Source organism: Mauremys reevesii, linkage group 10, assembly GCF_016161935.1.
Source record: "Mauremys reevesii isolate NIE-2019 linkage group 10, ASM1616193v1, whole genome shotgun sequence".
In the NCBI taxonomy this organism is placed as follows: domain Eukaryota; kingdom Metazoa; phylum Chordata; order Testudines; family Geoemydidae; genus Mauremys; species Mauremys reevesii.
The window spans coordinates 52,719,311-52,953,541 of record NC_052632.1 but is presented as its reverse complement, the minus strand read 5'-3'; the positions used below and the strand labels follow the sequence as shown (position 1 = coordinate 52,953,541).

The 234,231-nt window shown below is 44.0% G+C and overlaps 1 protein-coding gene and 1 long non-coding RNA gene across 8 annotated transcripts; one reads left to right on the top strand and one right to left on the bottom strand.

Annotated features, from left to right (window-relative positions):
* Positions 1–9,839: 9,839 nt before the first annotated feature.
* Positions 9,840–197,150, bottom strand: LOC120373929 (CREB binding protein). Of its 3 annotated transcripts, none has more exons than XM_039493001.1 (31): positions 196,771–197,150; positions 165,021–165,733; positions 113,144–113,320; positions 100,758–101,007; positions 100,023–100,136; positions 91,009–91,251; positions 90,178–90,277; positions 89,408–89,554; positions 88,325–88,442; positions 79,727–79,919; positions 79,461–79,514; positions 76,866–76,990; positions 75,799–75,987; positions 74,128–74,547; positions 73,259–73,438; positions 72,824–73,010; positions 55,800–55,918; positions 51,025–51,264; positions 50,451–50,539; positions 44,055–44,165; positions 43,195–43,251; positions 42,174–42,251; positions 41,564–41,631; positions 29,858–30,008; positions 28,870–29,016; positions 28,234–28,347; positions 27,509–27,674; positions 26,196–26,363; positions 16,007–16,168; positions 15,445–15,726; positions 9,840–14,261 (listed from the first exon to the last, which is right to left on the bottom strand). In XM_039493001.1, the coding sequence occupies exons 1-31, from the start codon at positions 196,853–196,855 to the stop codon at positions 12,102–12,104; spliced, it is 7,407 nt and encodes a 2,468-aa protein (XP_039348935.1). In that variant the 5' UTR covers positions 196,856–197,150; the 3' UTR covers positions 9,840–12,101. The 3 variants fall into 3 exon arrangements, with proteins under 3 accessions (XP_039348935.1, XP_039348936.1, XP_039348937.1); XM_039493002.1 differs by having other exon boundaries at positions 44,055–44,135; XM_039493003.1 differs by having other exon boundaries at positions 76,866–76,960.
* LOC120373932 lies at positions 108,565–125,315 on the top strand. 5 transcript variants are annotated; one of them, XR_005585811.1, is made up of 5 exons: positions 108,565–108,735; positions 109,813–109,939; positions 111,884–112,085; positions 124,853–124,961; positions 125,125–125,315. It is a non-coding gene; the product is annotated as an uncharacterized LOC120373932 (long non-coding RNA). The 5 variants fall into 5 exon arrangements; XR_005585812.1 differs by having other exon boundaries at positions 108,567–108,735; positions 111,884–112,048; XR_005585808.1 differs by having other exon boundaries at positions 108,570–108,735; positions 111,884–112,065.
* Positions 197,151–234,231: the final 37,081 nt, after the last annotated feature.

The following is a 234,231-nucleotide window of genomic DNA, read 5'->3' as shown; positions in this document are numbered from 1 at the left end:
GTGTCCCTGCCTGCTCATGCCAGGTTCCCTACACAGAGAGCATAGCAAATAACTAACTGTGCTATCACTATAGCAGCCAACATCTCCCCCAGGTCTGGGGGAATCCAGTCGCCCTGTTAGGGCAGCTTTCCAGCACTGGAATAGGAAGATGTCCCCTAGACATGGTGGTATTTCTGTAAAGCCAAGTACAGCACTTTGTGTGGAACAAAGGCCAAAACTGTAACATAATGAAACTTCTAAACAATCCAATGCATTGGCACTGCAAGAGGGATGCGTAGGGCCTCGGGCCGCAGAGTGACCTTCTTTTGCTCGGCTGGCCAGGGGTTATTTTTCATTACCACCCTTGCAGACTAGCTGGTGAGCACGGCCCGTGAGAAGTACCTCCCATTCCTTCCCTGCTAGTTTGTTGCTCTCACTGTTACGGCTTGTATGGCCACCTCTTTGTTCTTTCCATGTTCAGTTTTGGGTTACGCCTTCTTGTTTTGTCACTTGCATCTAACTTGAATAACTTATCGCCATGAGATCTCGTCCCAGCCTGCCACTTGCATCACCTTTCCTGTCTGCATATTAAGCGGGTCCCTCTCTGTGTCAGACTGTGACTCTCAGTTTAATGTCCTTTTTTGAATATACTTATTCTACGGGGACAAGAGCTGCTTCCACTGCACAGGCAGTAGCACCAAGACGATACAGCAGCAGCAAAACTTCCCTACTTTTATGTTAAACTTTCTATATTCCATTTAACGGGGGTGGGGTTAAAGAGTAGAATTGTAAAGTGAAGCAACCAAAGGTTAGGAAACCCCAACATTGACGGTGCCCATGAAACCTTTGCCCTGCTCCTGTGAGCACATGCAGGAGATAGTGTTTAATTACACTTTTTTCTGCAGGTGCCCTTGTGTGTCACTTGGTGCGTCTATTAGCCAGGGTTGTGTAATGAAAAGGGCCAGATCCAGAGCACCAAAGCCTCACACTCACTTCCAGATGTTGGTGTTTATTGAATGAGGCTGGTCTTGTGCTTAAGTCACTGGACTAAGGCTCATGAAACAGTGGTTTCTACTGTGACCTCAGCCAGATTTTCCTTTCATGGCACTGGGCAAGTCACTTAATTTCCAATAAATGGAGGTAATTCCTGACCTGAGTGAGGATAAATCATTAATGGCTGTAGGGGGCTGATACACAACAATGCAGAGCATTATAGAAAAGCCTCAAGGGAAAAACAAAAAAAGCCCATTCAGGGCTGTGTGTAGGTGGTGTGTGGTGGATGAAACAGTCACTGAATTAACAATATGGATAAATATAAATATTGAACAGTTGCCTCACTGAGTACTAACCAACTTGCACACTGAATGAAGAAAGAATTGTAAGGGGAAAAGTATGACAGTGAAATTAAAGATGACACTAATTCATGTGCACAAGGGGCAGACTTAATGGGAAACAAATTTGGAATTTTTTTATCTGCTGCCTCCTTCACTTTGCAACCTTTATAGTCTGACTATAATGATTTTTATAAGGGATTTCCTATTTATTATTTTTAAGAAAAATGCATCATATACAGCTATTTGCATCACTGCAATAAAGCACCAGATACACTGTACAGTATATGAAATATAGGAGGTCTAAGCCTTTGCACCAGTCCCTACATTGTGGAAAGGCCTCTTCAGTAGAACTTATGGAATATACAGTTTCACTGATTATATTGTATAAGCCTGTATGCATTAAAACTGACATTCTTCTTAACTTTCTTATGTACATGGGTGTAATACTAATTGACTACTGAGATCTGTATAGCAGAAACGTCCACTCAATTTACATACTTTGCTTGGACAGGGCCAATGGAACAGTGACAGATGACATTTTATTAAACAAAAGCAGTGCACGTGCACATTTTTAAACACTTACAACTTAGGTAAATCAAAACCAACTTTTTACCAAACCCATGAAAGGCATGTGTGTGTGAGACCTAAGGACTACAGTTCAGCCAGATTTCAAGTGTCCATCAGCTGTTCAGAAAGCAATTGCAGAATGTTTGGTAGAACTATTTGTTCCTAGTCTGCCAATGTTTGGGAATGGCTCAAGAGTTCTGGGTGAACCTTGCGAGAATAAATAAATAAATGGATTCCTAACTGAAAGCAGTGCATCCAAAATGTCAAACAAGGTGAAAATTCAGGAAAGTTAAAAGAAACTGAAGATAGAAGTGTCTGAGCAAGCTACTGTCGTCATCACTACCTGCTTCATCTCTAATCCATCCCAGAACGGTTTGTATGCGCTATGATTCTACAGCACTGCATTCCAAGTTCTTGTTTTCTATCACATACAGATTTTTTTTCTCAAGTACCTTCCCTTATCATATCCATCTTGATTATCTCTAATGTGCATTATCATGAATATAATATACACAAGTCACATCAGATACAGTGCAGCCCTCCACTCCAGTGGCTGTTTCCAGCGCTGTGTATTTATGCTATCTTGATTTTGGTACTACAGCTCCAGTTTGATCATTACAGTGTACTGCCCTCAAACTAACATTGCTATTAGTACATTTCAGGGCAGGGAAAGGCAGAATTGAATCTCAGTACTAAATCAGAACTTCTTTACTTTGTACCAGAGGATGGATTGTATGCTGCAGGGCTGCATCAGACCATACACAGGAACCTATGGTGCAAAATCAGTTGCAGCTCCCATTAAAAGAATTTCTAACCCTTCAGATTGCCAAGAAAACCTTCCAAAACAAAGTGAACATGAACTAGTGCAGAGCTATCTTGAATCTGTAAACAGCTTGGAAAAAACGGTTACCCACCTTTTAGTAACTGCTGTTCTTCGAGACGTGTTGTTCAGGTCCATTCAAAGTAGGTGTGTGCACGCCGCGTGCACGCCAGCCGGAAGATTTTCCCCTAGCAGCGTCCGTAGGGTCAGCCCTGGCGCCCCCTGGAGTGGCGCCACTACAGCGCCCTATAAAGGGGCCCGCCGACCCTCCACCCCCTCAGTTCCTTCTTGCCAGCACTCCGACAGAGGGGCAGGAGGGTAGGTATTGGAATGGACATGAACACCACATCTCGAAGAACAGTTACTAAAAGGTGGGTAACCGTTTTTTCTTCTTCGAGTGGTTGTTCATGTCCATTCAAAGTGGGTGACTCTCAAGCCTAACCTTAGGTGGTGGGGTCGGAGGTCACTGCTGACTGGAGTACTCCACGTCCGAAGGCTGCATCATCCCTAGCCTGGTGTGTGATGGCGTAGTGTGACGAGAACATGTGGATGGAGGACCACGTGGCCGCTCTACAAATCTCCTGAGTCGGGATCTGAGCCAGGAACGCCGCAGAGGAGGCCTGCGCCCTAGTGGAGTGGGCCGTGATCGGAGGGACAGGGGTCTTAGCTATACGATAGCATTCCCGGATACAGGTCACGATCCATGAAGAAATGCGCTGAGAGGAGACCGGGAGCCCCTTCGTCCTATCCACCACTGCGATGAAGAGCTGAGTTGAGTTTCTAAACGGCTTGGTACGCTCGATGTAAAAAGCCTAGGCCCTGTGGACATCCAGGGAATGTAACCTCCGCTCCTCATTGGAAGAGTGTGGTTTCGGATAAAACAGCGGGAGAAAAATATCTTGACTCATGTGGAACTGTGAAACTACCTTGGGTAGGAAAGCCGGGTGAGGTCTAAGTTGGACCTTGTCCTTGTAGAAGACAGTGTACGGGGGCTCAGATGTTAACACCCTGAGCTCCGACACCCTCCTGGCCGAGGTGATTGCTACCAGGAAGGCGGTCTTGTACGACAAGTACAACAGGGAGCACGAAGCCAGAGGCTCAAAGGGAGGCCCCGAGAGGACCAGATTCAGGTCCCAAGCAGGGCTCGGCTGTTGAACATGCGGAAATTGCCTGTCCATATCTTTGAGGAAACACCCGACCAGCGGGTTCGCAAACACCGAGGTACCCCCCTCTCCTGGATGGAAAGCCGAGATGGCCGCGAAGTGAACACGAATGGAGGAAAGGGAGAGGCCCAGTTGTCTTAGGTGGAGCAAATAGTCTAGGACAATGGGATTGGGACACCCAGCGGATTGAGACCTCGCTGACCCGACCATATGGAGAAGTGCTTCCATTTGGCCAGGTAGGTGGCCCTAGTTGACCGAGCAGCACTTGTCTGACCTGCTGGGAGCACTGCATCTCCACCGGGTTCAGCCATGGAGCATCCATGCTGTGAGGTGAAGGGACTTGAGGTTCGGGTGGTGGAGGGAGCCCCGGTCCTGCGTGATCAGGTCCGGGAGCAGGGGCAGCGTCGGGGCGCCTGAACTGACATGTGCAGGAGTGGTGTGTACCAATGCTGGCGCAGCCACACTGGAGCTATCAGGATTACCTGCGACAATACCCTGCGAATCTTCAAAATCACCCTGTGTATCAGGGACATCGGAGGAAAGGCGTAGAAGAGACTGACCCCCCAAGACTGTAGGAAGACGTCCGACAGAGACCCCAGACTGCGGCCCAGGAGGGAGCAGAACCGTCGGCACTTCCTGTTTTCCCTCGAGGCGAACAAGTCTAACTGGGGAAAGCCCCAGAGCTGGAAAATTGAGCGCACCACATCCCATTGGAGGGACCACTCGTGACCCTGGAATGAGCGGCTGAGTGTGTCCTCCAAACCGTTCTGCTCTCCTGGAAGGTAGAACACCGTCAGGTGGGTAGCATTGTGGATGCAGAAATCCCACAGCGCGAGGGCTTCCCTGCACAGGGGAGAGGAGCGTGCACCCACGTTTGTTGATATAAAAGACTGCCGCTGTGTTGTCCAAGAGGACTGAAACATCTGCCGGCCAGGTGGGACAGGAAGGTCAAACAAGGCAGGCGAACCGCTCTCAGCTCCCTGACATTGATATGTAACTCGAGGTCCGCCGGCAACCACAAGCCCTGCGTCCTGAGGTGTCCCAGGTGTGCTCCCCAACCCCGATCCGAGGCATCCGTTACCAAGGAGAGGGAGGGCTGAGGGGCAGCGAAGGGGACAAGCATGCACACTTTCTGCGGGTCAAGCCACCACCGCAGCAAGCTTAGCACCAAGCGGGGAATGGACACCACTGAGCCCAGGGGGTCCCTGGCCAGGCGATAAACTGTCGCTAACCAGACTGCAGCAGGCAAAGCCGGAGTCTGGCATGGTCTACCACATGGGGGCACATGGCGGTGTGCACCTAACAGCCGGAGACAAACTCGCGCTGTGGTAATCGGGGCATGGTGCAGCCTGAGGATAAGCTCGGAAATCACCTGGAACCTGGACCGGCAGGTATGCTCTGGCGTGGGTGGAGTCCAGAACTGCTCCTATGAACTCTATTCGTTGCGTCGGACACAGGGTGGACTTGGCTTCGTTCAAGAGGAGGCTGAGATCGAGAAAGGTCCGCCTGATGAACAACACCTGGGTCTCCACTTGCTCCTTGGAGTGGCCCTTTATGAGCCAGTCATCCAGGTAGGGGAATACCTGGATGCCCTGCCTGCACAGGAAGGCCGCCACGACTGCCATGCAATTCATGAAGATCCTTGGAGCAGCTGACAGGCCGAACGGGAGCACCATGAACTGCAGACGGGTATCGGCCACGACAAACCTGAGGTACCGACGGTGCCGGGGAATTATGGCAATGTGGAAATAAGCGTCCTTTAAGTTGAGGGCAGCATACCAATCTCCTGGATCCAGGGAGGGAATAATCCAGGACAGGGAGACCATGCGGAACTTGAGCTTTCACACAAACTTGTTCAGCCGCCGCAAGTCTAGGATGGGTCTCAGGCCCCCTTTCGCCTTCAGTATTAGGAAATACCGGGAGTAGAAACCTTTGCCCCTGAGCTCCCGAGGGACTTCCTCCACCGCCCCGCCTCTGTGAGGGACTTCACTTCTTGAGTTAGAAGTTGCTCGTGAGATGGCTCCCTGAAGGAGGGCAGGAGGGAGGAGAACTGGATAAAATATCCCCTCTCTATCGTGCGGAGCACCCAGCTGTCCGACGTGATTCGGGACCAGGCACGGTAGAAGGGGGAAAGACGTGACCCAAAGGTAGGGGTAGAAGGATCCAGAGTCTCGATAGGTAAGTCACCCTCAACCGTACCATCAAATAGGGGGTCTAGGCCCTGATGGTAGTCTTGATTGACCGGACGCCTGGCCGGAGGGGTGGCGTTGGTGGCGCCTCCTGCCATTTCTGCCCCACCTGCGCCCCAGCTCCTGGCGAGTCTGTGGCTAGTACGGGCGTGGGGCCGTCTGCGGCCTAAACTGTCTGCGCTGGGTCGCAGGGGTATGCAAGCCCAGTGAGCGAAGCGTGGCCCTCAAGTCCTTTAGGCTATGTAGACGTTTGTCTTTTCTGAGAATAACAACTGCCCCTCGAAGGGGAGGTCTTGAATTGTCTGCTGGACCTCATAGGGCAGGCCCGAGATCTGGAGCCAGGCTCCCCGCCGCATGACCAGGCCCGTGGCCAGGGTGCGTGAGGCTGAGTCTGCCACATCTAAGGCAGCCTGGAGAGAGGCTCGGGAGATCAGCTTCCCCTCCTCCACTAGGGCCGAAAACGCTGACCTCGAGTCCCGGGGAAGGAGCTCCGTAAACTTCGACATGGCTGAACATGTGTTATGACCATATTGGCTTACAATTGCCTGTTAGTTGGCAATGCGGAGTTGTAGGCCCGCAGTGGAGTACACCTTTCTACCAAAGAGCTTGAGTCTTTTAGCGTCCCTGCTCTTTGGTGTTGACCCCCGAAACCCTTGGCGCTCCCGCTGGTTGGCCGCATCCACTACCAGGGAGTCCGGGGGTGCGGTGGGTGTACAGGTGTTCGTGCCCTTTAGAGGGGACGAAATAGCGCTGCTCCGTTCTCTTGGCAGTGGGGGCCAGTGAGGCTGGCGTTTGCCATAAGGTGCAGGACATATCCGCTATAGTCTTTATCCGCGGGAGAGCCACCCTGGATGGCCCTGAGGGAGCCAGGATGTCTACTATAGGGTCCGCGTCCACCTCGATTTCCTCAGCTTGGATTGTGAAGCTCTGAGCTGCTCGCCAGAGCAATTGTTGGAGGATTCGAGTGTCCTCTAAGGCTGGTGCCGCAGCTGTGCCAGAGACCGCTTCGTCCGGGGCGGAAGACGAGGAAATTACATGCATCGGTCCTTCCTCCGGTGCATGCAGCCCTTCGGGGTCCTGCAGCACACGGTACTGTGGTTGCGGTGCCGGTTCTGATCCTAAATGCGGCACCGCGACCGGTACTGGGGTTGCGAGTGAGTGGCTTGGCATATCGGGCAGTGCCTGCGGAGCCCGAACTGAAGCTGCTGCTGGTGCCGCTGCCCGGCTAGGGGGTGCTGAACTTGGAAATGGCACACCCCTGCCTGGCGCCGGTGGAGGAGGCAGCTGCACCGGGGCCACCGACGCTGAGGAGACTGAGGCCGACCGGTGGTAGGCCCAGGAAGTCCAAAACAGCTACTGCGAGGGCGGCTGCCATTGTTGCTGCCACTGTGGGTAATGCTGGTGGCTCGCCCCCGAAACTGATCTCCTGCTCCACGACCGGCTGGAGCGGTAGGAGTCTGCGGTCTCTGAGTACGAGGACCTGGGGGGAGCAGCACCCGGTGCCATTAGAGAGCGGTGCGGAGGTGGCGGGGAGCCTCTTATCTGGTCTGGTGCCGCTTTAGCGGCGCGGTGCGGGGAGGGAGGCAACAGCATGGCCAGCTTGCCCCTTGATTGTACTGGGGGACGGACCACAGTAGGCAACTCCCTACGGTGTGGGGAGGCCGGCGCTGGGAGTCCCATCAAATCTGAGGCCGCCTCGAACGCCTCCGGTGTCAAAGGGAGGTGCAAGTCTCCACTGAGGTCTGGGGATCTAGGCTGGTCCGGACTCGACCAACCTCTCTGCGGTGCGGGAGTCGACGGAGCCGCTGAGGGCTGTAGCCCAGTCTGTCCGCTTGCACCCACGGACGGCGTCGGCCTCAGATCCTGGTGGGGTGACCGTTCCCTCATTGGCTCTCTCTTCTTGGCGGGCACTAACGACAGTGAGCGGTGCCGCACTGAGGCCGACTTCCTATGACCCGACTCCATCCGGTGCCGGGTCTTTGACGACTTGGGCTGGGCCCTAAGTCCTGATGCCGGTGCCGGGGCGCTCCGCACCGAGGAAGACGTACTGGGCACCGCCTCGGCCGGCTCCGAGTCCGAGGGTGGCCTCAGGGCAGCCTCCATCAGGAGGACTCTAAGTCTTTGAGCCCTGTCCTTGAGAGTTCTCAGGCGGAAGCCTCTACAGATAGAGCACCGGTCTTTTTGGTGGCTCTCTCCGAGGCACCTCAAACAAGCCGAGTGCGGGTCACTCTTGGGCATGAATTTCCTGCAGTCCTTGCAGAGTTTAAACTCGGGGAACCCGGGCATGCCCCAGCGGGTGACGAAAAACTTGGGGGGGACCCCCCCAACTATGAAGAACTATATACAACAATCTAAGTAAACTAACTATAATGCAACTATATACACGGACTATACATAAGGATAGGACACTGCAAACTTGCTATGCAAGAGAAGTTCCAGCTAGCCATCACTAGCGGTAAGAAGGAACTGAGGGGGTGGAGGGTCGGCGGGCCCCTTTATAGGGCGCCGTAGTGGCGCCACTCCAGGGGGCGCCAGGGCCGACCCTACGGACGCTGCTGGGGAAAATCTTCCGGCTGGCGTGCACGCAGCGTGCACACACCTACTTTGAATGGACATGAACAACCACTCGAAGAACAGTATCGTTGCAAGGGATGAGCGATGCTCTCATTCATCTCGGGTGTTGACTCAATCATAACGATGACATCTTAACTCTTAACATTGCTATTTCCCTGCTGACTTTAGCTGAAACACATAGCACATGTGACTTTCCATCCTTGATAGATGGCATGGTGGAGAGAGGGAGGACAAGGAGGTAAGTGGACCAAGTTGCTGCAAGAGGCAATTCAGAATTCAAGGCTCCTTCCGCTCAAAAATAATTAAGCGATTCCTGGCTTTGACAGGAAAGAAAGGAGATGTATCCCTTCTTTGGAGCTAAAAGACCTAATCACCTCAGTGCCAAAAGATTCAAACCTGCCTCCCGTGCCTTCAGGTTGCAGAAGCCCTAGATTTCTCAAGGCTTCTACAAGGCAATTATTATCAGCACAAAACTCTGCAGCGCATTCAAATCCAGGGCTTGACAAAACTGAAAAACATTCCAGATCTAAAGTTATGCTGAACTTCATGTCAAAATAAATTCGAGGAAGCCTATACTGACTGTCAAAGCTCTCTGCAGAGAATAGTGTACAGCAAAGCAGCTGGTACCTTATGTTTTAGGATCTGTTCCTAGCTCTGCCACTATCAAAGTGGGACAGCACCTGTTCCCCACCAGTAAAATTCACCCTTTTATCTAAAGCATTCTAAAGTCTCTGTCTAAGAAACATGAAGAACCACGTCTAATTTCTGAATTTATTTGAAGATGCCAGAGAAATTATGTGCCACTGCATTCAGCACGGCTGCAAAGTATATGGGATCAGGAATAGTGACACAATGCAATCTAGACTCTCCCTCCCACCCCCACCCCATACTTACAGTATTAGCAGCATTCTCTCAACAGGGGTATCAGAACTTAATTATGTTTCTCCGTTTTCTATAAGGACTTTCTTGCACACTTTCCACAGCTGGAAGCCAGTTGAACCGTAACATGAAATCAGCCCCATCTCCCTCAGGTTTCCCTTATACAGCTTTAGAAATAGTGCTAAAATTTTAAAAATAAAAATTATATATATATACACACACACACACACACACTCTCTCTCTCTCTAGCGGGACTCAGTACAGTCAGCTAAACCTTAGTTCACTCAGCTGATCCTAATGGGCACTAGCCAATTGGAACCATCCTTCAATCCAAGCAGTTTTACCAGCTTTTATTAGAAACACCAGCACATTTCAAGTTTCCTCTTTTTGATCACAAATATAGTATTTTTCTCCTTTTATGTATACAGCATGAGACACAGCATCAGGGCTTTCCATCCTTTTTACAACAATTTCCTTTGGACAAGCTCTGGGTTAGTGTTCAGTGACCTCACCCCAGCCCAGAATTTTGACATCTTGATTGCTGAAGACAGTTGCATGGGAAGGTGAGTCCAAAGATGGTGATGTTGGTACAACAGTTTAGATTTGCAGAAGAAGTTAAGCAGAGACCCTCTACAGTTTAAAAAAGATTAAGCAGTGCTGTGGTGCACTACTATGTTCACAGTATAGGGCAAAAAGTTCTTCCACTTCCAGAAGTTAATACATTTGCTTTTTTTCCTTAAAACACTGTTCCAATAAAAAATGTAATACTGGAGGAAGTGCTAACTTCATGTAAAAAGCCAAGCAAGCCAGATGCTCCCAACCGGAGCAACATCAGACCATGGGTTAGGGGGTATTCTTCTGGATTTGCTGTAAATCCCCTTTGAAGTTCACATAAACCACATGACTAAAATTTAAGGTGTTGTAATCCTAGGCTAACAGTGGATTTAACTTTCACATCCTAAACCTGGAGAGTTTCCTCAGTTTTAAATTCAGAAAGAAAGTAATTTACTGGGTGGTGGAGTGTGCCCATGAACATCAGGGCATGACGACAGGATATCAGAGGGAACACGTACATGATTAGTTATTTTTATTCCACAGAAAACCCTCAAATCTAGACTTGGAGTTAACAGCAGAAAAATAGTGTTAAAGTCAATAGGTTCATATTATGTTCATATTTTTCTATAGACTAAATAAATTAGCCCAGAATTAACTCAGTACTTTCTCTCTCTCTCTTCCAATGGTGATCCTTCTCTAAATTCAATGCATTTTAAAAAAGCAACAGCTATTAATAATTTATTCCAGTTAACCCTTCTGGATGAATGCCTGTTAAGTATTAAATGTATGTGGAACAGATTATCTTCCTCTCCCCCTCCCCAAAAAGGAAACAATCGATAAAGGGTGTGGTAAAACAGACATGCTACTGACAGTACTCCTTGTATCGTGCCTCGCCTATCAATGCCACTGGCTGCTTCTGTGTAATGAGCGAATATTCATAGCCATGTCTTACAAAGAACATGATCCAAAAAATATATAAATAAATAAAAACCTTAAACATTCTTACATGGATTTTAAAGAACAGAATACATGTTAAAAACTTCAGTAATTTATATCAATTTTAAGCAATACTTTATATACAATGGAAAAAAGACATGCATAGTCCAAATACAATGTTGAAAACAGCATTTTCATAACAAAAAACCCCAAACACTAAGTGTTAATACCATGTACATGAATTCAAGAAGGACCACCCTTTTTGTCTGTTGCACACAGTTTATTTAACAATATGATATATAAGTAAGAAATGAGGTTTTTTTTGTTTTTTTACCATTCTATACAGTGATTGAATCTTCTTGGATTTTCTTATTTATAGTAATTATAGAGCTTGCATGATTTACACTAGAATTGCATTCCTCATTTCAAGTTTCACATAGAAGAAAGAATGAAAGAAAAGAATGCTTCTTCTCTATTGAAATCAGCATGGTCTAAGAGTGATCATCCCTATTTTTTTTCATCTAAAACCAGTTTTATCAGAGAAACAAAGCAACAATTTCTACATCTGCAAGACAAGGATTTTGGCATTAGCCAATGTGTGTGTTTGTGTGTGTGCAAGAGTCAATTCCTATTTTTTCCAGGGGTAATACTTCAAATGCCTGCAGAGTTCACTATAGAAAAAAAATCTTCCCGCAACATGTCAAAGTTATCGGGATACATTATAATGTTGCATTTTTCAGGAAACAGTTTCTGAATATTATTTTTCTTCGCTTTTAAACACAAATGTTTAAAGTCTTGAAAATACAAATAAAAATATGAATATAATGAACTTGTTTTCCCATTAAAAAAAGGTATGAGTCAACAGGAACAAAAAAATAACCCAAAAAACAAAAACAAAAAAACCCACAAAAAAGAGACCAGATATTTTAACCGCCTGGCTTTAACAAAAAATATATTCTTTGTATTGTTTTTTTAAACAGCAATTCATTCTTCCATGTGTAGGAAGCAGCAGTTCCATCTAGGATTCAAAACAACCTAGATGTCTGAATTTTCAGTACAAAATGTCCAAGAACATGAAAGGAAAAAAAGTGATGCTCCCATAATGCTACAAACCCTCCACAAATTTTTCTAGTGTGTCTCCTGTGGTATCGCCAACCAGAGACAATTCGTTAGACAATGCACTCCTGTTTGGGGTGTTTAACTGTGGAAGCATTGCACTCTGTTCTGGGTTGCCCAAGTGTCCCTGATCCATGGAGCTAGCCATAGTAACTGCAAGTCCTGGGTGGGGGGAACCAGTCTGGGGAGAGACATGATGAGGTGACGGTTGGGGCTGTATTCTTGGTGACGGGCTGGAATGTGGTGGTTGGGATTGGGGCCGGGGAGACTGAACAGGTGCTGGAGATCGCACCTGGTTGCTGAGGGATGTGGCAATCTGCTGGCCGGGGAGATGAGATGCCTGTGGTTGTCCTGAGAGCATATGCTGCTGGGGGCTCATGGGATTAGGCTGGCCTGGGGACCCTATCTGCTGTTTCATCTGTTGCTGTTGCAGAATCCTTTGCTGCAGTGCTTGCTGAATGTTGGAAGTGCCATCTGCCCCCATGCCAGGTTGGCCCATCTGATTCAGCTGTCCCATCTGAGCCATCTGTCCCATGGACCCCCCCTGTATTGATATATGCTGCTGCATTCGTTGCTGTTGCATGGCTTGAGGATAACCTCCAGGTCCTTGAGGCTGCTGAAACTGATTATGCCCGGCCATCCCTCCTGCCATGCCAGCACCTCCTTGTTGCTGCTGCTGCTGCTGCAGTAATTGCCTCCTCAATATCTCTCTATACTGTGGGCTCATATTTGCCATGCCAGGATTGTGTCCAGGGTTCATAATGTTTATCGCTTGCCCCTGGGGATTCATGCCACCTATTCCCTGCTGCTGAGGAGGAACACTCGGTCTCTGGACTCCTGCTTGCATTGCACTTATGGTCTGCAAGCTAGGCTGTGCGTGCATACCTTGCTGCTGCATCCCAGGCTGAGATTGCTGCATCCCAGGCTGAGGCTGTATGCCAGCTTGTGGTTGCATCCCAGGCTGGTTTGCCACATATTTGGCTGTTCTTTGCTTAATAAAAGCTGCCATAAGCTGAGGGTTGGATTTGAGGATATTAAGAACCTGCTGTTGCTGCTGTGGAGAGCTAGGTGATTTCAAGGTCCGCAATAAGTCCTGAAGTGCATTCGGAGCAATGCTGCGTGGTGGCTGTTGCACACCTGGCATTCTTGGCCCAGCTACAGTTTGCTGTGGCGGCATTGGCATAACAGGTCTTGGCATTCCCGGCTGCATTGTTTGCTGTGGTGGCATTGGAGATGATTGCCATTGTCCAGATTGCATGTTGGACATTACTGGACCACTTACGGGGTTAGGCCGGGGTACATTCATGCCAACCTGCTGCATCTGGTTCACTGAACCCACTGCTGGGTTTACTATTCCTGGACGGCCAGGAGGTAAACCATTATTTATGGTGTTGACCCTGTAGAGTTGCTGCTGCTGCTGGGCAGCTTCTCTCTCAATCTGCCGAGCTGCTTCCACAGCCGCTGGGGGAGGCTGGGCAGGAGGCGGCGGTGCTGCCACCTGGTTTGTAGGTTTTCCTGTTGGAACAGTAGTAGGGGGTTGAGTTCTTGTTGCACTGGGGAAGCCAGCTGGTGATATACTTACAGGGGAAGGCTGGGGTTGAGGAGGCGGCTGCGGTGTTTGTGGCGTACTTGGCTGCTGTGTGGGAGTACCAGGCGTTGCTGAGGTAGGAGAAGGCAAACTTTGCTGAGGCACGTTTCGGGTGTTCATGGTAGCCATCCTTCGGCGCATTAACTGAGCTTGTTGGAGGCGGTGCTGAATCTGCTGCTGCCGGAGCTTGTGTTTAATATTGAGACAGAATGGCACAGGGCATTTGTTCTCTTGGCAGTGTTTGGCATGGTAGCAGCAAAGAGCAATTAGCTGTTTGCACACAGGACAGCCACCGTTTGTCTTGCGCTTGCAGCCCTTGGTATGCTGAACAACCCGTTTCATTTTCTGGCAGGATGGTAATGAGCAGTTTGCGTTGCGGCACTGACAGGCGTGGACCAGGGACTGGATGCAGCGCTGTATGCTTAGTCGACGCGACTCCTGGGGGCTCTTTGATTGTTGCTCTCCTTGGCTGTTGCTCTCATCATCCAGACCCAGGCCCCATTTAACCATCTTGTGGTCGTGGCTCTTAGTGTTGTAGCAGTTAATGCAAAGGTCGTAGTCCTAAAAATAAAGAAAAACCCACTCACTTCAGCATCTTAACACAGCATAAAGCTCTTGATACTACGAGGGCTAAAGAGGTTATGCCAACATATTCTTGATATGAAACTAGGCTTTACTGTTCTGTGGGTTTTTTTGCAGGGTGGGATCTGTCTTGCTCCACTCAATGCCAACTAAGGCACATTCTGGAAGGGCCCAACACCCAGTGCTATGACTGTAGGAACTGTGCCACCTCAAGAGAGGAGATGCTAGGCTCACCCAATGTTTAGACACAACAAATCCTGCATCTTGGTAGGTGATTAGACTAGATGATCCTTACAGTCCCTTCTAACTCTATGATTCTATTTATGAAAATACTGCAGTTAAGTCACTCTAGAGCAAGTAACCTCTTTAGAAGCTACTCAGATATTATCCCCAGCAACTAATTGCCCTGCCTGCTTCTGTCCTTTTCAGATGGTATTATGAGACAGTAAGTTTCCTCCCCATCAGTTACAGTTGCCTCATTGGGATAGGACATGACAGTCTCCTGAAGTCCAGCTTCAGAGACCAGCACAATGAGTCTAAAGGTCCTAGATCCTTTAATAGCAAGTTAAACCTAGCTCAGAATCAGAGTTTAACAGTAAGCTAAACCTACCTTAGATTCAGAAATGGATTGTTTATTTGACAGCTGTATATTTAGCTGCTCCTATAGCAGTTAGATTAGAAACTAGTTACTACCCCTAAATCAAAATTTTATCCCCAAAACAAACCTTCATATTGAGGAGCTTCAAGCTAAAGCATATACTTACCTGAAAGAACTGAAACTATGTGTACACTACAGGTGCCACAGTGGCACAACCGTAGCGTGGCAGCTATGCTGCTGTAGCATGGACACCTACTACAGTGACAGAAGGGGTTTTTCCCATGGTAGCAATACTCAAGAGGAATAGCTCAGCGGACAAAAGAATTCTTCTGTCCACCCTAGCTGCGTCTACAGCAGGGGTTAGGCAAACCTGCGTCTTGCACAGCATGAATAATTACTGTGCTATGACAATTTACCCATGCTGACAATCCCCACACCTAGCTCAGAATTAGTTTCTGGATCTATGGGCAGTTCTCAGGAGAACATTTAACTTGGGGGAGAAGGAGGCACATTTAGAAGGAGAAGTGGAAAGAGAAAAAAAGAGTCAGACACATATGCACATACCTCACAGACAGTACAATGCCACCTTGTTTCCACATGGTGCTTGCACTCATTGCACGTATAGACAAAACGGTCCTGCCCTTGAGTATGTAGTTCTACGAGCATGCACAATGTGGACCACTTGGATCGGCGTAATGAGGAGAACTCCCAGTGCTTATCTCTTGCTAAGGTAAGGAAGGCATCTCGCCCATCCATCAAATCACAGCTAAGTAATGGATCAGGGTCCACAATGGGAGGCAGGGTATTTATTACAGGTCCAGCATGTAAGTGAATCACAAAAAAGACCTGCAAGTAAATGGGAAAAATGACTAGGGTTATAAAAATAACTCCAAAACATCTTTTAGAAATAAAAGCTTTTAAATAGAAAAACAAAGCTTATACCATACCACAGATATGGTATGATCTAATTAATTTAAAGGTAACCTACTTCAATATGTACTGTAAAAGAAAAATAAAAGCCTAATTGCAGTCACAAGCATTGTTCCTTCCTGTTTTGACTCAACTATTGTCAAGCCTGATTTTACAAAAATGTTATCTTCTATTTCAGCAGTATTTCTGACTGTACCTCTTTATGCTTTTCCATGGTAGCATAGAGTTTCTGGGACAGATCATTGGACACATTTGGCATGCTGGGTTTCTTTTTGTTAGCTCTACTGATGCTGCTCTTATTCTTGTTGGTTTTTTTGTTGTTCTTTTTCTTGGCATTCTTGCTGTCACTTTGGCTCCCCTGCAATAAATATGTTGGAAGAATGTTAAACTTTGTAAAATTCTGTTCCATTTACTATTGTTTCACTCAAGCCCTTTGCTGTCAAGGGCTGAGACTTTGTTCCAATTTATGTAAATTAGCCACACTACTGTCGGCATAGCAAGTTTTCCAGGAGAAATAGAGGCATGAATTTAAAACCTATCAGGCAAGGGAAGGGAAAAAAATCATTTTCAAACAATTTAAAGTAACATAAATGTGTTTGTAATTTAAATATACATATATTCATTTAAGGATTTGGGATTTTATGCAGTTTCCTTTTCATTATAACTTGTGTGTGAAAGCTTTGCACACTTCACCTTTCACAGCTTGCCAGCAGTTCTTTACACAACACCAATATTTTAGGAGTATAACAAAATTGCCTCAGCTTTGGGATTTCAGATGCTTTTTTGGTCTCTATCACTTCTAACAGCTTTGTTTCTCTGAAATTCTGTGCACCCCGAGGCTCAATGTGTAGACAAGGATGAGTGTTCTGGGGGCTTTACAATTAAAAAGACTACACATTATTTAATTCAGAAAATTGGCTACTGCGCATGTACAATTCTTTCCAATAGAAGTTTTGTAACAAGGGCATATGCCAGGCAGATGCCGTGACACATCAGACCGTAATGACTGTGTATTAAATGGTAGAGGCAAGCACAGGGACAATAATTTCCTTTTAAAACCCATCAATATGGATTTTCACAGCTGACTGAGGGATCAATTTTATGTATGAACAATAATAATTTTTAAAGCACTTTCTATGCCCATTTACAGGTCAGATTATGTTTAGATTTATAAGACCAGGCAAAAAAATTGCCTCTCTTTGGAACTAGATGCCCTTGACAATTATTTTAAAACATGAACGCCCAGTCAAAAACCTCCTAAAACACCCTCTCCCCGAGTTGTGATTTCCACAACTCAAAAGCACCCATGAAAATTCTATGAAATGAAATACACATACATATTCTTTGTAAGCAATTTATTCAAACACGAAGGCAACCACCATCTAAACTGAAAAGCTTGCAATTCAGTAAACATAATCATAGAATCATAGAATTCAAGATCAGAAGGGACCATTATGATCATCTAGTCTGACCTCCTGCAAGATGCAGGCCACATAAGCCGATCCACCCACTCCTTAGCAAGCGACCCCTGCCCCATGCTTCGGAGGAAGGCGAAAAACCTCCAGGGCCATTGCCAGTCTTCCCTGGAGGAAAATTCCTTCCCGACCCCAAATATGGCGGTCAGCTGAACCCCGAGCATGCGGGCAAGACTCTCCAGCCATACCCTCTGGAAAAGGTTATATCATATCATTGACCCATTGTACTATTTACCAGTGTGGCACTTAATTGACCTATTGACTAAGCCCGTTATCCTATCATACCATCTCCTCCATAAACTTATCTAGCTTAATCTTAAAGTCATGGAGGTCCTTCGCCCCCACTGTTTCCCTCGGTAGGCTGTTCCAGTATTGCACTCCCCTGATGGTTAGAAACCTTCGTCTAATTTCAAGTCTGAATTTCCTGACTGATAATTTATATCCGTTTGTCCTCGTGTCCACATTAGCACTGAGCTGAAATAATTCCTCTCCTTCCCTGGTATTTATCCCTCTGATATATTTAAAGAGTGCAATCATATCTCCTCTTATCCTTCTTTTGGTTAAGGAAAACAAACCGAGCTCCTCAAGTCTCCTTTCATACGACAGGCCTTCCATTCCTCGGATCATTCTAGTGGCCCTTCTTTGTACCCGTTCCAGTTTGAATTCATCCTTCTTAAACATGGGAGACCAAAACTGCACACAATACTCCAAATGAGGTCTCACCAACGCCTTATATAACGGGACTAGCACCTCCTTATCACTACTAGAAATACCTCGCCTAATGCAGCCCAAGACCGCACTAGCTTTTTTAACGGCCACATCACATTGCCTACTCATAGTCATCCTACGATCAACCAGGACTCCTAGGTCCTTCTCCTCCTCCGTTACTTCCAACTGGTGCGTCCCCAGCTTATAACTAAAGTTCTTGTTAGTCATCCCTAAATGCATAACCTTACACTTCTCACTATTGAATTTCATCCTGTTACTAATACTCCAGTTTACAAGGTCATCCAAATCTCCCTGGAGAATATCCCGATCCTCTTCCGAATTGGCAATACCTCCCAACTTGGTGTCATCTGCAAACTTTATCAGCCCACTCCTACTCTTGGTTCCCAGGTCAGCAATAAATAGATTGAATAAAATCGGACCCAAAACCGAGCCCTGAGGAACTCCACTGGTAACCCCCCTCAATACTACCCTCTGCAGTCTCCCCTTTAACCAGCTCCTTATCCACCTCTGGATTTTCATTTCGATCCCCATCTTTTCCAATTTAACCAGTAATTCTTCATGCGGTACCGTATCAAACGCCTTACTGAAATCCAGATATATTAGATCCACAATAAAGTCTCCACTCTAACAAGTTAGGATTATCTCTCTTGCTTTTGCCTTTAGATACCAATATTCTTTTATCAATTCATTCATTTTTTCAGCATCTACCTTGTACTGAAATTTTGACCAAGCCCCTGTGAATGCATTAAAAACACACTCTAGTGCTCCTGATGGGAGTCAGACAGAAGTGCAGGTCTTTTCAAAATTGACCACATTCTGAATACAACTGTCCTGCATTCTTTTATTTTCCTTCCAAAATTTTAATGCAACAATGATACAGCCTTCTTTGCAAACATATGTTCAGGGCAGAAATCTAGCTCTTCACCCTTAAAGGCTAGGAGAGAAAGGAAAGTCAGGGTTATATCCTATCAGCCATGTTTCAGCCTCTTCTTCCTAGTCTGGGAACAAACTATGACCTCTGTGTACTGGATCAGTCATTAATTCCACAGCTTCCTTAAATAATTTTGGTTTTGTCCTTGTGCTGTTCCAGCTCTTTGCTGTCAATTAGACCAAACCAGATTTCCCTCTGAGATGGTGATGGTGTTATCAGCCTGTAATCCGACAAGGCTCTTCAAAACTTCCTTCAATTGCTTTTGTACATTTCGTGCTTGTCTACACAGGCCCTTGGTAAGTAAAATGTTGGTATTTTTTGATCTAAGTCCTCCACCTACTCAGTGCGACATAACATTTATGTTTGTTGAGTGCAAAGGCAGAAAAACAGGGCTTGTGTTCAACAGCAACCAAGGACTGTTCAGTGCAGCTTGGAGCAGAGGAGAGGGTAAAGGTGCCTTTTTGCACTCCCCTCTTTCTGCACCATCCAGGCACCAGGATAGTCCCTGTGGTAAATGAGAACTGCCTGAGGGCGACTCATTTGTGCTGGGTGCCAACTGTACCAAGGGAGCATTAGGGTAGCCAAGTGTCAGCAGGCCATAGGCTCCTTGGAGGGTGGTGGGGGAAGGGATTCAACAGTAGCTACTCACGAATCCTCCTAACACAAGGGGAGTGGTGAATCTTCTAGTGGCTGTCTGAATTTAGAGCAGCTTTTCCCCATGTGACTGTGTGTGGAGAACATGAGCTGGGGTGGGGGGGCGTGGGAAGGCAGGGGCTGCCAACCATCATGGTTGCATCATGTACTTGAGGATTGTGTAATGCAGGGGTGCCAAATTCTCTGGTAAATTATGGTCCCTGATATAAATTTAGGACTTCGTACTCCTTCAATCCATAGCAATTGCCTATGTTGTCACTGGGAAGTTTGCAGAGAGATCAAGAGGCAAATATGGCTTTTATGTAGTAACTAAACTTTTAGTTTTTTTTGTTTTGTTTTTTATTCAGGACCTTGTTTTTGCATTTTGCATTACTCAGTGAGAAAATACACTTCTCTTTACGGTGTCACTGCTATCTCTGCTCTTTGTTTCCCCAACCTCTTTCTTCATTTCTTTCCCTCTTCCCTGTCTGTATTACCTATGTTGTTCCCTCTGCATTTCCTTCTCTGCAACAACTCCTAATTCCAACTTCCCTGTGGGCTTCACTGCCACTCTCTCCCCTCAGTCTATCTGCTAAAATGCTCAGCACTGAACTAGTCAATTTTGACACTGAAATGCCACTGGATTGCAGAGATGACACTTCAAAGAGATTAACAGGGCATCGGGGTATCCACACTTCTCATTCATGGTTTCAGGCAGCCAGCAGACTGAGACAATCACCACTGCATCAGTTATGCTAAGCTCACATTTGGAAGCTGCTCTTCACAAACATGAGAGGTAGAAACTTAAAGATTTTGGACAAACTACATATATCAAGAGGCCACAATTTTGACATCCCTGTTATTAGGTGTAATTTCCTTCTCAATGAGATTTGAAATAGTGACAGAAGTTTAGGATAAATGCATTTGAGAAGTTTAGGATGTCTGCACTCTTTCATTCTGTTTGCATTTTCTAAGCCAAATGGCAAAGTCTTCACTGTAACACTTCTCTGCCATTCTTGGATTGGCATCTTCAGCAACTTGGATACAATATTATGTTTTCGTTTTAAACACAGAAACACTAGCATTAAGTAGGAACACATTTCCCCCCCGGTATGGATGCTTATAGCCTTTATCAGACCATTTCTCAATTTCAGCCAGCTATCTTGCATTAATGCAATTGTTGGTTCTTTTGACTCGTAAGTTTTTTCTCTTCTCTTCACTTGCAACATCAGGTAGTGAACCTATGAGTTCAAACCTGCATATTCAGAGAAGTGTTTCAATCATTTCTTTAAATTGTTCATTTTGTGCTATATTTAAAGTGCTTGCAACTTAATCAAATTTCAATCTTTGACTTTCCGTTAATATTGCTGACTGTCTTTAGTGCAGATTCATCTTTGCCATTTTGAAGGTGTTAAAAATGAAAAAAACTACTCCTGAAGGAAATTTATGTTGAGAAACTGTTGGAAGACCTGTACTTAAAAACTACTGTAACCACATTTTGATGACAATGATTTTCAACTTGTCCAGTCAATCACTTGTTTCCTACTACTTCCTTCAATCTAAGTTACGTTGAGTCAGATAAATTAAGTAATTATCAAACATTAATACATGAATACTAATTACCTACCTGCAGTATTGACCAGCAGCATTCACACGGACTACATTTAAAATGAGAAGAGGAAGTTACTCACCTTGTGCAATAACTATGGTTCTTCAAGGTGTCCCCCCCTATCGGTGCTCTACTGTAGCTGTATCTGCACCCCTGATTTCAGATTTTAGGTAGCAGTGTCTGTTCAGCCTGCACACGTGCTCTCCTTCCCTTGTGCTCTGCCACTAGGCTACCTAGCGCTGTGTGGGTGAACTGCTCTCAGTTCCTTCTCTACAACAGAGCCCCCTTGTTGTAAACTCCGAAGTAGAGGGCAAGAGGACGGGTCACGGAGTACCTATAGGGGGACACATCTCCCTATGGGTGCTCCACTGTACATGACTTCACAGTAGTGTCCCCTAAGGAGGGCTGGGGCTTTGGAATGGAGTCTATTATTGATGACACCAATGAGCCGAAGTTGGCATCAGAAGCAGAGTCCGAAATAATTACAGAGTTCCGCGAAAGTATGAGCAGAGGCCCACGTTGCTGCCCTGTAGATTTCGGAGATGGAAATATCTTTAACAAATACAACAGAGGTGGAGATGGATCACGTGAAGTGTGTGCAAATTCCTGATGGAGGCAGCAGGTTACAGGCATGATAACAGTTAATACAATTTGAGACCTATTTGGAAAGCCTTTGAGCTCATATTAATGGCTCAGATGAGTACACTGTGGAGAATGCACTAAATCCAGAGTTGTAGTGCTTCCGTGAACAAGAGAGGGTGACCTGGCGACTCCCTGACAATTTATGTAAAACATGCATGCTATGTTGTCTGCCATGATTTTTGTGAAAGTATCCATGATGAATGGGAGAAAGTGTGTGCAGGAATGTGACAGCTCTTACCTCCAAAAGGTTGATGTGGAGTACAGCTTCTGTGGGAGACCATTTGCCCTGAACTCTGCAGTATCAGTAGAATCAGTATTGGTGGGTGTTGTGCAAATGGGATCCGTACACAGACCTTGGATAGGGCTTTCCACCATTCCAGGGAATGTTTGACTCTGGAGAGTATCACTAACGGCTTGTTCAGCCTGTCTTTGTTTGGCGCGTAAACAGATCTGAACCATGCCTGCAGACACCTCATGTGTAGTCGGGCATGAGATGTCACAAACGTGTATGCCGCCATGTGCCAAAGAAGCTGAGGCAATTTCTGGCTGACATTTGTTGGCTGTCTCTATGAGACTGGTCAGGGTGTCGAAACTGTGCTGCAGGAAGAATGCTCTCGCTTGCACGGTGTTGAGTTTGGCCCCTATAAATGCCAAACACTGTACTGAAGTCAAGGTCAATTTTTGGATATTGAGTTGTAGACCCAGTTGGGCAAATATGTGCATAGCCCTTTGAGTAGCTCATAGGGTGTCTTCAAAGGAACGAACCTTGTCCAGATATGGGTAAATAATACCTAATGTTCATGGATGTGCCACTACGACGGAGAGGACCTTGGAGAATACACCTGGGTGCAGAGGACTGGTCAAATGGAAGTACTCTGTACTGGTAGTGGTCCTGCCCAAAGGTAAATTGGAAGAATCTTCTATGGGACAGTAGGATTGAGATGTGAAAGTAGGAATCCTGTAGGTTGAGGGTTGAAAACCAATCTCCCTGCTCCAGAAATGGAATAGCAGCCGCTAGTGTGATCATCTTGAATCTTTTGCACCATCACACATCTGTTTAGTGCTCTTAGATCTACTATGTGTCTCCAATATTCCTTTCTCTTGGGGATCAGGAAATATCTGGAATAAAAGTCTTTGCCTCTGAAGTGTACAGAGACTGGTTCTATGGCCCCTCGGCATAGGTGGTGATCTATTTCCTAACATAGCAATCTCTCGTGAAAAGGGTCCCTGAAGAGGAATGAGGAGGAGAGAATTGAAGTGGATAGAGTAACCCTTGGAAATGATCTCCAAGACCCATTTTTTGGAAGTGATGTTTTCCCAATTCCTGAGGAAGAGAGATAGGTGACATCTGAAGGGATGTGGAAGGCCCATGTGTTGCAGATGTTGCTGCAAGGAATGGTTGTTCAGGGCCTCGACCAAGGTGTCAAACCTGGTGTACTGAGGTCAAGGGCTGGGATGTTGAGGATTGAGGGGCTGCTGGTTTCTGCTTTTGCTCTAGGTCTCTTTCGTTGTGGCTCACAGCATCACAGCGGTGGGAGAAACTGGGGTGGTCGGGATCTATGAGACGGTTATGAATTGAATTTCCTTTTCTGTCCCAGTGTGTAGGTTCCTAGAGAGCGCAGCGGGGCTCTGGAATCCTTCAAAGTATGAAGTGAGGCATCAGTCTTGACAGCGAAGAGTCTGGAGCCCTCGACAAGGAGGTCCTCAACCATCATCTGTACTCCTTTGGCAGCCCTGAGAGATGCAACTATGAAGCCCAGCTCATTACCATCACCATCGAAACTGAGCGAGACACTGTATCCGCAACATCCAGTGTGGTCTGTAGTGCCGTTCTCACTACCAGCTGGCCCTCACGTATGATGGCTTGAAACTATTCTCGTGCTTCTGGCAAGCGGTCAATAAGGCAGAGTTTTCCATAATTCATGTGGTCGTACTTCGCCATTAAGGTTTGGCAGTTTGAAATCCTGAATTACAGAATTGCTGAGGAGCATGCCTTCCTTCCAAATAAGTCTAGCCTCTTCCAGTCTCTATCATGTGGCATCGATTTAGTGTGGTGATGCTGTCCTCGTGAATTAATGGCATTCACAATAGAGTTAGGTTTGCCTCTTTTTGGGGCATGTAGTACTTCTTGTTGGCCCTTTTACATGTTGGCGCAACAGAGATTGGTGTCTGCTTGATAATCTAGGCATGATCTAAAAGTGCCTTGTTGCTTGAGAGAGCAATTCTTGAAGAGGAGGAGGTGTGCCATATGTTCAGGGGCATCACTGCCTCATTTGGAGAGGAAGAGGAGACATTTGTCATGTAGTCTCCTCTTCTAGTCTGGCCTCCTGCTCCTCCTAAGTGTCCTCCTGAGGTTCTGGGGCTCTGAATATGAGTACACTGTGGGGGTGCACCAAATCCAGAGTTTTGGTGCTTCTGTGCAAAAGAGAGGGTGACCTGGTGCCTCCCTGACAATTTACATAAAACATGCATTCTATGTGCATGACATTGCACTCCACATGTTTTATGAAAATACACTTATGAATGTGAACATGATGTAACTGGAATATGCTTCATGCAAAAGGTCTCTTGTAAGCTATCATTACAAAGCTTATAATCTACCGAATGTGTTCATCCTATTTGTTTCTATGTATTATTTCTGTGTCAGGATTTAGGAGAATAAGATATAAACTTGTATTACTGATGTAAACATATGAAGTGGAAGCCATTAAGGGTGCTTCAGAATCAATGAATTGTAAATGGCTCTGTTTACTTTCAAACCTTTCTGTGTATGTGTGGGCCAGCCCAGGAAGAATGGAGGCTGGGGTCAGACAGGACATGTGACCGTGTAACATGATGCTGGAATCCATCTTAAATCTGGTACTTTTCCATTTAGAAGCAGAGGTGGGGACCCAGAGACAAAAGATTCCTGCCTTGTGCCAAAGCCATAACTGGAGGTGGAGCCCAGGATTGGGCCCAGACTAGGAAGGAGTCTAGTCTGTGAAAGAAGCTTATTGGAACATCTCTGAGGGTAAGATATTACCTGTAATCAGTTTCTTAATGTATTAGGCTTAGATTTTGTGTTTTTTCCTTTATTTTGCTTGGTGACTTACTTTGTTCTGTCTGTTATTACCTGAAATCACTTAAATTCTACTTTTTATATTTAATAAAATCACTTTTATTTATTAATGAACCCAGAGTAAGTGATTAATACCTGGGGGAGCAGACAGCTGTGCATATTTCTCTATCTGTTTTATAGAGGGCAGACAATTTATGAGTTTTCCCTGTATAAGCTTTATAAAGAGTAAAATGGATTTATTTGGGGTTTTGATCGCATTGGGAACTAGGTGTATAGGTGTTGGCGAGGTAACCTGCTGAGCTGTTTTTGGTTAAAGTCTGCAGCTTTGGGGGCGTGGCCCAGACCCCGAGTCTGTGTTGCAGCAGGCTAGCGTGTCCAGCTCAACAAGGCAGGGTTCAGGAGACCCAAGCTGGCATGGAAAACAGGCTCAGAGGTAATTTCAGCACATCAGGTGACAATCCCAAGGTGGTCTCTGACTGAACACTTCACAATGTTGTCTGTCATGATTTTTTTTGAGAGTATGCCTGATGAATGGAAGAAAGTGGCTGCACCCAAGGGTAGCCATACCAGGAGGTCTGGGGATCAGAAAGTGGGCTGGGAGAGTCTCAGTTGTAATGATGGGGCATGGTGAGAGACCAGAGGGAGGTTGTCATCTTGGTCACTGACTCCTTGCTGGCATAGGGTGGGGCTGATAGGGAAGCTAGAGGTAAACGCCCCGGTGCCATTGATGATTCTGTGGACTGGAACATGCTTGGTACTGGCGGAAACTACACCATCCAGAATCTTGGGCTAAGTGAGTGAAAAAACTTTAGTAATTAGCAGTATTAATATTTGAATTTCAATCCCCTATCAATGCAAATTGACATGCATAGGCTTGCTATAGAAAGAAGAATTCAGGCTTTAAATAGTGTCTTTCAAAATGCAGATATTTTAAGGTAGCTTGAATTTAGAAATTCAGCGAAAGGGCTGTAAAGCAAACCAGGCAGCCATTATGCAATCCAAAATAGCTGACAGACATCCTTGGGTTTTAGAAAGCATTTTAAAAGAAAGTAGGAACGTTGTCTGTGACATGGAAGTTTTTACTACTCTATTTAAAAAGCACCACGGAATTTTTACTTTTATCTGGAAAGAAGCCAGAAATTTAGCTGATGGGAACCTTGGTTTAAAAACTCAACTGAAAGACAAAAATTTTTTTTTCTTCTAGTTCTGAATTGCATTATCAGTATTGGGTATGAGCTCTAACTGAGATTAGCAACGTGGACAACCTTCTGATCTGGGGACAAATATTGTATGTGAAGGTTAACTTACCTCTGTTGTTTCACTAGCTGCTGTACTTTCCTCCTTCTTCCTCTCCTCCTCTTCCTGTTCCAGCTCCTTAATGCTCTCTTCCAGCACATTTGGCCAGAAATCACCTTCAAAGTAAGGCAGCTCCTTGGCACTTGTCAGCCTGTCCTCAGTTGCTTGTTTGAAGATATCCTGTTAAATGTGTCACATAATGGTAAGATTGAATGAAGTACCAAAAAAAAAAAAAAAAAGCCTGAAGTCAATAGCAGAACCGGAGGCATACCTGCTGCACTCACATGGCTTAAAGCTTTTTTAGTACACAGTAGGACACTTGGAAAGGAACTGGTTCTACATGGAGGAGTTTACAGTATATTCTAAAACACTGTCACAAATACAACTGCACAGCTAATGATTATAAAGTTACTAGCAATATATACATATGTTTAGTTATTTCAAAACAAAGTATGTGTGTGATCAGAAAAGAACAGATTCTCTAGCAGCCTTCTCCTTTGTAACCCTCAGTGGAATACAATAGGGACCATTACTCAAAGAAGAGAATTCTCTCTCAAAGTAGAGATTTTTGAAAGAAAAAAACCTGGCTATTAGGCTAAACGTTAGTCACATGTCCTACACCCCTAGGAAAGAACACCTCCTGTACAAATTTACAAGTGGCACAGCTTTTCCGTTACAAGATAAGCAATGAATGTGACAAGGGCATCATGGAGCCTTTCATTTACTACCCAGCTAAGTTAGCTAATTAAGAGTGAACAGCATAACTTTCCTTAGCATTAGACTAATAAACTCAGTGAGAAAACTCCTTTCAAATGTATTGTGCACCTTCAGCCTGAGATTTTCAATGGGTCATAACTTAGTCAAATCAAAACCAATTTTTGCCACCATCTTCCATAGCAATTTTCCTTGACAAAGGCTATTTCCATGCCAAAACTCATCTTTCAACTCCAGGCATCTCAGGACCACTCCTGTTCAAATAGGCTTGATTAAAATATATATCTATATACTGTATAGCTATATATCTAGATATTTATATTTGTTTATTTATCTCCCACTCTCTAGCCAAACCTGGCTGAATTAGTTTTGCTCAAATGTTCACAAAAAATTTCCATTAAGGCAGAGACCAAGACTAAAAGGCTGTTGCCTCAGAGGTGAAAGTTGCAGAAAACTGTAAGCAAGGGAAGATAATGGCTAAAAATGTAAATGTTTATAAAACATTAACCAGAAGTGTCACTGTCTCTTCCCTTGTATTGAAGAAGTGTAGTAAGTAGCCTAGATATAATGAACAATGTAAAATCAATCCAGCCAGTAAAAGGTATACAAACCTTGTAGTCATGAATGATCCTCTCAGCAAATGCCTTGTCCAACATCTTCTTATACCATTCTTGCAGGCGTTTGGGTTTTGGTATTTTCTGATCAGGGGGGTGGCAATGGAAAATATAGTCATCTCCTTCACTTGGGGGACAGGCCCAAATGTGACCTGTCACATACCTGCAGGTTACATGCAAAAACCAACAACACCTCAATTAACACTCATTTGGCATTTTAATTAAATTCCTTTGCCTTTTCTATACATAAACCCAACCCCATTTAGAAATGGAATCAGACTTCTCACTTCCTTATAAAGATGTTGGGGAGTTTTATGGCAGTAATAGCTTGTGTCTATACAAGGGCCCATGGTCTAATCATGGAACTTAGGCTTTGCCTGGGCTATTTAGTACCCACCTCTCTCACCAGTTTAGTGGGTAAGAGGGAGAGAGAGTCTCTCAGTCTAAAAAGGGAAAGAGAAATTTAGGAAAAACGTTACCGGTATGGGGAAAAAAACACTATACGCTCACTGGTGCAGAAATCCAAACCCTAATCTCCACTGCGGGAGAAGAGGTGTCTGTTTCATAAGACTCTTGAGAAGATGGTGGAAGGAAGGTAAGAGATTGTCTTAAACAAATCAAAATAAGAGAGAAGTCTACTCTTTAATTAAAGTTACACAGAATAACCATACTGTTCACATGACATTGAATTACAGCAAAGAATTCAGACAACTTTTGCTCACCCAAGTTTCTTCACATACTCCAGATATCCAATAAGGATTTCATGATATACGGCAGTTCGGAGGCAGCGGGGTCGGAAGAAATGAATACTATCTAGATACGATATGTACACACGCCTGTGAGGATCAGGGAGAAAACAAAAAAAGTTATTCAAATACAAACCACATTAGATTTCATAGGCTGGTGTTCAGCTTTTACAACAGCCACTGACTTGGTTGCTTTGGGCAGGGACCTGGAAAATAAAGACTGCAGCTGATTTCAAAGAGGAGGAGCACTTTTCACGGACCAAAGAGACACGTCAAAGTACATGATGTAAAGCTGCTGAAATAAAAGTGAAATATTGCTAGTGTTTCACCTTTTGGACAACAGGCAAAGATATTGAGAAATCAGGGAAAATGCTAGCATACAGAAGTAGACAGACATAGAAGTAGACAGATTTGAATTTTATGTACTTCCTAACATTTTGACTGTCAATTTTTTTTTTTGGATGTGGAAAAGTCTTCACCACACTTAACTTTATAGTAAGACTGTGTGTGCCATGAATATTTCAGTATGTGGAAGTATGTGTAGCTAGCCTGTATTTAAAATATTAAAAGGCTCCATGTGCACCAGTCACTGCTGTAGAAATGAAAAAGTACCTGGTATTTGGAGGTGGGCAGTCAGAGCCATACTCCTGTACATGCATGCCAAAGAAGCACACATCCACTCCATCTATCTCCTCGAAAGCAAACAGAGCTTTGGTTCGGTAAGGGAAGGACTCTGACATTTCACCAGAATCCACAAACCTGCAAGAAAGGAAGAAATCTATCAATGGATGCTAAAATTCTATCAAAAAGGAAGCAGATCTTTACAACATTATTTAATTCTTCAGAAATATTTAAGTACCAGTTCTGGCAGAATACAGAATCATATTAAAATGGTATCATGGCAATGCAAGGTCAGTTTCCATAAAGCCTTGAGACAAAAGTTTTTCCATACAATTAACTTATGATTGAACGTGCAAACACAAAGTACAAGATTGTCCAAAGAAACTGCCAGCCTCTAAATAAATGGTACATTAGTTATAACGCGTTGAAGTTACTAAGTGAAATGCAGTCAACACTTTGCCATCTGTGGAGTAAAACTAAGTACTTTTATGGATAAAGCCTTTCAAAAACCATCCCATTTATCAATCAGCCCATTTACTATAAAAGCATTTCCAGAAGCCAATGTATACAGAAAGGCAACATAGTTAATGAAATGTTACTAGAGTAGAACTTTATTAATCTGCACTGTACTAAATTATGCGTCCTACAATCTGCACAAAACCTGTGCAAAAACAATGTTGCATAATCTAAGATTGCATTATTTTTATAAACTATACTACAGAATATATCAGTGTCATAAGTAAGTTAAAAGTTAAAATACAACTCCCAAAATAAATTAACAAAATACATTTTATGGTGTATTGTCTTCATTATGTTTGTTCACTGGCTTGTCAATTACCAAACTTTGATAATTTATGAAGTGTCTCCAAATCAGTGCAAACTAGTGAGGTTCTACTATACCTAGGTAGGCAAAAAGTTACACAAGATATATACTTCAAAATGCTACCATTAAAAAAAAAAAAAAAAAAAAAGGACTGACCTGGATTTCATTCCTGGTTTTACTTCTACTGTCTTATCTGAACTTGCTACCACTCTGACAAAGACTTCCCCAGCTTCAGGATGATTCTGTCGCCGCAAAAACTTGTTTACTCTATCTTCCAAATGATTTCCTAAACGGGTAGTTTGAAGCCCTAAGGGGGAAAAATATCAAAGACCAAGTAAGTAGTGATAAAAAGTCTGGGGAAACTGAAACATAGCTTAGATTGAATCACAGTGTCAGAGAGATCTTTCTGACTCACTGCTCCTAGAATGATGCTTTCAGTTTTCTTTACTATTGCATGAGAATTAGTTACCTTCTACAGCCAAAATAAAAAGTCACCTTCTTAGCAAAAGTTAAATTTACACAACTCTTATAGGCAGGCTAACCACACCACAGTGGAAAAAACACTTTGTAAATGCACTAATAAAGGAGGCTTTCATGGTAATTAAAATTTTGTATGAGATTTTTTAAATACTGCAAAACTTTTCTTGTAAGAAAAACACTCATCTGGCAGTTTGAAAGATTATATCAGTTTATAAATCTGGCTCCCAGTCACACCTTTTCAAGCAAAGCAAGTCAACAGAAATGAAAAGCCTCCTGACTTCAAAGGAGCTTTCACTGTTTTAAAAACAGATGTTTTAGTCTGAGTAATCTACATAATTATAAAAGTGTACCTACTGAGTTTTAATAGTTATTTGCCCTGGCAAAGAAACCCCTAAAGGTTCAAGTCCACATACTGTATATCCCTGCTCCACTAATTCAGGTTTTTTTTTTAACATTTAAAAACTATTCATAAAAAAAGTACACTACAGACAAAAAGATACAATTTTTAATAAATTCAAAATATAAAGTCTCTCAAAACGTTACTTTTAAAGAAAGTCATTTAAATTGTGAAATTGTGAAAATGAGAGTACCTTATGTTGTAGGGCTTATTGCTACTGCTTTTTAAAATCATTTATACAATTTTACATACATTTTGCCAAGTAGTAAGTTGTATTTAATTATTCTAGTCTTATCAGCATATTTCCTCCCTACCTAAAATCAAAGTGGTGGCATAATTCACTTATGCATTCTCATGGTCACCCATTTTACCCTGCTACATTTAATTCACAGTCCTCCGCAGCTACTATTCATCAGTTGTAGGGCTATGTGATTTGTCACAGAGGTCACAGAAATGTGAATTTGAATAAAAAGTCAGTGAAATCTTGGAAAAATGGCCGTAAAAACACATTTGATTAGGCCCCCAGAACAAATGGTGTTGTGACCTGACAAGGTTACAGTGCTACTCATGTTTGGCCTGTCCACCCCTCCATCTCCTATGGGTAGACAAGCCAAATCTGAGTGGTGCTGCAACCCCATATGCCAGTTTGCAATGCCTGGAGCTGGGCCCAACTCTGTGGGACAGGAGTCTGTGGGGTGAGTGCAGGGTGGGCTTACTCTCCAATCTCCCCCAACTCCATCCCCCGCAGTTAACTACATTAACTGGTGACTTATCTTCTTCTCCCCCCTCACCTCTGCAATGAAATTTACTAAAAATTTCTTCCATGCCAAAATTATAACTGTAATCTGTTGCCATCTAGCCAGGAGGCAAGACTGTTGTCTCTTATAACTGACCATCTGGGATATTCACATTGTAGTGGAACTCAATATCCACCTGAAGATTACTTTAAAACCAAGAATGCACTGACAGTTATAATGATGCAAAAGACGACACCATTCCTACCTACAGAGCTTACATTCTAAGATTTTATTTCATATGAAAATATATAAAATATATAAAAATATGGATATAAAAATTAACCATAAGCATACCACTTCCATAACACCTCGATAGTCTAACTCCACAATCTAGTGAGATTCTGTGGTTAGGACATTAGCACAGCACACACTGGAGACTGCGTGCTGACTGCAGAGGAACTCGATAAAAGGAAAACTGTATCATTTCCACTTTTATACTAATAAGCTGAACGATGATGTGGGACATTCCGCACATCATATTACAGTGGATTGGACTCTGACATTTACACCTGCAGATCATCTTTAAAAGTGGTATTTCATTTTGGCAATGTTCATATCTTAAGAACATAGAAAAAAGGTGCACAGTTCCATTATATGAAACTAATTAATTGCATCCAGCATATTTTTAGCTAGCAGTTGTAATTAATTCTACTAATTATTTTGTCCTCATTTTAACATCTTTCAATGGGTAATTCTACCAAGTGATTCCCACTTCCCTTCAAGGTAATTTCATCACTCTGTGCTATTACACAGTAAGGCACGGAAATTAAGGAGAAGGCCAAATTAACAGATGTATAGAGCAAGAATATAACTATGTTTGCAAGAGATTACCAACATCCATGCCAACCCAAGCATTGCTATGTTTCTTTACAATGTTATCAATCCTTTGTTTACCCTAAAATATAATCCTTAACAGCCATGCATTTTGACTGCTCTAAAACTGTTAATATTCTGTTAACAGGCTACTGTATTTTAGCTCTCAGCTACAGTTCATAGTTATTATAAAAAGCTATTGAGGAGTTTTTAAAACTTATTTTTCAAGACAATCCTTAGTAAAGCTTGAAAAACATACCCGGCTCCTACTACCTTGAGAGCTTGGGGTACCTTTGGGCTAAGTTCCCTCTCAGTCGCATGGCCACGCAGCAGGTTATCACAGGCCACTCAGGCGGGGGGAGGTGCCCCTTCCCCAGCCCATCCGGAGCTGCTAGGCCTGGGTCACATACAGCGGAGAGGAATTAAAACGCCGAGCCAAACAGGGGCGTCCCCTGCCCTCTGTGCTGCAGCCAACTCAACTGGTGAGTTTAATGAGCGACTAAGTTAGCGGGAGAGGTGCCCGAGCCTCCACCCTGCGACCTGCTCCGCCCCACAGGATGGAGTGCCACGCTGCCCCAGACTCCCCACAGCCGCTGTCCCCAAACTCATCCAGCCTTGCAAGCCAGCGGGCTTGGGGAGGCGAAGGCTGATACCCGCATGGCCTGTGGGGCATGTGTCTCCATGTGTGGAGCTTGGCTGGGGGCAAAATTACAGTGGTTGATGCAGCCGAGGGTGGTTTTACCCCTCCTGGGGGGGGGGCTGGGGAGCTCAAACCCAACCATGAGTGCCTCCTCCATGAGTGCGGGAGGCAAAGCCCTTCCCATGCAAAGTTGCCCACTTTGCCAGCAGTCCATGAAGCTTCTTGCTTGTGTTATACCTTTTTTCCTCCATAGCTTCGTTCCGTTTTAATTTGGTTTCCTATGACAGATCATGATTTATTTTTTCCAAGATGATTTTGGTGTCTGCCTCCTCTTTTCTCTCTCTTCCGCCAGCCTCCTGACGCCCTGATCAACCCTACACTGTGTTCTCTACCAGTCTCCCCTATATTTTGTCTGTCTAGGTTCTTATGTGGACACCATCACCATAGTATCAGAGTGCTTTTTCTGGGTATAAGCAACAATGATTATTTTAGTTTCTTCCCTGCTGGGAAGAAACATGTTTGGTTTGGGCTTTTCAAACATAAGTATGAAAGTAAGGGTAGTATTGTAGAGAAGACTGGGTAAAGATTAGTTTTACATTTAGATTCATAGATTCCGAAGCCCCAAGGTACCACTGCGATCATTCTAGTCTGACTTCCTTTCTAAGAGCCATAGAACTTCCCCAAAATAATTCTGAAAGCAGATCTTTTAGAAAAACATCCAATCTTGTTTTAAACATGGTCAAGGATGGAGAATCCACCACAACCCTTGGAAAGCTATTTCAATGGTTAATGACTCTCACTGTTAAAAATTTATGCCTTATTTCCAGTCTTAATTTGTCTAGCTCTGAATACTCCTCCTCCCACTTCTTTGCCCCAAATCTCTCTCTCTCTCTCTGCAAATATTCCTATCTAATCTATTTCACCAATTTCGGTCTCCCCTCACACACAGGGATAGGTACATCTAAACAGACACTTAGGCCTGGTCTACACTACGCGTTTAAACAGATTTTAGGAGCGTTAAACCGATTTAACGCCGCACCCGTCAACACTAAGAGGCCCTTTATATCAATATAAAGGACTCTTTAAACCGGTTTCTGTACTCCTCCCTAACGAGAGGAGTAGCACTAATACGGTATTACCATATTGGATTAGGGTTAGTGTGGCCGCAAATCGACGGTATTGGCCTCCGGGCAGTATCCCACAGTGCACCACTGTGACTGCTCTGGACAGCGATCTGAACTCGGATGGAGTGGCCAGGTAGACAGGAAAAGCCTAAACTTTTGAATATCATTTCCTGTTTGCCCAGCGTGGAGCTCCGATCAGCACGGGTGGCGATGCAGTCCCAAATCCAAAGCCAAAAAGAGCTCCAGCATGGACCGTACGGATGTGATCGCTGTATGGGCAGACAAATCTGTTCTATCAGAGATCCGTTACAGAAGACGAAATTCCAAAGCATTTTAAAAAAATCTCCCGACAGAGGCCACAGCAGGGACTCAGCACACTGCTGTGTGACAAGCGTAACGGAAAGCCCTGCGTGACAAGCGTAACGGAAAACCAAAAGAATCAAATGGACGCTCATGGAGGGAGGGAGGGGGGACTGAGGACTTAAGCTATCCCAGAGTTCCTGCAGTCTCCAAAAAGTATTTGCATTCTTGGCTGAGCTCTCAATGCCTGTAGGGTCAAACACATTGTCCGGGGTGGTTCAGGGCATAGCTCGTCAATTTACGCCCCCCACCCACAGAAGTAAAAGGAAAAAAATCATCTCGACTTTTTAAAATGTCACCCTATGTGTACTGAATGCTGCTGGTAGACGCGATGCTGCGGCAGTGACCTGCAGCATCCTCTTTCCCGCTCCCTGGTGGCAGATGGTACAATATGACTGATATCCATCATCATCATCAGCCTTGTGGCAGATGGTACAGTGCAGTAGGACTGGTATCCGTCCTCATTATCAGTCCGTGAGTGCTCCTGGCTGGCCTCCGTTGAGGTCGGCCGGGGGCGCCTGGGTTAAAAACTCCTGGTCATTCCCAGTAGATGGTACAGAATGGCTGGTAACCATCTTCATCATAGCAACAGGGGGCTGAGCTCCATCAGCTCCCGCCCTTCATGTGTAAAGAAAAGATTCTGTACTGCCTGGACTATCATAGCAGCAGGATGCTGGCTCCTCTCCCCCACACTGCTTAATGTCCTGTCTGGACTATCATAGCAGCTGGAGGCTGCCTTCCCCTCATTTTATCTCACTAACAAGTCACTGTTTCTTATTCCTGCATTCTTTATTACTTCATCACACAAATGGGGGGACACTGCAACGGTAGCCCAGGAAGGCTGGGGGAGGAGGGAAGCAACAGGTGGTGTTGTTGCAGGGGCACCCCCCGTGAATGGCATGCAGCTCATCATTTCTGCGGGATCTGACACGGAGCAGCTGTGCTCTCTGGTTCCCTGATACACTGGTTCTCTAGTACACTTGCCCCATATTCTAGGCAGGACTGATTCTATTTTTAAATACCATAAAGGAGGGATTGACTCGGGGAGTCATTCCCATTTTTGTCTTTTGCGCCCCCGGCCGACCTCAGCCCATGACAGCAGCAGACAGTACAGTATAGAAGGACTGGTAACCGTCATCTCATTGCCAATTTACAATAGCAGCAGATGGTACAGAACGGCTGATAACCATCTCTGCTATCATGCAAAAGCAAATGAATGCTGCTGTGTAGCGCTGCTGAATCGCCTCTGTCAGCGGCATCTAGTACACATACGGTGACAGTGACAAAAGGCAAAACAGGCTCCATGGTTGCCATGCTATGGCGTCTGCCAGGGCAATCCAGGGAAAAAGGGCGCGAAATGATTGTCTGCCGTTGCCTTCCCAGAGGAAGGAGTGACTGACTACATTTACCCAGAACCACCCGCGACAATGATTTTTGCCCCATCAGGCACTGGGATCTCAACCCAGAATTCCAAGGGGCGAGGGAGACTGCGGGAACTATGGGATAGCTACGGAATAGCTACCCACAGTGCAACGCTCCAGAAATCAATGCTAGCCTCGGACCGTGGATGCACACCACCGAATTACTGTGCTTGGTGTGGCCGCGTGCACTCGACTTTATACAATCTGTTTTACTAAACCGGTTTATGTAAAATCGGAATAATCCCGGAGTGCAGACGTACCCTTAAATGACATGGGGACTATTCCTAATAGCCAAATACCAATACCATTCTTTAAGAGCAATGGCCAGATGAGAAGCCAACCAGTCACTGGAAAAGAGCATGCAAACTGCTGTTCAGGATCTCCATCTTTTCCTGCTAGTTGGTGTCTGACAAATCTGAAGTGCTCAATCTAAAGCAGAAGTGGCACTCACTCTCTCTGGTCTCTCCCTCAACAGAGCCTCCTAGTTGCTGTGATGATGGCATGGGATCTTCGCTCTTCAACCTTCTACTAGCCAAATGCTTTCTGTGAGGGAAAGTTTGTCTCTACTACTCTGTCCTTCCCTTAAGTTTTCTAGGTGCTGAATGGGGAAGTGTCCACTCTTCCCTAGTCAGTTTACAAGTCTCCCCCACTGCACAGTTCCAGATCCTTCCTCCGTTGCTGATCATAATTCTCCGAAGTAGCTAAGTAAAACTGACCTGAGTCTTGTCCGTTTTTCAGATGACCAAATGATTCTGAACAGGCATAGTGAACACTGACAAGACTGCCAAACTGCAGCAGGGTGAAAACTGACCAGAGCTCTGAGCAGCAACAGAGATACTGGAGCCATCTCTCTACATATTTAGGAAGATGACACTGTAACAGTTAAATTAGATTTATATTTGGAAGTTTATCTTTGCAACCAGGAATGTTTGAAATTAAAGAAAAAAGAAGCTTGGATATTATAGAAGTTGACAGCAATTGCCCAGAAAAGCTTTCTATGGGCAAATGCATTTTTAAAGCCCTGTTCTTTTACAATATTTGCAAATTTTGCTGTTTAAGCTAGTGGTTCTTAACTTGTGGTCTACATAGAACTGACTTTTCATCTTCTCATCCTTGTTTCGACGTCTCTAGAACGGGCCACTACTAAAACAAATTGGGGGAAGTGGGAGAAAGAACGGACGCTGAAGCTGCTCTTAGGAACTGAAGCCACCAGTGTGCTAGGATTGCTAGCCACTTCAGGGGGCTGCCAGCAGGAGAGTAACATCACAGGCAGGAGGAAACCAGATGGCCAGGCAATCTTTACAAGAGAGCAGGGAAAGGCAAGAGGAACAAAACAGTGGGGTAGGGAAGATGAACTGAAGAAGAAAATGAAACTATAAAAATTATCCCCCCTATCCCCCGACAAAACGTATATTAAATTAAATGCAAAATTTCAATTAAAATATGATCCATACTCTGAAAGAGTTTGAAAACCTCTGGTTTAAGAAAATATTTGTCATGGAACCAATACAAAAAACAGCCATAGAGAAGAAAGACATTATTAATTCAAAAAGAAGATTAAATAAAAATTGTATTTTATATCAAACTACCACCATTACCGTACAAACTTAAATTGAAGTCTGGTTTTATACAGGATTTGTCTTTCTTTACCTACTATTAAAATACCAGCAGTCAGACAATACCACAAAAATCAAGTAAATCAGGCTGTTTAGGACACTGTATTAATTATTGTGCCCTGGTAACATAGCATACTGTATAGCATGTAAAATCAGATATTTATGAGATCTTTTCAGCATCTAGGCATATGAAGCCTTGTTTAGGTCTGAGTGGTAAATATAACTTGTAATTCACTGCTTTACAAGTTAATATAGTTTAAATGGTGAACTATAAAATGTCAAATATCTGTTTATAAGTTCCCAAACATAGGAGTATGTTCCAGATTTAAACCATAATAAAAACCTTTTGAACTGCTAGAACCTATGACTTCTAAAGAACAAAATACATTCCTCTCTCAATTCCAATCTTTCTTGTTCATTTCTCATTACTTAGAGCTTGCTTTTCCTTTAATGTGTGTTTCTTTTCATGCAATTTTTATATAGTTTATTAATATCCCCAGCCAAGAGACAGGAGAAACAAAGTCTGGACCTCATATGTGCTAAGTAACTGTGGAAGTTAATTTAAACTATTTTTTTTCCACTTGAAATCTAAAGAAATTATATTCTTTTTTGTATTTTACCATTTTTTAAACTGAAAATTCTTTAAGTTCTAAGATAATATTTTCATTAGATATACTTCCCTGCTCTCTCCCTCCTCCCTTTTAAGTAATGCTATTGGGAACCCTGGGTCCAATAAAATGTGAATGGAAGCATTATGTTTCTTCCTATGCCATCATTGCAGCTTTTGTAGGGATTCAAGGATCCTGGAACAATTTTTACAGTTGGGGTGCTGATGATGAAAACCATGTATTTGGTGTTTGTTATTACTATTTCAAGCCACGGGGTGAGGGAGCACCCCTAGTTCCAGCCCCACTGGATTCCACATAATATTCTTGCTACCCATTATAGCCCCACTGGATTCCACAGAATATTCTTGCTACTCATCATACTGGCCAGGACCTATGAAAAGCCACCCACATGCAGTTGGACTGTGCAAGGTCCCTTCTATGACAATGCCTGGTATTAAGGACTTAAGTGATGCAAAGAACCTTGCAAGCGCCTCTGTGTTGGGGTTAATTTTATCCTGGTAACAATTCTATAATTAAGGTTTAATCTAGCCCTACTTTCAGTGTACAGCTAACTTTTTATTGGAGAAATAATTTAAAAAAAATATATTTTTTTGCAAATTGGAATGCTTAAAATAGAGTAAGAAATTAAATGAGGAGGAATGTGCAGAATTAAAGATCTTTATATGCCATTTTATAAAAATACCTGTGTTTTATATTGTCCCGCAGCATCTTGTGCTTTTTTGGCCCACGTGTTTTAGGTTATGGTAGGTTTTAAGAATTCTCAACTTTGCACACAGATGCAGCTCTTTGTGAATTCATGAATTAGGTATTTTTAATCCCTAGAACACCTTCTATAGACAAATTATTTAGAAACCTTAAATCTTATGAAGAGTAAGAAGGGATCAAATTAGACAAACCAGTTTCATCTTGCTGGGAGGTGTCATGCCTGTTTATTACTATTTTTGATGGCACTGGAGGGCTGAAGAAATCCTCTTGGATCAGAGAAGAAAAGAATAGGGCCAAGTGTGAGGAGGTGAGATGTGAGGACTGAAGAGGGCAAAATACAGGGAAATTAGGCAGAACAAGTGGCAGGAATCAAAGAGGGGAACTTTGGCTTGTCAAGGATGATTATGAGCCTAACTACACCTGTCAGACGGAAGAAGAGACTAATAGAAGGCTTGCTGGGTTGGGGCAAAAGGAGAAGTGGGGGGGTGGGGAGTCCTCTCACAACTTCAAGACGCCCCCTCTAGGAGGCATGCAGGGAGTCCCAGTTCCCCTCCAGCATGAATACAAGAATACTGTCACACACAAAAACAAAAAACAAAAAAAAAGCCAACCACCCAGGAAACGCAAAGTTATGAATGAACTTAAAAGAAACCAAACATTTCCAAGTACAGAAATGCACTCAGACAATCTTAACTCTGCCTCTGTAGTGATGTCCTGAGGGAGGCAAAGGGGAATAAACTCTAAAACAACCGTACCTACCCAAAACAGGTGAGTCTCAACAGCAACCACAAACACCAGAATACATTATTCTTAATCTTACAATGGCTGGGGTTTGTATAGTCATAAAATGTCCAGAGAATAAAACTGTACTTAATAATCTGGAGTAGACAAACAGATACTGAAGGCCATCATTCCACGATCTTCTTTATACGTGGGATTTTCAAAAGCACGCAGCACTGGCCTAACAGCTCCCACTACAGTAAATGGTAAAACTTGCCACTGACATCAATAAAAGCCGAGTTAGGCCAATGAAAATTTTGAAAATCCCACCCTAAAACTCCATATGCCACCAATTAATGAAATATCAGTAAAGAAGAATTATTGCATCTACTTACACACATCTCCCAAGACTAGCTCATGAATGTATGGCACATGCATGAAAAAAGTGAAAAAATGAGTGTGTTGACAAAGAACAGTTACAACTTGTATACAAAAGTCTGTGCATGGACTGCCTTTACGAACAAAGATAACAAAGGGAAGACGGGAGTACAGTGAGTTGTGATCACTGGATCAATACTCTGGCTTTTACAAACTGAAGAAATGTGCACTCCAGTCTGTGAATTTCTTGAACTTCTTCAAAAATGTCCTGGATCCAAAAATTCCACTTTATACAACGTGGGGTGTATGCCTACTCTGCAGACCCTTAATTATAAAACTACAGTGTTCAAAATAATGGCCTCAAATATGAAAAGAAAAAGGAAGAAAGTTTGGAGGCTGGCATCATCACAGTGGAATAAGTTAAGGTTGTCTGCACGCCTTTCCATACTTTCCAATGTTTGCATTTGTTTAAATTAACTCTGAATTTCCTAGGTTTCTAATGTTTAATTAGTTTTTTCACTCTACACTATGAATGCCATATTCTGCAGTGCTGGTCCTTATTGTATATTCAGCACTTGTACTGTACTTGGAACTTTTGTTGACATCACTTGGTGTTCTGTGGAGTTAATGTGTACACAATCTGCAATAAAGATTAGCACAGCAGACGGAAAAACATTTTGCCTTAAGTGCCTAAAAGCTTTTGTTTTTTTATTAATATTTCAGCTACAGCATGACAAAAATGCGAAACTAGAATTTATTTTAGAAAAACTCTAGACATAAAAACGTGACAACTAAATATGACATCTATTCAGACTGAGAATTTCTATTACTTTATACTAATTCAAAAAGCAGAGAGCTGTAAAAGAAAACTGATCATTTAACATTCCTGTATTATACCAGAAGTGCATGGACTACAACAGTATGAGTCTGCACAACTTATATATTTTAATTCTTGTTGATTGCCGAGCACAGACATGTCAGACATTTATTTCTGTTTTAAGATTACATGGAAATTAGTCTAAGTTTAATCAGTCATTTATAAAAGCAACAAAAGAATTGTGGCAGCTTTATAGACTAATGATGAGTTCTGCAGAGTTGGTGTTCACTTCTTTCTTTTCAGATGCAAGTCTTGCATCTGAAGAAGTGGGTATTCACCCACGAAAGCTCATGCTGCAGAACGTCTGTTAGTCTATAAGGTGCCACACGGCTGCTACTCTGAAACAGGATTCTTTGTTGCTTTTACAGATCCAGACTAACACGGCTACCCCTCTGATACTCAGTCATTTATGTGTTTAGTTTTGTGTTTCTGCTTTATTTTATACCTCAGAAACAGAAATACTATATTTATATACATATACACACACACACACACACACACACACACTCAAAATCAGAAGTTCAGCTCTCAGCACCATTCAATATAATCACTTCCACTTAACAGTGAATTCTGTGCTGTTCGTTGAGTTCTGCATACACTAACCTTTGAGAAATCTCTCACCAATGCACTATCCATGGTGCAACTTCAGGGCACAGGCATTAATAATCGAGACCTGTGAAGAGCAGGTCTACATGACACTGAGTAAAAGAATGGCAGACACTATTGCACTAGTACTCCTAATATTGCTAGCATTAGTGAAGCTGCACCAGTGGTAGGGGAGATGATCTCTGCAATCCTAACATATACTAGATTTGTAATGGAAGGTACTGGGGTGGGAGCATAGGCAAGATAAAAGTTGAAGAAATTCTAAAATATATGAATAATAAAAAACCACACAAACTTACTCTTAGCACTGAATTTGTTCTCTTTACGTGTTCTACCAGTTTTCTTCAGACAATTGTCGCAGACAAAGCTGTAAAAGAACAAAATGTTCCTGATAATTTAAGTATAAACAGCCCCAGGTAGCTTAATCTATCATTAAACCTTTTTTACTCTTAGTTGTAGTAGTCAGAAAAAAATGACTTGCATCCCAAACTGCCGTCTCATCATTTAATATGGATTAGGAACAATTTAAGTATATCAAGTTCAGAAAATGTTGGATGCTTTAGAGTTGGTTTACTCATTCCACCAAATGAATAACTAATATTGCACATTCATATTATATTTCTTTTAATATTTATCACCTACCATTATCCAACTTTTACAAACAGTAAGTAATCCATAAAGAGGAAACAATGTTTGTGGACAAGTTTCTGTCTACATATTTTAGTTTGAATATGCAAAGGAGCTACTAACAACCAAATTAAAAATTCATTTACAGGCGGTTTCTCTCTTTATATGTGGTCCCTGAAAGAGGATTATTGTGTGTAAATCAACAGCTCAACAGGATCTACACAGTTAAGAGTTTCATTATAATTGCAGAAGGAAGGCTAAAACCCATCTAAGGCTACTTACCCTGAAGGCCAAATAATATCATAATGTAGCACACAAATCTGGTGCATCTTCCGACCACATTCTTTGCAATCAACAAAGCTTGGAAGAAAATGAAAAAAAAAAGCCACCTTAATTTCCTTAGAGGTAAAGAGTATGAAACTACAAAAACCAGGTTAATGCTTGTTAGGCAGGTAATTTTCCAGAAGGCTACTTTTCAACAATAAAACAAGATTGTGTGGCTGGGTATCAAATATATTTACCTTGCTAGTAACCTCATTAAGCCAAATTTATAGACCAATGAAAAATATTTCCACACCAAAATGGAACAGGATATATTCATAGAATATCAGGGTTTGAAGGGGCCTCAGGAGGTCATCTAGTCCACAAAGCAGGACCAACTCCAACTAAATATTCTGCCATTATATTTAAGACCTAAAAATGTGTATAATACACGTAAGTTAAAAAGGAACTGTCAAAATTCTGTGGGCCCAAAAGAGAATGAGAATGGTCCTTTGTCTAAACTCTTACTTTCTAGATGCTTTCCCTGGGTCCTACCAGTCATCCATATTTAAGCTGAATTTCCTATTGACTGCAGTAGATAATTCTGCTTGCAAACAACAGGTATTCTATGACCTCCATCTATTTTAGTTTTCAACTAACTGTTGCAAACACAGGTTGAGTAAAGTTGCTCAAGCTTACTATCATCCTAACACCTAGTTCAGTGGTTCTCAAACTGTGGGTCGGGACTCCAAAGTGGGTTGCGACCCCATTTTAATGAAAAGTTCTATAGAAGTGCAAGATATTAAAGGCACACTTTCCCCCAAATATAATACGTTTAAAAGTTGCCATACAAAGGGCTAAGAATTCTATACACAGAAATTCTGCTACCTATTTGGGTGGAGATGGGGAAGAGGATTGCTATGGCTATATAATTTCCCGTTTCTGAAATGCTGGCCACAGAAGGAAGTTGTAATAACTACACAGAGACGATCAGAAAGTCGGGTTAATTTTTTTAAATAAAAAAAAATGACATAATACTTACGGCTCTGGATCTAGTGTATCATTTTTCTTCTTTTCAAACTGATCTTTAGAGATTGTTCTAAAGAGAAAGAGTTAACATGAAATTTTCCTATTGCCAGCATTACATCAAATGAAGCTAAGACCTTATGATTACTTGAATTGCAGCAAATGATTGAAATCTCAAGTATGAAGAAGAAAGCACACCAGGGGAGTTTACATTTTGTTTAGACAACGCAATTCCACTCATTTTTATATTAGCATGTATTTTTTCAGTTAGCATAATTAGTTAATTGTGTATTAAGCTAAAAGCACTATGATTACTATGCAAATATACACAATGTAAGATCCAATACAAGATGCAAAAAAACCTAGAAAAATTGTAGTAAGTAAAGAAGCTCTCTCCAAAAATAGCTGGTCTTGACTGTAAGCCTTGTTGCACCTTACTTCAAGCCAGTCTGGCAGGCTGAAAACAAGCTCTAGCATTCATTCATGAAATGAGTGCTTCAAGAAGGTAACAGATCAGGCTTTCCGGCAGTACTGCCCTGTTTCACTAGCAGATGCAAATGATTAATGAATCATTAAAACTTGCTTTTTCTTTATACTTTTTAGCGTCTGCAGTCTCTGAAATCATTAGTATATGGGCAGCTATCAAGGAGTGTGGCAAATAGAAGAAATGAAGACAGAGGGAATACTGATAATCGTCTGACACTATAACAGTAAATCATCTATAGCCATATAAACCTTCTCCTAGTAAGAAACTTCGCACCTTCCCTTAGTTTACCCTAAAAGCAGTAAATGGTCAATTTTAGACAACCAAAGCAAGACTGAAAATTCTTTTCCATTATTTTAAATGTAGCATTAAGAAGAATCATGATTACTTACGTTTGAGGCTGTGAAGGGTCATCACCCAGGGTAACATTCTCCCCCTGGATTTCAGTGAAACACTTCTCACAGAAGTGATACCTGTCAGCAAGAAGGCCATATTTGGGTGAACTGGTCCATCATATTACACAGCCACCCAAGCAACGGAGCCATCAATCAGAGCAGGGCAGATCACCACGACGAAAGGGGGGGCGTTGTTGGTTGATTGATGGGTCAGTGTGGACAATGAAAAGGAACAGAGGGAAGGGAAGGGCAGGATTAGAGAACAGGGAAGGGAACAAACAGCACAGACATAAGAGGTAAGATGCAAACACCAAGACAACACAGAGCAGAAAGCCAAGGCAAAGCACAGATTAGCATTCGGTCTCATTTTATACATTACAGGCCATCAGTACTAACAAATAATAGGTTGTCAATCAAATTCAAAATTTTGGAATGATTTATAAGTAGCTGTTAAATGCTACATTTGTATATCCTTCAAATTTAAGAATTTGGATTTGATTTTCATTAGTTAGAGAAAATGTTGTATAATTTCAGGCGTAAGAATTACTGAGTTTCCTTGGAAAAGAACACCCTGTCAAAAAGCCTGAAAAATATTTTCACACAGTAACAAAAAGGGGAAGATTTGCCAAAAGCATTGTGGTGTATTAGTAAAACTGCAAAGGCAGAAATAATCCTAATGTTGAAAAATGTATAAAAATATTACAGATTCAAAAGTTATTTGATTTATAAAATGAAATGTGACCAACTGCTCAGCTAACTGTATTTTAATACAAATGAAACCAAATCCATACTCTAGACAAACATTTAACAGAAATGCACTTATGGGTCAGAGTTTCCAGCCATTTATATATAAATATAAGTAATATATGTATATATGTGAACAACTTTTTATATATTGCACATACATACAATATATTTAAGTAGTACATTAAAGATCTGCAATGAAGCTTTGCAAATTGAATGTGAAGCAGGTTACAATTTTGGGTCACTAGACCAACTGTCAGCCAATCCATGATACTCGGCAAAAACACTGCTGTGATTTAGTAAACCAAGTTGAGTAAATCAGAGATCTACTTAAAGATACAATCTGCATTTGAAAAAAAAAATCTAGTTACACAGATTTTTTTTGTATCAGATGAACTGGAACCAAAGTTGTCAGAATTGTAAAGAATACAAAAGAAAAAAACCCTAAATGTTTGGAAAGGGTATGACTTAAAACATGAACAAAGTTAACAAATATAGGCCACGACCGTAAAAAGTAAAACTAGCCACACAGGATCATCAAAATAAAAAAAGCTGTATGAAGGTTTAAGAGTGAGAAGAGAGTATAAGCAGCAATGGCAGCACAGTAAAATGCAGTTTTAATACTCAACACCAGATCTATAGGTAAGAGTGATGAGCATAAAGGCATCAGAATAGGACTCAGAATGCCACACTGAACCAACAATGTATGGGATGGAAATAAATAGGGTTGCTTGCCCCTTCATTCATTCAAATACCTCCCTTCCCCCACTACTGTAATCCAGGCGACAGCTTTCTAATGCTGTATTTTCATGGAGACAACAAAGTCATTTGCAGGCTCTTACTGAAATGTATTGAGCGGAACTTTCTTCTTGTGACTGGCACTAACCATTATGCTACTAGTAAGATGTAAATTTTAAAGCATTTATAAAACAACCCAAATTCAAACAAACTGAACTTAATTCCTCAGTGGTGCCCAATAAGCACTGGATGCAGCTGAGGAATGGAGCTGCAAAGGAGCCATTTGAAGGTCCCAAATCTTGAAGCCTACACTTTCTCCCAGAGTTTACCTCAACCAGCTAACATGGGTTAAAACAGCAACCGCCTTGCCTTCAGTAGGATTTTCTGTGTATCAGTTAACATGAATTACTTTAACATAAGTTAAAAATACAACTTTTTTCCTAAATGAAGGAGGGACTTTGGAGCTGCCAGAATGATGCAGAGGGGGCAGAAGACCTAACTTGTCTATCTTAATCCCCTACAATCAAAAGGTAACAATAGACATTTTTAAATTAAGCAGAAGAGCATTTTGGCAAAGAGTACTAATTACACATACCCTACGTCTACAAACTCTGTTTCTGAATTCTGCCTATTTCTGACACTTGGGCCAGAATAAATACTGGTGTGTGAGAGTGTACATATTAATATTTTCTCAGATACAGCAAACTCCCTTTTCTTTATAGTAAGACTGCTCATTTTCAAGTCAAATTGAACACCCAGGCCAAATAGGTACTGCTATAACTAGAGAAATCAATGGTCATGGCTCCACTGAATTTTTTTGCATTCAGATAGTTTTGGAAATTGTTAATTCCGATACACTTTCAGATTAAGTTTATAGTCTTTGAAAACACTTATGAGACTGAGCAATAAGTAACCACGATGGAACCTAGACTGCGTGTTACTTAAATAAAATAGTGAAGGCAGTATTACACAAATTTACATATTTTACTGATCCAATTAGTCTTTCAGGCTAGTCATTCCATTATTCATACTGTAACCATTAGATTCTATTTTGCAAGATGCTGAGCACTCCTACCCCCAATCTAGCAAAGTACTTATGCATTTGCATGAAGATAAGCACATTCTGCAGTGTTTTGCTGGATCAGGACCAGAGCTGCAGAGTTAACTACTCACAGGGATTGAGTCCCATGAAATAATTAAAATGAGAAAACAAAAAACTGAAATACAATGATACCTAAAGGCTCTGAAGGGCTATACAATCAGATCGCCCAGATACTCTATTTATATTCACTATTATGAATATGGAAGTGCACAGAAGAAATGAGACTTGCCTGTAGCTTTCAGAGTTTTCTATAACAATTTTGCATGCATGCAGTCAATATTATAAGATTAAAATCTACAGCAAGAACACAGTACTGTGGTTACTCCAGTCACACAAAAACAAGCAATGTGGTTCTTGTAACACACTGAAAATGAAAAGCTTTTCAAATGCAGACTGTTTAGATAATTGTGAATCCCTCTTATTAAAGATAGCACTATATTTCAGTGGCTCAAATCAAGGAAAGGTTCAAACATCTTTCTATACACATCTCTAATGGTTCAAAGTTCCAGACTGAAATTAGGTAATTTTCCTTCATATATACCTTAAGTAAATAATTGCACATTGGAATTGATCGTGTATATAATATCAACAGTTTCAAATCTGTACTCAAATATTAAACATATTTTCCAGAACAATTAATATATTTCCTTTAGTTTAAAACTCAGGTTTGAACTAACTAGATGAAAACCAAATTCTCCTATTGATTTATTACTTTTTAGCCATTATTTAACTGAAATGCCTGAGTTCCACAATGGCCAAGCATTCTTTGTCAGGATTTAGTTAATCTGTGATATGCTGGCTTCAGATAACACAGTAATACAATCCCCAGTAATGATGTCTACTACACAATTTGAAAAACAAGGATATTTAGCCTATTGCTGATTTACTAGAAACATACAATTTGTTTCAGGCTAATTTACTATTTGGTTAGGGAAAAGCTAAGATTTGGTAAGGGACTTATACAAGGACATTGTTACTGTGAATAAGCACAGCAGAGTATAGTTTTTCAATGACTTGGTACATAATTGTATTCTATTAGGAAAAGCAACTAACTGAACTGCTGTTCATTCAACCAGAACACAGTCCCCAGTGGACTGGGACTCTGCAGATCTGGGTTCAACACCCTGCTTTGTCACTGAGGGTATGTTTACACAACAATTAGACACCTGCAGCTGGCCTGTGCCAACTGACTAGGGCTTGTGGGGCTCAGGTTAAGGGACAATTTAACTGCAGTGTAGACTTCCAGACTCCAGGACTCTGTAAAGTGGGAGGGTCCCAGAGCTCAGGCTGCAGCCCGAACTCCGGAAGCCCAAGTCAGCGGGCACAGACTAGCCTCGGGTTTTTATTTGCAGTGTAGACATACCCTGACCTGCTGTGTGACTCTAGACAAGTCACATTCCCTCCCTGTGTCTGTTTCCCCTCCCACCTTGTCTTTTTTGTCTATTTGTCTTTGGAGGAAAGACTGTCTCTCCATCTGTTTAATTACTAGTGAAATGAGACTGCACTATACTTCTTAGTCAACAAATAAAATCTCCCCCACCCCCCCGGCCCAATGAAAGTATTATATATTCATGCTCTATCAATCCCATATATCTGGCATGCTAACAACTGAATTTGCATTTAAAAGAACAACCCTAGTGATCTATCACCTCTTGAAAAAAAGAAGCATTATTTAAAAAGGACATTCAAATAGCTGGATGTTTAATCAGAAAAATGTCTGATCAGTTTGAAATTCTTATCCCAAGATATTGTATTTACAAATAAGTTCTCTCCTCTCTTAACAGTTGTGGGGAAAAACACACACTTTTTACATCAGTGTGTGTCAGTGCAAAACACCACCTGTTGAGCTGCATGCCTTACAGTACTTTTATATGTTTTTAAAATTTTGAAATAAAATCAGATGAAACAAATCCACATGACCTATCTACAAGGCAAGTCTTCGGGTAAAGTTGCTACACATTAATAATGACTTACCATAGGATCAGTAAGGCCCAATCCATAATCTAAGAAGCTACTTCCCTGTTTTACTAAATTAAAGCATCTGTGAACAGCTCCATCACCATCATAAATTCATGACATCTGAACCAAAGAACTATTTTATCCCTTATCTTTTTTAAGTGTTTCAGACACAATCCATTTTTGTTAAAAAGGTCACAAAGTATTTAGTAATAAACTAGTGAAACATTACTACCACACACATTTATAATGTGTCCATCATGGAAGGATCTTGTATAATAATATCACCATCAGATATACCTGAGGACATCATATAAATGACTAATACATAAAATGCCCCATAAAAAGGTGCCACATTATCCACTCCTCCCTAAGAGTCACATGTCTACACAATGAAAAATCAACTGTATTGCAGAACCAGGTTACTACATGAAAATGCCAGACGGTTAAATATGGTTTGGTGTTTTGAGTGTATTCCTAATTGTGCTACAGCCCTGCAGAATACGAGACAGTAGCACAATTTAGGAATAAAGATAAAATGTGGTTTTGCCCCATCTAGTCTGTAAGACTGAACTGCTTCATCTGTGTTGGATGCTAGTTTTGTAAAGTGCCAACATGATTTTCTTAGTGCAGAGAGGGGTCTAACTGAGAGATCAAATTTAAAAGTGGTGACTGCCAATGTTTACTTCATAACTTAAGTTAAAAGGCAATCTGCAGAACACCTCCAAGTTGGCATGGCTCAGGCTTTGTCAAATCTCTGGCAAGAAAAAGTTTCATATTATAACCTGAAAAATGTCGTCTCCTATAGTTTTTTAGAGCCAGCTAATTTACATTTAGTAGCCTTTTAAAAAAGAAGCTAAAAGCTAACTTTTCTTTCTTCTTTTAACAGAAGTTACTCACTGCAGCACTGATGAATTAAAGTACACTAAATAGAAGCTGCACTTAATTGCTATAGATGCATTTTCTAAGAGTGGGGGGAGAGAAAAATATAAAAAATGATAGAGCTGTGTCATTTTGATGTTTAAATTAATTCCAAACATTGTTTAACAAAACAGAACACCAACATGGATGGAATCATATATTCTTCCCTATATTAACCAGAGGACTATATTTTAAATAGTAACTTTATTTTTCCTCCCAGCTCCTCGTGGCATCCTGGGTGTTATTATGGAAGTCAAACTTATCATGAACTCTCAAAGAAAACCTTTTACATTACATTTGCACAGTTACTATGAATATGCAATAGAACAGACTCAATTTTGTTTAGATTACTAAGACTTCTTCATGAAACTGAGTTGAATTAAGAAGTTTCATTTTACGAACAAGTTCTCCAGGTTCTAATTTTGTGCACCAACATATTAAAAATACCCAGATACAAATTAATTGGAGTGATCCACAGAGTCATTTTCTTTCCAACATAAACCTTTAAGTTGATACATCTCTCTGACAATGATTTGAAGACACGTCTGCACATTTTTATTCAGAACTCTCTCAAGGCAAAAGATATGTCCTCCTAAATTGCCTTTTTTCCCCCCTCCCTGTCATGCTTCAAATTTCATGAAAAAAATACAAACAACTTCAGTTAAGTGGTGCCGTGTAGAGTCTATATATTGACAAACATATAAATACCATGTACTATAAGCTGCAATGTAAAAAACCAAAGGGTTTAAGCTGCAAGAGGGCTGCACACAGAAGGACAATCAATAGGCTTATTTTCTGCTGATTTAGTAAAGAAAAAGGAAATGAGACGTTAATCATCATTCTGCTTAGTATGTGCTAGGCTACAAAAAGAAACTTGTTTTGTCACTCACTGGATCTCGTTTCCACAGCTAATGCAGGTATTTTGGACTTACCTATTCTGGTAACTGTAATAGGCAGCATCACGGGGAATAGTACACAGCTGCTTCCCGTAGCAGCACAAGGTCTGCGGAGAAAACTCATACTGCAAAACAAAAGCGAAAAAACTTTAAAATGTGATTTTACATTGTGAATATGCTATAAAAGTATATTGTAATATACTGAGACGTGTTTATTAGATTCAAATGGATATGCATTGATGTGGATAGATCCTTAGCTGGAATAAAACAGCTCAGCTCCCTTGACTTCAATGGAGCAAAAATGGCTTACTCCAGCTCAGGATATAATCCTGTATCTGCAGAAGAAGTTGCAAGATATATGGGATTGTGTATAATAGCAAAATATTTCAACACTTCATACTGAAAATGATATCACCGCCAGTGATAGAAATTTGGCTAGAATCCTTTAGATATTTTCCACTTTCTTACTATGTTGACATAGTAGTCTAATTTTTACTAGCCATTCCAACTAGTAGTTTAATTTTATTCAAAATAAGTATCTAAGGAGATTTTTTTTTTACCTTCATCAAACTACGTAGTTTTTCAGCAATAATAAACTTGAAAAATATACCTTGCGTCCACAACAGTATCCAAGTGACTGCATGACAGGGTCAATCTCTTGTTCAAAGACCTCTGCGAGTTTAGTGCAAAACTTATAGACCCTGGAAGTCTTGCGATTGTAAAGCCAGGCATTGTTAAACATTAGCCAAACGTCATCCACATACTGCCATGGCTCTTGGTATTGCCCAGTATCCAATTTACGTTTAATGGTGGAAAGGTCCATAGGATTCTTCACAATGTCAAAGTAGTCCTTCAAAATACAAGAAATATCGTCCATTATTTTTAAGATGCAGTTCTAATTCCTACTATTTTGAACACATCCAAAAGGATTAAATGTCTCCACGAATATGTGCAAAATAGTTTATTTTGAGGCTTACCTGGAGTTTAAATGGGGTTTGGGCCTTGAGCAGAATGACTCCCTACACAGAGGTGAACTGAACCCATCATAATGGACAATGGGTAAAATTTTTAAAATTGCCCAAATTACTTAGCATCCAAAGTTTCACTGTAAGACAATAGGACTTGGCTCCTAAGTTACTTAGGTGCTTTTAAAATTTTTATCCATGATCTATAACACTTCTATTGCTCTTTTCAAATGTCTTCACTTGAGTCTTTAAAATCGGAATCCATAGGCCAAGTTAAAGGATGCTTTAAGGAGTTCAAAAGAGATCAAGTTTGAAAAAACTGCTGTGCTTGTTTTGTTAAAGTTGTTCAAACTTTTAATAGATCTCAAAGGAACTTTGAATTTTGGGAAACAAGAGATTTAAAAACAAAAATATAAAAACCAAGATCCAAAGATCACTAAGTCATCAAGTTTCACTGTCATAAAAAGCTCAAACTACACTATGGACAAATTCACAAGTCAAGTTCTGTGATGGGTGCCTGACCTAGCTATATTTTAAAGTTATTCTTCTAGTCTTGAACTGATGGGAACCTGCACGCACTCAACGTGCTGTTTAGTTTCCCCCACAGAACCTAAGGGAACAGATGATCACAAACAAAAAACAGAACATTTTGAAGCTTCATCCACCCACATTCAAAGGTGTTTGTTGAATGAGCACTATTGACCCTATACTTATTACCTCCTCTTTCAAGCATGGCCCCTTCACTTGTTTCTGTGTGGTTGTACTTTAAGAAGCTGATCTTTTATTATACTGCATTAGTTCTTATTTTCTTGTAAGGCACTCTGCAAAGTGTGTAGAGTTATCAGAGAGTGTGGAGAAAGTATTTTATTAAATCATCATTAGCCTTGTCACAACTGGGCTACATTCCAGAAGGCCATCCGATGAGGCCATCATCTACTTAGGCTATGTTTACACTTTAACTGCTACAGGAGCACAACTGCACTGGTGTAACACTTCATTGTAGACACTCTAGAGCAATGAGATGGCTCTCCTGTTGTTGCAGTTAATCCACTTACCCGAGAGGCAGTAGCTACGTCAACAGAAGAATTATTCTGTCGATCTAGCACTGTCTACAATAGGGGTTAGGTCAGCTTAACTACGTCGCTTAGGGTCTGGATTTTTCACACCACCAAGTGGCATAGTTGTGTCAACCTAACTTTTTAGGTTAGATGTGGCTTCATGCTACAGCATTGGAGGGATGCAAAAATGCAGCTTTTGAGACACGATTTTATGCTACACTCTTATTCGGTGACTATAAAACACCAAAAATCTTATTGTACTATAAAACCTGAATACATTCCTAGAATTACTCTGCTGTAACTTTCATTTTCCTAGATCCAAATGATGACTGAAGGTCTTCAGAAGAAAAAATAATCAGTGTTTAAAACAGATACCATACATGGGATAATTTTGTTTAAGGAAAGGAAAGGTTAGGTTACTCACCCTGTGCAGAACTACAGTTCTTTGAGATGTGTGATGGGTGCTCTGCTTCAGGTGCGCATGCACCTCCTGATCCATTGATCAGAGATTTAGCAGTGTCTGTCCAGCCTGCACATGCACGCTACACAATTGTGTGCCGCACACAGAGTACATAGGTCTGCATAGGCAAACCACCCTCTGTTCCTTCTCTATCCAAATGTTCAACAAAGAACAGTTCCAAGCAGAGCGGATGGAGGGTGGGTAGCGGAGCACCCATGGGGGGGGGACACCTCAAAGAACCACAGTTACTCCACAGGGTAACCAACACGTTCTTCTTCAAGTATTCTTCCTATGGATTCTCCACTTAATCTCAACTATACATACAAAATGATGGGGTCTAAATTAGCTCAAGTATCAGAGGGGTAGCCGTGTTAGTCTGGTTCTGTAGAAGCAGCAAAGAATCCTGTGGCATTCACCCACGAAAGCTCATGCTGCAAAACATCTGTTAGTCTATAAGGTGCCACAGGATTCTTTGCTGCTTCTAAATTAGCTGTTACCCCTCAAGAAAGAGATCTTGGAGTCTTTGTGGATAGTTCTCTGAAAACATCCACTCAATGTGCAGTGGCAGTCAAAATAGCTAACAATGTTAGGAACCATTAGGAAAAGAATAAGAAGACAGAAAATATCATAATGCCACAATAGAAATCCATGGTATACCCATACCTTGAATAGCGTATGGAGTTCTGGTTGCCCCATCTCAAAAAAAGATGTGTCAATCAAAAACGTCTAATTTCTTCTGGCCTTTTTTATAGGGGGTAGATCTCGAGTAATGCTGTTTGCCCACTTATTTACAGCATTCACCACCAGGGAATTAGGTGCAGGCTCCAAAAACATAAATTCTGGGTCTCTAGGGGCAACATAATATTTCTTACCCACCAAATTACAAACTGTTGGGATAGCGGCAAGAGAGTGTGTCACAGCCTTTGTTGGATCCAGGAGCGCTTAATTAATGGATAGTGCTACTCGGGTGAGTGTTACCAAATGCAAAATGTCCAGCAGCTTGTGTTGCGAATCTCTGACCTCAAGAGGTATCTGAAGGGTGTCAGCCACCCTCTTCACAAGGTCCCTGAATTGTTCAAAATTGTTGGCTATTAGTGGTGGTGGAGACATGACTGCCTCAGCCAGATAGGAGGATAAAATAGGAGTTTATGGGCACCCTCCTTATCAGCCCTAGTCTCCTGTTCTTTAAATATCTCCTCATGCTGGGGGTTTAGTAGAAAGAACTGTGCAACCCTACCCCCAACCCCCAGTGCAACAGAGCCAGAGGTCTGGCAAATTGCTGCTGACACAACCCTAGGATCCCAGTACAGTAAGTGGGGGGCCCCATACCAGAGAGTAGAAGGTGCCCAGGACTAATCCCACCTTCCCTGTCATGGATGAGGATAAAGGTTCCTGTATGGGTGCTGAGTGGAACACTACACTGATAGGGGAGACGGACAATGTCTCCTTCATTCTCCTCAATCTCCTTCAATGGTGGGGCATCAGCAGAAAAAGGTGGAGAGTCTTGTGGTACTGGGAAACAATGTTAATCTGGAGACCGGGATCTTGGTACCAAGATGTTTGGTACCCAGAAGTAGTGGAGACGCTGGCTTATCTAAAAGAGACAAGTCCCCGGAGTAAATGTCTGTGGTACTGAGTGGATCGATACTGTGCAGTAGCTGAGGTTGATGGTACAGTCGATTTGGAACACGTTGGTGCCGAGGCTGAAAGTGTCTGGTACTTTCATTAGTCTAGTACTGGTGAAATGGTAAGTCTGACAGACAGTGCCATTCTAAAAGGAGTGTGCATCCTAGACTTCACCTCTCTGTCCTTCACAGATGGTACTGGGGGCCTGCCGGAGCCATGCTTCTCCAAAATGCTCTAGGATCTCCCACCAGTATTGGAGGAAGAGTCTTTTGCCTCCGCAGTACCAAGCCAAGAGGTCAAGGCCTCCAGCACCACAGACTTAGCATGCAATTGGGGCCTTTGGGAGCTGGCTCCTTGTGGTGAGAGACTGAACTCCTCTTCTATGGGGCTTTCCCTGAGTCCTCCAGAGTCTTCCCCTTCTTAGGGGAGACCTGGGCTGAGGTCGGAGGGGCACTGGATCTGACTGGAAACAGACGTACCAGGGGAGGGGGGAATGTGTCTCCTGACATGACTTGATAGCAGGTGGAAGGGAGGGAATGCTCCATCATCAGAAGTCTCAGTCTGGTCTCTCAATTCTTCCATACTCTAGATTTGAGAGCTAAGCAAAAGTTACACTTTTGCTAGATACGGAACTCTCTCAAGCAGCAGATGCATTAAGAGTGACCGTTGCTGACTGGGATAGCCTCAGGACAAGAGAGGTAGTGTTTGAAAAAGGGAGAGGAAAAAGTCAATCCTCTCATTATCATCTAACCAATTCTATACTAAAGCAAATAACAAACACTAAACCTACTAAAAGAACGAATGTAGAACACGCTGAAGAATGGAGGAGCCAGACGTGCTAGAGCTCCATCTCAGGTCAAGGCAGTGAAGAAGGAACTGAGTATGGTTCACCTGTGCAGCCCTATATATCTTCGATAGGTGGCCCGAGGTTATATAGAGCGCAGGTGGGGGCCAAACAGACACTGCTAATGGAGCGTCTCCAATCAAGGGGCTTGAGAAGCCCATGTGCACCTAAAGTGGAGCACCCATAAGGTAACTACTCAAAGGAGAGCAACTTGTACATTCTGGTTCCCATGGAAATTCAGACATTCATTCTTAACTCTTAACTGGAACTCAAGGAGAGAAAACTTTAAGGGCACACAGCTGATGTTCCTATGGCCATATACAACTTGAACAAGCACAAAGATATTAGGCTAAATGAATTTACAAAAATAAGAATTGAGATATCATACATGCATATATACATATACCACGAAGGCTTTTAATGCTAACTCACTGGAATCCCTAGGAGTTGAGGATCCACAGGCTGTCTGAAAGGAAGGGACTCTGGGTCCTGCCGGTACAATGCTTCAAGGGTAGGCATGAGAGCCTGGCGCAGCTCTTCAGGTTTAAAGACTGTTTTAAAAGAAACAAAAACCCCAACACAGTTAAAATACAAAGAGAAGAATTTCTCTCAGATATTAAAACTGCTCTATTCTATATACTTTAAGACAGAATTTTGTCATTATCAAATAATTTCTCATCTCCAAACAACTAGGTTCATTATTCCTAATGTGTTTTTTTCATTCTGCTGTGCAGATCGGAGGCAGAACTAGACCTGAATCACCAGGACAGTTTGGCTTTGCCTTTCTTGAAACCTTGCCAGAGAGTATTTCCAGAATTTCAACACATTTATTAACTTCATGACTGCAGATTAACAATCCTACCCTGTGAAAGGTATCTTTCTACTAGGCAGAGAGGGAAATTTGGCCATAACTGATTAACAAAACAATAACTTTAATGAGGTTGGAACAGAGCACCTGGCTAGTCAAAGAAAAGATAATCAGTTAAGAACAATTCCCCTCCACCCCCCAAATACAGCCATGTCTGTTATCCCTACTGAGATTCTTACAGCAAAGAAAACTGCAGGGAGGGACTAAAATCTGCAGAAAACTTTATGTCCAAGTTCTATTGTCTATAATATGGACAAATAACCAGATGGCTTGATAAGTGGCATAAGAAATTTCTGATCAGGATTTAGTAACAGTATCAGTATTCCAAAATCAGTTACACTTTCCTGATACACAGTTTCAGCCACCCAGTAACAGATGATTCTGATGCCCTGTTTTGCTCTCAGCAGTGGATTGACAGGACAAGAAAGGAGATTTTCTGAAAAACCTTGAAATAATTATGGAGGCTCTTTGCACATCCAAAATATATCAGACTTTTTATTTTGGATGAACGTAGCCTTGACAAAAAGGGGAAGGGAGGGAAGACTTCCTCCTGAGAGCAGTGAAAAATGCGCATTAACCTTAGGAATGAATGTTGGGTGTAGGAAAACCACCACACAGTTTAAAAATCTGCGTTGCGGAGAGGATGACGACTTTTGGTGAAGAGGTCCAAGACGAAGTTTTGTTAAGGCATTTAAATCCAGGTGGAGAGTTTGAGGGATTACTCTGTATAGCCTTCTAAGGCTTATTAATGGTTTTTGTCCTCAGAAATTGCCTGAGGTGGAGAAATTAGTCAGTTTGTCTACACCTAAAATATTTGATATTTTCAAAGTATGCCGGCACAGAGTGTTGGCCCTCAGACCTAGAGACAGGAGCTTGACATTACTGTAATTTATACTGCAAAGTGGCATCAAGTGCTGTCATTGTGATTTGATAGAACGTGACCCATCTTGACACAGATATTGATGACTAAACACAATGTAGGGAAACAGACAACTGGGCCCAAGCTATCCAGTAGGAAATTTGGAATTTGGCCTTGGTATGATTGGCTCTGCACCACGCACTGAATTTCCCCTATAATCTGTTATGCCAGAATATAAACTCTTTGGGACAGGGAATCATTCTTTCTGCATTTTTGTACACTGCCCAGCACAATGGGTGAGCACCACCTGAAACAAAATAAAAAAAAAATCTAAATTGTAGATTTCTTTATCGAGAGCTGGAATGTGTTTATAACCATAGACTGGAGTAATTATTTTTTTTAATTGCTGCTTCTTAATATTCAAGTGGATTAATGGGGCCCAGATTCTGGGTGGTAAAAGGAACCTTAAGTAAATGTCTCTCTCCTGGAAGACTGTGAAGAAAAGAAGCAGAGGTAGAAGGGAGGATTATTGAGGTGTAATCTGCATAATATGGCCACCAAGGCCAGAGAGGTGTCACTGATAAAATGGAGGACTTTCTCAGTCAGATCTCATCTGTTCTGAAGATCAGAGATGCTGAAGGACAGATAGGAGCTGTTTTAGATAGGCGTTGGAGACAGCGTCTAAGGGTATGTCTACACTACGGGATTATTCCGATTTTACAGAAACCGGTTTTTTAAAACAGATTGTATAAAGTCGAGTGCACGCGGCCACACTAAGCACATTAATTCGGCGGTGTGCGTCCATGTACCGAGGCTAGCGTCGATTTCCGGAGCGTTGCACTGTGGGTAGTTATCCTGTAGCTATCCCATAGTTCCTGCAGTATCCCCCACCCATTGGAATTCTGGGTTGAGATCCCAATGCATGATGGTGCAAAAACAGTGTCGCGGGTGATTCTGGGTAAATGTCGTCACTCAATCCTTCCTCCGTGAAAGCAACGGCAGACAATCATTTTGCGCCCTTTTTCCCCTGGATTGCCCTGGCAGACGCCATAGCATGGCAACCATGGAGCCTGTTTTGCCTTCTGTCACTGTCACCGTATGCTGCTGACAGAGGCGGTACTGCAGTGCTACACAGCAGCATTCATTTGCCTTTGCAAGGTAGCCGAGATGGTTCCCATCCCTATTGCACCGTCTGCCATTGTAAATTGGTGATGAGATGATGGTTATCAGTCATTTTGCATCGTTTGCATTTGGAAATTGGCGATGACGGTTATCAATACTTTTGTACCATCTGCTGCTGTCATGGGTGCTCCTGGCTGGCCTTGCTCAGGTCGGCCGGGGAGTCATTCCCTTCTTTATGTTTTGTCTAAAAATAGAGTCAGTCCTGCCTAGAATATGGGGCAAGTGTACTAGAGAACCAGAGAGCACAGCCGCTCCCTGTCAGAGCCCCAGAGATCCCGTAGAATGATGAGCTGCATGCCATTCTAGGGGGTGCCCCTGCAACAACCCCACCCGTTGCTTCCCTGCTCCCCCGACCCCCCTGGGCTACCATGGCAGTGTCCTCCCATTTGCATGATGAAGTAATAAGGAATGCAGGAATAAGAAACACTGACTTTTTAGCGAGATAAAATGAGGGGGAGGTAGCCCCTCCCGCTGCTATGATAGTCCAGGGAGTACAGAATCTTTTCTTTAGACATGAAAGGTGGGGGGGGGCTGATGGAGCTCAGCCTCCAGCTGCTATGATGCAGACGGTTACCAAGCCTTTTGTACCATCTGCTGGGAATGAACAGGAGCCATTCCCATTTTTACCCAGGCGCCCCCGGCCGACCTCACCGAGACCAGCCAGGAGCACTCACGGGATGATGAGGACGGTTTTCCGCCATTTTGTACCATCTGCCATCAGGAAAGGAAGGGCAGGGGATGCTGCTGTTCAGCGCCACAGCACCGCGTCTACCAGCAGCATGCAGTAGACATACGGTGACATTGAAAAAAGGCAAGAAATGATTTTTTCCCCTTTTCTTTCATGGGGGGGGGGATGGGGGGGTAAATTGACGAGATATACCCTGAACCACCCCGGACAATGTTTTTGACCCTTCAGGCATTGGGAGCTCAGCCAAGAATGCAAATGCTTTTCGGAGACTGCGGGGACTGTGGGATAGCTGGAGTCCTCAGTCCTCCCTCCCTCCCTCCCTCCATGAGCATCCATTTGATTCTTTGGCTTTCCGTTACGCTTGTCACGCAACGCTGTGCTGAGTCCCTGCTGTGGCCTCTGTCTAGCATAGCCTGGAGATTTTTTCAAATGCTTTGTCATTTCGTCTTCTGTAACGGAGCTCTGATAGAACAGATTTGTCTCCCCATGCAGCGAACAGATCCAGTATCTCCCGTATGGTCCATGCTGGAGCTCATTTTGGATTTGGGACTGCATCGCCACCCGTGCTGATCAGAGCTCCACGCTGGGCAAACAGGAAATGAAATTCAAAAGTTCGCGGGGCTTTTCCTGTCAACCTGGCCAGTGCATCTGAGTTCAGATTGCTTTCCAGAGCGGTCACAATGGTGCACTGTGGGATACTGCCCGGAGGCCAATACTGTCGAATTGCGGCCACACTAACCCTAATCCGACATGGCAATACCGATTTCAGCGCTACTCCCCTCGTCGGGGAGGAGTACAGAAATCGGTTTAAAGAGCCCTTTATATCGATATAAAGGGCTTCGTTGTGTGGACGGGTGCAGGGTTAATTCGGTTTAACGCTGCTAAATACAGTTTAAACGCGTAGTGTAGACCAGGCCTAAGGCAAGCATGTCTGGAAAAGAACAGCATGCTTTTAGTATTTTGTTTGGATGTAAAAAGTTCCAACTATTGCCATTCTTGACTAGCAGAGACTCCATTCCATGGATTCATCTCCTTCCTGCTCAGCCAGCTGAACACAGGATGAACTCCCTCTAGGTATTAAGAATTCCTTTATTCTTGCGAAAGGATTTGTAATCCCTACCTTGTTGCTTTGGAGAGGGAAACGATTTCTTTACTGATAACTTTGACAAGAAACTTCCAGAGAAGTTTTCCCCAAGAATATTTGGAACCTGACACGAGATGTTTAACTTGTAAATCTGTTTTTCGTTATCTTAACTAATGGTGCCTTCTGCCCAGTGCAACTGTCTTCAGAAGTGAAATGAATCCAGAAAGAAGTCTTAAATAACTGCTGCTGTTGAAGAAATCTCTGAAACACTGATTTAAGTTCCCTGGATTGTTTTTGGCACTTCCTCCTGGAAATTGTCAGCCAAGGCAAAAATAATTCATGCAAAGCAGGTGGAAGCTACAAGACACTTGGGCTGCAGCCAGCACCTTGCAGACCTCATGGAGCGCTGATTCCACTCTCCTAGTCATTAGTATCATATGCAGGAATTCTCCTTCTGAAGGAATCCACGTTCTCTTGAGAGCTTTTGAGATTGCTTAGAAAGTCTTATTAAGAAACTCCCACTTACATTTTGTGGCATTCTCCAAGGAACGAACGAAATGGGATGCGGAAAAGAGAAAGTAACTCCTACCGGCTGTACAGTCTTGGTGGTGTGGCTTGGATACTTTGGAATTTAATGGTTCTGGATTATTTCATTTAATAGATTTTAAGGCCAAAAGAGATCACTATAATAATCTAGCCTGACCTTCTGCATAACGGGACACAGAATTTCCCCTCCATCGAACCCACTAACCTGTAGCTGAGCTAGAGTATATCATTTAGAAAAATATCCCGTTTTTAAAGGACTAAAAGATGGAGAATTTACCATATCCCTTGCTATGCTGTTTTAATGTTTAATTACCCTCTCTGTTAAAATCTGCATCTTATCTTATTTTCAGTCTGAATGTTTTTTTTGTTTTGTTTTTTAAACACTTCAGCTTCCGGACACTGGATCTTGTTATGCCTTTCCCCAAAAATATATATAGGTAACCGATCATTTCACAATTTAGCCTTCAAAGTTTTAGGAGGAAAAAACCTCTTTAGTTTCATCTTCAGAACCCTCAGCCTCTTAAGGTATGAAAAATAAGGCGAAGAATGCTTGTGGGCAGGGGATTTCTTTTCTTCCTATGCTGTTCAGATTCCTCCAGAGGTGAAAATTCCTTTTATACGGTTTTCCTCTTTGAGAAACAATGCTCTGGGTTTTCCTTTTCAGGAAAGAAGTCCTGTGAATATGGGAAAGATGAACAGAAGCTAGCATCAAACCACCACATATCCCATTTTGTCTTGGTGTGTGATGGCTGAAAGAAACCCTATTTGCGTAAAGTCGAAGTATCTTAGTTCAACTTACCTGGCCGTCCTCATGGTGGCGAGTCGACCGCTGTGGTGCCCCTGTAGACTGCGCTTACTCCTCCTGCCGAGGTGGAGTACGGGCAACGATTAGCGGATGGATTTATCGCGTCCAGACAAGATGCGATAAATCAATCCCCGATACATTGAACCCTTACATGTACCCTAAGAGTTTTCCCCTGAATGACTTCAGCCAGGACTCCCTCTAAAACAATTTACAGTATAATGTTGGTACTTAACAAATAATTGATGATGATGATGATACAGGCAAACCTCATTTTTAGAGAAAATGGATATGGGAGAGGTTGCCCTCATTTGTAATGCAGGCTTTGTGAAGAGCCTGCAAAATAACTTTTGGTCATTTTATAACGAGAGCTGTTTTCAGTCACTCCTAACCTTCCTTAAGTCCCACTACTTGGGCTGAAATTTTCCATGCTTGGTCTCTGACCAAAGGTAGACTTTGGTATCTGAGCAGAGCTTCAAAAGACAAGGAGAATGAAGCTCCTTTTCAAATGTGTGGTTTGTTTGTTTTTTAAATAGAAATTTCATAAAAGCAGTTACATTAAGGGAGCATTACAGTTGCATGCTTCAGAATTTAACCAGTAAATACCTTATTTTTCTAAAATTATAGGTCTTGTGGTACTATGTATCAGCATGCATTCTAACCAATCCATGAAAGTAATTTTAAGTGAAAAGTACACAATAAGCCACATCTTAATGTTAATGCATAACCATTAACAGAGTAATAGTTAAAATGTACTGGCATATATAAATCACTTACATTTCCAGTTAAGGTAAGATTTGCTGCTGTTTGAAAAGAAACTGTATAATACGTGGCTAGGACTAAGTTATTAAAATACTTGGTCAGAGAGAAGACATTACAGAATTTGTCAATAAAGATATTCTAGACCATTCTGACAATGAAATTTGTGTTACTACATCATGTAATGTTTTTGTAAGATTTTAGGTGAAAAAGTTTATATGTTGTGATTGGGAAATAATGTTACACTGAAATTATAGACAATATTATAATGCATATACATGATGGACAGTGGGAAGGTTTCGCTTACAATCTCAACTTTGGTATTTTTTCAGAGTGCTTTGCTTAACCTTCATTTTGTATTTATATGGAATTACATCAAGCATCCAAGAAGCATGGAAGAGTAAAATACAATTAAGTGCATAACAAAATGTTATACAGTATCGTACCAACCCATCTGTTCTGTCACCAGTTTACTTACTTATTTTTTATTAACAATACAAACAGTAAATCAAGTGACAATATTGTAGCTGCAATCAGTGAAGCTTCTTTAATTGGGTACAGAAGTTTCTGTTGAGACTCCTTCTTTCCTTCCTTCCCTTATAATCTGATTACTAAAGCATTCTCTACAGTAACTTTGAATGCAGCAATTATGTACCAGAAGTCCCAGTAATAAATATTACCATTAGTAGCTAGCATTTGGCAATATATAACTATGAATTGTAGCATGAGTGTCTAACTATTGTAATGAGCGATTAAGGTTCATAATGTTGCTTTAATAACAAATATTTGAAAAGGTTCATGACTGCAGTGTGCAGAATAATCCACTTTTGCTGCTCATCCAGGTATACTAATCAAATTACACATGTACAGACTAATCTGAGTGGATTACACAGTAATTTGCCTGAGTGATGGGAGATAATTCTCTCTTATAATTAAGTTCATTACTACTACAGTGGGCTTTTCCTTCTTGTCATCCTGCCTTCAGTCCATAGAAGATAAATATCAATCACTGAGGGCTTAACTGGGCCACTCTTGAAACCCTGACAGTTCTGTTTGGCCTCCATGGAGGATCACACATACTCTGAATTAGCTTCCCTACTTCCACAAAGCCATGAGGTTCTCTCTTCAAAACAGGCTTAAAACTTTCACATTTAACTTTCATTGCTGCTTTTTTTTAGCATAATTAGGAGGTGTTTTTTCTGGCTTGAGGGATGGGTTTTTCTACACCAGAGCCTGCAACAGTGTTCATGTGAAGAAGTGGACAACAAACCACTGAAGAAGAATCATGGTAGTAAGTACCCGTTACTTACCTGTAACTGGAGGTTCTTCAAGATGAGTGGTCCCTATCTATATTCCACTGAGGGTAACATGCATGCTCCTCATGTCCGGAGCTGGAGATTTTGAAAGCAGTAGTGTCTGTTGGTCCGTGAGTGCACCCTTGCTCCACCTCATGGTTTTGTCCGAGGCGGTGATAAAGGGCATGCCGGACCAACATGCTCTCAGTTCCTTCACCACCACAATTCAAAAGAGATCCACAGCATAGGGGAAGGAGGGTGGGATTGGAATACAAATAGGAACCATTCATCTCAAAGAACCTGCAGGTTAGTAAGTAACCACCTCTTCTTTTCTGAGTGATGGTCCATACTGTATTCCATTGAGGGTGATTAACAAGCAGTACCTAGTCATGAGGAGGAGTGCGTGAGGAGATAACAGAACCGATGACTGGACAACAGCTCTGTGGAATGAGGCATTCATTGCAGAATCTCGTTTCAAGGCGTAATGTGAAGCAAAAGTATGTACCGAACTCCAGGTGGCTGCCCTACATATGTCCATAAGCAGTGTATCTTGAAACACGGATATAATTGATGCTTACGCTCTTGTGGAGTGGGCTCATACCAAGGGGTGGAGACAGTCCCAGTAACCAACAGCAGAGCATAATGCACCCTGAAACCCACTTAATCCTCTGAGTGGATATCGCCTATCCCTTAATCCTTTCTGTTATAATAATAAATAGTCAAGGGGACTTCCTGAATGATCTCCTTCTCTGTAGGTAGAAGGCCAAGGCCCTGCAGACGTTGAGGGAGTGAAGGCACATTCCTCTGCCAAGGCGCAAGGCTTCGGGAAGAAAAGCAGGTAAGTGTTACCGGCTGATTAAGATAAAAACTGAATATGACCTTTGGCAGAATCTTGAGATGCATACGCAAAGAAACCTTGTTCTATAGAACATGGTAAAATGGGGGTCCACCATTATGGCCCCCAGTTCGCCTACCCTTCTCACAAAAGTAATAGCAACCAGGAAGGTGACCTACATGGAAAGGAGAGACAGGGCCATGAGGCTGAAGGTTCAAAGGGCGAATTCATTAAGGTCAAAAGGATGAGGTTGAGATCCCACTGTGGGGGCGATACACTGAATGGGTCGATAGGTCTAAAAGAGTCCCTTCCAAAACCCGCTAGTCAATGGATGCATAAACACAGAGTGTCCTTCCATGGGGGGTGGAAAGCACTAATAGTTGCCATCTGCACTTTGATGGAATTAAGAGCAAGGATGCCTTCAGGGACAGAAGGTAGTACAAAATAAGGGGAATATTCACATTCTCAAGGGCTTGACCCCTCTATTGGGCCAGGAAGTGAAATGTTTCCACTTAGCTTGATAGGAATGCCTCGTGGACTCTTACCTGCTACTTGAGAGGATGTCTTGTACTGCCAACGAACATTCCCATTCTAGCAAAGATGCCTATCCAATAACCAAACTCTGATGTGAAGTGTCTGTGGATTAGGATGTCTGTTCTTGCTGCTGTATTGCGTGAGCAGTTCCAGGAATGCTGGCAGTGGAAGTGGGGGAAACACACTGACACACAGAGAAGGAGGGGAAACCAGTACTGGCAAAGCCAAAATGGGGTGATTAGAATAACTGTGGCCCTCTCCCACCTGATCTTATGGAGGACACGCGCCAGTAGCGGTAGCAGGGGAAAAGTGTAGTCGGTCTGGTCCGACCAGCAGATGATATGGGGATCTCCCTGGGAATGGGCACAGAGGCCTCCTCTGGAGCAATACTGGATGCATTTGTTATTGATATGGGAGGCAGAGGCCTGTGTTTGGAGTCCTTCATTGGGTTAAAACATCACTGACTGTGGCGTCGTGGAGTTCCCATTCAGGGTCAGCCATGAATTGCCTGCTCAGAGTCTACAATCACGTTCTGAGTCCCCAGAAGATAGGCCGCTGACAACAGGATTTTGTGGGCGATGCTTCAATCCCACAGACTAATAGTTTCTGCACAAAGCGCTGGCGACCGCATGCCCCTTTGTTTGTTGGATGTAATAAACAGTTGTGGTGTTGTCTAACATGATGAGTATGTGACAGGACAGAATGAATGGTAGAAACGCGCGACACATCCTCTGCACCGCCCGAAGCTCCAGAATGTTGATGTGCAACTGGGATTCCTGAGTGGAAGTCCCCTGTGTCATATACTCGCCCATGTGGGCACCCCAGCTGGTGAATGACATATCCATGATGATTGTCATGCTTGGAGGAGAATGGAAGGAAGGATATCCTAGCGCTGACCTGACCCGGGTCCATCCACCAGTGGAGGGAGGAAAGAAGCTTGGGTGGGACTGTTAAGATGAAGTCCATGGTATGGTGCGTGGGAGAATAGGCCCTTTGGAGATACAGCTGCAGGCAGCAAAAACAAAGATGAGCAAAAGCGGTAATATATGGACAGGCTGCCATGTGAGGGAAAGGAAAGTTCTGAATGGAACAGGATGGCTGGCAGTCACTTTAGGAATCAGCTCTTGAATTACCTGGAACCTGTCCACCAGTAGGTAGGCTCGTGCTGAGACTGCATTGATGCATGTCCCAATGAATTCTAGGGACTGTGGGATCCAAAGTCAATTTTTCTATGTTTATGCTCACCCCCCAGGGAGGAGAGGAGTAGGAGCAGCATGGAGATCCAAGGCTTCAGCCTCCCCTTTGGATCGCGTTGCTAGCAGCCAGTCATCAAGATATGGGAATATAAGAACTCCCTGATACCAGAGGTGGGCCGTCATCACAGAGAAAACTTTGGTGAATACTCAGGGAGCAGTAGTGAGTTCGAATGGTAAAATCCTGAATTGGAAATGTCAAGGATTCTTGAATCTCAAGAACCTTCTGTGGGTAGGATGGAGGTATATGTGAAAATAGGCTTCCTGTACAGTGAGAGTCAGAGACCACATGCCTCTTTCCAGTGAAGGTACGATGGTCTCTAAAGGTGACCATACAAAACTTTGGCTTGTGTATGAAGTAACTGAGATGGAGGTATACGTTTGGTACCATATGCCCTTTTTTCTGGGTACTAGAAAATAGGCGGAATAAAACCCTGCGCCCTGATAGGTTGTTGGAACAGGTTCTATTACTCCCTTTGCAGTACAGTGGCCATTGTGCATGAAGAGATATATGCCACATCCACCACGGCCTGGAGCATTGTCCTTGAGACCAGTTTGCCTTTCTCCAAGATAGTCAGGAAGGAGGCACAATGCTGTTGTGGGAAGCTTGTCTGCAAAGTCTGCCAACAAGCCATAAGTAAGCAAGTCATATTTAGCTAATAGTGCCAGGTAGTTAGAAATCCAAAACTGGAAGGCCAGCCAAGAAAAAACCTTGTGACCCAGACTGTCCAGTCACTTACCCGCTTCATCTGCTGGGGTGGAGTATAGGTGTTGCTGCCTGACCCACTTTGTTACTGCCTGTTTCACGAGGGAATTAGATGTGTGTGCGGGGAAAACAAACGTAGACTCCTTTGCCAGTACATAGTACCTCTTCTCTTCCCCCTTTGGGGTGGGTGCGCAAATGGTCAGAGTGCGTCAAACAGTTCAGGCCAGCTGAAGAATGGCATCGTTCATTACTAGGGCCACTCTGATCGGTAGCAAGGCATGCAAGATGTCAAGAAGCTAATGATGTTTGTCCTGCACTTCCTCCAGTGGAACATGGTGAGCATCAGCCACTCTGCGTAACAGTTCTTGGAACTGACGGGTCATCATCCGGAGGCAATAAGAGAGCTGATGACACCACAGCATCTGGGGATGATGAAGGGAATCACTCAGTTTTCGGCGGTGCCGGAGCCAGGCTAAGCGATTCAGCCTCCAACACTGGTTCTGAACACCTACTCGATGACTATCAAAGAGGGGAGATGGGGCACTCCTCTCATGCTGAATAGGAAGGCTCTGAAGGTATATACTGAGGCCAGGACGCCCAGTAGGGCCCAAAGGAGGATCCTTCATTTGCTGTGGTGGGTCCCGAGGAGCAGGGTACTTTGCTATGGAAAGGGATGGTACTGTCACTGAGTCGTCAGAGCCTTTGGATAGTTGTATCAACAGTATGGGAGGGGTGGACCTGTGCTACGTCTGAGCCTCTGATTCCAAGAAGTCAGAGTCTGGTTCTAATGGCGGCACCACAGGAACCACATGAGCTGGAAGAGAGCAGGCAGGAACATGAGCTGAAGGAGGTAAGTCCAAGGTGGGAGACCACACACCCCCAGGAGGTGACTGGAGTGCAAGCTGTGGAGACCTCACCTTTTCCAGAGCAAAGAGTTCACGAGGCTCGGGCACAGTCTCAAACCTGCCTGGTTTCAATGGCATCTGCTCTACAGTCTGAACGAGAGCTGGGGCCGGAATGGAGGACTGCCTCAGAACCGAAGGTTCCCTTGTCTTTGGCGGTGCAGAACTGGAAGGTGTATCTCGCTCAGTGGACAGAACCAGCAGATCCTGTGGTCTATGAGGCTTCTTGTCGTGCTTGTGCACTGGAATGCGCAATTTCTCCATGGCTGGAACTCGTGGAAGGTGCAACGTCCTTCTTCGGCCTAGAGGAAGACTTACTGCCATGCTTATGCGCATGCTTCCTTGCCTCACGACTAGGCCCTAGCATGGGGTCTATAGCAGTGGTACCAGGGGAACTGGACTGGGTCTCTGTGGTAGAAGGCACACACCTGGATTGCTCAGGCCGATGTGTGGGGGGTGGGGGAGTGTTCCCAGCCTGGATCCAACTGCGGCCTCATGGTGACCACCATGAGGTGCTTCTTGAGGCAGAGAGCCCAATCTTCCCAGGTACAGCTTGGGAAGGAGAGGCAGATACTGCACCAGGATGAAATGTGGGCTTCTCCCAAGCAGTAAAGGCAGCGCTCGTGCTCATTGCTGACTGAGAATGAGTGAGGGCACGAGATGCAGATCTTGAACCCCGACATCTTCGGCATAATTCAGTACCCAAGTGCTGGAGGTGTGGGGGGTGAGTGGTCAAGGGAGAAAGGCAAGAAACGGCAAAAAATGGAGTCCCTGAAATTCCTTAATCCTAAAATTTACAGTGAAAAAAATAAAAACTAACTATATACAAGAACAAAACAATCTTTTTTCTGTGATTTAAAAAAAAAATATCACAAGAGAAAAAAGAGAACAGCAGAAGCTCCGACTCAAACCATGTGGCAGTAAGAAGGAACTAAGGGCACAGTTGGTTTGCTCTGCCCATTACTGCCTTGGATGAACCCATGAGGCAGAGCAAAAGCGCATGTACAGACTAATGGACACTACTACTTTGAAAATCTCTGGCTCCAGATGCATGGCACATGTGTATAACCCTCAGTGGAATACAACAGGGACCATCACTCAAAAAAGCTTCCTTATTTTATTTCTTAGCCCTGGTCTACACTACGGGGTTAGGTCGAATTTAGCCACGTTAGGTCGATTTAAAAATGACTGCATCCACAGAACCAACCCCGTTCCGTCGACCTAAAGGGCTCTTAAAATCAACTTCTGTACTCCTCCCCGACAAGGGGAGTAGCACTAAAATCGACCTTGCTAGGTCGAATTTGGGGTAGTGCAGACGGAAATAGACAGTACTGGTCTCCGGGAGCTATCCCAGAGTGCTCCACTATGACCGCTCTGGACAGCACTTTGAACTCCCATGCACTAGCCAGGTACACAGGAAAAGCCCATGGAACTTTTGAATTTCATTTCCTGTTTGGTCAATGTGGCGAACTCAGCAGCACAGGTGACCATGCAGTCCCCCCAGAATCATAGAGCATAGAAACATCTCTGTCCCTGAGGTTATCGCAGATTAGAAGGCAGAAAAAAAACCACACTCACGATGACATGTTTTCTGAGCTCATGCAGTCCTCCCACACAGACATGGCACAGCTTAATGCATGGAGGCATTCAGTGGCAGAGGCCAGGAAAGAATTAAGTGAGCGTGAAGAGTGGAGGCAGGACGCAATGCTGAGGCTAATAGGGGAGCAAACGTACATGATGAAGCACCTGTTGGAGCTTCAGGAAAGCCAACAAGAGCACAGATCCCTGCTGCATCCACTGTATCGCCTACCCTCCTCCCTATGTTCCATAGCCTCCTCACCCAGATGCCCAAGAATGCACGCAGGGGAAGGGGGAAAGGCGGGGGAGAAGAGAGGTGGCTTTGGGCACCCAGCCACTCCACTGCAGAGGATGGCCCAAGCAACAGAAGGCTGTCATTCAAACAGTTTGATTTTTTGTGTGGCCACAATAAGGAATGTGCCCTTCCCTCCTACCCCACCCCACCCAGGCTACCTTGTCCGTCATCTCATTTTTTTAAAAAATTAATAAAGAATGCATGGTTTCAAAACAATAGTTACTTTATTTCGAAGGGGGGAGGGTGGTTGGCTTACAGGGGATTAAAATCAACAAAGGGGGCAGGTTTGCATCAAGGAGAAACACATACAACTGTCACACCGAAGCCTGGCCAGTCATGAAACTGGTTTTCAAAGCCTCTCTGATGCGCAGCGTGCCTTGCTGTGCTCTTCTAATTGCCCTGGTGTCTGGCTGCTCAAAATCGGACATCAGACAACAGCGCCAGCGAGCTTTTAAACATCCAAAGTCACATTCTACCACCATTCTGCACTTGCTCAGCCTATAGTTGAGCTGCTCCTTACTACTGTCCAGGCTTCATGAGCCATGGGAGCAAGGGGTAGGCTGGGGTAGGTGCGAACACGTGGTGCTGCCGGCTGGGAGAGCAGCCTGAGGCAGAAGCCTCCAGCTCGCATGATATTCCAGGCAGGACTGAATCTCCATGAGACAAAACTTAAAGAAGAGAATGACCTGGAGTCTCTGGCTCCCATTCGGTGCTCTAAGAGGAGGATGGCCATGTCTGTCCAGGCGCCCGATTGACCTCACTTAGGAGGAGTCCCCCCAGAGCAGCAGTACCATGTTTGCCAGCAGCACCCAGGAGGACCAGAATGGATCTCCCGAGTTCATCGCTGGGGAGCAGGAGAGCAGAGTTGCAGGGGAAGTGGTGGAATGCCAGGATGGGAAAGATTTTGGAATTGGGGAGCTGGTGTGAGGGAAGATCCAGGGCTTCTCCTGGTGGCCTGCAATCATTGTCTCCTACAGAGTCACGTCCAAACGTCAGGCAATCTCCGGAATGCACTGGGTGCAATGGTTTGGGGATGGGAAGTTCTCCGAGGTTTCAGCAGACAAGCTGGTGGCTCTGATGGCTCTGAGGCAGCATTTCAACCACTCCACGTTTAATAAGCTGGTCTCCTATTGACAAGCCATACACCATGCCCTGGAGATTGCTAGGAGCTGGGCAGAGAAGACATTCCCAGAACCCCCGGCCAAGCGGCTAAAGACTAACTTCTGCAACAGCAAGGAGCGGGTGGAGGACCAGAGCAGAGAGCAAATGGTTTCCAAAGTTACAAATAACAACAGGAGCCTTGAAGACAATTGTTTATCATGTGGGAGAAAAAACCCAGCCACATTCCACCCGCAGTTTGAGGGGGGGCCTTTGACAGACTTGCAGGGATCGATTCCTGGAGCTCTTCTGCATGTACGATGAGGACGGGTACCAGTCCTACTGCACCATCTGCTGCAAAGGCAAGGAGCTGCAGCTGTGTAGCAATGACAGCTGCTGTAGGTGCTTCTGTGTCGAATGCTTGGAGGTCCTGGTAGGGCAAGGTACCTCAGCCAAGGCAAAAGAGCAAAAGCCCTGGAGCTGTTACATGTGTCAACCACGGAAGTGCTATGGGGTGTTATAGTGCCAACCGGACTGGAATGTACGGCTGCAAGATTTCTTCACCAGCGACAAAGGACAGGAATATGATGCACCTAAAATCTAAAAAGGCCCACACATTTTCCAGAGTCACTACCCTTGATAACAGAATGTCCATGATTGCATTGGCTACTTGGATCACAGCATCCCCAACAGTAGACTTGCCCACAACAACAGCGGGGACGGTGAGCTGAGTGGGCTCCATGCTTGCCATGTTATGGCGTCTGCACGGGTAAGAAAAAAGGCGCGAAATGATTGTCTGCCGTTGCTTTCACGGAGGAAGGGGCGACTGATGACATGTGCTCCAAACCACCTGCAACAATATTTTTGCCCCATCAGGCATTGAGAGCTTAACCCAGAATTCCAATGGACAGCGGAGACTGCGGGAACTGTGGGATAGCTACCCACAGTGCACCACTCTGTAAATCGATGCTAGCCATGGTAGTGAGGATGTACTCTGCTGACCTAATGCGCGTAGTGGGGACATACGCAATCGACGGTATAAAATCGACTTCTAAAAATAGGCTTCTATAAAATCGACCTAATTTTGTAGTGTAGATATACCCTTAGAAATCAAACACCCGATGCATGCAAATACAGGTTTAAAACCAAAAAAACCCACAAAGCTTTATCTAAGGGGAACAGTAATTCTTAAAATCTGTGATACTACTTTTCCCCTTTGAAATAAAGAGGAAAATATAGCAGATAGGTACGAACAATCTACGTTCAAACTAACCATATCCAAAAACTAATTCTGTAGACTGACTTGATAAGATTGGTGGTCACCATCATGGAAACTTCTGTGGAATAGGCTTTGGGCCAGCACACTTTTAAAGTGATGGCACTCTCAAGGCAGCTGCACTGGGTCTTTTTCCTTTTTAAAGTTTTAGGGCCAGTATACCAGTCTAACTGTAAAAAAATTAAATTTAGGAACTGAGTTCAGTCCCTAATTCTCAGGCCAACAAGGGCTAATGACAATATGGACGCTGCACACACAGCCTCTGGAGGGAAAGGGGCGTATCCCGAGATTCACCAATAATCCTTCTGGCTAAATCAAGGAGAGGTTATGGAGAGAGCTACTTCCACATTGTCTTCTGGCTGGAGGATGTCACCACAACAAGAGGTCTTGGACAGCAGGGATGAAGTGAAAACAGAACCTGGAAAGAATTCACAGGACTTAGAGGACCTCTGTAGGAAAATGTTCTAAGTGAATTCAGTCCTCATGAAATAGCACTGGCCAAAGTCAGATACATGCATACAACACCTACCTACGTAATCACTCTACAATTCACCTCAGTCCTGAACTGAAACCAATCCCTAACTATCCTGGCTTTGGCCCTTCTGCACAGAGACTGGTTATTGTGAAAAAGCCAAACTGATATTATCATTGACAGTAATGTTAAGTGGAAATCAGGATGACATCAAAATCTTACTTTTCACTTGTGATCCAAGAAAAGATAAGAGTACTGCTTTTCAAGAGGAAAAAGGCTAGCACATTAACTCACTGTCTCAGCCCCCCATTTATGGTGTTAGTGCATATGTGCAAACAGAGGGATCTCCTGGTTGGCTTAAAGATTGCAGGAGACAGAAAACCAAAGAAAATTATAGCAAGGACTCCCATTTCTATATACGTACTCTTTTTACGGGGCTGAGATGGTGATGTAGATTGTGAAGTGGTGCCATTAGTGCCACTCTCTTCTTCCTCTTTAGGTTCTACCTTGATATCAAGTTTCTTTTCTTCTACCTCCATTGGCTCCTGTTTTGGCTCTGCCACATCTATTTCTTCTTTCACTTGGCAAGATCCTTGTAAATCCTCCTCCAGCTTAAGAAAGGAAAAGATGAGATGAAACTACACATATAATGTCTCAAACTACAAATTCTATCAGTTTGGAGTGTCAGTAGCCTGTTATACAATAAAGCATGATACACAGGGCTTCCACCAGAATGGAAAACTCTGATTTTCACTAACTAATATTTTCTCTTGTCAGCTTGGCTCACTGATTCACGCTCATCTTATTTTAGCTCCTACATATTATTGCGCCTATTTAACTGTGAAGGAATTTCACTTACCTCAGTCTTAGGTTCCACTTGTGTTTCACAAGGCTCTGGCTCAGTTTCTTCATTTTTAACCTCTGGTTTGCTTTCTAGCATTTGTGCGTCAGGTCCCAGTTGCTGAGAGTTGATATCGGCACTGGCAACTGAGCTGGGGGTGGGCACCCTGTTATCAATACTAGCTGCTGCCTGGGATAGCTGATGAAAAAAGGTATAAAAATCAGAACATTGAGGAAATATATAGAAATATTAATTTTTCTTGCTAAGAGGAATAGTACAAAATTATACACAAAAGGATTATCTGAAATAATACCACTCCTAGGATAGATACTCACTAAAACCAAACTCTGGATACCAGAGCACAGATCTCAAGTTATACAGAGTAAAGTCAGGGAATGAGTTTATCATCTGATGCATTAGCACCTTCTGTTGATAAAGCAACTGTACGGTGAATAGTACACACTGATTACCATGCAGTCTCTTTCTACCCATCTTTAAGAACCGTGTGTGAATTTAATGATCATGAAGGTGAAAGACTAATGATCCCGACTAGAGCCAAACATAGCACAGGCAGATTATGTACAAGCTTCCCACGCACAGCTGTAGAAACATTCTGTAGTATTTTTAATCCTAGTATTTGAAATCACAACTAACATGACTGCTGAGAACATTTGGATGAATGCATTTTGTTTGCATATGGATCAAAATATATAAATAAATACCTATTCTAAAATATATCTTCCACGATAAAACAGAAGCTACTGTTGCTATGGCATAAGGATTCTGCAGTCTGTAATTCTATGGCACAGTACTATACAGGGGAAAGTTCATTATTGAATGTTTAGGTTTCTGTTCCATTTGGACCAAATAAACTAGCTGATACTTACTGGAGTGCCAGGAGGTTGTGCCTGCACAGATGTTGGTTGTTGCTGAGATGGTTGTGGGGTTGGCACAGACTGGGGTTGTACTGGAGTCTGAGGCTGTGGTGTAACTTGAGCCTGTGCTGCAGTTTGTCCCGTAGGTGTACTCTGTGTCTGTGTCGCATTTGGAACAGAGCCAGGTGTTGGTGTAGGAGTCTGTCCTGAAGATGAGACTGGTGTGGATGGCTGAGTAGGTGCTGCTGGCTGAGGAGGAGTCATTCCAGGTGGGGTTTGGTGTTGGATAGGTGGCTTGCCAGCTGCATTGGATACAGGAGGTGCAGTCTGATGTAGAGGTGGCTGGGTCGCTGGTGGACATGATAGCTGACCATTCTGTGATCCTAGCATATTCATGGAGTTTGGAATAGCAGCACTGGGAACCTGCCCCTGCTATAAAAAGAGAGTTCTTAATGTATCCATGTTGCTCCAAAACTGAGTCATATTTACTTGGACATTATAAGAGCATTAAATGCCTTACAAGAGTAGCAGTTTAGATCAACAAACATTTTTAATATTTTATTTATTTACAATAAACACAGGGCTGCTATCTCAAATGCACAGGTTCTGACCACATAAAATCACCAATGATTTTCAATAGCTTTTGTTCCTTTTATATTGTTCTACTAGCATAAAGGAGATGGAACCCAGATAGCACTCCCCATAGGCAGCCATTCAAGAGCTAAGTTGTGCCATGGGCTGGGTAGGGGCAAGGATTCAGAGGACACAAAGTGGTTTAAAGCTCTCCACAACCTAGGCTGCACCTACTGAGCTACATTGGTCAGGAGGGCATCTCAGAACTGTATCCCTTGTGTTTACTATACACAATACACCTGAAAATGTAACTGTTTTTACCCTGACTTGACTATTTTGGATATTCAAAAAGATTGTGGATCCACATTACAAAGTCCAGCAACATTATAAAATTGAAACAGTACAATATAAATGACATGGTGCATATGCATATGTTTTAAGATTATATATTTTACTAAATGCTGCATCAGACAAACTAGAATGGGTGGAGGGAGAATCAGGGAGATTAGACCGTGCTAATATCCCTTCATCTGATTTCTATTTAAAATCTTCATACAAGTATTTTTAAGTATTTGTATAAATCTAAATAAAACAATCTAAATAAATATGAATGAATTATAGGTAGTAAAATGTCAAATTGTTAAAATGATTTTATATTGCCTTATAAATATCTTTTTGAGGGATACTGTTTTTCTATTCATCATGGAGGATTCAAGACTTTCTCCAGGAGGGCAGATGTTTTTATTTTTTAAAAAGCCACATGCAGAAGTGTTCAGCTACTAAACAAATAATTTGGCTGAACTTCTTAACGTGGAAGACAACTGGTGATAGACAACAGTTTCCCATTCAGATGTAACTAATTTAAAAAGTAATTCTAAGAGGGCTGCTTTGATTACATACTTTTTTGCAGTCCATAATTTAAAATAATAGCTACTAATGTCTGCATACAAAGAAAAACAATAGGAGCATATGGATGACTCAAATACAATGGGGTGAACACTGAAAATAGCACAATCATACACCATAAATTAACTTCTGTTGTTGGGGGCTGAGCGTGGCTGCCCATTAAATTAGACTAAGATAATCCATACTTCAGAAAATGAATTCTACCTGTGAAACTCCAGTCTGGGTTGTCGATTGACCCATGCCTACACTGTTCACATTCAGAGCCCCACTTGATGATGGGAACTGATTCTGAGGGAGGAACTGGTTTTGGGTAGGAGCCTGACCCATCATAGTACTGGAATGTGCTCCCATCATGTTTTGTGGCTGAGGCATTCGGGAAGGAGACATTGCCATCTAGCATTTAAAAACAAAAATATCAGTTATTAAATAAATTAGTTGTGTAGAAAGAAATTAATTGGATAGCCATAAAGGAAAAATAAACTAGATAATTAGCCATAAGGTCTGAGAAAAAAAATACTGATCTCATAAATCAAAGGGAGTTTTGTACACATGTTTGATGTCAGCATTGCCTCACAACATTTAACGAGCTACTCAAAGTGGAAAAAATACTAAAGCTATATTCAGAATGCTAAATTCTATAATTCTGTTCTTTGGGCTAACACAGAAGAGTAATATGTTGGAACTCTTAATTTTCTGAAAAAAATGAAATCAAGGTTTTAAATGGTACCAGGGATTTATACACTGGATGGCTATAGTACTTCGAAGTACCAAGCTTCTTTCTCCCAAAAAACACCAGTTACTGTTATACCACTGATGTCCTCCTCCCATCTTAAGTATTTATGTTCTATATGTCAAATTTAAACGCTGAAAATAAACAAGAACTGTAGGATAGCAAAGATGAAAGAAATTCCCCTGAAGCTAATTAGTGTGAAATTCAAATGGACTGGGGGGGGGGGGGGGAATAGCTCAGTGGTTTGAGCATTGGCCTGCTAAACCTAGAGTTGTGAGTTCAATCTTTGGAGGGGGCCATTTAGGGATCTGGGACAAAAACCTGTCTGGGGATTGGTCCTGCTTTGAGCAGGGGGTTGGATTAGATGACTCCTGAGGTCCCTTCCAACCCTGACATTCTATGATTCTATGACTAGCAGACACATGAATTTTCCACACTAGGATGAATATGGCTTTTCTCAGAGCATCTTTGTTATAAAAACTAAGGAAATTCTTAAGTGGAATTAAACTATAATAAGAACTTGAGGAAAGCAAATACAAACCGCTGGAACAGAGCTCATGTTGTTCATTTGTACAGGATGGTTCATTGGAGAAGCTGCACGGGGTCCCATGGGTGCCTGCGGCATCTGTACATTCCCTAGGGACATGGGGTTAAACTGATTCATTCCTGCAAAATGCACCCCCAAAACAGCTCATTAGGAAGAAGTCATCAAGCACTTACATTTAGTACAGTCACCAGCCTACAGTATCATAATTCAAATCAGTTATGGTAAAAAGCATTGCTCTCACACACTATCAGAGAGCAAGTGAGGTGTGTAATTATATGCAATTGATTACAATTCTGCCTCAAGCTGTCAGAAGAGCAACAACCATTCTTCACATTAAAAAAGTAAATATTGTTCCTTACTGCAAAATGGTCACTAACAAAGACATGCTGGACAGGGAGAAAAGTTTAGGGAAAACCAACATTGAAACTTGTCTTAAACAACTATTCAAGGGGCAAACAAATGGAGGTGATGCTCTTTAAAAGCAAAGTAGTACTATACTCAATAGTTTTAGGAAAATTTGCAGGAGAGGGGTACATAAGACAGGAGTTGCATAAAAAGGGTTGTCTCTTATTCAGGTTTCACTGTAAGTAATTCTCAAAGTAAGCCATATAAAGGACACACTGAAGGCAAGCACATTGCCCTAAGAAAAGTCAAAGTATAAACCAAAACAATACCACAACCAGCAACTACCAAAGCAAAGGTAGCAGTTCCCTCTCCCCACCATTCTCCTCCTCAAAAACACACCCCACAAACCATGCATTGGTAACAGGCATACATTTATCATAGGCTCAATAATATTTACAGATATACATGAGCCTGTTCAAAGAACTTTTCTTTTCCTACCCAAAATAAATAAAATGCTAGATGTGTCATTAAACAGAAAGCACCACATCATAGCTCCAAAGGGTTGCGATACAGGTTTCAGCTTACTAGATTCCGTAACAAACATTAATTCATGAAGCAGATAAAACCTGAACTACTACTTAGGAAGATGAAACATCTCAACTTTCAGTACTTTTCAAGAAAAAGCAGCTGGAGCAAGGCTACTGCATTCCTCTAGAATGTGCATGGGATTAACCAATTAATGAGAAAAATTCCCAGTTTACAAGTATTTTCTGGGCTAAAAGGATTATTTGCAAAAGAAGAACTGAAAACGAAAATGATTTAGCACATTTCACACTGATAGGAAGGGAATCAGCAGAGTACCCTCACTTAATTTATCTTTCTCACAGGTGCTAAATTACTCTCAAACCCTATGCAGACATTATCCCTGTTGTGGAGAAACTATTGGACACGTCTTGCTAGCCCTTGAGATACCACTGTGATAAAGCCTGGTAAAGTGTGTGATACTGGCAGACCAGATGCCAGCTCATGCCAAGGGCCCTAAGACTCACTGAACACTGACAAATGCACAGCTGGAAACCAGTCTGGCTTACCTGTGTGTTAATATTATTAAAACAGGTATTAGAATTGAATAACATGTTTGTGTTTAGACTGTGGAATGACTATAGGATGCTGCATGTATTAATCCTACTTATATCTGTATCCCATGTTACATGTTAATGTTTATATATTTGCTTTGTTACTGTAAAAGTGTTTGCTAAGACTGTAAATTCCCCACAGTCAGGGGAGAAGCATTAACATGTGTGAAATCCTAGTTTACCACAAGAGGTGTTATCCGCTCCCCAACAAAGGAAAGTCTACACACATCAGATGAGCCATTGTGGACAAGAAACTGTTGTTTGCTTCCCCACAAGCCTGTGTCCCATCACAGCTTGAATGCCAGTGGAAGGGAATAAAGATACCTGTTAAGGAGACCCTGCTATCTGGACTCTGAGGGGCAGAGACTCCTAAATATAAAGCAAGAGATCCCCAAGCTGCTAGGCTTGGGTTAGCCCTAAAGGACATAATAGCTTGCTTATTAACGAAGCTTATATTACTTTTTGAATTTAAGATTGTACCTCATTTGTGTGTATGTTTATCTGCTTTAGCCTTATAAATAATTCATTTGTCTTCTTAGTTAATAAACCTTTTTGTTTGTTACAGGACTGGCTGGCTACAAGCTCTGTCTTTGGTTTGAGATTTGAATACAACTTACTTGGGATAAGTGACCGGTCCTTTGGGACTGTGAATAATCTGAATATTGCTGTGATTTTTGGTGTAAAGTGACCATCTATCAAAAAGTCAAGCTTGCCTGAGTGGCAAGATAAAATGGAATGCCTAAAGAGACTATCAATGACTCCATGGTCAGACTGCTACAGTGTGTTAGGAGTTCACAATTGTTACTGGTCTGGTGAAATCTAATTATACAACCAGTTTGGGGTTTTCATCCTGCTTCTTGAAAGTCTGCCCTGAAGTTGACACTCATGGTCGTGAGTCACTCCAGAAAGTATTACTCTTTGTTATGGAGAATACGAATAATAAAAGAAGGAAAGGGGAGCGAGTCTCTCTCTCTCTCTCTCACACACGCACACACACTTCCCCCTAAAGTTATAAACAATATGAAAGGAAAACACAGAAGAAAAGCAACCTAGAAAAGCTATGTTTTGAATCAACAAAGCAATGTACTGAAGGAAAAAAGTTAAATACCTTGAGAGACCTGCATACGACTCATAGGCACATTTGGCATGGACATAGGCCCGTCTGTAACAGAATCAAAAGAACGGTCAAAGAAAAAAAATTTCTTGTTTTCTTTTAAATTCAGAAATAGTATAAAAGCACAATGACACTTCAGCCAACCTTGACACTGCACAGCAGAAATAGTTAAATTCAATAAACAAAATGTAAAAAACTTTCCCACTCTCTTCTTCCATCTCCCCTGCCCCATCTCATCTAATCCATATGCAAGTACTTACTGGGAGGTCTCACGGGCTGTGCCTGGCCCATGGCAGCAGCCACCTGTGGGATACCAGGTGGCTGAGCCCCTGGGGTCTGTAAGGCTGGCTGGTTACCCAAGATCCCTTGTTTATGTAAACGAGACCTCCGTTTCTCTTCTAGTTCCTTTTGTATCTTATAGATTTTCTCTGCTAATAAATGATAGTATTCATCCTATGAAGGAGAAAGATAATATTCAGTATTATTACAAAAAAATACAAAAATACAGCGTAAAACTAATTCACCTGAATAGTGTATCATTTACATTCTCTTGCAGAGAAAGACTTGCCTATTTGAACAAGAATTACATTTCTTGTCACAAATATTACATGGAGATGAGATTCCTTGTAATTCTTAAGTGGAGAGTAACAGTGAAGCTTTTGGAAAAAAACACAAGAAGGGAAGTTTAGTTTACAGACTGACTGTCCATCTTGTCTGTCTTCCAAAGAATAGGCCTTTGTAAATCATTATGTATAGGTTTTTATGAACAGGACTGTTGTAGGATGCCTGCCACTTTCTGGCAGAGAAAGCAATATGAAGATACAATTTACTTTCCAGTGGGAATTTTTTATCCTTATTTAAAAGTTGGTATTTTCATAACACACCTATCCACAGTCACTAAAGATAAGAGCTGCTCATCTGCAAAGATCTGCAGAAGAAAGGCAGATGTTCTAAACTGGTATCTTAGTCTGTTATGAAAAGATCAAGTTATAAGAAAAGAATAAAACTGTCTTTCATACACACAACTAATCTACTAATCCAGAGTCACTACTGGGAAGCATCAGAGAGACATGGGAAGGGAGAGAATTTGAAGAATTAGTGAGAAACAGCAACCTAGGGGATCAGGCAACCAAACACTGCATCTGCAGATTAGGAAACATCCACTTTGTTAAGGGTCAACAAATGAATATATTGCTACTCTGCTTGTAACATTAGATGATTTTGTGTTCACAGATGCATGACAGCTGCATAGACTGCAAGGAACATAGTGCTCATGGTTCCTGGAGAGTTTTTTGGATTTTTTGTATGCTTATGATATGATTGCTCTCACCTAGTGTCAAATACTGCACTTCAGAGGTTCCATTTCCTTTTTTTTTGCTTAGTATTAAGAATGATTGAATCTAACTTGCAGAACTGCCCGTGTTCTGTGAAAACAAAACTAATGCCCTGCACCTTTCTAGGGAATAGAGAAGAACCCTCAGGCAAAAAGATGGAAAGGCTCTCATGATTCATCTAAAACAGATTTCATTTTTGCCATAAATTGCAGTGTTATTCAAAGGCCCATCTTGTACCAACTGAAATGGCAATATGGCTGTTTGATGGAGATTATCCAAAATTAAAGGTGTGGATGACTGTCTTGAGTCTATGCTCCTCTGTGATGCCTTAGAGAATCTCTTCCACTTCATCAAGTAGGTTTCCCTGATCAAAGATTCCTCGCTTCCAACAGAATCTTCTGTACTTCTGTGCCCCAGCAACCCAGAAGCTAGTTGATGACACTGAAAGTTTTCTAATCCAGGTGCAAAATTCTGCCCTGATTCACAGAAGAGAAGTCTGGTAAACTGTGAAGCAAGTTTTCTGGTTCTGACATCAGTTCCAGGACACTGGGGAACTGAAATTGCCAGTGCCCAAGCTGGGGCCATTTAATAGCATGTTGGCCCTGTTCTGACTTTCCAGATAGCCTTCAAAATTACTGAGAATGGAGAGAATTCACAAAAATATTCTGTATCAGAGGCGTAGCCGTGTTAGTCTGGATCTGTTAGTCATGCATCTGACAAAGTGGGTATTCACCCGCGAAGCTCATGCTCCAAAACTTCTGTTAGTCTATAAGGTGCCACAGGACTCTTTGCTACTTTTAAAAAATATTCTGGACTCCAATCCAGGAGAAAGGTGTTATTCAGAGATGATGGATCCTGCCCACCCTGGAACAGAACCAGACATGAGGCATTTTCATTGATGATAAAACTATCTAATTGGGGTATGCCCTTTTACACAAAAGAGAATGCAGGAATGAATCCCTGAGAGCCTATTAGGGCTGCCGAGTGTACATTCAGCTCAAAGTCTGCTGACTCATTGTCCTCTCCTGGCAGACAGAGTGCCATAGTAGAATTTGGTGGTGAATACTCCACTTCAAAATCAATGCAGCTTCTTGTCAAGGCTGATGAGCCATACATCCTCCATGCTGGTTAGTGTAATACAGCATTGTGGCATGGGCAGGTTTAATAAAGAGTAAGCTTTTCGGGGAAAAGACCATCTTTCTGATGTTTTTTTTTTTTTTACATTAACAACACAATGAATGAATAAATAATTTGGAACTGGTGACATGGAGAAAGCCTCATAGGCTAGATGAATAATTCTTAGACTCATTTGACGTGTATAATCATGCCCTATGGAGCCCACAAGCCTTGAAGAGTGTCGTTACCAAGATGGACATGCCAGCCCATTCAAAAGATGTCTGAATATTACTACCGATATTATTGATATTCAAGAAGCAGTGACTGGGGCCCCCCTGTTCTAGTCACAGTACCGAGTAAGATCACTCTTACATGAAAGAGCTTATGTTCTAAATAGAGAAGACAAAAAGGGTGGGAGAAAGGGATATAACACACAAGCAGAGTGAACAGAGTATTGGTTTGCAGATATCCGTATTAGTTTCATGATTTTTTTTTTTTTTTAGGGCTGTGGATTAAATTGCAGTTAACTTGTGTGATGAACTCAAAAAAATTAATCGTGGTTTAAAAAAATGGTGATTAATCGCACTGTTAAACAGAATACAAATTGAAATTATTTAAATATTTTTGATGTTCTTCTACATTTTAAAATATATTTCAATTACAACACAGAATACAAAGTGTACAGTGCTCACTTTATATTATTTTTTATTACAAATATCTGCACTGTAAAAATGGTAAAAGAAACAGTATTTTTAATTCACCTCATACAAGTACTGTAGTGCAATGTCTTTATCACGAAAGTGCAACTTACAAATGTATTTTTTTTGTTACATAACTGCACTCAAAACCAAAACAATGTAAAACTTTAGAGCCTATAAGTCTACTCAGTCCTACTTCTTGTTCAGCCAATCACTAAGAGAAACAAGTTTGTTTACATTTACGGGAGATAATGCTGCCCACATTTCTTAATTACGTCACCTGAAAATGAGAACAGGTGTTTGCATGGCACTGCTGTAGCTGGCGTCGCAAGATATTTACATGCCAGATATGCTAAAAATTCATATGCCTCTTCATGTTTCGGCCATCGTTCCAGAAGACACGCTTCCATGCTGACGCTTGTTAAAAAATAAAACGTTAATTAAATTTGTGACTGAACTCCTTGGTGGAGAATTGTATGTCTCCTGCTCTGTTTTAACCACATTCTGCCATATATTTCATGTTATAGCAGTCTCGGATGATGACCCAGCACATGTTCACTTTAAGAACACTTTCACTGCAAATTTGATAAAACGCGAAGAAGATACCAATGTGAAATTTTTAAGATAGCTACAGCACTCCACCCAAGATTTAAGAATCTTAAGTGCCTTCCAAAATCTGAGAGGGATGAGGTGTGGAGCATGTTTTCAGAAGTCTTAAAAGAGCAACACTCTGATGCAGAAACTACAGAACCCAAAACACCAAAAAAGAAAATCAACCTTCTGCTGGTGGCATCTGACTCAGATGATGAAAATGAACATGCGTCGGTCCGCACTGCTTTGGATCATTTTGAGCAGAACCCGTCATCAGCATGGATGCATGTCCTCTGGAATGGTGGTTGAAGCATCAGGGGACATATGAATCTTTAATGCATCTGACATGTAGATACCTTGCGACTCCAGCTACAATAGTGCCAGGCAAACGCCTGTTCTCACTTTCAGGTGACACTGTAATTAAGAAGTGGGCAGTATTATCTCCCATAAATGTAAACAAACTTGTTTGTCTTACCAATTGACTGAACAAGAAGTAGGACTGAATGGACTTGTAGGCGCTAAAGTTTTATACGGTTTTATTTTTGAATGCAGGGTTTTTTCATACATAATTCTACATTTGTAAGTTCAACTTTCACGATAAAGATATTGCACTACAGTACTTGTATTAGGTGAATTGAAAAATAGTATTTCTTTTGTTTTTTACAGTGCAAACATTTAATACAAATAAATGTACACTTTGTATTGTGTTGTAATTAAATCAATATATTTGAAAATGTAGAAAACATCAAAAATATTTAAATAAATGGTATTCTATTAATAGCATGATAAACTTTTTTTTATCACACGATTAATCAGAATTACTTTTTTTAATCACTTGACAGCCCTGTTTATTTTGTATATTTTAAAATTTTGGGTGCGTTTTTGCTTATTTTTTTATATATAATGAAAGAGCATGTGAGAAGAGATGGCAGAAGGGGATTAGCTAGAAAGAGAAACAAAGGAAAAGGGGAAAGAGCATGAAAAGTACGTGAAGGGAGGATGAAAGGAAATGACTGAAGGAAGGAACTTGAGCAGTCAAGTCAGCCAGCAGAGTGAAAAGAATGCTCAGAGTCATTGTAAAATGCATAGCACGATCACATCCATATCAGAAAGTATGTTTAAACTGCTTCTGAACTTATGCCTGCCATCTTGAGTCTCAGTCTGGCTCTGTCCTGGCAGCTTCTCCTTTCCCAGACACAGTTTGGGTACAGAGTGTATTGGGTGGTGGGGGGGAAGAGGGTTGCATCAGTTTGCAAAGGAGGTGACAAGGAAACTCCCTGACAAGGATATTCCTCCATAGTCCACCACAGCACCAAGTCTTGATTCCTCTTGAGCTATCCATATGTCAAGATAGGGATGATATTTTTTGCAGATAGCCCTGCACAGATCTCAGACACAGACTGACATAAAATATCACCTAGATGCAAAAAACCATGCGCCCAACTGCCACAAGGAAGAATTATATGCTTTGCCAACACTGTGATCTCAGATAATACTCATGGTATGGAATCTGTCCTCTGGAGAGAAAACTTTCAAGGATTCTCTCGGGGTTCCAATTAACTCTGTCTCTTGTGGGTTGAAAGTAAATCTTATAGTCTGAAAAGTCACAGGGACTGGAGGACTTTCTGAATAGGCAAAAACTTTTTTCATAAGCCAAGCATCTAAATACAGGTAGTCTTAAATGTCTGAAGAAGACAGCCACCATAGGCAGAGACTTGTGGCTTTCTACAGAAATCAAAGTAACTCAAACAATACTGTTGTGGGTAGTGGTAGTGGTTCCCCAAATCCTCCTTGCCTCTAAATCTGTAGATTCTTCCCAGGAGCTGGATGAATAGAGAAGGGGAAGTGGGCATCCTTCAAGTAGAGAACCGCAAACCAATCCTATGGACTTAAAGGTACAATAGAGACTAATGACAACACATGGAACTTCAGCTTTTGCAATATTTTACCTCAGATCCGTTATGGGAGGTACAATCATTTTGCTCTTTTGGGTATCAGAAAATAACTGGTGTAGAGCCCGTTTCCCCCGTATGGGTGAGGGACCCACTCTATGGTTCCCATAGCACTTTCATGATAATTCCTGAAAAAGAATGTGTGGCAGAGAAGATGGGTGTGTAATGCCAGAGTGGAATAGGATGGCATGATCTGATCTTAGGACCCATCACATTATTCTACTTCTGTTGTCACAGAGTGGAATTGATGGTCCTCAGAGGAGAAAGGTAAAAATCCACAAGAAGGACTATTCAGAGTCCCTTTTAATTTTTTTTTTACTGGAACTAAATGCAGCAGATGAATTCCCCAATGGGACCTCTCGTAAGAATGCTTGGACCACCACCTGAAAAAAAAAAAGAGTGCCTCTGAGTCAACATCTGGCCCAAAGGTTGGAAAGAAACTAGTGGATTTCTGTCTTATTGACAGAGTGTAGAGACCAAGCGATCTGAGGTTTGCCTGGGAATCCTTCATTTTCTGCCTCTATACTAAAAGACATCAGGATTCTCAAATGGAAAGTCTTCCATTTGTGTCTGACCAGTGGCTCTTTAGCTAAGAAGAGCATCAGAACCCTGCCATTGCACGGATCTGGCAGAAGCATTAGATGGATGTCCACAGTGCGTGTCTGGACACCATCTGTCACAAGACTTGCATTACATCGTCAGTAACTAGGACGTGGGCAGCCATGCCTAGTGGTTAGAGCACGAGTTGGTAGTCTGGAATTGGAGCCCAAAGTCACAGCTGGAGTCAGAGCCCAGGCAACAGAACCAAGGGTCAGAGCCCATCAGATGTCCGAGTAGAGTATACCTGGAGCGAGGCAAGGCTGGGAACAAGCAGGCACAAGAGCTATTGAAGCTGTGGGCAATGCTTTGAGCAGCCAGTGCCCTTCTGCTGCTGGTGGTCTTAAAAGCACGTCTGTTGATGCCCTCGGCCAACTGGGCTGGTTTGGCCAATCAGGTAGCTCAAGTGGGACCCAGTGGCACCTAAACTGGCTGGTAACAGGTAACCAGGATAGCTGCAGGTCATTTGTCCTGACACTTCTACACTTCAGGGAGCTGATCCAAGAAGTTCATTTTTTCATCCCAGATAGGGAGACCATACTTTGCTATTACTGCCTGGAAGCTGGCAATCCTCATTTGGAGTGCGGCTGAGAAAAAGCAGCAGCAGCAGCAGCAACAACATGGGTCATGTCCCAGGAGAACCAGCTGTTTAGCATCTTTCTCCTTAGGCATAGGCTTAGGGATCCCAGTCTGGTAAGATTTCTCATTGATGGCTGCCATTGCTGGACACATTTATACTGCTCTGGCAGGCTTGAATAAGTGGCTTTCACCCCATGCCCAACATTGAAACCAGATGCTCAGTACTTCAGGTCAACCAGATTTTGAGTTCCCCCACCTCTAAAAACTATCCAGATTTTTATGGGTTCAGAGAAAGTGAGGAAGACTGAACACCAGTCCTTGTTATGACCTTCTTCCAGGCACCACAGATAAGTATTGGTAACTGATGTCACAGCATCTTATGAAGCACACAGATTAAAGATAGTTTTCTTAGCCACCTCAGCCATGATGGTGGTTGAGTCAATGCTCCCTCAGAAATCCTAACAAGGCTGCAAACAGGGGAAGGGTAAGCAGCGTAACAGGGCTAGGATCCAGCAGAACGATGTCTTCAATGGCATGGACAGAGAAAAGCCCTTAAAAATTATTATTTACAAATAAGAAAGGTCAAAACGAAAGGGAAAAGGAAGGACAAAGCCAGCCAGGGAACCATCAAGGATGCTGAGCTGCGCACTCCAAGCCCAATGCACGTTCAAGCAGTCCCAAGAAACTGAAGTGCAGTTGGGCCTACCCCCAAAAATTAAAGTAGGGGGAGTGGTCCCAGCACATATGGCTTGTGGAAGCTTCTGAACTAGTTTGCTAGAGGGAGACATCCAAAGAGCGAGGATTCCTTTCCACAATTCTTGAAAGAGAATACTGGGACATTTTAGCACTACTTTGAGATATACAGGAAGTTTCTATGCACTTACATTTATTTAGAGCACTGGTTCTCAATCTTTTTGGGTTCAGAACCCATTTGTAAATGTTTATGGCCTGTCACAACCTAGTAAATAGCCTGGGGGTGGAGGCCCGGGGGCAGAGCCAGTAACTGAACATTTTAACGCCTGGGGCAAGTAAGTATAGCTGTGCCCCGTAACAGAGGGGGAATGTGGTGGTGGTGGGGTCACACTACCCCAGTTTTTTGTTTGCACCCCGTACAACCCAGAGAGGCTTGGTGGCTCACTGAGATGAGTCAGGGGGTAGAGGTAGCACTTCCTCCCCAAGACCTGCAGTATGGGGCTGGCCTAAGTCACCCCAGGTCTTTGCTGTCCCACTCACCTCGCCCTGATTATGACCATGCCTTGGGGTGGTTTCAGTCAGATCCTGCCCTCTGGAGGGGGTTGAATCCTGCCCAGAACTCACCCCACAAAGTGGCAGCTCCTGCAGCTCCTATGCTGTGGGGCTGGCTGGGCTTGGCTCTCCACTTCAGGTGTTGCAACCTTCAGGGTTGCAGTGCTGCTCAGGTTTGGCCCTGCCCTTAACTGGACCAAACTTTTGTTGGTGGAGTTGTTACCTGGCTCATGGGGTTGCAGCGCCACTCATTCAAATTTGGCCTACCTGGACCCCCATCATCATGATGGCTGGGCCAAATCTGAGTGGTGCTGGGACCCCAGAGGTTGCAAAGCTCAGCACAGGGAAGTGAGCATAGCCAGCCCTGTGGGATAGGAGCCACAGGAGCTGTCATGTGACCCCTGAAACATTCTGGCAACCTAATTTTGGGTCTTCACCCATAGGTTGAGAAACCCTGATTTAGAGGGCCTGCTTCCTCTCTGCAGATAGGAAGATCCTCCCAATAATGACCTGGTTTGGTGGATGAATGGGGTATGATAATTGGGACTGCAAAAACCACCTATGCAGTTGAGCTTGTTAGGTTTTCTGCTATAAAACAAGGTAATATACACTGAAAGCATTGGGAGATTTTCTGCCGTGTAGTGAAATGAAAAGAAAGGTTTTTAACAGGTTTCATTGTACATGTCAGATTTAAAATATGAACAATTCACTAAAGTGTAGTGAATATCTGCAATGAGGTAACATACCCTACTGTTAGCAGATTCATACATATCCCCTTCCACTTTCCTGGCATAAGCCACCAAGTTCTCCATGCGGCGATCCTTCAGTGCTGCTGGGTCAGGAGTGGGAAAGATGGCTTGGACACTACAGGGAAAAAAACATAAAACCCATCTCTTTAAATGTACATTTATAATTTTTTACAATTGTTAAACTTTGTATACACAACATACATTAACACTATTTGAGAGAGAGAGAGAGAGAGAGAGAGAGAGAGAGAGAGAAACTGTCCAGCCACTCCCCCACAATTATTTAAGTGAATTTAGTAATGGTGAAATGCATTTAGACGGTCAATGCAAGTGAATGAAGTCCTTTATTTACAAAACAGATACAGCAAGGGCGGAGGCATGGATATTTGCTAGCACTGTCCTCAGAACCTGAAACCTGAGCTGGAGAGATAATAGGGTTAAGAAGGTAGCTCAATCTCTAAGGGCCATCTGCTGAGATTTCCTGCAGGGCACCCAACAGTGCAAACTATGATGGTGGTTTTTATGGTGTGTACATTTCTTCAACACGAACAGAACCCAGACCACAAAATCATGTAGGCCTTCAACTATCAGGTGCTCACTTTTCAGTTGCTATAATAATCCCATTACCAATCTCTTGAGCCACTGGTTTGATGAGTATCAGAGGGGTAGCCGTGTTAGTCTGGATCTGGAAAAGCAGCAAAGAGTCCTGTGGCACCTTATAGACTAACAGATGTTTTGGAGCATGAGCTTTCGTGCGTGAATCTTGTTATCTCTAGCCTGCTTCTTGCTTGCATATATATACCTGCCCCTGGAAATTTCCACTACATGCATCTAACGAAGTGGGTATTCACCCACGAAAGCTCATGCTCCAAAACGTCTGTTAGTCTATAAGGTGCCACAGGACTCTTTGCTGGTTTGGCGAATACATCAAACTTCATTAATTAGTGATATTTCAATTGGTAACATCAAAATCCACTCATGTGGTTCCCACAATTTCCCAACTCAGACACTTCCATACAGCAAGTCACTAATCAAGGAATGTAAATATTTAGGAAAAAGTCTCCCATCATGGTAAATACTTACAGTTTATGGACTAAGTGATTGCGTAGGTCTTGAGTGACATGTTCATGCCATGCTTTCCTTACCCCCGTACTGGAAGGAGGTGCAGCTGTTGGCAATGAGCTGAGGTTTCCAACATTGCCAGAATTTGTGCCATCATTCATTAGCGGACTGAAATGGAAGACAAACAAGGGAATGTTCTAGTGTGGAACACAACTGCCCATTTCATATATGAAATAGAAGAATTATTTTTAAAACAATTTTCTTCACTGACAGCCACAGTTACAAAGATTTTAAAATGAAACTGTGAAGCCATCAAACTGCAATATAAAAAGCAATGAAATCATGGAATTTGAGGGCAGAAAAGGAAACTGCTACCACTTCAGAGGTTTCATTGATGCTACTTGCCATTGTCAAGAGGCTCATTAATTTAATTCTTTTAAAACTGTTTAGGTGTTGTGAGATATTGGAACAAAGATGAAAGGACAGGGAATCTATGAGATACAGAATCATAGTTGTTAAGTATACAGAACAAGTACATAAAAGAATAAAATATTCTACTTTTGGAAATGCATTTTCAAGTCAAAAGTTTGAAGAAAAATTGTGCTAGGAGGTGTGCAGGTTTGAAATGGCAATGGGAGTGGGAGAGCATGTGGCCAAAGAGCAGCATTAATTGTTACAACAGAAGATACGACGATAAAATCATATTGCACAATGCATATTCTTCATTTAAAAACTTACACTCCATGCAAACAAATCTTTAAAATAGCAAGAATATAAAATGCGTGCATTACTTCGTTGTCCCCAGGGATGTTGGAAGAGCAGTTTCTGAGATTAAACTAGCTTGCTGGTCTGTTGTTATCCCTCCTGCAGAAAGGTTCATCTGGTTAGCTCCTTTGGGAAAAAATGAAACAAAACTGGTATAGAAGGTTCCTTAGGTATTACTTCAGAATTTTGATAATAAATGGCATTTTGATCTTGGTTCAGAAATGAGAAAAACTTTTTTTTTGGTTATATTGGGTAAACACGTGTGCATGAACATCTAATTCTTGTGGCGTTTTCTGAAATAAACTACTCATTGACGGAAATTAGAAATACTATAATTTTTGGAACACCTGTTTTCATTATAAAACTGACAGTTAAAATTCTAAAGTCATGAGATCTGAGATGAGCTTACATAACCACAAGAGAGAACATAAGAGTGCTGACAATTTATCCATCATATTGACTCAGTCTATCCAGTATCTGCTGAAGCGGAACAATCTTAATATGAGTGATTTACATGCTTTATTAAACAAGATAAAATCCATAAGGAATTATGCCTAAATACAAACAGCACTATAAGCAACAACAAAATCTGTGATATGTTTAACTGCTATTCATACTTTTCTGAAAGTAGCTATCATTAGCTATATCTGGCATAAACTGAACCTCCTACTTTTCTAACAGATTGAACAAACGTATGCTTAAAGATAAAACTTTGTTTCATTACTCAATCTAAACAAAAAAGTCGTTATCTACATGCAATCATATCGGTATGCCTGAACTTTCCTCATTTTCTGGATTAGGCTGCAATTAAGTCTATTATTACAGAACACATTTCTACTGCTATTTTCTTCACCTACCTAATGGATTTATGGTCCTCATTTGCTGGTGAGCTTGAGGCTGTGCTGGTTGTTGGCCTTGTACCTGCGGCTGCAACTGTGTCTGTGGCTGGTTGCCATATGGCAGTCCAAGAGCAGCATAGGCTCGCTGCATGGAGCTGGGGTCAATCGGATTAGGATTACTTAATGAAGGAGTAGTCTGTTGGCCTGTTCCAACAGAGCCAATAGAATTCTGGATTCCACCAGCTGGAGACCCAAGAAGGGCTAAAAAATAAAAAAGGGAGGTGGAGTGGGGGATTAAGGAGGTAAGAGAAAAAAGTCCAAATGAGATTGATACAGGAATAGAAGGTATCTTTCATGCAAGTAAATGAAATTATATATATATATATATATACATACATACACACACACACACACACACACACACACAATTTTAGTTTAAATAAACTTGGGCTTTCCTATCATCTGAAGAGCCAAACTAGAGAAACAAGTTTCAGTCCTACACAATGAGACTCTCTTGCCTTGAAGTACTGATTTTAGGTTCAAGACCAAACCACCTGCCTAATGCATGTGCAGTCAATGGAGAGGAGAGAGAATCTTAAAGCAGAAAAGCATATTAGAACTCAAAAAAAAAATCTACTGGCCCGTTTCTTGGGTTAGAACCAACGTAAAGATGTCAACTGTGCTATAAATCTGGGCAACCTAGCTTCTAGATGTCTCTGACAGAGTTCTTCACTTTCCTTTCAAATGGATTCTTAAGGGAGACACCGGATTTGAGGGCAAGCTGTGAGAAGAAATGGTTTGGCCCATTTTCAGTTGAAAGTCACAGATCTTATAGAAGAATTCCAGCTTGTACAGCTGCCTAAATGACCTTGGGATTGTTGTAGAAGCATGTAGATCAGCACAATCTATCTTGACTATCTTTATGATAGAAAGGTGAACTCAAAGGGAGCCATCTCTGGAGTAGGAATATCATGGGGGTCTCACGCTCCATTACTGTAAGTTTGAGTGCCTCAGTCATGTGGGAAACTAGGTAAGCCCACTCCTCTAGAGAGGGGCATTTGGGTGACTTAGATTTGGAGGATCTTCTTCCAGCCCTCCTATGTCCAGTTTCCCATCATCCTCTGGAGAGGCCTGTCTCCCCCCACCTTTTTTCTTTTTGGGGGGGAGAGAGGTCCGGGGGGGGGGGGGAAGAGGACTCTTCCATAGGCCTTTTCTTACCTCTTCCCCAAAAGGCCTGTCACCTGGCATTACCCATTTTCTCCACCTGGCGAGGCAAGCAAATTGTGTCACAGGTGGGGTTGAGTCCAGCTCCCTTTAAAGGGCCCAGCTACCAAGTGACATCAGTTTTTTGAAGACTCTGTAGGCCTGCCTCAAAAATTCAACACAGAACCTGAGGCAGCAGCTGGAAGAGGAGTCAATCCCTTCATGTTAACAGTTCTGAGCTTCTGTGAATGGGATTGTGAGGTTGACAGGATATGTAAAGATGCCTCATCTTCGGCACTGGGGGCTGGGAAGCATAAATCAGATCAAACTATGCCAGAGCATCTTTAGGATCAGAACACACTTCTAGATTCAGACTCAGCTGAGTGCGACCAGGATCTCAGACCGGATTCCGCTGGCATTTCTGCTCCTAAGACAGATACTCACATGGCCTCCTCTAAGGCCTGGTCTACACTGGGGGGGTGTCGAACTAAGGTACACGACTTCAGCTACGCGAATAGCGTAGCTGAAGTCGAACTACCTTAGTTCGAACTGCCTACCTGTCCAGACGCTGCGGGATCGAAGTCCGCGGCTCCCCCGTCGACTCCGCCACCGCCGTTCACGGTGGTGGAGTTCCGGAGTCGACGGGAGCGCGTTCGCAGTTCGAACTATCACGTCTAGATTAGACGCAATAGTTCGAACTCCGAGAAGTCGAACTCTACACGTCGACCCGGCGGGTAAGTATAGACCTACCCTAAGAAGCTTAGTCTGAGTCAGCTCTCCTGGGTGTAACAAAGGTGAGCAGAAATGGATTTATGAATTGAGCACCAATCTGAAAGGTGCCCGTTTCTTAAACCAAAGAGACATCCTGTGTGGTTCTCCATGAGAGATGTTAAATTCTCACATGAGAGGCATTGTTTGAAGCCTACTGTCTTAGTTTCTGCCAATACAAGAGCACCCACATCAGTGCTGACGAAACTCAATGGAACCTAAAGAAAATTTAAACACCCAACAGAGGAAAACTAACACTGTTTTTAATAATAATTATTTTACTGAAAAAGCAAAGCTTTCCCAAGGGGAAGAAAAGAAGAGGACTAACAGTGAAGCAACGGACATCATTTCTAGATTGCTGCTGATGATGGTCAAGAAGAAGAGAGTGGTGGTTGGGGTTATGTCCCTTCATATGCCCTGAGATAGTGGGACACTAGCATATAGGCACATGCACGCAGTTTCGAAGGACAGTGTACTTCAAAAGTTCCAAAAGCAGATAAAACTTGAAGCAATAGTGTTTTTTTCTTCATTTAAAAAACAAAAACATTCCAACCTATATCCATGTCACTTGCTCACAGTCAAAGTCTCCTCCTAGCTTCCAGTCCCAGTCTTCGTTCCCAAGCAGGCAGATCCAGCCTCCCACCACCTGGCTTCCAGACCCATAGTCCTTGCCCAACCAGTCCCATTCTCCACCCCCAGCTCTTAGTCCCAGCTTCGCTGCCCAAGCAATCCCAGACTACTCCTCACTCCTCCACTCCAGCCTCCCCACCAACTTCCGGTCACAGTTTCTCTCCCCAAACTCCAGTCCCAGACTCCTTGTCTCACCCTTCTCTCCCTTACCCTCACTTTTGTCCCCTTTGCAGTTGAATCACACCATTTCCTCCTCAGACATGATGCTTAAGTGCCAGCATGGGATCATTGAAAGTACAGGAAATACAGAGTCTCTGCTTTCAGTTCTGGTGCCCGGCCCCACCCTGGCCCACAGAAACTGGGAGCATTCATTACAGGTTAAGTATTCTTGTCCCCATAGCCCTTGGCTGGAGCATGCACAGTCGCTGTATAAGGATGGCACATATGAATACCAATCACATGTAGGAGCTATAAGGGGATGAAGAGTCCTCAGTTGCTCTGTAGGGATGGCGTATGTGAGGTTGGGCAGCACTAGGAGTAGTGAGAGGCTCATGTAGGCTTAGTGAGTACAGAATCTTCAGAGATTTAACTGCTAAAAATCAAAAAAGTCTCTGCTGAGACTGTGTGAATTGCAATTTTTCATAGGTTCATAAGCTAGTCCAAATTTGCACAAATTTTCAAGGGACAGAAGTAGTCATCTCTTTGACATCCCCTTGCCAAATTAAGTCCCTACTTCAAAGCATGGGGGCACCAGACATGTCCAAAAGGTTAAGGTTCTTTTTTTTTTTTTTTTTTTTTTTTTAAATATGGGCACAGCAATGTAATTTCCCCTAGCCTTATTCTTGGAAATTCCTTAACCATTTTATCTGAAATTTTCCAAAAAAAGTTCAAGCTGACCCAGACACTTGGCATGGAAAACTTTAGTCCAAATGGCTAAAAGTTTTTCAAAGTATAAGCAACTGAAAACAGGGTCTTATAAGAGGAAGCGTCATACAACCGTAATAGGTGGTGCTACCTCTAATAATAAAAATAAGTACCGTATATACTCAATCATAAGCTGGTTCGTTTATAAGCCGATCCTCCCCCCGACACCCAAGATGGATAAGTAAAAATGGAAAATTTTTATAACCCGTTCATAAGCCGACCCTATAATTCAGGGGTCAGCAAACTTTGGCTCCTGGGCCATCAGGATAAGCCGCTGGTGGGCCGAGATGGTTTGTTTACCTTGAGCATCTGCAGGCATGGAGGTAAACCTAAGTAAACAAAGTGTCCCGGTGCGCCAGCTGCTTACCCTGACAGGCTGAGACAGCAACTAGTGGGAAAACTTATTTTGGGGGGTGGGGGGGGGACTGGGAGTCAGGGGAGTAACCCCTGTGACCACCCCCCACATGACCCCACCCCTAGCCTGGGACCCACACACTCTCCGCATCCCATCCCTTCCCACCTTATCTGGGGAGGATGTCTCTGGCTTGGCTGGAGCTGCTCCGGCAGGCTCGGTAGCGTGGCAGGCCAGACTGGGCGGCGCAGCCGCAGCATGTTCCAGCGGGCTGGACCAGGCGGCATGGCTGCAGCGTGCTCCGGCGGGCTGGGCGGTGTGACCACAGCCTGCTCTGGGGGGCGGGGCCAAGCGGCACATCTGCAGCCTGCCAGCCCCGCAGCTGCTTTGGAGACTGGAGGGAGAGCAGCATGACCAGAAGTGGAGAGACTCTGGCCCCCATCTCTTCCCTTCTGGCTCTGCTGCCTCTCCTTGCCCCTTGTTGGGGGGGAGGGGCTCTGTCCCACCTCTCCCTCTCTATACCCATTCATAATCCGACCCCCTTCTCTGGTGCTTCCCTTTTTTACTAAAAAAATTGGCTTATGAACGAGTATATATGGTACTTAAGATTACATTTTATATCAAGGATGCAGTTGAGATCAGATACATACACTCCTTGTAGAAAATCCAAAACATTCAGAGACTTAAGTAAGATACCCTAAAAAGATATAGCTTAACACCACTCATTTGATAAGCACGTGAGGCACTGGATTCTTGCAGCAATATAGAGGGTTCCAGAAATGAAAAGGTTTACACATGCACAGGTGTAAAGATTTTAGAGTGGATCTTGAAGATCTTGGCAATTGGGGTTGGAGGCTAGGTAGATGCATTTGTCCCAGGAGTGAGAAAGGTTAATGAAATGAAGGAGTGTCTGGATAGAACATGAGTTACTACAGGGTATAAGAAGATTTCAGAAGCTTGGGGATCAGCAAGTGTGAGGTGGTTGTTACAGGGAGGGGGTATCCACCAGATCTTCCTACGTTTTGTGCTCTTTCCCCTGAAGCTGCCCCTTCCCTATCTTTAAAAGATAGTTCTGAGGACCAACATGCATCTGTGCTGTATTTGTATATAGCATCTCTGCTTCAAAATGATCCTCTAGAATTCAAAAGGGAGTTTGAAGTGTTCCAGATACCAGTGAGGTGTGACTGATCCAGCATGCTCCAAAATTGGGACGCGCAGACTCAACTATTCAGAAGGTGGAGACACATAAAAGCCCAGCACAGATGCAACAGGGATTCAAAGTTCAAATTTTAAGACAGACAATGTAACAGGGCTACAGATTCTAGTAGTCTCATGGCTCACCAGATGGCTATCTTGATCCTGAAACATTACCCTGTTTGCATCACAACTTGATAGAGAAGTAAATGTTACTGCTCTTTCCATTCCTTTCTTTTTCAGTTTTTTTCCATCATTTTCTGCCATGGACATTTTTAACAATTATGGGAGATGTGACAAGCAATCACATCTAAAAGCAAGCATAATTTAATTTGGGATGTTGTGAACCAGCACACCAATGTTTAGAAACATGATACATGAGGATGTAAACAACGTGCCAATTTTCAGATGCACCCCATTAATTTAACTGAATTTTAATATTACATTAAGAGGGCCTAAAGCATGAGACAGGTGCGCCTCTGTGTTCTAAATCTAAATAAATAAAATGTAAATATTCACAAACTATTTTTTTAGCTTAGTACAAGCCATGAGAAGTCATGCATACCACTTAGACATGCATTTCAGATTGAAGAATTTTGCACATCAGTGCACTGTTAGGCAGTAAGTGCTAATGGTGAGTAGTGCTGAATTACGAACAAATTGAGGAAAAGGAGGTGGGATTTGAGACTTGCATTGCCTTCCCCTTCCAAGAAAAGATGGCAAATTCTGCAGTTACCCTCCATCTTTCTGTTGCATCCAAGCCAAAACATCTTACTCAGAGATCTAATAACAAAGACTGCTTTTTACATAACATTTATTTTAATTCAAGTGCTTTTACTGGTTTGATAAATCACACAAGTGACAAAACAATGAATGTATGAACAATGCACAGCCAAGTGTTCTGCAGTGTCTTAAACTAGAAGATCACCATGATAACACCTGCATTATGACTGCTAGAAACTCTGTAGTTAGTAACTTGAGAGCAAATGCTCTGAATGGATTTCTCACCGGAATTGATCAGACATTAAAGCTGCTATTTTTAAAAATTAAAACTACCAGCAAATGTCTCAAAAATCAGTTATTGCAGAAATGAATCACTAGCAATTAGCTATGCTTAAAAGAATGTGAGACCACGGAGGAGATTGGTAAAACTAAAAGTCAGTCAGCATAAAAGGGCTAATTATATTCCTCAAAACTCGTTAATTTATTGGCCTAACTGGGTCAAGACCAATCATCCATCTGGCCCACTAACCAGTCTTCCAACAGTGGCCAATATCAGGTGCTTCAGAGGGAATGAACAGAACAGGCAATTATTGAGTAATCAACTGTCTAATCCACTCCGAACTTCTGGCAGTCAGAGGCTAGGGACACCCAGAACACAGTTTTGCATCCATGACTATCTTGGCTAATAGCCATTGATTGGTCTATCCTCCTAGAACTTATCTAGCTCTTTTTGAACCATGTTATTATTTTGGCCTTCACAACATCCCCTGGCAACAAGTTCCACAGGTTGACTGTGCGTTGTGTGAAGAAGTACTTCCTTTTGTTTGTTTTAAACCTGCTGCCTATTCATTTCATTGAGTGACCTCCTGCTTCTTGTGTTATACGAAGGGGTAAATAACACTTCCTTATTCACTTTCTCTACATCATTCATAATTTTATAGACCTCTATCACATCCCCCCTTAGTAGTCTATTTTCAAAGCTGAATAGTCCCAGTCTTCTTAACCTCTCCAGCTGTTCCAATCCCCTAATCATTTTTGTTGTCCTTCTCTGTATCTTTTCCCAATTTTAATATATCTTTGAGATGAGGTGACCAGAACTGTATGCAATATTCAAGATGTGAGCATACCATGCATTTATATAGTGACATTATGATATTTTCTGTCCTATTATCTATCCCTTTCCTAATGGTTCCTAATATTCTGTTAGCTTGACTGCTGCTGCACATTGAGCAGATATGTTATTCACAATGATTCCAAGATCTTTTTCTTGATTATATTACATTGCCCAATGGGCATTATTTTGCATTTATCAATATTGCCCAGTCACCCAGTTGTGTGAGATCCCTTTGTAAGTCTTCGCAGTCTGCTGTGGACTTAACTATCTTGAGTAATTTTGTATTATCTGCAAGCTTTGCCACCTCAGTGTTCACCTCTTTTTCCAGATCATTTAGGAATATGTTGAACAGCACTTGCCCCAGTACAGATTCCTGGGGGACACCACTATTTACCTCTCTCCATTCTAAAAACTGACTATTTATTCCTACCCTTTGCATCCTATCTTTTAACTAGTTACGATCCACGAGAGGACCTTCCCTGTTATCCCATGACTGCTTACTTTGCTTAAGAGCCTTTGGTGAGGGATCTTGTCAACAGCTTTCTGAAAGTCCAAGTACGCTATATCCACTGAATCACCCTTGTCCACAGGTTTGTTGACCTCTTCAAAGAATTCTAATATATTTGTGAGGCATGATTTCCCGTTACAAAAACAATGTTGACTCTTCCCCAACAAATTGTGTTAATCTTTGTGTCTGGATCATTCCGTTCTTTACTATAGTTTCAATCAATTTGCCTGGTACTGAAGTTAGGCTTACCAGCACATAATTGCCAGGATCGCCTTTGGAGCCTTTTAAAAAAAATTGGTGACACATTAGCTATCCTCCAGTCATCCGATACCAGAGGCTGATTTAAGAGATAGGTTACATACCACAGTTGTTAGTTCTGTAATTTCATATTTGAGCTCCTTTAGAACTCTTGGGTGAATGCCATCTGTCCTGGTGACTTATTACTGTTTAATTTATCAATTTGGTCCAAATTTATCAAGATGTTCCAAATCTGAGTAACTTGCACAGGAATTTTTCAACCTAAGCTAATGTAAACATAAGAGAATGGTAGAATCACTTTTTTGGTAGCTTCTTTCCAGTCTTAACTCCCTTTGTCTTCAGTGAAACACTTCCACCTCTTTCTTACATGGCTTATTAGCTTGCCTCACTTTCCTTGTGATCTCAGCCTAAACCAGAACTAAGTAGAGCTCTTTCAAAATACAACTACTCAAATATGCAGTTCTTCCCTGACCCTCAGTTATTTCCCACCACCTCCCTCGATGACTTTTATAGCCTTTTCAAATTTACTTTTTGTGTGATATCATTTAACAGACTGTAGCATGCACACTGTTAGATCTTCTATCTCCGTTTATTTTAATCCTGCCCAGTAACCCTTTAAAACCCACCAATATAATTTCAACAATTATCTGCTTCAAGGACAAAACACCACAAAAGACCAAAAGTTGAAAAATAAATATTACCTAACTGTAATATTAAGCTATTATGGTGGAGTTCACAAGAAGGCTTACTAGAATTTCAACCATTCATTCCGTTTCTTTAGGGTAAATACAAAATACAATGCAGTTTTACTTCTTAGGATTAATCGCTGGGACACATGCATGAGACCTGCCTCTCCACAAACCTGTTTCCATTTATGCAAATTTGTTTGTCCTACATTGATCAATGGCACCCTTGGCTAAGGACCAGACTTGAAATTATTTCTGATATTATGAAACATAGGAAAGTATCTTACATCGTCTCAAGTGCCATCTGTGTGCAGATAATGAATCGCACAATTTATGGGAATAATAAACTAGACCCACTAATAATATGACTGACCTACCTTAATACAAAATGACAGCTAGAAGTTGTCCTGTCTTGGCAAAATGGATGTTGTCTTTCTGGACTGGGAATTTCCCTTTGTCATAAATCAGGTATTAAAAGTAATAATTTGAATATAATGACCAAAAAGGGGACAGCCCAAATGTATTTTTATAACAGAATATCATATACAGCAAATGAGTTTATCAAACCATTATAATGCAAAGTCCTTCATAGTACTGTATATTTGATTCAGTGTTTTACCTATGTTATTTTAACGTTTGTACAGTAGCTGATAAATAGAAATGATCACTTACGTTGTTGGTTTCTTTTGTCACTGGCATTTTTCAAAGGGAGGCACACAGGACAATCATGCCGAGTACAATTCTTCCAGTGAGAGATGATTTGTCGTGAAGATGCACAATGAGCAACTATCAAAAAAGTGAAGCAATAAAATTTAGGTTTAAATCTGGTTTTATGTCTCTGAATAAACTCATTCCATTTCCAATACCCACAATTTTCTTTACTAAATAGTGCTACAAACACCAAAATCCCAAATACAACTTAACAAAATGTCAGGACTTGAACAAATAACGAACACCTCTTTCTCTGGAGAGTACATTAATAAGGATGCTGCTCTGAAATGCAGAAAACTAGTTCAGCTGCTCTGAAATGAAGGAAACTAGTTCAACAACAATCTAATGGCTTCCACATGCTAAGCTAGCAGAGATCAGGTACGCTGCAGATGTGACATCCTTGATCTGTAATGGGAGAAGTGAAACATGCTACTCTTTCAGGAGTAAAATAGTATTAACAGTGACCTTGAAAGATTAAATATTTTATTCTTTCTGCTAAGAACAACTGTATGATGGCGGTAACAAGTGGCAAGACCGGAAGGGGAAAAAAGGCAAAAAGGCGTAGCAGCTATTTAAAGAAAGGAACTTTTATGCCAGGGGAAAAAGTCACTGTCAGCTGGCAAAAACAGTAGAGAAAAAACCCACTGAGAGTAGTAAAGAACTCTTATATTGACCGTCTGAAAAATCTGCTCTTACCTTGACAGGCTTTCCCAGCTTGACAATGTGTCATGTGGTTGAGGACATTCTTCATGGTTCGACAGTGTGGGAGAGCACAGGCTCGCACCTCTCCATTTGCTTGCTCTCGTCTCTGACATTTGTGGGCATGAAGCAGTAGAACCAGTTGCTGCTGTATCAGTTTGCGTTTCTCAGGATCTGCTGTTGGTCCAGCTGCCATTGCTTGTGTTGGTACAATGCCCACCTGCTGTACCTGGGTTTGCATCTGTGACTATGAGAAAACATTTTGTTTTCATATGTTATCAAGTAAATTCCACATAAATGTAACTGAGAACAGCATTAATGTGTAAGATAAAACAGGTGACACTGATTTCAACAAGAGAAGAGTGTGCTCAGCACTTGGAAACGAGACAAAGTTATTTAAGAGTCTAAATATAGATTTAGTCACCCATTATTCCTATCTTGATAACACATTTAGCCAACCTGGAAAAGGCTGCTGTTACTAGATTCTTTATAGTGAAAAGTATTTCTGCCTCTACTGTTAAAATTTTGATGCCTTCATCCTCAGCAGGGACAGCACCCTGTATCTACTCTCAAACTGACAACTTTAGTATCTAATGACATTATACCGTTCAGGAGGCCATGTGGCCAAAGAAAGAGACAGATCCACACTGTTGCTCAAGGTCTGAGTGTCTTATCCAACTGTTCATGGCATGGAATCTGTCTGCAGGGAGATAGGAACTGGCTGCAGTTGAATCCAGGGTCACCACTATAAACTCTATGAGCTACATGGGAGTCAGAATAGACTTTTCCATGTATACACAGATTCCAAGGATGCCGGGAAGTAGAGCAAGGATAAGGTTGCCGACTGAACTTCCGACTGGCATCTGCCTGTTTGAAGCTAGTGGTCCAAGTGCAAGAAGATGGTGTAGCCATTTTATCTCATGTGTGCTACTAACATTAAGACGACAACATTTGTGAAGACTCAGGATGCTGTTCCCAGCCTGAACTGTAGTACTTTGAACTAGCAGTGCTCCTGTCCTACCAGAAACCTCAGGAATCCTTTGAGGGATGGGTCAGAGGGTCCATCTGACAGTAATCATTTTTCATGTCAAGAGCTGCAAACCATGTGTCCTTCTCCAAGGAGAGAATTACTGATGCCAGCATAACCATGCAGAATTTTAGTTTGAGAATAAAAATGATGTCAAGAATGGGCCTACATCCTCCCTTTTTTTTTAGGAACTATGAAATAGAGTAAAACTCTTTCCCTTGATGCTGATATGGCACTTCCTCTATAGCTCCTCATTCAAGGAAAAATTCCACCTCCTGCTGAAGGGTCTCCTCATGGAGGAGGTGGGTAAACAAACTTGATTGTGTAGCCAAACTGGATGGTATCTAGGACCCACAGGTCCACTGTTATAGCCCTCCAGTTGAGGGAAAGGTACAGAATCATAAAAGACTAAGGTTGGAAGGGACCTCAGAAAGTCATCTAGTCCAACCCCCTGCTCAAAGCAGGACCAATCCCCAGACAGATTTTTGCCCCATATCCCTAAGTGGCCCCCTCAAGTATTGAACTCACAACCCTGGATTTAGCAGGCCGATGCTCAAACCACTGAGCTATCCCTCCCCCCCCACAAAGCCACCAAAATGGACTACAGAAACAGGTGGGAATGGCCTCATAAGGTTGCAACTCTCAAGCATCCTGTCAAAAATAGCTTTTAGCAGGTGTTGAGGTTGGATGGCTATCACCAAGGTGGATAGTTCAGCATATCTTGTCATCTGCACTCTGATGCTTGGGTGGTGGTTCATATTCTTATTGGTGATAGAAAGGCTGTGAAAGGAGTCCTTGCTTATAAACCTGTTTGTGATGATGCTTCTTTGGGGCTCATGAATGCCCAGGAAGAAGACGGCTGTTCTGGAGTCTTTTAGTGAGCACAAAGACTTGTCTATTTTCTTGCTGAAAAGACCTCTATGGTGTTCTGAATCTCCCTGGGGAACCCCAAAGTGTGAAACAACAAACTACATTACTACTGTGACATCAGATGCGCCCACAGCTAAAATCTTATTGCAAGCTGCATAGAGGCTACGTTCCTTAACAGGGTTTTGGAATTGGGCCCTGTCCTCCTGGGGGAGTTTGTCTTTGAACTCCAGGAATTTCAAGTAGTTCATAAAGTCATATTTTGCTAACAGGCACTGGTAGTTAGAGATTCTGAGAACTAAATGCTAGTGGATGTGAATACCTTCCTCCTCAGAAGATCCAGGCCTTTCACTCCCTTGTCCACAGGGATGGCTTTAGGGTGTTGCTACCTGGATTCATCTGTGGCTGCTTGTACTACTAGGGATTTGGGGGCAGGGAAGGTGAACAAGAATTCTTCCCCTTTTGCAGGCATGAAAGTAATGTTTCTCAGCCCTTTTAAGGGTAGAGTACAGTACAAGTGTATGCTATACCACTCTAATTGCCTAGGAGGAGAGGGACAATGTAACACTCTGTTAGAGTGCACAGATCCAAGCTGTGATGCATAAAGATTCCAAGGATTCCAATAGGGCCTGTATGAAGGGTTGAACACTGGTTTGGTGTGGGGGAAGGCACGAGGTACCCATGATCCCTTGGAGAGTAATCCTACTTGCATGGAGGATGGGTCCAGGAAACTCTCCAAGCCTTGTCTGGACTAACCTCTCTGGGAGATGGTAGTTTGTCCTGGACATTGGATTCAGCCAACAAGAAGGCTGGATCTATCTCCATCAGAGGTACTACTGGTGCCGGTGGAAGCAAACTCTGACTCATGGATGGATAATGGGTAGATTTACCTGATCCAGCCTCTGCTCCAGAACTCATGCTTGGAGGTACACTGCTCGAGGACTGTAGCAGTTGTATAGGGGTACCTCCTCAGTCAGAGCTCTCGTCCCTGTCAGGTCTGGGGTGGGAAGTAAAGCAGTAAAGGCAGTACTGGTGGTAGTTGCTGACTGAGAAGGGGCAAGAACACAAGATGATTTAAAAACTATGTGATTCTGGGCACAGTCCTACTCTCAAAAGGTAAGAGAGAGGGTCCCTACACTAACTATAAGAATACTATAAAAACACTAACATCATTTACAATTATATTTAGAGAGATTAAGACGATGAGAGACGATGAGCTCAGGGCCGAGGATTCAGACTCAGGCCACACAGCAGTGAAAAGGAACTGAAGAGATGGCTGATTCACACCTCCCCTTATAGCCTCAGTGCTGAGCCCAAGGAAATCCAACATGCAGCTGTGGACCAATGGAAGCTACTTGCAAGATTTTCTGGTCTTAGGTGCATGGTGCACACTCATATCCATTTGTGGAATACACACCAGGACCAGCATTCAAAGGAAATTCCACGTTTCCCTTCCTACTCCTAACTTGATAGTCCCATTTGTACATGCAAGAATCACATTAGTCCTCTTAGTTACAACTTTTCATTGGCAGCTTTTGTTCAGTTGGTTATAATAGTCAGGATTACACATTGCTTAATTTCACTGCATGACAGAAAACTGAATTACTGGGAAGATATTTTGTTAAATTATAGTTCCTTTAAAATACTACTGAAAATTGAGCTGAGCCGCAGAAAGTTTTTGTAGACAACATCCAAAATTATTTGAGCTCTTTATATACTCCCCTACAGGCACAGGGTCAAACCCTCTCAATTTCATCATTTCTTCTACCAAAATCACTACATTATGCAAAACCAAGAGAATCAACCGTTTTTATTTAGAGCGAGCACAGAGGAACATATAAGATCAAATGCTGAGATTCAGGAGACTAAGTTTGCTATAAAACATTCTGACAAACTGTTAAATCAGAAGGAGAAGAGCTGCTCCAATTCACGTTAGAGAAAACAATTGAGAAAGCTAAGGACTGGATGGTTATATTAGCTTTTTAAGTAATATTCTTGAACTCCATCTGCTGGTCAGAAGAGTAATTGTAAAATCTAAACTTGTATTTGTAATGTACAGTAGCCAAATCCCTGGGCATATCAATCATTGTCTAAACAGCCCACTGAGAACATTATAGATGTATCTGTGCTTTCCTTGAAGAAAATACTCTTAAGCCTTGATTCATGCAGAAATGGATGCACTGAAAAAATTGGGTCAGCCTGATAGAAAAAATGCAAAAAGGCACTCCATTACTCAGTCTTATAGCCAATGTGCCTACATGCACTGGCATTTGCAAAACAGTCTGACAAATAAAGGGTGGTCACAAAAACTCATGTAGCTCAGTTGCACAGTGCTGTGAATGTCACAACTCGCAGAATGTTGCTTAATTCCTTCATTTAATAATATAGGGTGGAATCACACCTCAATATTCCCAATAAAAGCATGAGTCATGATGCTTGATCCACCATTACAACTCTAAAACAAAGACGACTAAAATCATGCTAAATCTCAACAAGGTCTATCAGCATGTTTGCAGCATCCTTTGAAGTTGAGGTTTGAGGGAATTCCCTTTTTCCCCAGTAACTATTCAACCCCCAAATCCCTGCACTGAAAGCAATTCTGATTGTATTCTGTGACAGTCATGAGAGGCTTCAGGCTCTCCTTCTAGGGCTCTGGGTACTCAGATAACTCTCACTGCTGGAATCTACATAGTGTGCTGAGAAGTTATACAATGCTTATATGAGTTTAATTACAGCTGGTTATCCCCCCAACATTTCTGAAAAAAAAGCTGTTAAAAAGATACTTTGTTCCTTGTATGCAAACTGATATTTTCATAATATACATCTCTCTCAATCCAGTGCCATTATTGAGAACAATGGATGTAGCTCCAGTATCCACTGCTCAGATATTCTGTGGCACCTTATAGATTAACAGAAGTTTTGGAGCATGAGCTTTCGTGGGTGAATACCCACTTCATCGGATGCATGTAGTGGGCTCTTTGCTGCTTTTACAGATCCAGACTAACACAGCTACCCCTCTGATACTGCTCAGATATTGTTTGCACCCAGAAAGAAAAAGTTCCTTAGCTTGTCCTGATGCTAACTAAGACTCTGTGCCTAGACCCTTTTACCCTAAGGCTGACCATTTAAAATGTAAAGGGTCTCCTTGTTACCTCTTTGGCACTGAAAGAAGTCAACCTTGATAAAGTTTGCTTTCTTCCTCAAGTGGCTTCACCCCTTTTTCCTGAACAGCAGGCTGTAGTCTCCCTGGATTCATTCCTGCTGGATTCCACCCTGGGGTTATCTAGACCTCTTCTAAGGTAGGCTTTGGAGGCAATGCAATAATCCTTAATCCTTCAAAAGAACCACTTTCACTATCAAAAGAAAGCTGTCTTTTAAGGGCAGGGCTATTAACCTGAATTTGGAGGTCTGGGCTGTGGATCTAAAGGTTCTAACCCTGCTGATACCCAGGTGAAGTTATGATGATTCCACATGAAGGAATTTGGTTTTTATAAAGCTAGGAAATTACACACAAACGACATTAAAAGGACATTAAGATTGGAAAATCAAATGCTCAAAAATTAGGAAATGCCAGTACTATGGTTTCCTGTGCTGCCTTAATTTGCTCCCTTATGTGTTTGCATCATGACAGTCTTTAGCTACATGATAACATACTACTATTTCCACAGAATTCCTGTTTCAATCAGTTTACAGGATAGACCACGCTCTGAGAAATCAAAGTAGTACAGTGAATGAGGCTGTTGCTTGTAGGACTCCTGACTCATTTGTTGCAGAAGTTTCAAGATATGTAGTGAATAAAGAAAGAGAAAGGATGGTCTCTCATACTTAAGGCAATTGAATGCCTGCATGAAGAACTATATTCTATCCCTACCTCTGCCACACAGTTCCTGTGTGATACTAGGACAGTCACTTAAAGTGGAGGTTACTTCAAAATGTGGAATTCAGATAGGAACCACATATGTGGGTATGCGCATGTGCCCAAATCTAGAAATTCTTCAGAGCAGTGTCCATAGGCCAACACGTGCACAGTAGCTCTCCTTGTGCTCCCAACCAAGGGTAGAAGAGGCAATGCAGGCTGATGCCTCTCCAGTTCCTCCTCTTACCGCAAATTCAACAGCATCCAAAGGAGATGGGACAAAGGGTGGGTAGTAGAATACAGATAGGGACTACACATCTCGAAGGAGCTACAGTAGAGTAAGTAACCTCCACTTTGAACGCTACTAATTATGCGTATTCCACATAGGGGTGACTGGCAAGCACTGTTCAGACTGGAGGTGGGTGGGAGGAAGCTGGTAACAAAGATGCTTGCAATACTTCCGATCCCATCGCTGTCTGAGGCATTGCACTTCCGATCCCATCTGCAACTGAGGCATGAACTAGAGTGTAGTGTGTTGCAAACATGGGGCTAGAACTCCAGGTAGCTTCCTTGTAGCAGGACATCAGATACAAGCAGCCTCCACATCATGTCTACTTGTGTGGAATGAGTTGTGACAGTCCCAGGGGAAGACATTTTTGCTATCTTATAGAACTCCAAGATGCATCCCGAAACCCACTTAGAAATCCTCTGGGAGATTCTGGCTTGCCCATACAATCTCTTTGCTATGGCAACAAAAAGTTTCAGGTAATTTCCTAATAGGTTTGGTTCTTTTCAGGTAGAATGTCAGGGCATGCCAGACATCAAGGGAGTGCGGTCTCTTCTCTTCAGAAGAAGTGTAGGGTTTTGGGAACAATACAGGTAAGTATCATTTCACTGAGGTGGAACTCAAACAATCTGGGGGAGAAATCCGGGGTGTAGTTGAAGAGAAACCTTTTCTTTGTGAAACACTGTATAAGGAGGATCCATCATGATGGCTCCAAGCTTGCTGACCTTCCTAGCAGAAATGATAGCCTCAAAAAGCCACCTTCATAGACAGGCTGGTCCTGGCACATGTTGCCATGGGTTCAAAGGGCAGACCTGAGAGTGTCCACAGGACAAGGTTAAGGTCCCACTGATGTGTAGGATTAAGCACTACTGAGAAGGTCCTGATCAGGCCTTTCACAAATTGTGCTGAAGCAGGGTGAGTCAAGATGGACCATCCTGGAGGGAGGACGGCACGAATCACTGCTAGGTGTACTTGCTGAGAACTAAGAGTGATCCCATGAGCATTCTATTTCTGACACCCATCCAAACACCAGGTCATGAGGTGGAGTGAGCCCAGATTGGGTTGCTTTCCCCCCCGCCACATCCTGGGTTAGGAGATCTGGGAATGGGCAGACCCTGATTCGTGGGTGGGCAGGCAGACATCTTTAGAAGTTCCATGAACCAGAACTGTCTGGCCCAGTAGGCTGCTAGGAGAATGATACTGGTTCTGTCATGACATATCTTCCCCACAACTTGTAGAAGGGAAATGGGAGGAAAGGCATATCTGAGGCCATTTGTCCAAGGCAGCAGAAGAGCCTTGCCTTGGGAGTCACAACCCATGGCTCCTCTGGAACAAAATAAGGGGAGCTTTCTGTTAGCTTGGGATGCAAATATTGGAGTACCCCACTGTGTAAGTATCTCACTTAGGATTGTCATGAACCTCCCATTCACAGTCTGCCAAGAAGCTTCTGCTTAGTCTGTCTGCAAGGGAGTTGTGAATACTGGGGATATAGGTGATGCGCTTCCTGATGCACCAGTTCCAAAGTCTGATAGCTTCCAGGCAGAGGAAATGAGATTTTGCTCCTTCCTGTTGGTTGATATATACCACCATGGTGATACTGTCCAACATTATCTGTACATGGAATAAGCATATGAGTGGAAGGGAGGCTTTGCACGCAAGGCAGACTGATCTCATTTCAAGTATATTTGTATGTAGCCTCTTCTCTCATGAGGTCCAGGTACCCTGACCAATGTGGTTGTATAGGTGAGCATCCCACCACAGGAGGAAGGCATCTGTCACAATGGTGGCCATGGGAACCCACATCATGACCAACAAATGAGGGAGGTGTTAACTCTGGTGGAAACAGTCACCTTGGAATCGATGTGGTCCTTGTCAGTTGGCAGATTGAATGGAGCCAAGCTTGCAGACACCACAAGTGGAGTCTGACAAACAGAATCATGTAAGTGCGTGCGGCCATGAGCTTAACAATGAAAGATACCTGTGCACTGTAGTTTGTGGTCTGCAGGTAATGCATGAAATCACGTTGGTTATTTTATGAATCCTGTCTGCGGGGCAAAATGCTCTTGCAGAAATTAAGTCCAATGTCGCCCCCATGAAATTTATTGTCCTTGTGGGTAACAAAATGGACTTTTATTTGTTTATGCAAACATCTATGGCTGATAGAAGTTGTACGAGAAGCCTTGTCGCTGACCTGACCTCCTAACGAGAGTGGCCTACCAGTAGTCAGTCGTCTAGGTATGGAAACGCTGTATAGCCCTGGTGCTTCATCTGGGCTGCTACCACAGAGAAAACCTTCGTAAATGTTCTGGGTGCTGTAGTGAGCCAAAAGGGGAGGGCCTGAAACTGTTCCTGGTCAACTGTAAAATGCAGGAACTTCCCGTGTGATGGGTTAAGGTCCATGTGGAAATACATGTCCTTTGTGTCAAGAGCTGTGAACCACATCCTTTCCTGAAGGGAAGAGATTATCAATGCCACTATAACCAGAATTTCAGCTTTCAAATAAAGATGTTGAATTGCCAAAGGTCGGGATGAGTCTCCACCCTCTGTCTTTTTTGGAAATTGAAAATACCGGGAGTAGATCCCCATCCCATGATGAGGTGGGATACACTCTATTGCCCCTCGGTGCAAAAGGGGATTCTACCTCATGTGAGTGGTCCTCAATGTGGGACCGGAAAGGGAGTTTGTGAGGCAGAAAGGAGCGAAACTATGGAGTATCCCTGATGGATAATTTCCAGAACCCAACTGTCCGTAGAAGTGTTTAGATTCTATAGCATTAAACTGAAGTTTCAAAAAGGAATTATGCAGCTGTGCAAATGGCTTCATAATTGAATTATAAACAGGGTCCCGACTTTACCAGGTGTCAAGCAGCCCCCTTCTATAAACACACCACCAAAATATAGATCTTTAAGACAACACAAACAAGAGATGAAGGAGCACTCCTCTGACAACTGGATGGGACTAAGACCTGCAAGTCTGAGATTTATATCCTCTCCTGCCCATTCACATTTCCTTTCAGACACAGCCTGAAGCGAGGATTCCTGAAATTCCTGCTAGATTTAAGAGAGTTATCCAGAAGACAAGGATGAAATCTGTGCATCAATGCTTCTGCTAAAGAATGGCAATGTTTCTAGTGTCAACCAACGGTAAGAAATTTGCATCTCATGGAGAGGCTTTATCAGTTTCTATAGTAACTGCTATCATGTTAAAGAGCATAAAACAACTGAATTCATAGTTTCCATAGAAACTATACCAGCAATTCAATTACATTATTCCTAATACATTGAGGGATATTAAAGCAAGTAGTGATATTTTAATTTTACTTTGTGAAGAAGCAGCAAGCACATAAAATACCACATGAAACTGGCCAAGTCTGCAATATTCTAAACATCCACAATCCAAAGTAAATTATATTTTTAAAAAAGTATACTAACAAGAACTATTCTCACAAGCAATTTGCACTAACTAGAAGTCATTTGTTTTGCACAGCAGAAACATGAGAGCATTCAATAGTGTACTTCCCATATCAAAGCCAAAATGATACCAGAGATAGTATTCACTCTATCAGCAAACAGTCCACTTTGTACATAAAACAAAACTTTTAGCTGTTTTAGGAATTTACACACACTTGTAGTGGTGCAGATAGAACTTACATAACACAACATTTCCCGCATCTATTTTGGGACTTAGTGTACAAGGTTAAAACCAAATACAATCCTTTGTGACAAACAATACAGCATATCTGGAGAATTAATTTACTGAACAACTGTGTACACACAAACTTTGTCTATATTATTAGAAAATTTACACATTGCTGAAAATGCAGATCAGGTGAACCAGTGTGAAGTTTAAATGGCAAGTGCAGACAGGATCAAAGTAAGTTCAGTAATGTTTCAGAAACCATGGCTGAACCTTGCAAAGCAAATTTCTTGCTTCAATGTTCTAAAAGGTGACCAATACCACAGTGCAATTCTAAAAATCTGTATGAAAAGGGCATTTCATTTTATTATGGCATTTTTAAAACAACTCTAATTTAAAATACAATACAGTGGTCAAAATGCACTTGCTCTCAGTCTTTTGTCAAGACTGTGGATGGAAGTGGCATCTCTTACTAACAGTAAGATGACAGCAGGCACAGTTAGATAAATTTTAAGCACAATAGGGCACTTTAACTTTGCAGTAATAAATGTGAAAACACAGTTTATGAAAGTAACGATACCACAATCTAAGATACTGGACCTTACTATAAGTTCACCACCAATATAAACAAGTTTCTAGTTACCTAACTCAGGGGTTCTCAAACTTCATTGCACCGCGATCCCCTTCTGACAATAAAAGTTACTACGCGACCCCAGGAGAGGGGACCGAAGCTTGAGCCTGCCCAAGCCCCACTGCAGTGGGCAAGAGGGGGGTTGGCAAAGCTGAAGCACAAGGGTTTCAGCCCCAGGCAGGGGGGCCTGTAACCTGAGTCCCAACACGCAGGGCTGAAATCCTCAGGTTTTGGCCTCGGGTGGTGGGGCTTGGGCTTTGGCCTGGGCCCCAGCAAGTCTAAGCCAGCCCTGGCAACCCCATTAAAATGGGATCACGACCCACTTTGGGGTCCCAACCCACAGTTTGAGAACCACTGAAACTTATTCTAGAAGTAGCCTTATGATTACATACCACATAGTATAAAAGAACTGAACTGGCCGACTTCTCTTATAACCTTAAGGATGACTTGATTTATAAAGCTCAACAAATTTTTCAGTAATCATTTTAGGAGAAACTGTTGTAATTGATTGTTTTCCACCCTGTTTCTCCCTTTCGCTTTGAGTTCCAAAATTGTATTAAAAAAGCTCCTCCTCCTCTCTAATCAGCTGTGCCTTCATTCAGTGTTGCCACAATCCAGTGTTGCCTTTATAGCAGCATTCTAATAGCTAGAAAAAATTAGGAAGGAGCTGATTATTTTGGTAAAGAAGCTTTTTCTTAAAGGTGATCTGCAAAACAAAAATGAACACTGATGTAGAGGGAGGTTCTCAAATTGAAAATTTTGTAGCAATATTTTTATAAAGAATCCCTAAGATTAAAGGAAAATATCTTCTCTTTTTCAGTTTGCTGGGTGCATTTGACAGCATTTAGTGAATTCAGTTTCACTGTTTCTTTGAGTGTGCAAACCCTTCCCCAGACTCTACAGACTCAACTACAGCAGAAGTAAAGGTGAAAGTGTAAGACTGAAGAGGCAGCAGGTGGTAGTGTGCACAAAAAGAAAAGGAAAGGTGCAGGCCTAAGCACGGTTGGTGATGTTGCTCTTAGGTACACTCAATTCTGAACATCAGCAGGGAACAGAGACAGCTCCCCCCCTTAATTTTAGTTTTAATAATTTTTAAAAATGTAGAGCATACTGTTTAGGGGTACTCAAAGAAAATATTTCAAAAAACGTAAGTTCGTAGTGTCCCCTTTTAAGGACAGAACTTTTTGCTAAATGCGCCTGGTAACCAATAATGGGGGTTACTGAGCACAGAAATAAATTTTATATAAGCTTCTAAAATCCCCAACCCCACCTTCCTGATTATTTCCCAGTTTACTGGAGATATGACAGAAAGCAATACTGTCTCAGAGGAACCCATGCAATTCCTAGTGTCTGTGATACCAGAGAACAATGAATTCTGGGATATCTTCAGTGAAACAAAAAGTACCAATTTCTGAGGTGAAAAACTATTGAGAGGGTGGATGCTAGTTACATAAGAATAGCCAAACCAGGTCAGACCAATGGTCCATCGAGCCCAGCATCCTGTTAAACTTATTTCTGTCTTTCATGCTCACTACAGGCTGGATAGCGAGCGCACTTTACACATTTGGGACTTACCTCATTTTTGTTTTACAATTCACCTTTAATATTTTGCTGACCAATGCTACTGAGGAAAAAAAATCAGATTAATGAGTTTTCAATATCATTCATTAAAATCTAAACTAGCATGATGTGAATTCAGTTTTTACTAGACATAACTTTATACACTGGGACCAGGGGCGGCTCTAGCCATTTCGCTGCCCCAAGCATGGTGGCACGCCGCGGGGGGCGCTCTGCCGGTCGCCGGTCCCGCGGCTCCGGTGGACCTCCCGCAGACGTGCCTGCGGAGGGTCCGCTGGTCCCGCAGCTTCAGTGGAGCATCCGCAGGGGACGCCTGCGGGAGGTCCACCGGAGCCGCCTGCCACCCTCCTGGCGACTGGCAGAGCGCCCCCCGCGGCATGCCGCCCCAAGCACGCGCTTGGCGTGCTGGGGCCTGGAGCCGCCCCTGATTAGGACTTGGAATATATTTTGAAGATGCATAAGAAGGAAGGGGAAAATGACATATGAGTTAAATGCAACTTACCATATTTGGCACACTGGTAACTGAAGTACTCTTGATGTCAGTAGGAAAGGGAGGCAAATTATTTGCCATGCCTGGCTTGTTTGGTAACTGAGGGTTCACGCCTGTAGCTCCCATCTGCTGCCCTCCAGCTTGACTAAAGGGCTGCCCAAAGGGACTAGTGTTACCTGTTATTCCCATCTGAAATAGAAACAAATATATTACTATTAACTTTTATTTATCTACAAACATTTTTAATATGATAAAAGCAGATGCAAGTATCCATCTTCATATTCTTTGATCCATACAGCTAAAAAACCCTTTCCCTGACATTGTGGGGTCACTCGTTCGTTTCTAAGTTATCTGATCAGGCAATAAAATTTGGACACCTGGTTTTATCCATATGCCCTTTTTGTCAACCTTATTTGTTGCAGTCCAATTTATAAAAGCATGATAAAACTCTGAAGGAAAAGAGTTACTCTTTCCAATAATGCATTGACAAAACAGACCCCCAAAGCAGATAACTTTTTTCTGTGTGCTCTTTTGTGCAGGGGATGCAACTCTGTACACAAATTGCACATGGGGAAATAAAGGACTACATAGTAATTTTTTATTCTTTTAATTATTTGTTTAAACATTTTGAAATTTTACCAAAAAACCCTACTTTACATCAGATATGGCATACTAACCCAACAAGAAATTCTGAGTATAAGTTTACATAAGCAATTAATTTATGAGATATTTAATTGATAGTCATAAATAACATTTTTTTAAAGGTTATGAGTTTGTCTTCCAAACAAGGATGAAATGGGGATGGAAGATGGGAGATTGATTGTGAAGTGTGGAGATTGCTTATTTTCTCTTTTTGTATTTATAGCAGCCAAGTTTAATATGACTGTATTCTTTTATATACCATTGGCAAAAACGTACAAGGACTTAGGAAGATTTCTACTGTAGTACAAGAGAGGAATTGTTAGGTTCATACAAGGGGATTATAACAAGAACTATAAACATGAAACAGAAAAAGTGAAGTAGAATGTGTTTATTTAGATTAATACAAAAATGTAAAAAGGACACCTGTCTCAGCTTCTTTGCACCCTTGCCATAAATTACAAAAAACAAATAAATGTAACAATAGCCAGCAGAACACAATTTCCCTTGTATGAGTAACAAACATTGTCTATCCATAAGATTTATTTGCTTGTAGAAGAGTCTCCCAAGAGAAGTGGTGGAAGCCCTATCACCGGAGTCATTCAGAACTACGCTGGAGAAAACCACTTAAATATATTGTAGGGAATTTATTCCTCTGGCAGGGGAAGAGCAAGATAATTTAATCCCTCTTTTCTATCACTAGCTTTATAAAGCCCATGACAGCAAATCAATGTGACAAGTCAAGAAAATAACTCTTATTGGGGGAGGAATTCTATACACATCCCCATCATCACTTTTCAAAAGTCTTACATATGTGTAAATTCAAACATTTGAAGATCCAGATTTTAAATATTTAACAACCTCCAGTTTCCCTTTCCACTGATCTCACTTGCCCTTCCCTCCCACACACACTCTAGTGTTCCCATGCCCTGGTTCTTTATCCTCCTACAGAGTCACCTCTGGCAATAGGAGGAAAAAGTGAGGGAAGGCTTTAAAGGGAGAAAGTTATCCCTCTTCAAGGTCAGGTCAGCTTTCTGCCTTTCCCAGTGGATGCTACTGAACAGGATTCTCTCCCTCTCCTTCCCTCTAGCATTGCTGAATATGCTTAAAACAAGAAACAGGAAGCAAATGCTAGGTGTTCTGTACTTAGTAACTGGATGACAAATTAAACAGATCACTGACTCAGCTTTGCACTTCTCCATGCATACCTTACTGTCATTAGGGGAAGGGAGTAAAACAGTCACCTAGCCAGCCAGCTATGAAGCACTCAGCATGGACAGAGTTATTGGGCAGGAAGTCACGCAAGCCTTTGCCACCTCTAAGTTGCTGCATTAGTACAGTTGATTGGTTAGGGGGCTGGGCCAGAGGAAAGCAAGAGCCGCCTGTTAAGCACGCGGCCAAGCACCAATCAAAAAAGCATAATCTCCCTACCTGAGAAGAACTGTGTTTGGGCTTACAAGTGTAAGAGCCCCCTGACTGTGAATTCAGTACAGGTGAGGAAGGGATGTCAGAGCTGGTTATGGCTCCCTGATTCTGTGGGGTGATCAACACTGGCCCTCTCGTCAGTGAGGTTTAGAGTCAGTGGGGGGCTACTCTAAGTTACACCACAGGCAAAGGGTCCATTAAGCATCTCCCAATTCTGCAACACTACTTGCTTTGATGTGGCTGGCAAAGGAGACATTCATAGGAGCTTATGCCAGCACACAGCTCCCACCACACTGAATTCCCTACTGGTCATTTGCAACCAGATTCCAGCCCTTTTGCACTACACAGAGTGGTCAGATCTCATTTGAAGGGAATCTATCACAGTTCGGAATCTTCTCTTATCTGGAGAAAAGTAAAGGGAACTAGTTTATTAGAACAAGAGAATTCCTTGAAAAAGGACCTTACATGGAACAGGAGAAAAAAAAACATTGACTCTCCTCCTCCGAGGCAAAAAACAGAGGGGTTAGTTCAGAGAGCAATCCAGATGGAGAAGTTATTACAGTATAAAAATAAATAAAAAGGAGGCACTCAGACTGCAATTCAACTTTACAGGACAAGAACACACATTACTTTTATCCAGAGCAACAGATCCAACACAGACTTCCTAGCAGACCGTACAGTCACCAGAGTGAACAAGCATTCAGATCAAAACACTCTAAAAGTTAAGGTTGCTTCAGGAACATTAACTTAGCCATGTTCTACATAGAATGTCCATCCAAAACAAGCTAAACTAGAAGAACGTTAAGGCTGCAAAGTCAAGCACTCAAATTAGGAAATGGCATATTTAAGGCTGCCTCTCCAGCCTTAATTTGTGCCCCCAGTGCATATGCATTATGATAGTCTTTAATTACATGATTACACACTATTTTTTTCAGCAGGAAAAAACTGTGCCAGCAGAGGGAGTTTTGAGAGTAGAGGACTGTCTCTCTGGTGCTCTGTGCCACAGCAGCCTGAAGGAGTAATTGCAGGGGAAGTCCTGTTCAGCCCCTGCAGCCTCAGGATGGAGTATGCTCAGTCACTCTGTAGGGTTGGGGAGGAGGGGGCAGCAGGGGGAAAGAGGAGTCATGCACATTTCAGTAGCCATATAGGAGCTGTGAAGGAACAGAGCCTGCTGACTACAGACAATCTTCAGAGAAATTAGGTGCCAAACTCTAAAAAGACTTACCTTTTGTAACTGTTGCTCTTCAAGATCCTTTGTTCATGTCCATTCCATTGTAGTTGTATGTGCTCGCCACATGCACTGGTACCAGAAGTTTTTCCCTCAGTGGTATCTGTAGGGGACTGGCTTTCACGCCCTCTGGAGTGGCGCACGTATATGCCAGTATAAGGGCACCACCGGCTCCCCCCTCCCTCAGTTCTTTCTTGCCAGAAACTCCAACAGAAGTTTCTGGCAAGAAAGGAGGGTGGGTCATGGAATGAACATGAGCAAAACATCTCGAAGAACAGTTACGAAAGCACTTCTTTGAGTGCTTGCTCATGTCCATTCTATTGTAGGTGACTCCAAAGCAGTACCAGCAGCGGTGGGTAGGAGTTCATGGACATGTTGATTGCAACACAGCTCTGCCAAATCCAGCATCATCCCTGGCTTGCTGGGTGATGGTGTAACGCACCATGAACGTGAGTACTGAAGACCACATTGTGGCCCTGCAGATGTCCTGGATTGGGACATGCACCAGGAAGGCAGCCGAAGACACCTAGTCAAGTGAGTCTTCAGTATCGGTGGAGGCACAGCCTGCACCAACTCGTAACGAGTATGGACACAGGTGGTGATCTAATTTGAAATCCTCTGAGAGAACACCAGAAGGCCCTTCCATCCTGTCAGCTATTGCAATAAAAAGAGCTGATCTGATTTGCAGACAGGCTTGGTGCGCTCCTGGTAGAATGCCAGGGCGCGCCTGACATCTAGAGCGTGCTGCCGCCTCTCCTCATTGGTCATGAGAGGCTTTGGACAGAACACCAGGAGGAAGAGATCCTGGTTGATATGGAAGTGCGACACCACCTTTGGCAGGAAGGCCGGATGGGGCTGCAGCTGGACCCATGTCTTTGTAGAATACTGTGTAAGGGGGCTCCCAAATAAGGATTTTAATTCTGGAGACACGTCTTGCTGAGGTAATAGCTACAAGGAATGCAACCTTCCACAACCAGATAGGTGAGGAAACACCGCGCAAGCTAGACGGATGGCTCTGAGCTCCCTGATGTTTATGTAAAATGTGAGCTCCTCTCGACCATAGCCCTGCGTTCGCAGTGTACCAAGATGCACTCCCCATCCGAAGTTGGCTGCATCCGATATCAGGGAGACAGTGGGTCATGGGCTCACAAATGGCACACCTTCCAACATCAGCACCAGGTCGGACCACTGCTGCAGGGAAATAAGTACCTGTGATGGGATCATGGGGAGCATGTCCAGGTGATGCCTGGCCGGGGAGTAGACCAACACCAGCCACATCTGGAGGGTGTAGTCTGAGTCTCGTGTACTGAACCACGTACATGCATGTGGGCCGTGTGCCCCAATAATTTGAGACAGTGCTGAGCGGGTGGCTGTGACTTTGGTAATCAGATCTGACATTGCCCTGAACCTGACCTCTGGAAGGAAGGCTCTGGCTAAGGTAGAGTCAAGGACCGCTCTGATGAACTCTATCCTTTGAACCGGAACCAATGTTGATATTTGTTCATTTACCAACAAGCCTAGAGCTTGACAAGTGGCTCGTAACGTCTCAATACTGTGCTGGACCTGGACCGACCCTTGATGAGCCAGTCATCGAGATAGGGATAGATCTGAATACCCCAACAACCCTTGGCACCATTGCTAAGCCAAAGGGGAGCACTGTGAATTGGTGGGGGGGGGGTCCCAACTACGAAACATAGGAACCCTCTGTGTCCATACAAGATAGATATGTGAAAGTAAGCGTCTTTCAGGTTGAGGGCAGCATACCAGTCTTCCAGATCCAGGGAAGGAATGATGGAGGCCAGGGAGACCATGCAGAACTTCAGCTTCTTGAGATACTTGTTGAGGCTCTGCAGATCGAGGATGGGACGTATCCCCATTGGCCTTTGGGATCAAAAAATAATGGGAGTAAAATCCTTTCCCCCTCAAGTGAAGAGGGACTTCCTTCACAGCTCCCACTCGCAGAAGGCCCTACACCTCCTGAGCGAGCAGCTGCTCTTGAGAAGGGTCCCTGAAGAGGGACGGGGAGGGGCAGTGGAAGGGAGAAGTAGGAATAAACTGGAAGGTGTACCCCTCCCCCCCATTACTGTGCTGAGGACCCACTGGTCTGATGTTATAGAGGCCCAGGAAGGGAGACAAATGGTTGGGGAAAAAAACAGGGATGCTGGATCCAGGTCACAGGCTGGAAAGTCACCTTGGAGCGCACCCTCAAAATGCCTGCTTATCACCCCGCTGGTTGCAGGTAGAGCTTGAGCGAGCTGTTGGTCTTGCCGAAAGACGCTGTTCGGGATTGATCCCCGAACCTGTGGGAGTGCTGTGGCTGGAACTGCTTTTTCTCACGGGAGCTGGTGTGTAAAGGCCCAGCAAGTACAAGATAGCCCTAGAGTCTTTTCAGGCCTTGTAACTTGCCAGGCCATTAAAAGAGAGAGGTCCTGGGTGGACTGCTGAACATCCACCCACAGGCCCGAAGACTGCACCCAGGACACACGACTCATGGAAAGGGCCGAAGCCATGGTCTGGGCCACGGAGTCCGCTGCATCTGAGGCCACTTGGAGGGATGTCTCCTCTGGCAGCAAGTCCACAAACTTGGCCATGGACTGCCAAATGTTAAAGTTGTAGCAGCCAAGTAGGGCCTGATGGTTGGCACTCTTAACTGAAGGTTGGGCCATCGTATACATTTTTCTGCCAAAGAGATCGAGCCGCTTCACCTCCTTATTCTTAGGGGTCGATCCTGGCTGGCCCTATCTATCATACTCATTGGCTACCGATACCACCAGTGAGCTAGGAGTGGTGTGTGTATATAGGTATTCAAATCCCTTAGCGGGGATGTAATACTTCCTCTCTGCCCGCTTGGAAACAGGAGATAGGGAAAAGGGAGTTTGCCACAAGGTTTTGATCAGCTTTACCACTCCCTTATGGATGGGCAATGCCACCCTGGAGAGGGCTGCTCCAATTAACATATCAAACAGAGTTGGAGGGCTCTGCCAAGTCCTCTAACTCCAGGTTCAAAGCCATCCTCTTAAGAAGCTTCTGGTGGGCTTTTATATCATCCTGGAGGACGGCGTGGGAAGGTCCCGCTATTGCAGGAGACTGTCACTGACCATTTCTCAGATGCCCCTGAGACTGATCAGTGTCTCTGTGATGGCTGGGGAAACCCCAGGGGTTCCATAGCTGCCAGGAAGCCAGCCATTAACCTTGGGGCCATGTGGGCACTGGTGGTCCTGATGGGAATGCCGACGCTCCCAGTGGGTGGCCCTGGCCTGCCAGTAGATCTTCCTCCTCACTCTCTGAGCCTGAGGAGGGAGAGAATCATCTAGGGGACCAGGACAGTACCGAAGCCGCCTGTCTACCCCGATCCCATCAGCCTGCTCTGTGAGTTTCCACTGGTGACCTGCACCAGGAAGACGACTCCTCCTGCCATGCCTCTGGTGACTGGTGGCAGCATTCGGTGGATCAGCAACAGTACCCCAGCAATCAATGACTTATGCTTTGAGAGTGGAGTCACTCCGTGGATAGGAAGCAAGGGGATCAGTGTCCTGGCTCAGGGGATCGACGCCTTGCCCATGGGGATCTGTACCAGGGACCAGTGATGGGACTCTGGGGACCAGTGATGGGACTCTGGGGACCAGTGATGGGACTCTGGGGACCAGTGATGGGACTCTGGGGACCAGTGATGGGACTCTGGGGACCAGTGATGGGACTCTGGGCCTCTGGAGCGATGCCATGAGCTTGGAGATCAACCCCACCATTTCAGGGACCAGTGCCGAGACTCCAGGGACTGGCGACACGCCTCCACAGGTCTGCACCACACAGCCGGCGAATGATGCCGGAATCCCAGGGAACACTGCGTAGAGTCCAGGGAACAAAGCTGGGAACTCTGACAGGTAAACTGGTGGTGTTACTCTGGTGAGCTCTGGCGGGGCACTCCCCCAGTCGGGGAACGGTGCCGTACCAATGGGGACTGCTGGAAAGACCCCAGAGTGGGTTTATCCCTCAAACAGGGCACCTCGCTGGCTGGGGTGGGCAGCACCAGAAGAGACAATATGTCCGTAGCAGCCTAAAAGGCTTCCGACGTGGACAGCATTGCCACATGCCTCTACCCCTTCCCGGGGTGGCAGACTGGTCACAAAGTGGGCTTGACAGCTGAACAGGTGCTGAAGCCTGGCCACCAGCCAGAGGAGAAGATCTGCCCTCCCTTTATGAGATGCAGGAGAATGCCCTCTCCTGGCCTCTCTCTGCTTTTTAGCCGGTACCAGGGACGGGGATTGGCACCAGTCGGAGGCTGGTGGCGTGCTCTGCACTGAAACTGTGTCCTTGGAGCAGAATTGAGCCGGCTCCGAGAGCCGACTCCATAAGGAACGCTCTACATTACATGTCCCACTCCTGTTTGGTACATGGCTTGAAACTCTTACAAATGTGACACTTGTCGCTCAAGTGGGTCTCCCCAAAACACTTCAGACAGCTTTGATGGAGAATCACTGACTGGCATGTTTTCTGCAGCAGTCCCAAGGCTTAAAGCCTGGGAACCGGGGCATGCCCCATCCCTAGGTTAAGTCCCATAGGGGACTAACTATTTCTAACATACACTACACAAACTATCTATGAACTATATATAAGAGAATTCACAACTAGGCACAGTTGCCTTGGCAAGCTTTCCTTCTCAAGATGTTGCAGCACTGTCACTGGTGGTAAGAAGGAACTGAGGGAGGGGGGAAGCCGGCGGCGCCCCTTATCCTGATGCATATGCGCACCACTCCAGAAGGTGCCAGAGCCGGTCCCCTTCGGATACCACCAAGGGAAAAATTTCTGGCACCAGTGCATGTGGTGAGCGCCCACACATACACACACACCCCTTACATGAGCAAGCATTCTAAGAGCAACAAATCTTTACTGAGCATGTGCACCCAGATATCTCAAAGGCTTCTAACTTAGCTGGGGTGGATAAAAATCAATGATTTTTTTTTTTTGATAAAATGCATTTGAGGGAAAAAAACCTATCTAAAACAGAGTTTTAATTAAGATACATTATAGTGCAAAGATCTCATCATAGAATAGGGATTATACATTCTAATTCTATAGTATAAGACAATATATTCATGTAATGTATAAGAAAAGTTTTGTAAATGAGTTCCAATAGTTCATGGATTAGGGACCCAATATTATGGGGTTCAGGGGCTTCTGTATAGATTATTTAGGTTCCATAACAACCATTCTGCAGCAGCTGCTCTGAAAAAAGTGGGAGGAATCAAGCTAACTCTCCCACAAGCAGCAAAGAATCCTGTGGCACCTTATAGACTAACAGACGTTTTGCAGCATGAGCTTTCGTGGGTGAATACCCACTTCTTCGGATGCAAGTCTATAAAGAGACTAAACGTCTGTTAGTCTATAAGGTGCCACAGGATTCTTTGCTGCTTCTACAGAACCAGACTAACATGGCTACCCCTCTGATACTCTCCCACAAGATGTGCAATAGAACTCAGTAGTGGACTGTTTTGAGCACTATATCAAGAACTAGCCTAATTTGATGACAGTTTGTGAACAGAATTGTAAAAAAAATAGATGGCACTGTCACAGCCAAAGTTCTCAACATTGGGCTCAAGGGAAATGTTGAACACATGCTCAGTACCCCGAAGCCTATTTCTGTAGCCTTCAACAAAATGCAGGGAAATAGCTGTTTTATTGCTAACGCTGTTGAAATCTGGAAGGAACTGAGTGAGATCTTAAAAAGAGAAATATTCAATGACAGAGTTAAATTACAAGCATTAAAAAAACGAATGAGACAAGCACTATCTCTAGCTCGTTTTCTTGCAAATATTCTCAATACTCGGTACCAGGGTCAAACGTTAACTGCTGAAGAAGAGGAGTTGGCTAAGACAGGGACATCCAGCAATCATCCCTCCATAATGCTAATTATAATAAACTTCAGAGCTAAAGGTGAAACGTTCAAGAAATATATGTTTGCTGCTGATGTTTTAAAGAAAGTCACACCAGTGAACTGGTGGAAGTCACTTAAGCACTTGGATTCAGAGTAGGGTGACCAGGTGTCCCAATTTTATAGGGACAGTCCCGATTTTGGGGACTTTTTCTTATACAGGCTCCTATTACCTCCTACCCCCGTCCCGATTTTTCACATTTGCTGTCTGGCCGCCCTAATTCAGAGACTGCTGAAGTGATAATCTCACTCAACAGCAGTAGCTTCTTCTGCCAGTGTAGAAAAAATATTTTCTTCCTTTGGACTAATTCATTCCAAATTGAGAAATCATTTGGGACCTGAAAAAGCAGGAAAGTTTGTTTTTCTTTTCCAGATTATGAACAAACAGGAAAATGAAAGTGAAGACAACTGAATTAACTACAGAAGCCAATATTTTAAGTTTCTCATGTTGACCTGATAGTTGATTTAATTTTTTTTTAAATAATATTTCATTTACCTATTTTAGTTAAAAACAATTTTAACAAAAACAAATCTGATTTTAAAAAACTTGAATGTTTAACTAAATTCAAAAATTCATATGCTTGTTTTGTTAAAATATTATGTTTGCTATTGAAGGAAAAAAATCCAGAATACATAACGTGTTGTTTTAGTTAAATAAAACAATTTAAATTTGTCGGCTGATGTTCTCCTCCTAATACAGCATGGCAAGAAAATCCTCCAAATATTAATGATTAACCTGTTGAATTGGAGATAGTTCACCTCCCAATGATTTCATAAATATAGGCTTCAATTACCTTTGGTAAATGAAATAACTGGTCATTAATTTTCTCATATAGCTGTAAAAGTAATCTGTAAAGTTTTCAAAATAAATCACTTTAAAAATGTATAGTATGACCTTCTAAAAACGAAATCTACATCTATCTCTGAGTTGTGAATATGTATTAAAGTTATAACCAACAAGAATGCACTTTTATGTAGAAATCCATGATTAAATTGAGTCTTCCTGACTACTGATTTAAATCAAATCCACCCTGAACCTCGCCAACTTTGGGTGAATTTTCAGAGGGACAGCAAAAGGCACATCTGACACAAAAACAATACTCCTCCTGCCAAATTTCAAGTCTCTGCTCCAAAACATGGAGCCGTTAGAGCTTCTCAAATGTAACTACTTTAAGATATTTTTTAAACACAGGCAAAACAATATTTTTTCCCAAAACCTCTCTCTCAGAAATGGCAATCTGTTTTAGCTGAAATTTTTTTTAAAAGACCTGTCTCAGGTAGAAACCTAGCATAGAAAATGTCAGCCCAAGTAGTTTCAGTTTGGCCAAGTTATAAGCAACTGAAAAAAACTGTTTTAAAATGGAAAGTGGTGTGCTATTAACCTACAGTGTCACATGCACCATCTATAATTTCCAATTCTTCTGTCCTTTACAATGTGAAGCTTACTATGTCATGTTTCAGATATAAACTTGCCAAATCCAGCATTGCTGGAGCAAACTTAACGTTTGGAATTTCTTAACCTGAGTACTTGGTATATCACTGTTACTTTCGCACTTTGACTTTAATTATCATTGCTTCAAAATTAAAACAAATATTTTACTACCATGCAGAAAATAGCCTTTCAAACTACCAGAAAGGAGACAGTTATAAAGGGACAAAATTTTCAAATCCCATATTACCTGCCTTCCACCTAGACAAAAAGTCAAAATTGTGCATTAACAGATATGTATTAATGTATCTTAGAACAAGGAAAATCATTTATCAGTCTGGGACTAGTAAGAGGAAAAACATTCTCTATAACACTGAAAGCTAATGTTATGAGAATTGGCTTAAAACATTTATTTAAACTGCTATTAAAATTTAAAGACTACCATAAGATTTCATTTTTATGGTGGAAGTTCTTCAAAGGTAATAGAAAAATAGAAAAAAAAACTCAGAAGAGGTGAAAATTCCCTTTCTTCTCTTATGTTTCAGTCTAAAAGTCACGTTTTTCCTCCAAGAATAAAAATAGAGAGTACAAAATAAAGCCAAAGTTGGGAAAGGGGACATATGCAAGAGTAGTTTGCCAGGAATATCTAATTGTATTTTACTGTCTATAGTCTTATCACAAAATAATTGTACCATTACTGTTTAGTCAAAGCCTCACAAAGAATACATATTAGCAACTATATTATGATTTCCAGAGACAAAGGAATGGACACAACATAATTCAATTTTTATTTATTTATTTTTTGCATTTTGCCATCATGTTTAAAAACTAATTTCAAACAAAGAAAGGGAAGACCAGCATGGTGTGTTTTTTTCAGTAGCAGAGCAATCTGGTGCCAGACAGCAGGTCAGAATCAGAGTGGATCTTCTAGAGTCAGCAATACTGCAGAGGCAGTACTCTGGGTCCAAAAAAGTGTAGTTCATATCATTCCTACAGCAACAACTCCGGCAACTACAGAATGACAGTAACTGCTTTGGAGAGAACTAGTTTCAGTTTTTCTTGACCAAGCAGGTAACACCAATATGAACAAGAAAGATGAAAAAAGCAATGAAGGCAGGAACCTAGAGGACCCACCTAAGACCAAGCATTTTCACACACCAAAAATATCCAGTCAGATGGGGTAATTCTGTGCTTCCTAGTTATGTATCTGAAGATTTTAAAGTAGTTAACCATTTCAAGAAGTTTGTCAATTAATCCTGGCTTGTTAAATCTCAAAACAAGCTTGCAAATTTATTCAGAATCTAAAATGCAAAATCTCTACAGTATTTTTACTTATTTTTCAGACTGAGAAACCAACAGCTTTAAAGTGAATGAAACCCAGATTGTTCCAATTCAGCACTGCGCTTCCTCAACCCACATATCTGTGAGCAACAAAAAATAACCACCATTCTCAAAAGATCTGCTTTCTCATATGTCTCAAATTTCTGGAGAGTTAGTGGTTCAGAAGAATTATACTTTTTAATTACAGATCACCAAAAACAAGATAAAAAGCGTAACAGTTTTTCCACTATATGGTATATATATTGGTATATATATTGCAATGTGAAACTCTTGGTCCAATCATGAAGAACTGAGTTTTTTCAAGGAGTTTGGCAAGTTTGCCTCTCAAAAGGCAGCAATATCTACAATTAATAGGCAGTCTTCACTGGATTTACCACCTGGGGTACAGATCTGCTTCACAGGTTACGGCTCCTCTTGAACTTCAATCTAGCTTTCACTCACCCCTCTCTATCTGAAACTACCAGCACTAAGGTCACCAAAAAACTCCCACAAACCAGATTTTCTTTACTCAATGCTGTGGACCATCCCCTTTTTCTTGAGAACCTGCCTTTCTTGCACTTTTGCAACTCTATTATATCCTTGTACCGTAATCCTTTTTCAGACTCCTTTCATGGCTCTATGTTTCCCTTCTGGGCCCATCAGTCTCTGAGAGTTCAATCTTAAATCCTCTCCTCCCTCCATTCTTTGTGTGGCCTGTCTCATCCACTCCCACCTTTGTTAAAACAAATTATCTAGTCTTTCTTCTGCATCACTCTGCATCTGCTGCTGCATCACTGCCAGTTTGCTTTCATAATGATTATCCCATTGCTCAGTAAAACCTCAGTGAGCCACACTCATGGGTGGTGTAAATTACATGAATGTAAAAGTTACAAAGACCAGGGATGCAAGTGCTTGGAGGGAATGCTGTGCATGCTGTTGCAACTTACTGGTAGGTTAGTGTGTATCTTAAAGCACATCTTACCATAAAAATAATCTGTGGAAAAAGTATCACCATCTTTTTATATTCCGGGTCAGAGCTGCTGAATTACTGACAAATTTAGTAATGTCTAATTCTGCAGTGCCAGCCAAATTCCATTCCCTGTATATCAAAACTGTTCACTAAATTACTTTTATTGCCAGTTACACCTGTGAAAACCCAATGAAGATGCACAGGTATCACTACAGGCATAATCTGACCACCAGAATCTTTACTATGGTGGGTGGGAAGTAGAGAACCCAGAATGACTCTCCGATTCCAGGGAACGTGCAGGGCTCACAGTTAGAAAAACATCTTTTTCAGATTCATATTTGTTTTGTGCTAAGTCACCTACCATGGCATAGAATCATAGATTATTAGGGTTGGAAGGGACCTCAAGAGATCATCTAGTCTAACCCCCTGCTCAAAGCAGGACCAATCCCCCAATGGCCCCCTCAAGGACTGAACTCACAACCCTGGGTTTAGCAGGCCAATGCTCAAACCACTGAGCTATTCCTCTCCCTCCCCATCAATACAGTAAGGATCATTCTCTGGACACCAGTGGGGAATTGGCATGGTATGAAAATGATGACAAATACAAAGCCTATTTTATGTCCCAGATCACTAACGAATACCCCATTGGGTTTGATATAAGTACACTGGTACACTTTAGGCACACATTAGATGCTAAGAGATTAATATAGTTTGGTATGTCAAAATACTTCTTGAGCCATTATGGAAAAGGGGGAAAAGAGAAGCGGGCTTGAGGGGAAAAAAGATAAATGGACTATGTTTGTCTCAGCAAGACTGAAAGCTGTATCATTTTTGCCTCCTCTTTCACTAGGCTGACATATCCAAACTCTTACCAAGTCCAACTTCTCCATTTTCTATTATCTGACTAAAATCGGAATTTCCCTCAACTGCTAAAACTCTATTCCACATCTTGGCTTTCAGCTCACCCCTACTACTATAATCACATCCTCTCTCTCTTTCTGATCTCTTTTCCTTTCTATCCAAAACCCTGCAGCAGCCAGAAACTATCACCTCTTGTTTCATTACAACCATGAAATTCTCCTCCCTCAGTCCATTCCCTGGATCCAGAGCTTTGTCAAGTTGTTTACATCAGTTTTTGGGTGCTTTACAGCATTACTCCGTACTCTAACGCAGACAACTTCCTTCTATACCCAAAGTGTGGTTGACAACTTGGTCAAGCCAAGCTATTTAAATTAAATATATTAAGCAGTACATGTTTGCCGCCCAAATTTTAAAATCAACTAATTCAGTTCAACGACTAGTTGATTCGAATTTAAGAAACCCATTTGCACGATGAAAAAGCAGGAAAACTTGTTTTCCTCTTCTAATTAGGTACAAAAGGATGAGCTCTAATAGCTCTAAAGTCCTGGACAGGATGACCAAAAACAAGCAGTTCACTTAGTTAGTTACAGGTAATGCTTCCTTTGTTTAATATATCAGTTAGTTTTAAATGCAAAATATGTTTTGATAAATGTACTGGATACATTTAAAGTTTAAGATGTTTTTAGTTAATAAAACTAAGTATGGCTTGACACAAATTTCAACTAAAAAATTCTTATAAGAATTGCACCATTTTCTAACAAAAAAAGTAAAAATTAAGGATCTGAATAAATGTACATTAAGCTATATATACTTAAATAAATGTGTATGCATATTGTGTAGCCTCCTTATTAGCAAATCTAGCGTAAAGGTTATGTATAATTACTCATCAACCAGTGCTAAGAGTTACCAGTGAGAATCAATTTTTTTTTTTAAAGGAAAACAATTGAAAAGTACAAAAGAAAACAAGATTAAAATTGGTGATTTAACTTCACTCTGAAAAGGGGCATGCACCTTCCTTTAAATCAACACTAAATTATGTGACCCCTCAGCCCTTTTTTGGCTGTTTCACTCTATATCTCACACACTCATCTCTGTCCATGATCGAGTCCAAAACACTCTGTCCAACAAGCTTCACCCTTCTTGGGAGAAGAAATCCACATTTACATGGATTGCACCAGACCTGTGGTGTACTGTGAAAACACAGTGATGCAGAGCTAGACACCAGCTTGTCAGCCTGGCACTGGCCTCCTTCTCAGACTGCAGCCATTTCAGAGGTGTGTGGCTGATTATCAGAGTAAAAGGTGATCCAAGGATGTAATACTCTAAGGCCCTAACTACCCATTTTACCACTAAACACTCTTGACCACCAAGCAACTGTCCTCTCCAGAAATGAGTTTTGTACTGAGATAACACCAGATGTTTTTGCCTTCATCTAGGACCTGTGACAGAATGGCCTCAAGCCTCTGCTCAGGGCACATCTACACTACAGCTCTATGTTAGGTCAACCTACAGCCACTACTGTAATTACTGCACTGGCTGATGTCCACGCTACCCTCCTTCCAGCCACCTGTACTTCTCGGCTCCCTGAGCAGGGAGCCTGCAGGCAGCAGCCCAGCTAGGAGTAGGAAGCCCATGGCAGCCAGGCTCTAGCTGCCTGGCTTTCTTGTCAATTTCACAGCTCCAGCATGGAGCTGTGAAATTGACAAGACAGCCAACAGTCAATGTAAGTAATGAAGTGTCTACACAGACACTGCATTACCTTAACTATACCGACATAAGCGCTATGCCTCTTGTGGAGGTTGAGTTATTACATCGGTGTAAGCCACCTTATTTTGACTTCACTCTATAGTGTAGACAGGCCTCAGAGGCATTTGTCTATAGGATAAATTCAAATTCTGAGTTTAAGGCCAGACGGGACCATTAGATCATCTAATCTATCACAAGCCCTTTTTACTACTAAACACTCTCTTGATCACCGAGCAACTGTCCTCTCCACGAAGGAGTATCCACGAAAGTATCCTGTTTTGATGTGCAGAAATCAAGAGCTGCAGAATCAATTCACTGCAGAGGATCCATCTGATCGCCCCCAAAATGGTCTCCAGCTTGTGCAGATCCATGTGTCTTGCAGGGTGCCTTCGTGTGCAGGAAGTTCACTAAGCGAGCAGTTACTGTGGAAACCTTGGCAAAGTGGCAGTAATACCCCTCCTAACCAAAGGAAAGATTTCACTTGTTTTATAGTGGGGACTGGAGATTCCAGCAGGGTCCTCCCCTTACTGCCTTTTATGGGCAGGCCTTGATTCAAGCTAGCACTCTCTCCTGGGTCTCCTCTCCCTGTAAATGGCATGCCCACCATACACCATGTACTAGGTACAATACCTTTCTCTGGTATGGTTTGGGGACAAGGATGAGTTTGTCATATTCCTGTCTGACTATTCTGGACCACTCTTATCAGGATGTCCCCCTCGAGTTCAGAGTGGGGGGTGTATTGAGAATCCCATTCCGCACTGACAGTACCCCATTCACCCTAGCCAGTCCCCACAGCCACCTGAACACCGCACCATCCCTCTCACTTTGAATAAAATCAGGCCTGCTAGCGATGGACTGAGCACCTGCCTGAGCAGGGACCTGAGAAGTCCAGTGCTTAAAGGGGCACCCCATAGGGTCCAGATTACATAACACTGCTGTGACTTTCCCAACTCTTTTCCCTGTGGCCCCTTGGTCTCCCAAGAGCCTCCCTCCTAGCACAAAGAGGATCCCCTTGAAACTTGGGCCAAGGACTGCAGAGTTCAGAACCAGAGAAGAGAAATCTCTCTTCTGGCTAATTCGCCCCTTGAGTGTTGACACCTATCTCTGGGTCCATCCCAACTGCTTCCCTTAAGGAAGTGATTATGAGGCACCAGGCCCAGCCCAACACCACTGGGTTGGCTACAAGGTCTACTATGGCTATTCTCATTTCTGTATTCCAGCCTCCAACAGACAACCTAACCTTGATCATGATATAGGACAAGATGTTCCCCTTGATGCAGCCTACATATAGCCAAAGAGTCTCAGAGGTTATCAGCTGTTCCTCCACAAACACCTCTGTTCCCATCACTATGACTGAAACTTCATAACTTTTGGACCATGTGGATCGCCTTGGGTTTCAGAGAGTCACACACTTGGGCATAATTACATTCCATACTGGAGCAATACTAGTACTCTCAGCCTTCCTGCCCACAGAGGAAGCAAAGTAGGGGACTACCCAATCATGGAGCTTCCCCCCACACCCCACCTTCTCTTTGACAGGAACGCTCTCACCATAGGTCCCTCTTCTCCAGTCTTTAACCCAGACCTAACACTGAGGGCTACCTTGGGTCTCAACCTCCTTGGGTATCATAATCAGGCCCTGTAGACCAGAAGAACCCTTCCTGGAGGGAGCCTTGTAATCCTGGGCCACCCCCATAAAACCAGCCACCACTGATCCCGCTCAGAAATCTTTCAATAGCCCTGCAGTCTAGTTCTGCCTCCAGCAAATTCTCCGTGAAGCACACCGCCACCTCATTCAGGCATGATGGCAAGTCCACCCTTTGGGCCCTGCTGGTGAGAGCTGAAAAACTGCTTCAGTGCCATCACCTCCTTGATTTCCTCTGGGGACCATATATCCAACTTTAGCCACTAAGAGCAAAAATCCAACAGTTGTTGAGATACTGCTCAAGATAAAGATTCTGGGACAAACTGTTCCTGTCTTAACCAGCACAGAAGTCCTTCCTTGCTTCCAGCTCTCCATGGTCCTTTGCTGAGATCCTACCCATAGCACAATATGCCTGGAACTCCCCGTGAAGTAGGAGGCAATTCTGATGGTCCACATCTCTTGGGTCCATCAGTAGGCAGCTGACACCAGTTCACAGATCTTCTAGAAGGCATCATGATTGTCCTCTGGCCCCATATTAGTGAGAAATCCCACGTACCCCACCGAAGGGTAACTGAGGCATCACACTAAAATTATGAGTCCCAGTCATCCTGATCCAGTAGTTGAAGTAACCGCTGCTTGCTTTCCTGTTTCTGTTGGAACTTATGTTGCTGCAATTATAACCATTATTGCCGCAGCTGCCTGTACTGTTACTGTTGTTGTGCCAAGAGCTGCTAGTGATCGTGTTCCCCCAGACATCAATGGCACTTCAAGATCCATTTCTACCTTCAGGCTGTGGCAACTAACATATCTGTGGTGCAGAATGTGGGTAAGTGAGCTCCCTCACTAGCCCAGGAAAGGACCAGTGTCATGCCCATGTCTCCTTCAGGCCTGTGCCTCAGGGCACAGTTTATTATTCGAATACAAAACTCAAAAGTAACAGAGAACTAAGCTATTTCCCTGACCAAAACAGATTGCTGGGGCCAAGAGCCCTTTCCCTTTGCAACTCTCCCTGACTGGAAAGGTGGAACACCTCTTCCTTTAAACCTTTGCTGAATCATGTTACAGGCAGGCAGGCAGACCTCAACCCTTCACCCTGTCACACTATTATAATTCAGCCTGCAGACAAAGGGCTCCTATTCTTGTAATAGATGATAAAATAGGAGTTTCATCCAATACTATTCTGTGTACAGTGCCTAGCATAATGAGGACCCAATCTAGTCTAGATCTCTAGGAGCTACCACAATACATACAATAGTAATATTAAGTCGGCATTTTTAAAAATTAAAATATGGATCTCATTATATGAAAGACTTAGTATTTTGAATAGGAGTTTTAGAAATGGTTTGATGAGGAAACTTGTTATTTCTTGATTCAAGAACTTGTAATCCATCTGTTCTGTACACACTACTTTCTCCAGTCTATAAAGTATTTTCTATCATTACCAACACTTCTTAGGGATTAAAAAATATATTATCTGTTACTAATAGTCTTAAGAAATAGCGTCTGGCTACTTTAGATGTAAAGACCCTTTATACCTCATGCTCATGGCATTAAAGCATTTAATCATTTTTAAATGACCAATACAATAGGTGAACATTTGAATTTAATCCAAATATTTAAAAAAAAAAAATCAATCAGATTTTAAGTTTTACCTTAAAAGAAGCCCCCATGGGTACTAGTATGGCACTCTCATGTGCTAATCTATTTGTGGATTATTTAGAGATTTTTTTTCCTATACCACAGCTTTCTCTTGTGTATCCTGACAATGAACTTCGTCATATCAAAATATTCCAAAGGAAACTTGGGATCCTAATGAAGATGATTTTCCCAACTGGGATCTACAGTTTGTCCTCAGTCAACAAGTCAGGCACAGGCTTCTGGCTAGCTAGATTTCTGTAAGGCACTGGACAGTAGCTCTGAAAACACAGAACAACAATGCCAGGACTGTTTCTGTAACTTCTATATCAAACGTCTTCCTGACAGCCCTTTCCACATATGTCCAACAGGCCCTGAAAGGAGACAATCTAAGAATGCGAAGACACTGCCAAATGCACTTACAATCAGCAATTCTGGAAGTCCAAATCAAGCCTAAAGCTCTTAAGGATGTTTCAAAGATGGGTAGAGAAAAAAAATAGATGGTTGCATGTCAAGCCTCAACCACCTTAACAACAGAGGGGGAAGACAGGCAGTACCTCTAGATCAATTACTATATGAAGGAAAATAAAAGACGGTTACTCACCGTTGTAACTGTTGTTCTTCGAGATGTGTTGCTCCTATCCATTCCAGTTAGGTGTGCGCGCCGCGCATGCACGGCTCTTTGGAAGATTTTTACCCTAGCAACTCCGGCGGGTCGGCTGGGCGCCCCCTGGAGTGGCGCCGCTATAGTGCTAGATATATACCCCAGCCGACCCGTCCGCTCCTCAGTTCCTTCTTGCCGGCTACTCCGACAGTGGGGAAGGAGAGCGGGTCTGGAATGGATAGGAGCAACACATCTTGAAGAACAACAGTTACAACGGTGAGTAACCGTCTTTTCTTCTTCGAGTGATTGCTCCTATGCATTCCAGTTAGGTGATTCCCAAGCCTTATCTAGGCGGTGGGGTCGGAGTGAGACGTGGCAGAGTGTAAAACTGCTGAGCCGAAGGCTGCATCGTCTCTGGATTGTTGCACCAACGCGTAGTGGGAAGCAAAGGTGTGGACAGAAGACCAGGTGGCCGCTCTACATATGTCCTGGATGGGGACATGGGCCAGGAAGGCGGCAGACGAGGCTTGCGCTCTTGTAGAGTGAGCGGTGAGGCGGCATGGTGGCACGCGAGCAAGCTCGTAGCATGTCCGGATACATGCCATCACCTAGGAGGAAATCCTCTGAGAGGAGACCGGCTTGCCTTTCATGCGATCAGCAACCGCTACGAACAGCTGGGGCGAATGCCGGAAGGGCTTCGTCCGCTTTATGTAAAATGCGAGGGCCCTGCGGACGTCCAGGGTGTGAAGCTGTTGTTCACGACTTGAGGAGTGCGGCTTCGGGAAAAAGACCGGGAGGAAAATGTCCTGGTTTAAGTGGAAGGCCGACACCACCTTAGGGAGGAAGGCCGGGTGTGGTCGAAGCTGCACCTTGTCTCCGTGGAAGACGGTATACGGCGGATCAACCGTCAGGGCACGAAGCTCGAAAACTCGTCTCGCCGAAGTTACAGCGACAAGGAAAGCCGTCTTCCATGACAGGTAGAGCAGGAAGCACGTGGCCAAGGGCTCGAAGGGGGCTCCCATAAGCTTGGCTAGAACTAGGTTCAAATCCCAGGACGAGGTAGGATGCCGTATCGGCGGGTACAAGCGGTCTAGACCCTTAAGGAAGCGGGAAACCATCTGGTTGGAAAAGATGGACCGTTCTCCTACGGCCGGTCGAAAGGCGGACACGGCGGCCAGGCGTACCTTCAAGGAGGAGACCGCGAGTCCTTGTTCCTTAAGGAACCAGAAGTAGTCCAGGATCGTAGGAATAGGGACCACGAAAGGATTAAGGCCTCTCTGATCACACCAGAGTGCGAAACGCTTCCATTTCGCGAGGTAGGTTGAGCAAGTGGAGGGCTTCCTGCTTTCCATCAGGACTTGCTGCACCGCCGCCGAACAGTCACGCTCCGTGTGGGTCAACCACGCAGGTACCAAGCTGTAAGATGGAGGGACTGTAGGTCCGGGTGGCGGAGCCTGCCGAAGTCCTGCGTTATCAGGTCCGGCCATAATGGGAGGGGAATGGGATCCCGTACGGAGAGCTCGAGCAGCAGGGTGTACCAGTGCTGTCTCGGCCAGGCCGGAGCGACGAGTATGAGTCGGGCCCTGTCCCTCCGAAGCTTGAGTAGCACCCGATGTACAAGTGGGAACGGAGGGAAGGCATATAGTAGGTGTTCCGTCCAGGAGCAGAGGAATGCGTCCGACAGAGAGCCTCGGGAGCGACCCTGGTAAGAACAGAACTGGTGGCACTTCCTGTTCTCTTTGGAGGTAAACAGGTCTATCTGGGGAAACCCCCACCTTTGGAAAATTGTGTGCACCACATCTGGACGAAGGGACCACTCGTGGGAGAGGAACGACCTGCTGAGATGGTCGGCCAGCGTGTTCTGCACTCCTGGAAGAAAGGACGCTACCAGGTGAATCGAGTGGGTTATGCAGAAGTCCCACAGGAGCATCGCTTCCGTGCAAAGCAGGGAGCCCTGTCTGTTGACGTAAAACATTGCCGTCGTGTTGTCCGTGAAAACAGCTACACAGCGCCCTTGGAGATGGGTGTGGAAGGTCTGACATGCCAAGCGGATCGCCCGCAGTTCCCTGACATTGATGTGGAGGGAAGGCTCTTGGGGCGACCAGAGACCTTGGGTGTGAAAGTCGCCGAGGTGTGCCCCCCACCCCAATGCCGAGGCATCCGTGGTCAGGGTGATTGACGGGGGAGGAGGGTGGAACGGGACTCCGGCACAGACGATCTCCGGGTCCAGCCACCAGTTGAGCGAATCGAGGGTCGGTTTCGTGACTGTGACTACCATGTCTATGGAGTCGCGGTGCGGACGGTACCGCAACGCAAGCCAAGTTTGAAATGTGCGAAGACGCAGCCTCGCGTACATTGTCACGAACGTGCATGACGCCATGTGGCCCAGGAGTCAGAGGCAGGACCATACCGTAGTTGTGGAAAAGGATTGTAGATCCCGGACGAGGGAAACCATAGTCTGGTGTCGAGGGAGGCAGGCCCTGGCTAAATTGGAGTCCAGGACCGCTCCGATGAACACCCTCTGTGATGGAGCTAAAGTGGACTTCTCGGCGTTTATCATGAGTCCGAGGCGCTGAAACAGGGCTAGGATCTCGGCCAGTTGACATGCTACCAGATGGCGGGATGGACCGCGGACCACCCAGTCGTCGAGATACGGGTACACATGTATGCTACGACGGCGGAAGGCTGCGGCAACCACTGCCATGCACTTGGTGAAGACCCTCGGCGCGGTGGAGAGGCCGAAGGGTAGCACCGTGAACTGGTAGTGCAGGTTGTTGACGACGAAACGCAGGTAGCGTCGATGAGGAGGGTAAATCGCGATATGGAAATACGCGTCCTTCATATCGAGGGCGGCAAACCAGTCTCCCGGATCCAAGGAAGGAATAATGGTCCCCAGGGTTACCATGCGAAACTTGAGCTTGAGTAGGTATCTGTTGAGCTCTCGGAGGTCTAGTATAGGTCGTAGACCTCCCTTCGCCTTGGGGATTAGGAAATATCGGGAATAAATTCCCCAGCCTCGCATATCGTTCGGCACCTCCTCTATAGCACCCAAACTCAGAGTCTCGACCTCTTGTAAGAGGAATTGCTCGTGAGAGGGGTCCCTGAAGAGGGACGGGGAGGGAGGGGGCGAAACAAACTGAAGGCGGTAACCAAACTCCACCGTACGAAGCACCCAGTTGTCCATTGTTAGCTGGGACCACGCCGGGAGGAAGTGGGAAAGACGGTTGCAAAATAACGGGGAAGGATCCAGTGCATAGCCTGATGGCCCATCTTCAGGCGTCCCATCAAAATGCTTGCTTAGGCCCTTGAGGGGCTTTGGAGGGCACCTGGGACTGGTTACGCCGGCTGCCCGATGGTCTACGGCGGTTCATCCTGCCTCTGCGCCCACTATCAGGCCGTGACCTGGCCTGATTAAATTGCCGGTACGGTTGCTGCCGGAAGGACCTCCGCTGGGTAGCCGGTGTGTGCATACCCAGGGTGCGGATGGCGATTCGGCCATCTTTGAGGGTCTGAATCCTCGAGTCCGTTTTCTCAGAGAAGAGGCCCTTAGTGTCGAAAGGGAGGTCTTGCAGAGTATACTGGACCTCAGGCAGCAAGGTGGAGGCCTGCAGCCAGGAAATTCTCCGCATGGTCACTCCCGAGGCCAGGGTTCTGGCTCCTGAGTCTGCTGAGTCCAGAGAGGCCTGGATGGAGGACCGGGAGGCTTTCTTGGAGAGTGAGACCAAGGCGTCGCAAGTATAACGACTGAGGAGAGCCAGTTGATTGGCAATCCGTAGCTGGAGGCCACCGGCCGAATAGACCTTCCGGCCCAACAGATCCATCCTCCGGGCCTCCTTCGATTTTGGCGCTGGAGCAGGTTGCCCATGGCGCTCCCGGTCATTCACGGACTGTACAACTAAGGAGTCCGGAGCTGGGTGCGTGTACAGATACTCGTACCTGCTGGGGGGAACCGAGTATTTCCGTTCCACCCCTCGAGCGGTGGGCGGGATGGAAGCCGGCGACTGCCAGATCGTATTGGCATTCCGCTGTATGGTCCTAATGAAGGGCAAGGCCACCCGCAGCGGGGCCTCAGCTCCAATAACGCTGGTGACCGGGTCATCGTCCTCCACGACCTCCTCAACCGGGAGGTTAATAGCCTGCGCCACCCGTCGAAGCAGGTCCTGGTGGGCCCGCAGGTCAATTGGTGGAGGGCCTGATGTCGCTGCCCCCACCACCGCCTCATCCGGTGATGAAGATGAGGATAGGCCCTGGACCATGGCTTCCGGAGGTGGTTTGTCCACACATTGCGAAGCCTCCGCGTGCGTGGAATGATCTCCCGCTACCGGTGGCGGCGGTTCCTCTCCCAAAGGTGATGGAGGAGGTCTGCTGACCGTGGCTTCCGGCACCCTGTGGACGGAAGCTCTGGGCTGCTGAGTGACGGGGACCCCTTGAGCCTTGTGATAGGCCCAGGGTGTCCAGAAGCCCCATTGTTGAGGTCCGTGGTCCTGGCCTTGGGGATCAGCGCGGAGATCACCACCACTGCCCGCCTGGGAGGCGACTGAAGGTTGGCGGGAAGGCCACGGGGGGGCAGAGGCACTGAGAGACTGCGCCTCGGATGCTGCCGGTCTGTCCCTGGACGGTGCCGGGGAACGGTGCCGGTCGTCGCGGTGCCGGGAGCGAGAACGGGACCATCGACCGTGCCGGTGCCAGAAGGTCGACCGCGATCTCGAGTGGCGTCGTCGGGAGCGGCTGCGTGAAGACCGGTACCGCGAACAGTACCGGGACCCGGACCTCCTACGGTACCAACGGTCGGGCGATCTGGACTGGGAGCAGTACCGGGACTGCGACCGGCGCCGAGACGGAGAACGGTACCGGGATTGTGACCGGTGCCGGGATCTGGATCGTCGAGAAGGTGACCGTCTCAGGGATCAGGACCTGGAACGCCTTCTATCCCGTCTGTCAGGGGAAGGCGGCCTCATGATGGCCGGTTTGCCCACTGACTGCACAGCCCGCACCGGCAGTGCCGGGGGCTGGAGGCACGGTGCCTCTGTAAGCTCTATGAGCTCTCTCGCCGTCGAGAAAGTCTTGGGCGTTGACGGGAGAGGCAGCTCGACCACGGTTTGCACCGGGGAGCACGGAGGTACCGGACTCAACGGCCCTGTCGGTGCCGGAGTCGACGGTACCGCGCATGGCCTATGCGCTGTCTTAGCCGGTGCCGAGGGAGGTGGCGCTGGCGGCTGGACGAGCAGTCCCGACGCAGGTGCCTTGACAGACTTCTGCTGTGGCTTGCGTTTCCCCGATGGCGAGAGGGAACGGTGCCAAGGCTTCGGTGCCAGCTGCTGCTTTTTGAGAGTCTCAGTACTGGACCGGTTGGGAACCGCTGGGGCGCTCCGTGCCGAAGACGACTGCGGAGCTGTTGGTGTCGGCACCGCAGGGCTAAGTGCCGACTCCATTAAGAGCTGCTTTAATCTAATGTCCCGCTCTTTCTTTGTTCGCGGCTTGAATGATTTACAAATAGGGCACTTATCTGCGCGATGGGCCTCTCCTAAGCAGCGCAGGCAGGAGTCGTGAGGGTCCCCAATCAGCATGGACCGCTGGCAAGCCGAACAGGGCTTAAACCCCGGTGCCTTGGGCATGAGCCCGCACCGGTTCAGGAAAGGAGGGGTTCAGCCCCCTAATTCCCCTTAATCTACTTAACAAACTAACTAAACTAACTATTTTAACTAACTATATACAATACACTAAATACAATAAGAACCAGAGATAAGCTAGGGATGTGGAGGTCAAAGGAGCACTCCACTGTTCCAACGGCCGTCACGGGCGGTAAGAAGGAACGGAGGAGTGGACGGGTCGGCTGGGGTATATATCTAGCGCTATAGTGGCGCCACTCCAGGGGGCGCCCAGCCGACCCGCCGGAGTTGCTAGGGTAAAAATCTTCCGAAGAGCCGTGCACGCACGGCACGCACACCTAACTGGAATGCATAGGAGCAATCACTCGAAGAAGAACTTTCTTTCATCCTGCACAATTTGCCCACTGCCCATTCTTGAGTGTTTGAGCTATATGACAGATCAGATAGTTTCAGAAGCATTTCCTCTGATGAACAAGTGTCTGAAAAGAAGAGATAACGGGGGAAGTTAAAAATGTCTTCAATTAGGTGGGCAGGAAGGGAGAGGAGGGGAGGGAGAAAATCCATTTCCTTGAGCAAGGGAATCTTGGAGCAGAAGAGGAAGTACCTATTCTCCTTAGCAGAGGTAGATACACTAGAGGAGTCATGGACAGGTTCAGCAAGTATGTCAAAACAGGGAGATTACATTTCCAAATATAAACAAAGTCTCTATTCAAGCTGGATAGGACAGAAATGCCCCCAGAATTATTTCAATCCAGAGCAGTAGATCAAATGCAAGAGAAAATAATGGAGAAGTCCACACAAAGAATTACACAAGACATCACCCTTATAGGTTACTCAAAATGGCCATATCACACAAAACTAGTACCTTGTTGTCATTATAGCTGTTCCTAATCAGAAACACCGAGAAATATTACACTAAATGTATAATTTTACAAGTTTATTAATGTGAATACTTTTTTTAAATGGTCTAACAAAAGCATGTGTATCTTTTGAAGACATTGAAACTAGAGACAATACATTGTTTTTACAGTCATTCTATGTAAATATCTGAAAAGGAATAAGAAGGATATAACAATCCATAGGGAGCTGACAAAAGACCTACTCTGTGGCTTTTCAAAAGCGTCTACATTGATAGTCTTGTTTAAAATGAACACTGAAAATGCAACAAACTGCAGGAGCAAACTAGTTACGCATGCTGAGGATTGCTCATAACAGCTTACACAGTTACATCATGGCATCATGCACGAACACATTTTAACCTAGGGCCCACATTTTAACGGTAAGGAACCTACTCTCTGGCTCCTCTCTTTTTAAGAGCATAAAAGCTACACTTATGGTAGCACTTAAGATTTTGTTTGGTTGATCTGTTTGGGGGAGGGGGATAAATGAGCAGGCGGAAGGGGGAGTTAAGTACTGCGAGTGTTATTCTGGTTATAGTGGAAATACTTGGTCCAAGGAGGACGATTTGCAACATTTCCAAAAGACGCCCAGACTCCAGATTTGCCTAATCTCCTCTAAAACTTTATTCCATAGCCAGAGCCTCTTAACCAAGAATGCTCAGCTCTCATGTGCTTCATCCTTGGTATTGTGATGTGCACTATCCAAGGGGAGCTACTAAAGCCATTTTACAGTAAAGTATGTGGTTCTTATTTAGTAGCAACTTCAAACATCTAAACAAACACTCCAAAATAGAAAAATCACAGTGATGGCTGCTAAGCATCTACTTTATCTTAACTTCACTTTGTAACTTTAGTACATATGGAATGCATATTCAGAAAAGGGTATACATGACTCTTTGGATGTACTGCTATGTAGATGACTTTGCCTTCGAGGCAACCCTATAAATATAGACAGTGCAAAGAATATTTAAATTGCTACCTGTTCAAGCAATACAATTATACAAAGTATTTCAGATCTTCATGCTCTTCAGAACATAAGATATATTGCGAACCCACAGCAGTGAGAATGTTTTTTTGTAAGCTAGAGGGTAGCATTTTGTGTGTCATTTTTTCATCTCAAGAATTTAAAAAAGGGAAATTTGTTTGGCTGAAAGGAGGAGGAAAGGAAAAAAGAAAATTCATCCAACATTCATGAAAACCTGGCAATGTACGTTTCTCACAATAGTCAAAACTGCCTGTCAACACCAACCAGATAAAGAATTGAGATTTGCTAATCATCCTTACATGTTGATTTGGTTATTTCCTCAGAGTGACTCCCTGAGAGGCAAGGGAAGAGAAGGTCCATGACAATTTTAGCATTAATCTTTTCCTTATAGTGTTGAACAGTAAAAATCCAACAATTATGTTACTCTAGACTAGAGCCAGTCAGATTTTTTTTTTTTTTTTTTTTTTTTTTTTAAAGAGCAAGGGTTTCTTTTTAAATCTATGTTTTCCTATTTAAAGTTTGTCAAATTTAGCCTGGTGGTTGTTACTTAAAATATTTCTTCTATTTCCATTTTTCACTTCATCAGTATGTAACCTCTGATTGGTCATCTTAGTTGCACGGGATTATTTTCAAAACTAGAATGTTTTCCAATTTTTTAAATAAAAATTCAAATTAAATTCTCAAAAATAGTCACACCAAAAATTCAGAAGACAGAAACAAGACTTAAAATACATATGGGACAGTGCTTTTGAATTTGTTGAAACATTTCTGCTAAATGTACTCCTTCCTCCATCCCACACACAGCCCATTTCAGTCGGCTCTGCTGTAGCACACTATATACAGCGGTTTTGAAACTTTAGTCTATTGTCAAATATCATTACTTTCCAAGGAATTGAGCCACTAGCATTCAACCTATATACCATTATGCTGGCTGCCTGGACATCTCTTCAAACCTGTTTCTAATTACACCATTCTGTACAGGTTCACATTTTGTTGCCAACTACCAGAAACATGCAAGCAGAAATCTTTCAAGATGCTAAAAAGTCTTGGCAGAAAAGTGCTACTGTATAACAGAATTTATAAGTGATTATACTTTATTAGAAGAAACTTATTATGATAAAGCTACTTGTTCCTGACATTCAGCTACCCATGCACTTCCTAAATTCTACTGATTAACATTTAAATTCGTATGTGTTCCCCTTGCTCAGCATCTGATTCATACCACTAAAGGGTAAAAAAAAATTAGAAGCTGAACAGCAGCAGAAAGGTATTCAGGAATAGTGACTGGTAAGCCTGAAAATCAGAACTACACTTCTGCCACGTGTGGACTATTTAAGATTAAAGAATTTGGGAACCACATTTATATTCATATTTCTAGTAATACTGCAAAAAAAAATCCTATCTGATTCGCAATTAGTGACAAAGCTCTCACTTGTGAATGATTCACATTAAACTACTGCAATTTCCAGTAGACCAGCAGTTCTCCACCAGGGGTCCGGGGCCCCCTGGGGGGTCGTGAGCAGGTTTAAGGGGGTCTCCCAAGCAGGGCCAATATTAGACTCGCTGGGGCCCAAGGCAGAAAGCCAAAGCCCCACTGCATGTGACTGAAGCCCAGGGCCCCAAGCCCCACCACCCGGGGCTGGCCGAAGCCTGAGCAATCGCCCTGCTTGCTACCCTGTAAGGCCAGCCCTGGCTTTCACATACAGAAAAATAGTTGTTGTGGCACAGCTTGGCCACAGAGTTTTTAATAGCATGTTGGGGGTGAGGGGGATGGGGGGCTCAGAAAAAAAAAGGTTGAGAACCCCTGCAGTAGACTACCATTTAAAGTGTAGTTCTACTTTGAAAGAGATTCTAAAAAGGTCATTTTTGGTTTACTATCTGACTTTCAGATTAAGTATGCTCATTTTACAAGTAACAAGATAGGTTTCTCTCTCATGTATTACTTCTAATAAATACTATGCAAGCCAAACTGTACTTAGGACACACCTGTGCAAACTATTACACTCAGATTGTGTACTCAATTACCACCACTACTGTCTTCAATGGGTATGCACAAGCATAACTGGAATTTAGTAAACAATTCTGTTGCACAAAAAATAGGATTCAGCTCACTGTCTTTCAGCTATGCTGGTTCCAAAAAGAGTAACAGGCGAAAAAGTACTAAAAACTCATTTGTCACTACAAGTCACCTAATCTTATTAGTATCTACAGGAAACCAATCTGTGGAGTAAGAACTGATCATTCTTACGTGACATTTCAGAATAGAATTTCACTTTAAAATGTTTTAGCTCCATTACAAAATCACCCAATCAATTCTCATGTCTTATGTGTTTCTGTATGTTTAAATTCTGCATGTAAGTACACTAAACACAAAAATTCTTCTCCACTACAATAAGATCTTAATGAGGGTGTCCCAATTTGACTTTTGCCCCAATGAACAAGAATTAAAGATTAACAGATGACAGGACACTTTCAGCAGAGAGCTGCAGAGTTTTGGCAAGTCTATAATGTTATTAGACTGTCCTGTGGAGTTGAGGAGAGGTACTATTTGCACTGGGATAGGAACTGGGCCTGCTCCTTATCACTGACAGAAGTAGGGTAGCTTAGACACCCAGTTTGGTAGTCCAGTACATACAGGGCTGGTCTTCACAGCAGATTTAACTCAGGCTCAACCAAAGGTTTTGCCCTTAACATGCTCCATGTTTGCACACACCTCTGTCAGAATCACACAGCACAGTAGCCAACACTCCCTCCCTGAACTATAGGGCAGGTAGCTGTCAGTACATATTGCTACCCTGAGGTAATTGCAGTGAAGATGTGCAACCACGGGCAATCTCAACAATTGAGATCTGATGCTCCTCCAATCTCTTCTCATAAGCCCCTTAACTAGAAGTTGACTATCAACCTGCCTCTGCTCAGCTTCCTACTTGCAGTCTGCAATTTCTCCAGCTTCACACACATCCCTCAGTGTGGGGAAACGGAGGCAGTTGTGTACTGCATAATACACAATTCCTACCAGAGGGTGCGAAAAACCCAAGATACACGTACAGCAGTGATGAAACTGCTGCCTATTAGGGATGTAAAAGTTTAACAGGTTAACCAATAAGCATCAGTCTTATTGGTTTGGGTTAAGGATTAAACTCCACTGCTGGCCCCAGGCACGTAGGATCCCAGCAGCTGGGACCCTGCATAAAATCTGCACCCCTAGTTCCCTGCCTATGTGAACTCCTTAACCGTTTAACCTACAGAATTTTAATAAGTTACACAGTTACTATATTATTAAACTGTATTTACATCCCTACTGCCTATAATAGAGGACCCTTTTAAAAGTGAGGGGAGGGAGGAGAGACAGCCCACGCAAAGACAGAGCAGAAAGAAGACTCTGTCCATGGGGAAGGAACATAACGTTATCTCAAATGGTTTCCTCGCATACATACAGTGAGACGTAGAGAGATTCCTGGAGAGAACACGCCAGGAAATTAATTTTACTGGTGTAGGCCATTTCCTCCCACAATCCCCACAGTGGGCAGACAAGTTGTCCATGCAAATGTAAGCACAGATTGGTGCAGAGAGCTGTAGCACTGCGAAGCTTGAGATAAATGCCCAGATAACTGTTTTACTTGTTGCAGCAAGATATAGCACAGTAATGTAGTTGCACTATTGCAAGTTAGACTACCACAGGTTAACCTGCCCCGTGATTGCTTACCTCTTGCTTAACAAACAGTGAAGATATAGTCATAGTTGGAGTGGCAGAAGCAAATAAACAGGAAGTCAGTGATAAAGCAATTCAGACACTATGTAAGTTTCACAGATATACACAGATTGAAAGCTATTGGAGGATCAAATACCACCATCGCATGACTGGAACATACAGAAAATCTAGGACACACACACACACCTCAAGTTGTCTCCATTAAGCAGCAATCAGCAAGTGTCATTAGGTTTAAATCTGTTACCGGGCAAGACACCATTTAACTGGGAAAGGTGCTTAAACAGGGAGCATACTGTATTTCTGCATCAACAGTGTTCTGTACTGTACACTCCTTAAGACACACAAGACAAATGCCATAACTACATTTTCAATGAAAATGTTACTCATGTAAGAGGAAATCAGAGGCTTCTTGATCCTCAGAACAGTTAATTCTTCCCACATTTCTCCAGTTTGCCTAAAATTAGCATGATGTCAAAACATCACCGGCTGAACAATTACGTGCGGTTACATTACTTATTTTCTAATAAAAATATTGATAGTGTATCATCTACATCCTATTTACCAAAAAGTCTAACTAGGATGTAACAATTCTATTTCTGCCTCTCTGTACATCAATTTTAAAAGGCTGGATTGGTTATTCCACCTTGGTAGACACTAACCACACAATTTTGGTGCATTCTAAGATTACTCTCCTACTCAGAGCTCCCCCTTTCCTTCAGTCCACACTCTTAGAAACTCTTTCCCTACTACAATATGCACTTAAGAGTAACAATTTTAAAATCCAACAAAACTGAACTTGTGCACCACATGGTGAACTGATTTACATCAGTGATCACCAACATCACCATGATTTAAATCAGTGAGTAGGAAACCTTGATTTAAGTAATTGATTTTAATCTCATTTAACATAAAAACTTCAGTTATTTTCCTAAACAAAGGTTCACTCTCATTGGCTGCTGTAACCAATAAAACATGTTGATCTGCAACTAAAAAACAACCTTTTCACCACATTAGATACTTTTTGCTAACCAGGAGGATGCAGTACATTTATTTAAGCAATTTTTTAGCTCAGCACACTCATTTATTCAGATTCTGAATTTTAAAAAATAATTCATATTAGAAAATGGTGGGTTGATGAAATAGTAAAAAAACCTCTGATATGGTATCAAGCTTATCTGGACAAAAATTTGGAATCGATGAAAAGCAAACTATAGATAACAGCAAAATGAGGGATTGGTTTGGTCATTATGGGCCAGATTTTCACAAGTATTTTGGTACCTAAATACCTGTGAAAATCTGGCCCTATGTCCTTTGTGTTTTAGAATTAGTAGATATCCTGTCTCACCTCATTTTTAATCGTAGATTTGAAGAAGAAACAAGCTTTCCTGATTTCTCAACTATTAATCACTTTCTCAACTTTGAATGAAACTAGTCCAAATGAAGAAAATATTCTCTGCACCTGCTAGTTAAAATGAAACTAAAATTAAAGCAAAAGCTTTTCTGTGAAACAGAAACTGAAAGTACTTACATTTAGAAAAATGTAAATAACCACCACTTCCCTTCACTGTCAAAACCAAAAATAATAGATACTTAACGCAGTACATGACAGTCTGACCTGATCTCATAAGTTAAAGATGTTTTCCCCCTTGTTCTTTATATAAATTGAGACACTACATTTAGGCCTTTACACAGTTTTAATAAATTAGCCTGTGTAAAGGCCTAAATGTAGTGTCTCAATTTCAAATTAAATTTTCAACAAGGTTTTTTATTTTAATTAAAAAAATATTTAAAAATTTTAAATATATATTTTAAATATAATTGATTTTTATCTACCCTGTTATATCGTGACTTACAACTGAATTGGCTTATGGTAAGTCTCACAATAAATAAGGGGTAGGATTATTTTGAATTGGTACAGAGAAAACAGAAATCCAATCACGTTAAATTTCTCTTTCTGCACCTTTAGACCAATTTTGATCTCAACTGACCAAGCCTCAAACAAAAAAACATATAAAGAAGGAAAGGGAAAGAAAAAATAAAAAAATAATTAAAAAGTCAAACAACCTTGCTTGTGCTGCAACCCATAGATTTCTTCATCCAAATATCTATTTTGTTGAAGCAATATGTATCTAGATCTCACATATTACATTGGAAAACTAAACTGTTAACCACATGAGTTCTTCTAGTGACCAGTAAGGCCTAAATCAGGGTTAATTTTGAAGTGAACTGGGCAATACTCCTTTAGAGTGTTTAGGATACTGATTCAGGAGGATGTTTGCATTTTTAGGATTATAATGGGGGTATATATATATTTTTTTAAAGTGTGTTTGTTTTGTTTTTTTAAAGATTTTTCCTGTAACCTGTGTCAGCTTCCTCAGGTAGTTATTGATGACAAAAATAAATTTCAAAACATGAATAAGATCAGAAGGGGGAGTGTGGTGGTTTATAGATTCACAGATGTGCTGGTTTATAAATTCACAGATTTTAAGGCCAGACGATACTATTTCATCAACCTACTCCTTGTACTGAGCCCAAACACTCATGTTTGACTAAACCATACCTTCCAGAAAGCATCCAGTCTTACTGGGAAAAGCATCTTGAAAAACTGACAGAAGATGCCACTTCACCTCAGTTTAAAAAAAAAAAGTATTGAGTGTGCCTTCAACCTTATGGACCTCTAGAAAGCTCCAAAGGAACAGCCCCCCTGGAAAACTCCATAGGAACAGCCTTCCTAGTTGTCCACCATCAGAATGTGTCCCTATTTGAATAATATGCCATCTTCAGAGAGGTGGAGAAAAACGTGGTTCTTTTTACAGAATTCCAAGCTGCTGACTGGAGAACTCTGGTTGAAGTCCATCCTGCCCATGCTTGCGCTGCTCCTCACCCGCCATGAGACTAGCCAGCATGCGCTTCTCAGTTCCTTCTCTACCGCAGAGTCAACTACTAGAACATCGAAGTAGAGGGAGGAGGGTGGGTCATGGAGCACCCATAGAGACATATCTCGAAGAATCATCACAACTGCACAAGATGACTAACTTCCTCTTCCTCAAGCAGTGTCCCTGTGGGTGCTCTGCTGTAGGTGACTCCCGAGCAGTACTCAGCACTGGAGGCTGGATCTTCAGAGTCTGATATAGATGATAGTATTGTGGCACCATATTTGGAGTCTGCAGCTAAATCCCCCAGGATGGCAGAGTGTTCTGCAAAGGTCTGAGCAGATGCCCCAGATAGCTGCTCTGCAGATTTCTTGCAGAAGGTGACGGAAGAGGGGACCAATCTCATAGAATGCATCATACTGAAGATGGGAGTGCTACATTATGCAATTAGTAACTGAGTTTAATACAGCTGTAGACCCACTTAGAGAGAGTCTCTGAGTTGAGATCACTGTACCTTTTTACCAATGTGCAATGGAGAGGAAAAGTGTCAGATTTCCTGAAAGCCCTCGTCCTGTCCAAACAGAAGGCAAGACTATTCTCACATCGAGCGTATAGAGGATGGCTTCCCTGTTATCCCCACTGGGTTTGGGATAAAAGGCTGGAAGCTAAATAACCCCGCATGCTCGGGGTTCAGCTGACCGCCATATTTGGGGTCGGGAAGGAATTTTCCTCCAGGGAAGATTGGCAATGGCCCTGGAGGTTTTTCGCCTTCCTCCGAAGCATGGGGCAGGGGTCGCTTGCTAAGGAGTGGGTGGATCGGCTTATGTGGCCTGCATCTTGCAGGAGGTCAGACTAGATGATCATAATGGTCCCTTCTGATCTAGAATTCTATGATTCTATGATTCATGTGAAATGCAGAAGTCACCTTGGGAGTGAACTTTGGATGTGGTGTAAGTGTGCCCTTGTCAGGGAAGAACACATGAAAAGGGGGACGCTCCATCAAAACCATTATCTCCCCTACATTTTTGGCAGAGGTGATAGCAATGAGGAACACTGTCTTCATGGAAAGGTGAGTTAGTGAACAAGTGGCGGTCTAATCAGTCCTTTTAATACTAGATTGAGATCCCACTAGGGAGTCGGAAGCCTGGGTTGTGAAAAGAGGTTTGCTATGCCCTTAAGAAACCCCTCAAGCTATAGATGAAACATGGGGAAGGCTATTTAAAAGGGCTCTGCATATGGAAACTACACAGGCCAGGGAGGGAAGATGAGCTTTCTTCCAGTCCACTATGGTTTTGAGGGCACTCCTCTGTCCACTAAGTCGGGAAATTTTCTGGGCTGGCCCTAGGTTTGTCTGAGATGCAGAAAAGAATCTTGTGGGGAACCTGACTTTCCTAGTCGTAACTGTTATAAACTTGGCCCTGATGATAGCTTGCTTCACTCCAGAAAGGCCCATTTGAAGTCTGATTTTCTCCAGGTACCAAAAAAACCACAAGGGTGAAGAAGTCTGTGTGTCATCTTTAATTTAAGGCTATGAGGAAGGATTTTATTTTTAAGGTGAACCGAATAATCGAGCAGTTCAGTGTCTGCCCTGTAGGAGACAAGAAAGTGAGCTGGCTGCCACTCTTCTTGAGGCATTTCCCTTCTTGGGACAAGGTCTGGTAGACCAGGAAGGTTTCTAAGACAGCAAGCTATTTGAAGAAATTCAAAGGTGCTAGGATGACTGAGGGTTGGGTCTGCTGAAAATCTTACTGAGAGACAGGTAGAATACTGTCCAAATCTTCTATGAGGTCTCAGAACCCTAAGCAGTTTGCCTGGGCAAGCTTGAGAGGCAGAGCTCCTCATCTAAAACCAAGAGCTGTTTAAATGATAGACGTCAGACTTTACAGCTGTTGAAAGCCAGCCCAGGGAGAGAACCCAAGGCTGACCCACAGAAGAAGCAACAGTGGTGCACATGGGGCAAAAGAAACATGCCACAAAAGCAGGTGAGGAAGGAGAGAAGGAATCTCAGACCTTGGGCATTTCCTTCATTTTTGATCCATCAATTATTCTGATTCTTGGGTCTTGAATACATTCAACTACCTTATAAAGCCAGCAGGAGAAATTGGCTGAGTAAACTCAGGTCCTGCTCCAAAAAACTATGTAGGGCAGAAGAGCTGCAAACACAATTTAGCAACAGAAGACCCTTTAAATCCGAGCATTGAGCCCTGTTTTAAGCCACAATTTAGAACTAGAGTAAGTGCTGAGGAGGTGCAAAGAGCATTCAGTGAAACATGAGGATTGCTTGTTGCTAGGTGATATTATAGAAGGACCCTTCTTGATTAATCCAACATAACCAAGTCTGTCTCATTTTAGCAGAGCCCACTGGAAGTCTGAACAGACTGACTACCCTATCAATTTTCTCATCTTTGGATTATTTAGGTGTAAAACTGCTCACCACACAAAGGGAAGAGTTGCTAGTATCTGATGTGATTGCTGGGTTTTCCTTGGCAAGGCTGCCTTTTAAGAGGCTGTTTAGCTCCAGGCATCTTGCAGAAGCTCACATACACTGTGAAGAAGAAAGTTTGGAATACAGAGATTCCATACAGATGAAATAGATGTTCCCACTGGTCTGTCAACTGGAAAGACTATGGGGGGGGGGGGTGTCTGAGGGGGTGTGCGTGTAGGAGGTTTCAGGGTTTGTTCTGAGTTAAAACAACATACTTTTGCTAGTAGCTTAGAAAAGTAGGCCAAGTCCTTAGAATGAAATTTGACTCTAGGTGTCAAGGCTCTATAAACTCTGGAGGAATAGAAAAATTAGGGATGAAGAAGAAGAGGAAGTGTCCCTATAGGTGCTCCACTGTAGGCGCATCTGTGCCTCTAATCGGAGAATTCAGGTAGCAGTGTCCGTTCAGCCTGCACATGCGCTCTCCCTCCCTCATGGTCTGCCTCAAGGCTATCTAGCACTGCCTTCAGTTCCTTTGCTACCACAGAGTCTCTTGTTGAGAACTCCAAAGCAGAAGGGAGGGAGGCAGGTTGTGGAGCACCCACAGGGGGACACATCTTGAAGAACCATCATTACTGCACAAGGTGAATAACGTCTTTGAGTAGTGTCCCTATGGGAGCTCCACTGTAGGTGATGTCACAGCAGTATCCCCCATGGAGGGTTAGAACTTTGGAATGGAGTCAGTTATTGACGATAACACTGGAGCTAAAAGGACGGCATCAGAGGCTGAGTCACAAGTAATCGCGTAGTATTCTGCGAAAGTATGGGCAGGCCTAAGTTGCTGCCCTGAAGATTTCAGAGATGGGGACATCTTTAACAAATGTGATCGAAGTGGAAATGGATCTTGTGGAGTGTGTGTGGATTCCTGAAGGGGGTTGCAGGTTCCGAACATAGTAACAATGATTAATACAACTGGAGAACCATTTGGAGAGTCTGTGGGGTGATATTGTGGAGCCCTTGGATTTTTGCACGACTGAAAGGAAAAGTCTGGGAGATTTCCTAAAATCCTTAGTCCTGTCCAAGCAGAATGCTAGGGCCCTCCTAACATCCAGCATATGTAGCGTGGCTTCCCTATTGGCACGATGCAGTTTTGGAAAAAATACAGAGAGGTGAATTTGCTAGGTCACATGGAAAGATGAGGTTACCCTGAGGAGGAACTTGAGGTGTGGCCTCAAGGTGACTTTGTCCTTAAAGAAGACCATGAATAGCAGGTGTGCCATAAATGTCACCTTCTCCCCTATCCTTCGAGCTAAGTAATGGCCACCAGAAATGCCATCTTCATGGATAGGTGTAACAGGGAGCAGTAAGTGGCAAAGATCTATTGTGAGGGTCCCCTACAGGTTGAATGTCATGAAGAATTGCAGGATTCGTTTCCCATTCATGATCGTGGGAGAAGTTCCGACTGAGACTGTCGGATTTCTGTATCCCTGGCAGGCAAGAGGCTGACATGAACACGCTGTGGTGGATACACAAATTCTAAAGTTTTATCACTTCTGCACAAAGGGAGGGTGATCTGGCGCCCCTTTTGCAATTTATGTAAATCATGCAGGTTATACTGTGTCATGACTTTTGTGTGAGTATCCCTGATGAATGGGAGAGAATGTGTGCAGGCATTTCTGACAGCTCTTAGTTTCAAGAAGTTGATATGGAGTGCAGCTTCTGAGGAAGACTACTTGCCCTGGACTTCGTGGTCATTTAAGAGGGGCTCCCCAACCTATCAGGGAGGTGTCTAGTATTAGGGTCAGCATTAGTGGGGTTGTATGAATGGAATACCCACATAGACATTGGAAGGCTACTTCCACCAATCCAGGGCATTTCTGCTCAGGGAGCAGACAGATCTGAGCCACATCTACAAACACGTCAACAACCAGATGTGTGGAGTCACAAAAGTGCAAACTGCCACGTGTTCAAGAAGTCACAGACAATTCCTGGACAATGTTTGTGGGCTCTTGCTTGTACTGCGTCGAGCTCGGCCCCAAAGAACTCCAGGTGTATCAGAGTGAAGATCAATTTCTGGGTATTGAGCTGTAGACCATTGTGCAAATATGTGCATAGTCATCTGGGTGGCCTACAAGGCATCCTCAACCAAAGGAGCCCAGAGGAGGCAGTCTTCCACATATGGATAGATAACAATACACAATGTCTGCAGTTGTGCTGCTATGATGAAGACAACCTTGGAGAATACCCTGGGTGCGGATGGGAGCACTCTATACTGATAATGGTCCTGCCCAAAGGAAACTGGAGGAACCTCCTGTGAGATGGCCAGATTTAAATGGAAGACGATTCAGGGCCAAAAGCCAATCTCCTTGCTCCAGAGTTGGAATAATGGCTACTTGCGTGAGCTTCTTGAACTTTGGAGCCTTCATGTATTTGTTCAACGCCCTTAGATCTAGTATGGGTCTCCAACATCCGTTCGCCTGGGGGATTGGGAAATACAGACAAACAGGGACTGGTTCTATGGCCCTAAGCATAGCAGATCTATTTTCTGATGAAGTAGACTCAAGTTAAAAGGGTCCCTGAAGAGGGATAGGGTTGAAAGGTGGGTTTGGGGGAGGGATCTGAGGTGGATGGCGTAACCCTTTGAAAAAAATCTCCAAGACCCATTTGTCAAAGGTGATGTTCTCCCAACTCTTTAGAAGAGGGTAAGGCAACTTCCAAAGGGACATGGAAGGTCCATAGATAACCATCCCTTGCAATAATGGCTGCTGCTGTTCAGGGCCTCAACTAAAGCATCAAAACTGATATTTAGAGGATGAGGGTTGAGAACTGGGTGGCTGACTGTTTCCTCTTGCATCCAGGGCCTTATGCTGTGACTCGTACTACTACTTTGACAGTGGGAACTCAGGTGTTTGGGATCTGTGAGGTGGTTGTTAGCCATATTTTCTCTTCTGTCCCACTGTGTAGATTCCCAGGGAGCAGAGCATGGCCCTGAAGTCCTTTAACATGTGAAGTGACATCAGTCTTATTGGCAAAGAGTTTGGGCCCTTCAGGCAGGAAGTCCTTGACCATCATCTGCACTTCCTTGGAGAGGTGTAGCTAGGATGCTTGTCTCATTACCATTGCCATCAAGACTGATCAGGTCGCCATATCCACAGCGTCTAGGATCTTCTGTAGCACTATTCTAGCTACTAACTTACCCTCTTTAACTATGGCCTGATATTGTTCTTTTTGCACCTCTGGCAAGCAGTCAATAAATGTGTTGAGTTTCCCATAATTTATGTATTCGTTCTTAGCCATTACAGCTTGTAGTTCAGCAGCCTGAACTGTAAGGTCACCGACATTTACACCTTCTTCCCAAAAGGGTCTAGCATCTTCCAGTCTATCATATGGAGTTGATTTGGCAAGATGTTGTTTTCCCTGTGCATTATGCATCCACAACAATACAGTTAGGTTGAGGGTGCATAGAGAGGAAGTCTGCCTCTTTAGCGGGGACACAGTACTTCTTGTCAGCTCTTGCATGTTGGTGAAATGGAAGCTGGTGTCTGCCAGATGACCTTGGAAGGATACAGGAGCACCTCGTTAAGTGTGTAGAATATCTACCACCTTGTGGTGTGTATCTATCACAACCTGTAGGGGAATTTGAAGCTCAACTGCCACCCTCTTGGTAAGGTCCTGAAAGAGCCTCAAGTAATGAAGGAGGGGGCATCACAGCCTCATATGGTGAGTATGAAGTTTGCTGGTGGGGTAGTCTCCACTTCAAAGTCTGGACCCCTGCTCTTCAAAAGTTTCTTCCTCAGGCTCTGGGCGCCTGGACACTGAAGCTGTAGGGACCGCCAGATGGATTCTTTATGAGACACAATGGATGCTTGCAAGGTATAAATCCATACATAACCTACGGATCCCAATACAGCCACGAGGGAAAAGGGGAAAAATGGTAGCAGTGGCACTCACGGAGGACTGTACCTGATTGAAGGTTGGCATAAGGGAACGGTTTGGGAGGTCCCTCATGTTGCAATGGTGGGATACTCAGAGAACAGGGAAAGATGGAAAGTGACCAAGATGACAGATTCCTCGCTGGAGAAGGGTGGTGCTGACTGGGGCACTGGGTTAATGGCCCAGTGTCAGTGGTGAATCAGGGGACCTAGACATGCTTGGAACCAGTGCTCTGGTGCCAAGTAGTGGTTATTCCGGTTCTTCGGTGATTGCCAACTCCCTCAAGAACAGAACTCTTGCAGTACTGTTTATATGCTAGGTATCGTTGAGGAGTGTCGGTGTTAACTCGTTGGTATCACAAGTTGTTTATGGGAGGAACCCTATGATGAGGGTGTTTTGCCACACTCTGAACAAGGATGGTTTTGTCTGTGCTGAGCTTTTAGAGTCTGTTCAGTCTCTGTCTTTATCTCTGGGGGGTGGTGACATTGCCTCCACACCTGTGCCCATCAGGTCCTTAGGCAGTGCCACAGAGATCATACAGGCAGTTCCCTGATATTTCTGGGTCCTGTGCTTCGGAGCCATCAGTACCGAGGTGGCCACCGGGGATCCCCTCTGGCTGGCCAAGAACTCAAGTTTGAGGGCTTGGAGCCCTTCTTCTAGAGGCTTTGCGGGGGAGAGGGGACGAGAGGGGAATCAGACAACTTCTTTCACAACTCTACCCCTCTGGATGTTGAAGGCTCTATGGACAATCTTTGTCCTGGAGAACTGGGTTCAGTCAGCGGCTGAAGAGCACCCTCCATTAGGAGAAGTTTAATTTCAGCTCCCGGTTCGTATGAGATCTTGCCTTTAGCTTCTGGCAGAAAGAATGTGCGTGTCCTCCAGGCACCGGACACAATGAAAGTATCTGTCTGTTATGGGGATTGCCTCATTGCAAGAGAGGCACTTCTTGAAGCCAGGGGAACCAGACATGCCTCTCCTGGGGCAATCATCCCCAAAAGGCAGGGAAACGTGAAAGGTGTGGTTTTTGTTTTTTTAATTTAAAGAACTGAAAAACTTAATTCAACTACTAAATGCCTGTGAGGTTATCCCCCTCGAACAAAGGCAGGAAACATGAAAGAAAAAATTATTTTTTAAAAACGAAAATGGAAAGTCTAAAAACATTTACTGCTTCTACTAAACACTTACCAATGCCAAGAAGGAAGGGACTACTTACTCGGTGCCTGGCCAAAGGCGGACAAGAAAAAACTTAGGGAAGTTCGCCTGCGCAGTACTAGATAGCCTGGAGGCAGATCACAAGGGAGGGAGAGTGCATGTGTGGGCTGAACGGACACAGTTACCTAAATTCTCCGATTAGAGGCGTGGATACACCTACAGTGGAGCACCCATAGGGACACTATTCAAAGAACACTAGTTAATCTAGGTCATTCCACGGAGACTACAAGATTGTTCCTTACCATATATTTATAGTGCTTTATTTTGTCTATTTTAAAGTGGTCCAAGTGATAATGCTTTCCAACCACTGCACTTGGGACAATATCTCCCAACCCAACAGATCTCATGTGATGAATTTTTTCCTGATGTTCAACACATTAGCTCTAGTTGTATCTAAATATTTACTCTTGGTGCTGATACTCTTCCAGTACATTGACTGCTAGGTGTTAAAACTGTTTAGCCATTCTCTGCACATCTTGCTTATATTTGTCCCATGTAAGTAAATCCCTTTGTAACTGCCTAGGCATTTTTGTTGCTCTTCTCCAATATCCTTTTAATTTGGCTACATCTTCCTGGGACTGAATAGCCAAGGAGTGAAGAGCATGGGGGGAGGATGGGGGGGGGAGTGCTTTTCTCAAAAGGTCTGGAAGCCTACTGTCAGATCACTCACCATGCGCGTTTCTAGTCCTGACTCAAAGGCAAGCTTTATCCTCCAAGATCTTAGGAGAATCCAGAACACATTAATGTGGATGGATAGGACATGTGTGATTCCGAGGGCACAGTGATGTAGTTCAATGTAAACGCCAATCCAACTCCCACTTCTATTCAGAACAAGTTTCAGCTTCAGAACAGGCAGAAAGTGCCTCTGAACTTTCTCAAATTTTCCCCTCTATCATTGAAGGAAGAACCATGAGAAAAAGAAAACAAACCAAAAAAGCTCCACTAACATGGAATGAACTACTGTGACTGACACCAGTGAGAAGAAAAATGGAAAGAGAGGTGGTCAGAGCAGAGCAATCCTGAAAAGCCCTCAAAACTAAAAGCTAAGATGCAAAAAAAATGGTTACTTCCCTGTATGGTAACTGCTCTTTGAGATGAGTTGTGCACATATACATTCCAGTGTAGGTTTGTGCGCACCCAATGAACTCAAGTTGGAGACTTTTGCCAGCAGTACCACTAGGAGACAAACGCATCCTTGTGCAGTGAGCAGAGGGCATAAAGGGGCATGGCGGCTGCCCCCTTGTTCCTTCACACAGCCGTCTAATACCTGAACTAGGGGGACGGTGAGACGGTTGTATAATGTATGTATGCAGAGCAATCTCAAAGAACTGTAGTTATGGAACAGGAAAGAAACCATGTTCAATCCTTCAAGTGATTGTGCACATATACATTCTAGTGAAGGTGACTCATCAGCTATTCCCTTACAGGGATTACATGAAGAGAGACTGTAGCACTGACTTGCCAAAATTGGCATTTCCCAGGAAAGTGTGAGTGATAACAGTGTCTGGAGAAGGTATGTACCAATGACCACATTGCTGCCTTGCCAACGCCCACATCAGTATGTTACTCAAGAAGGCTGATGAGCTGGAATGAGCCCTTGTAGAATGGGTCGTTATTCTAGAAGGAAGAACATTTGCTAAATTATAACAGAGCTTGATAAAGTCAGAAACGCAGCGATATACACACTGGTCTGTAATCAGTTCCCCTTTGCTTCTTTCAACAAAGAGCAGAACCATGTACTGGAAGTGCACATTCCCTACTACGTATCGAAGATACTTTCTGTGACCAGGATTGAAGGCAGCATACCAATCCCTCTTCACTATGGATGGGATAATAGATGCAAGGGTAACCATTTTGAACTTGATTTTCTTGATATGTTCAACTTTCTTATATCTAGGAGGAGCCAAAGACAGCCACCCTTTTGGGGAATCAGGAAATAACGAGAATTAAACCCTTTCCCTCTGTGTTGGTAAGTAATTTCTGCTATTGCTCTCTGATCAAAGAGACTAAAAGTCTCTTAACATTAATACAGCCTTGTGAAATGGGTCCCAGAAAAGGGATGGGAAGTGAACTAGATAACATTTCCCTCCTGCACAGTGCTGAGATCCCAACTGTCAAAAAGCATTGCTGTCCTTTCACTGTAAAAGAAAGATAGATGATTTCCAAACTGGGGGGATGAAGGGAGATGTCAAATTTTTTTAGATGATTCACAGTCTGTATGCTGTCCACAACTGTGATGACAAGATGACCCTAATGAAGCCAAGATCTAGGAGAATGGCCTGCTGTGGACAGAGCTGATAGGTGATATATAGGAGGTTTATATATCTCCATCTAGAGACATCCTGAAGTCTCGAATAGTAGCAATGTCTATGCTGTGCTTGTCGTGTTCATCACTAGGGTATAAACTCCCAGAGCGTGAAGAGTTATATGGGACTCTTAACATGCGCATGGCATCATTGGTCTTCTGAAAAAACAACTTAGTGCCCTCAAATAGCAAATCCATAGTTCCTTTTGGATGCTGGTGGCCTGCAATGAAGATCAGCACCTCTTTGAGATGCCTGTCACCACCGAACATAAAGCCACGTTAGATGTGTTGATAGCCTTTGAGAGATGTCCAGGCAGTGACGTGACCTTCAGAGGCAATGATCAAGAACTGCTCTTTATAATCCTCTGACAACTGGTCTGTGAATACAGAAATTCGTGACCAATTAATAAAGGAATACTTAGACAATAAAGCCTGATAGTATGACACCCTCATTTGAAGGCTCACAGTAGTATAGGCCTTTCACTATATAAATCCAGTCTCTTAAATTCCCTGTATTTCAGCACAGACCTGGGGAACAACTTCCTTGACTGTTCATTTGCCGAACAACTAAAGAGTTTGGGGTAAAATGAGCCTACAAAAAGAGTCTAGGAGATCCACAAAAGTTTTTTAGGTTATCACAGATAGAGCCCTCCAACATCCAAAGTAGGGAGCTTCTCAATGACTTTACTAGAGCAAGGTTTTGGAACACATACCAGAAGATAAATGGTCTGACTAAAGTGGAACGCAGATATAACCTTAGGCCAGACCCCAACTTTATGCCTAAGAGAAACCTTGTCTTTGTGAAAGGTTTGGCAGCCCCACTGGATCCGTATTTGACAGTGCCACCTCAGACTGCTGGTGAGTGTGTTGCTTACGACAAGACTGACTCTGTACCAGAGGACTATTTTTGTGCTTTTCTAAGAGACAAGGAGCATGGCCCATCAGCCTCAGAAGGTTTTGAGCACTCTGAGGAAGCTGCAGGAGAGGAGGAAGATCTACATTCCTCATCCGAAGGAGGCTTCAAAGCTGTGGCAACCAAACAGGGCACTCCTCGTAGAGGAGCTCTCTGCTTTCTCGTGGTGAGGGTCAGGCCCTGAGGAGGGACATGTCGTTTTTTCAAGATGATGAACCTTAAGGCAGACATTCCTGTTTTTTTTCATTCTCATGGGGAGCATGGTACAGAGAGGGCATTTGTCCCTCGCAGATCCCTCACCAAAACAAATCAGGTAACTATTATGTCTACCAGTGATAAGAATAACAGCCCTGCACATGGCACATTGTTTAAATCCAAGGGATTACTGCATACCAAAAAAGTCCAAAAACAACTATCAACTAACTAATACTATAACTAAATTAAATGAACTATATACCAAATGAGAATCTCTCTTTCTAAACTGGTTAACCAAGGCTCACGAGTGACAGGAAGCTCCAACTCCCACCACAGGTGGTAAGAAGGAACTGAGAGGGAGGCAGCAGCCACGTCACCTTTGTGTCCCCTGCTCTGCGCATGAGGAGGGCAGGAGCATATGTGCAATCCAGCTGTACTGTTGGCAAAAGTCTCCAACTCGACTGTACTGGGTACACATATGCCTATGGTGGAATGTATAGATTCACAATCACTCAAGGGAGAACCATCAGTTCTGAATTAGTATACTTAGGATGCAGAAACAGCTTAGTGTGTTTTATTGTCTTAATAAATGAACAACTGAAGATTAAAATGTGGATAATAAAGAGGAAGGCTAATGAAAATGTCACACATATCAAGTGACAAATGAGTTCCACAGGCTAGTTGTGCAATGCATGAAATTCCTTTTTTCAATTTTGCTGTAGTTCTCCTAGTTCTTTTCTTTCAAGGGTACAAGTATTAGTGCCTGATTTACCTTTACTGTAACACTGTATTATACACTTTTATCCTGTCTTCTTTTATTCATGTCTTCTATAGCTAACAGACCCAATCTTTACACTTTCCACATGGAAATGTTTCTGTGCCTTTAACTGTTCTCACCATGCACCTCTGAATTCACTCTCTGCCATAACCTATTTGAGACAGGGTGATCAGAACTGAGCACAGTATTTATTCTATGTGAGGGCACACCACTAATTTATATAATGGTATTATATTTTCATTATTATTTTCCATTTCCTTATGCAACCTAACATTTGCTTTGCTTTTCTAAAACTAAACCACAATTAGGTCCAGGTCTTTCTCACAGAATCAAAGAGTGTAAGGCCAGAGGGACCACCACATCATGTAGTCTGACTTCCCATGTAGCACAGGCCACCAATACCACCCAGCACCTACACCCTAAATCCAACTACCAAAATTAGACCAAAGCCTAACAGCCCATAAGAGGCTACACTATTATGTGCCACAGTAGGGACCAAGGCCCCCAAGGAACCAAGGTGCACCAATGCCAAAGGCCCCCACAACGGCAGAGAAATTATTAAGATATACCCAGATAACCCTGGCAAGTGACCCACAACTACATGCAAACCCCTCCCCAAGGTCACTGCTAATCTAAAATTCCTTCCTGGCCTCACATATTGCAATCAGTCAGATCCTGAGCATATAAGAATCAGCCAGGCAAGCATCAGAGCGAATGCTCAGTGCCACCTCAGAGCCCTGGCCTTCCCCTCCATCCGTGGCCTTCCCTATGCTTTCAGAAGAAGGAGTTAAAAAAAAAACAAACACTAGAATACTATTTTTCCCCTGGGGGGAGAGCTAATCTTTCTGACCCCTGCAGAAATCTGGCTGAAACCCTGAAGCAAGAGCTTTTAGGAACATAAGACATAAGCCAGGAGTGAGTCCAACGCTGTTGAGCCCTGCCCCCAACCATCACAGGCAACCTGTCATACAACCACACTAAATTTGTCCAGCTCTTCTTAAAACTAAATAAGCTGTTTGCCACCACAATTCCTATTGGCAGGCTATTCCAGAACCTGACCCCTCTGATGGCCTCCTATTTCCAGCCTGAATTTGTTCATGGCTAATTTATACTAATTTGTTCTTGTACCAACATTATCCTTTAGCTTAAACAGCTCTTCACCCTCCCTAATATTTACCCCCTAATGTATTTATCCAGAGAAGTCATGTAATCTCTCAGCCTTCTTTTTGCTGCACCAAGCAAACCACACTATTCTACATACTCAGTTTAGAATTCAACACATTGCGAGATCAGGGCCACAGATTGTAAGGTCTCTGCAGCAGAGAACTTGTCTTCCTGACTGTTTGAAATGTATGTCACTGATAAGTTCTTTTGAAAAAAAGGAAAAAATGGCATCACAGAATAAAAAAGCAGAAGTCACATGACCTCCATTCAGCTTGATAAAAAGAACAGGAGTACTTGTGGCACCTTAGAAACTAACAATTTATTTGAGCATAAGCTTTTGTGGGCTAAAACCCACTTCATCGGAAGATATATATACACACAGAGGACATGAAAAAATGGGTGTTGCCCTAATAGCTATAACTAGAGTAATCAATTAAGGTGGGCTATTATCAGGAGGAAAAAAAACTTTTGTAGTGATAATCAGGATGGCCCATTTCAAACAGTTGACAAGAAGGTGTGATAACAGTAGGGGGGAAAAAATAGCATGGGGAAATAGGCTTGAATAAAGACTGGGAGTGGATGGGTCATTACACAAAGAAAAACCTAATTTAATGGTGTCCAGTTTGCAAATTAATTCCAATTCTGCAGTTTCTTGTTGGAGTCTGTTTTTGAAGTTTTTTTTGTTGGAGTATTGCGACTTTGAGGTCTGTAATTGAGTGACCAGGGAGGCTCAAGTGTTCTCCTACTGGTTTTTGAATGTTATAATTCTTGATGTTTGATTTGTGTCCATTTATTCTTCTGCATAGAGACTGTCCAGTTTGGCCAATGTACATGGCAGAGGGGCATTGCTGCCACATGATGGCATATATCACATTGGTAGATGTGCAGGTGAATGAGTCCCTGATGGCGTGGCTGATGTGATTAGGTCCTATGATGGTGTCCCTTGAATAGATATGTGGACAGAGTTGGCAATGGGCTTTGTTGCAAGGATAGGTTCCTGGGTTAGTGTTTTTGTTCTGTGGTTGCTAGTGAGGATTTGCTTCAGGTTGGGGCTGTCTGTAAGCAAGGACTGGCCTGTCTCCCAAGATCTATGAGAGTGATGGATCGTCCTTCAGGATAGGTTGTAAATCCTTGATGATGCACTGGAGAGGTTTTAGTTGGGGGCTAAAGGGGATGGCTAGTGGCGTTCTGTTACTTTGTTGGGTCTGTCCTGTAGTAGGTGACTTCTAGGTACTCGTCTGGCTCTGTCGATCTGTTTCTTCACTTCCGCAGGTGGGTATTGTAGTTGTAAGAACGCTTGATAGAGATCTTGTAGGTGTTTGTCTCTGTCTGGGGGTTGAAGCAAATGAGATTGTATAGTAGAGCTTGGCTGTAGACAACGGGTGGTGTGGTGTGGTCTGGATGAAAGCTGGAGGCATGTAGGTAAGTATAACGGTCAGTAGGTTTCCGGTACAGGATGGTGTTTATGTGACCATCGCTTATTAGCACTGTAGTGTCCAGGAAGCGGATCTCTTGTGTGGACTGGTCCAGGCTGAAGTTGATGCTGGGGTGGAAATTGTTGAAATCATGGTGGAATTCCTTAAGGGCTTCTTTTCCATGGGTCCAGAAGATGATGTCATCATCAATGCAGTGCAAGTAGAGCAGGGGCGTTAGAACAACGCTTCCTCAGCTCTCGTCCCCTAAGTCAGCCATAAAAATGTTGGCATACTGTGGGGCCATGCAGGTACCCATAGCAGTGCCCCTGACTTGAAGGTATACGTTGTCTCCAAATGTGAAATAGTTATGGGTGAGGACAAAGTCACAAAGTTCAGCCACCAGGTTTGCCGTGACATTATCAGGGATACTGTTCCTGATGGCCTGTAGTCCATCTGTGTGTGGAAATGTTGGTGTAGAGGGCTTCTACATCCATAGTGGCTAGGATGGTGTTTTCTGGAAGATCACCAATGGACTGTAGTTTCCTCAGGAAGTCAGTGGTGTCTAGAAGATAGCTAGGAGTGTTGGTAACGTAGGGCCTAAGGAGAAAGTCTACATAGCCAGACAATCCTGCTGTCAGGGTGCCAATGCTTGAGATGATGGAGTGTCCAGGATTTCCAGGTTTATGGATCTTGGGTAGCAGACAGAATACCCCTGATCAGGGTTCTAGGGGTGTGTCTGTGCATATTTGTTCTTGTGCTTTTTCAGGGAGTTTCTTGAACAGATAGTGTAGTTTCTTTTGGTAACCCTCAGTGGGATCAGAGAGTAAAGGTCTGTAGAATATGGTGTTGGAGAGCTGCCTAGCAGCCTCTCGTTGATATTCCGACCTGTTCATGATGACGACAGCACCTCCTTTGTCAGCCTCTTTGATTATAATGTCAGATTTGTTCCTGAGGCTGTGGATGGTGTTGTGTTCTGCACGGCTGAGGTTACGCGGCAAGTGATGCTGCTTTCCCACAATTTCAGCCCGTGCACGTCGGCGGAAGCACTCAATGTAGAAGTCCAAGTCTGTTGTTTTGACCTTCGGGAGGAGTCCACCCAGAATCCTTCTTTTTGTAGTGTTGGTAGGAAGGTTTCTGTGGGTTAGTATGCTGTTCAGAGGTGTGTTGGAAATATTCCTTGAGTCGGAGATGTTGAAAGTAGGATTCTAGGTCACCACAGAACTGTATCATGTTCGTGGGGGTGGAGGGGCAGAAGGAGAGGCCCCGAGATAGGACAGATTCTTCTGCTGGGCTCAGAGTATAACTGGATAGATTAACAATATTGTTGGGTGGGTTAAGGGAACCACTGTCGTGGCCCCATGTGGCATGTAGTAGTTTAGATAGTTTAGTGTCCTTTTTCCTTTCTAGAGAAGCGAAGTGTGTGTTGTAAATGGCTTATCTAGTTTTTGTAAAGTCCAGCCACGAGGACGTTTGTGTGGAAGGTTGTTTTTTATGAGAGTATCCAGTTTTGTGAGCTCATTCTTGATCTTTCCATTTGCTGTATAGGATGTTGATCAGGTGGTTCTGCGGTTTCTTTGAGAGTGTGTGGCATAATCTGTCAGCATAGTCTGTATGGTATGTAGATTGTAATGGATTTTTTACCTTCAGTCCTTTTGGTATGATGTTCATCTGTTTTCATTTGGAAAGGAAGATGTCTGTCTGTATCTGTACAAGTTTTTTCATTAAGTTGATGGATTTCCACTTCATACAGCTAAGTGCAGTGCCTTGCATGGTGACAGGTTTCAGAGTGGTAGCCGTGTTAGTCTGTATCAGCAAAAAGAACGAGGCGTACTTGTGGCCCCTTAGAGACTAACAAATTTATTTGAGCATAAATATCGGATGCATGCAGTGGAAAATACAGCAGGAAGATAAGTAATCCTTAGTCAAAACTAGTAAAATTAACTCCAGGGCAGAGGGCCCAGGTAAGGACCTCTGCCCCAAGGTCCATTTCACCCTAAGTGCATACAAGCACGTTATAACCTACATAACACATATGTGTAGAAACTAAAGAAACCTGCTCCAATGGGTTACTTTTTAAAAAATGGAAATAAGCCAAATAATTAGATATTTTCATTCCGTTTCCACACATTTCAGAGAAAAACAAATCTAGTAAGAGAAAATAATCACCTACCCCTTTCTCTAGTTACCTCCCAATAACCATTCTTTTCCTGTAATTATAGCAGTTAATCTTTATACAAAGCACATCTAAATGTTTAGGTCCACAGACTGATCAGTGTGCTCAGCTTTACATCATGCTGCCAATCTGTTTAGACCTTTAAGCTTCTCTTCCTTAAAATAAAGAAAATCATCCCCCAACGGGGAAGAGAAGAATTTGTGCCCCAACTTCCGTCAGCAACGAACCAACAAATTTAACACACTGCAGCCAAGAGTGATACTAAAATAATCCCCAACCTTCAGACAGGGTCCAGGGAAATTCCTTACTGGAAAACTCTGCACTCCCAGCTGTTGAAGGAGTGAAGTTGCTGGTACACTAGACTTCACCCAGAAATCATGCTCTTCCTCTGTCATGTTTAGCCTAGGGGCCAGTATGAAATGAACAGTCTTCAGAACAGAACCCAAGGGGATATGTAGCCACATCACCAAACTACTCAATGCATTCTTGTTTGCCGTTTCAGCAGAAGTGTAAAGAACTGAGTGGGAATGGAAATTGAACCTGTCTTTTTCAGCGTTCAGTGGCTGAATAGGATGTCAGTCTCCAAAACTAGCACATGACTTTTACACTTTTCCAATATCTCAAAGTCGTAACTACAGCAACAAAATACAAAAGTGGGGTCCCTGAGATTCCTGTATGAAAGGAGACTGACAATAGCAGTTTTGCTTAACTTGTGAAATATGACTTTTCCCCACCCACCAATAGGAGATTTGTTATAGACCAGATCAATAAACGCAATAAATACAAAAACTCTGATTCTGCTCTTCAGCTGTAGGGGGAGAGAGGAAAAAGGAAGCTATAAATGACTGACTTGCCACTCATACACTTGTACCGTCTCTGATGGTCTCATAGCCCTCTGACAGACAGGTGTCTGTATCACAAAAACAGTCACTATAATTCTGCTAACTGGTACCTGTCTTTAAGCAAAGAAGCCAAAGTCTTCAGTGGAATCACACTGACATGGCAGTATGGAGAAGTTTGTATTGCCTCTGACTATTCTGTAATTTTTCTGTAAACAGGTACATATCTTCAAGCCTGTCAGTCCAGCGCCTTTATCAGTACTAAACCTGCTTAGATTTAAATATACACTTTTTCTGTTTGCTAGAGTGAAGCATACAGAAATGGCCAGAAAGTCACCTTTTCTCTTTTTTGGAGCACTAAATTCTTCTCTTCCAATAACTTATTAGCAAGATTTTGTCCTAGTTTAGAGATTCTAAACAGACATTTTCATTTATGATGGTAAAATGAAAAGCACTGTTTTTATTGTCTCATTTTCAGGGCATCCTAATGCCTGAAACTGATAAGTGCAGAATTCACAAAGCATATTTTTTCCTCTTATTTTTCTTACTACACACAATGGAATGCAATGAGCTATAAGAGAATCAGAGTTGAATCAGAAACTTTTTTAAACAGTGAAACATATTAATTGCTGAAAAAAGACTTGATACATAGAATTTATAGTCAGGCTAATTTTAAAATGTAACTTCAAAACCCAATTTTCTTTAAATTAACATCCTACTGTAAGCATGAAACCTTTAAAATTTTCACATGATAAATAGATTACTTAAGCACAACCAAAGTTTCCTCTTCCGCTCAGAAATGTGATCTGTTTAGGATCTTTAGCACAGTCAGTTAAATTACACTAATCACTACAAAAAGTCTTGTATCTTAGTTTTACATGAACCAGGAATATCTAATTTACACTTAATAAAAACTGAAAAAACAAAAATACTTTCAAGGCACCTGAATTTCTATCAGTTACTAAAATCAGTTTCTCAGATACCTGGAGGAAATACATGCATCTAGACAGATAGAAGTTATATGTACATACTTTTGCCATTGCTCCTGTCTGTGCTGTGTTCAGGCCTGTGTGACCAGCCATCTGTGGTGATACTTGGGTTAAAGTCTCTGCCAGCACACTGCCTGCATTCCCTTGCATGGAAGGGGCAGAATATTGCATTCCTGCTCCCCTTCCTCTTCCAGCTGCCCCAAGAGATCCATTCATTACTTGCCCTTGTACTTGCTGAGGCTGATTCATTAAATTGTGGCCAGAGTTACTGTTGAGAAGGCCCTGGTGAGTCTGACTGAAATTAGCATTCATACATATCCCAGGTCCAGTCTGTGATGTTGCAGGGCTGCTTGTCACCATCCCCACTTGCTTTTGTGCTTGAGAGTTCAGTGCTTGTGATGCAGGTGTGGTAGGTCCAGAGGTGCTGGCTGCCTGCTTTGCAAGGCTTGAGGCAGAAGAGTCTCCCTGGTTTAAAGGGCTCTTACCCATAGCACCCAGATTACTAATGTTAGCACTGTTGGGCTGCCCTTGGACTTGGCTACCAACTCCTTGCTGGACAGGGCTATTTGAGTTCACATTTCCAATTCCAGGATTTAGGGTAGAGCTACCGTTTCCCCTTAGAAGTTCAGAAAGTTGTTTGTGTTTGGAAGCTGCATCTGGAACAAGATTCCCACTGCTGTTTAGAAGGCTTAACTCTCCATTGGGGATCAGCTCATCAGGAAGATCATTTTCCAAGTCAAATAGGGATCCAAAATCTACAAGTTAAACAGAAATTTATATAAGACACCAAATACGCTGAACAGGCAAAGTGACTGTAGTCTATTTGTTCAAATAGCTGCATTTTAACCATAACAACAAGAGACATTATAGGTTAACACAAATCCAAGAATGTATGCCTTATTTTACTACAATATTATACATTAATATCCACCAATATCTCCACAGGGAAAGAATGACTGCAGATGCACCAGTAATTATAGATTGTTTTTATATGGGAAGTGCATCTGCACTGAAATGTATGCAAAGTGACAAACTCTGTAAGGCAGATTAAGTGGAAGTACTCCCCACTAAATGTACATATTTATCCTAAATTTTTGTTGTTGTTTTGCAAAACATCAGTTATGACTTCACTACAGCATCAAACAAAAGAAAATAGGTTTAACAATATTAGCTTCCTCAAACATTTGCAAATTCAGCACGGAACAGGAGATAACTGGCAAACTAAACTGCTCTTCATGTAAGTCTTCCCTTTATTCAAGTCTCCCTAGTAACGCATTTGATACGGTTCCGCATGGGGAATTAGCAGCTAAACTGGAAAAGATGGGGCTCAATATGAAAATTGAAAAGGTGGATAAGGAACTGGTTAAAGGGGTCATACTGAAAGGTGAACTGTCAGGCTGGAAGGAGGTTACTAGTGGAGTTCCTCAGGGATCGGTTTTGGGACCAATCTTTTTATTACTGACCTTGGCACAAAAAGTGGAAATGTGCTAATAAAGTTTGCGGATGACACAAAGCTGGGAGGTATTGCCAATACAGAGAGGGACTGGGATATCCTACAGGAAGATCTGGATGACCTTGTAAACTGGAGTAATAGGATGAAATTTAATAGTGAAAAGTGCAAGGTCATGCATTTAGGGATTAATAACAAGAATTTTTGTTATAAACTGGGAACACATCACTTGGAAGTAACAGAGGAGGAGAAGGACCTCGGAGTATTGGTTGATCGCAGGATGACTATGAACCGCCAATGTGATATGGCTGTGAAAAAAAGCTAATGCAGTCTTGGGATGCATCAGGTGAGGTATTTCCAGTCGAGATAAGGAGGTGTTAGTACCATTACACAAGGCACTGGTGAGACCTCATCTGGAATACTGTGTACAGTTCTGGTCTTCCATGTTTAAGAAGGATGAATTCAAACTAGAACAGGTATAGAGAAGGGCTACTAGGATGATCTGAGGAATGGAAAACCTGTCTTATGAAAGGAGACTCGAAGAGCTTGGCTTGTTTAACCTAACCAAAAGAAGGCTGAGGGGAAGATATGATTGCTCTCTATAAATATATCAGAGGGATAAATACCAGGGAGGGAGAGGGATTATTTAAGCTCAGTACCAATGTGGACACAAGAACAAATGGATATAAACTGGCCATCAGGAAGTTTAGACTTGAAATTAGACGAAGGTTTCTAACCATCAGAGGAGTGAAGTTCTGGAATAGCCTTCCAAGGGGAGCAGTGGAGGCAAAATACATATCTGGCTTCAAGCCTAAATTTGATAAGTTTATGGAAGGGATGGTATAGCCTAATTTTGGCAATTAATTGATCTTTGACTATTAGCTGTAAATATGCCCAATGGCTTGTGATGAGACACTAGATAGGGTGGGATCTGAGTTACTACAGAGAATTCTTTCCTGGGTGTCTAGCTGGTGAGTCTTGACCACATGCTCAGGGTTTAGCTGATCGCCATATTTGGGGTTGGAAAGGAATTTTCCTCCAGGGCAGATTGGCAGAGGCCCTGGGGTTTTTTTGCCTTCCTCTGCAACATGGGGCACGGGTCACTTGCTGGAGGATTCTCTGCACCTTTAAGTCTTTAAACCACAAGTTGAGGACTTCAATAGCTCAGACATAGGTCAGGGGTTTGTTACAGAAGTGGGTGGGTGAGATTCTGTGGCCTGCGTTGTGCAGGTCAAACTAGAAGGTCATAATGGTCCCTTCTGACGTTAAAGTCTAAGCAAGTCACTTCCTAATACATCTGACACCCCCCCGCCCCAAAACAAACAAACAAAAAAATCAATATACATCACTTCTACAGTTAGGCCAGTAAAGTATATTACAATATAAATGCTGTTCCATCTGACACATTCTAAGCACAGCACTGTCCTACAATAGGGCTCTCAGATTAAGAACTCAAATTCATGAAGATTATGTGGAGATTTCATATGGAGACATCCAAGGCTGAGGAAGCTATTCAGTTACAGAGGATTGCTGTCACACCACCAGGGGAGGACAATATGGTTCTGTCACAGGGAGGACACCAGCAGGTGGTTACTTCTGGCAGCAGGCAGTGCTCCACCTATACTTCCAACCCACCCACCTACCATGGTGATGGAAAACAGATATGCTGCCCTGGCAACGAGCAATGAGAAACTACCCACAAAGGTGGAGGAGAAGCAGCCATGTACCCCCAAGGCTGGGAAGATCGCAGCCACCACTCCCAGGAGGAAACGTAGGATAGTGGTGGTTGGTGACTCTCTTCTGAGGGGGATGGAGGCACCCATTTGTCGTCCTGACATGGCATCCCAGGAGGTAAGCTGCCTGCCAGGGGCCCGTATCTGAGACGCTACAGAGGGATTGTCGAGGATCATCCGGCCCTCTGCCTACTACCCGATGCTACTCATCCATGTGAGCACTAATGATACTGTGAGGTATGACCCTCAGCAGATCAGACGTGACTGACTACAGGGCTCTGAGAGTAAGGGTGAAGGAGTTGAGAGCGCAGGTGGTGTTCTCTTCGATCCTTCCAGTCCAAGGTAGGGACCCAGGCAGAAACTGCTATATCATGGAGGTGAATGCCTGGCTGTGAGGATGGTGTCCCCAGGAGGGCTTCAGCTTCCTTGACCACAGGGTGCTGTTCCAGGAAGAAAGACTGCTAAGCAGAGATGGGGTCCACCTATCGAGGAAGGGGAAGAGCATATTTGGATACAGACTGGCTAACCTAGTGAGGACTTTAAACTAGGTATGGAGGGGGCAGGTGACCAAAGTCAACAGGTAAGTAAAAAACATGGGGGCCTGGGAGAAGATTTGGAATTTGGGGGGGAGCATGGGCTGTTATAGGAAGGATAAAGGAGAAACAAGACAGAATGGGGGGGGGAAGAGGGCGCGAATCAAATCAGTATCTTAAATGTGCGTATATTAATGCAAGAAGTATGGGGAATAATCAGGAAGAACACGAAATGCTAGTAAATTAACACAACTATGACATAGTTGGCATCACAGACTGACCTGGTAGAATATGCATGACTGGAATATTAGTATAGAAGGGTACAGCGAAAAAAGGGAGGAGGTATTGCCTTATTAAAAATGTATACACTTGGATAAGGTTGAGATGGAAATAGAAGACAGACTTTTTGAAAGTCTCTGGATAAAGATAAAAGGGGTAAAAAAAACCATGAGTGATATCATGGTAGGTGTCTACTATAGACCACCTAACCAGGAAGAAGAGGTGAATGAGGCTTTTTTTTTAAACCAGGGTGGATAAAAATGAGTTTTTTTTTAAATCAAAATATTGGATTTTTTTGATAAAATGCTTTTTGAGGAAAAAAAACTTATCTAAAGATAGTTTTAATTAAGATATATTATAGCTCAAAGATATCTCATTATGGAATAGGGATTATAAATGCTAATTCTATAGTATGAGACAATATATTCATGTAATGTTTAAGAAAAAAGTTTTGTAAATTAGTTCCAGTAGTTCATGGATTTGGGACCCAATCTTATGGGGTTCCAGGGCCTTCTGTATAGATTATTTAGGTTAAACTTTCTATCTACCCAATGGGACTCAATGCTCAATCTAGAAGATACCATCAGACATGCTTAGTTTTGCAGTTCTCAAACTGTGGATTTGTGTCTCCAGAAATAACACGCTTGTTAACAGCAAAAATGTTTTTAAATAAATAGAGAGAGAGAGAGGTGAGAAGTAACAGACCTCAACCCTACTGTCCCTCTGCAAATCTGTGTACATAGAGTCAATCCCTTACCTCTCTCTAAAAGTGCAAAGTTTCAAAAAGTTCAATGAATAGAAGATTGTTGTAGACGGAATAGATTTGGACAAGGAGAAGAAATCTGGAAATAAATGTGAGAAGGGAGGGACAGGGAGTAGAAACAAAAGTGAAACTGTTTGAGCAGCATATTACAAAAGTCTTGAGCTCTTTCCAAGCATAGCCTTCATTGATTTGAAATCTGCCATGCCATTCACTCATTAGAAGGGAAAATCTCTAATGGCAGCAAGCCGTAAAAGAAACCCAGTTTGGGAATATTTTAATGCAGTTCCTCTACCTGTGGGTAAAACAAGCATGTATGCAAAATGCAAACAGTGCAACAAAGAAATGCGAGGCTTGGTTGCCCAAATGAAACATCATCATGAGAAGTGTTCCTTCTCAGGAGGACCTGCATTGAAGAGGATGAAAGGAACACGTCTGAACATGCAGGATCTTCAGGTTGGTAAACTTTATTTCATACTTCTTTCTTAAGGACTGCCTGTCTTCCTTCTGGACTATTCTTGAATTCTCATGTTTGAGCAAAAAATATAGTTGTTACTCTACAGTAGTATCATTTTAGATGCAACTATGATAAAAAAAATAAATAGCTGAAATAGGCAGATCTTCCTTTTACAATTTCACCTTTATAGTAGTACTGAGTGTCAGTGAACTCAATACTAAATGAGCAGTATGGTAATAATAATTAAATAACTGCATTGACTTATTTTGTTTAGGAGAATCCATCCTCAACATACAGGATTCGGAAACTATCCACCTTCAAGATCACCATCATTTTCTATAGTTTCAGAGCTATCTACCAACCAATGATAGTGTTTCAAATCACTTCATGTACGTCATATAGCCACAGTATATCAACTGTAGCAAAAAAGGAAAAAAAAACCTCCATCATCCAGAAACAACCATAGATAAGTTTGTGATAAGAACCAGCAGATTCCAAAAAGAGGTAATTGATGAAAAAATTGCCCAGTTGTTTATGTAACAAACTCTCCTTTCCATATGATTGAGAACCCACAATGACTGAACCATGTTAGTGAAGTAAGACCAGGATACAGTCCACCCAACAGAGCAGACGTCGCAGGCAAATTGCTGGATAAAGCATATGAAAGAGAAATTGAGCAGTGTGCAAAAGGTCTAGATGGTAAAATTGTTAACCTGAGTCTTGATGGGTGGAGCAATGTCCACAATGATCCTGTTGTATGTGACAACAGAAGAAGGGAATGTCTTCCTTACAGAAACAATTGATACATCAGGAAATGCACACACAGCAGAATACTTACAAGAAGTGGCAGTAAAAGCTATAACAAATTGTGAAAAAAAATTCAAATGTCTAATATGCAGCTTGATCACAGACAATGCTGCAAATGTATCCAAGATGAGAAGAAACTATTTACAAGAGAATGAAGAGAATCTCAAGCTAATAACATATGGTTGCAGTGCTCATTTGATGCACTTCCTAGCCAAAGACTTCAGTGTTCCAGAAATAAAGGCTAACGTTGTTGAAATTGCAAAATACTTCCGTAACAACCACTCCACAGCAGCTGCTCTGAAAAAAGTGGGAGGAACCAAGCTAACTCTCCCACAAGACATGTGATGGAACTCAGTAGTGGACTGTTTTGAGCACTATATCAAGAACTAGCCTAATCTGATGACAGTTTGTGAACAAAATCGTGAAAAAAATAGATGGCACTGGCACAGCCAAAGTTCTCAATATTGGGCTTAAGGGAAATGTTGAACATGCTGAGTACCCTGAAACTTATTTCCGTAGCCTTCAACAAAATACAGGGAGATAGCTGTTTTATTGCTGATGCTGTTAAAATTTGGAAGGAACTGAGTGAGATCTTAAGAGAAATATGCAATGACAGAGTTAAATTACAAGCATTAAAAAAAGGAATGGAACAAGCATTATCTCCACCTCGTTTTCTTGCAAATATTCTCAATACTCGGTACCAGGGTCAAACGTTAACTGCTGAAGAAGAGGAGTTGGCTAAGACAGGGACATCCAGGAATCATCCCTCCATAATGCCAACTATAATAAACTTCAGAACTAAGAGTGAAACTTTCAAGAAATATATGTTTGCTGACGATGATTTAAAGAAAGTCACACCAGTGAACTGGTGGAAGTCACTTAAGCACTTGGATTCAGAGACTGTTGAAGTGATAATCTCACTTTTAACAGCAGTAGCTTCTTCTGACGGTGTAGAAAGAATATTTTCTTCCTTTGGATTAATTCATTCCAAACTGAGAAATCATGTGGGACCTGAAAATGCAGGAAAGCTTGTTTTTCTTTTCCAGATTACAAACAAACAGGAAAATGAAGGTGAAGACGACTGATTTAGCTGCAGAAGCCAATATTTTAAGTTTCTCATGTTGACCTGGCTGACAGTCAATTTGTTTTTGTTTTTTTTTAAATAATTCATTTAACTATTTTAGTTAAAAACAATTTTTAAAAAAACGAACCTGATTTTAAAAAACTTGAATGTTTAACTAAATTCAAAAATTCATATGCTTGTTTTGCTAAAATATTATTCTGGATTTTTTTTCTTCAACAGCAAACATATAATATTGTTGTTTTAGTTAAATAAAACAATTTAAATGTCCGTTGAGTGATGTTCTCCTCCCAATACAAGCATGGCAAGAAAAGCCTCCAAATATTAATGATTAACCTGTTGAATTCGAGACAGTTCACCTCCCAATGACTTCATAAATATCTGCTTCAATTACCTTTGGTAAATGAAATAACCAAACAATCATTCATTCTCTCATATAGCTGTAAAAGTAATCTGAAAAGTTTTCAAAATAAATCACTTTAAAAATGTATAATGTGTACCTTCTAAAAATGAAACCTACATCTATTTCTGAGTTGTGAAGAATATGTATTAAGGTTATAACAACCAACAAGAATGTACTTTTATGTAGAAATCCATGATTAAACCAGATCTTCCTAACTAGTGATTTATATAAAATCCACCCTGTTTTAAATAAGAAACAATCATCCAAAACATAGCACTTGGTGATAATGGGGGACTTCAACTACTCAGACATCAGTTGAGAAAAACAACACAGCAGGGTACAGATTATCCAACAAGTTCTTGGAATGTACTGGACACAATTTTTTATTTCAGAAGGTGGAGAAAGCTACTAGGAGAGAGGCTGTTCTTGATTTGATTTAGAAAAGTAGGGAAGAACTGGTTGAGAATTTGAAAGTGGAAGGCAGCTTGGGTGAAAGTGATCATGAAATGATGAGTTCATGATTCTAAGGAATGGTAGGAGGGAGAACAGCAAAATAATGAATGGATTTTAAGAAGGCGGACTTTAACAAACTCAGGGAGTTTATAGGCAAGATCCCCTGGGAAGCAAGTCTAAGGGGAAAAACAATTGAAGACAACTGGCAGTTTTTCAAAGAGATATTATTAAGGGCACAAGAGAAAACTATCCCATTGGGTAGGAAAGATAGGAAGTATGGCAAGAGACCAACCTGGCTTCACCAGGACATCTTCAATGATCTATAAATAAAAAGAGAGTCCTACAAAAAGTGAAAATTAGGTCAAATTACAAAGGATGAATATAAGGAAATAACACAAGTATGTAGGGACAAGATTAGAAAGGCCAAGGCACAAAATGAGATCAAACTAGCTAGAGAAATAAAGGGTAACAAGAAAACAGTCTACAAATACATTAAAAGCAAGAAGACAGTAGGCCTGTTACTCAATTAGGGGGCAGAGAGGGGAAGGGGCGGAGAACAATAACAGAAAATGTGGAAATGGCAGAGGTGCTAAATGACTCCTTTGTTTTAGTTTTCACCAAGAAGGTTGGTGGTGATTGGGCAGCTAACATAGTGAAAATGAGGTTGGATCAGAAGAGGCTAAAATAGGGAAAGAAGGTGAAAATTACTTAAACAAATTAGATGTCTTCAAGTCACCAGGGCCTGATGAAATACATTGCAGAATACTCAAGGAGCTGACTGAGGAGATATCTGAGCCATTAGCGATTATCTTTGAAAAGTCATGGAAGACTGGAGAGATTCCAGCAGACTGGAAAAGACCAAATATAATGCCCATCTACAAAAAGAAAATAAGGACAACCCAGGGAATTACAGACCAGTCAGGTTAACTTCTGTACCCAGAAAGATAATGGAGCAAATAATTAAGCAATCAATTTTCAAACATATAGAAGATAATAAGGTGATAAGTAACAGTCAGCATGGATTTGCTAAGAACAAACTGTGTCAAACCAACCTGATAGTTTTCTTTGACGAGTAACAAGCCTTGTGGATGGGGATGAGGAGCGGTAGACGTGGTATATCTTGACTTTACTAAAGCTTTTGATACTGCCTTGCATGACTTTCTCATAAACAAACTAAGGAAATGCAACCTAGATAGAGCTACTCTAAGATGGGTGCAAAACTGGTTGGAAAACTGTTCCCAGAGAGTAATCATCAGTGGTTCACAGTCATGCTGGAAGGACATAACGAGTGAGGTCCCGCAGGGATCAGTTCTGGGTCCAGTTCTGCTCAGTATCTTCATCAATGATTTAGATAATGGCATAGAGAGAACACTTATAAAGTTCGTGGACAACATCAAACTGGGAGGGGTTGCAAGTGCTTTGGAGGATAGGATTAAAATTCAAAATGATCTGGACAAACTGGAGAAATGGTCTGAAGTAAATAGGATGAAATTCAAAGTACTCCATTTAGGAAGGAACAATCAGTTCCACACATACAAAATGGGAAATGACTGCCTAGGAAGGAGTACTGCGGAAATGGATCTGGGGGTCATAGTGGACCACAGGCTAAATATGAGTCAACAGTGTCACAGTGTTGCAAAAAAGCAAACATCATTCTGGGATGTATAAGTAGGAGTGCTGAAAGCAAGACACAAAAAGCAATTCTTCTGCTTTACTCTGTGCTGATTAGGCCTCAACTGGAGTATTATGTCCATTCTGGGCACCACATTTCACGAAAGATGTGGACAAATTGGAGAACGTCCAAAGAAGAGTAACAAAAATGATTAAAGGTCCAGAAAACATGACATATGAGGGAAGACTGAAAAAACTGGGTTTGTTTGATCTGGAGAAGAGAAGACAGAGGGATAGATAATACTCAGTCCTACCAGAAGTACCTGTCAAGGACCTTCCAGCCCTATCATTCTATGTCCTAACTTAAAAGGGCCTTTTAAAAATGCCCTCATCAACATTTTTCAATATCAAATAACTACAGTATGTGAAGGATGAATCATGCCAAAAACATTATACAGAAGAACTACATTATTTTTCTCATAATAGTATTTTCAAAGTTAATGTGCTAATAATACCTTCAAAAATACCCACTATTTCAGGTTTTTATTTAAATGGCCATAAGAACATTCCTGCAGATAGTGACCATATTATATAAAGTAATGATAAATGGGGACAGCCCCCCCCCCCCCCAATGTCAAACTGTAAAACAATTCCCATCTTGCTTTAACAGTGATTTCACAATTGGAAAAGGGCCTTCACTGTTCAGCCATTTCACTTTCACATTAAACCAGAGTTATTTTTTAAATTATTAAACCAACATAATCATGTACTGATTTGGGTATTTTGAATAAATGAACAGTTGACTTTGTATCTGTCCAACATTACTAAGAGCTGTCACTTGAAGGGGAATTTCCCCATAATTTTAATTTATGTATCTTGATTATTTAAATAACTATACACAGTTCTAGATGCTTGCAAGTTTTAAAATAAATCACTTTGATGTCTATACACATTAGAATACTAGCTTCATAAAAAATTGGCCTATGCCAATAAGCTTACACACAAAAGAATTCATTATGCAATAATTAAGGTTGCTACACAAGTGACATAATTCCAAAAGGAAGTGGAAAAAACACATCAAAGACTAATATAGTACACACCCTCTATTCCCCCACCCACTTTACCACTACCACATACTACAATCTTAATCTTAACTCAGTTCCCCTTCCCCAGATTACCACCCTCCTTTCTGCACATACCCCTTTACCAAAATGGTCCCTTCCCAATACTATTAGTTGTGAATGTTAACAGACAGGTTTTAATTAAATGAAACATTTTAGCACAGGGCATCTGTATCCATCAGGTCAGCAGTTTTTCATTGAGGGAGGCACATAATTCATATTCTAGAACAGTGGGTTTCAAACTGTGCTGCACGGACCCTGGGGGTCCACAGAGTATGTCTAGGATTTCCAAAGGGGTATGGCACCTCCATTCAAAAATGTTTAGGGGTCCACAAATGAAAAAAGGTTGAAAACCACGGTTTTAGAACAAACCCTGTATTGTATAACTTACTTGGACTACAAAAAAAATGAGGCAGTCAGTTTCACAGATGGAATTTAGAACCAGAAGGGACCATTAGATCATCTAGTCAAACCTCCCATACATCACAGGCCATTATATTTCACACAGTTACCCATATACTGAGCCCAATAATTTGTGTTTGATTGGCTAAAACATGTATTCCAGAAAGGTATCCAGTCTTGATTTGAAGATATCAAGAAATACAGACTCTACCACTTATCTTAGTAATTTGTTCCAATGGTTAATCACGCATTGTTAAAAACATGGGCCTTACTTCTAGTTTAAATTTGCCTGGCTTCTGCTTCCAGACATTACTCTGCTAGAGTCAAGAACCTGTTAGTATCTAGTATTTTCTCCCTGCGAAGGTACTTATACATGTGAGCCGGCTAGGGCAGGGATCTCAAACTCAAATCACCACAAGGACCACGTGAGGACCAGTACATTGGCCCGAAGGCCGCATCCCTGACACCCCCCTCTCCCTCTCCCACTCCACTCCTTCCATGAGGCCCTGCCCCTGCCACGCCTCTTCCCACCCCTTCCCCGCCCCCATTTCAACCCCTTCCCCACAGTCCCCATCCCAACTCCGCCCCCTCACTGCCCCTATTCCAACTCCTTCCCCAATCCCCACCCCTGCCCCGCCTCCTCCCCTGAGCACGCCTCTCCCCACTCTCCTGGAAAGTGCTAAGCACAGCTGTTTGGTGGCGGGGAAGTGCCTGGAGGTAAGCAGAGGAGCAGGCATGCTGGAGGGGACGGGGGGCAGCAGGGGAGGGGAGCTTGGCGGACCACAGCCCACGGCCCGCAGAGTTATCTACCCCAGTGTCCTGTCCTCCAACAGAGGCCAATGCTTCAGAAGAAATTAACAGAACAAGGCTATTATTGAATGATCCATATACTGCCATCCAATCCCAGTTTCCTGCAGTCAGAGGTTTAGGGACACCCAGAGAATGAGGTTGCATCCCTGATCATCTTGGCTAACAGCCACTCATGTACCTATACTCCATGAACTAATCTAATTTTTTTTTTTTTTTAGCCCCATTATATTTTTGGCCTTCACAAAATCCCCTGAAAGTGAGTTTCCATAGGTTGACTGTGCATTGTGTGAAGGAGTATTTCACTTTTAATTTCATTGGGTAACCCATGAACCAGGGGTTACCCAATGAAATTATATGAAGGGGTAAATAACACTTTCTTATTTGCTTTCTTCACATGATTAATGATTTTATAGACCTTTGTCATATCCATCTCCCTTAGCAGTCTCTTTTCAAAGATGAACAGTTGCAGTCTTTTTAATCTCTCCTCATATGGGTTCCATACCCATAATCATTTTTGTTGCCCTTCTCTATACTTTTTCCAGTTCTAATGAAACCATCTGTCTGCAGCCACAGGAAGACAATAACATCAGTTTATACCTGGCCCATGTTTGAAGCTTACCATCAAAACCATAAGGGCTACAAGCTTTTTTCTTTCTTTTTTTAACGAACACGTAGATGCTGAAGAGGATAATGGCACTTGCCCAGCCAAACTTCCCAAATGTTAGCGAAGTATACATTTTTTAAAGCCCAGCTCATAAAATTGCTGATGGTACACACTTGAGGAATAAAAAGAGAAATAAAAAGGAGATGAAAACAGAAGGAGAATGGGAAAAGACAACACAAGATGCTGGTTTGGCTTTTACTTTCACTTGATTTGAAAAACAACAGGGCAGGTGGGAAAGGGAACAGTCACTGCCACCAACCATGGTTAAGGCTAAGATTTTGTCATGGATATTCTTAGAAAAAGTCAGGGACAGGTCACAGGCAACAAAGAAAAATTCACGGAAGCCTGTGACCTGTCCCTGACTTTTACTAAAAATATCCATGATAAACTGGGAAGGAACTAGGGCAACTGCGGGTGGCTGGGAGTTCTGGGGCCCCCATTCCCTGTGGGGGCTCAGAGTTCCTGGGGCCGCCCTGCCCTGCTTGCTGCAGCAAGAGAGCTCCGGGGGGCCCCCCTGCCGCTGCTGCAGAGGGGAGCTGCTAGTGTCCCCCTGCCCATCCGTGGTAGCAGGGGGTTGTGGGGATGCCTCTGCCGCCACCACGGTGGGAAGCTACAGGTGTCCCTCTGCCCCAGGGCGGTGAGCTGCCGGGGTCCCCCTGCCGCCGCCACAGTGGTCGGGGAGCTGCCGGGGCATCCCTGCTGCCCGTGGCAGCCGAGTACCTCGGGCAGCCGACTACCTCACAGCTCACTACCACGGCAGGTGGCGACAGGATCCTGCAGCTCCCAGCCTCAGGGGCTGAAGTCAAGGAGAGCTTTGAAAGTCACGGATTCCATGACTTCCAGTAACCTCCATGACAAAGTCATAGCCTTAAACATGGTCTTCAGCAAGTCAGTAAGGCCAAAATTTTCTTGGGTGCCAAAAAGCTAGACACACAAAACTATACTTAGGCAACTAAATAAATGACCTAGTTTTCAATGCTGCTGAGCATCTGCAATTCCCATTTATTTAGATGCCTATATATGGGCTTAGGTATACCTGTAGGCACCCAAATTTGGAAGTTTTAGCTACTAACTTCTCTGTAACTAAGGCCTTCTCTACACTAAAAAATTACACACAACTATGTTGGTCAGGAGAGTGAAAAAAAGTATCACTGACCAACACAGCTATGCTGACACATCCTCCAGTGTAGATACAGCGATGCTGACAAAAGATGGCTTCCATCAACTCAGCTAACTTCATTTGGGGAAGTTACACCCCAAGCTTTTTGTCAGTGTAGGGTGTATTTACACTTCAGGTCTACAACAGCATAGCTATGCCAGTACAGTCTGTGTAGTGAAGACATACCCAGTTTCTCCATTCACAAAATGAGGATAATGATGCTTTGCAAAGCTCTGATACCAACAGATGGAAAGCATAACTTAAGTACCCTAAGCTTCATCTTCCTTGCTCACTGTGCATGCTCTTGGGAGACCTGAGAGCCAAGTACTCACACACCATAAGGACTGGAAGAATTTTTATAAACATAATACAAAAGATAAGAAAATGCAACAGAAGACATCCGCTGAATACCTAAAAAGATATTATCCACTCCTGATGCCCTGCAAAATGAGACAAATCTACTCTAAACAATGGAATGTTTGTGCCTTATTGACAATCAAAAGCAAGCATGTAAGAAAAAATAAGCATAAAGCTTAACACCGTAGATCTGTAAACATTCAGTATTCAACTCCCATTAAGATAATGATTCCATTTCCTGTTTTTATATTTCAGTCAGTAGTGCTGTGTTCACTAAAAAAACAAAAAACAAAAACAAAAAAAACCACCCATCAACATACAAGAACCATTTTAAAATAGTTATAAAATGCAACAGAACACGAGTTTGCATGTGCACTTTTGCTACAAATCCATAAAGGCAAGTGATTCTCTCAGCAGCTATAAAAAAAATACTCCTTGCCAAAATGGCTGAGTAAGTGACCCAATTCTCAGGTTGGATGAACACACTCACTCCCCCTCCCCTTCCCCCCCCCCGCAAAAAAAACCCCTAATCTCAAACACAATTGTTTACATTCAAACTTTTCTGTTTCTATAATGTCTGTCATTTTCAAATCCAAGGAGTGTCAGCAGTTATCAAGAGACTGAAGTAAAACTTCTTGGTTCTGAATCCAAAAAATGCAGGTCTTCACATCATAGTCAGTTAGCCTGAGTGATCAGCATCCAGGTCTGAACACCCCCATTAGCCTGCCTGGGTGTGAATAGTCACCCTGCAAAACCCTACCCAAGTTACTGTGTCCTCACTGGTGCTGCACACTTCCTTGTATATTGCTAGGCTTTCTGGGGGGCATCCCACAGTTCTCTGGGCTGCAGTAAGCTCTATGGTTCTTTCCCAATGAATTGTGGGATATTCTGTCCGCCCTTCCAGGCACAGAGGGAAATGTTGGAAGGCACTGAAGCACTATCTACAATCGACTGATTTAGCGTATGTGCTCACTTCAAAGCAGGGAGGTTATCAGCTTGAGTGAAAGCAGAACCCAGACTCTAACCCACAACCTCAGCTGTGCCAGCTAGCCCAGTTTTCAAACTTTCAAGCACCTCTTAACTCTGATGAGTGACTTGGGGGGGTGGGGGGGAGGAGGAGGAGGAGGGGATGGGAGAGTGGTAAGGGCCAACACTCAAGTAAGAGCCCAGGCTAACTCTGCAGTGAAGACATACCAGAAGAAAAATCAGTGTTGCCAACTCTTGCAATTTTAATCACAAGTGTCACAATATTTGGTGTTTTTCTTAGGAGTCCCAGCCCTTACAGGAATGTGATTCAGTGAGAATTTCAGCTTTAATATACAAGAAGTTTCTATCCCTTCATTGCACAGAACAGTTTACAACTGTAACCCAAGTGCACCCTACAGACTCAAAATCCAATGTGTAAAATATCACGATTTTTAAGCCCATCTCATGATTTTGGTGGATACCGCTAGAATCTCATTTTTGAGGAACCACAGGTTTTTATGATGAATCCAAAACCCTCTGATCACCAAAAGAAAAGGATCCTACATCTAGAGCACATAACCACAAAGACACATCAGTAATTGCTATCAACACTTAGTATTTTCAATAGCAGCCTATAACGAACCTGACATTTGGAGATAAATTATTTACTACCAAGTTTTTCTTTGCAACCCTGACCTTGTATAAAGTAGTGTTTTTCTAGACTAAGGGATGGTCTACGCTGGGATCTTACATCAGCACAGCTACATCTCTCAGGGATGTGAAAAATCCACCCCCCTGAGAGAGACAGCTATATCGACCTAACCCCAGGTGAAGAGAGTGCTTTGTCAACAAAAGAATTCTACCACCTCTTGGGGAGGCGGATTATCTATGCTGACAGGAGAACCCCTCCCCCAGGATAGGTAGTGTCCACAATGAAATGCGAGAGCAGCACAGCTGTCACATACTCAGTGAAGACATATCCTAAGCAACTGAGAATTTATACAAACACTTTCCAAAGCAAATTATTTTCTCTTTTGTATTTTTTTAATTTAACTTTCTGAAAGTTAAATGTACAACTGCTTTTACATTTTAGAAAAAATTAATTGAAACAACTTTTTAAATTCAAATTGTAATCTAGTCAGAAAAAGCAGCAAAGTAACAAATCAATACCCAGACAGAATATGATGACCACATCTCTGCCTCTACATGTTAATGTTTAGTTAATTATTTGGGGCTGTTTTATGAGGTCAGTTTAAAATTAACATTCTTGCCATTTGTAACCAAACTTAGGTACTGGTATGTCACATTTTGTATGAGACTGAAAATAATCCAACTACCTTAAATTCAGAAAGAATTAACTTCAGTGTTTGGAGAATAGCTTGCTTCCCTCCACACTCAGTAAGAGTTGCCTTTTCTTTTTACAAAGACACCACTTTCTTTTTTTAAGTTTATTCTATTCCATACTTACTGAAAACAAAAATGTTTCTTCCTTGTTACAGAACTAGGGACTGCTGATCCTCCAGTTCAGTCACTAGGAAGCAGCAGAACAGTCATGAAGGCAGGGCTGCCCGGGGGGTGGGTGTGGGTGTGGGTGTGGGGAAGGGAAGTGGGGCAATTTGCCCCAGGCTCGGGGCCCCCACAAGAATATAGTATTCTATAGTATTGGAACTTTTTTTATGGAAGGGGCCCCCAAAATTGCTTTGCCCCAGGCCCCCTGAATCCTCTGGGTGGCCCTGCATGAAGGTGGCACAGGCTGGCTCCTGTCTCACTGACTCCTGTCTCAAATATGGTACTCTCAAAGCTAAAACCCATACTAAAATTATGGTAAATGCAAGCAAAGTGTCTCTTAAGACTAACGACCCTAGAAAGATAAATGTAAATAAAGTACAGTTAAGGTCCTTGGCTTCAGGGAAGGTTGGTGGAACAGACTAGTTTGAGGAAACTGAGATAAGGAAAGTCTCTCAGATTAGTGCTCCTATCCTTAACAGGTGGTATATAGGAGCAGTGCTGACAGGATTAGTGGGGTGAGGGAAAGACAGTCTTTGATAGAGATTAAGGTACTTCATACATCTAGATCAGCATGTCTCAAACTGAGATTGTGCCTCCAAGGGGCAATAGACAATGCTAAATTTGCCAAAACCCCAGCAGTTACTAGGTTCTAAGGGAAAGTGAAATGAGAGGGAAGTAGAAGCTCTGCTAGCTCATTCTGCCATGCCTCCCCCAATGCCACTTAGTGACCCCCTGCCTTAAAACAAACAAAAACCACAACTCACATACTGCTCCAGGAAAGTATGTTTAAAATGGAAAAAAGTCAGCTACTTTGGACCACCTGCACCCCATCCCAGCCCCATCAAATCACTCAAATGGTTTCATGCCATTTTACAATTATGCATCCTTGAAGCAAGCAGTGCAGAAGGGAGGGACAGAAGGGACGGGGCAAGAAGCTGAAGCACTCTGTGGGGGAAGTCTAGGTTGGATACTAGAAAAAATATTTCACTAGGAGGCTGTGGAATCTCCATCTTTAGAGGTTTTTAAGGCCCGGCTTGACAAAGCTCTGGCTGGGATGATTTAGTTGGGGTTGGTCCTGCTTTGAGCAGCGGGTTGGACTATATGACCTCCTGAGGTCTCTTCCAACCCTATTTTTTGATTCGCTCCATTCAATATCCATCCAAGGCACCTCAACCCTAATCCTACAAAGGATTCTAGGATTGCAGTTAAAGCAATAAAACTGTAGTTGGTTTTAGAGTGGAAAAAGTCTGGAAAAATCATGATATATTTCATGCCTGGGGTAAATCTTGTAATCTTGGACCTGATGGCTGTTACAGAGGCAAAGCTCCCACACTGTACATTAGGTATAAAGCCTTGTGGAGACCGTAGTAAATAGTGTATGGAATACTCATGCATTAGATGTTTAGATGGCTGCACCGGAAAAGTTCTCTAATCTATTTCCATTTTTTGTTTGTATCCTGAGAAAAAAGGAAAAAGACTTATTTATCATACTTTTTTCTCCATTCTTGGATGGCATCTTCAGCAGCTTGGATACTTCTGCTGCCATTTTCTTCTGGGAGAGAGAATCAATAGCATTTAGAAGGGACACGTTTTCCCTTGTATGAACACTTACTACTATTATCAGGTCATTTCTTGTGTTCAACCGACCACCATCCATTAATATCACGGTTAATTCTTTAGCTCTTTGTTTATTTTTTCCTGTTTTTCCATATGCAGTATTTAGTGGATATACAAGCTTAGATCTTCCTGAAAGATTATATTCTCATTAAAATACTTCAACTGTTTTTTTTTTAAATTGTTCATTTGATGCTATTTAGCATAACAGGCAGGTGAAACTACCAAAATCAGGGTGGGGCATTTCAGATTTTACAGCATAACCTTCCACTGATCTGTGTTAATGTTGGATTTCCAAGATGAACAGAAACCCACTAACCATTCTGCTCTCTCCAGTCTGTCCCATTCCCATCACCTCTAGGCTCCCAGTTTAATAAAACTGTCTTATTGTTTCCTAACAGGCGTAAGCACACTTAGGTCCTCAACACTCAACTTTTTAGAACAGTTAAAATTTCATTCACAAAAATATTAGAGCCTATTTCCAGTATCAAAATTATATAACAGATACACATACAGACCATATGCATTTAAATGAATGAGTGTAATAGATGTTCAAAGAAAATGAACAGTTTCAGAGTAGCAGCCGTGTTACTCCTGTTCTTTTTGCGGATACAGACTACTTGTGGCACCTTAGAGATGAACATATTTATTTGAGAACAAGCTTTGGTGGGCTAAAACCCACTTCATCGGATGCATGCAGTGGAAAATACAGTAGGAAGATATATATACACACAGAGAACATGAAAGAATGGGTGTTACCATACACACACTAACAAGAGTGATCAGTTAAGGTGAGCTATTACCAGCAGAAGAGAAAAAAAACTTTTTGTAGTGGTAATCAAAATGGTCCATTTGCAGCAATTGACAAGAAGGTATGAGGAACAGTGGGAGGAGGGGGGAAATAAACATGGGGAAATAGTTTTACTTTGTGTAATGACCCATCCACTCCCAGTCTCTATTCAAGCCTAATTTAATGGAGTTCATTTTGCAAATTAATTCCAATTCAGCAGTCTCTCATTGAAGTCTGTTTGTGAAGTTTTTTTGTTGTAATATTGCGACTTTTAGGTCTGTAATCGAGTGACCAGGAAGACTGAAGTGTTCTCCGACTGATTTTTGAATGTTATAATCCTTGACGTCTGATTTGTGTCCATTTACTCTTCTGCACAGAGACTGTCCACTTTGGCCAAGGTACATGGCAGACGGGCATTGCTGGCACATGATGGCATATCACATTGGTAGATGTGCAGGTGAACGAGCCTCTGATAGCGTGGCTGATGTGATTAGGTCCTATGATGGTGTCCCCTGAAGACGTGGACAGAGTTGGCAACAGGCTTTGTTGCAAGGATAGGTTCCTGGGTTAGTGTTTTTGTTTTGTGGTTGCTGGTGAGTATTTACTTCAGGTTGGGGGGTTGTCTGTAAGCAAGGACTGGCCTGTCTCCCAAGATCTGTGAGAGTGATGGATCGTCCTTCAGGATAGGTTGTAGATCCTTGATGATGCGCTGGAGAGGTTTTAGTTGGGGGCTGAAGGGGACGACTAGTGGCGTTCTGTTACTTTCTTTGTTGGGTCTGTCCTGTAGTAGGTGACTTCTGGGTACTCGTCTGGCTCTGTCAATCTGTTTTTTCACTTCAGCAGGTGGGTATTGTAGTTGTAAGAACGCTTGATAAAGATCTTGTAGGTGTTTGTCTGTCTGAGGGGTTGGAGCAAATGTGATTGTATCGTAGAGCTTGGCTGTAGACAATGGATCGTGTGGTCTGGATGAAAGCTGGTGGCATGTAGGTAAGTATAGCAGTCAGTAGGTATTCGGTATAGGGTGGTGTTTATGGGGCCATCGCTTATTAGCACTGTAGTGTCCAGGAAGTGGATCTCTTGTGTGGACTGGTCCAAGCTGAGGTTGATGCTGGGGTGGAAATTGTTGAAATCATGGTGGAATTCCTCAAAGGCTTCTTTTCCATGGGTCCAGATGATGCAGATGTCATCAATGTAGTGCAAGTAGAGCAGGGGCGTTAGGGGACGAGAGCTGAGGAAGCGTTGTTCTAAGTCAGCCATAAAAATGTTGGCATACTGTGGGGCCATGCGGGTACCCATAGCAGTGCTGCTGATTTGGGATACGTTGTCCCCAAATGTGAAATAGTTATGGGTGAGGACAAAGTCACAAAGTTCAGCCACCAGGTTTGCCGTGACATTATCGGGGATACTGTTCCTGACGGCTTGTAGTCCATCTTTGTGCAGAATGCTGGTGTAGAGGCCTTCCACATCCATAGTGGCTAGGATGGTGTTTTCTGGAAGATCACCAATGGACTGTAGTTTCCTCAGGAAGTCAGTGGTGTCTAGAAGATAGCTAGTAGTGCTGGTATCATAGGGCCTGAGGAGGGAGTCTACATAGCCTGACTACCCTGTTGTCAGGGTGCCAATGCCTGAGATGATGGGGCGTCCAGAATTTCCAGGTTTATGGATCTTGGGTAGCAGACAGAATACCCTATTGCGGTTCTAGGGGTGTGTCTGTGCAGATTTGCTCTTGTGCTTTTTCAGGAAGTTTCTTGAGCAGATGGTGTAGTTTCTTTTGGTAACCCTCAGTGGGATCAGAGGGTAATGGCTTGTAGAACGTGGTGTTAGAGAGCTGCCTAGCAGCCTCTCATTCATATTCCAACCTGTTCATGATGATGACAGCACCTCCTTTGTCAACCTTTTTGATTATGATGTCAGAGTTGTTTCTGAGGCTGTGGATGGCACTGTGTTCTGCACAGCTGAGGTTACATGACAAGTGATGCTGCTTTCCCACAATTTCAGCCCGTACACATCAGCGGAAGCACTCTATGTAGAAGTCCAGTCTGTTGTTTCGACCTTCGGGAGGAGTCCACCCAAAATCCTTCTTTTTGTAGTGTTGGTAGGAAGGGCTCTGTGTGTTAGCATGTTGTTCAGAGGTGTGTTGGAAATATTCCTTGAGTCAGAGACGTCAAAAATAAGATTCTAGGTCACCACAAAACTGTATCATGTTCGTGGGGGTGGAGGGGCAGAAGGAGAGGCCCCAAGATAGGACAGACTCTTTTGCCGCGCTAAGAGAATAGCTGGAAAAATTAACAATATTGTTGGGTGGGTTAAGGGAACCACTGTCGTGGCCCCTTGTGGCATGTAGTAGTTTAGATAGTTTAGTGTCCTTTTTCCTTTGTAGGGAAGCAAAGTGTGTGTTGTAAATGGCTTGTCTAGTTTTTGTAAAGTCCAGCCACGAGGAAGTTTACGTGGAAGGTTGGTTTTTTATGAGAAAGAAAATGAACAAATTAAAAAAAACCAACTGATTTGATTTTTTTCCTGAAAAACACCTGGCTTTTCTACAGCAGAATATGAATTTTTTCCAATTCTTGGGGTATACCTGGTTGGTGGATTTTTTTCCTTGAAAAAACTGTGTAAAAATGACTGCATCCAAAAGTAGTACTTATCTTGAAAATGGAATCTGGTAAGCCACAGCCTGCATAACAGAAGAGATGATTGGATAACTATCCAGACTTCTTTGCACTTGAACTTCTGAACACCTTTCTTGAATTGGGGATCAGGTAGAAAGACAGAATATGGTTTGTCCATATCTGAACCAGTGCATCAGTTACCAAGGCTCTCTTCTATGGTTACTCTAGAGAAATAAAACTGATACCATGAATAGGCCCATCTTTCCAAAAGAATCCAGCTTATTAGGGAGCTTACTGAGGGCCACAAACAGAGCGAGGCCATGAGCACACAACAGTCTCCCTGCGACCCCTCCAATATAATAGAGAGGGTGACTTTGACCTTTGGGCAGGGATGGTCTCCTTTTATTCTGCCATTTTCTCTTCTAGCAGCACAGTGGTGTCCCAGACAAGAGGAATGGCACTCAGATCTTTGAATAAAAGTGGAGGTGTGTGGTGTAAGTGGTCAGAGATAAAAAGGACACTGCCAACTCAAAATGTAGTTAACTTGCAAATGTGAGTTAGAAGTAATTTTAGGGCCAACATTTTCCTATTTTTAAAAATCTTTTGCCCTGTCCCTGGCTGCTGTGTGCAAAACCCGAACAAAGGAGGAACTGACTCACTCCTCAAATATTGAAACTGATTGCACAAAGTAAAATAATTGAAAGATTTAGATAAAATGTTTTTTTCTATAAACTTTCACTTACAATATAAAGGGTCACCATTTGCTATTTCAAAAATTTACCTGACATGTACTAGCCTAAGGTTTAAGAATACCAGTCAGGGTTAAAAAAAAAACAAAAAACCTTCACTCCAATAACTCCAGAAGCCACATCTCAAACAATACAATTGGTGTACACTACATTTAAACTCTAACGAGGCAGTCAACTTTCTATTTAATCTTTTTTTAAACATAACTTTCTAAAAATCTATTGCTTTTTTCCACATTATCTTTCCCTTTTGGCTTCACATCTCTTTAATGTATCTTTTCCTGAATGGTCTTCAATGTATTTCCTCTTTTCATTCTCACCCTCTATGTACTGTATCTCAGACTGTCTCATCTCCCCAAAATATCTGTCTACTAGATTTTTCTAACTTCTCTCTCCTTCCAGGCTCCCATTAACACATTCACAGTTAACAGCCAGAAGTAAAAATGAAAAACGGGGGGAACGCCCAGGTGAGAAACCAACCTTCCCCTACCTCGAGCTGCCAAAAAGAAGATAGCAGTGGAATTCCTATCAAGATGCTTGCCATAGACTCATCACTGGAGTAGGGAGTAATCTTTCATATCAATCTCTGGTTAGGTGTCTCAATTGGATTCCACAAAAACTTTATCTAACAGCTGAAAGGTAAAAGCAGCATACTTGCTCTGCTTCCCTCTGACACCAAAGAGCCTCCTGCTGCTGAGTGATGTGCATCCTCCACAGCTCCATCCCTTCTCTGGCTGCTGCTAGAGGGGTATCTTCACCTCTCAGTCCCTCTGGTCCAGTGAGTAATTCCAGATCCTCCCTTTGCTATTGCTCATTATTTCAAAAGCAGCAGAAAACTGATGTGATTTTTGTCACATCAAGCTGCCCACTGGATTCTGAAAAGCTACAGCCAAAAAACATGTCCGATTTTTTATTTGCTGTAGCTTGCAAAAGCTCTGAACAGCAGCAAAGGCACTGAAGCTATCTGTCCACTGACCAGGAAGACACACTATTAGTTTCAAACAAACTTAGTGTAAGATTATCTTTACAGCCATAAAGACTAGAAATTTCAGGGTTTTAAAATGAAATCTCAAAATGTATCACTCACCTAGGAAAGCTTCCTGTCTCACCACAAGTGACAGTGAACGCATTTTTTCAGCCTTGCTTGTAATAGCAGGTAAAACATTTTCACACATAAAATTTAAGTTGATTCTGTTCCTCTAAAAAGGTGGAATTATGAGAAAAGAATGCTTAAAATTAAAAGCTGACTCTTACTGAAAGGAGCATGAAATGCACAAACTGTATGGGACAAAAAGTCAACAGGTGAGTCCCTTTGGTTTAGCCTCCATAAACTGACAGCTCTGCAGCCTCCACATAGTGTAGTGAAGGAGACACAACCCACCTCTGAAGAATGAGCAGATTAACTAACTCAAGGGGAGGAAATTCTCTTGCCAGGCAAATATTTGTAGTGCTGCATAACTGTAAAATTACTGTCAAACATCAGACATGTAGCACAATAGTTACTGTTTATTGTGTTTTTAAATTAGCTTCAAATTATTTTTTCAGCAACTGGCAATATTAAAGGGGTGAAAAGTCTACCTGCTCCTATCTCCCTTTGAATCACAAAAGCTCCTAAAGCATTTATTTCCATTCAAGAAAATCTGGGGTTTACATTCCTTCATCTAAAAGGATACATCAATTTAATGCAACTATACCCTCATTATATATTCACATTATATTCTGAAAGTCTCTCCCACAAACTGTCTTCTTAAAATAGATATACAATACACATATTTAGATGTAATTTAATCATTGTTACCGTAACCTACTATAAAGGATAATTTTAAGCAACATTATAAACCAGCAAACCCATGACACACTGTAAAAATTAACAATGAAACAAAACTTATGTTCTTTACTGCTCCTTTAGGCTGTATAAATGTGGCTTCAAATATTATATTTTTATGTTAAAGTCTAAATCCCTGAAGGGCACTTTTTCCTTTGCTTGGCAATTTAGCTTTGAGAGCCTGTGCAAAAGCATACAGCACTGAAGCATATACAAAATATACATAAGGAAGAGATCACATGCCCACATTTGGAAACAGTGATTTTATGCACTTTACTGTAAAAAACCTTCAACTTTCAATGTGCTGCATAAAAATACCAACATCATCATACCAGAATGACAGTCAACCCTGTGTAAAGCTCTATGGTCCTGAACCTGCAAGAAGCCAAGTAGTCTCAAGTCTCATTGACTTCAATGAGTTAAGGCTAGTCAGCACCATCAAGATGGTCAACCCCTCATTGGTTCTTATCCTGTATAACCATACAAAGATTCTGTACATCTTTGAACTGCATCTCTGAAATTTGGGGGGAGGAGGGGTGAAAGACTGTTGCTACTACAAAATAGATTCAAATTCAGTATTTACAAGATCCTAGTTTTGTATTAACTCATGGCTTTATCCCATAAGAGTACACAAAAGCAGAAATTACACAAAGAGAAGGTGAACACATCCCAATTTATCATTATGAATAAGGGTAACTCCTGAAATAGAGAGATGCCTGCTTATATATGGCAGAAAAATGTATCCTGACCTACGATGCTCCAACTTCCTTCTCATTGCGCAAGAGAAGGCTGCTGCCCCAAAATGTTACATCAAATATGCTTTTAACATATAAGAACTATATTATTTTGACCTATGTGATTGGTGGGGATGACGTAGGCCTTTCACCTCTCTGACAAAACAGTTCATTTTGCTGTACAGTAACTCCCCACTTAACATCCTCCTGTTTAATGTTCTTTCGATGTTACATCCCTGCTCCATTACAGAACATGGTAGTTTAAAGATGTGCAATGCTCCCCTATAATGTCGTTTGGACGCCTGCTTTGTCCACAGCTGGCAGCTCCCCTATGCCGTTCTCCGCCCCCCCCCCCTGCCCCCAGCGCCGCATCCTCACTCCTCCCCCTAGCCTCCTGAATACCACAAGACAGCTGATTGCCATGGGCAGGAGGCAAGGGGAGCAGGGGGAAGGCACTGATCCGCACAGTCCGCCGATGAGTGGGAGGCGCTGGGGGGTGCGGCGTAGGGGAGCTGATGGGGGGCTGCCAGCCTGTTAAATACTTGTATTAAATTGCATATAATGACTTTTGTCTGGCAAAAAAAAAACATTTCCCTGGAACCTAAACCCCATCCCCCATTTACATTAATTCTTATGGGGAAATTGGATTCACTTAACATCGTTTCGCTTAAAGTTGCATTTTTCAGGAACATAACTACAATGTTAAGTGAGGAGTTACTGTATTGGACGTACTCTGGGAATTCTCACCAGGTCATACTTGATACTATGCTTATACACATGTTATTTATTATATGAATACTGAAAAGTTATTGCACTAGAAGTGTACATTGTATTTACCAAGCGGTTTAAAAATTTTGGAGTAGGAACTTATTTTTCTCGTGTGCCAAAGGAGAAGGTAAATGCAAGATGAAGTGGAGTATTGACAGATTGTATTAATTACATTTGGTTCAGAATTTAATATTTAGTAATTTGCTGCAATCATCAAGATGACAGTTCTCTTCTGCAAAAACAAAGAGTCGTCCTTGTGGCACCTTAGAGACTAACAAATGTGTTAGTCTCTAAGGCGCCCCAAGGACTCCTCATTGTTTTTGCTGATACAAACTAACACGACTACCACTCTGAAACCAGCAGCAAAGAGTTCTGTGGCACCTTACAGACTAACAAACGTATTGGACCATGAGCTTTTGTGGGTGAATACCCACTTCGTCGAATGCTCCAATACGTTTGTTAGTCTGTAAGGTGCCACAGAACTCTTTGCCACTTTTACAGATCCAGACTAACACGGCTAACCCTCTGATATTTGACACTCTGAAGCCAGTTCTCTTCTGGTTGCTACACAGTTTTTGCACAGTCTATGATGCTTGTAACGTGCATGAATTAACAGAAGTTTTTCAAATTGAAAGTGTAAACCAAGTAAAGAAGAATATGTCAGATTCCTAAGCTGTCCCAATTATTTCACTGTACAGGGCCATAACCTGAATTTCTTCTGCTGATGTTTCATAAAAACAAAATTCTGCTTATGTAGCAAGATTTTTTTATGCATCTTCCTTCACATTTTATTATTAGAGACATTTGCATGAAAACAAGATCATTGTTTAATAGTTCAGATGAAGAATAAGCGGTCAGAAGAGATGAAGTCATAACATTCTGTTTGATGCATCCCATTGATTGCTGTGGAAATAACTGTGATTGTATGGACACAGGGTTATGACCAAGTCAGGAAACTACAGCAGGAATAGAAATTGAATCACCTCTACAAAGAAAACTTCAAGAATTACCCTAACAGATAGCAGGAGACCTCAAAGGTGCAGCAAAGTGTGCCTCCTCATGCACAACCCCTAGATCCAGTGGGTCTCAAATATTTTTACTGGTGACCTCTTTCACATAGCAAGCTTCTGAGTGCGACCTTCCTCCCCCATACATTTAAAACACTTTTTTATGTATTTAACACCATTATAGATGCTGGAGGCAAAGTGGGGTTTGGGGTGAAGGCTGACAGCTCGCGACCCCCCATGGAATAACCTCACGACCCCCAGTTTGAGAACCCCTGCCCTAGATTCCTGTCTATGTTCTGCAGAGGATTACACATGGGTAATGTGTCTGTTCCACAGCACAGCACAAGGCAGAATCTATCCTGAAATTTATAAAGCCATAAAAAAAATGCACCCATTGATAAACTTCTGGGCACATGTACAATTAGAATTCAAAATACAATTTCAAAATGAATTCCAAATTAACAATGCAAAGCACAAAATACCTTGCATGAATTTCCATGCAAGATCAGACCTGTAATCCATTTAGTATCCTACCTCTGACACAGATCATCATCATATGCTTTACAGGACAGTGCACGAAACCCCATAATAGATAATTTTGGAATAAGATGCCAAGTGGGATTTCTCTTCTGAACATCATGCTGTTAGTATGTTTTTCTTATATCCCAATGCATACGTTTTTAATCTCATTTATATAAATTTTATCCTATCTAGTGTAACTCTGGGTGTTCTCATCCAAACACAATCCATTTTTAAATCCTACTGAGCTCTTCATCTGAATTATATCTTATGGCACTGAGTTCTATAGGTCCACAGGGAAGAAACTTTTTGACATGATAAAATCATTTAAAAAAAAAAAACCACACAAAAAACCACTCAGCTCAACCCACTTAAACATGTCTCCTTTCATGATTCCCTCCCCTGCTCCCCACCACTATACATATACCTGGCCAGCCTTAAGAACCAATATACCTGTAAAAGATTGAGCTTTATTTTATGCTTTAAGTGCCATGGAAAAAGTTTTCAGGATAATGGAATGCAATGTGTTGCAAATGAATGTAATACATTCTATAGAACAATTTAAAAACACAATATAAAGCATTTGTTCTTCAACTGTACCTCTTCCTCTCCCCCCACCCCGCAAAGTATTTATTTCATAATTTTTTCTCAGCAGAATTCAAATGTGCGAACTACCGTTGGGACTGTACATGAATGTAAATCCAAGAAAAAGTCTTGTACAAGTGACCTTTTGTGTTTGCACATTTGATCATACAGGCAATAAGTTACATGGAAGCAAATTTTATTAGCTGTGCATAACAGTTAATGCTTTTAAAGCATATACACACACAAATGTTCACATGGCATAAAAAGGAGATAGGTTTAAACCACTTTGTAAAGTCATATGAATTCACAGTTAGGTATATGAATATTTACTCCCATAGTCTGGTTTAATTTAAATAGAAGGTATTATCTTAAAGATTCCAGGGCCTAAAAAGCTGGATGATTTTTATTAAACTAACTTCTTTTAAACTGAAAGAAATGATACCTGAAGTGCATATCCATATTTCTTGGGTACAGTGCAGAAAAAAAGGTCTAAGTAAAATGCGTATACATGTATAGTTTCACTTCTTAAAAGTGTTTTAGTTAAAAAAACAATGAGTAGGAAACAGCTAATAAATTTAAAATTATGCAAATTAATTCATAACAAGGTCAATTTTTTTTCTATTTTAAATAATTTGAAATATAATAAAATATTTATGTTTAAATTTTATACACTGGACAGTCACAAAACTTCATTAATTGTCACAACTACTTGTTTGGATGTTTAAGAAACAGACAATTCTTAATCAGTACATAATTTGAAGTTCTAAAAAATACCAGGCAATTCAATGTCGAAACTGCAACTTATTAACTCACTTTAGCCATCCTAACTTCCCTAAATCATGTGAGTGTTTTTTATTTTATAATCCTTTAAAATTTTAAAGGATTATAAAATAAAACAATCTGAACGACTGTAATTGTTAGTTCTTGAAAATAATATATTTCTACAGCACCAAAAGTCTGCAAGGCATTTAACAAATACAGATGCATTCCCTTGTTTGCACCATAGTATACAGTAGTTTAAAAAAAAAAAATCACAGCAGCCACATTATATTGGTGCTTTTAGGCATCTTAAGGAATGCCCATTTTGCTACATCTTTAATTAATATATCATCAGAGCCCACACAGCATGCATTGGCTCCAGAGATGTTAATTTAAAAATCTGGATGGTTTACTGTACATCATGCCAAAATGTGAATACTGACAACATACTAAATGATTATGGCCCTCAAAGATTAAAATTAACAGACTGCAATAACCAAGTTACCATAAACCTACTTTTTACATTAAATATTTTTATAAAGACGTTGCAACTTAGGTGTTATGAAATAAATACGAGATGAAACGAGAGTTAAAGGCTTAAAGTTGTGCAACAAGAAAGTCACTCAGTATTTAAGAAATAATTATACAGAAACAAAAACGCACTGATCCTTCCTCCTGGTTAGGTAGATAAATGAAAACCCTTTCCCATGGATATTTTACTCATTAGCTTAGTTATATGGATGAAACTTGGCAATTAGTGGGCAGCTAGCTGTATTCCCAGTAACTAGCTTTGATTAGTGTACTGTGTTGCTGTTGTAAGAACACAAGCACCTTAGCAATCCAACTAATATACTGACTTATCCCATATACACTGTATTAATTCTATCAATATACCTTGATTTTCTACTGTTAATAAAATGCTAAATCAAAGTGTAATTTTAAAATTTATAGAACTATGACATTAACAAAAAAGTTCACAACATTTCTAACTTCAATCACACAAACATTACTCCAATACACTAAGGAAGATTTGCCTCAAACAATTCTTACAGCACCCTAGAATAAATGGAAAGAACCAAAATTCTACATATTCTAATCTCAAGGAAAACAGGCTGCTTAAATCTACTAACTGCTGCTAAAGCAGCATGTGAAAGAGAAACAAGGAAGAACTTAAGACTAAATATTTAATGAAAATACCATTATTTATAGTTAATCCTGCAATGGGACTACTCACAAGAGTAAAATTAAGCATGTCTGTAAGCATTTCCAGGACTGGGGTTTTATTCATCATTCAACAGCAAAATATACAGCCTGCTGCTTTTGAGGGCACATCACTCAAACCTATCAATCAGAGCAACTGGCCAAAGGCAACTTTCACAGTTGCAACCCAACATTATTATTAAACCAACAGGCAAGAAGATCCCACTTGAAGTTCAGAGTTTTGAGTAATATTTTACATAAGAACCCTAACAATTTGTTTTGCCTACTAGCAGTGGCAACAAATATAAAAACATTCAATTGGAAAAAGCACTTTCAAGATACTTAAGATCAATAACAAAATCAATGCTACCTGCAACTTTTTTAATCTTAATTTTTATCTTTAAAATTATTTCAGACATTGTGCCTACTGAGATATTCCTATTTGTCAGACATGTAGTACTTGCTCTGTCACTGTCATTTTTCCATTGACCAAGGCCCTAACTCCACAAACACTTTTGCACATGCTTAACTTCATCTACCGGAGTGATTCCGTTCAGAGACTACCCACATGCATAAGTTAGTTTGCAAAACTGGCACATAATTTTGGATGTTTTAATTTTAAAGAGAAACTATCACCTTCAAAATTCACAGTTTCAAATATTTTACCGATTATTGTTACAACTGAAAGATTGTGAATGAAAGCTTAGAAAAAGTTATTTCAATTTTTTTAGTTTACATGGTGCATTTCACAGCAATGTGTACTGTCATTCACTGTCAACTCCTGTCAATTCCAAAAAAAGACTTAATATGGCTAAGTACTACACCTGACCTAGAGTTCTTCAGCCAATTTTTGTACATTTTCTTTTTCAAGTGTTCCTCTGCTCCCCACCTGTTATATGAAAGGCTCAGAGAAACAGTAAAGATGGCTCAAAGACAACCTGCTGTCAGATTTACACCACATTAATGTGTAAACATTACAAAACTAGTGGGAGTGTTTTCATATATACAAGATAATGTACCATACAAGTGAAATGCTTAAGAAGATATGCACTTTTTTTTTTAAGGAAAATTGCTCAGAGCAGACTGAGTCGATCATTTATTAAACCCAGTTTTTAGTTAAGAACAGGGTCATGATAATACATTCAAAGATGAAACTGGATGCACACACAAAAGAAATGCGTGTGTACTGCACAGAATTATATTTTAAGGGAGGAAATTTGACAGCCCATAAAATACTCTGCCCCAGTGTGTTTAAAAACGACATCATATGCTCTGGAGGAAAAAAAACAACACTATTGTCCCAAGCCAAAACTTTTGAAAGCAGTTACTGTGAACGAAAAACACCTACTTCTCTGAAGCACTTCACACTGATTCCCACATGTTTATACCGCATTTCTGAACAGATAGGAGCTATTCCATCACACTGGGTAACAATACGGTTTTGACGAAGTTATACATACACAGGCTATGCAGGAATAAATCTGTCTGAATACACGTTTACTTGAGAAACCAACAAAGCCGTTGAAGATGTTGCCTCAGTCCGAGAAAAATACAGAAATTCTGAAGTTCTGGTTGGCTCTATCGTTAACTTACACTTGTTTCTCAGGCACAAACAAGCGCAAGGTGAGGCTGGAACAACCCCTCTCTCTTCCGTCAGCTCTTACTACGCCCTAGAGCCCTTCGCTGTTTATAGATCTATGGTTACGGGCTGAAGTTACACACAGGGTCCGACCCAGCGACCATGGAGCTCAGCTGGAAGAGCCCCGGGAGTCAGCTGCAGGCTGTGGCTCTCCTGCAGGGCAGCCTCCGCTCTTGCCCTGTCGGCTGTCAGCTGGCAGGGGGGCGGGGACCCCGCTAAGTGCGAGTCACCCCGGCCGGTTCCGCTGGGAAGCGCGTTTCTCTCGATCTCGTAGCAGGGTCTACACCTGGGGAATGCTGCGCGCACCCCCAGGAGCCGGCGGCTCTGGTGTATAAGCGACCCCCATGAAGCCGCCCCCTGCCCGGCTCCGAGGAAGTGGAGCTGCGAGCCCCAGCGCTGGGGTACCGACCCACCAGCCCCTCTCTGCCCCCGGCCCCCTCACCTGTGCTGTCGCTGGCGGAGAAGCCCGGCGAGTTGAGCTTGGCTCGCTTCGGGTTGGGCGGCCCGTCCAGTAAGTTCTCCGCCATGGTAGCCGGCTCGGCGGTCACAGGTCCAGCCCCGCGCCGCCCGCCGGGGCCGCCCGGATCCTGCACTCCGGGCCTCGGGCAGCCGCCAGCTGAGACTCCGCGCGGAGCGCCCGGGAAAACTCGGCCGAGCAACAGCGCCGCTCAGTGCTCGGCCGGCGGCGGCCCCCGCTGCCCCATGCCCGGGCCGGGCCGCCGCCGCAGCAGGCCGCAGGGAGGAGGGCTCGGGGCGGGGTGGGGAGAGAGCCCAGCGCCCCCTCCCTGCCTGGCTCGCTCCTCCCGGCCGCTCCCCCTCCCTGCCGAGCGAGGAGGTGCCCGGATGGCGGCTCAGTCCGTCACTCAGGGAGCATAGCGCCCCCACCCCGCTCCTCCTCGCCCCGTCCTCCCCTCCGAGCGGGGACTCGCCCCGGCCCCGCGCCGGGCCCTCGCTCGGCCCCTCGACCCCCGCCCGCCCAGGAGCAGCCGCCACCGTCGGCAAGAAAAACAATGAGCGCAGCGCGGCGGCCGCGGCAGCCACTGCTCCCGGTCCCGGCGGCGCGCCCGGCTCGCCCCCCGGCTGGCGCTGCCCCGCTGGCCGAGCCCGTCTGCCCCTCCGCGGCGCTCCGTGCGGCTGCCCGTGCCCCGGCGGGCGGCCCCGCTGCCCTGGCCCGGCCTGGCCCGGCCCCGCTCCCGCCCGCGCCGCGCTCCGGCTCCGCGACAAGATGGCGGCTGTTGATTCCTCAATTAAAAAAAAAAGTTTTTTTTTCTCTTCTCTTTTCCAGGGACCATGGGGGCGGGGCAGGGGCGGGGCCTGCGTTTTGCGTCACCGCGCACGGGCACGCCCCTCCTCGCCGCTCCCGTAAAGACGCGAACGCTGCCGGAAAGAGCCGAACTGAGCCTGAGTTGCCAAGGGGCTTCTGGCTGTGGGAGGAAAGGATGCAATTGTATGTAAATAAACATGCAAATTAATCCCTCCCATCTGGCTCCTACTAAATTACCCAGGGGCCTATCACCTGGAGCCACAGAGGATGGGCAGTCTGCTGTCCCACTGCTGCAACAGCACCCGCCAAGCGTATGCACCCCTCAAATACTACCTCCCTGCACTGCCCCTGACCCCACCCTGTGTGCCTGCCTTCTATAGGACCAGTGCAACAGGGGGCAGTATCCACCCCATAGTCTTCTCAGAGGAGAGAACTCCTGCCTTCTCTTTCAGCCTGCCACCCATGTGTGCCCATGGGGGCAGTACATACTCTCCCCCTGCCAACCCACTCCCATGGACCCATAGCACTGGTACAACAGAGTGCAGCATCCACCAACATTTACAAAGAACATCAAGCTGGACTTTTGATGCCTTGGGAGACCTGGAGTACAAGCCTCTTCACCATGCTGATCACCTATAATACTGGTGCAATAGGCAGCAATACTGCCTCCCCATTGCCCTATCTGCCCATATCCTTCACATGCTACCTTCCTGTAGAGCAGGGGTGAGCAAACTTTTTGGGCCAAGGGCCACATCTGGGTGGGGAAATAGTATGCAGGGCCAGGGTAGGGAGTTAGGGTGTGGGAGGGAGTATGGGGTGTAGGAGGGGGTGCGGTGTGTGGGAAGGGGCTCAGGGCAAGGGATTGGGGCAGAGGAGGGGTGTGGGGTGTATGAGGGGACTCAGGGAAGGGGGTTGCAGTGCAGAGTGCAGGAGGGGGTTCGGTGCAGGGTGCGGCAGGGGCTCAGGGTTGGGGTGCATGAGGGGTGCAGGATGCAGCAGGGAGCTAAGGGCAGAGGGTTGGGTGCAGGAGGAGTGTGGGGTGTACGAGGGGGCTCAGGGCAGGGAGTTGGGGTGTGAGGTGCAGGCAGGGGGCTTAGGGCAGGGAGTTGGGGGGTGGGGTACAGGAGGGATTCAGGCTCCAGCCCCACTTACCTCAAGCGGCTCTGGGGTGGCAGCGGCACGCACCGGCGCCAGGGCAGGCTCCCTGAGGGGGCGGATCCAGCCCGCAGGCCATAGTTTGCCCACCCCTGCTGTAGAGTCAAATCTCTTGCCCCCAGGCTACATCCCCATAGCGCCCACACCCCATCTCACTGGTGTGATATGGTGCACCATCCACCATGCTGCCTACCCACAGCACCCAAACCTCTTAGCAACATTCACCCATACCCCCTTCCACCTCATAATGCCCCCCCATGCTCCCCATACTGTTTTCTCCATAATGCCACCTCATGCAGCCTCTCTGTAGTGTCCATACCTTCCCACACCAGCCTGTGCCCACTCCATGACTTCCCCATGGTGTCCACCCACAGCTCCCAGGCTGCCTCCCTATGGTACCTAAATGTCTATATGATGCTCTCCATCCACACATACCCAATCCCTGCAGCATCCAGATCTCCACACAACACTTGCCCACGTATCTATCATGCTGCTTCACTGCAGTTCTTGCACACCCACCTTTTCAGCCCCATGCTGCCATTCCACAGCATGTGCACATGCCAGACAGCCTCTCCACAACACCAATCTACCTGTGCACCCCCTTGCTGCTCCATGCAATATGTGCACACCCATCACATCACCTCTGCATATTGGCACAAATACACCTGAAGACACAGTCCCTTCCCTAAACAACTTGCAATCTAATTTTAACAAAAGAAATAAATGAAAGAAGGAAGGAAGAAGGATTCAGCAGCTAGGAGAGAAATTGGGGCATACTGTTTGTCAGAAGTGAAGTGGGACTGCGGGATCCTCAACTCCCCCTATGACTTTTGCTATTTTTCATAATGCCCAGTCAGTGAATTTTGCACCATGGCTTTGGTCAATCCTTACCTAGAGTTCTCTCATTTCCACCAGGTGTGGTCAATGGTCTTGAAAACAAAGGATTTACCAGAGTCGATTACAGCAGTTCACAGCATCCTGCCTCCAGTACTAACCCAATATATGCATCTGATGAAGTGGGTTTTAGCCCACGAAAGCTTATGCCCAAATTTGTTAGTCTCTAAGGTGCCACAAGGACTCCTCATTGTTTTTGCCAATATATTCTGGTTCAAAAGATGATGATAAAACTAGTGTGTAGATATCATATGGATTTGCAAGTGGTGGTGGGGTAACCCACTGGTGCATGTGTGTTAGAGGTCCTGCTCTGTGCCAATCTGCAGAGGATATGAGTTGTTAAAGACCATAGGTATAAAGCTTTGGTTCTTCAGCTCAAGCCATAGCAGCTTGTGCTTTTAGCTTTAAGGGACCGTTGTTCAATCCCTGGTGTTTCAGCAAAGATAGTGGCTATCGCAGTGGCATAGTAGCTCCGGAATCATTCTGATATAGCTCCATGAAGATGTTTCTCCAGAGTACAGAAGCAGTTAGAAAATCAAAGTGATATTTGGATACATTGTGAAAAGGATAGCAAACTGTGTGGAACATATCATAATTCTCGAGTTAGGTGCTATACATGCAGAACCACCTGATATTCCAAACCTGATATTCTACGATTCTATGAACAAAAAGATGGGTCCTTACCCAGACAGTTTACAATACAAGTAACCTGCATAGATCCCTATTGATTTTTACCCACATGGATTATGGCCTTAGATTTTAAACTCTTAAAGGAACTGCCTTTAATTATCATAGAATATCAGGGTTGGAAGGGACCTCAGGAGGTCATCTAGTCCAACCCCCTGCTCAAAGGAGGACCTAATCCCCAACTAAATCATCCCAGCCAGGGCTTTGTCAAGCCTGACCTTAAAAACCTCTAAGGAAGGAGATTCCACCACCTCCCTAGGTAACCCATTCCAGTGCTTCACCACCCTCCTAGTGAAAAAGTTTTTCCTAATATCCAACCTAAACCTCCCTCACTGCAATTTGAGACCATTACTTCTTGTTTTATCATCTGGTACCACTGAGAACAGTCTAGATCCATCCTCTTTGGAACTCCCTTTCAGGTAGTTGAAAGCAGCTATCAAAATCCCCCTTCATTCTTCTCTTCTGCAGACTAAATAATCCCAGTTCCCTCAGCCTCTCCTCATAAATCATGTGCTCCAGCCCCCTAATCATTTTTGTTGCCCTCTGCTGGACTCTTTCCAATTTTTCCACATCCTTCTTGTAGTGTGGGGCCCAAAACTGGACACAGTACTCCAGATGAGGCCTCACCAATGCTGAATAGAGGGGAATGATCGTGTCCCTTGATCTGCTGGCAATGCTCCTATTTATACAGCCCAAAATGTTGTTGGCCTTCTTGGCAACAAGGGCACACTGTTGACTCATATCCAGCTTCTCGTCCACTGTAACCCCTAGATCCTTTTCTGCACAGCTGCTGCCTAGCCACTCGGTCCCTAGTCTGTAGCAGTGCATGGGATTCTTCTGTCCTAAGTACAGGACTCTGCACTTGTCCTTGTTGAACCTCATCAGATTTCTTTTGGCCCAATCCTCTAATTTGTCTAGGTCCCTCTGTATCCTATCCCTCCCTCCAGCGTATCCTCCCAGTTTAAACTCCTCCCAGTTTAGTGTCATCTGCAAACTTGCTGAGGGTGCAATCCACACTATCCTCCAGATCATTAATGAAGATATTGAACAAAAAGGGCCCCAGGACCAATCCTTGGGGCACTCCGCTTGATACCGGCTGCCAGCTAGGCATGGAGCCATTAGTCACTACCTGTTGAGCCCGATGATCTAGCCAGCTTTCTATCCACCTTATAGTCCATTCATCCAGTATTCATTATGTATTTGTACAGTACCTAGCACAATTAGCCCCCCGCCCTATCCTGACTGGGGCCTGTAGTCTATTACTTCTACTAATAGTAATAATTATTATTATTACTTCATTTTATAGCAGATATAGCTGAAATTGAAAGGATCCAGAGAAAGGCAAGATGAATGATTATAGTTATGGCAACATATGGGATTGGAAAAACTGGGATTATTTCAACTGGAAAAGAAAAGTTAAAGAGACTTAATTGAGGCACTCCACTTACAATGTTGAAGTTTAGAAAAAAAATTATCAATCCCTCTTTTTAATGATGTCTCATAATATGACATTAATGGCAGGAAAATTTAAAACCAAATTAAAAAAAAACAACATTTTTGCACAGTGTGTAATTTGCCTGTGAAAATTGCTTCCGGAGGGGATCAGAAAGTTAAATACTATAGCTGGATTTAAAAAGCAGCTGGATAATTTTAAGGCCAAAAATAATATTTTTTGTATGATAAATTATATATAAGACAGGAGTAATAAGGTCTCATGCTTTGGGGTGTAAAATCATCACCACAGGTCAAAGCAGTTTTACTGCAAATGTTCACAATTGTACATTTGGCCAGATGCATCATAATTTGTTTACATTTTGTTCCGCTTTGTCTGAACTATCAAGTATTAACCATAGCTGGGTTGCACCAATCCAGACTCGATGTATTGATGGTCTGTACTAGTATTGCAAATCTTAAATTCCTAACATCTAGCATAATGCAACTATGTGTACACCAAGTGTGCAAGGTTGTATGAATTGGGGAAGAAATCCTAACTGATCCTCTCAAATTATCAATTTATTCTCTGAAGCATGAGATTGGATTACTTTTATTTAGGCCCCAATCCTGCAAGAATTTACATACCATAAGTCTTTGTAGCATTGGCGCCTTGGTTTGCAGAGCTACAGATGTTTTTGTTAGTCATAAAATTAAGTTTTTATAAAAAACACCATCCTCATTATGCACATTGATTACCTCCTACAAGACTGAATTCCACTGGTTGGCTAATGATGTGTAAACTAGCATTTTATGTGTTCTACATTTATATTTTAATTATACACCTCTACCACAATATAATGCTGTCCTTGGGAGCCAAAAAATCTTACCGCGTTATAGGTGAAACCATGTTATATTGAACTTGCTTTGATCCACCAACCTTCATTAATAGCTGCCTCAGAAGGATTCTCCAGATCCGCTGGCCAGACACCATCAGTAACATCCACCTCTTGGAGAGGACCCATCAACTCCCAGCAGAGGAAGAAATTAGAAGGAGAAGGTGGGGCTGGATAGGACATACACTACGCAAGCAGCCAACCAACATCACCAGACAGGCACTGCAGTGGAACCCCCAAGGCAAGCGGAAAAGAGGCCGCCCAAGAAATACCTGGCGACGCGACCTTCAGGTTGATAGCAAAAAAATGAGCTATACCTGGAACCAGCTAGAGCGAATGGCCCAGGATAGAAGACTATGGAGATCTGTGGTTGGCGGCCCATACCCCGGTTGGGGTGACGGGCATGAATGAATGAATGATTTGATCCACCAGAGTGCGCAGCCCCGCCCCCCCAGAGCACTGCTTTACTGCGTTATATCTAAATTTGTGTTATATCGGGTGGCGTTATATCGAGGTAGCAGGTATTTTACATTATTCTGGATATTTGATATTTAAGTTTTCTTAAACCAGCTGGAGGTAAAGCAATTAGTGAGGAAAGAGCCCTCATTTCTCCCTCAGCTTCCCTTCTCCGCACACAAATCAACCATTAAAATCTTCCCACTGCCCCATGCCTCATGTCCCAGAGCTGTCTGGGGAATGGCCAGAGTTAGTGTCTCTGTTATTCATGAAGTTCATCTCTCCCATTCATATGGTCTGGAGGAAGAGTGAGAAGGAGACCTTGACAAATACTTGCTCTGCCTCTCTTTCCCTAAAACCCATATTTATTTAATTTCCATAAATATGTCTAATAAATCAGTTCTTGAGACGGGGTCTATGGGCCCCACACTGAACCAGGGCTGGGAGTAGAGCATTAGTGAGCTAGGGAGGCCCTGCCCCTCAACAGACACTAGCATGTTCCCGGTAGAAGAACAGTTAAAAGGACACTTGTAGCCCTGGGAAAGGGGAGGAATGATGCATGTAGCACCAGGAAACAAGGCTGATGCTGAGAATTACCGTATGTCAGGAATGGCAACAAGTTTGTGAAGGCTGTTCTAGCAGCAGGGACCTGGATTTCTGCTGACCCCTGTTAGGAGCTGAAAGCCCTAAAAGAGATTAACAGATTTATTTGGACATAAGCTTTTGTGGGTAAAAAACCCCACTTCTTCAGCTGCATGGCGTGAAAATTACAGATACAGGCATAAATATACTGGCACATGAAGAGAAGAGAGTTACCTTACAAGTGGAGAACCAGTGTTGAAAAGGCCAATTCAGTCATGGTGGATATGGTCCACTCCCGAAAATTGATGAGGAGCAGGGCCGGCTCTGGCTTTTTTTGCCGCCCCAAGAAAAAAAAAAAAGGGTGGGGCCACCGAAGCAGCAAAGCAGGGAACAAAAAAAAAAAAGAACAGCGCAGCTGGAGCGGCAAAGCAGGGTGGGGAACAGGGCGCGGCTGGAGCGGCAAAGCAGGAGGGAACACGGCATGGCTGGAGTGGCAAAGCGGGGGGGAATAGGGCACGGCTGGAGTGGCAAAGCGGGGGTGGGAAACATGGCGCGGCCAGCAAAGCAGGGGAAAAACAAAACAAAAAACCCTACAGGGCAGCCAGAGCCAGGGGACTCCCTGTGCTGCAGAGTGCGCCCCTGGTCTAATGGGGGGAAGGGGAGGGAGTGAGGGGGGAGAGAGAGAGAAGGGGGGCGGGAGGGCTCCTGCCGGGAGGGCTCCACTCCGCTCCAGTCAGCGGGGAGGGAAGGACGCGAGCTGTCCTGCCGAGTTTGCTGCAGGGCGCTTCCCTCCTCCACGCTGCCGCCCCCTACAGGGTGGCGGAGCAGCGAACAAAAAAATGCTGCCCCGTAGAATCTGCCGCCCCAAGCATGAGCTTGCTCAGCTGATGCCTGGAGCCGGCCCTGATGAGGAGGTGTCAATACCAAGAGAGGGAAAATTGCTTTTGTAGTGAGCCAGCCACTTCCAGTCCCTTTTTAAGCCCAAATTAATGGTATTAAGTTTGCAAATGATTTGTAGCTCTGCAGTTTCTCTTTGAAGTCGGTTTTTGAAGTTTTGTTGTTGAAGGATGGCTACTTTTAAATCTGTTATTGAATGTCCAGAGGGATTGAAGTGTTCTCCTAATGGCTTTTGTAATGAACCACATCAGCCACACCATCAGGGGCTCCTTCACCTGCACATCTGCTAATGTGATATATGCCATCATGTGCCAGCAATGCCCCTCTGCCATGTATATTGGCCAAACCAGACAGTCTCTATGTAAAAGAATAAATGGACACAAATCAGACATCAGGAATGGTAACATACAAAAGCCAGTAGGAGAACACTTCAATCTCCCTGGACATTCAATAACAGATTTAAAAGTAGCCTGGTACTGAAAGAGATTGAGTCATTGAACAGGACACTAGGAGGCTAAGGAGAGCCTACTAAGCCAGTGACCGTTGCCCAAACTGAGGAGCTCCCGACTGGTAGGAAGTGACCCAGGGGAAAACATAATTTGGGATAACTCAGTAACTGGGCTGGATGCTTTGATGAACCCCTAGGGCCCTGGGTTGGGACTCGGTGGAGTGGGTGGGTCTGGGCCCCCCTACCTTGCCCCTTGCCCCCATTCTTCTGCAGTGACAAAATCTCTAGGTGAGCAATCAGAGCACACAGGGGTGATCAAGGCTGCAATCAGGCTCCCTCTGGGCAACTAGGCCAGCAGAAACCATAAGGCCACAGCCTGACCCTAGGCCAACTGGTCATTGCACCTTCCCACTACACTACTGGTAGAGAATGCAGGCATTGTAGGTTCTTTAGTCTGAAAGAGACCTCTAAGAATAACTTGTAGAGGTGGAGCTGGACAAGTTGTTAAAATGGGATGTTGAGAATCAACAGCAGCAGCAAACCCATTGCTGCTGCAGTTTGTGACATAGCAACAGACCCTGCAACAAGAGTAGCAGCAGCAAAAACTTATTCAGGAGTTGGCTACACAACATAGGGAGCAGCAACAACAACAACAGCAGCAGCAGGGGGGTGACACAGCTGCAACTCTAGACAGTGCCATCTAATGTGCCTGGGAAGAACGACTACCAAGTTCCCAGCCTTCCCTGAAGCTGACAAAAATGGACCAGATGACAAACCTGAAGACTTCCTGGTGACATTCAAGAGAGTCACTATGGCAGCCTGTTGGCCAATGGAGAGCTGGTTGGTCCTGATTGCTCCATACTTAACAGGGACAGTGCAGGCCATATACTGGAACCTAGAAACTGCAGTGGCACAGGGTTATTCCCTACTCAAGGCAGCCATCTTGGATGCTTTTGGCATCTCCAACAAGGCTCACCACCAGAGATTTCAATGAGAGACATTTGCTCCTGGTGTCCGACCTAGGGCATTGGCACAGATCCTAAAGGAACACTTCTGACAGTGGCTCCAGCCCAAGGAAAAGACAGCAATACAGGCGGTGGGGAAGATCATGTTAGAGCAATTCCTCCAGATCCTCCCACCTGGAGGTGAGTAATACAATATCGACTGGAGACCCTGTTGGAAGCAGTGATGTTGACTGAGAACTATTTGGTGATTGTCAGGCCTGCCTGCAAAACACCAGGAAGGGACCCAACTCAACGCTGGCCAACTCAGGTGACCGAGAGGGCGGGGAGGTTAGGGGGGGTGCGAAGCAAGGAGGGGAAGCACAAGAGGAGCCTGGCTGCCACTCCAAAAGGGATGGGACCAAATGAGCAGAGACTGACCACAGGAGTTTATCCATGGAAAGAGAGTCCAGGAGGGCGGTTCCAGCATGGCCTGAGGGACCCCCCCCCCATGGGAACACCATTCAGTGGGGAGCCCAAACAGCTGAAGCACCTTCCCAGTCAGGCAACTGCTTCACCTGCGGTCAACTGGATCACTTCCAATGAAATTGCCCATATATGGACTGCAGCTACAGACAGGTCTGGGCAGTGGAATCCAGAGCCCACAAGAGGGGTTTGGAGAAACTGGTGGTTCCGGTACAGGATAATGGGATCAGGGTCCAAGGCTTAGTAGACCTGGGCTATAGTCAGACAATTGTCAGAGAACACCTGGCCAGGGGTCATGGAGAACCTTTGGCCACCATACACATCCATGGAGATGTACATCCATACCCATAAGGCAAGTCCAGTTATCAGTGGTGCAAGTAGGGCAGTACGGTGCAGTACGCCATACCAGTTAGATATGTATAGCCTGTACGGTGTATGCCATACCGGAAAGACACAGGAGGAACAGAATGTGGGGCCACCAGGCAGCCCCACGTCAACAGCTCCTCCAGCATGGCTGTACCTCCCAGCCCTTGCACACAGCTGCATCTAGCATCTCCTGTCTGAGGTCTGTAGGCAGCCCTGCTGGAGGACAGGGCTGGGGGCAGTACCAGTACAGCTGCACCGGAGGAGCTTCCACTGTGGGGCTCCCATTGTACCCAAGTTCTCCTTTTGCTGCTGAGGTTCCGGAAAGCCCTGCGATTCAGAAGTCTCTGATGCAGTAGGAGGAGGACAGAGCCTCCTCCCTCCCCTGGGGTAACGTGGGATGGAAGGGGAGGGGAGGAGGAGGGCGCGGGGCCCTGGGTTAGGGGCGGGGTGGGGTTACGTGAGGAGGTCATGTGCCCCCCTGTTAGTTGGTGCAGCACACTGGTAAGAAATGAATTCTACTTGCACCACTGCCAGTTATTGATACAGAACCTCTCACCTACTACTTGCATAGGAGTGACCCCGAATTTAGCTTACCCCATGATAATTGGTGAGACTAGAAGTTCTTCTGGGAACTGCTGGGATTAGGACAAGGGGTGTCCCCAGAGGGGAAAGAGGGAGGAACAGAAGACATGAGAGGCTCAAGCGGAGGACATTTGGGCAGGAAAAAATACTGAAAAAAGGTGTCCACAAAAAAGTGCAGGACGTGTGCTTCATGTCCCAAAATGTCAGTCGGCAAGGCCAAGGAAGGTCCTTAAGGCCTCTCTAGTACCCTTTCCCATGGTAGGGACCCCAGTCAAAAGGGTAGGGATTGATTAATAGGGATTGAGTAAAAGCACAGCAGGGCACCAATATATCTTAGTGACCAATGGACTACACTCCATGCTACTCTGAGTCAATGCCCCTCCACTCCACAAAGGTGGCAGCCATCACCGCCGAACTGATGAAAGTATTTGCCTGGGTGGGGATTCCTAAAGAAATATCACTGACCAGGGAACCAATTTTATGTCACAGCTAATGAAGGAACTATGCAATTTGCTGAAGATAAATGGGTTTTCTTAGGGCTTTCATGCAAAGACTGACAGGCTGGTGAACATTTTAATAAAACTTTGTAAAAGATGCTAAAGACATTTGTGGCCTCTTATATTCATTACTGGGATCAACTCCAACCTCCCATCCTTTCTGTGCTCCATCTGGGTAGTTCCCCAAGCTTCTATGGGATTTCCCCCATTTGAGTTACTATATGGGCAACAACCCCTGGGAATATTAGATCTGATTTGCGAAACATTGGAGGGACAGGAGTCACAGTCCATTAACTCAGTGCAGTATGAAATACAATTAAGAGACAACCTAACATCCTTGAGTGAGTTTTCAAAGGAGAACTTGTTGAAGGTGCAACATGACCAGAAGTACTATAACAAGGGCACCCACATCAGAGAACTCCAACTGGGAGACTGAGTGGCACTCCTGCTATGGGGACTGTATCAATTAGGGAAGGTTTGCGATCAAAACAGGAACAGAAGATACACAACTCATCAGCTTCTTCCCCTGCGTGTTTTCAGAGACACCATGGTAGATGCACTCAGTATTCCTCATATAGGGACTGAACCCAGCCAGAAAGTGTGTGAAAGTATGAGACCATTACCCAGAAAAATATGGGAGACTGTGCAACAAGAGCTACAAAACATGTTGGCCAGGAGGGTCATTGAGGAGTCACACAGTGAGTGGTGAAGTCCGATAGTGCTCATGCCCAAATGGGATGACTCAACACGGTTCGGCATAGACTTTTGAAAAGTGAATGCAATATCCAAATTAGACAGCTATCCCATGCAGCAAGTCTATGAATTTCTGGAGTGGCTAGGAGTTGCCACATACATATCCACCTTCAGCCTAACCAAGGGGTATTGGCAGATACCCCTTGCCCCTGAATTTAGGGAGAAGATGGCCTGCTATGTGCCTCTGAGCTTATTCCAGTTTAGAACCATGCCCTCTGGTCTGCATGGGGTTGTGGTTATGTTCCAGAGGTTAATGGATAAGGTATTTGTGATGGAATGAACTCCTGTATTCACACCCTACACACTATTGTAATAATCTTTGTACAAGGCATGTCTTGTGAGGTATCATTTAAAAACTCATAACTTGCTGATCAGTAACATCATGGTATAATGCATGTAGCAACATTAAGTGTAAAGTTATGAACATAAGCTGAAATCATGACTGATGTGTATTTCCCAGATAAGTCTGGGGAGAGGCTAAACCAGTTTCTCAAAGACAAAGGGCAAGCTGACACCCCAGCCAGCTGTCAACAAAGCTGATGAGCTGTCACTTATTAAGACGCCATTCTTTGGCAAGGAAGTGGGGAAGGTCAAAGAGATCTGCGTCTTAGCAGAGAAACAGCATGAGGTCTCCTTCCTCCACCAGACCCCCATCTCTTGGTTCTCAGCTGGAAATGCTTTTCAAAGAGGGACTAAAACTATAAAAAAGAGGGTAAAATACTCCAAGAGACCCCTCCTCTCTCTTCCTGTCCATCTCACTCTTTGCACCTGAGAAGACAAAAGAAGCAGCTGTTGGACTCTGGGGGAGGGGTCCTGACCTGAAGAGTTTGGTCAGTAATGCTTTTGGAAGCATGTGGAGAGAAACTTTGCTTTAAATCTAATATAGTTTTAGTTAGGGACTAGGAAGCATTTTATCTTTATTTTTCTTGTAACCATTTCTGACTCTTATGCCTCATTGCTTGTACTCACTTAAAATCTCTCTCTTTGTAGTTAATAAACTTGTTTTTATCTAATCCAGAGTGTTTAAGTTAAAATGTCTGGGTAACTCCATTTAAGGTGGTAAACTGATGTATTATTCCCTTAAAAGTCTAACAGACTTAATATAGTTGGATTGTCCAGGAGAGGGCTGGCCAGTAGAAGACATAAATTTCTGGGGGGAAACCCAGGACTGGGAGTGTGCTGGGGTCACCCTACAGTATAACTAAGGCCGCTGAGAGCCAGTGTGTAATCCAAGAGTGGCTGACAGGCTGCAGTTACACACAGACACTCAGGGTGGGACCTGCATGCTAGAAGGCTCTTTGTGAGCAGCCCAGGTGAGAGATACTATCAGCAAGGTATTATAAGGCACTCAAGGTTGCAGGGCAGGGGTGACGCAGCCCCTGACTGGTCTAGATTGGACCCCGGTAGGTCACAGTATTGCACCCACATAGTCAGTATGGAGCTGTATATCAATGAGATTGTCATCTACAGCAGGACCTGGACGACCTCATAAACACCTCACAACAGCCCTACAGGCACTCCAAGAGACCAAGCTGACAGCTAAGCTGGCGACATGTCAATTAGACAACTGGGAAGTGAACTACCTGGGATACATGGTGGGTGGGGGACAGTTACACCATTAGATGGGAAGGTAAAAGCTGGGCAAAATGCCTGATCCTCTCTACAAAGAAACAAGTAGGTCACCTCCTGGGGCTAGTAGTCAGTTCAAACCCAGCTTTGCCACGATAGCCATACCCATAACAGACCTAGTAAATGATGCCTCAGAGAGGAAGATCCAGTGGACCGAAGCCTGCAACGAGGCCTTCAGGGCATTAAAAAGGCTGGTCAGGAACATGTTTTATTTCACCCTGATGTTTCAAAACCTTTTATTTTACAGACACATTGGACATTGGTGTTGGAGCCGCACTGTGGCAGGAAGTGTGGGGAGAGGAGCATTCTATCCTATATCTTAGCAGGAATCTGTTTCCCTGAAAAGCCACCTATGTAGTGATCAGGGGCGGCTCTACAAAGTAGGCTGCCCCAAGCAGCGCAGAGCGCTGCGCCGCCCTTCCCCAGTCCCGCGGCGGGTCCCCTCTTCCCGCGGCTCCGGCATCCTGGGAGGCGGCATTTGCTCGTGGAGCTCGCCCGGCATGCCTGCGGCAGGTCCACTGGAGCCCGGGACGAAGCGGACCTGCCGCAGTCATGCCTGCGGGAGCTCAACCGGAGCCGCGGGAAGACGGGACCCGCCGCAGGCATCACTGCGGCAGGTCCGCTCGTCCCGGTCTCCGGTGGACCTGCCGCAGGCATGCCGGCGGGAGCTCCACCGGAGCCAAATGACGCCCTCCCCAGGACGCCGCCCCAAGCGGGTGCTTGGCCCGCTGGTGCCTAGAGCCGCCCCTGGTAGTGATAGACAAGGAGGCTTTAGTGGTAAAAGGGGCTGTGGAGGCCTTACATTACTAACTGTGGGCCGACCATTCCAGCTAGCGATGGATCACGTGCCCCTCCAATGGCTACCATCGAGGAAGGACCACCATGCCTGAGTTATGCGGTGATATTTATCCCTGCAACCATATTGCTTTGAAGTACAGCATCAAGTCAGTCAAGATAATAAAAATGCAGACTTCTTTTTATGGGACAGGTCTGGAGGGGAGGGGTTACTGCTGACACAGGCAGACCCAGTGACTCCAAATTCGATGGGGTGTGTGTGTGATGGGGTCTACAAGCCACACACTGAAGCAGGGCTCGGAGTACAGCACTACTGGGCTAGGGAGGCCCCACCTCTCAACAGGTGCAAGGCATGTTCCCAATAGAAGAACAGTTTAAAAGGACACTGGTAGCCCAGGAAAAGTGGGGAATGAGGTGCATGTGGCACCAGGAGGGAAGGCTGATGCTGAGAGTTGTGTCAGGAGTGGTAACAGCTTTGCGCAGGCTGTTCTAGCAGCAGGGACTTGTATTTCTCTCATTCCACCCTTTGGGAGCTGAAAGCCCTAAAAGAGATTGATTGATTGAACATAGAGACTGAGGAGAGCCTGCTAAGCCAGCGACCATGTCCCAAATTGAGGAGCACCAGACTGTTAGGAAGTAACACAGGGAAAACATAATTTGGGCAACTCAATAAGTGGGCTGGATGTTCTGATAGACCCTTAGGGCCCTATGTCAGGAGCTGGTGGAGTGGGTGGGCCAGGGAAAGGGACAAGCCAAATCCCCCCAGCTCCCAGCACTGTATCTCAGTGTAACCCTTCTGCCGGGCCGAAACGATAGCAGCAAGGGCCAGGTTCAATACATAGGGGTCCCTTCCCCACAACATAATGCAAACCAGCTCGAGCCCCCACCCAGTGACCTGGGAAAATCTTACACACACCCCTGGGCGCCTCAAGGAGGCAATACTTCCCCTCTCGCAAGCACAGAGTCTTGGTGTAGCAGAAAAGGTTTAATTACATAAGATAAACAACAACAAGCATTAAATCTGGAAAATACCTTAACTAGAGATCATGGGTCAAACCGTGAGCAAAGACCCACCCCAGCAAATTGGGCCGTGTCCTTCTTTCTGGGCCCTTGAGTCCAGCAACCCCCCAAATCACCCACAGTCCCAAAAGTCCCACAATCCAAAAGTCTCTGTCCCGGGTCAGTGCAGCCCCAGAGTTCAAGAGTCTCTTTGCAGAGGTCCCCCTCCCCAGCCTGGGTAGAAAAGGGGCACCTTACGTGGTTCGGGGCCAACTGCCCTGCCTCTTCGTGGGGTTCTGCTTCCACCAGCCGTCCCCGCAACCGCTCAGCTCCGCTGGCTCTGTGGGCTGCTCTGCTCTGCCAGCTGCTCGGGTCCACCAGCTGTCCTGTGATCTGCTCCGGCCGTCCTCGCGAGCTGTTTGGCTCCACTCACCCAGGGCTGCACAAACTGCTCCACTCCGCTCTGCCAGCTGCTCTGCTCCACGGTATTGCTTCAGGCTCCCCCACTCATTAGCACAGTACTCAGTGCTCTCAGCTCAGCAAGTCCAGCTCTTTAGTGATTTCAGCTCTTAGAGATTCCAGCTCATAGTAGGGGAGCCCCAGTGAGTTCAGCTCAGTAACCTGTATCTAGATTCTTAAGGGAATCAAACATTAACTCTGACATTCCACAGTGGAGAGAGGCACAGGTGGAACTGGTGCATCTGGCTCACACAAAAAGCCTGTCCCCAGCCTCTCTCTTTCCAATGGGTTTTGGAACCTGCCTCCCGCTGGCTCTGTGGGCTGCTCTGCTCTGCCAGCTGCTCGGGTCCACCAGCTGTCCTGTGATCTGCAGCTGTTTGGCTCCACTCACCCAGGGCTGCACAAACTGCTCCACTCCGCTCTGCCAGCTGCTCTGCTCCACGGTATTGCTTCAGGCTCCCCCACTCATTAGCACAGTACTCAGTGCTCTCAGCTCAGCAAGTCCAGCTCTTTAGTGATTTCAGCTCTTAGAGATTCCAGCTCATAGTAGGGGAGCCCCAGTGAGTTCAGCTCAGTAACCTGTATCTAGATTCTTAAGGGAATCAAACATTAACTCTGACATTCCACAGTGGAGAGAGGCACAGGTGGAACTGGTGCATCTGGCTCACACAAAAAGCCTGTCCCCAGCCTCTCTCTTCCAATGGGTTTGGAACCTGCCTCTTCGGAGCGCGCTGGCTCTGTGGGGCTGCTCTGCCTGCCAGCTGCTCGGGTCCACCAGCTGTCCTGTGATCTGCAGTGCCTCAGCTCAGCAAGTCCAGCTCTAGTGATTTTCAGCTCTAGAGATTCCAGCTCAATCTAGATTCTAGGGAATCAAAAATTAAAACTCTGATTTTCCACAGTGGAGAGAGGCACAGGTGGAACTGGTGCATCTGGCTCACACAAAAAGCCTGTCCCCAGCCTCTCTCTTTCCAATGGGTTTTGGAACCCATGTGCCCCATCTAGCAAGCGCTATCCAGCTGACAATGAAACCCCCCATCACAAGACAATTTTGTAGTTCCCCATTTACCCAATCAGGGTGACAACATTTCATTCCTCCTGCCCCAATAACAACGAAATTGGGGCTCCCACAGCTGCGAAAATAACCATCCCATGCTGCTTTGTGGTATGCTAAGTGGGGTGGGAATGCCCATGCAAATAACCGAAATACCAATGCAACACTTTCCGCACTCCCCATAATTTACCACCAGATGTCAGGGTGGGGCTCATCCTGACTCTGCTTACATCAGGAATATACCGTGTTGCACTACTCAAGACGAGCAGTGCAAATTTATTAATTGGTTCACCACTTCATCAATGGAAAGTGGACATACACCAGCCTTTGCAAAATTTGCAGATTTGCCACACACTTCAGGCAAACTCACTGGTAAAGATAAACAGTTAAACAAATTTATTTACTACAAAAGATAGATTTTAAGCGATAGGCCAAAAGTCAGAGTTGGTTATCAAAATAAAATAAAATGTAAGCACACAATCTAAACTCTCAACCCCATTAGACTGGGCAACATTTAGATTAAGCAGATTTTCTCAGCCCATTGGATATTGCAGTTCATAGTACACAGATTTCACCCTTGAAATCTGGCCAGTCTCCTCTGTTGGAGTCTCAAGTCTTCAGTGTCCTTGTTGCTTGTTGCTTGTTGCATAGGTTGGGGCAGGAGAAAGGCCAACCATGCCCCCCTCCCCTGTGTTCTGTTTTATACTCTCAGGCCCATGTGCTTGTAGAACACAAGTCCGGCATGTTTTGTGGGCATTGCTGAGTCCCCAGGAAAGTTTGAGCAATTCCCCTGGTGTGGCCTCATACAGGTGTGTCATTGAATTGTAGCTCCCTTGCTGGACAATGGCTGTTGATGGGTTGTTTGACACCCCGCCCGGGCGTTGGTTATTTTCCTTGCTGTTGTCTCTCCGGGGCTAATATCTGGCTCATCCCCCAACTTACAGCATGTTTTAGGCCCCATCTACATTGGCAAGTTTGTGCGCAGTAAAGCAGCTTTGAGCGCTGTAACTCCCGAGGTGTACACACTGCCAAGTCACTTAGGGCTTGGCTACACCAGGGCCGCCCAGAGGGGGGAGCAAAGGGGGCAATTTGCCCCGGGCCCCGGGCTCCGCAGGGGCCCCCAAGAGAAAAGCGGAGGCTCCCGCCTCCGCCCCTCTCCGGGAGCCTCGGCGCATCAAGCGCCCAGACTCCGGCCGAGCCCCTGAGCCCCGCCCCGAGCGCCGTGGGGAGGGGGCGGGGCAGCTGCCTCCGCTCGGCGTGGAGCTCACAGCCCCGCCCCCTCCCCCCACGGCTCTGAGCGGGACGGAGCTCAGGCCCTGCCAGCGACGCGCTCGGTAAGAGGCCGAGGCTGGGGCCGGGGCCGGGGCCGGGAGAAGCCGGCCGGGCGGAGAAGCGGGGCGGGGAGAAGCGGCCAGGGCCGGGCCGGGCCAGGCGGGGGATGGAGAAACGGCAGCCGGGGCCGGGCGGGGTTGGGGGGGAATGGAGAAGCGGCGGCCGGGGACGGGCGGGGGGGGAGAAGCGGGACCCGCCGCCATCGAAACGCAGCCCGGTCTTCGGCGGCGGGGGCCCTTCTGTTCGGGACCCGCCGGCGTTCGAAGGCCGCGGGCGGAGCCCCCGCCACCGAATTACCGCGGAAGCGGGACCCGCCGCCGAAGCGCAGCCCGGTCTTCGGCGGTAATTCGGTGGCGGGGGGCTCCCGCCGCGGGTGTTCGGGGCACTTTGGCGGCGGGTCCCGGAACGGAAGGGCCCCACGCTGCCGAAGACCCCGGGCCCCCGGAATCCTCTGGGTGGCCCTGGGCTACACTTGCAAGTTAGTGTGCAATAAAGGAGCCCCGTGCACACTAGCTCACTCCCTATCCTCACTGGCAAGGCACGTAGAGTGCTCTGACTCCATGGCTCGAGCGTTCCTGGTACTCCACCGCACCTCGGCAAGTGGAATAACGTTTGCTGCGCCCCTGCTGGAGCGCCGTGGTGCTAGTGTGGACGACCTGTCCTGTTAATGCGCTCTGATCGGCCTCCAGAAGTGTCCCACAATGCCTGTTCTAGCCACTCTGGTCATCACTTTGAACTCTACTGCCCTGCCCTCAGGTGACCGACCGTCAGACCTGCCCTTTAAATTCTCTGGGAATTTTGAAAATCCCTTTCCTGTTTGCTCAGCCAGGTGTGGAGCATTCTCGGCGAATCTTTCCAGGTAACCATGCCTCCTTGCACCAGGCGATCCCCAGTAAGGAGCAATGGTGACAGGCTAGACCTCATCAGTGTTTGGGGGGAGGAAGCTGTCCAGTCCCAGCTGTGCTCCAGCCGTAGGAATTATGATACCTTCAGGCAGATATCAAGGGACATGATGGAAAGGGGCCATGACTGGGATGCACTGCAGTGCAGGATTAAAGTGAAGGAGTTGTGGAATGCCTACTGCAAAGCCTGCGAGGCAAACAACTGCTCTGGTGCTGCCCCCGCGACCTGCCGTTTCTACAAAGAGCTGGAAGCGATACTTGGGGGCGACCCCACCTCCACTCCGAGTACCACCATGGACACTTCAGAGCCCAGTTCAACAAGGCAGGAGGAGGAGGAGGAAAGCGGGAGCGAGGGTGCTGAGGTGGAGGAAGACACCCCCCCCCCCGGCATCCCTAGATGCATGCAGTCAGGAGCTGTTCTCAAGCCAGGAGGAAGGTAGCTAGATTCGGCAGCCAGTGCTTGGCGAAGGACAAACACGAGAGGAGGTTCCCGGTAAGCGGCTTTTATTTTGGGAAGGAAGTTATTCAGTGTGGGCTCTTGGAGCGAGGTGGATTAGGGCTGCATGCATGCCTAGATAGGGCATTGATGTGCTCTCGCACATCGTGGTAATTGGCCTCTGTGATCTCTTCAAAGGTCTCATCCAGAACTTGTGCAATGCGCTTGCGCAGGTTTCTCGGGAGAGCCACTGTGGTCCTTGTCCCAGTAAGGCTAACTTGTCCGTGCCACTGTGCCGTGAGGGGTGGGGGAATCATTGCTGCACACAGGCAAGCTGCATATGGGCCAGGGCAGAAGCCGCATTGCAGTAGACGACCCTCAGCAGCGAGATATCTTCCAGGATTAACTCCTGTGGAAAATATGGGGACAGTGTTCAGTATAGGGGCCCCCTGCCGCTGTTGGCTCTCCCCATGGCACAGAAAGCCAGAGGACGGTACAGCCATGAAACAGTCAGTCACGCTTGACTCTGTGCTTACTCACCATTTGGGGGATCCTGTGGGTTTATGTGCGCTCACTTTGGAATGGGCAAATTATGCTATTGTGTAGACTGTACTTGCCTTTAAGTACGGGGGAATCATTGCTCTGTCTGGTGTGAACAATGCTGCCTCTGTTAAGTGTTGGATTTTGCCTTTACAGATGCAACCTTGAGATCTCAGCCGTCCATGTTATCACTGGCTGAAAGACTCCAAAGAATCAGAAAGAGGTCATGTAGAAGCAAGGAAGACATGTTGCATGAAGTAATGCAGCATTCAAGTAATGAAAATCAAAAAGTGCAGGAGTGGCAGGAGAGTGAAAGGAGGATCCACTAGCAGAACGAGGAGCGTGGCTCAAAAGCACGGTGCTTCGGCAGAAAAGCACGGATCGGCTGATAAGCATAATGGAGCGCCACGCAGACTCTATCCAGGCGCTCGTAGCCTTGCAGGCGGAGTATTACCGCGCCTGCCACCGCCTGCAGCCCTGGTCCCAAAACTCTTTCCCTTGTGCTCCAATTTCACCTCCAACCCACTTTCCCCAACATCCAGGTTTTTACCGCCACCAGCTGCCTCCAACACCTGTAGCTTCACCACCCAGCCCTGAAAACTACAATCCTTACCCTACAGTCAACCCCCTCACCTTGCAGTATAGTCATCCTGAAGTGCAGCACTCATTGCACAGCACTGCAGAGAAGAAGGATGAGTATGATAACAGGACATACGCAAATCTGTGTTTGTACCGTTCCCCACCCCACCCCCTTGCCATTTCTGTTTCCCAAGCAGTTGTGTTTCTTTTCAATAAATGGATTTTCTGTTCAATAAATGGATTTTTTGGCTTTGAAAACATTCTTTATTATTGCATAAAGTAAAAGATAGCATAGCCCAGGAAAGAAACAGGCGCTGCAAGTCAGCGTAGCAAACACAGATTCCTACTAACATTGGAACCACTGCACTTCACTCCCGTGCAGGGCACCAGACATTAGCGGTGGCTTTCAGCCTCAAATTGCTCCCTCAAGGCATCCCTAATCCTTGCAGCACCACACCGGGCCCCTCTAATAGCCCTGCTCTCTGGCTGTTCAAATTCAGCCTCCAGGTGTTGAATCTCCTAGTTCTATGCCTGAGTGAATCGTTCACTGTAGCGGGGTGGTTACCCGCACCTACCCTGAGGGGTTTAAAAAGCAGCCCTGGAGAGGGCTGCAGCTCTAAAATCTGGGCTGATTGGGGAAGCAGCCGCAGCTGGGCCACGCCCCAATCAGGTCACAGCTGGCCTGTATAAAAAGGAGCCCAAACAGTCTCCCTTTGCCTGGAGAGGGAGAAGGGTCTGGCTGCAGGGAGCTAGAGACAGGGTACCTGAGTGGAGCAGGGCTGGGGAAAGGCAGAGGAGCTGGGGAGCTCCAGCCTGGAAAGCTCCAGGCTGTGGCCTAGCACAAGGCCAACAGGTACTGGGGGTTGCAGGGGGAGCTCCAGCCTGGAAAGCCCCAGACTATGGCCTAGCACAAGGCCAACAGGTACTGGGAGTTGCAGAGGGCAGCCCAGGGTTAGACAAAGGCAGCAGGTTCAAACCCAACCTTGCCAGTAGGCTGATACTGCAGTCTGCCCCAGGGCGTGGGGGCTAGACGATGACTGGCAGTAGCCTTATACTGAGGCGAGGTGGGGATAGTGGGTGGGGGTTTCCTGGGGGGGAGACCCTGAGAGAAAGGGGTTACTGCCAGGGGACAGCACCCCAGCTAACAGGGCACTGGAGTCCAGAAAGGGACACGGGGGCCAAGTGGTAGTGGATCACTGGCCTGCAGAGGGCGCTCTGGGCTGGAAATTGAGCTAATTCCCCAAGAGACCAGCAGGAGGCACCGCAGGGGTGAGTCCACTCACTTACATTCACCCTTTCCTTCACAAATGTTATGGAGGGTACAGCATGCGGATATAACCGTGGGGATGCTGTCATCGGCCAAGTCCAGCTTCCCATACAGAGTGTCAGTGGCCCTTTAAACAGCCACAGTCATTCATTCTGCACCGGCTCAGCCTGTTGTTGAACCACTCCTTGCTGCTGTCAAGGCTCCCTGTGTAGGGTTTCATGAGCCACGGCATTAAAGGGTAAGCAGGATCTCCAAGGATCAAAATGGGCATTTCAAAAGGTCCTGGCTTGCAGCTTCCTGAACAGGCCAGTGTACCAAAAGATGGGTGCATCATGCACCTTTCTGGGCCAGCCTGTGTTAATGTCAATGAAATGCCCATGGTGATCCACAAGCACTTGGAGAACCATAGAGAAATACCCCTTCCGATTAACATACTCTGAGGCTAGGTGGGCTGATGCCAGAATTGGAATATGCGTGCCATCTATCACCCCTCCACAGTTAGGGAAACCCATTTGTGCAAAGCCATCCACAATGTCCTGCACGTTACCCAGAGTCATGGTTCTTCTGAGCAGGATGCAATTGATGGCCCTGCAAACTTGCATCAACACGATTCCAACAGTTGACTTTCCCACTCCACACTGGTTAGTGACCGATGGGTAGCTGTCTGGAGTTGCCAGCTTCCAGATTGCCATAGCCACCCACTTCTCCACCATCAGGGCAGCTCTCAATCTCATGTCCTTGCGCCATGGGGTGGGGGCGAGCTCATCACACAGTCCCATGAAAGTGGCTTTTCTCATCCGAAAGTTTTGCAGCCACTGCTCGTCATCCCAGACTTGCATGACGATGTGATCCCACCATTCAGTGCTTGTTTCCTGAGCCCAAAAGTGGTGTTCCATGGTGGTGAGCATGTCCATGAATGCCACAAGCAAATTTTTATGTCGTATGCATTACTCCAGTCAGTATCATCGTTGGAGCCCTCACTGTCACTTTGGATCCTAAGGAATAACTCGACTGCCAAACGTGACTTGCTGGCAAGACTTGTCAGCATACTCCTCAGCAGTTCGGGCTCCATTCCCGCAGACAGAAAGGGAAGACAGTGCATGCAGTACAAAAAATGTTGAAAGATAGGGCCAAATGTGGACGGAAGCATAGGGAATGCTGGGATGCGAACCGATGCATCATGGGGTATTGGGACAGGACCCAGAATGTCCCTCCCCCTTCTCACAAGCCACAGCGCCAGAATGGGAAGAGATGCTCTCTGGGATAGCTACCCATAATGCACCGCTCCCAATGCCACTGCAAGTGCCGCAAATATGGCCACACTAGTGCGCAAGCAGCTGTCAGTGTGCACAGACTGCAGCACTTTCCCTACTGTGGTCTCCAAAGGCAGGTTTAACTCACAGTGCTCTACATCTGCAAGTGTAGCCATGCCTTTAGTGCACAGAAACTGTGCAGATGCAGCGCTCTAAAAAACCACCTCGACAAGAGGCATAGAGCTTTCTGCGCTGTGGCTACAGTGCTGTTGTGCCAGTGTAGACACTGTGGTGATTACAGTGCTGCAATTGGCCTCCATGAGGTGTCCCGCAATGCATGTTCTCGCCTCTCTGGCCATCGGTTTGAACTCTACTGCCCTGCCCTCAGGTGACCAACTGTCAGCCCCACCCCATACATTCCTTTGCAAATTTGAAAGTCCCCTTCCTATTTGCTCGGTGATGCATGCAGTGGTGTCAGTGCATCTTTCCAGGTGGCCATGCCTGCTCCACGCACCAGGTGATCCCCCACTTGGAGCAATGCCGAGCTGCTGGACCTCATCCGCATTTGGGGAGAGGAGGCTGTGCAGTCCCAGCTGCGCTCCAGCCATAGGAATTATGATACCTATGGACAGATTTCTAGATGCATGATAGAAAAGGGCCATGACTGGGGCACATTGCAGTGTAGGGTAAAAGTGAAGGAGCTGCAGAACGCCTACCACAAGGCGTGGGAGAAAAAACACTGCTCCGGTGCTGCAGCCACGAGCTGCCAGTTCTACAAAGAGCTGGATGCAATACTTGGTGGTGACCCTACCTCCACCCAGTGGCGTAGCTAGTGGGGTGCAGGGGAAGCAGCTGCTTCCCTCAGCGCATTTTCAAAAAAGCCGCACCTTAGGCAGGGTTACCATGGCACCAGGGGCGGGGCCCATGCTCCGCTCTGAAGCTTGGCCTGCCCAGCTTCCCTCAGCTTGCTGCATACCCCACCCCCGCCAATTAGCTATGTCTCCCAGCAGGAGAGAGACAGCTGATTCCGCGGCAGGGAGGGGAGGGGAAGAACTGAGCTCCAGCAAGCTGGGCTCCTGCAGGCCGGCTTTGCTGGCTTCCCCTAGTGTGCTGCATAAACCCTGCCACCTCCCTGCCTCACTGATTACATTCACTCACTGTCTCCCAGCAGGAGGGAGACAGACAACTAATCAGTGAGGGGAGGGGGAAAGAACTGAGCTCCAGCAAGCTGGGCTCCTGGGGAGGAGGAGAGGCTGGGGTCTTGGGGAAGAAGGGGGTCGGTTAGGGCATGTCCCTATAGGGGGCAGGGGCACCCACCCACCAGTCAACAGTTTATGGTGCCCACAAGCCATCAGCTGTTTGGTGGGGACGGGGGCAGTAGGGTAGCTAGCTAGGGGAGTGTGAGTGCTCGCAGTTTAGCTGGTTTTTGGCCACCAGCTAATCAGTGAGGGGAACTGCTCCTGGAGCAAGGAGCTGAGCAGCAGAGAGACCCCACCTCCTTCTCCTACCTGCTTCTTGTGGCACTGTGGCAAGTGTGCTTTCTCTGGCTCTGCAGCAGCAGCTCCTAACCTCTCACCCAACTAAAGGCAGCCAGTAGCAGCAGCTGATAAATGTATTTCAAAGGGGGTCTTTCTTGTGGTGGTGGGGGGACTGGAAACCCCCCAGGTGGCTATGAGATCCAGCACCTGGCTGCTGGTGGGATGGCCATCTGCATGGTGGGGGGCAGGGGGCTCAGCCAGAGGCATCTCAAAAAACATCCCCTGCACCTGGGCAGCTGGACCAGGACAGGCATTGGTGGGGGGGGAAGGCGTGTCTCCTGTGGGGTCTGGTGTCCCTGCTTGCCCTCCCTGCCCAGGCAGAGATGCCTGCCTCTCAGAGACAGTGGCCATGTAGTGTGCTTAGTTCCCCCTCCCTGGCATCTGGGTGACTGCCTCTTAGGGGGTGAGGGGTGGAAGGGAAGAGGCAGTGGGGAAGGGATAGGGGTCGGGGGGTAGGAGAGGAAAACTGAGACTATCAGGGGCAATCTTCATAGCAGTACAATCTCTGCCTTGGGGGTGTGGATGGAATTGTCTCCCAAGGGAAGGCTGGAATGAACTATCTGCTGTTGTAGTATGTGTTTAGTTTAGTCCATGTGCTCTGGCAAACACAAGTCCAGGCACCATGTTGGGGGGCAGGGAGAGGTAGCCTGATTTTCCCCCTCCTATCAGGAGAAACCTGAATTGTCTCCTAAGGGAAGGGCTTGTGATCATGTTGGGAGGAGGGGGAGGCATTGTTGAGTCCCAGGGTTGAGTAATTCTCTGGTGATGGTGGTCATTAAGTTACTAATTGCCATTCACTTGCTGCACACAATGGCTGGTGATGGTTGTTTAACATCCACCCAGCCATTTGGTCAATGCCTTGTTTCTTGGGAGTTGCCTTCTGTAACTTCTCTAATTTCATCCCACTCTCCTGTGAGTACAAATTCTGGTTCTAAGGACCTGGTGTCTGGATCCCATATTGCCTTGCACTGGGCTTGGGAATTAGTGCCCTGACATGCTGCAACTCCTATTGTGGCAGTATAGATCCTGCTGTTAGTACAGCTATTTGCAGGTGCCCTTGTGTTTAGCTGAACCTTTGGACTTAGTTTAGTGGGGATGGACTCAGAGACTGAGAGCTAAACTGACACGACTATCCTGCTGTGTAGATCCCAGTGTGCTTGTGCTGATAGTGCTACTGCCTTGGTGTGATGATGACATTATGCTGTTCATGTGAATCTTGCATTTTTGTATGATATGCTGGTGTAGCCCTGTTGTTCCCAGGAAATTAGAGCCACAAGGTGGGTGAGGTAATATCTTTTATTGGAGCAACTTTTGTTGGTGAGAGAGAGACAGACAAGCTTTGGAGCTTTCACGGAGTTCTTTCTTCTTCCTGAAGAAGAGTTCTGTGAAAGCTCAAAAGCTTGTCTCTCTCACCAACAGAAGCTGATCCAATTAAAAATATTACCTCACCCACCTTGATATATATTCCCTCCCCCCCCCATATTACCTCACCCAGCTTTCCAGGAGTGAGTTTTCATGATGACATGGGAAGTGCTCTGACTGGTCCTGACTTCTCTGTATCAGCCCCTCTAGCTTGCACTGCAGCCCAGTATTTGGGGGCTGGGTGCCTGCAGCGCTGAGACTCTGTGAGATGAGGGACACACAGACCCAGCTGGGAGGGGAAGGGCACCTCCTCCTCGGCCTCTCTCTCTTGCTGCCTCCTTTTTCCCGAGTGGCCTCATGATGCACACAGCCAGCGTGGCTAGGTGCTGCATTGGAGAGTCTCCCAGTGCAGCCCCCCACCCCCTCTCCCCAATGCGAACCCCCAACAGACCCTGCGCACCTCTGTCTGATTGTCTCTCTCATGCGGGGGACTGTGCCCTCCCCGCCTTGCTCCTGTGTGCTGCCTGCTTTCAGGGGCCACACAAGAATGATGTTTTATAAGTACGTGTGTTATTTTGCATTTAAAATATAAAAAAGGTTTACAGTATTGTATATAAAATCAAAACATAATAAAACATGTTTTGATTTTATATACAATACTGTAAATGTTTTTTATATTTTAAATGCAAAATAACACACGTACTTATAAAACAATATCATTCTTGTGTTTTTATTTTAAGTACAAAATAAATATGTATAACAAATTTAAAAGTATGTAACTAGTAATTTGATATGGCGGTGGGTGGTGCCTTTTTTTATGTGTTCGCTTCCCCTGATGTTAGAACCTGGCTACGCCACTGCCTCCACTGCAAAGTCCCCTGTGGATACGTCGATAGCTTCATTGGCAGTTGAGAGTGGACTGAGCCAGGAGGAGGCAATCTTGGATGAAAAGTGGGAGGGGGAACCAGAGGCAGAGGATGACTCGGAGGCCAGACATGCATGCAGTCAGGAGATCTTTTCTACCCCATAGGAGCCTAGCCAGTTACAGCCGTCGGATATTGGCGAAGCGCAAACAGGAGAGGCCACCCCTGGTAAGTAGATCTGATTTTGGGAATTGCTGAAACGAGTTGTTGGGGGCAGGAGGGTTGTAGAAAGCAGGCTTGTCTCCCACCTCATGCCTAGTTTGAGTGGCGGAACAGGCTGTTGATAGACTCCCTCACTTCACATGAATATCCCTCAGAGATCTCCAGGAAACATTCACGGAGATACTGGGCAATCTGCTCCCACAGGTTCCTCGGCAAAGCTGCTTTGTTTCTTGCCTCATTAATGGTAACTTTCCCACGCCGCTGTGCCATCATGGGGTGGGGGGAGGGGGAAGGACCATAGCTGCACACAGGCTAGCTGCATAGGGGCCAGGGAAGAAGCTGCAGGCTTGGAGAAGACCCTCCCTTGATTCCCTGCTCACCCTCAGCGGCAGGATATCTTCCATAATGATCACATCTTGTGGAAAGTGTGGGGACAGGAATTATTATCAGGCCCATCCTACCTGGTTCTCCCCAAGAGCCACATGCCCAGTGTCCAGCAGGGTCTGGGAATAGTGATTTACCCTGCCCCTGCAGCTACTCACCATTTTGGGGGCCTTCTGGCTTATATGTGCTTGCCTGGGGTCAGCCAGTTAGTGACAGGTGTGAGAGTACTGGCTGTGTTTTAAAGCACTGAAACTGTGTTGTCTGTGTTGCAAACAATACTGCTTCTGTAAAATGTTTCATTTAAACATCACAGAAATGACCTTGGGAGGCCAGCCTCCCTTATTGGCGGCAGAACAGTTGCGAAGAATTAGAAAGTGTCCAAGAAGAACTAAGGAGGACTTTCTGCATGAGGTTATGAGGCACTCTGCTGCCAAGAAAAACGAATTGAAGGAGTGGTGGGACACTGAGAGGAGGGAAAGAAAGGAGAACGTGGCACACCAGAAAGAAGCCACAAAGCAGCTCTCAACAGTTATGGAGCACCAAGCAGACATGCTCCAGGTGATACTAGTTCTTCAAACCAAGCAGCTCCGCACCCACCCTTCCCTGCAGCTGCTGTCACAAAATTATTTCCCCATGCGCCCCCCCTACACCACCAGAACACTCTTATCAACCTCCTGGCTCCACTCCCTACTCGCAGCATTCCATTCCTCCCTCCCCACAGTCCAGCTGTGTGGACTCCCAATACCCACTGCACTCAACACCCATCCATCTGCAGTTTGGCCCTACTGAAGTACAGCACCCACTGCATCGTACTCCAAAGGAGAAGGTTGGGTATGATCCCTGGACATACACAAATCTGTAGCCATCCCGGGACCCCTCCTCCTCTTGAGACCTGCCGTTCCCCCATTACTTACATTCCCCCCTCCCTGCTGATGAATTTTTTCGTTTGACTCTCTTCTCTGGTTGTTGTCTTTCACTAAAAGAATTGTTTGTTTGAAAGCAATCTTTATTCTATTAAGTGAAAGCAAAAAGAGCACTGCAAAGCAACATACAGTTATGTTAATGCCCCTTCTTGCATCATGTGCACCAATTACCTCCTAGCATTACAAGCATTGCAATCCCGAGCATAGCAACAAATACTAGTGGCTTTCAGCTTCAAATTGCTGCCTCAAGGCATCCCTGATCCTTATGGCCCCGTGCTGTGCCCCTTTAATAGCCCTGGTCTCTGGCTGTTCAAACTCAGCCTCCAGGCACGGAGCCTCTGTGGTTCAGCCCTGAGTGAAGCTTTCGCCCTTCCCATCACAAATATTATGGAGCGTACAGCATGGGGCTATAAGCATAGGAATATTGTCATTGGCCATGTCCAGCTTCCCATACAGGCATCACCAGTGGGCTTTTAAACGGCCAAATGCACACTCCACAGGCATTCTGCACTTGCTCAGCCTGTTGTTGAACCGCTCCTTGCTGCTGTCAAGTTGCCCCATGTATGGCTTCATGAGCCATGGCATTAAGGGGTAGGCAGGGTCTCCCAGGATCACAATGGGCGTTTTGACTTCCCCTACAGTGATCTTCTGGTCCAGGAAGAAAGTCCCTGCTTGCAGCTTCTTGAACAGGCCAGTGTTCTGAAAGATGTGTGCGTCATGCACCTTTCTGGACCAGTCTGCGTTAATGTCTGTGAAACGCCCACGGAGAGCCACAGAGAAATACCCCTTGTGATTAATGTACTCGGTGGCTAGGTGGTCTGTGCCAGAATTGGAATGAGTATGCCATTTATCACCTCTCCGCAGTTAGGGAAGCCCATTTGTGGAAAGCCATCCACACTGTCACGCACGTTGCCCAGAGTCATGGTCTTTCGGAGGAAGATGTGATTCATTGCCCTGCACACTTGCATCAACACGATTCCAATGGTTGACTTTCCCACTCCGAACTGGTTACCAACCGATCAGTAGCAGTCTGGTGTAGCCAGCTTCCATAGTGCAATCATCACACGCTTCTCCAGCAACAGGACAGCTCTCATTCTCGTGTCTGTGCGCCGCAGGGCTGGGGTGAGCTCATCACACAGTCCCACGACTGTGGCTTTCCTCATGCAAAAGTTCTGCAGACACTGCTTGTCATTCCAGACGTGCATCATGATGTGATCTCACCACTCAATGCTTGTTTTCCGAGCCCAGAAGCGGCGTTCCACTGTGGTCAGTACCTCTGTAAATGCCATAAGCATTTTGGTATCATAGCTACTGTGTGTGGCGAGATCAATGTCGCACTCCTCTTGCCATTGTAGTTTAAGGAATAATTCCACTGCCATTTGTGACGTGTTGGTAAGTGCGAACAGCATTCTTGTCAACAGCTTGGGATCCATTTCTGCAGCCAGCAAGAGGCAGGGCAGGGCACACAATTCACAAACCATTGAAAGATGGCACCAAATGTGGAGGAAAGCACAGGGATTACTGGGATGCGAAGCAATGCATCATGGGGCATTGGGACAGGACCCAGGAGGCCCCACAACCCCTTCCGCCTTCCCACAAGACTTAGCAGCAAAAGAGAAAGAGGTGCTCCATGGGATAGCTGCCAAGAGTGCACCACTCCAAATAGCGCCGGAAATGCTGCAAGTGTGAACACGCTATTGCACAGGCAGCTGACAGTGTGAACACACAACAATGGTTTTCTTTCAGTGCTCTCTGAGCGGCGCTGTAACTGCCAGTGCTGTAACTTTGCAAGTGTAGATGTGGCCTTAGTGACAACCATACAATACAATTCTCATAGCTTCATATGCATTAATGATATACATATATGGATAAAAAAATGACTTTCAGCAGATCATAACCTTTCCCTTGATGCATATAAAGCAGGCCATGTGAGGTAAGATTACAATCATATATAAATGAGGAAGATGGGGGTTAGAGGGCACTCCCCCAAGGTACAGACTGTCACAGAGAGCATGTGGGGTGATGGAGGATGCAGCTCGGGGCTCCTCTGGGATGACTAGGATGGCAGAAACCATAAAGCCACAACCTGACCACTACACCAGCTGGTTATCCAACCTTCCTGCTACAGTTCTGCTCATGATCAACTCAGTGCTCACATCCAAGCAATTCTACTTCCCACTGCCCAAATCTAGTCAGTCAGTTCTGCCTCCACTCTTTTTCAAGGCTTCCCGACTTTGTTCTCTGTAGGAAAGTACTTATTGCTTATGAAGGCCAATTTATCTGGCCAGTTTGAAGTTTCACAGTTTTTATATCTTTGATTTATCCCCTGGGAAAATTTAGATGTTCACACCAAATGGCGGAAGGGATTTTGCTCACAATTTGCTTTTAAATCACCTTCCAGCAGAAAGCAAGCATGGAAACTTGCAGCTAAAAAAAGGGAAATGTTCAGAAAGTTATTCAATTGTTAGAACAATCATAGATTGTTATTTAATATTGATATTGCGATAGCACACAGGTCAGGGTGCCTGTACAAATATGTTTGAGGATACAGGCTCTGCCACAAAGAATTTACAATCTAAGCTATCACAAACCATTCTGTAGCCTTCGGGAGAGCAGTCACTATAATAATCTTAATACTGTGACACAAATCCACAAAAAGAAGAAATGGACAGTTCAGACCAGGGGTGGAGATTGGGGGGGCCTGAAAGGGAGTTTCCCTCCACCCCTAAACTGTATACTTTGCTTTATTTTTCAGTAATTTACAATTAAATTTTTTTTTAAAACCCACCATTTTCCACACACCTGCAATTCCAGACCTATCTAAAAACTAAGAAAAACTAAAATGGATATTTGGAATTGTTTTGTGAAAGTGACTGTTGAACCATTGGTGGCTGATTCACAGCAAAATTTTACAAAACCTCCAGGCCAGGCTCTGCCACCATCTTCCTCAGTTCTGGATCTTGAATATTTGGGTGCAGTGAGTACAGGTTCTCTCAGCACAGGTACGACTAAAGATGGTATGAGAAGTGTAACTGTTCCTACAGATCTTGGAGGAAAAAGCAATGGGCCTAATCAACCACATCTGCCTGATTTTCCAAGGAGATTGTTTGGGAAACTCAACCATTCTTTTTCAGTTTTCCATTACAACAAATTTCCTTGGGTTGAATATTATGTTCAACAAAATGGTGTATTCTGATTTCCCTGCCGTCACATCTACTCTGAAACAGGCTATGTGGATGGTTCATTTATCAAAAAAGGTGTGCAAGATTGGAAGAAAATCTCTGAAAAATTATCTAAACATGCTGTTTCCCAAGTTCATGTGAAGTGCTTCAAATATAGTGAAGAAACTGGATCAGTAGCAGTCAAGCTTTTGGCAAGCCACAAAAGTACTATTGAGAGAAACCGGGATTATTTTACTAAGGCTTGTGATATTGTCAAGTTACGTTCGAAACTTGGTTTACAGTTTTGAGGGCATGATGAGGGAAAGGAATCTAAATTGAAAGGGAATTTCCATGAAGTTTGTGATTTGTTTTCAAAGTATGATGAAACTTTAAAGAAAATGCAGGCAAGTTATTTTAATTACACACACCCTGAATTTCAAAACAAAGCGCTGCAGATTTGTGCGGATTTGGTTTGCAAAGAAATTGTACAGGCAGGGAATAAGACCGTTTACCACCCCCCACCCACCCACCCCTGTAATTGCAGATGAAGCTGGGTTAGTTAAGACAGAGGATCTTTCATTTTGCATCAGATACGCAGAAAACCTAGAGATTAAAGAAAGGTTCATGTGCTTTTATCAATTGTTCATCTTCCCAAAATGCAAATAGCATCTATACTGCCATAAAGACAGCTTTGGAGATGAGTGGGTTGCAGAATGTGCCGATGGTTGCACAATCTTATGATGGTGCTTCTGTGATGTCAAGACACGTAGCTGGGATTCAGCAGCAAATGAAAGAAGACCATCTGTTTGCAATGTATCTACCTTGCATGGCACACAAACGCAACCTCGTCCTCATGGAGTGCTGTAAAATAAGTCATAGTGCTGTGGGCTTTTTAAATGTACTTGAGAAATTGTATCCAGTCTTTGTGGAACCAAACAATCACCAGAATTTTCTTGACATGCACAGAGCTTTGGGTCTTAAACATCAAGAGATCATGCAGCCCAGTGATACGTGCTTGGCATGTAAGTGGAGAAGTGTTTGCAGAAAAAAAAATCACAACACACTGCCATCATGCAGTGTCTACAAGATCTGAGTGAACAAGGCAAAAAAAGGTCTGTGGGAGCCAACAGCCTTTATCATCACATACCTGGAGTTTCATTTATTGCATGCTTGCTTATCTTTCAGCATATTATGAAAGTTCATGTTACTCACAAAGGACTTCAGGGTATCGACACCACACTTGCAAAAGCTTCCTCTATCATAGAGAAAATGAAAGTGTACTTTGAGAAACGCAGAAGTGAAGAAGGCTGGAATGAAATGTGGAAAGAAATTACAGAATACTGTCGAGACCATAACAGTGCAGTGCCAGATGAAGACACACTTCACTCGCCAAAAAGCAAAAGAGTAGTAAAAGCCTTAGCAGTTCTTAGGGACTTCATTGTCCCAATAACGTTGGGTTAAAGAGAGCATGTATAAGAGGCAATAAATGCATGTGAAACGCCCAAGACTGTAACTGCACCTGAAAAAAACAGGTGGCATCAGCAGTTGTACCTTCCTGCTTTGGATGTCATAATTGCAGTTAAAGAGATGATTCTCAAAAGAATCAAAGGAAATTCCTGAAGCGCGTGACACAGTGTTTAAGGTGTGAAAAAATGGCATTCATCCACTCTTGCAGAAATATGCAGACCCACTCAACATAAATCCTCACCTTGTAGCTGGAGAAATGGACATTCTTACCAATACGGAATCTCCGGTTACCTTTCAAAGACTTCAAGAAGAAATGTCTCAGATTGCCTATCCAAAACTATTACCAACACATTCAGTTAGCTGTCACATTACCAGTCAGGACAGCCACATTGGAACGAAGCTTTTCTGCAATGAGACTGTCATAAACATACTGCTAAGGGTAGCATAAAATCCCTCCTTTACCTGTAAGGGGTTAAGAAGCTCAAATGACTGGTTGGCACCTGACCAAAAGGACCAATAAGAGAAGAAAATCCTTTCAAATCTGTGGGGGGAGGTTTTTGTTTGTGCTCTCTTTGTTGTTTTCTCCTGGACAGAGAGGGACCAGGGCAGGAAAAAAAACATCTCCTAAAACCTTACCTGAAATAAGCATCTAAGATTACAAATGGTAAGTAATAGCAAGGAAATGCATTAGATTACCTTTTGTTTTAGCTTGTAAATTTTCCCTATGCTAAAAGGTAATTTTATTCCTGTTTTGTAACTGGGAAGCAGATTCAGAGGGGAATCCTCTGGGTTTTAAATCTTTTTATTTACCCTGTAAAGTTATCTTCCATCCTGATTTTGCATGTGTGATTCTTTTACTTTTTTTTTTAAATAAAATTCTTATTCTAAGAACCTGATTGATTTTCAGTGTTCTAAAAAATAGGGATTTGGTCTGTGCTCACCTTGTTAACCTAACGGTTGGTGCCCCCCAGAAAAGGGGGTGAAGGGGCTTGGGGGGATATTTTTTGGGGGGGGATAGGGCTCCAAGTGGTCCTTTTCCTGAATCTTTGTCTAACTCACATAGTGGTGGCAGCAATACCATCCAAGGACAAGGAAAGTATTTGTGCCTTGGGGAAGTTTTTAACCTAAACTGACAGAAATAAGCTTAGGGAGTCTTTCATGTGGGTCCCCACATCTGTATCCCAGAGTTCAGCATGGGGAGAGAACTCTGACATGGTGGCAGTGTGGTGGGATCATTTTGAATCAGAAGCACAGACCTCAGGATTTTAAAAACATTTTTTCTTTTGGCTGATTGAAAACCAGGGATTTTTTTTAAATTTTTTTTTGGAGGGGGCTGAGAGCAGCTGGAGTTTTTTTTTCTTTGCCTGGAGGCAGAGGAGTTAAATTACAGCAAGGGAATTCACAAGCTGGTTTTTTTTTTTCTTTCTAGCTCTCGGGTTAGGCTAGACTAAGTGCAGGAAGGCTAGGATGATGGAAAGTGAGGTCCAAAAGAAACTAGAATTAGCCAGATTGGAAGCTGAAGAGAGACAGAAAGAACATGAAAGATATATGGCCTTCAAGCGCTTGGAGTTGGAAGTGGAGGAGATGCTTGGAGGTGAAATGCTTGGAGATGGAAATGGAGGTGAAATGCTTGGATACGGAGTTAGAGCTGAAGTGCTTAGATCTGGAAAGGGCTAAGCTGGGTCTACCAGATAACCCTTACAATCCTTCTCCAGGTATCGCTCCCCACTCCAAAAAATTCCCCACCTACAAGGTAGGCGATGATACAGAGGCCTTCTTAGAAAATTTCGAAGGGGCCTGCCCTGGCTACAGCATCTCTACAGACCAGTATATAGTGGAGCTGAGGCCACAGCTCAGTGGACCCTTAGCAGAGGTGGCAGCTGAAATGCCTAAGGAACACATGAACAGCTACGAACTTTTTAAAAAAAAGGCCAGAATTAGAATGGGGCTAACACCTGAGCATGCCTGTTGTCAGTTCAGAGCCCTAAGGTAGAAACCAGACGTGGCATTTTCCCGAGATGCCTACCACACTGTAAAAAATGGGGATGCCTGGATATCAGGAGCAAGTGTTAAATTTCTGGAAGATCTGTCCTTCCTAATGCAAATGGAACAGTTCTTAGAGGGTGTTCCAGAGGAAATAGAAAGGGACATCCTAGATGGGAAGCCCCAAACTGTAATCAAGGTGGGGGAGATCGGAATCAAATGGGTGGATGTGGCGGAAAAGAAGAAAACTAGTAGCAGTTGGAGCAGATATCAGAAGGGGCAACCTGAAACTATACCCTACCGTTGGGGGCAACCCAAAGCCCCACCTGGCTACATCCCAAGGAAAATCCCAAGCACCTTATCGTCCCACCATACCAGTCTCCAGCAACCCACCTCGCCCCAGTGACCAGTCAGCTGGGTGATGTTTTAAATGTAATGAGCTGGGGAATGTGAAGGCCAACTGCCCCAAGAACCCAAACAGATTGCAGTTCATTACACCGGAATCACATCAAAAGTCCCCAGGCCCAGTTGCCTCCCAGATACCCTCAGAGTGAGTGGGAAACTGTGAGTGTGGGTGAAAAGAAGGTTACCGCCTGGAGGGACACTGGAGTACAGGTGTCAGCTATCCGCCAATCCTTAGTGGACCCCAAATTCATCAACCCAGAGGCCCAAGTGATGATTCAACCCTTCATGTCAAACTCTTTAAACTTGCTTATAGCCAAGTTGCCTGTCCAGTACAAGGGCTGGTCAGGAATGTGGACTTTTGCAGTCTATGATGATTATTCCATTCCCATGCTGCTGGGGGAAGACTTGGCCAACCATGTGAAGCTAGCCAAGAGGTGGGAATGGTCACCCGCAGCCAGGCTAAACAAGTCTTCACATCTAGCTCCGTTCCTGAACCTTCTACAAGGGCCCCGTCTGTGTTACCAGAGACTGAGACTGAGGTGGTGGAACCGGACCCCATGCCAACATCTGCGACAGCAGTAGTAGATCCAGTCTCAGAGACCCAACCAAAAACCAATCCCAGAACCAGAACTGGCAGAGCAACCAGCATCAGAACCATTGCCAGCACTAAATCCAGTGCTTGCAATCCTATCTACAACTCCAACGCCAGAGGTCACCACCGAGTCTGCACTGGCAGCAGCAGATAAACCTACGCAGGAGGCTCAGCCGGAGCCTGAAATACAATGTAGTGCACCAGCAGAGAGTGGTTCACAGTCAGCAGAAACAGCCCATCACCTACATCGCTTCCAAAGGGACCAAGCCCAGGTCCACAAGCCAGTGAGGAACTGATGTCTCCAGCATCAAGGGAACAATTCCAGGCAGAGCAGGAAGCAGATGAAAGCCTCCAGGGAGCTTGGATGGCGGCACGGAGCAACCCACCACCTCTCAGCTCTTCTAATCAATCCCAGTTTGTTGTAGAAAGAGGTCTTTTATATAAGGAAACTCTTTCTGGTGGGCACCAGGAAGACTGGCATCCTCAAAGACAGTTGGTAGTTCCAACTAAGTACCGGGTAAAGCTCTTGAGCTTAGCCCATGATCATTCTAGTGGCCATGCTGGGGTGGACAGGACCAAAGACCATTTGGGGAAGTCCTTCCACTGGGAGGGAATGGGCAAGGACGTTTCTTCCTATGTTTGGTCTTGTGAGGTGCGCCAAAGACTGGGAAAACCCCAAGACCAGGCCAAAGCCCCTCTCCAGCCACTCCCCATAATTGAGGTTCCATTTCAGCGAGTAGCTGTGGATATTCTGGGTCCTTTTCCAAAAAAGACACCCAGAGGAAAGCAGTGCATACTGACTTTCATGGATTTTGCCACCCAATGGCCGGAAGCTCTAAGCAACACCAGGGCAAAAAGCATGAGCCATGCATTAATAGACATTTTTGCCAGGGTAGGTTGGCCCTCCGACATCCTTATGGATTCGGGAACTAATTTCCTGGTAGGGACCATGAAAAGCCTCTGGGAAGCATATGGGGTGAACTACTTGGTTGCCACCCCTTACCACCATCAAACAAATGGCCTGGTGGAGAAGTTTAATGGAACTTTGGGGGCCATGATACATAAATTTGTAAATGAGCACTTCAATGATTGGGACCTAGTGTTGCAGCAGTTGCTCTTTGCTACAGGGCTGTACCACATCCCAGTTTAGGGTTTTCACCATTTGAACTTGTGTATGGCCATGAGGTTAAGGGGCCATTACAACTGTTGAAGCAGCAATGGGAGAGGTTTACGCCTTCTCCAGGAACTAACATTCTGGACTTTGTAAACAACCTGCAAAACTCCCTCCGAGACTCTTTAGTCCTAGCTAGAGAAAACCTAAAAGATGCTCTGGAAGAGGAAAAAGCCTGGTACGATAAACATGCCAGAGAGCGTTCATTCAAAGTAGGGGACCAGGTCATGGTCTTGAAGGCACTCCAGGCCCATA

Bases quoted from the DNA above. Each gene is read 5' to 3' on its own strand.
- LOC120373929 (XM_039493001.1), bottom strand. From the start codon at position 196,855: ATGGCGGAGAACTTACTGGACGGGCCGCCCAACCCGAAGCGAGCCAAG. The intron at 113,321-165,020 runs GTATGTACATAT...TTTCTATTTCAG, and splicing joins AGACAGGAGCAATGGCAAAA to ATGGGAATAACAGGTAACAC. The intron at 100,137-100,757 runs GTAAGAGCAGAT...CTTTTTTGATAG, and splicing joins AGCTGGGAAAGCCTGTCAAG to TTGCTCATTGTGCATCTTCA.